The following is a 288,358-nucleotide window of genomic DNA, read 5'->3' on the forward strand; positions in this document are numbered from 1 at the left end:
CCAGATTTCAAGCTACATTACAAAGTAATGATCACTAATGCTACTTGGTACTAGTTAAAAAACAGAAAAATGTATTGGTGGCACAGATTGCCACTGTGCCAAAGCCCACCAGAGGTTTTCTGTCTTCACTGTTACACGTGCCTCCTGCCATAACAAAATAAGTATCTACACGCATTTGGAGTGAAGTTGTGTGGTGTTTAAAAAGGCCGTGTTTTCAATGCTGCCGCCATTACTGACCATCCACCAGGGGGCTGCCTACAGTGCCTACCCCTTTGTCTTGGCTCTGAAAGCGAAGAGAGCGACCAGCATAAAGCTACAGAGGAAATACTATCTGACCTGGCATTTAAGAAGTCACCGGTGACTGAGGAAGGAGAAGTTTGAATGTAGTGCCCTCCATTACAGTGTGAGCTCCTTAAGGGCTAGGACAGTATTTGTGTCTTTCTTTGTATCCCCCAGCGCTTACTGCCTGGCACAAAGAGCAAGCAATTATTAAATGCTTGTTGACTGGGACGGGGGTAGATTTGGAGTACTGAGGAGTGCGGAGGAAATGTCCTTGACCTGAGCGCCGATCGTGTTGATTTAAACAAATGCTCCCACCCCGCTTCTTACGCCATTCTCTAGAATAATCTGACGCAGGGAAAGGAAAGGACTTTGAATAACACGCACGTTCACACTCCTCTCCACTACGCAGTCCTGAGTGCAGCTTACAAGCACAGGTTTCCTGGCTGTGTGGGGGCTGCAGCGAAGGATTCTTCGCACTAAGCTCGCCCGCAGTCATTCCCTTCCGGAGGTCATTCCCTTCCGGAGCTCTACGTGAGCAGCAGCCGCAGCGCCCTCCCCGCTTTGCCCCAGGGTTAGTCCTCGTCCTAAACACGGATCATTGCCTGACGAGTTGGGGTGGCCATCTCTGCGCTGGCGGGCATCAGCTGAAGACTCCTGCGACTCCTCCCAGCACTCTTCTACCCAGTGCCGGGCTGTGTCCGAGGAGGTGCAGTTGCGGGGCTGGTGGAAGAGGGTAAGTGAAGCCGCACGCACGGCTCCTCGGTCTCCAGCTTGCTATAGCTGTCTCTTCTTCCCTGCTTCGCGGCACGATCTCGGCAGTCAGTCTGCTTGCATGCAGACGGCCGCCTCTTCCAGGGAGACTCTGGAGGAGGTAAGCACCGGGACATTCGACTGCCCAGACCTGGAGCAAAGGGGCCAGAGGGCTAGGGACGGGAAGCAATGGGTCCCTAGGCCCTTGAGCCGCTGGCATTGACCCGCCAGCCCCGAGGTCACCACCCCTTCCTCGCGTTCTCACTTTCCCATCTTCTAGAGATGTTTTCTTTGCTACTCACAGAGGCTCATTTCCACCACAGTCTTCTGTCTGTATTCTCTCCTTCCCCGTCCCCTCTCCCTCTTATTCGCCATCTTTCTCTGTCTTTCTCCTTTTTTCCCTCTCCTTACTCTCTCCTATCCCTTTCTCTCTTTTTCCCTCCCTCTCCCTCTTACTCTCTCTTTCTTACTTGCCCAGGGTCACACAACTAGTAAGTGTCTGACGTCAAATTTGAACTCAAGAGTTCTTAACTCCAGGCCCGGTGCTCTCTCTCCACTGTGCCACCTAGCTGCCCCCACTTCAGATATTATTCATCCCCATTTTACAGATATAGAGACTGTGGTTCAGAGGGATTGTGTCTTGCCCAGAGTCTTACCATTCCAATAGTATTTTCTCTGGTATGTGGGGACAGGTTAAGACGAGATCAAAGTTAAGACACTTGATTTCTGCCCTGCTTTAACTGTGGTTGGTTGATTTTTTTTTTCCTTTTGAGCCTGATTTTGTGTAAACTCAGGCTCTTCACTAAAATTCTGCTTGTTCAGTACCTGGCTCTTAGTAATTCTCAAAAGTCGTTTTTGAATTGCATCCGACTCTTTTAGACTACTAATAATGGTATTGCTGGGTCAAAGGGTATACACAGTTTTGTAACTCTTTGGACATAATTCCAAATTGCTCTCCAGACTGGTTGGATCATTTCACAACTCCACTAACAATATGTCGTTAGTGTCCCAGTTTTTCTATGTTCCCTCCAAAATTTATCATTTTCCTCTTCTATTATTTTAGCCAATGTGATAGGTATGAGATGGTACCTCAGAGTTGTTTTAATTTGCATTTCTCTAATAAATAGTGATTTAGAGAATTTTTTCCTTTTTTTAATATATAAATTTATTTCTTTTTAGTTTTCAACATTCACTTCCACAAGTTTTTGAGTTCCAAATTTTCACCCCATCTCACCCCTCCTCCCACCCCAAGATGCTTGCATTCTGAATATCCCTTCCCTTAGTCTGTCCTCTCTTCTATCTCTCCCCCCTTCTCTTATCCCCTTCCCCTTCTATTTTCCTGTAGGGCAGGATAGACTTCTGTACCCCATTTCCTGTATTTCTTATTTCCCAGTAGCATGTGAAAACATTTTTTAAACATGTTTTTAAAACTTTAGGTTTCAAATTTTCTCTCTTCCTTCCTCCCCACCCACCCTCATTGAAAAGGCAAACAACTCAATATAGGTTGTACATGTGCAGTTATGCAAAACAGGTCCATAGTAGACATGTTGTGAAAAACTAACTCTATTTGCCTTAATCCTATCCTGCCCTCCCATTTATTCTATTCTTTCTTTGACCCTGTCCCTCCTCAGAAGTATTTCTTCTGATTACCCCTTTCCCAATCTCCCTCTCTCTATCATCCCCCTGCTCTCTTGTCCCTCTCTCCCCTATTTTCCTGTAGGGTAAGACAGATTTCCATACCAATTGAATGTGTATGTTATTCCTCCTTAAGCCAAATCCTATGAGAATAAGATTCTCATTCCCTCTCACCTTCCCCATTTCCCCTCCACTGTAAGAGACTTTTCTTTTCTGTTTTTTTTTGTGAGTAATTAACCCCATTCTACCTCCCTTTTTCTTCTCCGAGTATAATCCTCTCTCATCCCTTAATTTTATTCTCCAGATATGACCCCTTAATCTTCAACTCACCCTGTGCCCTCTATCTATCTATATATACATACATATAATTTTTTTCCTCCAACTACCCTAATACTGACAAAGGTCTCATGAGTTATAAATATCATCTTTCCATGCAGGAATGTAAACAGTTCAATCTTAATAAGTCTCTTATGATTTCTCTTTCCTGTTTACCTCTTCATGTTCCACTTGAGTCCTGTATTTGAAAGTCAAATTTTCTATTCAGCTCTGGTCTTTTCATCAAGAATGCTTGAAAGTCCTCTATTTCACTGAATGACCATTTTTTCCCCTGAAGGATTATACTCAGTTTTGCTGGGTAGGTGATTCTTGGTTGTAATCCTATCTCCTTTGCCCTCCAGAATATTATATTCCATGCCCTGCGGTCCTTTAATGTAGAAGCTGCTAAATCTTGTGTTATCCTGATTGTGTTTCCACAGTACTTGAATTGTTTCCTTCTGGCAGCTTGTAATATTTTCTCCTTGACCTGGGAACTCTGGAATTTGGCTACAATATTCCTAGGAGTTTTCCTTTGGGATCTCTTTCAGGAGGAGATCTGTGGATTCTTTCAATTTCTTTTGCCTCTGGTTCTAAAATATCAGGGCAGTTTTCCTTGATAATTTCTTGAAAGATGATGTCTAGGCTCTTTTTTTGATCATGGCTTTCAGATAGTTCAATAGTTTTTAAATTCTCTCTGTTGGATCTATTTTCCAGGTCAGTTGTTTTTCCAATGAGATATTTCACATTGTTTTCTAATTTTTCATTCTTTTGGATTTGTTTTACAGTGTCTTGATTTCTCATAAAGTCACTGTCTTCCAATTGCTCTATTCTAATTTTTAAGGAAGTATTTTCTTCAGTAATCTTTTGGACTTCCTTTTCCATTTGGCCAATTTTTCTTTTTAGGGCATTTTTCTCCTCATTGGCTTTTTGGACCTCTTTTGCCATTTGGGTTAGGCTATTTTTTAAGGTGTTATTTTCTTCAGTATTTTTTTGGGTCTCCTTTAGCAAGCTGTTGACTTGTTTTTTGATTTTCTTGCATCACTCTCATTTCTCTTCCCAGTTTTTCCTCCTTCCCTTACTTGCTTTTCAAAATCCCTTTTGAGCTCTTCCAAGGCCTGGGACTGATTCATATTTTTCTTGGAGGCTTTGGATGTAGGAGCTTTGATTTTGTTGTCTTCTTCTGGTTGTATATTTTGATGTTCTTTTTCACCAAAGTAAGATAATACAGTCTGACTCATTTTGCTCTGCTTGCTCTGATCCTGGCCAGTTAACTTGAATTTTAAACTTTTTTGTTAAGGTAAGAGTCGGCTTCCAATGTGGAGAATGTACTGTCCCAAGCTTCAGAGGTTTGTACAGCTGTTTTCAGAGATACTTGTAGGGACCTGTAAATTTTCAGTTCTTCCAAGGTGGTATGATAAGGGGTGAGGTGTTTACTACTTTCCTGGCCTGTGACCCCAAGTACTCCTTTCTGTCCTGTAACTGTGAGGAGGGGTTCCCCTCCATAGCCACTACAAGCTCTACCACACCAGTGCTCCTCCTCACCCCAGCACCGCAGCCCAGAACTGTGACCCAGATCCAAACAGGGGCAAAGCAAGAGATTCCTGCCTCAGCACTAGCAAAGAAATCCCTGCAATCCCTCTCTGATCAGCCACTGGATTCCCCCTCAATCTATGGGCCGGAAGCTCGGGAAGCAGCTATCCCCCCCAGGGCCATGCTGTTGGGGAATGGAGCTGAGACCCCACCTTCCTGTCTCAGCACTGCAGAAACAGATTTTTTCCCACTGACCTTCTAAGTTGTCTTTGGCATTCATGGATTGAGGAGTCTGGAAACCTCCACAGCTGCCTGAGATTCAGTCCTCTGAGGCCTGCTCCAGGTTCGCTGTGGCCTGCGCGCCCAAGCCACGCTGCGCTCCCAGCCTGGCGCAATATGCCTTTCCGATCATCCATCCAGGTTGTCTTGAGCTGGAAATTTGTTTCACTCTGTCTTTTTGTGGGTTCTGCTGCTTTAGAATTTGTTTAGAGCCCTTTTTTATGAGTATTTGGAAGGGTTTGGGGGAGAGCTCAAGCAAGTCACTGCTCTCACTCCTCCATCTTGGCTCCACCCCTGATTTAGAGAATTTTTCATGTATGGCTTTGATTTCTTTTGAAAACTGCTTGTTCATATCTTTTAGCAATTTATCAATTAAGGAATGACTCATTCTTATGAATTTGACTTAGTTCTCTATATATTTTTCATTGAGGCCTTTATCTGAGAAACTGGCTATAAATTTCCCCCCCAATTTTCTGCTTTCCTTCTAATCTTGGATGCATAGGTTTATTTGTACAAAACCTTTTTAATTTCATGTAATCAAAATTATCTATTTTATATTCCACAGTGCTCTCTATCTTTTATTTATTCATAAATTTTTCTCTTATCCATAAATCTGATGGGTAATATGTTCCATGCTCTTCTAATTTACTTAGGGGTGTATGGAATGTTTAGGGAAGACTAGCACCTCTTGTGTGAGAGCTTGCTGAGCCCTTTTCAGGGCTACTCATCCACCTTTGGTGTCCACCTTCACCCAACTCTCATGTGTGGCTCCAAGAAGCTGTAGTGGCCACATGCAGTGAACTGTTTCAGCAGGCGGGCTAAACCAGGTTGAGGATAACCCAACACACCTCGAACTGGCAAGTTACAGGGATGTCTACCTCAAGCATGTGAAAACTTTCCCCATGGAATGGGCAGGTGAGAACAATTTGTTCCAATGGACACGAAGGTGACAGAAGCAGGCAGACAGAAGAAGGAGTGCTGAGAGCTTAGTCAGTCATTGAAGACACCAAAGTCATCCCCTGTACCCCAGACCAATGCCAGTCATTTTGACTTTTTTCTTGCCCCAAGACTTTGATGATTCTGGAAAGAGGGAGTGAGGCTGACAACTTTGTGCAACTCTGCCTCACTTAAACCTAATTCACTTGAAAGTCAAGACACCCCCCCCCCATGATGTGATTGGTCCTCTTTGAAAATGAAGGATGAACAACAACAACAATTGACTTATGATATCTCCCTTTATGACTAGGTCCTATGTCCATTTTGTTCCTTATCTTGGTAAATGATACATTGATGTATACCTAGTTTCTGCCAGGCTGCTTTCTAGTTTTCCCAGCAATTTTTACCAAATAGTGAATTCTTATCCCAAAAGCTTAGATCTTTGTGTTTATCAAACACAAGGTTACTGTAATATTTACTACTGTAATATTGTCTATCTACTCTATTCCACTGATCCACCATTCTATTTCTTAGTCAGTAGTGGATAGTTTTGATAATTACCTCCTTCATTTACATTTTTATTAATTCCTTTGATATTCTTGACCTATTGTTCTTCCAAATGATTTTTGTTATTATTTTTTCTAGCTCAAAAAATAATTTTTTGGTAGTTTAATTGGGATGGAACAGAATAAGTAGATTGGTTTAGGTTTAGAATTGTCATATTTATTATATTGTCTTGGCCCACCCATGAACAATTAACGTTTCTCCAGTTATTTAAATCTGACTTTATTTGTGTAAAAAGTATTTTGTAATTATGCTTATATAGTTCCTAGGTTTGTCATGGCTGGTATACTGTCAGGTATTTTATATTGTCTCAGTTATTTTAAATGAAATCTCTCTTGCTATCTCTTCTTGCAGGGCTTTGTTGCTGACATATAGAAATGCTGATGATATATATGGGTTTACTTTATATCCTGTTACAATACTAAAATAATTAATTGTTTCAACTAGTTTTTTAGTTAAATCTCTAGGATCTTCTAAATATTCTATCATATCATCTGCAAAAAGAGATAATTTTAGGGGCAGCTAGGTGGTGCAGTGGATAGAGCACCAGCCCTGAAGTCAAGAGGACCTGAGTTTAAATGCGGCCTCAGACCAACCACTTGGCACTTACTAGCTGTGTGACCCAGGGCAAGTCATTTAACCCCAATTCCCTTAAAAAAAAAAAGAGAGAGAATTTTATTTCCTTGTTGCCCATTCTGATTCCTTCAATTTATTTTTCTTCTTTTATTGCTATTGCTAGCATTTCTAGTACAGTATTGAACAATAATGGTGATAATGGGCATCCTTGTTTCACTCCTGATCTTAGAAATCAGTCTGTAAACTGTCACATCCTTGAATGTTTGTAGGCAGCTTCCAGCCGTCAGTTTTCCAGCATTCCCTCTGTACTCCAGTACAGCTATGAGAGCCAGTCAAGAAGACTTTGAAAGGGCAAAGGGGCAAGTGAAACTCTTGAAGGAGGATCCAGGAAATGAAGTGAAACTAAAACTCTATGCGCTGTTTAAACAGGTAAACGAAGCATGTTTGTATTGGGTGGGAGATGATTGAAGGTAGTCTTTTTTTTTCCCTAAATAAACTTTTTAAAATTTAATATTTTATTTTCCCCAATTACATATAAAAATAATTTTTAATGTCCATTTCTTAAAACTTTGAATTCCAAATTCTCTCCCTCCCTCCCTCCCATCCCCCCCTCATTGAGAAGGCAATTTGACATAGCTTATACATGTATAGTCATGTAAAACTTATTTCCATATTAGTTATGATGTGAAGGAAACACTGACCAAAAAAAAAAAATCCCAAAGAAAATAAAGTAAAAAAAAAAAGTATTATTGAAGGTCATCTTGAGGTCATCAAATGTAAGCGGTCAAGTTAACAAACATTTATGAAGTGCTTATTATGCACCATCTCTCCAGTCCAGGCAGTTTCTCTTGTTGTCTCCCATTCCTGGAATGCTCTCCTTTCTCCTCTCTACCTCCTAGCTTCCTTCAAGCTCCAGCTAAAATCCCACCTTCTACAGGAAACCTTTCCCAACCTCTCTTAATTCTAGTGCCTTCTCTCTGTTGATTATTATTTCCTATTTATCCTCTGTATATAGCTTGTTCACTGAATGGGTGTTGCCTCAGACAAACTGAGACCCGGGAAAGACTTTAACTTAAAAAGGCTAAGGTCTCCCACTGCATCTGGGGTTATCTCCAGTTTTCTTGACCTATATCTTACCACTGGACTCTGATGACCCTGGAGGAAAGAGTGAGGCTGGTGACTTTGCAGAGTCCTGCCTCACTTTGCAGATACTTAATAAATGCTTATTGACTGCCTGACTGCTAGGTGCTGTGTTATAAGTATCCAAAAAAAAAAAAAAGCAAAAACCTAGTCCCTCCCTTTAAGGATCTCAAAGTCTAATGGGGGAGAGTGTCATCTACTTTCCTAAAATTTGATGTACAGTTTAATTTACTTTCCTCCTATAATGAAGAATATAGTTTGCTTATAAAATATATCTTTTAAATGGTAAAATGGTAAAAAAAAATTACCTTGGAATATTTTCGTATGTGACCAATTATAATAAATTATTATTTATGGATTAATTATCCCTAAATTGATTGATTATGCGTTGTATTGACTCATCCAAATCCTTTGTTTTTCTCTTGTTTTCCCTCTCAGAAAAACATGATGATGAGCAGCAAGAGGGCTAGATTCTTATCCCACCTCTGATACTTGGGGCTGTGAGACCTTTAGATAAGACAATTCACTCTCTGGACCCCAGTTTCCTCACTATACCATAGAGATGGTCATATTTGCTCTACTTGCCTCACAAGGGTGGTAGCAGGGAAAATATTTTGTGAACTTTAAGATGCTCCATAAATATTAATTCATTTTAAAGGATTTATTTTAGCTCCATGGTCAGAAAGTAGTCCCTGGGGGCAGCTAGGTGGCACAGTAGATAGAGCACCAGCCCTGGAGTCAGGAGGACCTGAGTTCCAGTCTGGCCTCAGACACATGATATTCACTAGCTGTGTGATCCTGGGCAAGTCACTTAAACCCCAGTTGCCTCACCAAAAAAAAAGAAAGTTGTCCTTGACAAGGAGGAAAGGTGAATTTCAGACTGGTCTAGTTTAAGGTTAAACTGGGAAACATCTGGGAGGCACAGTGATAGACTCCCAGGACTTCTTGAGTTCATTTCCAACCTCTGAAACTTACTTGCTGTGTGACCCTGGGCAAGTCACTTAAGCCTGTTTGCCTCAGTTTCCTCATCTGTAAAATGATCTGGAGAAGGAAACCATTCCAGTATCTTTGCCAAGAAAACTCCAAATGGGGTCATGAAGACAGAACTGAAAAACAATCAAACAACAACAGAAGCTTAAGGTTAACTGCACATTGTTCTCAGCCATAAGTCACCATCACCCTCCACCTTCTTCCTTTCTTTTCTCCAAGACTCCCAAACAATGCTAGAATAAGTCATGAAACCACGTCGACTTTAAAGTGACCTAGCTTGAGTTTAGCTTCCACTGCCACCCTTTTATTCATCTAGATTTACCTCCTGTCACATTTCCCTCAGCAATTGTTCCAAACCTTCAGGCCCCCAATATTGCCTCCACCTTGCAGTATTTCTGCAGATAAGCTCACCTTTTTTAATTTAGAGATTAATTTAGAAAACTGATCCTCCTAAATGGTCTCCTGCCTCAGTCTCTCCTTTCTCCATACATCCCTCACATAGCTACCAAAATCATCTTTCCAAACATATCATTCCCCCATTCAAACCTTCAGCTGCTCCCTGTTCCCTCTTGGATAAACCCATCTCCTTAGCCTGATATTTAAGGACCCCCACTATCTGGCCCCAGCCTACCCTTCCAGCTTTATTTCATATTACTCCCCTTCACATTCTTTGTGTTAAAACCAAACTGGACTGCTAGTCATTTCCCCCAACTAGCCATTAAGCTCTGAACTTTATGCAACAGTCATGTAAGCTATTTCCTCATAATCCCACCTCTTCCTTTCAGATTCCTCTGACACTTACTAGCTATATGATTTTGGGGAAATCACTTAACCTCTCCATCAGCCTCAGTTTCCTCATTTGTGAAATGGGGGTAATAATAGCACCTTATTTCATAGTGTTGATTTGAGACTCAGAATGCAATAATAACAAGTAGAACACTTTGCGAACTTTAAAATGCTGTGTAAATGTTAGATATTAGAAAAGGGAGAAGAATACACATTTATATAGTGCCTACTGTGTGCCAGGTACTGTGCTAAGAATTTCATAAACATCTCATTTTATCCTCACAATGCTGCAAGGAGGTGCTGTTATTATCCCCATTTGAAGAAACTGAGGTAAGTGTCTAAGGACGAATTTGAACTAGAGTTCACTTCATTACACCTCTTAGCTGTCTCTAATTTTATCGTTATTTCTCCATGTCCCCCAAATTTGCCTACTTCATAGCCTTGATATGTGGGACCCCCACATGTACTTGTAATTGAGGGCTAATGTTGAATCCTTCCTGCTTTTTTTTACAGGCTACTGAGGGGCCTTGTACCTCACCAAAGCCAGGTATGCTTGACTTTGTCAGCAAGGCAAAATGGGATGCGTGGAATGCTCTTGGCAGCTTGCCAAAGGTGAGTCTCATAATCAATGCTACCGTCCATCCTTTTCCTTCCATACTAAATGAGAGTTTCTTGGTGATGTTTGCAGTTCAAACTGCCTGAGCTCAATCTGCCCAGTTCTTCAACCAAGGTCTCCTTATCTGCTGCTTTACACGATACATTCCTTCCTTAACAGAATTGTTATTTCTCCTAAACTGTCAGCCAGATTTGCAGCATATGCAGCCAGCTGATTTTATTTGTTTGTCATCTTCATTCTAGGACACTGCCAGGCAGAATTATGTGGATTTAGTATCAAGTCTGGTTTCCTCTCAGTCCTTAAGCCAAGAAAAGACTTCTTCTAATGATAAAAAATCTGAATATGAAAACTTGGTAGTCACCAGGGAAGGCAATATTACAAAGATCATGTTAAACCGCCCCACCAAGAAAAATTCTATTAATGTTAAGGTAAGGAGACTAATTATACTTAATAGTATTTTTGTTGTTCAGTCATTTCAGTCACATCTGACTCTTTGCGATCCCATTTGGGGTTTTCTTGGCAAAGGTACTGAATGATTTGCTGTTTCTTTTTCCAGCTCATTTTACAGATGAGGAATCTGAAGCGAATAGGGTTAAGTGACATGTCCAGGGTCACAAAGCTAGTAAGCACTTTGCCTTTTTTTCAGTGCTTTTCATTTAAATACTCTGGACTTTCAAAATAATTCTTGTTTTTGAGATAATCCCTTATTGTGATCTGTAAAGTACCGTTCCCGGAGGAGAGAAATCTTCACTTCCTCTACAAATAGACTTCTTACAAACAGAGAAGCAGTCACTAAAGATCTGAGTCAGTATTTAGAACTTGTGAACTCCCAAAAGATTTGGACTGTTAACTTTTCTTTATAATGAATTGAATGACATGGTACAGTGGGAAGTATGCTGTTGCCTGAATCAGAGGACCTGGGTCTCAGATCCTGCCTCTGACTCTACTAGCATTTGGGCAGGTCACTTAACTCCTCTGGACCTCAGTCCCCTTACTCATAAAATGAGAGTGTTGGACCAGAGGGCCTCTTCGTCCCTTCTAACTCTGCATCTTGTGACCTGCCAGGGAGAAGAAAGAGGCTCTGAGGCCTCTAAGATACCCTTTCAAGTAAAGTAGAGCATAAGAGTGGACTACATACTAATTAGTGTTTCCACTGAATTGCCAGCCAGAATTGAACTGCTTCCTGAAGCTATCTATCCTTCATCTTTCATTTTCCCATCATTGAATTATACAAATACTGAAAAAATCTCCATAGCATAGGGAATTCCTAGTGTGGGATCTCCTTCTACCAATAAAGATTGCAACCAGTCTTTGATTTGATAGATAAGTCCTAGGAAGGTGCCTCAGGTGCATAGTAACCACCACAGGACCCCACAGGTAGTAAGTACTCAAAGTAGTATTTGAACTCAAGGCTTCCTGACACCAAACCCACCACTCTATCCGCTCTGCCTCTCTGCCTCTGCATCGTTGAATTGTCCACCCCTAATTTAAAAAATAGATTGAAAAGTTACTTGTCATCAATACTACACACTAGTATGAAACATGGATACAAACCTTGTCCATTGAATTCATACTCTACCTTATAGTGAACACATGACACTAATAAGAGAATACTAGTGAAGAAGGTCTGGATAACATCATTTGTTTAAAGTTCTTGATTCTCAACACGTTATCTCTGTTTTCCCCCACACTGCTGCGTGTAACTCCGCTGGTCCTCATTTCCCCATCCCATGAAATAGTGGTGTCAAACTCAGATAAAAACAGGGGCCCTAAATCCTACAGAAGGATCCTTACAGGCCGCACATTGACTTAGAAAACCACATGTTAACATTTTCTACGTTGTGTTTATTCTTATTTATTTTGTTAATATTTTCCAGTTACATTTTAATCTGGTTTGGGCCACATTTGGAAGTGTGAGGGGCCACAGGTCATGTGTTTGACACCTCTGCTGTGGAACGTATTTTGATCTTTGACCACATATTACATGTCACTCATATTATTTGTGCAGACAGCATTATATAACAGAAAGAGAACTGAACTTGAAACTACAGGACTTTTGAGCTCATTTGCTATCCATGTGACCTTTGACAATATCTAGGTTTCAGTTTCCTCGTTTATGAAATGAAGGGTTTGGGCAAGATGCCCCCTGAGGTCTTCTTCTTTCAGCACTGGGCCTCTCTAGTATCTGTCCTCTGAATCATTCTTCTGTTAAGGCATATATCAACATCAGTGATGTCAATAAACTAGGATGTTGCTGTTGAGTCATTTCAATCACTCTTTGTGAGCCCATTTGGGCTTTTCTTGGCAAAAATAGTGGAGTGGTTTGCCATTTTCTTCTCTAGCTCGTGAGGAAACTGAGGCAAATAGGGTTAAGTGACTCACATAGCTAGTTAGTTTCTGAGGCTGGCTTTGATGTCCTAACTCCAGGGCCAGCATTTTTATGCATTGCACCATCTAGCTGCTGAACTAAGAGAGTTTAGCCCTCCTACAGGCTAGAGACCAACTTTCCTTTGTGGGACATGCTGCCTCACCAGCATGGCTAACAGATAGGCCTTTAATAAAGCCATTGGTTGATGAGTTTTCTTCTCAACATTAATTCTTCCCTTCTATCTCCCACTCCTATAGACATATAATGAAATTATGCAAGCCCTCGAAGCTGCGGGCAAGGATGACTCGTTCCTAACCGTTATCACAGGTATTCTTTTTTGTGGGACATCTTGCTCCTGTATTTGGATAGATCCCTAATGTGGGTGGGAGGTTGGATTAAATGTTCTCAAGGGTCTTTTCCAAGGTTCTGTGTAAGATTCTATGATTCTAGTCCACTGATGCTAGGGAAATCATTTTCTTTCCACGTATAGTGTTGCTGTTCTCTATATTATGGCTTTCAGACTTGATCAGCTGTAGTGTATATAAATGGAAAATGGAAAATGAAGACAAGAATGTTTCCTCCTCACTAAGAAATCAGCACCTGTAAACCTGGATAAATGGGCTGCTATTTGTGTACTTATGGTCCTAGAGAAGTTACTTGACCATTTCTCTGCTTCATTCCTCCAGCCTTAAAGTGAAAATACAGATGATGGGCCCTGCCTGGGTTTGAGGATATGTGGGCAACAGATAGGAAAGCCTAACCAATTTCAAAATATCTTTTAAGCTATTTACCTTCCTTTATCCCTACTTTGTCAGATAAGCATAATTCTTCATACAACCTAGTGATATAATGATGAGGCATTTAGTTATAGGTAGATTCAAGTCACTTAAAGATTAATGCTTCATCAGCATTAGTGCCTTGGATGGTATTTGTTAGTTCTGTTGGTTGGGCCTTGAGCCCAGGGCTGATTTCTTTAAGATTCTGTGCATCAGCCTATTAATTTTAACAATTTATTAGGCTACTCTTCAGGATATAGTGTATTGAAATGTCTAATTGCAGAAATAATTGAGTTTTATGCATAAATGGGTATTAGTGATGGCATGATATCTATTTTTACTCAGTAATAACTACTCATATTTATGTAGTAATTCAAGGTTATTGAGTATTTTTCTTGCCATAAGTATTGTTCCTGCTTTACAGATGAGAAAATTGAACCTCAGAAAGGTTAAGGAACTGTTCCAGGGTGGCACAGTAAGTTTTAGCAATCAGGATTTGCACTCTGGTCTCCATACTTCCTTGATGCGTCATACCATAGTAGATAACTTCATGAGTTTCTGTTGCAAAAAAAAAAAAAGAAAGTTAATTTCAGCCTGCTGATGATTAAAAGGTTTTGAAAGATCCCTTAAAATGTTTTTTCAGGAACTGAAAGAAAAGCTCAGATTTTGAAGATATAGACCATCCACTGCATCTGTTGATAAAATAAATACTATCTACTCTGTTGAATAGGCCATGCTGGATGCCCAAGGAGATAAAAAGGGAATGAGCCCCCCAAGAAGCTTTCAGTTTAGTGGAAGATGAGACATAAACACAGATAACATAACATAATATTTATATATTACATATAAATATAAATCATATAACAATATAAAATATAATAATGAATAATATATTCATATAACTAAATACACTATTTAATAAATGCCATAAGAATGGATCTCTGGGGAAAGGAGGGAGAGGGATATAGGGGGAAATGTAGTTAAGATAGATACCAATAAAGATACCAATAAAAATGTATTTCAAAACAAAACGCATAGGTGTTAGACAAGCTAGAGATCTCTGTTGGAAGGGGGAGAGGTCTTTGAGCCAGGCCTTGAGAGATGGGAAAGATTTAGACAGGAGGAGCCCTGGGAAAGCAGCCCACGGTAAGCAGAAGGAGCATAGGAGAAAAGTACAAAAAGGCCCAGGCCATGTTTAGGGCATGGCTGGTGTGTTCGATGTGCTGAGGATAGATAGTATTGGGAGATAAGGCTAGAAAGTGAAGATGGGATGAGATTATGGTACTATCAAGCTCAGGAGTCTGGGCTATATTTAACAGGCAGTGGAGAACCAGTAAAGGTGTGTAAGCGACACTATAAGATATTTAGTTAGAAAAAATCATCTGGCAGATGTGTACAGGGTGAATAGGCAGGCAATGAGGTAGAAGGCTGTTGTTGCCTTAGGTTAAATATGCTTTAATATGAACCTGAATTCAAGTGATAGCTTGAAAGGAAAGGAGGGGAGGGAGGAGAGAGACAATTACAAAGGAGGAATTGGCAGGACTTGGTAACTATTTGGCTAGGGGAAACAAGGGAAAGGGAAAAGTCAAAAAATGACTAAAGTATTGAACCTAGATAGCTAAAAGAATGGAGGTCCCATTGACAGAAGCATATGAAGTAGGTTTTCTTTGGGAATATGGAGGGAAGAGGTAGTGATAGGAGGAAAGATGATGAGGTCAGTTTTAGGTCTTTTGTTTTTGAGATGCTAAACTGAAATTCAGAAGAGAGGACTGGCTAAAGACAGATTTGAAAATCATGCATGTGGTAGTAGTACTAGAAGTTATGGGAGTGAATTGGGTCACTGAGAGAGTAGAAAGAGGAAAAAAAACTAAAGATGGATTTTCAGAAATGTCTGCATTTAAGAGCAAGGCAAAGGGAAAAGATCTATCAAAGAAAACAAAGAAAGTCAATGAGGTTAGGAGATCTAAAATCATGCAGTGTCATAGAAAAAATAGGCAAAGATTTTGGAGAAGAGGGTGATCAACAATATCTAGTACTATAAAGGTTAATTTCTCTTTTGTGTATTACCACTTTAGTTTGCGTGGTATAATAGAACATAGTATGATAGGCCCACTTTTATTTTTGTTGTGGTTTTGGTTTTTTTTTTTTTTGGCTAGGCAGTGGGGTTAAGTGACTTGCCCAGGGTCACACAGCTGTTAAGAGTTATGTATCTGAGGCCGGATTTGAACTCAGGTCCTCCTGAATCCAGGGCCGGTGCTCTATCCACTGCACCACCTAGCTGCCCCCTTCTCCCACTTTTAAAATCTATTAGAACAAGTTGTGTTATATGATTGTGATGGAATACTATTATGCTATAAGAAACGATGAGCAAAACCTAGAAAGACACGCATGAACTGATACAGAGTGAAATGAGCAGAACCAGGAGAACATTGTACATAATAACTACAGTATTGTACAATGATCCACTACGAATGACTTAGCTATTCTCAGCAATACGATGATCCAAGACAATTCTGAAGGACTTATGAAAAATGTCATCTACCTCCAGAGAAAGAACTGATGAAGTCTGAATGCAGATGAAAGCATACTTTTTTTTTTACTTTATTTTTCTTGGGTTGTTTTGTTTTATTTTTTGATCTGTGTTTTCTTTCACAACATGACTAATATGAAAATGTTTTGTATGACTGTTTATGTATAACCTATATAAAATTGCTTGCCTTCTAAATGAGGGGGTAGGGAAGGGAGAGAGAGAATTTGGAACTCAAGATTTCCAAAAACAAAGGTTAAAAATTGCTTTTATATGCAACCCAAAAAAGGTATAATCTATTAGAAGAACTCATAACTTTAAATAATGATAATCATGGTTTGAGGTTTTGTCCAGAGTGAAGAGAGATCCTTGTACAAATACTGATTTAAAATGAATTGCTAATCAAAGAAGAGGCTGTTAAACTTTGGGAGTGGTCCTTAGAGTGGGAGAACCAAGTAATATTTTCTCCAACTAACCCTCTTGGCTTCTAGATATGCTTCATGTAAATGGGTAGAAGACTCTGTTTGTGCATAAGTATATGGATCCCCAGGGCTCAGCCACCTGCTACATTCAGCCTGAGTGTAAACATTTAGCCTGCTCTAAGAATAGGCGTTTCCCTGGAAGCTTTGCTCACTTGGGGGTTCCCTGGTTCTCTTAACAGCTATAACACCTCCTCACTCCCCCCAAAGCCCCAAGACAATGTCAGGAGAGGCTTTCCACCAGAGAATACATAGTTAACTCTTTTCCAGACCAGGAATTTCTTGGTCCCAAGTCATAACCCTAGTGTGAACAGTTATCCCCTTCAGTCACAGTTTACCCCATATTAGACAACACCTGTACCAAACAAGGATTCCCTAGATGGATAGCAGGAAAATAATGACAATAATACTAAGTAATAATTTCCATTGATATAGTACTTTTAAGGTCTTGAGAACACTTTTCTTATCATTAACCTGTGAGATATGTAGATGTTCTATTACCCCTTATCTATTAGACCCCAAAGTATGTGCCCTGCTTATTATAAACACTCTTCTCTTATGCTCTGAAATGAGTATTATTAACCTGGGGTCCATGAACCCTTTGAAGGTCCATGGATAGATTTCATAGAGTTAGGTGACACAGTGGATAGGTGAGCTGGACTTAGAGTCAAGAAGATCTGAGTTCAAATCTAGCATCTATATACTAGCTATGTATGTAACCCTAGGCAAGTCACTTAACCCCTGCCTCCATTTCCCCACCTGTGAAATGTAGATAAGGATTGTTAGGATCAAATGAGATGATATTTATCAGGTACTTGGCAAACCCTAAATTACTATATAAATGTTATTTGTTGTTATTTCAGGGGGGGGTCTACAAACATGAATAGGAAAGAAATAGCTATTTCATTTTCATTAACTTCTCACTGAAATTTAGGACTTCCTTCACTTACTTAAAAATATTCTTCTGAGAAGGAGTCCTGAGGGTTCACCAGCATGTCAAGGGGCCCCTGCCTTAAAATTACATCACAAGTGTAAACAGCATACAACTTATGATCAGATGTCACTGCTGTTCACCTGGGTTACCCTGGGTTAATTTTGAATTGCAAATAAAATAAAAATCACACTCTACTGCTTATCTCCAAACTGTCTGAGTAGATTCTCAAGAATTAAGCCATTTTATTTTCCCTCTTCATCTAGACATGTAGGTTAACCTACACACATAATGTTTTGGACTTTTTTCAATTTTCTGACTTCCCCAAATCAGGCATTTGGTTATCATGGCATCCTTTCCCTCCCACTCTCCTGAGTGTTTTTTTCGTCCAGCTTTTTTTTCCTAAATCTCCACATTGAGTTTAAACATTCTTTGGTCTCCCATCATCTTCATTCTAGAGAGTCATTAAAGTAATAATATTAGGGTGTCTGACATATCTGATAACTGAAAGTCACCCTTAGGTCTTCCTTTGAGGTTCTAATACACAGGGCCTATCTGTTCAACTAAAGCCAAACTAACCCAGCTTTGGAATTTTATACATATTTTTACCAGTCCCCCATTATTAATATCTGACAGTCTACTTCAGGCTAATTGCACAGTATTAGGAAGTAAAAAAAAATGTCAAGATGTAAATGTATGACCAAAAGCAATTATAATTCTGTAATTTATTATTGTATTGAAACCCACAATATCTGTTTCATTTTTCCTTCTGAATTCTTTTATAGTGATGCTGATTTTTGTTGGTTTTAGGAAATGGTGATTATTATTCCAGTGGGAATGACTTAAGTCAATTTGCAGCAGTTCTACCAGATGAAATTGAAAAGAGAATTAAAGACAGCTCCATGTTACTGAGGTAGGAATGGCATTTACCTGGTTCTAAAAAACTTTTATTTGTTCATCAGAATTGCTCTTTTATGTGTAGAAGTAAAAAAGGTTTTCCTATATGTCTAATAAAAATATTTAGTAGGCAGCAAGCATAGTTCTTGATTTTTTAATTATATTTTTTTATTAAATATTTTTGAATTATTTTAAAAAACTTTTAACATCCACTTTTTAAAATTTTGAGTTCCAAATTCTCTTCCTTCTATTCATGGAGAAGGCAAGCAATATGATATCAGTTATAGATGTGAAGTCATACAAAACATATTTTCCTATTAGCCATGTTGCAAACACATACACATATACACACACACACACACAAAATAAAGTTTAAAAAGTAAAACATAGTTCTTTAAACTGCTCCCATTTATCATTTGATGTTCCTACTTTTTACAATTTTTTAACTATATTTGATGCTGCTGCCTGTGAAAATTTGATTAAGAATCAGTTGACATATGAAATGATTCAAAAAAAAAAAGAACAAGAAAAAGAAAATGGGGACAGCTAAGTGGCACAGTGGATAGAGCATTGGCCTTGGAGTCAGAAGGACCTAAGTTCAAATGTGGCCTCAGACACATAACACTCATTAGCTGTGTGACTCTGGGCAAGTCACTTAACCCCACTTGCCTCACCAAAAAAAAAAAAAGTTTCTACTTCTTGAGGTAACAGACAACAGATTTTAGCAAATGCTCAAGTCATCCAGAGGACTTCATGATTAGAACCACCTCTTCCAATTATAAATTCTTCTGCATAGGTCCCATCATATTTTCATAAAAGTTTTTAATAATAGTATCAATATTGATAATAGTATTGTAATAGTATTAATGCAACTAGTAATCTTGTCTTTTAATAATAGCTTTTGATAACATTTTTTGGTTTGAACATTTCAATGGGAGAAGCAGGGGGTCCATATGTTCCTTCCAGGGTCTTGAATTCCCACTGGTGGGACACCGTAGTATGATATCTAAAAGACCCATACTTGTCTAAAGGGTCACAGTCTCCTTACAGACCATTGGACCAATACTATCTTGATATTAAAATGTTGGAATCTTGAAATTTATGGGATACACACACACACACACACACACACACACACACACACATAATTTTTTTAAAGGCCCAATGTGTCAGAACCTTAAAGGAAGACCTAATCAAGCCTTGCAATATCAGATATGCCAGACACCTTAACATTACCTAGATGACTATCTAAAATGAATATAATGGGAGGCCAAAGAACATTTAAAATGAATGTAGAGATAGATGTAGGCTATTGTACTGGACACTCTTCATCCCATGGTCACAGGGATCTATGAACTCAGGCTTAGAAATATTTCTCCTACATTATATAGTTTCATTATTGATGTTCTGGGGGAAAAATGTAGAAAATTATGTCTATTGTTTTTCTTTCTTTGTCTTTTAGGAAATTTGTTGACCATTTTATAGATTTCCCCAAGCCCCTAGTTGCAGTGGTAAATGGCCCTGCTATAGGAATCCCAGTTACACTTCTTCCTCTATTTGACCTCGTATATGCAACTGACAGGGTAAGTTATCTTTTCATTTCTCTTTTTAAATTATCATTATCGTTAATATAATTTTTTGTAACAACAGTATGGTTACTGAATGAATTGCACAGAATTTTGGTTGCTACATTTAGATTTCCAGAGTCTAAGTCCAACCAAGTATATTAAAAATGACTTTTTGTTTGGAAGAGGGATGATTCCCTTCCCCCCCCTTTTTTTTTTCTGAAAAACAGCTGAATTCTTCTTAGTGAGGCATGCTGGTCAATATATCTGGCAGCCTTATTATTCATTCTTCAGTTTAAGACTGCTTTATAAAAATGTTGCTTAATGATCATACAAGATTTATCATAAAAATTATGAATGAATTAAAAAAATAATCATTTTGGAATCCACTTCTCCCAAGTACACATATCTTAGAACCTTGAGATGTTAGTGCTATAATCAACTTTAAAAGTTATATAATCAAATCAAATGAGAAAAGGGAAAATGGGCATTGGCATAAGCATTCATACAGCACCTATTATGTGCCTGCCCCCTTTTTTTTTTAACAAATATTATCTCATTTGATCCTCATAATGACCCAATGAGGCAGGCAAGACATATATTATTTATTTGTAGCAAACATTTAGATTGTACCTACTACGCACCAGACACTTGCTAAGCACTTTACAAGTATTATCTTATTTGATCCTCACATCAATGAGGTAGGTACTATCATTATTCCCATTTTAAATTTGAGGAAACTGAGACAGAGATGAAGTGACATGCCCAGGTCACACAGCTTGTGTCGGACATCAGATTTGAATTGGGATTTTCCTGACTCTAAGCCCAACACTTATCTACTGCCTCTGATAACATATGTAATGTGATTTGCAGACCCTAAAGCACTAAATGCTAGCTATATTATTATTTTTATTATATATAATAAAACCCTATCATTTTACTGAGAAGGAAACAGTTTCAGAAAGTTTAAGTGGCTTATTGAAATTCACATAGCCGGTGAGAGACTTTATGTTCCCCAAAAGTTCACCTTTCATAAAGGAGTATTTTATTCCTAGATATGTCTAACCTAGGCTAGCATAGAAGACCATAACTAATTTCACGGGCCTAAAACTATTTCCCAAGTAATTTTTTCTCACATTTTTGTAAGTTTTCTCAATTCAATAAATGATCATGATCTATTCATCATTTGGGATATGTTTTGCTTTTCCTAAGGGATGGATTTCTTTTTCTGTGCTGAGTATTCCATCTAGAAAAGATAGTCATGTTTCAGAACACTCAATTACCTCAGTTGTAAAATACCTGGTTATCTCATCACCTGACTCCATTCAACCTGACCCTGTAGAACACATTGTCAGAAATAATGCTTTTAAGCAATCAATCAACAGTTTATTAAATGCTTGCTGTGTGACCAGGTGCCATGCACGCTGGGAATACAAAGAAAAATTTTTAAAAATCTCTGAATTTTCCTGAAAATCAAAAGAGGGATTAATAAAATTGAAAGAGAACCATTGAACTAAGAAATAAAACTAGGGGCTGGTTTTATGAAAAACCAATAAAATAGGTAAACTATTGATTAATTTGATTTAAAAAAAAAGGAAAAAAAGAAAGAAGAAAACCATACTACCAGTATCAAAAATGAAAAGGGTGAATTCACCACTAGTGAAGAGGGAATTAAAGCAATTATTAGGAGTAATTTTGCGCAATTATATGTCAATAATTCTAAAACTCAAGTAAAATAGATGAATGTTTACAAAATATAAGTTGCCCAGATTAACAGAACAGGAAATAGAATACTTAAATAATCCTGTCTTAGGAAAAGAAATTGAATAAGCTATCGATGAGCTCCCTAAGAAAAAATCACCAGGACCAGATGAATTCACAAATGAATTCTACCAGACATTTAAAGAACAATTAATTCCAATACTATTTAAACTATTTGGAAAAATAGGCAAAGAAGAAGTCCTACCAAATTCCTTTTATAACACAAATAAGGTGCTAATATCTAAGCCAGGAAGAGCAAAAACAGAGAAAGAAAACTATAGACCAATTTTTCTAATGAATTTAAATAAAATACTAGCAAGGAGATTACAGCAATATGTCACAAAGATCATACATTATGAGCAAGTGAGATTTATAGCAGGAATGCAGGGCTGGTTCAATAAGAAGAAAGCTATCAGCATAATTGACCATATCAATAAAAAAAAACAATGGAAATCATATATTTGTCTCAATGGATTCAGAAAAGGCTTTTGACTAAATACAACACTCATTCCTATTAAAAACACTAAAAAGTATAGGAATAATACACAGTAGTAAACCACCACAGTAATCTAGTGCTTGATAAATACAAAGATCCAAGCTTTTGGGACAAGAACTCACTATTTGACAAAAACTGCTGGGAAAACTAGAAAGCAGTTTGGCAGAAACTAGACCAATTTCTCACACTATATACCAAGATAAGGTCAAAATGGGCACATGATATAGAAATAAAGGATGATACCATACACAAATTAAGGGAGCATAAAATAGTTTACCTATCAGATCTATGGATAAGGGAAGAATTTATGACCAAACAAGAGAGAGCATTATGGGATATAGAATGGATCATTTTGATTACAGTAAATTAAAAAAATTTTACACTGACAAAATAAATGCAAATAGAATTAGAAAGAAAGCAACAAACTGGGGGAAATTTTTTTCACAGCCAGTTTCTATGATAAAGGCCTCATTTTTCAGATATGTAGAGAACTGAGTCAAATATATAAGAAAGCAAGCCATTCCCTAGTTGATACATGGTCAAAGGATATGAACAGGAAGTTTCAGAAGAAATCAAAGCTATCTATAGTCATGAAAAAATGCTGTAAATCACTATTGATTAGAGAAAAGCAAATTAAAACAACTCTGAGATTCCAGCTCACATCCATCAGATTGACTAATATGACAGAATAGGAAAATTAACAAATACTGGAGGGGATGTGGGAAAATTGGAACACTAATGGACTGTTGGTGGAGTTGTGAACTGATCCAGTCATTCTGGAAAGCAATTTGGAGCTATGCCCAAAGGGCTATAAAACAGTGTGTACTGTCGCAATAAAAATCTGCAAATAAGGGAAACTCAGGTTCAAAGTTCTAAGCACAGGGGCAGCTAAGTGGCACAGTGGATAGAGCACTGGCCCTAGAGTCGAGGATCTGAGTTCAAATCTGCTCAGACCAAATACTTGACATTTACTAGCTGTGTGACCTTGGGCAAGTCACTTAACCCCAATTGCCTTAAAAAAAAAAGTTCTAAGCATAATGATTTATTTGCAAGGCTAGCAGTTGCCAACAAATTTGGTTCATCTGCCTCCTCAGTAGTCAGGGACAAACACAGGGGTTTTACAGAGCGTCTTTTATAGTAGTAAAACAGGATCTGGGAAATTATAGAATCTTGAAAAACTTGTTTGGTTAAAGCAGGCCAATTGACTTGCAGTTGGGCTAGATACATCCAGGAACAGTGCAGATGTAATTTCTCACTTTTGCCAGCATTCGGGATATAGGCATGTTGGGAGTGAAAGGGAGCATTTTGGAGGAGGGACAGCCACCATCTAACTTAATTGGTGAAGATATCATATCAACCTGTCCATCAAGGGAGTTAGTGCTTATTGTCTTTCCTTCTCCAAGAGGACCAAAATGACATCACTATGTTGGGTCAAGGTATGGTGTGTCCAACTGTGGCTGATCAGACCAGTACAAGCTCAGAAAGCTCTACCACAGGTTGGGCACAAATAGTCCATATGAACGTTTGGAGTGAAGATGTCTTTAAATTTGCACATCTCATGTTTCTTTTGAGCTATTGTAGTTCTGCTTTGCTTATGAAGCACAGTGCCTTCTTTGATGTGGGCATGTCGTGCTGGGCAGTCCCATCAAGGGAGTATTGCACTAAGTGAAATATCCTGTTACTATGGAAGGTGTCAAAATGTTAACCGAACACAGAACTAAACACAGAGGGTAACTTAGACTTGAGAAATGAGGAAATGTTTACGCTAGCTCAACTCGGCTGCAGGAACTCAACTCTGCAAAAATGAGGAACTTAGTCTCTGACTATGGCGACTATATACCTCTTAATCTAAAAGCTATCTGAATTAGACCTTACAAGCTAAAATAAATTTTCAGGATAATCAATACTAACTTAATTAGGAATTATTTTTATCAATACCTTTTGACCCAGCAATACCACTATTAGGTCTGTATCCTAAAGAGATTTAAAAAAAAAAAAAGGAAAAGGAAAAGGACCTATATGTATAAATATATTTATAGCAGCTCTCTTTGTGGTGGCAAAGAATTGGTGGTTGAGGAGATGCCCATCAATAGGGGAATGGCTGGTAAGCTGTGGTATGTGATTGTGATGGAATACTATTGTGGTATAAGAAATGGCTATCAGGATGGTGTCAGGAAAAATCTGGGAATACTTATATGAAATGATGCAAAGTGAAGTGAGCAGAACCAATAGAACATTTTACACAGGAACAGCAATATTGTATGATGATCAACCATGAATGAATTAGCTATTCTCAGCAAAACAGTGACTGAAGACAATTCCAAAGGACCTGTGATGAAAAATGCTACCCACTTCCAGAGAAATAATTGATGGAGTCTGAATGCAGATCAAAGCATACTTTTTTTTTCTTGTGTGTGTGTTGGGGAGGATGGGTCTGTGTTTTATTTCACAACATGACTAATATGGAAATATGTTTTGCATGATTGCACATGTATACACACACACACACACACACACACACACACACACACACACACACACACACACATATATATATACATCCTAAATCAAATTATTTGCCTTCTCAAGGAAGGAAGGAAAGGAGAGAATTTGAAACTCAAAATTAAAAAAAAATATGTAAAATTGTCTTTACAATTGGAAAAAAATCCCTGCCCTCATGGGATTTACATTCTGATAGCATAAACAAGACATACACAAATTGGCACATATAAGACAAACACAGAGTAGATGTAAGGTGGTGTTAGGTAGGTGGAACACTGTGCTAGGTGCTAGGGATACAAAGATAAAAAAATCCTGACCTCAGGGTTCTTAAAAGGGGAGAAAGAGAGGGAGAAATAAGTAAAGGGATGAGTAAATATAAGATAATCTGAGAATAATTGCTTGCATTTATAGGGTTTGCAAAGCACTTTACAAATATCATCTCATTGGATCCTTGCAACCACCCTGTGAAGTAGGTACTATTTATTATTCCCATCTTAGAGATGAAGAAACTGAGATAAACAAAGTGACATACACCCAGGGGCCATACACCGAAGTAAATGTCCAGGGTTGGATTTAAAATTATATCTTCCTGACTCCAGGTCCAGGCCTTTATCTACTGCACCACTGAGCAGCTAGATGAGAAGGGAGAAAACACTTCGATTTTGTGAGATTAGCAAAGACTCCCCATAGGAGAGAACACTTAAGCTGATTGGAAGGATCTCAGAGGTGGGGAGGGCATTGTATTCCTGGTGCAGGGGACACGTTATAAGGATACTGAGGTGTGGACTATGAAAAGGCAGAGTTCTGAAGACGTGAAGTTCAACAATTTGACGAGAGCATGAATTACAAAAAAGAGAGTAAGGTGAACGAAAGCTGGCACCAGGTTGTGGGACATTACATCTCCTTAAGGATTAAAAAGTATAGCCACATAGACACTTCTTCTGCCCTGATTTTTACTGTCTTTCCATCGCTATTTTAGGATTCAGGATGAGAAAAAAGTGATTCTGTCAAAGGATTTTGCCCAAATGTATTGTAAACAAAAGCATTCAAGGGAATACCCTCACTGACTGACATAAAAAGAAAGAAACATTATTCAGACAGGCTGCTGTTGATGAGAGGGCACCCCACCTAAGTTAACCCAGGCATCAGCTAATGACTAGGGAAGGAAAAGAAAGAGTTTTAGATTGGGAATCCAGAAGCTTGTGTTCTAAGCAGCTCCACTACTGACTTAATACTTAGTAAATATCTTCACCTTTCTAGGACTCTGTTCCCTCATCTGTATAGTGAAAGGGTTAGACTAGATAAGCTCACAGGACCCTTCCAACCCTGAAATTCTATGCAGCAGGAGTAACATATACAAACTGCAGTACATAGACAGGAAACACTACCCCTCTCCCCAAACTGAGGACCTCACTTTTTATTTTATTGAGAAAATTGACTCACTGTGCCAGGAGCTCCCTCTTCTCCCTTTCTCATCATCTCAGAACTTCTTGACATCACCCCCCACTCTCGCCTCCTTTAATCTGTAATAATGAAGCCTCCCTTCTCCTTGCCCAGGCCAAGCCCTTTTGTATGTGTCCTTGATCCCATCCCCTCCTGTCTTCTCTACCAAATTGCATGTACCCTTAATCATCCCCTCTCATTCTTTAATCTTTTTTTCATTCAAAATATATTTCTATGTTAGCCATGTTGCCCTCCCCCCCCAAAAAGTAAAGGAATTGAAAAAATATGTTTCAATCTGTGCTTAATTCATCAGTTCTCTCTCTGGAAATGGATAACATTTTTCTTTTTTTTTTTCCTTAATCTTTTAAAAATTTATTTCATTAGATATTTCCCAGTGTAAAAAATTTTAACATATTGTTTTTAATTTTGAGTTCTAAATTCTCTCCTTTCCTCCTGGTTCTCCCCCCTCCTTGAGAAGGCAAGTAATTTGATATCAATTACACGTGTGAAATCATGCAAAACATATTTCCAAATTAGCATGTTGCAAAAAAAACAAACAAACACAAGAAAAATAAAGAAAATAAGAAAAGTATGCTTCACTCTATGTTCAGAATTCATCAGTTCTGTCTCCGGAAGTGAATAGCATTTTTTTTGTCATGGGTCCTTTGGATTTATCTTAGATCATTGTCTTGATTAGAATAGCTAAATCTTTCACAGTTGATCATCTTACAACGTTGCTGTTACTGTGTAAAATGTTCTGCTGGTTGCGCTCACTTCACTTTACATCAGTTCTTAAGTCTTCCCAGGTTTTTCTGAAACCATCCTGATTATCGTTTCTTATAATAGCACAGTGGTATTCCATCACAATGACATATCACACTTTGTTCAGCCATTCTTCAAATAATTATCTCCTCAATTTCAAATTCTCTGCCATCACAGAAAGAGCTACTATAAATATAAATGTACATATAGGTCATTTTTCTTTTTTTAATCTCTTTGGGATACAGAGCTAATAGTGGTATTGTTGGGTCAAAGAATTTTATAGCCACTATTTGTAGCCCTTTGGGCATAGTTCCAAATTGCTCTTCAGAGTGATTAGATCAGTTCACAACTCTACCAACAGTGCATTAGTGTACCTATTTTTCCATGTCCCTTCCAGCATTTGTTGTTTTCCTTTTCTGTCATGTTAGCCAATCTGATAGATATAATGTGAGACCTCACAGTTATTTTAATTTGCATTTCTCTAATCAGTAGTGATTTATAATATTTTTCATATGATTATTGATAGCTTTTATTTCTTCTTCTGAAAACTGCCTCTTCATATCCTTTGACCATTTATCAGTTGGGGAACGGCTTTTATTTTTATGAATTAAAACAGTTCCCTATATATTTAAGAAATGAAGCCTTTGTCAGAAAAACTAGCTATAAAATTTTTTCTCAGTTTTCTGATTTCCCTCTAATCCTGGATGCATTAATTTTGTTTGTGTAAAACCTTTTTTGATTTCATGGAATCAAAATCATCTGTTTTACTTCTTGTAATCCTTTCTGTCTCTTGTTTGATTATAAACTCTTTCATTATCCATAGAACTGACAGTCTTATTCTCTAATCTTAACCTTTCTATATCTACTGGTTCCTTCCCTGCTGCTGTCAAACATGCCTAAGTCTTCTCATCCCTAAAAACTTCCATTACACTGTACCATCCACTTCCTATATTGCTCCTCTGTTTCTCAATTTATATCCTAGAAAAAACTGTCTATATTTACATTGTCTCTACTTCCTCTCATTCCTCAATCCTTTGCAATGTGACTTCTGTTTTTTTATCACTCAACTAAAATTGTTCTTTCCAAAGTTATCAGATATCTATTAATTGCCAAATATGAAAATCTTTTCTTAGTCCTTACCCTTTTTGACCTCTTAACACTTTGACACTATTGACCACTTTCTCTACCTAGAACCTCTTTCTTCTTTGTGTTTTCATGACACTACTATCTCTTGGTTCTCCTACCTGTCTGACAGGTCTCTTTTGCCAACTCATCATCCATATAATACCCTCTAACTACGAGTGTTCTTCAAGACTCTGCCTTGGGCCCTCTTCTTTTCTTTGTGCATGCTCTTTCTCTTTCCTTCAAAACCCGTCTTCCAGACTTCCCTATTTCTGTCAAAGGTTCCACCATTCTTTGTTCAGTTTGTTCTATCTTGGAAACTCCATGATTCTGACTCACCTTTCTCTCCATGTGAGCAAAAGGCCTATTTCCCTGCCCCGTCTTTCCTACATATACTAAAAAAGAGTTATATCATAGTAAATATACTCCTCCTCAAAAATCAACCTTTGAAGCCAAGTTCTTCTCCAATGTGTGCCCCATATGCGTCTATTACAATTTTAACAGTAGTATCTATCTAATTGGTATCTATTACTGATCTTTCCATAACTATAGCTGAGATATTCTGTTTATATCTCTCTATTTGCAATTGTGCCTGTTTTATTTAATCAAGGAGCATTTTTTTAAGGTAAGATTTCATTTGAAAAATAAAGGTTTTAAAATGCTCTTAATTTCTTGCTTGCTCCCTAATTCAGCTGTAAATTTTAAAAGCACCTTTGAAAAACATTTAGGGAAAAAATCAGCCTATGTATCTAATCATAATCTGAATGAAACCTAAGCATTCAGTTTAGACTATAATTATTGTAACTTAGTTCCCTTCTGTCTAAAATTCATGAAGACTTTTATTCTTTGTGAAGCACAGAAAAAATTCAAGACCTGAGGAAAATCTAACAATGTCCATGCTTTAGGCAATTTTCAAGTTAACTAAAAGTCCTTTAAAACTAACTGGTTTTCATTTAAAACCAAACTGGGCATGGTGATGGCACACACCTGTAATCCCTGCTATTGGAAAGGCTACAGCAGGTGGTTCTCTTGAGTTCAGGGGTTCTGAGCTATACTAGAGCTGAAGCTATACTAAGGCTGGCACCAATGCTATTAAAGCTGCCCTCTCCCTCCCCAGGAAGCAGGGGGCCACCAGGCTGCCTAAGGAGGGAAAAGCCAGCCCATGTCAGAAGCGGGTCAAAAGCTTGGTGCCAGTCAGCAGAGGGAGCAAGCCCACTACATTTCCAGCCAAGGCAAAGAAGACCTGGTCCTACAAAAATAAAATTAGATGGACAGATAAATAGATGGATGGATAAACAAAGCCAATTGAAAAGCCACAACAAGAGTGTTTTTGTTTGTTTTAACAGGCAACATTTCAGACACCATTTGCTCAGCTGGGCCAGAGTCCAGAGGCATGCTCCTCTTATACCTTTCCAAAGATAATGGGTCCAGTCAAGGTAAAATCATTGACATCTTAATGGGTGGCATGAGGAGAATAAGGCCAATGTGTTACATACCACCTTCTTTTAACATTTTGTTAATTGTTTTAAGTATAAAAGAATATGATATATTATTTTGAAGAGTTATGCAGAACTAGCTTCTTGGGAATGTGGGCATTTGCCTGTTAACCCGTGGGAAGAGTACGTTACTTAACCAGAAGAGAAATTGGTTTGTGGGCAGTAATGATAGCCCACTGAATGTGAGTTGAGCTTTTACATATCTGTTCTTCAGAGTTAATCAGGGTCTTACTCTCTGCTCCACAGGCCAGACAAACTCTGATCAAGTAGGCTGAGTCCCAGGGTGTCAGACCATCTAGAGGGACAGTTTTAGATACTGAGGAATAGAGGCAGTCTATGACAGCATGTTACTAAATAGGTTTTATTGAGGAAGCTTACTTAACAAGGCTGGGCCTGGGTGGCAACCAGTCCTAGCCAGATGTCATAGAGGAACAGAACAAGAAAGACTTGGTGTCAAAAGATGGTCCATGGTCACATAAGTGGTTATGTAAGTTTTACAAGGGCAGTTCCATAATAGAGCTGTGTTACTATTATATAACCGTGATACCAAGATGTAAAATATACTGAAGTCATGTCCTTGTTTCCCAGTCACACACATGGTGTTGTCTCTTCTGTGGGGAAGGGCTCCTGAGAGCTGTTGGTATTTTTTATGAGATTTTTTGGGGTAGAAATTAGGCAGGCAGTGAAGATCAAGCTTAGTATTTGCCCATCCCTGCTTCTCACCCATATCTCTCTTTCCCAAGAGGTGCAGATTACACCAAGCAAATGTCCCAGTGCCCACAGAGAATAAATCAGCCACTGACTATCAGATGCTTATGTTTATTTCATCAAGCTAATATCTTCACCTTGCTTTTCAATTTAGGCAGTTGAGATGCTTATTTTTGGAAAGAAGTTGACAGCCCGAGAAGCTTATGCTCAAGGACTTGTTACTGAGGTTTTTCCTGATAGCACTTTTCAGAAAGAAGTTTGGACCAGGTTGAAGGCATACTCGCGACTGCCCGCACAGGTAAGTGCTCATGTTTTCACATATATAGGTCTGTGGAAATAACTTTCTGAAAAAGGAGGAAATTCTCCTTAAAAAGAAACAAGTAGGAAGACATGCTTGGAATGGCATCTTGGTATCTAAATTTTTTAATTTTAGAAATCTTGATATGTGATATTTGCCTTTGAAAGTCCTACCTTTGGTCATTCAAATACTGTACTGAAGCCAATGACTCACAATATATTTTTCAGAAAACCTAAAACCACAGTCTTTTGACATAGAAGCTCTTAGGGTGAGAAAGACCTCAAGCAAAACATGAAACATTTCATTTTCTTTGCATAAAATATGCAGTCGACATTTGTTATTTTAGTGACATAAATGGAGAGAGATTTGAGGGGAGTAGAGAGTCACTCTGTGACATTACGCTTAGGGTTGTGCTACAACTCTAAAGGCAGTTTCCACTTTTTTTAAAATTTTGATTTAAAGGGCCTCCACATGCCATTTAATGCTGTGCATAATTATTTTTCTATAACAGTAAAATCTCGTCTTAGGAAAGAAGGTCACGTAACACATTTTAGATATTCGGAGAAGTAAAAAGTAGACTTGACTTTGTAAAGTACGTTGTAGTACTTTGTAATACATTGACTAAGATTTTTTATTCATTAATTCATTTTGCTGACCATTCAATAATTTAAAAAATTTTATCTACTTTTTTCAATTAAGAAAACAAAATCTATTTTCTCTCCCTCTCACTTCTTCCATTGAAAAAAACAAACAAACCCAAAAACAAAACCCTTAAGACAAATCTACATAGTCAAGCAAAACAAATTTCCGTTATTGTCCACATCCTAAAAATAGATGTCTCTGTACACTGAGACCATTACCTCTCTGTCAGGACATGGGTAACATGCTTCACCATCAGTTTCTGGAATCATGGTTTGTTATTAAATTGATCAGAATTCTTTCAAAGTTATTTTTCTTTCTTGTGTTGATGATAATTATATAAATTATCCTCCTGGTTTTGTTCAGTTACTCTCATCAGTTCATACAAGTCTTCTCAGGTTTTTCTAAGATCTTTTCTCTCTTTTCTTATGGCATAATAGTATTCCATTACATTCATATATTTTACTTGCTCATTCCCCAGTGGATAAGCAGCCCCTTTATTTTTACTTATTTGCTACTAGGTGAAGTCTGAGTTTTTAAAAAAAAATCCTTTTCCTTCCTTTCTCCACCTTAGCTTCTAGTAAGTTTACTCCAGTTCAGCAAAATGAAGAAAACCATGTTTACCTTGAGTCATTTGCAAAGCAATTAATAGACTCAAATTTTTCCATCAGAGTAGCCCTGGGGTCTTGGAAAATTATCGAAATGTTATGTGAGCATGTGTATAAGCAGGAGCAGGAATGTGATACAGGGGCCTTCTCAGACTGTTCAGCCTCATTGATTTATCATAAATGGAGTTGGGGGAAGGCCATAGAGATGATGCATGGGGGCCAGAAGGCATATCCTATGAGAAAGTAAACAAGAGACAAAAGGGCTGCCATTGGTGATGTCTAAGCAGATAATGCAAGTACCTAAAGTGACAGCCTTGTAGATTTGTGAACTGTACCAGTTGCTTCTTTAATATGGTAGCTAAATCGCTCATTGTGCATTTATACAACCCTGTGTCTAAAGGTTTCATAGAATGAGGTGTTGGAGCATACAAGTGGGGGAAAAAACAACTCTGAAATAGCACTTAAAACATGCTGCCTTTTATTACAGTAATTATATCTGTATATGTGTGTGTGTGTGTGTGTGTGTGTGTGTATATGTGTGTGTATGATTTCTCTAATTAGATCACCAGGCCCTTGTGGGCAGAGACCGTACCTGGTATTTCTTTATGTCCTTCATGGCATTTGGCCCAGGACCGTGCAACATAATGGCGTTCAACAAGTAATTTTTTTTCTGAATGAATGAGTGAAGGATGGAATAATCTTATATTTGTAATCCTTTTACCTTCATTTTTCTACAGACTGTGATGGCTTCAAAACAGTTGCTTCGAGGTTTTGAAAAAGAGACACTGCACAGAGTTAATTTTGAAGAATGTACTTTACTTTGTGAAAGATGGCACTCTGATGACTGTATAAATGCCATTATAAACTTCATGAATAGAAAGTCAAAACTCTGATGGTTTTGAAAATGAAGATCAAACATTTTTGAAGCCATAATTAATTTCCTCTTGTTTAATACACATGGGCTAAAACCAGGGTGCCTTTTGCCATTATTGATAACTGTATTTCACTGTGGACCCACATAATTATATTAAGTGAGTGTTAGGGCTCCAGTAAAACTGTTTTCTGTAATTGTTTATATTTCTTATTTTTTGCCATGAATTTATGGTACCAATAACACTGTAGTCTTCTGCTTGGAATATCAGCAGGAAAAGCAGACACTGCTCTACAAGCCGAAATAATGTTCTCATATATGATTAGAGCACTATGTTGTCCCACAGTAGTGACTGATTCAATAGGGCCAAATACTAACAGCTCTTCAGTAACCGAGTTTTGATTCATTGATGGTTTCATATTTCTTTCCAGCCATCTAACATAAGAATAAAAGGAGAAATTGACATTACCAAAAAAGAAAAATTAACTTAGTTACAATCATTCACTGTAATAAAGAGAATAAAAGAAAAACTGGTCTCTGTGGTTAATAACTGTTACCTTATGGGGCAGCTAGGTGGCACAGTGGATAGAGCACTGGCCCTGAAGTTAAGAGGACCTGAGTTCAAATCCAGCCTCAGGCACATAACGCTTAACTAGCTATATGACTCTAGGCAAGTCACTTAACCCCATTGCCTAGCAGGAAAAAAAAAGAAAGAAAATAAAAGAGAAATCACAGATCAAAAGGGAGCCTACAGTTCTGTTCCTCAGAAGCAGCAAAGTTTCCCAGTTGACTGATGGTGGTCAAGTCTAGCAGCAGTCCACCATTGCTCAGACTTGAAGCCAGGTCATGAATTTATAGAGCTTGGACCAGAAGGGCAGTGAACAGACTTTGTCCTGGATCTGACCGCCTTGGGAACACCGAAAGTTTTCTCTGAGATCCTAGAATAACACAATGTTCAATACTCCAAGAAGGCAGCAACAAAAACCAGCTCAGATCTTGCCTCCAGAAGTAGGCAAGAATTAAACCTAATATATACAGTGCAGAAGTAGGCTAGAAGAATGAACAAGAAAAAAAAATCCCTCCATAAACAGCTATTATGGTGACAGGTATGCTTAAGACAAAAAATCCAGAAGAGATAACTGCAAGCCAACTACAAGCAAAACCTCGAAGAAAAACACAGCTTGGCCACGACTCCAACCAGAATTCCTGGAAGAGATAGAACAAGAGTTTTTTTAAAGAGTTCCAAAAAAATTTTTTTTTATAAATGAGAGGACTGGAAGGGAGAAATAGAAAAGAAATGAGAGTTATGGAAGAACTAGAAAGGGAATTAACAGCTTGGCATAAGAGATTAAAAAAAAAACCCTTGCTCAAGCAACAAACTTCCTGAAAATGGAATGAACCAAATGGAAGCCAGTAACTGAGGCAACAAGAAATATTAAAACAAAGTCAAAAGACTGGGAAAATAGGAGATAATAAGATATCTCATAGCAAAAACAGCTAACTTGGAAAACAGATGGAAGAGAACATAATTTTAGAAACATTGGACTACGTGAACACTATGACCAAAACAATAAAAACAACAACAAAAAAAACCCCTAGACATCATGTTTCAAGAAATCTTAAAAGAAAATTGCCCATATAACTTAGTTCCCCAACATACCTCCTTCACAAAGATCTACAAAATGTACCAGACCACATTCTCATTAAGAAATTCAGAAAAACAAAAAGTGAGTCATATTTATGTCTTGCTGGGTACAGGGATGAAGCCAAGCATACAGCATTCTGGCAAATGAAAAAGGGCCAAGGCTGTGCAGCAGGGCAAGAAGAGGTCCTTGACTTTGTGCAGGTTGCAGGAACAGGTGCCAACTAGCAATTCTATCATGCACTACCCAATTCCAAGTAAAAGATCCAGATCAGGAGAGACCTGTACCTAGAAATGGTTTCCAGAGCAATTTAGTCAATAAGCATTTATCAGGCACCTACTGTGTGACAGACACTGTGTCAAGCACTGGAGGCAAAAAGAAAGGAGAAAGACCGTCCTTGGCACAAGGAGCTAACAATTTAATGCTAAGAAGTAGTCACTGGTCCAGGCTGTGTAATGAGCTATAAACAAGCATAGAAGCAAGCATAGCTGAGTGACTGTGACCCCAGGAGCTAAGCAGAGTCCCATTTCCTGCCTCCAGCCTATTTGAAGCCTGCAGGGGACTAGTCAGAGTAGGAATCCCAGAACAAAGAGGAGTCTACAGTTCTGTCATATTGAACCTGCAGAGCTTTCCAGCTGAGCCCCATAGTCACCTACTGAAACTACAGATGGCAAGATCTGTTGCTCAGACCCAAATCCAGGTCAGGAACTTGCAGAGCTCAGACCAGGAGGGCAGTGATCAGACTTTACCCTGAATCAGACCACTTTGGGAGCATTGAAAGGTGCCTGAATTGTCCTTGAGATGCTAAAAAAACACAACACTCAATATTCCAAGAAAGCAGCAGAAGGACCAAGATGGCAAAAGCCAAGTGCAGACATTCGTCTCTAAAATAAACCTTAATATAAAGTCTGACGTTAGGAAGTAGTCTGAAAGAATGAACAAACAAACAAAAAAGAGTATTATTTTGATGGAGATCTTCTAGACACAAACCCAGAAGAAAAGAATGTCTTCAAAATGTCTACAAGCAAAGCCACAGAAAAACATAGTTTGGTCACAAGTCTAACAAGAATTCCTTGAAAAGGTGAAATAGGAATTGTTTGGGTTTTTTTTACAAGCTTAAAATGATTTTTTAAATGAAATGAAGGAAGGAAATGAGGAAAATGAGGAGGAAAAAAATGAGAAAATAAATTAGAGCTGTGGAAGAAGATTTGGAAAGAGAATCAACAACTTGGAACAAGAGGTACCTTACCCAAAAAATAAACTCCCTGAAAATTAGAATTGATCACATAGAAGCCAATGACTCCATGAGACACCAGGAAATACTAAAAGAAAGTCGAAAAGACTGAAAAAACAAAGTAGAAGAAAATGGAAGGTATCTCATAGCAAAAAACAACTGACCTGGAAAAGAGACAAGAAGAAATCATTTAAAAATCACTGGATTGTGTGAAAGCTGTGACCAAAAAAAAGAGCTTACTCATCAAGGAAAAAAAAAAAGAATTTGTATTTCAAGGAATCATAAAACTTTCCAGATCTCTTAGAACCAGAAGGTAAAATAGAAATATAAAGAAATGACCTGAAAGAAACCCCAAAATGAAAACTCCCAGAAATATTAGAGGCAAAATTCAGAGTGCTTCCAGGTTAAAGGAAAAATACTGCAAGCAGTCAGAAAGAGAGAATTCACATACTGAGAAGCCACAGTCAGGATCACACAGGATTTAGCAGTCACCACTATAAAACAGCAGAGGTTTTAGACAGGGGTGGGGAAGTTTTAAAGAACAAATCCTTCTATTTAGGGGATTTGTTCTGTGAAGTTTGGATTCAGTCAAAGGGCTGCACTTGAGGACCTAAAAGGCCACATGTGGCCTCGAGGCATACAAAGAAAGGCAAAAACAATCTCTGGTCTCAGGGAGTTCATAACCTAAGAGGGAAGGCAACTTGCAAACAACTATGTACAAACCAGATGCAGCTGGGGAAGTTAGAGACAATTCCAAAGGTAAGCACTAAGACTAAAGAGGCCTGAAAAAAAGGCTTCTTGCAGAAGGTGGGATTTTATGCTAAGACATAAAAGAAGTCAGGGAAGCCAAGAGTTGGGAATAAGGAGATAAAGAAGACCGGGCATGGGGAACAGTGAAAATGTTGAGTCAAAAGATGGAGTGTGCTGTCTGAGGAATGACAAGGAGACCTGTGTTACTGAATCTAAGATTATGTGAAGGGTAATTAGGTGTCAAGAAAACTGAAAATATAAGAAAGGGCCCCATTGTGCAGGGCTTTAAAAGCCAAACATAGGATCTTATGACCTTGGAGGTAAAAGGGAGAGATTGGATGTTATTGAAGAGTGAGTGGGGTTGATACAGTCAGATCTGCACTTTGGGAAGATCACTTTGGCAGCTGATTGGATAATGGGCAGGAATAGAGAAAGACTTGAATCAGGGAGACCAGTCAGAAGGCTATTGCAATAGGTGTGAGTTGATGAGGTCCTGCACCAGGATGGTGGCAGTGTCAGAAGAGCGAAGGGGACATATGCACATGTAGTGAAGTTAGAATTGACAGTACCAGCTACCTGATTAGATATGGGAGGTGACAGAGATTGAAGAGTCAAGGGTGACACCTAGGTTGTAAACCTAAGTTACTAGGAGGATGGTGGTACACTTGATAATAATTGGGAAGTCAGGAAGAAGGGAAAGTTTTGGGGTAAAGTTAAGTTCAGTTTTGAAATGTGGAGCTTAAGATCTCTATGGGACATACAGTTTGAGATGTTTAATCGACAGCTGGAGATGGGAGAAAGGAGGTCAGGAGAGAGGTTAGGGCTGAATAAATCTGAGAATAACCTGCATAGAGATAATTGGATATATGATAGCTGATGACATCATCAAATGAAATAAGATAGAAGAGAAGGGAGCACAGATTACCATAGAAAGTGGTAATGACCTGGAGGAAGATCCAGCAAAGGAGATTAAGGAGTGGTCAGATAGCTAGAAGAACCAGAAGAAAAGAGTGTCCCAAAACCTAGAGAGAAGAGAGCATTAAGGAGAACACAATGATTGACAGTGTCAAGAGCTGTGGAGTCGCAAGTCAAGGAGAATGAGGATTGAGAAATGGCCATTAAACTAGGCAATTATATCATTGGCAGACTTGGAAAGAGCAGTTTCAGGTGAATAACAATATTGGATGCCACACTGTAGAGTTAAGAAGACAGTGAGATGAAAGGAAATGGAAGCTCTGATAGTAGACTTCACAAGGAATTTTGCCATGAAAGAGAAGAGATAGATACAGCTTGATAGCTGGTTCAGATTGGTTAGAGAACACATAAGAGTGTTTGTAGCCAATATGGAAGCAGCCAGTGGACAGGGAGAGACTGGAGATTAATGAGAAAGTAGAGATGATAGAGAGGGCAATCTGGTGGAGAAGAAAGGAAAAGATAGGATCAAAAGCACAAACAGAGGGGATTGGCCTTGGCAAGAAGAAGAGTTATCTCTTCCTATGAGACAAGAGTAAAGAAAGAAATAGTAACAGAAGACATCTGAGTGATGTAAAGTAAGAAGAAAGTGAGGATAAATAAGAAGGAGCTCTTGGAGAATGGCCATGATTTTTTTTAGTGAAATATCAGGCAAGATTCTCATCAGAAAGTGTGCGGGAGGAAGAGCCATGGAATGTTTAAGGAGAAATTAAAACTTTTGGAAAAACTGCTGTAGTGAATGGGATAGTGAATCTAGAAAGGGTAAAAGGATTGCCTTCCTGCAGTGAGGATCCAGTTGAGATTATGGAACATAAATTTGTAGTGGACTTAATAGGGATTTTTTTTTCCCATCTTCGTTTGAAGCATGTGAATAGGAGCAAAAGCAGCAGATAGTGACAATAATATGAGGCTGGGGCTTGGCAGGGCAAGATCAGCAATATGATAAGGAGTCAAGGAACTTGAGAGAATGGTAGAGTTGAACTGGTTTACCAAGAAGTCAAGATTAGTAAGGGAAGACAGTGTAGCCAATGCAAAGGTGATGACCTTGGAAAGAATTGAAGAGTAAAGGAATATGAGGATGAAGAACAGGTTAAAGCTTGCAAGGCAGAGGTAAAGGTGGAATGACATTAGATTGTGATCAGTTAAAGGAATTTCAGTTCACGAACATGGAAATAGAACATTAGTAGGTGATCAAATAGGTGACAAGATCAAGGATATGACCACCTCTATATGTAACTGCAGTGGAGAAGTAGATCTTGGGAAATGAGTGAATTGAAGAACTGAGAAGTTGGGCTATTTGGAGATGGTATGCAATATTGTCATTTTTTCTCATTTATTTTGAAATTTCTCTTTTGTTTCACTGAAAAGGAGAGATCATCAGTTTTAAGTGTTTTGTATAAATGTTACTTTTGTCTACACTTGGTTAAAATACAAGCAATATACAAGCAACTGTGTATTTCTCCCCAGAAAGCATGAGATAGCAGATCAATCAGATTACTGCACTGGTAACCATCAAATGTTAAAATGACAGAGGACAGCTTCCAGAACTTTGGATAGCTCCTCCTGGAAGATCTATGGAAGAACATAAATAAGATTTGCATAGGATAGAAAAATGTGGAAGGGTTGCAGTCTGTACCAATAGATCCATGAAATCACAGATCTTTTGGAATATTGCTTAGTGTAGGGTTGAAACTGATGCCTTTGTTGGCTTCAATCCATTATAATAATACTATACCTTATGTTTTATATAGCCCTTTATAGATATCAAGGAGACTTCACTCCCATTATTTCAGTTGATCTTTGAAAAAATTCTGTGAGGCCAAAAAGGAGAGTTAATAAACTCATTTTACACATGTGAGAATTCACGTCTGGAGAGATTCAGTGTGACATAGTAGAAAGATTATTGAACTAAATTTCCACCAGGAGCCCTGTGTTCTAGTATTAGCTCTATCACTAAATAGTTCAGAGTGCTTAACCAGCCAGGTTCCTTCACCTGTCTAGAACTCAGTTCTGCTATCTGTAAAATATGGGAACTTGTCTACATGGATCTCAAGGGTCCTATCTCTAAAATCAATCATTCATAGAAGGTCATGAATCAAGTTAGCAACCAAGGCTTGACTTTAACCTAGGTCTGCAACTTAATGTTGTGCCTGGGTCAGTATTGCCAGATGAGAGTTACACAGTCTCAAAGTTATGGTGCAAGTTAACAAGAATTAATTACCATGGGCCAGGAATAGTGTCATTGAGTAGATTGGGTCTGAGTCAGGTAAAAAAGCAAGAGAAAGGAGACATATGTTTAGTCTCAGTGTCCAAGGTTCTAAGGTAGTATAGGGTATATACAAGGCTGAGACAGGGACTGAAGCCAAGAGGCTACTCTAGTATCCCAGAGGGGCTTGTAGTGGTATTTGCTCTGAAAGCCTCCAAAGAGCTTCTACTTTCTTTTAAATGGGAGCAATTCATGCTTTCTAATTCAGTAATATCTTGCTTAGTCAGCCCCTTTGAAGTAACAAGGATTTTAGTATTCAGTCTCTAACCAGTTATCTTCACCATCTATATCCTCTGGTAAGGACACTTTTCCCAAAGATATAGCAGAAAGATTAGAGTTAATATATGCAGAGCATATATTGGCCAGGATCTTGGGTTCAAAGGTCTTTAAAAAAAAAAACCTTGTCACCACTGCTGCAGCTCTCTAAGAGCTAGGTGGTGGACTGATAGCTGACTCTTACCTAGTCTTGTCATCTTTCCACAATACCATGTTATAATCACAATTCATTTTAAATATAAGCCTCCCTCCCTCACTCTTCATGGAAAGGCAAGGAGAAAGAAGGAAGGAAGGAAGGAAGGAAGGAAGGAAGGAAGGAAGGAAGGAAGGAAGGAAGGAAGGAAAAATATAAAAGACTTGTGTCTCTTTTTCCTTTATAAATCAGTGATGGCATTCAGGAAGAAAGGAGTAATCTTTTTTACAATTAGCTGAAGGTTAACTTATAATCCTAATGTCTCTTAGAAGGGCTTTAAAAATCTTTTTTATTCAAAATCTATGAACAGAAAAGTATAACCACATATTTCTACTATTCAAAATCTATGAACAGAAAAGTATAACCACATATTTCTACTAGACAAAAATAAAAAAAAAACAGCATGGTCCCTAAACTTTATGTAGTTGCTGAAATTTTAAAATTTTAATTATAACTAAATTTCCTTCCAATTTTAAGCTTGCTTTTATGATACCTCTGAATGCTAATAAAAAGTTTTACAGTCATCCCCACTCCATGCTACCTAAGCATGGAGCAAGAATACCTAAGCAAGAATATTATTTCATCCAAGAAGCTTGCAATCCTGTTTCTAAGGACAAAACAGTGAGTGTGGCAATTGCTTTGTTCCAGTGTGACCACTCTATGGTGAAAAACAAAAATAGAAGCAAAGAAAACTGGTCAATCAGGAGAGGGTGCTACTAATTGGAAATAAGAGAGGGGAACAGCAAAGATAACTGTATGTAGCTCTTTGCTTGGTAAGATAATAGGGTTATAGATTTAGAACTGGAAGGAACCTCAGAGGTCCCCCAGTTCACCCCCTTCATTTTATAGTTAAGAAAGCTGAAGTCTAGAGAGGTTAAGTGGTTTCTTCAGGGGGACACAGCTAGTATCAGAGGAAGGAGTTGAACCCAGATCTTTTCCAAATCCAGCACTCTCTCTACTAAAGCATTATATCCTCTAATGACAAGAATTACAAAGAAAAAAATGAAAGAGTTAAGAAAGTATAAGTTTACTGCCAAATAATTCAGAAGACAAAGAGGCAGTAAAATGTCATGAATAACTCAAGAAGACCCTCCAAATTAAATCAATTTATAGTTTAATCATACTCAGTGACTTTAATGCAAAATTGGGCATAGGTAAAGATGGCCCCCCAAAAGATGTATACTGGAAAATGTGATTCAAAAACAAGAAGCTAATAAGATGTCAAAAGATTTTAAACCACATAGAAGTCTCATGCCTATGTGGACAAGATCCCTGGATGGATTTAGGGTCCAAAGGTGAAGAAAACCTGGTAGTTCTGGACTTAGAGAACAGCAACCAACCATACACCAAAAAGGGGAAAATTTGATTACATTGTATTTTAACAAATAGAAAATGACCAATTATCAATGTGGGAATCATTTCCAAATTAGCTGTCTCCATACAGTCAGCTCATCTACTTGTTAAAGAAAAAAAATCAATGCACCAAATTCAAAGAAAGGATAAAGATGAGGAGATACAGCATGCAATTAAAATAGCTGGAACTTGACCTATTCAAGAAAACTTTTTTTTAATGAGAAATACATAATACATGTCAAGAATTAGAGACTCACAGTTTCATGAACAATCTTATTTTTCTGTTTCAATATACATATATAAGGGAATTCTCATTTTATTTGGAGTTGGTTAAGTTCAGAGTAAAAAAAGAATTTAACAGCAATTAAAAAGATAAAGCATGTAAAGAGCTTTATCGAACTTAAAGCTGCATATAAATTTGTTGTTGTTCAGTCATTTCAGTTCTGTTCAACTCTCCATGACCCCATTTGGGATTTTCTTGGCAAAGACACTGGAGTGGTTTGCCATTTCCTTCTCCAGCTCATTTTACAGATGAGGAAATTGAGAAAAACAAGGTTAAGTGACTTGCCCAGAGTCACGCAACTAGTAAGTGTCTGAGGTCAGATTTGAACTCAGGAAGAGGAGTCTTCCTGAGTCTGGGCTGGTGCTCTATCCACTGCTCCATTGATGTGCTATGATATAATATGTGATCATATATAAATATCAACTACTACTATTCTAACATTCCCCTAATCTACCAGCTAGTAATGTATTCAAAAAAAGAGAAATAGATTTGTCTAGCATGACCCAAGATCATACTTCTTTCTAGTGATTATTGCTTGCCTTTCTAAATGCTCACAAAGCATACCTTTTGTAATATGTCAAAGAATTTTGCTTGGAATCATAGTCAAGCTCCTCAGGTTATCACCTGTAGACTTGACACTCTTCCCTTTTCTAAAAATTGGGAAAACATTGGCCATTTTCCAGTCCTGCAATATCTCTTGTACTCTACAGAATCTCTCAAAGATCACTGACAGGCTCTGTATTCATACCTGAAAGTTCTTTCAGTACCTGTAGGATCTAGATCATTAGTCCCACTGACTTAAACTCATTCAGGAAAATTAGATGCAGCATACTAGAGAGGACAAGGTACTAGACTTGGTCAAACGTGGCCTCAACGGGCACTTCCTTATACCTACAAGCTGTGTGACCATGGACACATCACAGAACCTTTTTAGCTATAAAAACTTCCTTTTTCACTCAGACTGTGATGTTCACTCTTAGTCCCTTCCTGCATTCACAGTCCTGTCTCCACCCTTGAACTTTGGAGCTAGCAATAAACAATAGCAAGGGGCTTTAGAGTCAGCCCAATATTCATTTCACACAACCAAAGAGTACCATGAAAAGTGGGGAGATACAAGAGAAATCCCAGGGAAGTCTTTGCACATGGGAGCCAAGTTTAGCTGATAGCACAGAAATGCTATCAAAGAAGCTGACCCATTGAGTAATAGGGTCCTTCCTCAGAGGCACAGTGGAAAGAGCCCTGGGTCTGAAGTCAGGAAAAATTTGATTTCAAATCCATCTTCAGGCATTTAACTAGCTCTGTGATCCTGGGCAAGTCACTAAATTCTGTCTGTCTTACAGCATCTACCTCAAAGGGTTGTTGCGAAGATCAAATAAGATAGTATTTGTAAAGCACTTAGCCCAGTACCTGCACAAAGTACATGTTATATAAATGTTTATTCACTTCCCTTCTTCCCCCTTTCATTGTACCATCTATGATGCCCTTCATCCACATTTATTCACTTTGTCTCACCAATATTTTTCCCAGCATTCACACAGCAAGCCAGACCTGCACCCACCATACCCACACCTACACTCATTGCTGAGGAATTTCTGATGAAAGAAAACCGTTACTCCTGTAAACAATGTGGGCATCTGCAAAACTTGTTGAGGCAAGAATGCAACAAAGAGGATGACCTAGGAACCAACCCTCCACCTTTATATCTCTGAATTCATGAAGGCTTTTCACCAATGTCAACCTAGTGCCTTGGCTTTAGGAGCCAAGGGGACCCCCTGGAATAGTGTTTCCCTACAATTTACATGCTAAGATAGAGATGGCACAAAGACCCCTCCAGCTGACGGAGGTGTGAACAAACCCACCACTCTGTAGTTTTCCTGGAGGATAAATGAGGACAGTAATACCAAAATAAGTTCTGCAGCTGATGGAAGTTAGGAGGGGAGGATGGAGTTGGGAGAATAGAGACCAGCTGCTACACAGATGGGTTTAAAACTCACATATGCTCTGAAACTTATGAAAAATTACATTCACATTCCTCATCTAGTTCTGTACAAAATCTTGACTGTTTCCTGGCATCAAATGTTGCAGCCTGAAAATCAGACCTTGCCTCTCATTAACTCCTTTCTTGAATCTTGTTGGGAATCTTTAGTTATGGCTCTGCTTCTCTGTTTTTGACACCACTTCCTACCTCTAGCTTTTTCCAGTCAATCGACCAGTCCACCAGAATCCTGGTATTGGAAGATTGTTCTCTGTTCCCAAACTTCATTTGACCTGGTCACTTCACTTGAAGTTGGTACAGGACAGGACCCAGATCATGAATCCTGCCCAGCTATGATTCTTAACTGGTCTAGGATCCACTTAGGGACCAAACTTGTATGGGACAGTCCAATCATGTTTAATATAAATATGAAAAGGTAACACAACAGCTTTTGAAGATGATTTGTCTCCTTTGTTTAAAAATGTTTTCTTAATGACTTTTGTTTTTGTATCTCAGTCATTTCTGTATGTATCGCCCGGTATATATTGCCCACACAAAATTAACCATTCTTGTAACAAAGAAAAAATTAAACAATAACAATTTGTACTTATTGCATCTGAAAGCACATGCAGCAATTTCCCCCCTATGGTTCCCCACCACTCTGCTAAAAGGAGATATGTCTACTTCATTGTCTGTTCTTTGAAATACTTGAATTTTTGCAATTAGAATTTTGCTTTTAGTATTCTTTCCATTTGTCTGTGTGTATTGTTCTCTTGGTTCTGCTTTCTTCACTCTCTATCACTTCATGCAAATCTTCCCATGTTTTTCAGAATTCCTCAAATTCATCTCTTTACTGCCCAGTAACATTGTATTACCTTCATATACCAGAGTTTGTTCATCCATTCCCCAATCAATGTTCACACACTGTTTTCATTTATTTGCTACCACAAAAAGTGCTGCTGTGAATCATTTGGCATTTATTGGACCTTTCTATTTTTTACCTCCTTTGGATATATGCTATGGAGTGGGAATGTGAGTTCAAAGAGTATAAAGAGTTTAGTAAATGTTATGGCACAATTATATATTGTTTTGGTTTTTTAAATGTTTTATTTTTAAAAAATGTTTTAAATTAAATTTTTAAATTTTTATTGTGACTGCTTCCCAATGGTTTCCTCCCCAACAACAGAACTCTTCCTCATAACAAGTGCAATTATATAGAAAAACCACATTGACTAAATTTGACAATTTATACTTCATTATGCACCTATAATCCATCGCCTCTCTAAGGAAAGGTAGAAGATCTTTTTCACTATCAGTCCTCTGACATCACAACTGGTCATCACATTGATCAGTGTTCTAAAGTCTTTCAAAGTTATTTTTCCTTTGGTTTATTGTGGTAATCACATAAATTCTTCCCTTGTTTATTTTCAGTCTGCTTCAGTTCATCCAAGTCTTCTTGCTTCTCTCAATTCTTCATATCCATCATTCTTACAGCATAATAATATTCCATTTATATTCACATACCACAACTGTTCATCTATTCCTCAGTTGGTGGGCACCCACTTTTATGCCACTTCTCTGCCACTCCAAAAAGTGCTGCTACAAATAAATGCATATATATAACCATCTTTGAACTTCTTAGAATATATGCCTAGTAGTGATATTGCTAAGTCAAAACATATGTACAGGTTAGTGATTTTTCTGGTATAAGTCCAAATTGTTTTTCAGAACAATTGAACTATTTCACCGCTACAACAAAGGTATCATTCTTATGCCTGTTTTCCCACAGTTCCAACATTTCTCATATTTGTCTTTGCTAATTGGTTGGGTATGAAGTGAAACCTCAGAGTTATTTTAATTTTTATTCCTCTCATTATTAGTGTTTGGGACATTCTTTGATATTGTTGTTAATGGCTTATATTTATTTTTTTGAAAATTGTTCATATCCTTTGACCATTTTTTCTATTGAATAGCTCTTGTTCCTATATGTTTGTGTCAAATGTCTATATGTCTTGGATGTCAGATCTTTATCAGAGATATTTGCTATGAAGATTTTTCTCCACAATCAACAACTCTTCTTATTCTGCTTGCATTGATTTTTTTCCTGCAAAAGCTTTTTTAATGTAATTGAAATTGCTAACTTTATCTTCTATGAACAATGCTAGCCATGAATTCTCCTCCTAGTCATAGTTGTACAAGGTATTTCCTTTTATTTTTCTCTAATTTTTTATGATGTGATCTTTTCTTTTTAGATTGACTATAATTAGAAGTTATGGTGTAGCATATAATATGCTGATCTAAAAATGTTAATTTCCAGTAACTGCTTCCCTGTTTTCCTAGCAGTTCTTGTCAAATAGGGAGTAACTTTCACTCAATGATTTATTTTTATGGGTTTATACAACATTGGATTATTATTGTTTTCAGTTACTTCTAGTTTTTGCTTAGTCTGTTCTGATCATCTACTTTTCTATTTTTTTAACCAGTACCAAATAGTTTTCATGCTTACTGTTTTATGATTTGAGTTCTGATAATCATATGCCCCTTCATTTCTACTTTATTATAATTTCCTTTGAGATTCTAGACCATTTTGTTCCTTTAAACAAAGTGCTAATCATTTATCCAGTTATGTGAAGTGTCCTTTTAGTAGTTTGATTGGTATAAATTGAATACAGAAGTTAATTTAGGTAGTGTCATTGTTATTACATTGGCAGGGTCCATTAGTACTCAATAACTCTTAAAATATGTCCTGTGAAGTGTTTTGCAGTCATATTTATATAAATCCTATATGTATTTTTGGTGGGGCAACTAAGTAGTGCAATGGATAGAGCACCAGGCCTGCAGTCAGGAAGACTCATCTTCACCAGTTCAAATCTGGCTTCAGACACTTACTAGTTGTGTGACCCTGGGAAAGTCATTTAACCCTGTTTACCTCAATTTCCTCATCTATAAAATGAGCTGGAGGAGGAAACAGCAAACCACTCCAATATCTCTGCCAAGAAAATCCCAAATGGGGTCACCAAGAGTCAGACACAACCAAAAAATGACTGAACAACAAAATGTATCTTGGTGGGTGAATTTTCAATTATTTTTATCCATTTACAGTCATTCTAATGGAATTTTTCTTGTATTTCCTTCTGGTTTTGTTAATACTATATAGAAATGTGATGGTTTTGTGAATTTATTTTATATTTCCACATTACTCAAGCTACTAATCACCTCTAATTTCTTCACTCTGGAATTTTTTAAGTAAACCATCATCTCTTCAGCACATAGGGGTAATCCTGTCTCCTCCATGTCAAGTTTTGTCCCTTTACTCTCACTCTCTTTTCTTATTTATCTAGCATTTCTAAAATAAATTGAATTATAGTGAGGAGAGACCGTATCTTTGCTTTGTCCCTGCTTGTACTGAGGAATCTTTTAATTTTCTCCAGTACCAATAATGTACTTGTTTCATTTTTACCTATGTTTTTACCATATTTAAAAGATAGATAAGAGCTAGAGAAACCTTTCCATGTCTATAATGTTTATGATTTTTAACATTTTTTGTCAAAGTCTTTCATCAGTGATTTTCTATATTAAACTTTAGCTTCAGTCACTCAATTAACTGAGAAGCACAAAGAATACTGGATCCTACTGTATTTGTTAATTACAAAAACAAAAACAGAACTCATTGGAGCAAAATACATCCTTTAGAGTTCTCTTCTAACAAGGGGTCTCCTGTGCATATGTTAATATCATGCAAATGTACTTGATAGGAGGAAAAAATAGAAACAACTCTATTCAATGACCCTTTGAGCATTAACATCAAGTGAAATAAAAATCAGGGAGATACATCCTTGTTGAAGTTATTTGTCCTTAAAACGAAGGATGCCTTGCTCAAATCCAAATGGAAAAGAGCTTCCATACTGATGATGAGGTTCTCTAGATTCCTTTTCTTGGATGACATTGTGTTGAATGCATTAACCTCAGAACCCTGTGGGCCCTCAATGAGATTCATGGTCATGCAATAGAAATTGACAGAGCGATTCACACACATAAAAACAAGACAATGAAGAATGCATAGTACCCAAATTATGATATGCAGTTAGCTAGACAGCCCATTAAGTTAGTCCCTTGGTACATTTATCATGAGGACAGATGCTGTGCATAGATGACAAGCTAGGACAAGAAGTGAAAATAGGAACAGGTTGGAGAGCATTTGGTAAATAATGGAGCACTTTTCAATGGTTCCAGGCTGCTCCCTGCCACAAAACAAAAGCAAAAAACCCTAACCAGTGACTTTAAAACACCAGCACCCTCCTTATGACTATGAATCACAGGATATCATGTTGTCAGAAGAATCAATTGCAGATGACTCAAAGGACAATGGAAAGACATATTATCATTGTAGATAGGCTGCAGCTCATTACCAAAAGTTCTCCAAGGAAGATTTATGGAAGGATGGACAAGAACAGCATAGGGAAAAAAACATGCATGAGTTACAATCTGAACTCATAGAAAAAGTTCCTACATTGATGAGATCAAGTGTTCCTCTCCTTCCTGCCATTCACCTTTCTTGCCTTTCAAACATTCTCATATCTCTGTCAAATACAAAGCCCTTTATTCTCGATTTTCTTGGAATGAAGCATTTGGTAAACTGCTTACCCTCCACTTGATCTCTTTTTTTCTAAATCTACAGAAGAAAGTTATTCATTTTTTCCATGACTAAAATATCATGTGGACAGGTGAGGAAGGGTTGTCACATACAATTTCTCTGCCTGAGTGAAGTGCGAGTGGCATCCTAACCACACTTCCTTTCTTTGCTCAAAGTGATCTTAAAAGGTTAGAACATTGGGTCAGCTTTAAAATAAATACTAATAGGGATAAATATAAAGTCTTAGATGGGTTCAAATAATTAATTTCACAAGTACAAGATTAGAGCAGCACGACTAAAGACATGTTCAGCTGAAAAATATCCAAGGGCTTTAGAGATTTCACCCTGTTATGTCATTGGCCCTCTTCGAAAATGAAGGAGAAATAATAGCCAAGGACTTTAGTGAACTACAATCTCTCTATGAGTTAACAGAGCAGCATGGTAACCAAAAAGCTAATGTCAACTTAAACTTTGATCAGCGAAGCATAATATCCAAGACTAGGGAGCTGACAGGTAGGCCTCATGCGAAGTACTGTGCTCAATTCTGGACACACATTTTGGAAGGATAGGGAATAGTTCTTATCTCTATTGGCAAACTGGAAAGCAACCAGGACAGTCAAGGAACATTTGGAGAGATGTCTCTAAATTTGTGCATCTCATTTCTTTTGAGCTACTACAATTCTGCTTTGCTCATAGAGCATAGGACCTTCTGTGCAGTCCTTTGCCAGCATCTCCCATGTCATGCAATTTATTCCAAAGTTCTTCAGAGAGACCTTGACAGTGTCCTTGCATCACTTCTTCTGACCATCATGTGAGCACCTGCCTTGCATTAGTTCTCCATAAAATAGTCTTTAGGCAAGTGTACATTTGGCATTCAAACATCATGGCCAGCCCATCAGAGTTGTTGTACTCTGTGCAGTAGGGCTTGAATGCTTGGCAGTTTAGCTCAAGAAAGGACCTCAGCCCCAGTTGCCTCACCCAGGAAAAAAAAAAAAAGGACCTCAGTGTCTGGTAACTTACTCTGCTATGTGATCTTCAGAATCTTCCCAAGACAATTCAAATGGAAGCAATTTGGTTTTCTAGCATGGTACTGGTAGACTGTCCAGGTTTCACAGGCTTACAACAATGAAATCAACAAAATGGCTCTGTAGACCTTCAATCTGGTCAGCAGTCTAATACCTCTTCTCTTCCACACTTTCCTTTGGAGCCTCCCAAACACCGAGCTAGATCTGGCAATGTGTCAATCTCATTGTCTATAGAAAGTATACTATGAAGGTAAGTGAATTTATCCACAGCAATCAAAACTTCGTTTGCTGTAACCAATGGTTCCACATATGGATGGCTGGTGGAGTACCTGTGTTTTCTTGGTGTTAATTGGTAGGCCAAAATTAGGATAAGTAGAAGAGAATCCATACTTTGTTGCATCTCAGCTTCAGAAGCTGCATTGAGTGCACAATCATACGCAAACAAAAAAATCATGCACCAACTCTCTTTCCACTTCAGTCTTGGCTTGTAGCCTATACCTCAAGTTAAATAATTTGCCATCATGGCCTTGATGCCCTATGTTCAACCTTACTGAAGGTATCTGACAACATTGCTGAAAACATCATGCTAAAAAGCCTGGGAGCAAGCACACAGCCTTGTTTCACTCCGTTGGTGCATGGGAAAGCACGAGAGCATCATCCATTATCCAGAACCCAGGCAGGCGTGCCATCACGAAATTGACGTATAATGCTGATGAACTTCTTTGGGCAACCAAATTTTGACATAATTTTCCATTAGCCTTCATGACTTACTGTATCAAAAGCCTTGGTCAGATCAACAAACCTTGTGTAAAAGATCTCTCTGTTCTACTCCTGGCATTTCTCCTGGACTTGTCAGGCAGCAAACACCATACCAACCGTTCCTTGGCCCTTTCTGAAGCCATACTGGCTCTCCGATAGATGACAATTTTCCAGGTGAAGGATCAGACTTTTAAGGAGGACTCTGGCAAGAATCTTGCCAGCAATGACTAAGAGAGAGACACAACCCCCACGCCTACCCTGCCCTGTGATTGTCACAGGACAATCTGTTTCCTTTATATGACAGTGAAGAGTTCCTTCAGGGATGGCTTGGACCAGCACTGATGACCCTTTCCAACTCTCAGATTCTGCATCTGTTACCTATGAACCTCCCAAGTCCCCTCAAATTTGGAGATTCTGTAATTTTGTCCTCGATGTTACATACAAATTGCCACAAATTATAGATAAGTAGGATCTGCATTAATAAGATGCTACTATGCCACTTCAAAGTCTCCTTCCTATTTCTAACTACCAAGCTACTGATGACACAAGGAGGCAGACTGTTGGCTTTGCATCTTTTGGCATATGTTTTACAAAATCAACATAGGGGAAAATACCATGTTAACTACAATAATGTTAATATGAATTCGTGTGCTTTAAATATATTATCTATTCAATGAGCAATTCCAAATATGATGAGTCAAAAGTTCTTGTGCACCTTCTATAAATAGCTATAAGATAGTACACAGAAATATAACACACTGACTATACTTATACGATAATTCACATTTACCTAGGACTTTAAGGTTTATAAAACACTTTCTTCACACAACAACCCTTTGAAGTAGGTAATACAGTAGTCACATTGTTATTATATAGTAAGTTAGTTATTATATAGTAGGTAGCATGGCAGTAGTATTGTTATTGTCCCCATTTTATAGATGAGGAGACTGAGATCAGTAAGTAGCTTACCCATATGGAGTCAAGTAAATATAAAAGCCAAGACTCAAATCAAAGTCTCCTGAAGGGAAGGAAAGGGAAGGGAAGGGGATGGGGGTGGGGGAAAGAGGAAACAAGCATTTATTAAGTGCTGTTAAGCACTTTACAAATATTATTCCATTTGACCCTCACAACAACCCTGTGAGGTAGGTGCTGTTATTATTCCCATGTTTACAGTCAGGTAAACTAAGTCACACAGAGGTTAAGTAACTTGCCCAGGGTCATACTGTTAGTGAATATTGAGGCTGGATTTGAACTTGAGGCTCTATCCACAGCTGCTTCCTAACTCCAAGTCTGGTGCTGTCTCTGGTATACTACATAGTCTTTCATGGTTCCTACTTGCTTCTAGACATGTCAGTTCAATGCAGTTCTACAAATATTTATTAAGCTCTTACCACATGCTAGGTAGGCACTGTGCTAGGTGGTACGGATGCAAAGACGAAACTAGCTCTGCCCTCAAGGAACTTACACTCTATTAGAGAAAACAACATATACAGAGATAAGTAGAGATGAAGTATGTACAAAGAAATATACAACAAGTGGAGCTATTTGGAGCACAGTGAATTTTGTGTCTCCTATTTATCTCAAAACAGCATTTTGATAATGAAAAAATTTTGAACTAATGTGTGGTGGCTAAGGAACAGGCCTCAGTTTCAGGAAAATGTGGTTTCAAATACTGGCTCTGACAAAGACTGGTTGTGTGACCCTAGGCAAGTCACTTAACTTCTCAGTGCAGTCAACTCTCTAAGTCAGTAAATTGCTGGTCAGGTGCTGACCTGCATTGGTAGTCAAGTTTCTTCACTCGGAGTTCCTTGCACCAAATGAAATTGCAGATGCAGTCCAAAAAAACCAAAAAACCAAATTGAAAAACAAGGCAAGCTGTACCTTACGATTACAGCTGACATTAAAATCCCCTTAAATTGCTTCTTCGGAAAGCTGAGTTCTCTACTTCTTTCAAACATTGTGTTGGAAATGTTTCTTCTCCAGGGGGTCACATGATTTGGTGCTGCTGCTGTGTAAATCTCACTTGGCAGCTTCTTAACTTTTAAAATCTTTTCAAGTTTGGGGAATTCATAATCTAAACTCGGGAATAGAAAAAATATTAGTTCCCCTCAAAGTCCCACTCTATCAATTCAATTTAGCAAACATTTACTAATTTCCTACTTTTAATGATAGTCTCCTTCTAGTTGCTACAGATACAAAATGAAACAGTTCCTGCCCTCAAAAAACTTACATTCTGCTATTTTAAGTCTACTAAGGATCAAATGCATCAGGCTACTTACTAGTCTGTGTAATATTGATAAATAATATTGGCACTAAATAATATTTGTGCTATTTGTCCCTTCATTTATTCAACAAGTATTATTGAGCATCACTTAGTATTTAGCATGATTCTTTTCAAGTAGCTGATGGTCAAAAAATACTTTTGAACGTGTGGAAGCATGTTCAAACCTTAATTCAACTTAAAATATTAATAAATGCTTCTCCAGTTAGAGTTCTCTCCAGACTCACCTGAAGCAAGGAAACTTGATTGGAACCTAGTCAAATTTCCCAAGAAACAATACCCACTCACCACTAAAATCCTTTCTCCTTTTATCTTAAGTCAAAATGTCTTCCATTTAGAAAACTGTGTAAAAGGTCAAGAATGGAGGTAAAAAATCTAATTTTTAAATGGTTTAATGGCTTAAATGGGGGAAATGGTTTAGGGGTTGTAACTAAACTTAGAAGGAAATAGCTTTCATCTAATTAAGATCATTGCCTGTCCCATTTCCTGAGGGCATTAGGGTATGAATGAGATGGATAATAAGATCTCTTGATTTCTTCAGGTCACTTGTTCACTTCTGATAAAGCAAAATATTGACTTTTGCCTTACTGTGAGTAGGGTAACTATGTATACTGTGAATTTTCCTCATTCAAGATTCCTATAAATGTTACTTTAAACATTTTTATATTGAAGATACCAGGTATGCCCAAAGGGATGAGAGAACTCTATCGGTCTAGACATTTCTCAAGATCAATGCTTGAATTTAGGATAACAATAAATTAATAAAAAAAAATTGTGTCTGGTAGTCTTTTCCCCCAAATACAGAATATAGCATTAATATTTTTCTTTGACGGATGGATGGATGAAATAAGTATGAATCAATAAACAGCACAGTTTTTGCTAAATAACATTCAAATGTTTCTGAAACTAGTGGCAAGTTGCCATATGATTATTCTATTAATATATGCTTTGTATTTCTTTGATAACAACAACAACAACAACAAGAATGAGGAATCATGGATCTCATTGAGGGGTTACAGTAATGTGTATGGGGGAGAGATAACTAATGTTAAAATGTTTCTCAGACTAGTGGCATGTTGCTATGTGATTACTGTAAGTGTTAATATAATCATATTTTATATTCCTGTAATAATAATAAGTAATCATGGATCTCATTGAAGAGATCTGATGATGTTCTGAGGGGCTTTAAATGATCAGCAAAAGATCATCTCCCAAAACAAGAGCATCCAAATAACCCAAATAATCATCCATAGGAATCTGTCTTCTATTTGGACTCTATATAGAGCATCTTCCATGACAGTGATGAACACCTTTGGCAAACACATACCTCCCTATTTCATGCTTTCATCAACATTAATAACCAGGCAGTTATAATACTACAGGAGCGTCCTCTGGTTTCATTTATCAAGGAATCTTGCGTGATCTTAACTCATGCATGAAACATTCCTAATTGAAGTTAAATTTTGTTCTAGCAAGTCAAATGTTTTGGGGTTTTTTTGGTAATCAATGAATAATAAATCCAATAGGACCTTTTATTTATTCTCATTACTTTTCAATCAATTATATGACAATAAAGCTGTGGTCCATCATCAAACATAATTTACACTGTTCCCTACTCTTATTTTCATCAAGGATATCCTCAAAGTGGGTGTAGATACATGATTACTTAAAACAGATTGACCAAACAATCCTCACAGGAAAAAACTAAATGGATGAAAATTGTCTACTATCTATTCTAGACTAAGCTAGTTAATTGGGAGGCCAGCCCCCTGGGTCAGTACACCAATACACATATTTAGTATAGACATTACAACAGGAGAATGAGTCAGGGCTAAAGTAAAATAGGAGGAAGAAAATGGACTAGATTGAATTTAGGAAATTACTCTGTGCTTTTAACATTCCTTCTAAAAATCCATCTTTTTTTTTTAACTCAAATATTCTCCCAGGGATACTGTCTGGTTGCAAATCTTGTAATACCTCAATCTTCATCCATTCAAAGCTGCAGAAAATGCAGAGATAACCAGAGAGATAGATGCATGGTGGGCACAACTAGGTTGCAGTATATTTCCAGAAATGTATAACATTTCCAGAAATGTATAAAATACCTGAATGATAACAACAGCCTGAGCACTATGTTGGCACTCACAAAATGTAAAAATAGACCTATAGGGAGCTCTCCAACAAAACAGTTAGATCTTCCAGAGGGTCTCCGAGAGAATATAACAAGAATCACATAAGATGAGGGGGCATGGAAAGAAGCTATACATTGGTGAGAACACAGACCCGTTAAAAATATAACAATTATAAATACACATATATTGTCCCTTCAGATTTACAAGTCATTTTCCTTACAAAAACCCTCTCACTAAGATAGTACAAGCATTCCAGTTTTAAAGAGTAGTAAGCTGAAGCTCAGTGACATAGCCATGACAATATAGCTAGACATTATCAGGCTTAGGATTTTAATTCCAGGCTCCTGACTTCAAGTCCATCATTTGTTTCACAATATCATGTGCCAACAGGCAATCACCACTTCAAGAAACTTATGTGAAAATTAGGTTTATTATAAAAGGAATGAACATGCACATGGAACCCAAAGAGTTCACAATCCACGCAGAAGTTTGCATACTTATAACAAAGCAACAAAGGAAGAAGGAAACACAAAGAAGTGAAGAGTGTCTGTATGTCTGTGTCTGTATGTCTCTCCATATATATGTACACACACACACACACACACACACACACACACCCCTCTAACTCTCTTCACTATTTCATTCCCCGCTACCCCTGGCAGATGACCTTTACTTTGTTGCTGTCCATAACAAAATTACCTAAATGAACTATATCTCATCAATTCAAGTAAAAGATAATTGGATAAATCTCCAACTTTATTTGTAGGTCCACTCTAAGTCATTTGGCCAACATTGAAGCAAGACTTGGAAATAGACCCTAGATATTCTTATACTCAGCCCATGTAGGTTTCGAAGTATTAGCTTATTTATCTAGGTCTTCTAATTAGTTTACCATATATTTCACTAAACTCAGTGATTGCCTGGAATAGGCAATGAATAAATGGATAAAATAATGAAATAGTAAATTTTCTGCACAAATACAATGATTATAAATTTATTTAAAGTACACAATCCAATTATATATACCAAGACTAAATCCATAGAGTACATATTATATATCTAATTGGACCTCAATAATTAGCCCAACATGCAATATTTGTAAAGTAGAAAAGGAATTCTAGGTCTATGTCCTTAGCTTTAAAAAAAGTACTAGATGCTGAGGAATGCCTCAAGTAGTTTTCCTAATTTAAATTGTATTTACTATAGGTACATAGAAATTTTTAAAAATGTGCGTTAAGTACCTACTACAGTCAAAAAGATATCACACACAAGCAGTCAAATCCAATGAGATGGTATATGTTCAGCATATTACAAACCTTAAAGCAGTATATAAATGCCAGCTATCATCATCATGACCGTCATCATTATTATTACTGTTATTTTTAAGAAACTTACCTTGGCAAATACAAACTCATATAGGTCTTCAAAATCTGGTTTCCACCTACCTTTTCGTGATGAATACACATTATTACTCCCAACATCTGAATTTTACTCTATGTTCTGGCTTTCCTGATAAACTGACTTACTTGTTCTTCCTTATCCACGACATTTCATTTTTCCACACTGGCTCTTCACCCAGGCTTGCCCTCCATACCTGGAATGCATTCCTTCCTCACCTCCACCTCCTATTCTTCTTAGCTCCTTTTCAAGGCTTTGTTCATGTCTCTTCTAACAAGAGGGAATTCCTGATTTCCTGATTTCCCCAGTTATTAGTGACCTCCAGCCCCAACTACTTTATTTATTTTACATCTACTTATGTTCATATCGTTTCCTTCCAGTATAATGTAAAATCTTGGAAGGCATAGGCTATACTGTTTTTGTCTTTGCTACCCTAGCACCTAATACAGTGCAGGAAAGAGGCTTGATTGATACTTGTTGAGTATATTAAATGGAGTATATTAATTATATTGAGCATGTTAATTAATATTAAATTGAGTATATTAAATTGAAGAAAAAAGTCATTTAGGAAATTATGAATGAGCAAACTCATATATGTATAAAACAGAACATAGGCCTATAATAATGGCATAGGTTGTGTTGACAGAGTTCCATGAGTGTCATGAGTAGCCTGTGCCATGCCAAGGAAGCAAGGAGTGTTCACACAAAAAAAAATCTGGGACCCAGACTAAGCCTACATACTTTCTCGAACGTCCTCTTCACAAATGAAGGAGCACAGCAATTCCCTCAGAGGGTCAGGGAGGAGCCTGTGAAGTGTAGCGAGTCTCTCAAAGGTGCTATGGATATCTTCAGTTTCGTGAAAGGTTTTCCCCTTCTGATATATGGTCAAAGGTGGCAATTTCAGGGAGCTTTGGACATCCTCTGGTATTGACATGATGGTATATTTAGACACAGAGAACAAGGAAAGGAGAATTTGGACCCTATACGTTATAATTCCTTCCCTGATCTTTCCTTCTTTCCTGTCTCTGGTAAAGCCAAAGTGCAGCACTGGAACACTCTCCTCTTATTTTCCTATGCTCCATGGATAATGAGCAGTCTAAGAGTCATAAATGGCCTGAATATGGGAACAGAATTCTGAGCTCTCAGGCTACTTCTTCCAGGGCTAGAGAGAGCCAGGAATTCTAAATAACCTTCTCAAAAACTCTCAGTGACTCTGGACAGAGAAAGGAAACCCCAACTTGTATATTTTCCTAAGGAAAAGAGTACAGGGAGCCAACCCACTGATCTTCTCCATCCCTCAGAAAATACCTTGTACACTACAGTGTAAATAATTAAAACTCCAAAGACCTACCAAAGTCCCTAGGGAGCCATTGTTACATCAGCACCATCCTCTAGCAGGACTGAGGAAAGTGGATCATTACAAGCTGAAGAAATGACCAGATTAATAGAGGTAAGAAACCAGGCAAATTGCTTTTTTATCTTTTGTCCAAATCAATACTGAAAAATAATAAAGAATTGCCTATGCTAGCTTTGTCTGTAGAACTAGCCAATTACGTGGCCTTGGACAAGTCAATTCACTTCTCTGGGTCTCAATTTCCCAGACTATAAAATTGTTTTGGTAGTTCGGCTGATTATAGTTCATGAACTGGAAGTAGGGAATGGGATGAGATGAGGGCTACATGGGAGGATGGTTAGTAAAAAGAAAACAGTGTTGTAATAAGCATATAGATTTTTTTTTACCCTAATAGTCTTATCCAGGCAAATACATATATTATAAACAAATAATTCAGTCAATATAGTGGATGCCCGTAAGAGGAAATATAAAATCTGATTTCCTGTTCTTCATAGCAAATGTTCCACCTCTCTGTCCCCTGCCTCCCCAACCAAAGAAACCAAAAAGACCCCCAGTATTTCTAAAACCACCTGAAAAAAATATGGCTGTCATATTAAACATGCATTGATTTCTTCCTCCATAGAAGTATGTTTCAGGAAGTGTGTTTCACTCAATCTGACATATAAATAGGAAAACATTTTTTACTATTCATGGTACTAGACCAAATATTGGCTATAAACCATGCTACCTATTTCCTACTCATTATAATAGTAAGTCATTTATATTCCAATGATTTATTGTATTTCAGGATGTTTCATAATTTGTGTGAAATTGACACATATATCCTTAATCACTACTTTGAACAGCAAATAATAGAATATTTAAGGTTACTATGAATTTATTGATGAATGTTGAAACCACATGCAGGCCACAAAAGAAATGTTTCATAAATGATGAAATATACATGATAGACTTTTCATTTTCAGTGATGGAAGGCTTCTGTGAAATTTATCTCATAAATTTTCCTCGAAATGTGTTATAAAGGAAAAAAGTAAGAGTCAGGAGGAATGGGTCCTAGCCTATCTCTGCCTTAAATATATTATGTTGCTTTGGGCAAGTCATTTAACCTCTGTGGGCCCAAATTTCCTAAGCTGTAAAATGAAAAAGTTCCTTTTCAGCTCTAAAATTTCATGAACTTAATTGTTACAACAAAGTTCCAAGATTATGCCACTGTTCACTTTTTCAAATTAAAAAATACAAAATAAAAATACTTTCACATAAAAACATAATAAAATGGGATTCCTGTATCTTAAAAAAATTCAACAAGAAAAAATTTGTTTATTTAACTATAAAAAAATTAGATGAAAATAGAGAAATTCAACCACTCAACCTGATAGTTCCACATAGCTGGCATATAGGCACTACAGCATAGTGGACGGTTTTGTACTTGGACCTAGGGAAGACCTTAGCAGTGCCCACAGCTTCTAACTTAGAATCTAAATAAGTAAGTCTGATTCTGTATTCTAACAGTCTTAGAGTATAGAATCTTTCTTGCTCTCTTCTCCCTCTCTCCTTCCTCTAGGAGAACAGGTATGAAGATAAGTCACTCCTAAACATCCAGTATCCATAATAGCTAGTTTTCATGGCAGTATGGGGGGGGGGGATCAACATGGCTTAAAAGACCGACGATTTCATAAAGTTCCGAAAAGCAGAGAGCAGGAAATAGGCTCACAGGTCATGCATCCAGTAGTATATATCGATGATGCCAAGACTTAAGTTTGGGGGTCTTACTGCTTATTTAACTAATCCGATCCCTCGACAGCCAGGAGGCTGACTTTTTTTTTTCTTTTCTTTTCTCCACAACCCTCATTAGCTTTACCCTGGGGTTAACTTCTCATAGGAGAACTCTTATAAATAAGTAAACCTTCCTTTTCTTCTCTGCTTCCCAGATAAGTGCAGTAACTGTTGCAAAGGAGCGCACTTACTGTTTTCCTGTGATGAGAAGCTGCTGTGTAACTCCAACCATTGCGCGGCTACTCGCCGTTTCTCATTAACTAAATTGATCCCCCAGCACAGCTGCAAGCAGAGTGTTCCGTTGTTTCTCTACTTGGGACATGACTTTTAAGTGGACGCCAATTCCTCGTTTGATTTCCAGGACTGCTGTTGACTCCAGCAGATTTAATCCTGACCACTTCTTACCGTGATCCATTCAAGCACAGCTGGGAATCAGAGGATAATTTATTTACTTTTATCCAAAGAGAGAAGATTATTTCTAAGTTAATAAAGGAAAGTGTGCTAAAGCGTACTCCCATTTTCGAGCAAAGGACATTCACCGGCTCTGCATTAAAGCGAGAGGATTGTAATTGCAATCTTACTGGATCAGAAAAGTGAGTTTCTCTGATACTAAAAATGGCTGTGCTTGGTGTTTGTTTCAGAAGAGAATGAATTTTAATAGCTTTAACATAGGAAAACATAGGCAAAGACTGGACAGAATAATCATCTATATTGTAGCAATATTGTAGTAAGGACACCTCCTTTGGGTGGCAGATTGAAACATAAACTCTCTGGCCCCTTCCAGCTCTTGTGATTCAAAAGAAGGATGTAAGGCTTGTAATAACACAAATGGATCATACTTTCAGATCTAGGGAAATTAATGCCAATAGCAATTCTCGAAGAAAAGGAAAACCATTTGAGCAAATATACAGTTAAGAATTTATTTTAAAGTACTGGCTGAACTGGCTGTAGTAAAAATTTAGTGAACTACATAGGCTTATTTTGCTTTATTATTTATTTGCCTTACAGAAATATAACCATGTGGTAGTTTAGTAGATAAATTTATTATGCCCAATTACAATCAGGTTTGACTTCTGTTGTTTTCATTTTTAATGTTCACCTCTTTTTGTAAGAAGATGACTGACTACCAGATAGGGGATTCTTGAGAGAGAAGCCCATTAAAGCAAGTTTTTCACATGCTTCTATGTAAAGAAGTACAGTATATAAACACACAATTGTTATTTTATTTAGTGTAAATATTGATAAGAATGAAATATTGAATTTAATTAGAGTAAACCTAAAAGTGTTTTACTCTGCAATTGTCCACTATTGAAAGAGCAGAGAATGGAGCTTAGTATATTTTTTAAAAAATATATTTTTAACCAAATAATCACTCTACAAATTATGTACAAAATATCCAAAATTAAATTAAGATGCTTTAAACCTACATAGTATCTTCCAAACGGAGGTCCAGAATACATTTTACAAACCAGAAAAATATTACTGATGGCTATACTTAGAATTAAAAAGAATTAAAGTGAGCATAGGAATTTCTGGGCTGATACAACAAAAGGTTTCTTAGTTCATCTCAAATCATCTAAATAGTCTGAGAGGATAGAGTTTCTCAAGCTCTCTTCCTCCCTTCTTTCTCTAGGAGAACAAGTATGAAAATACAATCCTAAAGTTTAAGTATCCATAATAGATAGTCTTCATGGCGACAAGAGCTTCCCTGGCTTCCTTCAAGTTTCAGCTAACGTCCCACCTTCTACAAGAAACCTTTCCAGTCTTCCTTAATTATATTGCCTTCCTTCTGAGAGGACTCTCAGTTTGTCATTTATATCTGGTTTGCATATTGTCTCCTCTCAGCACCACCACCATTACAACCGTATGAGTTCCTAGAGGGCAAAGACTTGCTTTTATTTGCATTTCCATTGCTTAGCACAGTGCCTGGCATATAATAGTCATTTAATAAATGTTAGTTGACCAACTGGGCAAAATACCTGATGGATTTTGCTCCTCGATTCTGATATGTTTCTGTTCTCAATAAACTGGACAGAAAGTAGTTACTGTAAGCATAAAACATAGCAATCCAAAGCAGAAAACTGGGGGTTATGTCATGATATAGTTTCATAATATTTAATCAGTCACTTTTTAGGTGGTAGCAGATCATAAGTAGTGATTGTGACCACTCATTTATATGCTATTTCTTAGAATGTTTAATTGAAGGAAAGCAAAATACTTTAAAGATATTATCTAGAGTTAAGTATTGATCACATTTAACAGTTGAAAAAAAGGAGGTACAGGGAGGATTATGGATTGGCCTTAAGTGGTTAGTCCTAGGTCATACAGCAAGAAGAACTTTGGAATTGATTGAATGACATGGGAGATGCTGGCAAAGGAGCTAGCATGGTGTGCCCTCATCAAAGAAGGTGCCATGTTCTATGAGCAAAGCAGAATTGAAGTAACTCAAAAGAAATGCACGATGTACAAATTTAGAGAATCCACCCTAAATGTTTACATGTACCATTTGTGCTCAACCTGTGGTAGAGCATTCCAAATTTGTATTATTCTGGCTAACCACAGTTGGACACACTGCAACTTGACTCTAGCATAATGATATGATTTTGGTCCTCTTTGAGAATGAAAGACAATAACTAAAGATCAGTAAGGACTTCCTTGAGTGTTCCCCATGGAACTCTAACACAATGTGGACAAAAACTGTTGTTGTTTTTTTTAATCTTCATATCCCCTCAGTGTCCTAGCACAATATCTTTTTTTGTTTGCTTTTTGTTTTTTGGCTAGGCAATGAGGTTAAGTGACTTGCCCAAGGTCACACAGCTAGTAAGTATTAAGTGTCTGAGGTGCGATTTGAACTCAGGTCCTCCTGACTCCAGAGCCGGTGCTCTATCCATTGCGTCACCTTGCTGCCTCACAATATCTTCTATGTAGGACGCACCCAACAATTTGATGAATAAATTACGCCAAACATCATCAGTTATATAACACTCAGAGAATACCTCTCTCACCCTTGGGGTTGGGTTTATTTTTGACTCAGCCATGAGGAATAGGGTAGGTGCTGAATTAGGCAAGCCTGCCTAATTGGGGCACCTAATCTGAAAACTGGCTCTGGAACTGATCTATTTCCCAAAAAGGTAATGAGGGTGTTTCTCTTTAGCAATGGATTACTCAGAGTTGGATTAGATACATGGGGTTACTTTTAGCAAGAGCAAACTGCCCACTTCATCTCTAGATGCTTACTCTTTACTTCCTTGAATTTCAATGCAGGAATACTGAGAATATGGCATTTACCCAGCCATCACCTTATATTTGAACAGGTAGCTTTTATATATTTTTACAGAATCTAGATATATATTAACTTCCTGCCCCTGCCCACCTACCTTATGAACATGAACTCTGCGCTAGACCTCCTTAGTCTACAATCTTGTGGTAGTAAATGAACCCAAGTGGAAAAATATACCAAGGAACTTTGGCCTAGCAAGAAGCCCATGCCCTCCTTATTGATTTGCAATGTACCCTAAGGTACATGGTTCTAATTTTGTGCCTAGATAGGGGCATACTATTCCACAAATTACCACAGTAGAAGTGGGGGAGGGAATATGCACAAAGCTTATGGCCACCCTCTCTACACAACATGCATGACCAGGACATCTTATACCTTTCATGATTCAGAACTGCTCTCAACTTCTGGTGATAATGATGCTGCTCTCTGTTGCTCTTTACAAGGATCTCCACTCTAAGTAGGCATGATCATGTCTGAGCAGCTGCTGGTCTCTGCTGGTCTTCTACTAAAATATGGCTCCTTTGCCAGCTAAACTCCTATTACAGCTGCTAGGATTTCAGTTCTGGGAAAAACTCATAGCTTTAGGTGATTTCAGCCACACTGGAAGTTCACAAGAAAAGCCCTTAAGGACGTGAGTCTGCCTTTTGAACTTTTTTTCCTGAGGTCGATGCAGAGAGGGAAGGGTTGTCTCAATCTAAACTCTTCTTTAACTATAAAATGAGAGAATTCCTTTCAACTTCTTTCATAACTCTACATAAACCATAGAGCCCAGTGAAACTGAAAGAGGCTGGTGACCTTTGTCTTACTTCCTTTTCCTAAACTCTCTACCAGTATTTTCAAGAATCCTTTCTAACTAGGGTGGGGACAGTGTTGAAGTACTCTTAGATTCGGTTATATGTTAAATCTCTAGAAGAAATCCCTTAGGTACTAGAAAGCAGTTCATATACTTCAACAAAAAGGAAAGACAAAGATAAACCAGGGAGAAAGCAGGCACTTATGCCAACTATAGTACAGTATCTGGCATATATATAGTAAACACTTAATAAATGCTAATTGACTGATATATGAAAACATTTTATTCTCTCCGAAGTTTCTTCTTTTCCTGTCCCCCAACCCTGGAGAGGAATAATGACCAGAGGAAACATCACTATCAAACAACTCTTATTAAATAACCACATATCTAGAGCACTGTGCTAGGTACCATACAAATAAAAATTAAACCAGTAGGATTTTCCCACTGAAAATAGCATTATTGTAAATAGATAAGGAGAATTCATAACAGTGAAAGCTGGACAAATCAAAAGCTGGAATTAAGGTTAATTAAGGTTGCTGGGAGAAACATCTACAATCTCAGCTATGCAGATGATACCACTTTAATGGCAGAAAGTGAGGAATTAAGAGACCTCTTGATGAAGGTGAAACAGGACAGTATAAAAGCTGACTTGATGGTTAACATAAAAAAACCCCCTAAGATTATGGCAACTGGTCCCATTACTTCCTGGCAAGTAGAGAGAAAAGAAATAGAAACAGTGTCCGATTTTATATTCTTGGACTCAAAGATCACTGCAGATAGAGAGTGCAGCCATAAAATTAAAAGACACTTGCTCCTTAGAAGAAAAGCTATGGCAAATCTGGGCAGCACACTAAGAAGCAGAGACATCACCTTGCTGACAAAGGTCTGTGTAGTCAAAGTTATGTTTTTCTGGCAGCAGTGTATGACTTTAGAAAACTGAACACTGCAGAATCAGCTCTTTTGATTTGTATTGCTAGAGAAGACTTTTAAGAATCCCTTGGACAGCAAGGTCAAATTAGTCAATACTTAAAAGAAATTCATTCTATTCATTGGAAAGAAAAATACTGAAGCTAATGCTTAAATACTTTGGCCACATAACGAGAAGACAAGACTCATTGGCAAAGACCCTGATGTTGGAAAAGATTGAAGGCAAAAGGAGGAGGATGAGAGTGCTATGGAAACAACAAACATGACCTTGACAGACTTTGGGAGATAGTGAAGAATAGAAGGGCCTGGAGTGCTATGGTCCATGGGATCACAGAGTCAGAGACAACTAAATGACTGAACAACAATGAAGACACAAAACCTGTGCCTTAGAGTACCTTAGTGGAAGCTTGTAATTTCAGCAGTGCAAGTACTGCCTTCATTGATACAGACCACAATCCCTCCATGTTAATGGTTTTATGAGTTGCTGTGCTGCTCCCAATCTCCTCCCCTTGACCAACCCAAATTTCCTAACTACTGTTGGTGAGCCTCTTTGAACTTAGCCAGCTAGGATGGTCCATAGAAGATAATACTTATCAGACCCATTCTTGAAACTGTTGTAGCTTGGTAGAGCCTGCTACGTCTTTAATTCAATTCCATCCAATAAGCAAGTCAATACTAAGTGCAAATCCACTGTGCTTGGCAAAGGAGATATAAAGAAGAAAGAAGAATAATCCCTGCTCTCAAGGAGTTTATATTCTACAGGGCATTTCTACAAATAAGTAAACAGAAGATAATTTGAGGAGGGAGACAGCACTAGCAACTAAGGATCCAGACCTGCTCTGTTAGGAGGAAGCCCTATCTAGGGAAGAAACCTCTGTGGATAAAGAGTCAGCTATTCCTACCAAATGTTAACCATCACTCACAGAGAAGGCAAGCCAGCTTATCTAAAATAGAAAGGCACTCTGAGAGAGACACAAGAGTTAAAATGTCCTGGGTGAGTCAAACAACTACCACTAGCTTGACCACCACCTTTCCTCAGACCTTTATGAAGATTCCCCAGCCTATGCAAAAACAACTAGATAAGGTGGGCTTTTTATGCCCTTAGAAGACCAGAAAGCAATGTTAATATGGCCAGAAGCCATCAGGAATCTGTGTGAAGGGATCCGGTGAGGCTTGAGCCTTTGTCCCCTGGCCCATTAAAGCACGTGCCTGTTACAGATTCTTCAACCTTTCAGGAAAAAAAAGAAAACAAAACCTGCCTAATCAATATGGCAGGGGGAGGGAGATCCATGGTGTTCCTATCATACCCTACTATATGCAATCTTGCTATGACTCCCCTGCCTACTATGATACTAACTAGCTATGAGACTATGAGCGATCATTTTCCTCTGTGAATTTTAATTTCCTCATCTATAAAACATCAATAATACACTTTTAGTACCTACCTGTTGTTACACAAATCATATAAAAAATTATATAAATGTTGACTATTCCAAAAAAAAGAAAATCAACAAAGGCACCTAGATAAGAAATGTAATGATGAGCTCAGGAAATAACAAGTTTGGCTGTAACACAGACTACTGGTGTATAAACACCAATCTAAAAAAATTGAATTTGATCTTGGAGACACTAGGCAGCCACTAGGTACTCTTTAACAGCAGAGTGACCTGGTCAGACCTATGTTTTAGGAAGCTTATTTTGATAGGTTGACAGAGACAGGAAAGACTGGAAGCAGGAAGATCAATTAGGAGGAAGGAATTGCCATCTTCCAGATGAGCAATGATGAGAGACCTAAGGCAGTGGTCATATGAATATGAATATGCAAGAGATGGTGTGAAGAATCAACAGGATTTGGTAATTGATTGTATATAGGATGGGGGGAAGAGTTCAAAGGAGAATGAAGGGCTGAGTACGACTTTGAGTCTGTGATTCTGGAGGCACGGAGGTAGCCTTGAAAGAAACAGGAACGCTTGGAGGAGGAGTATGTTTAGGGAGACAGCTAATAAGTTCTGTTTCAGATATATTGAGTTTGAGATGCATATGAAAAATTGTGATGGAAGCACCCTAAAGGCAATTAGTGAGAGCCTAGGAGAGAGATGAGGGCTGAATATAAAGATTTGTGAGGTATATGCATGGACATGCTAGATGAACACATAATGGCAGATGAGATCACCAAGGGAGAAGATATAGGAAGAGAAGGCAAGGCCTAAGATAGAGCCCTGGAGAGCACCTGTTCTAGAGGGAAGGAAATGGATGCCCTGCAAAGGAGATTGAGAAGGACTGATCAGATCCATAAGGAGAACTGGGAAAATGAAGTGTCAAGAAAAGCCAGAGAGGAGAAAATATCTAGGAAGAAGTGAGTAGTCCATAGTATCAAAAGTTGCAGAGAGAGGTCAAGTAAGAGGAGGAATGAAAAAAGTTATCAGATATAGAAGCTGGAATGCTTGGTAACCTTGGATAGAACAGGAATAAATGAAAAGTAAAAGGCCTGGACTCCAAATGCAAAGATCATTTCCCACAAGGAAGACCACAGGTGCATCATAGTGCCCTGAACCTTCCATCTCTTGCTGAGCTGAGCGTGACCCCTGAGGAAAGGACGCTAGGAGTAAGACTGGTCATTTTTTATTTGCCCTAAAACAAACATTTCTGTCTCTACCAGCACAAGGCATCTTCCACCTCCTGAGACCCTCGGATGTCTCACATGATGAAATGGCCTTCCTTCTGACCAGGACTTAACCCTCTACTTATTCAAGTAATCCCATTCCATCCCATCTCTTCCAACAGATTGCTCCCTCTGTCATCCTCACTTTTCCACTTATTTTCAATCTCTCCCCATCTCCCCACTCATTCCCTACTGCCTACAAAAATGCCTATGTCTCCCCCATCCTGAAAAAAACCCCTCACTTGATCCTTCCAAACCAACTATTGACCTATATCTCTTCTACCCTTTGTAGCAAAACTTCTTGAAAAGGCTTTCTAAAATAAGTGCCTCCATTTTCTCTCTTCTCACTCTTTTCTTTAACCCCTTATAATCTGGCTTCTGACATTATCATTCCACCAAAACTCAAAACTGCTCTCTTCAAAGTTACTAACAATCTCTTAGTTCCCAAATCCAATAGGCTTTTCTCAATCCTTCATTCTCCTTGACCCCTCTGCAGCCTCTGGCACTGTTGATCACTCTCACCTCCTTGATACTCTCTTCTCTCTAGGTTTTCAGGACATCACTTTCTCCCGGTTTTCCTCTTAACTATCTGAATGCTCCTTTTCTGTCTTCTTTGCTGGTTTCTCCTTCAAATCATGCCCTTTGACCATAAGTGTCCTTCGGAGTTCTGTCATGGGTCCTCTTCTATTCTTCCTTTATACTCATAGATTTAATTATCATCTCCATGGTGATTTTCAAACCACCTATCCTGCCCTAATCTCTCTGCTGACCCCCAATTTTACACCTCCAACTGCCTTTCAGTTAGATGTCCAGTAGACATCTTAAACTCAGTATGTCCAAATCAGAATTCAATATGTCCTAGCCTTCCCTCCATTCCTTCTACCTTTCCTATTACTCTAGAGGACAATGCTATCCTCTCAGTTCCTTAAGCTCATGACCTAGAAGTCATCCTGGATTCTTCACTATTTCTCACTCCAGCCATATCCAACCTGTTGCCAAGGCCTATCAATTCCACCTTTGTAAACATCTCTCTAATATACCCCCTTCTCTTCTCTGACACTGTCCTCACTCTGGTGTAGGCCCTCATCACATCACTCCTGGATTATTGTAGTACCTGCTTGGTAGGTCTAGCTGTGCCTCAAGTCTCTTCCTTCTACAGTCTATTCTCTAGTCATCCACTAAAGTGATTTTCCTAAAGCATAGGTCCAATCACGTCCATTCAATAAAATCTCTAGTGGCTTCCTATTACCTATAGAACAAATGCAAAATGCCCTGTTTGACATTCAAAGAAAGCCCTTTATAACTTAGCCTACTCCTACCTTACCAGTCTCCTTATAACTTACTCCCCAACCTGTACTCTTCCATCCAGTGATACTGGCCTCTTGGCTGTTCCACAAAAAAAGACACTCCATCATGTCTCTGGGCATTCTCTAACTGTCCCTTGTGCCTGGAATGCTCTCCCACCTCCTCTCTGACTACTGCTGTCCCTGGCTTCCTTTTAAATCTTAAATAAAATCTCACCTTCTGCAGGAAGCCTTCCCCAAGCTCTCTTAATTCCAATGCCTTCCTCTGTTAATTATTTCCTGTTTATACTTTATATAGCTTATTTTGTATCTATTTGTTTGCATGTTGTATTAGATTGCATTAGACTGTCTCTTTGTATCCCCAGCACTTAGCACAGTACCTGGCACATAGTAGGTGTTCAATAAATTCTTGTTGATTGATTGATTGAATTGCAACTCCCAGAAAACTAACCCTGGTCAGTTTGGCCTAAGGCTAAAGACTTGATAATGAAATTAAGGATCTGGCATATTTGCAGGAACTGTCAGTTTGCTAAGATGGCAACATCCACATGGAAGACACCAGGGAGTTACTTTGGGAAAAATGGAGTACCTAATCTGTTTCACTGATCAACCATGCAATTTCTTACCCAGTACCAAGCTGTTTTAGTGATTATGGTTTTGTAGTATAGTTTGATATCTGATAGTGCTAGGTCCTTTCTCACTTTTTTTTCATTGATTCACTTGATAGTTTTGACTTTTCATTCCCCCTGATGAATTATATTATTAATTTTTCTTGCTCTACAAAGTAATCCTTTGGTAGTTTGATTGGCATGATGATGAATAAGTAAATTAATTTAGGTAGTATCATAATTTTTATTATTTTGGATCAGCTAACCCATGAGCAATTAATAGTTTCAGTTATTTCGATCTGTACTATATAAAGAGTGTTTTGTAATTGTGTTCACATAGTTCTTGTGTGTATCTTGGTAGGTAGACTCCCAAGTATTTTATACTGTCTCTAGTTATTTTAAGCAGAATTTTTCTTTTTATCTCTTCCTACCGTATTTTGTTGGTAAGATACAGAAATGCTGATCATTTATGTGGACAATTTTGCTGAATTTGTTCATTGTTTCCACTAGTTTTTTAGTTGATCCTCCCAGGTTCTCTAAGTAAAACATCTTATCATCTACAAAAAGTGGTAGTTTTATTTCCTCTTTGCTTGTGCTTATTCCTTCAATTTCTTTTCCTTGTCTCATTGCTACTACTAGCATTTCAAGAACAATATTGCATAGTAATGGTGATTATTGATATCCTTACTTTACTCTTGATCTTAGTAGAAAGGCTTCTAGCTTATCCCCATTAAGCTAATACTGGTTCTTGGTTTTAGATAAATATTACTTATCATTTTAAGGAAAACTCTAGTTATTTCTATGTTATCAGATGTTCAGGCTTTTTTTTTTTAATCAGGAATGGGCGTTTTATTTTGTGGAAAGCTTTTTTCTGCATCTATTATTTTATTCTGTACCTATTGTGTTATTTAAAATAATATTATTTTTGTTGGTTTTGTTATTAATGTGGTCAATTATATTTATAGTTTTCTGAACTAGCCCCACATTCCTGGTATAAATCCAGCCTTGTCATAGTGTATGATCTTTGTGATATATTGCTATAATTTCTCTGCTAATATTTTATTTCAAAATTTTTCATCAATGTTCATTAGGTAAATTGGTCTGTAGTTTCATTTCTCTGCTTTGACTAGTTTACATGTCAAGACTATATTTGTTTCATAGAAGGAATCTGGGACCTTTTCTTAGCCTATTTTTCCAAAAGTTTATGTGGTATTGGAGCAGTTAGGAGGTATAGTGGGTAGAGCACTAAGCCTTGAGTGAGGAAGGCCCGAGTTCAAATGTGGCCTCAGACACTAGCTATGTAACCCTGGGCAAGTCATTTACCCTCTGTTTGCCTTACTTTCCTCATTGATAAAATGAAGATAATAATAGCACTTACTTTGCAGTGCTGTTGTGAGGATTAAATGGAATAATAACTGTAAAGCATTTGGCATACTGCCTGGAACATAGTAGACCCTATATAAATGGTTGCTATTCATATTGGAATTGTTTTTTAAATGTTTGACAAAATTTCCTTGTCAATTCATCTGGTCTTAAGATTTTTTCCTTTAAGAGTTCATTTATGGCTTGATCAATTTCTTTTTCTAAGATAGCATCATTTATGTAATCTATTTGCTACTCAGTTAATCTGAATAATCATTTTTATAAATATTCCTCCATTTCATTTAGATTGTCAGTTCTATTGGCATATAGTTGGCAAGAGATTTCTTAATAATTGCTTTTATTGGGGGCAGCTAGGTGGCGCAGCAGATACAGCACTGGCCCTGGATTCAGGAGGACCTGAGTTCAAATCTTGCCTCAGACACATAACATTTACTAGCTGTGTGATGCTGGGCAAGTCACTTAACCCCATTGCCTAGCCAAAAAAAAATTTTTTAAATAATTGCTTTTATTTCTTTTTCATTGGTTGTGAATTCACCTTTTTGAATTTCTGATACTATTAATTTGGTTTTCTTCTTTCTTTTTAACATAAAATTAGCCTAGTTATTATATTTTTAAATAGTTTCTAGTTTTATATATAAGTTCAATAATTTTTTTAAACTTTGAATTATGTTTATCCCTACTTCAATTTTCAAGATTAATATTTTGGTGTTTAATCAGGGGTTTTTCATTTGTTGATTTTTATGAGTTTTTAGTTGCATGCCCAATACACTGGGTGGTGCAGTAGATAGAGCACCAAGTCTGGAATCTGAAACACCTGCGTTTGAATACAGCCTATAAGATATCCTACCTGTGTTACCCTGGGCAAGTCATTTAACCTCTGTTTCCCCTGATCCCCTGGGAAGGAAATGACAAATCACTCCAGTATCTTTGGCAATAAAACTCCATTGACAACTATGTCTATGGGGTGCTACGGTCCATGAGTCATGAAGAGTCAGCTATGACTGAACAACAAACAACACACTGATCTGATATTTCTCTCTTTTATTCATGTGAGTGTTTAGAAGATATAAATTTTGCCCTAAGTACTGCTTTGGCTATATCCTACCAGTTTTGGTATATTGTCTCATTGTAGTCATTATCTTTAGTGAAATCATTGATTGTTTCTATGATTTGTTCATTGATTCACTCATTCTTCAGTATTGTCATTTAGTTTCCAATTTATTTCAAATCTTTGCTTCCTTTAGTGAATGTAATTTTCATCTTTATGATTGGTAAAAGAAGCACTCGATATTTTTTGCTTTTCTGCATTTGTGAGGTGTTTATGCCCTAAAATATGGTCAGTTTTTATGAATGCGCCATATGCAGTTTAGAAATAAGTATACTCCTTTCTATTACCATTCAATATTCTCCAGAGTTCTCACATATGTGACTTTTCTAAAACTCTATTCAGGTTCTTCATTTATTTTTTGGTTAAATTTTTCTAGGTCTAAGGGGGTCAATTGAGGCCCCCCACTATTACAGTTTTTCTATCTTATTTTTCCCTATAACTCATTTAATTTTTCCTTTGAGAATGTAGATGCTCTGCCATTTAGTAAATATATGTTTAGTATTGATATTGCTTTCTTGTTTGTCTTTTTTACTTAGGTCTACTTTTGCTTTTTCTTTATCTGAAATCATGATTGCTACCTCTGCCTTTTTGACTTCAGCTGAAACATAATAGATTCTGATCTAGTCCCTTATTTTAATTCTGTGTATTTCTGTTTCAAATGTTTCCTGTAAACATAAAGTTGGATTCTAGTTTCTAATCCATTCTGCTATCCTCTTCATTTTATTCACAATTCACATTCACAATTATGATTGCTAACTGTGTATTTCCCTCCACTTTATTGTGTTATACTTTTCTTTCTCTTTTTTTCTTGTCCTCCACCCTTTAAGGGTTTGTTTGCTTCTGACTAATATCTCCCTTAATTTATCCTCCTTCCTCTTCCATTTCCTTTAATCCTTTTCCCTCCTGTTTTTGTGTTGGATAAGAGTATTTTTGTTGCCAGCTGACTGTATGTACTGCCTTCCTTCCTTTAACCAATTTATATGAAAGCTCACTCATTACTTGCTCTCCCTTACTGCCCCCTTCTTGTTTTATAAACTACTTGTGTACTCCATTTATTTAAGATAATTTTCCCCTTTTTTCCTGTCCTTCCCCTCTCTTCTAGTATATTCCTATTCCCTACCCTTTCCATTCTTCTTTTGAGAACATCAAAATAAAAGAGTCACCCCCAATCCTTCTGTCTAATTAGACTTTTGATCATGATAAGATGACAGACTCCTGATGATAATGAAGTTCTGAAGGGCCACATGTATCGCCTCCTTGAATAAGAAGGTAAACCATTTAACCTTATTTATTTCCTTATAATTATAGATTCATAGTTACCTTTTTAATGGCTTTTCTTGACTCCTATGTTTGTATGCTGAATTTTCTACTCAGCTCTGTCCTTTTCATCAGGAATGTTTGAAAGTCTTCTATTCCATTCAAATTCCATTTCCCACCCCATAATATTATACTCAGTTTTGCTGGATACATTATTCTTGGTAGTAAGCCTAGATACTTTGGCTTCTTAAATATATTCCAAGTTCTCTGCTCCTTTATAGTGCTAAATTATATGTGATCCTGACTGTGGCTCCTGGGTATTTGAAAAATAATTGGCTATTTTCAGTATTTTTTCCCTTAGAATCTCTAGATTTTGGCTAAATATTCCTGGGAGTTTTTATTTTGGGGTTTCTTTCAGGAGGTGACAGATGTATTCTTTTAATTTCTACTTTGCCCTCTGATTCTAAGATATTTGGGCAGTTTTCTTTTATGATTTCTTGAAATGTGATATCTAGGGAGTTTTTTGTTCATGGCATCAAAATAGTTTAATGATTCTTAAATGATTCCATCTTCATTTGTTTTCCAAGTCTGTTGTTTTTTCTTCTATTTTTTTCAATCTTTTGACATTTTTTATTATTTCTTGTTGTCTCATAGAGTCATTAGCTTTCATCTGACCCACTTTAATTTTCAAGAAGTTACTTTCTGACTTCCTATATCTTTCTGCTGCTTTCACAGCTCAGGCGATGAGGGCCTAAAAGGTTTTAGTGCTCCTAAAGTGGTGTGATTCAAGAAGTCTGTTCACTGCCCCCTTGGCCTAATCTCTGAAAGTTCCTGATCCATTTTTGTCTGTTTTAAAATAATTTTTAACTGTATTTAACTCTTGCTTTAACTTTTCTAGTAATCCTTGTTGGTTTTGTGTTCAGGCTGCATTTTTTGAGGCTTTACTTGTAGATGTTTTTGAGTCATTTTCTGCTTCTGTGTTTGTGGTTTATACTTTCCTGTCACCATAACAGGCTCTACTGTCAATTACTCAATAAACATGTATTCTTTTCTTTTTCTTTCTTTCTTTCTTTCTTTCTTTCTTTCTTTCTTTCTTTCTTTCTTTCTTTTTTAGGCAGTTGGGGTTAAGTGATTTGCCCAGGGTCACACAGCTAGTAAGTATCAAGTATTTGGTCTGAGGCCAGATTTGAACTCAGGTCCTCCTGACTTCAGGCTGGTGCTCTGTCCACTGTGCCACCTAGCTGCCCCTATAAACATGTATTCAACATCTACTATGTGCCAGGTGGGCAGGTAGATGGCACAGTGGATAGATTGCCGGGCCTGGAGTCAGGAAGACTCATCTTCCTGAGTTTAAATCTGGCCTCAGACTTTCACTAGCTGTGTGACCTTGGGCAAATCACTTAACCCTGTTTGCTTTAGTTTCTTCATCTGTAAAATGAGTTGGAGAAGGAAATGGCAAATCACTCCACTATCTTTGCCAAGAAAACCCCAAATAGGGCCATGAAGGGTCCAACAGAACTGAAAAAAAAAATTAACAACAACAACAACAATGTGCCAGGCATTGTGCTAAGTGGTAGGAATACAAAAAAGACAAAAGACAGCTGCTGTTCTCAAGGAGAACCTATAAGGAGAAGTATAATAGAAGATACAACAAACAAACAAAAAGGTATGAAAAAGGTATGTATAGGAAAAACAAATAATTAAAAGAAAGAAAACATTAGAATTAAGAAGAGTTGGGGAAGGCTATCTATAGAAAATGGTATTTTAGTTGGGACTTGAAGGATAAGGAAGGAGAACATTCCAGGAATGGAGGACAGCCAGAGAAAATGACTAGAGCCAAGAAATGGCATGCCATTCTTGGAACAGCAAGGAGGCCAGGGCACTGGATTTTTTTTTGGGGGGGGCAATTGGGGTTAAGTGACTTGCCCAGGGTCACACAGCTAGTAAGTGTGAAGTGTTTGTCTGAGGCCAGATTTGAACTCAATTCCTCCTGACTTAAGGGCCTGTACTCTATCCACTGTGCCACCTAGCTGCCCCAACCAGGGCACTGGATTGAAGAGTACGGGGTAGGGAACAAGATATAAGAATACTAAGGTGGGAAGAAGGCCCCATAAACTTCAAAATATTTACAGCACCACTTTTTTGTAATATCTAAGAAAGAATTGGAAACAAAGTAGATGCTTGTCAATTAGGGAATGGCTAAACAAATTGTGGTACATCAATGTAATGGAATATTACCATACTATAAAAAATGATGTATGTGATGAATACGTAGAAGCATGAAAAGATCTATATGAACTAACGCAGAATAAAGTAAGCAGAGCCAAAAAAAACCCTCATATACATACACAAAAAAAATCAAAAGTAAATGTAACAAAATTATAAAGATCAATCAGGATTCAAATGTGGATATATGACAGGATACCTCCAGACTACCCTTTATGGAGGTGGGAGGTCCACAGATGTTACACACTGTACATTTCCTCTCTAAAAACTATTATTTGTTATATGAAAGGAAGGGGAAAGGGAAGAAATATTAGAAATAACTAAGATGATGTAAGAAACAGAAGATTTCAATAAAAATTATTTGTAAAAAATGATCAAATTTTTAAAAATTAAAAAAAGAAAGTATGTGTGTGAGAGAGTGTGTATGTGTGCATGCATGCGCACGCATACCTAGGTTGTGAAGTACTTTGAATACCAAACAGGATTTTTTTTTTTTATAGAATGGGAGAGACAGTCATGTTTATAGGCAGAAGGGAAGGAGCCAGTAAACAGGGAGATGTTGAAAATAAGTGATAGAGTGGGGATGACAAAGAGGACAGTCTACTGGAGGAGACAGTATAGAATGGGATGACTTAGAGAGGCAGGCCTTGATAAGGAATAAGGGCATATGAAACAGGGGTAAAGGAGAAAGTGACAGAAGACATCTGAATGATACGAGATGAGGTGGTAGTGGTGGTTGTGTCTGACTATTTGTGACCCCATTTAGGGTTTTCTTGGTAAAGATACTGGAGGGGTCTGCCATTTCCTTCTCCAGCTCATTTTACAGATGAGGCAACTGAAGCAAACAGGGTGAAGTGATCTGCCCAGGGTCACACAGCTAGCAAGTTTCTGAGGGCAGATTTGAGCTGCTAGATAGCACTTGTTCCTCTACCCAATACTAGTTCAAGAATCCCCTGAGATCTTTTTTTTTCTCTTAAATTTATTTTATTTTTAATTTATAGAATAAAACAAGCATTTCTATAATATAGTATAATAAAAAATATGATTGCACATAAAACTGCAATCTATTATGTAAAACTTGCTATTCCTTTTAAATATGTAATAAAGTTATCATGTAAATTTCTTTTTTTCTTTTTTTTCCTTGCCTCTCCCCCACACCCAAGAGATGGTTGTCATTGCACACAAATAGGTGTATATATATATATATATATATATATATATATACATGTAAAATTATTCTAGGGACAGCTAGGTGGTGCAGTGGATAGAGCTCTGGCCTTGGAGTCAGGAGGACTTGAGTTCAAACATGGCCTCAGACACTTGACACTTACTAGCTGTGTGACCCTGGGCAAGTCACTTAACTCTGATTGCCTCACCAAAAAAGCAAAAAAAAAAATCATACCACAAGTAAAATTATTCTACACAAACTTCTAGTTATCACTTCTTTCTCTGTGTGCAGACAGTGCCTTTTTTCATATGTCCATTATAGTTAATTTAGATATTTTTAATAGTCAAGATGACATACTTGTGCAAAGTCATTCTTAAAATAATAATGCTGTTACTATATACAATGTTCTCTTGATTCTACTCATTTTGCTCTTCATTATTTTGTGCAAGTCTTTCCATGTTTTTCTAAGATCTGTGAGTTCATCATTTCTTATAACACAGTAGTATTCCATCACAACCATGTGCTACAACTTATTCATCCATTGCCCAATCGATGGTTATCCCTGCAATTTCAGTTCTTTGCCACCACAAGGAGAGCTGCTATAAACATTTTTGAACATATAGGTTCTTTTCCTTTTCCCCTAATCATCTCTGGAAATAGACCTAGTAGTGATATTGCTAGGTCGAAGGGTATAGGTAGTTTAATAACAATTTGGGCATAATCACAGATTATTTTCCAAAATGATTGGATTAATTCCCAATTTCAACAATGAATTACTGTCCTGATTTTTCCATATCCTCTCCAATATTTGTCACTTTCCACTTCAATCATTTTAATCAATCTGACAGGTATAAAATGATATTTCAAGGTTGTTTTAATTTACATGTCTCTAATCAATAATGATTTAGAGGATTTTTTCATATGCCTATAAATTGTTTTGATTTCTTCATTGGAAAACTGCCTGTTCATATCCTTTGACCATTTATCAATTGGGGAATGACTCATATTCTTATAGATTTAACAAAGTTCTGTATATATTTGACATATGAGACCTTCATCTGAGAAACTGTCTATAAAAGTTTTCCCCTAATTTTTTGCTTGCCTTCTGATCTTTATGATGTTTATTTGTATAAAATCTTTTTAATTTAATGTAATCAAAATTATCCATTTTACGTTTAACATTGCTCTCTCTCTTGTTCATAAATTGTTCAACTGTCCATAAGTCTGATAATATGTTCCGTGTTCTAATTTAAAATCTTTTAAAATCTCTATATCTAGGTCATGTATCCATTTTGACCTTATTTCGGTAAATGGTGTGAGATATTGATCTATGCCCAGTTTCTGCCATACTGCTTTCCAATTTTCGCAACAATTTTTGCCAAATAATGAATTCTTATCCCAAAAACTTAAGTCTTCACACTTGTCACATACAAGGTTATTATGTTTATTTGTCACTGTAAATTGTATTATGTCTACTCAGTTGTATTGATCTACCTTTCTATTTCTTCGTCAATACCAGATAGTTTTGATAATTATTGCCTTATAATATAGTTTAAGATCTGGTACTACTAAACCTCCTTCCTTTATTTTTGTTTCATTAGTTCCTTTGGTATTCTTGACTTTTTGTTCTTCCAGATGAATTTTGTTATTTTTTCTACTTCAGTAAAATAATTTTTGGGTAATTGAATTGGGATGGCATTGAATATATAAATTAATTTAGGTAAAATTGTCATTTTTATTACATTGACCCTGTCTATCCATGAACAACTAATATTTCTCCAGTTAAATATAATTTTACTTGTATAAAAAGGGGTTTTTTTAATAATTTTGTTTATATAGTTTCTGGGTACATTTTGGCAGGTGTACTACCAGGTATTTTACACTGTATACAGTTATTTTATTTATTTTTTTAAAATATAAATTTATTTATTTTTAGTTTTCAATATTCACTTCCACAAGTTTTTGAGTTCCAAATTTCTCACCCCTCCCCCACCCCAAGATGGCATGCATTCTGAATACCCCTTCCCCTGGTCTGCCTTCTCTTCTGTCTCTCCCCCCTCCCTTCTCTTATCCCCTTCCCCTTCTATTTTCCTGTAGAGCAGGATAGACTTCTGTACCCCATTTCTTGTATTTCTTATTTCCCAGTTGCATGTGAAAACATTTTTTTAAAACATGTGCTTTTAAAACTTTGAGTTCCAAATTTTCTCCCTTCCTCCCTCCCCATCCACCCTCATTAAAAAGGCAAGCAACTCAATATAGGTTGTACATGTGCAGTTATGCAAAACACTTCCTTAGTAGACATGTTGTGAAAAACTAACTCTATTTCCCTTAATCCTATCCTGCCCTCCCATTTATTCTATTCTTTCTTTTGACCCTGTCCCTCCTCAGAAGTATTTGCTTCTAATTGCCCTCTTTCCCAATCTGCCCTCCTCTCTATCATCCCCCTGCTCTCTTGTCCCCTTCTCCACCTATTTTCCTGTAGGGTAAAACAGATTTCCATACCCAATTGAATGTGTATGTTATTCTCTCCTTAAGCCAAATCCTATGAGAATAAGATGCCCTCATTCCCTCTCACCTTCCCCTGTTTCCCCTCCACTGTGAGAGACTTTTCTTTTCTGTTTTTTTTTGTGAGATAATTTACCCCATTCTACCTCTCCCTTTCTTCTCCAAGTATCATCCTCTCTCATCCCTTAATTTTATTCTCCAGATATTACCCCTTAGTCTTCAACTCACCCTGTGCCCTCTATCTATCTATATATACATACATAGAATTTTTTTCCTTCAACTACCCTAATACTGACAAAGTTCTCATGAGTTACAAATATCATCTTTCCATGCAGGAATGTAAACAGTTCAATCTTAATAAGTCTCTTATGATTTCTCTTTCTTGTTTACCTCTTCATGTTCCACTGGAATGCTTGAAAGTCCTCTATTTCACTGAATGACCATTTTTTCCCCTAAAGGATTATACTCAGTTTTGCTGGGTAGGTGAGTCTTGGTTGTAATCCTATCTCCTTTGCCCTCCAGAATATTATATTCCATGCCCTGCGGTCCTTTAATGTAGAAGCTGCTAAATCTTGTGTTATCCTGATTGTGTTCCCACAGTACTTGAATTGTTTCCTTCTGGCAGCTTGTAATATTTTCTCCTTGACCTGGGAACTCTGGAATTTGGCTACAATATTCCTAGGAGTTTTCCTTTGAGGATCTCTTTCAGGAAGAGATCTGTGGATTCTTTCAATTTCTGTTTTGCCCTCTGGTTCTAAAATATCAGGGCAGTTTTCCTTGATAATTTCTTGAAAGATGATGTCTAGGCTCCTTTTTTGATCATGGCTTTCAGATAGCCCAATAATTTTTAAATTCTCTGTCCTGGATCTATTTTCCAGATCAGTTGTTTTTCCAATGAGGTATTTCACATTGTTTTCTAATTTTTCATTCTTTTGGATTTGTTTTACAGTCTTGATTTCTCATAAAGTCACTGTCTTCCAATTGCTCTATTCTAATTTTTAAGGAAGTATTTTCTTCAGTAATCTTTTGGACTTCCTTTTCCATTTGGCCAATTTTTCTTTTTAGGGCATTTTTCTCCTCATTGGCTTTTTGGACATCTTTTGCCATTTGGGTTAGACTGTTTTTTAAGGTGTTATTTTCTTCAGCATTTTTTTGGGCTTCCTTTAGCAAGCTGTTGACTTGTTTTTCATGATTTTCTTGCATCACTCTCATTTCTCTTCCCAGTTTTTCCTCTCCTTCCCTTACTTGCTTCTCAAAATCCCTTTTGAGCTCTTCCAAGGCCTGGGACTGATTCATATTTTTCTTGGAGGCTTTGGATGTAGGAGCTTTGATTTTGTTGTCTTCTTCTGGTTGTATATTTTGATCTTCTTTTTCACCAAAGTAAGATAATATAGTCTGACTCTTTTTGCGCTGTGTGCTCATGATCCCAGCCAATTCAGGGGTTTGTGTAGCTGTTTTCAGAGATACCTGTAGGGACCTGTAAATTTTCAGTTCTTCCAAGGTGGTATGATAAGGGGCGAGGTGTTTACTCCTTTCCTGGCCTGTAACCACAAGTATTCCTTTCTGTCCTGTAACTGTGAGGAGGGGTTCCTCTCTATAGCCACTACAAGCTCCACCAAGCCAGCGCTCCTCCTCACCCCAGCACCACTGCCCAGAACTCTGACCCAGATCCACACACGGGCAAAGCAAGAGATTCCTGCCTCAGCACTGGCAAAGAGATCCCTGCACTCCCTCTCTGATCAGCCACTGGATTCCCCCTCAGTCTGTGGGCCAGAAGCTCGGGAAGCAGCTGCCCCCCCCCCCAGGGCCAAGCTCTTGGGGAATGGAGCTAAGACCCTGCCTTCCTCTCTGACCACCGACAGAAACAGACTTTTCCCACTAACCTTCTAAGTTGTCTTTGGCATTTGTGGATTGAGGAGTCTGGAAACCTCCACAGCTGCCTGAGATTCAGTCCTCTGAGGCCTGCTCCAGGTTTGCTGCGGCCTGCGCGCCCACTCTGCGCTGCGCTCCCAGCCCGGTGCGATACACCTTTCTGATCAATCATCCAGGTTGTCTTGGGCTGGAAATTTGTTTCACTCTGTCTTTTTGTGGGTTCTGCTGCTTCAGCATTTGTTTAGAGCCATTTTTTATGAGTATTTGGAGGGGTTTGGGGGATAGCTCAAGGAAGTCACTGCTTTCACTCCACCATCTTGGCTCTGCCCTGCCTAGAGTTATTTTAAATGGGGTATCTTTTACTATCTCTTCTTGCAGTGTTTTATTTGTGATATATAGGAATGCCGATGATTTATGTGGATTTACCTTATCATCTGCAAAAATTGTTGTTTCCACTAACTTTTTAGTTGAATCTTTGGCATTGTCCAAGTATATTATCATATCATCTGCAAAAAGAGATAGTTTTATTACCTCAGTCCCTATTCTGATTCCTTCTATTTATTTTTCTTCTCTTATTGCTATTGCTAGGTTTCCAATTCAATTCCAATTGAATAATATTGGTGACAATGGGCATCCTTGTTTCACATCTGATCTTACCGGAAAGGCTTCTAACTTATCTCCATTACAAATAATGCTTGCTGATGGTTTTAGATAAATGCCTTTTATCAATTTAAGAAAAAAATCCATTTATTCCTATACTTTCGAGTGTTTTTAATAGAAAAGAGTGTCCTGTACTTTATCAAAAGTTCTCTTTCTGCCTCAGTGCTTCCTGCCTTGGTGCCTTCTTTCAGTCCCGAGGTGCTAAAAATGCTCCATGCTCCTGGAAAGACCCTAATCTCTCTTGTCTCTCCAAGCCTCCCTGGGCTGAAAAATAAGTCACTGTAACTTTTTTTTTTTGTGACTTCCCAATCAGTATTTGGTTTGGAATTTTCTAGATCTTTCTAAAGAAAGTGTAGTAAGAAGGTAGGCTTCACTGCTTCCTCTTACTGTGCTATCTTGACTCTGCTCTTTAACACAGATTTTAAAAAGAGAAAAAAGCAATTTGGCTTTTAACAAAAATTGAACAACCCATTTTTGACCATATCTGGCTATATACACATTGTTTCAAACCAATAGCCTTTCTTCTCTATATAAAGGAGAGTGAATTGCATTTTGTCAGCTTTTCTCTGGAACCAGGCAGGGTAATAATTATGCAGCATTCCATTTCGAGGTTTGGCTTTATTTGGTTTTTTTTTCCATTTACATTGTCGTAGTCATTATGCATGTAATTTTCTTTGCACTGTTTACTGATCTCATGTTGCATTAATACATAAAAGTCTTCCCTTTCTTCTCTGAATTTTTCATATCAATATTTTTTACAATTCAGTAATATTCTATCACATACATGTTCTATTAAAATTGGCTTAGCCATTTCCCAATAAAAGGGTAAAGACTTAAAGAACAGCACAAATGTGACACAAGTCCTACTGGAATTCCTGGAAAAAAGCAGAGCAAGAGTTACAAGACAATATTATAAATAAAACACTAACTGTAGTGGAAAATACGGAAAAGGAAAAAAAAAACCTCCTGAGGAAAGAATTGGAAGGCAAATAAACAGTTTAGCACAAGAGATGCAAAATCTTATTCAAACAACTCCTTAAAATTAGTTTGGACTAGTCAGTTCTATTTCTTTGATACTCTAAAAGGTGCTAGTGAAATTTTTGGTGTATATGAGACCGTTAGACCTTCTTAGGCCATATAACTAGCAGTGGCGTCTCTGGCTCAGACAGATGGATATTTTAATTACTTTAGAAGAAAACATTCTTGAAGTTACTATTCCTCAACAGTAGTTGAATTCTCTATTGTGAACCAAATTTAGGTAAATTTGTAGTACAAATCTGCAGTACAATCTTTTTACAATATAAATGTAATACAAAGCAAAAAAAAAATTTCATATCTTGTTTATTCCAAATCTAATCTGCAAATAATTCACTTAGTAAAAAGAATGCTACCAATAGGTGTTTTCTAATTGAGAAACACACAGGGTGATGGGAAGACTAACCACTGTGCTAAGTGCTTTATACATATCTCATTGGCTCTGGGTGCTATAATACTGGATGCTATTATTCCCCTTGTAAAAAACTGCATAATGATTTTTGGTTTCTCTTTTATTATATGTCAGTATTTTGGAGTAGATTGTGTCAATTCATATTTTTGCTGTAAAAAATTTGAGTTTTGTTTTGGAAAATGAGAAATTCCCCCCAAAACCCAACTTAGTCAACAAATACATGGCATTTCAATCAGAGAGCTAAAAGAATCATTGTTTTAGAAGGTAAACTTTGGAGCTCCTCAAGATGGTAGAATGAATGGAATTAGAGCAATATAGATCTATCACAACTACTCCAACAAGCATTAAAAAAGAAAGAGAGAATACTAGGCTATTAGTGATCTAGAAACCTAAGGAGAACCTACAGTAGGAGCATATTTTTCCAGCCCACGTCCACATAAAGAGTCATCCATAAGCTTTTGGTGATTAGGAAAGGAGTCCAGCCAGAAAAGTCAGGACCAGAAATACAGCTCACAAAAGCCTAGTTCAGGGATCAGCAACCCTAGAGAGTCTAAAGCCTGCGGCTGTGTACTAAGAGTGGGGAGACAGAAGCCTGCACCAGGGTCATTATGACCCTGAATTTGAGCTTGGGAATCCAGCCTGCTGGGCTTTGAGTAAGAAGGCAACTATCAGGGAATAGCTTAGATCAGACCACATCAGCACAGCTCCAGAGGCAAGACCTTGAAAGATACAGTGGTCATTACACAGATTCCAGATATTACAAATTGTGACCAGACAAGCTCTTCCTATTCCTTCCATAAATATGAAAAGGTTGTCTCTGACACAAAGTCTCAATTCAGGAAGTAAATTTCCAGGGTGGGGAAGAGGAGAAAGAGTAAACAGAAAAAAAATTGAGGATAAAGAAATATTATGGAGTCAGTATGACCAAGACACAAACCCAGAAGAGAAAAATTCTACATCATCTAAAAGCAGACTCAAAGAAAAGCACCAATTTGCCAGAAAAAAAATGGAGCATGAATTAAAAAACAATATTATAAATAAAACAAAAACTACTGGAAAATATGGGAAAAGAATGAGAGCTTCTGAGGAAAGAATTGGAAGGAAAATAAGCAGCCTAGCACAGGAGATACAAAACCTGATGCAAGCAACAGACTCTTGGAAATTAATTTGGAGGGTGGGTGGGGAGGGAGGAAGGGAGAAGATTTGAAACCTAAAGTTTTAAAAACATGTTTAAAAAAATGTTTTCACATGCTACTGGGAAATAAGAAATACGGGAAAGGGGGTACAGAAGTCTGTCCTGCCCTACGGGAAAATAGAAGGGGAAGGGGATAAGAGAAGGGGGGAAGAGACAGAAGAGAGGACAGACTAGGGGAAGGGATATTCAGAATGCATGCCATCTTGGGATGGGGGGAGGGATGAGATGGGGTGAAAATTTGGGACTCAAAATCTTGTGAAGTAAATATTAAAAACTGAAAATAAATAAATTTATATTAAAAAATAAAAATTTAAAAAAAATTAATTTGGACTAGACATACATCAATGATTCCACGGGACAACAAAAAATAGTAGAACAAAATAAATTAAAATCCTGAAAAAAATATTAGAAGAATGTAAGTTATCTACTATTAAAAACAAATGAGAATGTAAGAATCATTAACTACTTCAACCATTAAAACAAACAAACAAACCCCAGATACCATATTTCAAGAAATCAGGAATGAAAACTATCTAGACTATTAGAGGGTGAAAATAGAATCTAGCGATTAATCACCTCATGAAAGAAACACCAAAATGAAAAGTCCCAGAAATGTAATAGCCTAAATACAGAATTTTCAGGTCAAAGAAAAAGGATTGTAAGTATTTAGCAAGAAAGAATTCATGCACCAAGGAACCACAGAACCATACAGACTGGATATTATACAGGGGAGGAGACATTCCCGAAGACACAGACTTAAGAGTAAGAATAATTTACAGAGTAAAACCGAATCTAACCTTAGAGGAGAAAAAAAAATAGAGTTTCAGTGAAATAGAAAGCTTCTAAGCATTCATGATGAAGAATACACAGCTGAATACATGCATTGGAATGTAAACACAGGAATCAACACCATGAAAAAGTAAACACATTTGAGCAATTAACTATATGATGATGATGTTTGTATTGTAACAAGGGGAGAAGAAACAAGTGTCTTGTTAAAACTATAATATTTTCAAGGATCATAGAGGAAGTAAATAAAACAAAGATCCTGGAAAGAATTTTATTACATTTTGATGATCTTAAGAGAAGAAAGAAAAGAGAAGGAAAAAGGAATATGCTAGGGGGGAAAAATAAAGGAAGGGCAGTAGAACTAATTATCTCACATTAGCAGAGAGCTACACATCAAAAAGACTGTATATTATGATCAAATAATAATTTATGCCAATAATGCAAGATTGCTTTAATTAGGAAAATGTTAAACATTATAGGTCGTGTTAATAACAAAAATAATCAAAATTAAATTACTAATAGATGCATTTTTTTTTTTTTACAAAATTGTAACAGCAAGGTGTTACGGCCTGTGCAGCACTTATAATTTGTTTCATGGGTTCGGATCTGTACCCGCAAAGACACATTCATACTTTTCCTAGCTTATAAATGATTTAATAATGATAATAATCATGAACATACATGCACACAAATGTGATTACATATGATTATACAATCTTAGAAACAAAGACTATTAACAGAAAGAGAGATCAAGAAGAAGAAATACATCACCAATCTGAGGAAGCACCAACTCCCAAACATCTGGCTGGGGGAGTCCTGTATCACAGCCGTCAGGGTCTCAGTTGGGAAAGTCCCTATGGCAGAGTGTCCTCTCCAAGGGAGACTCCCAAAGTCACTTTCCCAAGAAAGATCCTTTTTTATTGTCCTTACACAAAGAAGGCAGGGAGCCAAGTAACAGGTGATTAATCCTAAGGACCTGAGAGGTTTGGCCAACCTCAAGAACATTCTTTATTATGTCAAAAATTTCTTGGGTCAATACTCAGGAACTGGCCAAGTCCCTGGATGTTTATCTCAAGACTTGTTTTTTTTTTTGTTTGTTTGTTTTTAAGGAATAGTTCCCCAAGGTGGGTCTGGGTTGAAATAAATCCCAGAACAATATGTTAGGAAAGTTCCTTGTCCCTTGGCTTCAGCTGTGGATAGGGAAAATCTTATACATTAACCCTTCAAAAATACAACATTCATTTATGTTTAAAAAAAACCACACATCAGAGGGGCAGCTAGGTGGCGCAGTGGATAGAGTTCTAGCCTTGGAGTCAGGAGGACCTGAGTTCAAATCCAGCCTCAGACACATGACACTTACTAGCTGTGTGACCCTGGGCAAGTCACTTAACCCCAACTGCCTCACTAAAAAAACAAAACAAAACAAAACAAAAAAACACATCAGAAAGCATAGGAATAAATGAATCTTTAATATAGTATATAGTACTGTTATCTAAAACCAAGAGCCAGACTTGCATCTAAGATAGATCTACTACCAATGCCTTTCCAAGAAGACCATTAGAACCAAGGGTATCGATTATTACCACTACATTTGACATAGTAGTAGAAATGCTAACTACAGCAAGGAGACAAGACCTCAAAATTGAGGGAATAAGTATAGAAAAAAAGAAAACTAAATTATTTCCTTTTGCTGACGATATTATTGTTAGAGAACCTAAGAGATTTAATTTAAAATTAATTGAAATAACTTCAGCAAAGTATCAGGTTATAAAATAAGCACACAAATCATCAGCCTTTCTATGTATTACCAGCAAAACTCAGTAGGAAGAGACAGAAAAATAAATGACATTCAAAATCATTAAAGAATATATAACATTTAGGAATCCATTTATTGAGATTCACATAAGAACTCTTAAGAGAACAATTATGAAATACTCTTTACAGAAATAAAGACACATTTAAGTAAATGGACCTATATTGCTGAACATTTATGAATATTAAAAATGACAATACTACCTAAATTAATTTACTTATTCAATACTATACTAATCAAACTACCAAAGGATTACTTTAGACAGCTAGAAAAAAATTACAGCATCCATTTGGAAGAACAAAAAGTCAAGATTCAAGGGAAATAATGGGGAAAAGATAGGAAGGAAGAGGGCCTGTCAGTATCAGATTTCAAACTATGCATTAAAATATTATTCATTAAAACTATTGGTACATTAAAATATTATTCATTAAAACTATTGTGAGCTTTTATATCTAGCTTATGCATTTATTTGTTACTATGTTCATTTATGTATTTATTCATATTCATATTATGTATGTTAAATACTTACTCTGTTTCATGGATCAACTTTTCTATGTTTTAAGGATTCACTTCAACAAACTTCTGGGAAAATAGGAAAACAGTCTGGGGAAAAAATGGGCCTAGACTAACACTTCCCACCATATACAGCAAAAAGCTCCAAATAAATGCATAAGCTAGATATAAAAGCTCACATAATTTAAAAAAAATTAGAAGACTAAGGAAGAAAATACTCTTTGCAACTATGCATAGGAAAAACATTCATGACCAGGCAAGTAATAGAGAAGATCTTAGAAGATAAATTGAAACAAGTTATATCACATAAAATTGAAAAGTTTTTCTACAAACAAAATCAATGCAGTTATTATTATAAGCAGAAGAGTTAACTGGGAAAACATTTGCAGTAATTTTTCTGATAAAGATCTGATATCTAAAATATATAAGGAACTAATTAAAATTATTTTTGAGAGTTTCTAAATGACTTCATATGAGGAAAGTAGAATCCAGACCTCATACTAATTTTCAGGTCTAGTACAAACTGTGACATTTCATTTTATTGTTTGTTTTTTAATTTTTTCAATCAACATTTATTTTCTGTCCTTCCACCTCTTAATTAACAAATCATTTCTTTTCTCTCCTTCTACCTCCCTCACATTCCAATGGAAAGAAAAAAAAAGAACTTATGATAAATATGTATATGATGCAAAATAAATCCCATCTTGACTATGTCCAAAACTTTGTATCTCCTTCTGCATATTTAGTCCATCATCTGACAGGCAATGTGTATTAATGAGCCTCTGAAATCATTGATTGATCATTCCATTAACCAGAGTTCTTAAGTCTTTCAAGACTGTTATTTTTTAACATAATGCTATCATATAAATTGTTCTCCTGGTTCTGCTCACTTTGATCTGCATTGATTCATACAAGTCTTCCCAGGTTTTTTTTTTATATTCATCCCCTCCATTATTTCTTACAGCACAATCATATTCCATTGTATATACTCATATGTCATCATTTGTTCAGCAATTCCTGAATTGATAGACACTCTCAGATTCTAGTTCTTTGCCACCACAAAAAGAACCACTATAAATTTTTTTGAGCATATAGGACCTTTTGCTTCCCCCCGCGCCCCAAACTCTGCGGCATAGTTTTAATAGTGGTATGATGGGTCAAAGGATATGCACATTTGGCATATTTCCAAACTATTTTCCACAATGGATATACTAATTCATAGCTTAACCAATAGTGCACTAGTGTGGCTGTCCTCACCCTCTACCTTCAATAACTGTCATTTTTTTTTTGTTCTCTTTGCCAGTCTGCTAGGTCTGATATGGAACCTCAGAGTTGCTTTATTCTCTAGAATTTAATCTATTCTCATTTCTCTAATTATTAGTAATTTGTAGTATTTTTCATATGGCTATAGATAACTTGAATTTCTTTCCCTGGGAACTGCCTGTTCATATCTTTTTACTAATTATGAAATGGGGAATGGCTCTTTTTCTTATAAATTTAAATCTATTCCTTAAATGTCTTGGAATAAGTCAGAAATTATCAGAGAAACTTACTCTGTACAGGTTTTTTTTTCTCAGTCAACTGTTTCTCTTTTAATCTAGATGCACTGGATTTGTTCATACAAAAAAAATAATTTTGTGTATATAAAATTGTCCATTTTATCATCTCTGATCCTCTCTAATCCCTTGTTTGGTCATGAAGTCTTCCCCTATATACAATGTGACAATATATATCTAGATTATGTGTCCATTTAGAGCTTATTGCAGCATCTCACAGGGTCGTTATGAGGATCAATTAAGTTAACAAATCCAAAGTGCTCTGCAAACCTTAAAGCACTATATGATTTCTACTACTATGATGACAATGATGACAACATATAGTTCTACATTAGGTTCACTTGCTTCTGTATGTTGCAAACCTAATCTGTTCCACTGATCAACCTCTTAATTTTTAAATCAGTATTAAATCAATTTTTTAAAACAACCTCTTTCCAGTTTGATATCTGGTACTACCAATGATAAAAATAATAGCCATTCCCCAGTAGATTAATGATCAAAGGATATGAACACAAAGTTCTCAGAGGGAAAAAATCCAAATTCTCAACTGTTACATGAAAAAATGAACCACATCTCAAATAATTAGTGAAATGCAAATTAAAACAACTCTGAGGTTCTACCTCATCTATCAGATTGGCAAAGATACATATATGTAATAATATATAATATGTAATAAAGGAAAAATGACAATTGTTGGAAGGGCATGGGAAAACATACATACTGGCATACAATTGGTAGAGCTATGGATTAGTCTAGCCATCCTAGAAAGTAGTTTGGAACTATCCCTTCAAAGTCACCAAAGTGTGTTTTCTCTTTAACCCTGTGATATAATTATTAGACCCATAGCCAAAGGGATCACAGAAAGAGGAAAAGGACCCCCATATGTATAAGAATATTTAGAGCAACTCTATTTTTGAGGTTGCAAAGAACTGGAAACTAAGGAAGTATGTCCATTATTTGGGAAATGGAATAATTATGATATGTTGTTGTTGTTGTTTGTCCTTCCTTTTCAAAGAGGACTGATGACATCACAGGGTGATGTCTTGACTCATGCATGAATTGGATTTAAGTGAGGCAGTATTGCACAAAGCTGTCAGCCTCACTCTTTCTTCCAGAGTCATCAAAGTCCAGTGGCAAGACAAAAGTCAAGATGACTGGTGATGGCTGGGATGAAATGGATGAATTTGGCATCTTTGATGAATGACCAAACTCTAAGTGCTTCACAGCACGTACTTCGGTCACCTTCATGGCCATTGGAACAAATTGTTCTCATCTTCTCATTCTACCAGGGAAGTCTTCACATGCTTGGGGTAGACACCCCCCTAAATCATTGATGGGTTTGAGGCCTATCCAAGAAGATTTCCTCGGGTGTGGCCACTGTGGGTGCTATAGCTTCTTGGAGCCACAGGTAAGAGCTGTACCAGGTACATACCAAAGGCAAATGAGGAGCCCTGAAAAGAGGTTGGCAAGCCATCACAGCAGAAGCGCTATTCCTCCTTGAACATCCCATGAAATATTGAGTAATTCAATAGTTTGAAATGATCAATGGACCCTTTCAGAGAAATCTGGGAAGATTTATATGAACTGATATAGAGTGAATTGAGCAGAACCAAGAGAATAATTTGTACAGTAACAACATTATGAAGAAAAAATATTTTGAAAGACTTCAGAACTATGATGACTGCAATGACCAGACATGACTCAGGAAGACCAAAGATGAAGCACTCTACACATTTCTGACATATGATGGACTCAAAGTATAGAATGAGACATCTTTGGACATAGCAATCATGTGGATTGTTTTGCTTTACTATGTTTGTTATAAAGATTGTATTTTCTTTTATTTGGGGGTGAGAGCTGGATTTGGATAGGAGAGGGCATCTAGAAATACTGTTGCTAAAATAAAAGAAGAAAGAAAAGAGGGTCATTGAAGGTATTTAAAAATGGATGGAATAGGGGGCAGCTTGGTGGTGCAGTGGATAGAGCTGTGGCCATGGAGTCAGGAGTACCTGAGTTCAAATATGCCTCAGACACTTGATGCCTACTAGTTGGGTGACCCTGGGCAAGTCACTTAACCCTAATTGCCCCGTTAAAAAAAAACAGAATAGAAAGAAGCCCAAAGAAACATAGGCAAGCAGGAGAGCTTTAAATGTAATGTGTTAAATTTATCATATACTTTGTATATAAAAATGTTCCTTTTGGGGGCACTTGTTATATTCAGAATAAAAATAAAAATAAATAACATTCATTTACAAGCCTTTAAGTAATAGAGATTGTGTCACATACAACCCTCTTTTCCTGTTCTTTTTATAAGGAAATATTTTTTGTTGATGTTTGTCAGGTTCATAATAAAAATGTTTTAAAAAGAACATAAAATTGTTTGATATTAGAAGATTATGGTCAATTTTTACCTCATAAAAACCATCAAGAAGCAGCGAAAGGAAAAGACAAGCTTAAAGAAAGATTGGCAGGAAACCCAACTGAGTAAAATCATCCTAAAACGTTTAGCATTTAATGATAAAAATGGAAGAAGTGCCTGGAAATAGAGTCACTGAGGGGAAAATAGCTGGTAGCATTAGTACCTGGGAATAAAGTCACTGGAAGGGTAGTAGTGTGGGAACACAGTGCCAGGGAGTACGATCCCAGAGAATAAAAAGCACAGTATGAAAGGAAAGTACCAGCAAGCTTAATGCCTAATAGCGTAGTTAATGGGAGAAGAGTAAGTGGAAGTAGCGTGCTTATATTATATATGGGCAGCTAGGGGGCGCAGTGCATAGGTAGGTGCTATTATGCTCTCCATTTTAGAGTTCAAGAAAGGGAGGCAGATAGAAGGTTAAAGCTAGCAAGTCTCTGGGCCGGATTTGAACTCACGTCTGCACAACCCCAGGCCCAGACACAACTGACAGCATAATAACAGTTAGTTCACTGGGAGCTGAGTGCCTGGGAGCGTCCAGTTGCTGAAGGCTGTGTTGCAGGAAGCAGGGACCTCACAGCTTGGAGCACTTCTGAAGTTGCTGATAGCAGAGTGACGGAGAGCACACAGTGACTGGGGGGAGCATGTGTTGTTAGGGAACTGGCAGTGATGGGGGGGGGGGACACTCAATGACCTAACACAGGCAGGAGGAGACTCCAGACTGGGCCCCAAGTCATTGGGAGTCCGTCCTCGAGCCTTGGGAGCACGTGGTGCCTGGGAGCCCGCAGTGACGGGGAGCACGTGGTGATTGGGTGCCCTAGGGGACTGACTGCGAGTCAGCCTCTGACTGTGACTGGGCCTCCCATAGGCTGGTCGGGCAGCCCCGGGCCAGGAGCAGCGGGTCGCTGGGTCTCAGCGGGAGGCCCTCGTTAATGCCGGGCTGGCTCGGGCAGGGCAGTCAGCTGGGGCCCCGCGGGGGCGCCCACCTCCAGAAGAGGTGTGGGGCCTCCCCCGCCCTCGAGAGCCCACGAGGCTTCTGTCTGGCCGTCGCCCTGCAGACTTATTCCAGAGGTGGGAAACTGAGGCTCCTCCGAGCCCCAGGCCCGCACTTGCCTCCCCGCGGCTCCTCCGGTCTCCGGAGGTAGTGGTGACGGCCCTTCCGGGCTTGGGCTCCTGGATCTGGCCGGGCGAATGCTCCCCGGGCTGGTGGAACGGGGGCCTTGAGGAGGAGGAGGAGGCCGGGGGCAATTGTGGTTGCCTAGCGACCCAGGCCCAGAAAACCTCTCGGGAGCCGTCGCCGCCGAGTCACCGGCCAGGGGTCACCTCCCCAGGCGCGTGGTCCAGCCCGGCGCCCTCAACCGCGCCGGGCCGCGGGGCCCACATGTCCATCTATGGCGACGAGGTCCCGTGCACCTCCCCACGCTGCTCCCTCAGGATGGCCGAGCCGGGCGTGTGTTCCCGGGCCTTTGTAGTGCACCTGGAAGCGGCTGAGGAAGTCGGGGACGGCGCTTGGGCCCAGGGCGCCGTGGGGTAAGAGGGGCTCGGCCCCCCCGGGAAACCCCTTCTCCCCCCCTCCAAGCCAGCCACTTGCTGCCTTCGTGCCCCGCGCCTGTCCGGGCAGGAAGCGCCTTGAGGGGCCTCAGCACCCCCTATCTCTCAAGCAGCCCCCTGCCCAGGCGCACCCACTTAGCCAGCCCCGGGCGTCATTGTCGACAAAGCTAGGCAGCAGAATGACTGTCTTTGGTGCTCAGACCTTGACCATGCCAAATTGGGTTCGCTGGCTCCCCCAGGACTGACTCTTGCCCAGGGCCCTTTCCTATGGGCCTTTGTCTTCCAACACCCCACCCCCCAGGCCCTTGAGTCTCTTAACCTAACCCACCCGCCTTCCTCGTCTTTCATCTCTAGTAATAGGAACCTGTCCAATGGTCCACTGCAATGCATTGGGCCTTCTGCTAGGTGACACTAGTTATATACTTAATAGTTAATACAAAACTCCATGTTCATCATGTACCAGAATCCACTTATTTCATGGTTTCTGAAGGCTTTTTAGTGTGGCACTTGTAGTGTTTTAAAAGCAATTCTAACTTTATCAGGCACTCTCAATTTATAGGCATGTTTACAAAATATCATTAAAGAAGGCTGGGAATTTTTGGCAATGTGAGAGGAGTTGGGGTGGGGAATTCTTTCATCCACATTTATCCAGTGCCTTCTGTGTTCCAGACATTGTGCTAGGCACTGTACTAGATACTTTTGGAGGAATACAATGAAATAGGGCATGATACCTTCCTCAGAGATAGAGTAAAAGTTGGGTTTTATAATGCCAAAGTTGGATTCAGGAAACTTGGGTTAATTCTTCACCCCCTTACTATTTTGAATATTTATTTTTCCTCTTCGATCCTCAGTTTCCTCATCTGTTAAGATGAGCATAACAACACTTTTATCAACTACCTCACAGTGATAAGTTTAGTAGGGAGTTTACAACCTAGGAGGTAACAAATTACCATAACAAAAAATAGATGATGATAAGTGCATAAGAGGTATGAACAAAATTGCCCTTTATTAGAATTCTTGAAAGGGGAGAGATCTTTGGGTAGGTGGACCTTTAGTACCCCTCCTATTGCATTGAGTAGGTGGTGCCTGCCCTGTTTTCTAATTTTATGACCTGTGTAGATTGTAATGGACTTTAGGCAAACAAAACCCATGACTTTTATCAATTCCAAATAACTCACCCTGTTTTGCCTTTTTTTTCCAGAATTTATCATCTCTCCCTTTCCTCTTTTGATCTTTTGTCAGTCTGACCTTTCCTATCTGCTTCTACCTATCTTCAAAGTGTCACCTTACTACTATTAATCTTCTTTCCACTGGCTGGTTCCTTACAGTATCAACTTGGTATCCCAACTGTTTTGCCTTCTTAATACTTCCTTATCCTCTCTAGAAGAGAGGATCCTTTCACAGGGAGTGAAGCCTATGCTTTACTTCTATGGATAAGACAATACTTACATAAATGTACCTGTCCTACACTTGTATAGGAGGATTTTGAAGAAACAGAGGAGCAACTTCAACATAATGGGGAAAAGAAGTTCGTTTGGTGGGATCAGTGGCAGTCATCTTCCAATCTCAAACATCCCTCATGAGGTATGACATCAGTTGTAACTTAAAATACTTTGTAAGTATAGCAACACCTATTGCCAAGTGGAATCGAGTCACACTGTTAAGATTTCTTTTTTATTTCATTCCTAGGTTTAATCAAATTTCCACTTGGTGGATTTGTAAAACAAGTTATTGGAAATAACCTCTGTTGTCCAGATAGGCATAGTAAGTTAGACAGACTCAGGATGAGTGAAGCAGTTGAAACCTTTACTACGTTGTGGAGCTTGAGATGAGCACACACACCCTACAGAAGTGAGAACAAACCTTATATCCCTCCTAGTCGACTTTCATTGGTAGAAGTCAGCACAGGTTGCAGACTTCCCAAAAATGACCATCACATCTTCCCCTTAGTATGTTCTACCCCCCTTCTTCATATATGTATGTTTAGAAAATGGCATCTTAACCTCACCCAGAGTTGGAGAAGCTAGTATTCATGAGCCAATTAAGCTTGCACCCCATGAGTAAAGCTTAACCTTTGTCCAACTTCCAGCCTTTTTAATCAAACAACCAGTTTCACCCAATTTTAGCTGGTTCTTGAAGTTCTTGACCTAGAGCTACTTTCCTTTCAGTTTCCTTGTATGGAAATGTAATTTCTTCTCACAAAGTGAAATCAGTTTTTTCTTGTGCTCTAAACATATTTCTAATTGTAATAAGGCTTCGCTAAAGTGGTCAGGCAGTATTCTTTTTCTTGTTTCACTCTTCACAACAAAGGACTTAGGCAACAAATCAATTAGCAAAATTTTTTTTGAGCACCTAGTATCTGCAAGATACTGTATAGGGATACAAAAAAAATATAAGGCAGTTCTTACCCTTAATATCAAATTACCATAATACAAAATATGGTAAGGATTTTGTGGCATCTCAGATGTGATAGTGGTCCCCAGAAGGTTTAGTGAACATGCAGTTAAGTGCCAGGGTATTGAGGGAAATGAAACTATTTGTGATACAGCTGTATTAATTATAACATAAGCCCCTTTAAAAACCTGTTTTCCTTTGGCTTAAAAGGAAGTATGGCATAGTGGAGAAAGAAAGAGCTGGCTTCTGAACTAGGAAGACCTGGGTTCAAGTTCCACCTTTGCCCTATTCTGGCTGTGTGACCCTGGGCAAGTAATTTAACCCCTCAGTGTGCTAGGCAACTATTTAAGACTATAAATTGCAGAGAAGGTGCCATTTTGCAATGGTAGAAGGAATTTCTTCGTCCGGAAGTTCTCTACATCAGTGAAATCACAGGTCCAGTCTCTATCTCTTTCCTATGGATTAAAAGCTCACTCAAGTGTTTCAGGTTTGTATTGGATTGATAGCAATATTTGTCTGCTCCCCAACCATAGTAATGACCGCAATGAGTATAATAAGCAAAGGGCAAAGGAAGTATTGAAGCATTATTGCTTACTAGCGTATACAATTTGTATATTAGCATATTTAGTGAATAATAAAAATTAAGAAAATGTAGCTGAGCTTCTTACCTAGCATTAAGTCTGTCCTGAAACAAATATTGTTATAGAATTTACCCCACTGGAATTTGGAATCTGATGTCTTCACTCCTGAAAGTAAAAACCCTCCACCTGGAAGGGAGAGTGCAGCAGGTGGTAAGCAATCCTAGAAGTGCATATTTCTCTTGGAAAATAACTCATTTTAAAGGGGGTTTATTTTTATTGTATCACCAAACTTATATAAAGACTAACTGTCATTTTCTCATATGTGTTCTTTCAGGTAAGCTGAAAAGGGTAAGGATAAATAAGTTTGATTTTAACATAATATACAAAGTATATTTTAATAAGTAATACAGTATCTTTTAAGACATCTTTTTACCTGAATATATTGTTTTAAATTTCAGTTCTTCAGAATTCTTACATGTTAGAACCATTGGTAGACCTAATGAGGCTGCAGACTAGTCGTTGTAACTAAGGCTTGATTGATATGTTAATTTTTATTAGGTACATCAATCCTATAAGCAGAAGTTAGCATTAATAATAAAATGAGCATATTTTCTAGTTATTTTCAGAAGAGCAAATAGCCTTGTAAATTCTGTGAAAGTTTGAATTATTGTCAATAATTCATTATGAAGTTGTAAAAAGTACTTATCCTTTTAATTTTGATTAGAATATTAAAGCAAAAATGTTATTAAAATGAGGGCAAACTTTAGATATCTTTATTAGAGTTCATCAGTTAATATTTCATTGGTGCTTTTATTGCAAAAGTTTAAAGACAACAAACAGGTCTAATTCTCTTTTCAGCATATATTGATTATTTCTGCTAGAATCAATAAGAATTATTTATATGTATGTAAGAAAGACCCTATCTCAGGGTTTTACTGTGTATTCCTTGAAATAGAACACGAGTAGGGATCTGAGATACATTCTGTTATTCTTTTTTTTTTAATGTTCTGCTTGATAGAGTCATTTGGAAATTCCAGTAGAACAACTGATAGAACTTAGTTTGTCAGAGAACTCACAGAAAAAATCACAGGTAAGATATATTCAACATAACTAAAGAACATGATTTAATATTGTTTTGTATTTTAGCTCTTTGTAAAATACTATTTTTTTGGTTATCAGAACAAAAGTAAACCAGGGATGTTTCAATTCTGGAGCTACCCTCATAATGAAGCAATAACTATGGAGAATAGGTAAGAGAACTTTTATTATTCAAAGATAAATTAAATGAAGCAACATTACTTTTTAGATGAGGTAGCTAATTAAATATGAAATCTTCAAGATCAGTAATGTTCTAGGGCTTTGTAATGATTACTAGCTTTTGAACTGGAGGAGGAAAGCATATTGGCATGGATAAAAATAATAGCTTATATTTATAAGACATTTTAAGGTATGCAGCATATTTTCCAAAACAGTACTGTGAAGTAGGTGCTGCCCCCATTTTACAGATGAGAAAACTGAGACTCAAAGAGGTTGTGACTTTCTGGGACTGAAACTCAGATCTCCTGACTCAAGTCTTCCCTTTCCAATAGAACATTACTGAAAAATGTTCCTTTCAATAATAAGAATGTCATGTAAATACTCCACGTGTGGATAATTAAGAATTGACTATCAAGTGTAATGTTTTCATGTGTGTTTGACAGGATTTGATTTGCCGCACAGTTGTGCTCTGGTTCTTCTCTCTTTCACATTCTGACTGATCCGTCTAGATAGGTCAGGTTATTCTTCTGACTGTGTCACTAACTACTGCTATTTCACTATCTCTGTCTTTAAATTTTTCAACTTACTTTTTGCCTCCATTTGAATCTCGGCATTATTGGATGTTTTGTTGTTCACCTGATGTTTTGTTTATCTTTCTGCTGTCAAAACTGTGTTTTAACTCTAGTGTGAAATGAAAGACCTGTGAAATTCAAACCTTTTAAGAGGCCTATCAAGACAGAAGTACTGTTTAAATGATGCTTAAATGAAAGTACTATTTAAATTTCTGTTTCTAGAAATAGAAAACAAAACAATACAACTCATCAATTGACTTCCTTGTAGTGGACAATAATCTGTGTTCTTTTATTTACACACATATAAGCATACATTCATGTATATATATACACACACACACACACACACACAAATGTGTGTGTGCAGAGAAGAAAAGATATTTTAAGAGAAATGTTTTAGGTGAAAAAGGTTTATTTCAAAATCTTCATTGGTTTTGAAAAAGTGGCATCTCCATAGTTAACAGCTGTCTAAATAATTTATCTTCCTTTGTGGCCAATGGATGGCATGGGAACTACCTGAAAAAGGGTGATCTGTAGTAAGTACTCTGTTGCTGTCACATTGGAACTTGTGGTAACAGTTAAAAAGAGTTTGGTGGTATGTGTGCCCAAGAGGTAGAGATCCTGTTAGGGGATAGGAAGGGCTACTTCCAAGGCAGTGGGGCTTATTGATGGATAAGAATTTTCATTGTGGAGAGGCTTAAAGTGCCGTATAATGAAATGTTCCAAAAGTTGAACTTTGTTCTGGGGAATAGAGAAGTGTAATTTATTGTCTTTGGTGGGGGAAAGGAGGGGAGATAATGATATTACAGAAAGACAAGTTTCATTGTGAGAGGGTCAGTACTTAAGAATTCTTTCCTATAGCAGTAGACCATTAAACTTAATAGAATGTTTAAAATAACTCTTCAGTACTTGTTTTTCTGAGATTAGACCAACATAGCAACTGACTTATATGTCTAAAAAATAATACTTTTTCCCCCCATTTTCAATAGAAAAATGATATTTTTAAAAATTTTAGACAGGTCTGCTGTAGATGTGTTATGTTAGGTTCAGGGAAGCTGGATTTATAAACAGCAAGAAAATGCTATCAGTGTATATTGGTAGATGAAGAATTCATGTAATATCAGTATTTCTAACTAGCTTGGTAAGTAGAAAAGCCAAAGTGACCATACTTATTCCCCACATTAATCTCAAGATTCTGTTGCTTTCATTTTATTATTATCCCTAGCAGTGTTACTTTAAAAATGAAATTACAGCAACTATCTAGTAGGTGGTTGATTATTCCTGAAAACATTTTTGTTGGGTAGAAGCTGATATTTTGTTTTGAATTTTTCTATAAACTTTTGGCTTTCTTTTTAAACTTCCATATGTTTGTCAGAATACTTTTTTAAAATCACATATTGGGGGGCAGCTATGTGGCACAGTGGCTAACGCACTGGCCCTGAAGTCAGGAGGACCTGAGTTCAAATGTGGCCTCAGACCAAACACTTGACTAGCTGTATGACCCAAGGCAATTGCCTAAAAAGTTTAAAAGAAAAAAAAAGAATGTGATAGTAGGGATTCTTTTGGGACAGCTAGGTGGTGCAGTGGATAGAGATCTCTGGCCTTGGAGTCAGGAGGACCCGAGTTCAAATCTGGCCTCAGACACATGACACTTATTAGCTGTGTGACCTTGGACAAGCCACTTAACCCTGATTGCCTTGCCAAAAGGCAAAAAAAAAAAAATAAAATAAATCACATGTTGGCATAACTGGAAACATGATTAAATGATATCAATTACTTCTTATAAGAGCTTCCTTATCTTTCATTCTGGACAAATAAGGTAAAATTTTCAGTGTGGCTTCAATTTGAATTAGTCCTTTTCAGATATAATAGTTGAAGTATTGTGTTTATATATGGTAATGGAGGAGGGAAGTGTGTATAATTAGCTGCTTTTGTTCTAATGGCAAATTATTTCTATAATTACCTACATTGAGGCACTTTAAGTTTGCACCAATTAACATTTTGTTTATGAATCATTTATGTACAGATCAGACAATATTGAGTATCATTGGAAGCTCTTAATATCAAACAGTTCAGAAGAGTATATTTACATTCTGGAAGGGCATACAAGGGAGCCTTTATCATTAACTTGTGATAATCAGCTTGTAATTATTCTTGTCATTATGTGTCATTAGTGATATTCAAATATTTGCTTTACAGAAAGAATTAAAATAATAAAAGTTTATACCATTAGAAAGATAAGTAAAACCTAGACTTTCAACTACTGTTGTCTTTAATCTTTTGTAAAAGATGCATTCTTAGCTGTAAAGCAACTCCCTTATAAAATAAAGGTACATTCCCACAGAATTAATCTCCCAATAAATCGAGGTGAAAAATTTTGGCAAAGAAAAAGTTAAGATGTTGTCCATCTTCACAGCATATTGATTCTACTTTCAAAATGACTTAGGAATGTTTTAGCACCACCCTTCATCTAGACTCTTGCTCTTATTTTTGGACTCTGTGATTTCCTTCCATGGCTAAGAATCTCTTTACTTTTGGAACATAACATCCTTTCTTTTTGACTAGACTGATATATCTCATCAGAAAAGATTTCTCATGTAATATGAATTTTACCAACCTGAAAATTTATTAATAATAACTCATATTTATAGAGTTCTTCAACACTTGCAAAGTGTTTTCTGCAGGAAACCTCTTATGGCAGCATGTATTATTTTTGCAGATGAGGAAAAACTTGAGATGTGAGAAACTACGTGACTTGAGTATTGTCACATAGCTTATAAGTATCTGAGGCAAGATTTAATTTGTGTCTCTTGAGTCTAGCATTCTTTCCATTATGCCGTGTTAACCTTTAATTAGATTTTGAGTTATGTAAAATAAATTTCCTACTTCACTTATTCATTAACTCAAAAATTCTATAAAGCAGATTTATTTAAAACAAGTAATACCAATACCAAACTCTTGGCTACTTGGTTATTTAAAGAACATTCATTTTGTAGGAAAGTCAGGTTGCTTGAATCAAGACTTCGCCGGTTGTTTTTTTTGTTGTTGTTTTTTGTTTTTTTGAAGACCAAGTAGAAATGAAGATTTGATCTGGTGTTTAGAAGCTATTTCTGTGGTTGTGCTGTACTTTTTAGCAGAAGAATTAGCACATTCTAGGAAGGTAACCTGTAGTCATTTAAGTTTGAGTAATTAGATTCTAGATTGTTAAAGATCATGTCACAAGAACAGAACAGTTGTAGAATCACATAATCTTAAGAGTTGGAAGGAACCTCAAAGGGTATCTAGTGAAGCCCTTACCAGGACAGGAACTCTACAATATCTCTGATAAGTAGTTATCCATCTTGAAGACCTGCAGTAAAGAGAAAGGAAGGAATGTAATCTACCTACCTCTCAAGGTAGCCTATTCTGCTTTGGCCAACATTAATTGTTGGGAAGTTATTCCTTCTGCAGTATGGACATTTGCCCGTTTGTGCTCTTTCCTGGCTTCAGTGCTTTGAGAAGTTCTGTTTACTAGGGGAAGCTTCAAGATATCAGAATTGTGGGAGATTTATAGCTGGATGAGGGATTTGTGTCAGGAAATACAAACTTTGAAAAAAGAATAAAATAGAGGGGAAACCATGGGAGATGAAGACCAGCAACTGTCACCGGAATTAGGCATCATTAGCACAGTAAGGATGATATTATATATAAGGAACAGTTCCTTTAGCCTCTTTCCATGGAACGACTGCCCTGGAGTCTACTGCTACCCTGTCTCAGCTCACTGCAACAGAGCTGTAGAAAGGGGGAGGGGAGGGAGGATGTTGTTTGCTGTATAAGCATTTATATCTCAGAACCTGGCAAACTATATATAAATTGGGTTTGATTTATTATTTTATTAATTGTTTAGATTTAAGAGTATAATGGAGAAAATGTTAATGCAAATTAAGCTTAAAAGCATGTCATTTATTTTTTGGAGAGTAGGTTGTTAAATATTTACCAGCCAGCACACCTCTGTCTATTGCCCTCCAGGCTGGCTGAATATTACCACCAAGCTGGACAGGGTAAAGATTGTTGCTGAACTAGACCTACTTAAGGAACAGGACATCACATACTAATATTCTCACTTCTGAGACCCAGCCCAGGACCTGAGTGTCAGATAATCAACAAGCACCTACCATGTGCCAGACACTCTGCAAAGACTTGGGATGACAAAGACAAATAATGAAATGATCCCTGCTCTCAAGGAGCTTTTGTTCTAGGAGTAAAACATGTGTATATGTGTATGTATGCATATATGTATATGTAAAATAAATACAAAGTAATTGGTGAGGCGGGGGGGGGGGGGGGGGGGAGCGCTTGTCAGCCAGAGGGATCAGGAAGGATCTCCTATCGGGTAGTCTTTGAGCTGAGTTTTAAAGGAAACTAAGGAGAGGCCATTCCAGGCATGGGGAATGGATTGTGCAAAGGCATAGAGACGAAGTGTTGTGTGACAGGAACTGAAAGGAGGCCTCTTTGTCTTTACTGAAGTGGTGCATGAAGTAGAGTATTATCTAATAAGGCTTGAAAGAAAGAGGTTGGCCAGGTTATGGAGGGCTTGAAGTGCCAAACCGAGAAGCTTGTATTTGATCTACTGGGTCAAGGAGCTACTGGAGTTTGCTGAACAGGGCAATGACACTGTTTTAGAAAAATTGCTTTGGTAGCTGTGTGGAGGATAGATTGGAGCAGGCAAAAACATGACAGGGAGACCAATTTGTATATTATGGTGTTAGGCCAGCTGAGGAGTGATGAGGGTGTAAACTGGGATTTTGGTTGTCCAGGTAAAGAGGGGGAAATAGATTGGAGAGATGTTGTGGAGATAGAAGTGACTGATTGGATCCCTGAGATGTGAAGGGAAATTGAGGAGTCAAGAATGACACTGAACTTGTAAACCTGGGTGACTGAAAAGATACTGATGCCCCTACAGAAATAGGAAAATAAGTAGGCGGAGTAGGTTTTAGGGGAAAGATGATGAGCTCTGGTTTGGACATGTCGAGTTGGGAATGTCTTTAGATCTTCTGGTTTAAAATGTCCAGTTAGTCAACAGTTGGTGGGCTGCAACTAGGAGAGAAATGGGGACAATTTATCTTAAAGACTAGAACCTCCAGGATCAGAGCCTTGAACTTTGGTCTTTGCTTCCAGGATCTATCCTAAAATCAAAGATTCATATACCAGATCTTTTGCTGCCAGCACCTCATCTACAAGAAGGGCCCACCATCCACTGACAGGCCCAGTCTTCCTTATTCTCTAGTGTTTGAAAGAGAAATGCCACTGTCTTGTTCCGTTCACAGGACTTGAGGGTGGGAGGCCCAGGCAAAAGGTATGATGTCTATATCCTGTGGTTAGCAAACTCCTACTTCTTCCTTTCCTAGTCTGTGTCATGCAGAATCCCGGGATGCCTAAGAAAGAACCAGCCCTCTCCTATTCCCCATTCTCTCATCCCTATCTAACTCAACCTACCGCATCTCTATTTGCTTCTGTCTTTACCTTCCATTTTGCCATCTGGAACTGCTGTCTGTTATTAATCAACTTTCCTTTATCTTAGATCTTTTTCTCTTGGGCTTCTTCCATTTTGTGGCACTCAGGGAATTCTGGCTCCCTCTAGACATGAATCCTTGGCTATGCTTTTCAGTATTGGATGCACCTTCTCTAATGTTCCTGTATGCAGTAGGCCAGGAAGAGGATAAGCTTACTTTTTGCTCCTCACTGCCATTTCCAGACTTTCTGTCTGCCACCATCACTTAGCAACCTCTCCTTTGTTCCATCCAGGTATATTAGTATATTTGAGTTTGACAGTTATCTGTTAATCTCTCACTATTCTTCCTTTCTCAAGTAGTGTTGTCTCTGGCTCTGTGTCTTCCTTTCCACCCTAATACTCTTCCTTATACTTGGGGATTTCAATATACATATTGATGTTCCCTCAAATACCCTGACCTCCATGTTCATCACCCTCTAATCTCCCATATCCTATACCTTCTCTCTACCTCACTCATGCACAGGAATAGTCTACTTCAATGATTAAGAACTCTGAATTTTCTCTATCTGACCATACCCTCCTAATCTTCTATCTGTCCCTCTGCTTACTCTTAAACTTATTCTTCATCCACACTAAAACTTATTCTTCATCCACGCTATGACTTAGTCCCCTCATCCCTCATTATTCTCCCAGGTTATCACTCTGTTCTGGTTTTACTTTTCTTTCCTTCCTAATCTCCTTTATTATTAATTAGCTTAATTAATTGTCCTCTACTCTTAAATCCTTTGTTCCCTCTATTATTTGTTGTTCATGCTTTGCCAAATCCAAACCCTTGACTCCTTTTACCACTTGTGTCTCTTCTACCGTCCCCCCCATCTCCCCTACCTTATACTCTTTCTCCTCCCTCTGCTTCTATTCATGTGATACCAAGTTGGAAAAGGTCACACAATAATACTGTCTGGGCCTGTTACAAATTTGTGTTAATCTCAAATGGGGTCTCATTCTCCTAACTTGGGGGTGGGGAACCTGTGGCCTCGAGGCTACATGTGGCTCTCTAGATCCTTTGACTGAATCCAAACTTCACAGAACAATTTCTTCAGGTTCCCTGAGGCCTAACTGAATCTATTCTACTCTCACAGTAGTTGTTCCAGACTTCCATGTATCTGCTGAAGCCTCCTATGCCACTTGCTATCTCCTTCCACTTAGCTGAAGACCTTGCTGCATACTTTACTGAGAAAACAGAGGACATTCACTATAAGCTCCCTCTTCCCTATTCTCCATCTCAATGCTCTTTAATATTATCCCATATTCTCTCTTCCTTTGCTCAAGTCTCTGAACAAGAGATGTGACTCTTCCCAACAAAGGCTTTCAGTATACTTGCTCTCTTGTCTCTATCCCCTCTACCCCCTTTGGCAGTCATTCCACTCCCTCTTTAATCTCTCCTTGGAAAAACCCCTTCCCTGTTGCCTACAAACATGCCAGTGTCTCCCCTGAAAAAAATCTTTAATTGAACCTGCTTTCCTCTCAAGCTGTTGTCCAGTGTCTACACTTTTTCTAAATTTATAATCAAAGTTGTCTTACACTTGTTACTCCCACTTCCTTTTTTTTCATTCGTTTCTCAACCATCACTTGACTGAAACTATTTTCTCCAAAATTACCCAGTGACTTTTTCCATCTGCCTTTGAAAAGTAGCAGGGGTCCCAGAAATCCCTTGGAGCATGTTTTCAAACTGGTAGAAACTTTCTGGGGGATGATCCCAGATGGGGATCATCTTTTGCTAGGGTACTATCTGCTTAAATCCAAAACTGAAAATTGGATGGCTATCAGATTGTCTAGGGCATCTTGGATTGGCTTGACATATAAATTCACTATCTCTTATTCAAAGTTCAGTAGTCCACAAAAAAATCAATCTTCTACATACTGCTACCATAGGTGATAGTGATTGTAGGACTTCATGAATGCAGTTGACTTTAATTGGTTCCTAGGGTCTTCCATCATCTCAGAAGAGCAGGTTTTCAAGTCCACTCTTGGAAAGGTTGGGAGTCATTGATGTTGATTGTGTACATTGCTCTGTGGGCATATCCCATATTCCATTAATATGGTGAAAACACAACAGCTGAGTTTCTTCCTCAGGTCATCCTTTCTTTAGCCACTGGAGAATTCCCAGAATTGAATTTTTCTGGATCCATATTGGGGCTGAAGGGTTCAATGTTTCTTTGATGGTCTTGTCTAGCACTATACTCTTATCTTCTTGCAGGCTTTAGCACAAGAGCCATGAACTATCAGGTTGTTCATATGCTGAGCCTCTTTCATTGCTTCAAGTTCTTGTCTAGTACTTAGAAATAGGCTGAGCCTGGTTCCAGTCAACACTGAAACTCCTGGGATGTTTTATGGGTCTAAGCCAGGGTCATGGTATCCATGTCCCAACTGGAACCTAGGAATTCTTTAGGGATTTTTAAGTTCACTGTATTCTAAATATAAGTAGTCCTTTTCACTCAGTCTGCAGAGGTCTAGTCACTATAGAGGCTATATAATTACAGTAGTCTTCATAATATAAAATTGATTGACACTTGAGATCTACTTGATATTCAGCATCTTCAATCTTTCACCAGCATTACTGTATAGGTCCTATACTCTAGTGGGAAGAACCTAGGAAAGGTTTATAAGACTAAGGTTATTGTCTTTGGGACCAAGTATAATCTTCTTCCCTGGCCTTGTCTATTTTCCAGTGCTAGACCAGTAGAATTCAGCTTCTGATAAACTAGTTCATTTTACTCTTTCAATTGTATCCATATTGTAATACCCACAGTTATACCAGAAGGCAGTTTAGCCTCTATGGCTGTGTTCTGTTGGTCCTATTTCCAAAGTGATTCACCTTGACCTCTGGTCCCAAGCCCCTAGGAGGGGTGCCTTTGCTCAGGGATTCATCTTACATCAGTCTTGGCCTGAGCTCTTTCAGTGGAGTCCAATAGAACAGAAGTGGCCTCTTTTTTGTTGTCAGTAACTTATGCTTGCAGCCGTTTTCCTGGACTCATATAGGAGTACAGTTTTTTTTTTTAATTTCTACCACTTTCTGTGTCCACGTCCTTGTCTCTATACTCCTGATCAAGTATATAAGCTCTAAATAATTCACTGCTTATTCATTGACAGGTACAATCAAAAGGGATTCACCATATACCAATCCCCTGGTCTTTTCAGTCAATCTAACATTGTTCATCAGTTCTGTAGGCACTGCCCCTTTATCACCAACTAGAGCAGCCTTTCCAACCATAACAGCGCTAAAGATCTTGTCTCCCTTCTCTTTCATGGTAATCAGGAACTTGATATAGTTACCTAGTACTCACTCTTGTGTCATCAAATTGGCTGTCCACCATTTGCAAACATTCCAGCACCAGTAGCTCAAAGCTGTGCATCTTGGAGGACTGCACAGTATGCAGTCAAAAGCAGGTCCCCTGAGACTCCATATTAGTCTTCTCTGTTTCTTCTTATCAGCCCCCTGCTACTTTTGCATTTTTTCTGTGCTGTGTCCTAGCCAGGACTGGAATAGCTTTTTCCTTGTGGTAAGGAATACAGTCCTGGAAAATATTATAGCTTTCTATATTGAATTCCTTGTAACAATACTGGTAGACTGGCATTCAGCACCAAGTCTAGCTAATGCCAGCTATGACACTGGGTTATTAACTACCGAAAAAGTATGGGTCACTGTGGAGTCACCACCACTTTAACCTCAGCAAGATTTTGAAGTCATCCTCACTCCAAACTTTTCTCAGATTTTAACTTGTTCATCAGCTCCTGTTCATTAGTTATTAGTAAGAGAGTTAGTAACTAGTTGCCAAGTAAACTCTTTGATAGTATTTCTTTAGTTGCCCCACGATTTCAGACACCTCATACAACTCAGTTGCCACTTTATCTTCCTTCCTTCCTGACCTTAGTCAGTACCTGGCTTTCCTCAAAGTGTGCACAGGCTGGCATAAAGTTGTTTCAGTATCATCATCTTAGTCGATAGTCAGTAGTCTTAGATAAGGGTGAAGTCCTGCACTAAAATAAGAATTTGAGTTATCTCTTGCTTTTATATAATCTTTATGTATATTCTTCTCTATGTTATGTATTTTCTCTACTTCTGTACCCAATGAACAATCTCTTATGATTAAAAAAAATTATTTTAGACAAATACTAAAACTCAAATACATAATAAGAAAAGAGAAAGAAACATTATAAACATAAGTATTAAACTTAAATATAAAATATAAAAAGAAAAAATATGTGCACAGCAGAACATGAGAGGATTCAAAATATATAGTAATAACTTTTCATTTCAAGAAAGCCCATATATTAAATACTGTGTGTTATATTGAAAACTGTCTGTCCTTTCTTTGCTTCCTTGTAAGTTTTCTTTTGTTCTCTATTGTACACTTTTTTATTTGTTCTTTTTCCCCCTTCTTCCCCACTACCTGCCACCCCAAGGCTATAATTAAGCATAGATATATTTATATATAAGTATTGATATATTCATACATGTATATATATATATACACATACATACAAATATACATGCACATATAAACATATACTTTCCCTAAGAGATTCTATTCCTAATTTTTGTTTTTTATGTTTATGCATACCTCTTTTTTCTTTTCTCCTAACTTCTCTACTTCTACCTGCTACCTTATCCTTCTATTACTTGACCTACCCCCACTCCAGCATTCCTTCGCTTTATCCTCCCATTCCCCTAAATCTAAAGCCCCTTCTATATCCCTTTTTTAACCTATTCCCTCACCCTCCCCTCTAAATATCTCTCTTTTATCCTCTCCCCATCCCCTTAGAGTTTTATTTATTTCTAAATTTAGAAGACTTTTATACTCTTGTAAATGCCTGTATTTTCCCCTCTTAAACCCATTCCCAATGAAAGTAGATTTCCAGAACTAACAGCTAATTCCTCCATATTGGGTTCTTCTTCTTGCACCTTATTTGTAAAAGATAATTACTGTTTTAGCTGTTCTTGAATGGTTTTGCTCTTTGAAGTCATATCATATTCAGGTCTACCCCAATCTTTCTTATAAGTTACCTAATTACTAGTAATAATCTTAGACATAGGTTTTACATTTTCCATACATAAAAGGTAAACATTCTGTCCTTACTTAGTCCCTTGTAATTGGCCATTGGTATGTACGTTATATTTTTCTTGACTCTTGTATGTTAAATCTTCTGTTGAATTCAGGATTTTGTTTTTTTTTTTAACAAAGCCTTGAAAGTCTGACAATTGATCAAATGTCCATTTTTTTTTCATTCAGAATTATGCTTAGCTTTGCTGGGTATGATATTTTTGGCTGGAAGCCCAGTTCTTTTGCTGCTTGACATATAGTGTCACCACTACTAGGTCTTGTGTAATGCTAATTGTGTTACTGCCATATGTAAATTGTTTTTTTCCTGTTGCTCGCAATATTTTGTCCTTGACCTGGGGGTTTTGAAATTTGACTATAATATTCTGGAATTTTCCTCATAGGATGTCTTTCAGGTGGATCGGTGGATTTTTTTCTATTTCTACATTCCCCTCTTGTTCTAATGATTCAGAACAATTTTCTTTAATTATTTCTGGTATAATTGTATCAAGATTCTTTTTTCTATCAGAACTTTCAGGTAGTCCAGTTATTCTTATGTTTTCCCTTCTTGATCTGTTCTGTAGATCCATTGTTTTTCTTATGAGATGTTTCACATTCTGTCCTATTTTTTCATTTTTTATATATTTTTAAAATTTCTTCATCTCTTATAACTTTAGTAGCATCCCCTTGCCCAATTCTTATTTTCAAGGAGTCTCCTCTTCTAATTGGTTGACTTTCTTTTCATAATTTTCTTGTGTTTCTTGTATTATCCTTTTCTTTTTAGTTTTTCCTCAATCTCTCTTATTTGTTTTTTAAAGTCTTTTTTAAGTTCTTCAATGAATTCTTTTTGGGCAGATGACCATTTGATGTTACTCTTTGGGGTAGAAAAGGATTTCTTTGCTTCAATATCCTCCTCTGAAGATGAACCCCAATTTTCTCTCTTCCCATAGTAGCTCTCTTTTTCCTTTGCCTGTGTATTTTTCTGGTAATAATTTAGTTTTTATAATCACCTCTAACCCTGGGGTATGGAGGATGGTGCCTCTGGCCTCTTATCCTCTTCAGTTTTCCCTTCTGACCTTGAACCCAAACCAAGATCTCCAGCCTCCTGTGAGTGCCCACAGCCAGTGATACCCTACCCCACTGCTTCTGCACTCACCAGGCGTGTGCTGGTTCCTTCTCGCCCAGCTGCTCTCCACAGCACAGCTGGGTCTGGTGTTCCTTGCCAGCAAAGGTTCCTGTCAGCAAAGGTTCCTTCAGTCTTCCGCAACTCAGACACCCAACTGTCCTGGGGTAAAAGTTCTTGTAACTGGGGCAGGAGCAGCTTCCCAAACCAGCTAAACCCCAGGGCTTGCTGCTTGTTGTTTAAGGGAATCCTAGCCTGGAGGTGTTTACTCTTCACAGGAAGGAAATATGGTCCTGGGATTTTTCTTCAGATCTTCTCCAATTGTACTGTGAAGACTCCTGTTCTTCCTCTACTTTTAATTTGTTTTTATGGCTCTATGTTCGCCTAGAGGCTATTTTATCTCTTTTGTGGAGGAAAATCTTGAGAGCTTGAAATTTTTTGACCTACTCTGCCATCTTCCCAGAATCCTCTCTACTATGATTTTTTTAAAAAGCAGTTCAGCAAAACCAGTCAATACCTCAGTTATTTTTCTTCCATTAAAATATGTTGGTGTTCATAAATCATGATGCAATTTAAAATTTTAGATGCAAAAATCACTATTTGACTGGGACAGCTCAGTCATTGAAGAGCAATGTGGATGGTTCTTATTCTTGGATGTCATAGAGTCAAGCTTGACAAGGAAGGATATCTCAGTACTTTGCTGTTCTATTTTAGTCAATTGTTCAATTGATAAACATTTATTAAATGCTTACTATATGTCAAGCATTCTTCTAAGAGCTGGATTTTAGCAAAATTGAATCTCAATGGGCTTTTGTAGGTTGGTTCTTTCAGCTCACACGGTTAAAAAGCAAGACTTTCATGATTTTTCAAGCTAGGAAAGAATACATAGGGACTGATTATCAGACAGATACTAAATACTATATGAAGACTGTTTCTGTTTTGCTTTAATCATTCTGAATTGTGAATTTTAAATGGTGAGAAAACATAAACTGTGATTTCTGACAGTATTTTCAATATTCCACACAAGTCATACTCCATCTCTGCAAAATAGAGTTTTCACAGTATTTCAGAGATCATTGCTGGAAAGTACAGGCTGTATGGAATGGCATAAAGAAAGCTGGATTTTGAATCAACAGATTTGGGTGTAAATCCTGCTGCTTCTACTCTGTGATCATAAGCAAATCACTTAACCTGTCTATGCCTTAATTCCTTATCTATAAAATGAGGAGATTAGACTAGATGGCCTTTGAGATTTTTTCCAGTTTTAAATCTGTGATATTCTATAAAGCCATATTGGAAATAAAGATCACTGACAGTGACTCAGCAACCATATCTGCCAGGTCTTTCAATATTATATTTTAGTTCACTGGGGCCTGGTGACTTGAACTCATTGAAGATGGCTGGATGCACTCTTATCATCTCACTTCTCTTGGGGTTTCAACTTCCTGTTAACCATTTTTATTCTTTTTCTTTGGTAGTGAAAATAAGAGTGTTCTTTCATCACTGTCTATCATTGACCTACCCACTCATTTGCAGTCCTAGCTTTTCTTTGATCTTCCTTTAGTCTCCAACATAACTTTTAAAACTTTTTTATTGGTCTTAGTCTTCCTCACCAGCCTCAATTTGTTCTGTGACTTGGTATTCCAGATACTGTTCTTATGGGGTTTTGCCATATTTTTGTATTCAAATTCCTTTACCTGCCCCTGCTACCTCTATTTGTCTTTAAAAATATAAGCTGATTGGGGCAGCTAGGTGGTGTAGTGGCGAGAGGTCCGGCCTTGATGTCAGGAGGACCTGAGTTCAGATCTGGTCTCAGACACATAACAAATAGCTATGTGACCCTGGGCAAGTCACTTAACCCCAATTGCCTAGCTAATCATCATCATCATCATCATCATCTGATTGATAAACTTTTTATCTATGCACATTTGTCTTTTTAGACAATTGTCCCTTTTTCCCTCAGAATCATTTATTTTATAAACATTTAATTCTTGAGTTTCTTATCCTTGGACTGATGTATTATTAGACTGTAGGAACTTACCTAGCTTTTCTTTGAACTGTTTCAAATCTGGTCTTCCATAAATCTATAATGCATGTCAGACTATGTCTAGCTTTCTTCTCTTTCATCAGTATTTCTAAGATAGAGTGGTCAACTTCCTTTGAAAGTTGCCATAATTTTTATATCAGTAATCAGTTCTTCCTTATTGGTTAGATTCAGATTCAGCATTGTAACTTCTCTTATTCCTTCTTTACATTTTGAAGAATTAAGTTTTTGCAGATTTTTGTGAAGTGATTGCTGTAGCACATGTACAATTAATTAAAGTTTTCCTTCACTAAAATATTCCAGGTTAGTACCAGGTTTGTGATGTTTCTTGTCTGTTTTCTTCTTTCCAAGGAGTCTGTAATATACTCCCACAACAGTATTATTTCTGTTTCTCTCTTTCTTGATCTTTTCCACCTTATCTCTTTTTTCCGTTTTTCCCTCTTTTCTCTAGTTCCTAGATTTCCTCACTTGCACTTGTTTTCTTATTATACAGTGCTACTTTATGGTTCCTTTTATTTTATTCCTTTCGAATCAGATATTCAGTTCATTAGTTGCACACAGTAGTGTGCAAAGCATTGTGGTAGGGTCTGGATATATGGCTACAGAAGAATTTATTATCTTCCATACTCATATTACAGTAATAAGTCTAATCCCACTCAGTCTTTAGGGTAGCATATGTGTGTTTGAATTTGTCTCCATCAGGGTTTCTAGTTCACCCTGTTAATTACTCATATTTTTTGCATTCACTTATAAAATAGCTGAGGCTGTGGGTTTCATTGTCAGTTCTTTTCTTGGATATAGATTCCTTTGAATATTGGGCCTCTCTAATATTCTTATTCAAGTATTGTATTTGCAGTTTTCTGGCTCCCCACTGCTTTTTCCAGTTTAAAGCCATTCAAACAAAGGGAAAATGTGTATTTCATCAGTATTTATTGACCCATTTTAAGTCATTTTAAATATTTTCAGTCATGTTCCAAAACTCTGTATCCTTTTCTCAGCCAGTTTTCTCAAGAAGCTTTTCATTTCCTGCATCTGCCTTTCTGAAGCCTCTACTTTTAGTTAGCAGTAGTGATGTAATGTCATTTTTACCAAGAAATTTTTTTTAATGCTATACTCTGTTTTTCTTAATTGTGATTATATAATACATTACTTTAGTCCCTCTCTTCTTGATGTCTTATAAAACCTACCCTTATACTTCTTCTGGGATTAGTAAAGCAGATACATCCATAAATATAGGCTAGTATATTTTAAAAATCCCTGATCTGGGTTGTAGTTTTGTCTGTGGGATTAACATGCTGTATAACTTTGGACGGGTAACCCATGACTTCCTTTCCTCATCTGTATGTGAGAGGGTTGGACTAAATAATGATAGTTCATACTTAAACACTTTACTCATAACAGCTCTGTGGAGTAGGTAATATAGGAATTATTCGCATTTCACCGATGAGGGAATTGAGGCTTGGAGAAGTTAAGTGACCTTCTCATGATCATGTAGCTAGTAAATGTCAGAGTTAGGACTTGAATGAACCTATTTTGATTCCAAGTCCAGTACTGTTGCCTTTATTCCATGCTGCTTAGGCTTACTAAAGTGCTTTCCAGCTCTAAATAATGTGATTTAGATACTAAAAGCTGAAGTGGGAATTAAGTACGTGGGAAGGGGTGTGTGTGAAGTCTTAAAATACTTTAGAAGCATCATATTCTATCTTGATATAGTGAGGTGTATGTAATCAGTTGTACGTTAGTGCTGAGCACATGCAGCATATAAGAGTGATTGAAATAAGACATTAGTTAGGGAATACTTCCTAGAAGACTAGTTGAGCTAGATTTTGAATGATGGAGACTCAACAGGCAAAAAGAGGGAATTCTGCTTTCTGCTGAGAGAAATAATAGCTTGTGCAAAGGACCAGATGCAAAGGCTCTGCCATGTTCCAGAGAGGATTATAGCCCTGGTCAGGCCATATCTATAGGAGTTTCTTTCTGGCTGTCGCATTTTGGGAGGACTCTCCCAAGGACATTAAAGAAGAGTGACCAACATAAGGATATATTCAAAACCGTGTCATGTGGCTATCATTTGAAAGTACTGGGAATGTTAAGCCTAGTGAAAAGATTCAGGTATTAGAAAGACTTATAGAAGAATTAGACTTGTATTATGCAGCCCTGGAATGCAGTACAAGAATCAGTAGGTGAAAGTTAGAGAGGCAAGTTTCTGCTCAATATATGGAAAATCTTGCTCACAACCAGAGCTATCTAAAAGTGGAATGGGCTGCTTTGGGAGGAAATCTTTAAGCCCAAGTTAGTCGATCACTTTTCAGGGTTGTTATATAGGGGATTTCTGTATTAGCTATTAGAGAGTGTACCATATGACCTCTGATATATCTTCCAAGCTCTTAACATTCTGTGATTCTAGGGCAACAAGCAAATGTCAATGGCTATAATGGACATGTGTGTCAGTAAACAACAAAAAATTTAAGTTGGTGAAATAGGGGCCTTTATGATCACACAGGAGTTTGGATTAGACATGAAATGTAATATTACCCCTTCTAATAAAAAATAGCTGACATTTATATAGCAATTTATAAAGGTGGCTTGGTGTTGTGAAAAAGATAATAGTTTTGGAATCAGAAAACCTGGGATTTTTAGTTCCAACTATGATACTTACTAGCTGTGTGAAACTGGGCAAGCCATTTCTGAGGTTTAGTGTCCTCATTTGGAAAATGGGGATAATAGTTATATTCCCTACCTCATGGGATTTGTAAATCTTAGAGCACTATATAAATGTGAGCTATTATTATTATGTGCAAACATTATCAATAGGTAGGATGCTAGGTCTGGTTATGGTGCTTTAGGCTATATAGACTTTTGGTATCTCTAATCTGTCCTAATCTAGGATGAACTTAAATTTATTAATTTAAAAATAATTTATCATGCCTTGAATATCAGGTTTAGTTATAATTGAAAATAATAATTTTACTTTGCATATTTATGCAAAATAATAGAATCCTGGCCTTTAAATAAAAATTGGCTGTAATACTACTTGGTTATTTAGTTCACAGACAATTATTAAGTATTTTGAAAGTTAACATTTCTCTCTATATAGAGTTCTGTGTCTATACAACATCCAGAATTGATACTTTCAGTCTTTAACTTTGGTTACTTATCTATATTACTGTATTTATTTCTAAAACATTCTAACTCTAGTAAATAAATCTAACATTAATTAATTTTTTTAAAGGGATTTCCAAAAATCTTCAATGGAAACTGGCTTTAATGTAAATAATAATCCTCTAAGGCTCTTCACTCTGAACCACTCACTAACAGGTGCTTCAGTTGACAAACAAACTGGTTCTTACCCTGGATTGCAACAACAGATGCCATTAAGTCTCTGCTGGCCTTATGCTGATGGAGACTTTTGTAAAGAGAAAAGTGAGCCTCGGAGTAACTCTTATTCAGCTATAGAAAACAACAATGGTGAAACTTTATCTGCTTCAAATTGGAATGCAAAATATGGGAACAGCAGCATGGAAGAAAATCTTACTGATGAAAGTGATTTATCAGAAAATGAAAAAGTAAATGATACATTACTCACTTACTTTAAAAAAATGGACCTGAACTTAAAGCCAGAAGTAATAGAAGACTTTGAAGAATCTTTCTTGGAACAGCCAAGTGAAGTATTTTCATATCCTGATTTCCTCCCTCCACCTTTTAATACTCTAGACTTGCACAAACTGGCCTTCTCAAAATCTGAGAATTGGAAAGTGGCATTAGATCCTATGGAAAGCTCCATTGAGCAGTTGATAGGTCGTTTATTGGAGATGGAAAGAATACAACATCTGACCATACAAAAAGAGAGGCCAAAGATACCAATCAGCTGCTCTACTCAAGTCATTACTGAACGCCCCAGTTCATCCAAAGGCTCATCCAAACAGAAGCCATCAAGATATCCTGAATTTCTGTGCCTTCAGACAGCATGTATAGATAAAAGTAGAGAAAAAACAAAAAACAACTCTAATTCTTGCAAACTTGAGCAGAATACTTCAAAATGCAGTTGGAACAATGCTGGTAAACATAAGAGGAATTCCAGACCACCATCTATCAGAAGCTCTTCTACCACAAAACAAATCATCGCTACTTACGATGACTTTAAAATTTCCAAAGGTTCCTCTTTAAATCCATGCCATGAAGTTTCATCCAGACCTACTTCAAGCCACTCCATTGCTCAAACTCATCCATTGGTTAAAATGGTTTCAACAAGATGTCTGCAGCCAAAGTCTTCAATACCTCTATCATCCCTATCTCTTTGTTTGCCTGAGGCACAAGAAAGTAAACCATCCAGAAGCAAAAAGAAACTTTGTCGGAAAAATATAACTGTAAATAGACCACTCCATGTTCAGAAGAGGCAATGTTTATCTCCTTCATTTACAGCTAAATGTGAAAAGTGCTCACACATTGACCAAAAATAACCTTTTTTTTTCTGTCTTAATTCTCACTGGGATTAAACCTAGCCCACCAAACGAGTTGAAATCTGATTTATCACTCCCAGTTAACAGGTATTTCAAAACAAAACAAAAAACCCTAAAGATTACTTGAAGTTATGTGAAATAAATCTTGTGAAAATTCCTACTTTGTACTTCATATAAATCTGGGAGTTTTTATGATGATGACAGATTTGATAAATCTTTTGTGTTTCGTCACCAAGAAACATTTTCACTAAGTAAACCAAATTTTAAAGACTGTCCATTTGTTGTGACTCTTTTCCAGTGTAATTACATCAAACATCAATAAATTGGATAATTGACTTTAATTCTGTAGTTTTTAATTTCATTGGAATACTCATTTGCTTTATAATTGAAAAAGACTATTATATGCAATATATACTGGTGTTATAATTGCAGTTTTTGGTGGCACTCTACCATTCCCCTTGACTGCATCTTCTTTCTTTTTATCTCCTTTCTTATTCCAATTATCTTCTTTTTTCACATACTCCTTTTTATCCTCCATTCTCCCATAAATTTCTTTTGTCCATGCATTAATGGAGTTCAGGTGGTTCGTAATAGCACTTAAAGCTAAAGAGGTTATCAACTCATGGGATAAATTAATAATGCCTCTACTTCTTAGGCCCTTTGAAAACTATTTCTCCATGCCTTGTCAGGTATTTTAAAAAAGGATGCTAGATGATAAATCAAAAAGATCTGAGATTAGGTTAATTTGTTTTATAGAGACATTAGGAATAAGAAACTATCTGTGACTTAGTCATTGTGGGAATTTATCCACTTTCATTCTTCCACCAATGTTGTTCAGTAACTGTTGAAATGTCCTCTAGAGTTGACTGAAGGACAAAGAAGTTGAGTGATTTGCCTAGCATCACACAAGCTAGTTAATTCCCAGAGGCAGGATTTCCACTGCTCCTGACTGCCTCTATAGAGAAGATAAAAGTGTAAAATAACAATTTGACACTGGCCATTTTCCTACACAAATGAAACTCGGTATGTGCATCCACTACTAGGTTCAAATGGCAATGTACTAGTTTGAAAATGTCAAGTGTAGAGCAAAATGTGCTAAGTCAAACTCCACTTTCAACAAAGAGAGCCACCAGTCTCCCTTTCTCTATAGCTTTGCACCCTCTATAATAGTGGAGTGTTCAGATGAATATTTTGTAGGTTGCTCAAAATATATTCCCATGCTATAGAAACTAAGGATGGAACATCTAAAGCTCTTCTCTGTAATAAATTAGTGAACTAATGGATAGAAAAGAAGAGAGAAACTAATGGGGAAAATTTAAGTCATCATGCATTCATTCATGCTTTTTGGACATCTTTTTGTCTCCTATATGCTTTGGTTTTGATGGACAGGTAGAGTTCAAGTGGTTGTAATATTTCAAAAAAGGAAGGGGTGAGGGGAGTTGAAAGGTGACTACTGCATGATGTCAGAAAAAAAAGAACTGCAGAAAGACCAGCTGTAGCATAGCACTCCTTTTCCTCTCTCCCTTCAGCGCAAAAAGCACTGTCAGTTCCTTTTATTAATGGACAAGGGATCTAATGTGTCAGTTATAACATAAGGAACATTGTATTCCTTCAGTTTCTATTCTTAACCTGGTCAGCCATCTCTGCTTTCCTCTCCTCCACCCTGGCAAACCTCATTTACATTCATTATCCAGTCATCTACATTTCCATACTTTTTTCATCCTTGTTCTGACCACCTCACCCTATTTTTCCTTGATAATATACTTGACTTTTTATCTCCCATAGCACTTGGCAGTGTCTTGCACATAGGTGGTGCTCAAGCAATGTTGAATTGAATTCTGTTCCTCCTACCCTCAACCTACAGCCTGGTTATTTCTGATGTTCCTCCCATGTATCTTGCTGCTCCACCAGATCATATATGAATTTACATGTTAAACCTCAGCAGTTAGACTTCAACTTTTTCAATACTTGAAACTGTCATATAGAGGAGAGCAAATTTGTCCTAGGTGGTTCTAAACTTAGTTTTTAAGACCCAAAGGGTACAAAGTATAAGTAGATATGATTTTGGAATAAGGTAAGATAGAATGATGTTCAGAATTATGCAAAAATGCCTCCAAAGGTAGTATCTTTATCAAAAGAAGTATATGAGATTGAATGGCCATCCTTGATGCAGGAGGGATGGCGTAGCAGGCCTTCTTGCCATATAAAAGAGGTCAGACAGGAAGGCCTCAAAGGGTCTTTTCCAGTCTTAAAATGCAGCAGTGACAAGAAAAGTCCTTATACTTGTAATAAGTGGTGAGTTATTAGCTTTTATATCTCCTTCATTTGAAGTATCGTGCAAACTTAAAATTACTAAAATAATTTATAAAATTTAGCAATTTGACTTTCAAAATTGCCTTAAGCAATTTTAATTTGAAAACTATACTTTGTCCTGACTATAAGGAATATAGGTACCACTAGGCAATGCAATACAAGGGATAACTCCACTGAATGAGATTTTGTAATTAAAAGAATATAGAGGCAAAGTTATGATTTTCATAACCTATTTTGCATTCTAAAACATAACTGATTTGCTGATACCTCTCCTAACAGCACATACTGTAGCCCCTCTATATACCTTATTGGACTGCTTATTAAGTTGTTCTGGCCAACACACTGGTGATAAACCTTTATTAACCCCAAGGTCTAGGCACACTGCCAGTGATCTAGGTCCATTTAGCCTTTCCAACTGGGCCTGTCAGAGCCTTCAAGAAACCAGTTACTTTCATGCCACAGTGAGATTTTGGAGTAGGATTTTAGGTAGTTTTGTCTTGACCTATAATTTCATGGCTGTGAACTTCTTAAGTGAAATCCCTCAACTAAAGCACATTAGTTCACTTAAGTCTTAGTTGCCTGGGGCTGAGGACATATGGCTGGTATCACAGCTAGTATCAGCTAGGACTAGGAACCCAAATCTTCTGGGCTGCACTACCTTATGCTACTCTCCTTTATTTACATGTGACCATCCAAGCAGGGAATGATGGCATATGCTTATAATCCCTGCTACCAAGGAGTCAGAGGCTGGCATATCTCTTGAGGTCTGAGACTCTGTAGGGCTTAATCCAATCAGTTGATTGGGTGTCCACACCAAGTGAGGTATTAGTAATAGCAAGTCCCCAGGAGTAGAGCTCACTAGGTTGCCTGGGGAGGGACAAACTGGCCCAGGTGAAAGGAGTAGGTCAGAACTCCTGTGGCAATCAGAATGGGAATGGGCCCTGTTAGCAATTTTAGCCCTTTAATGTTTGCAGAGCACTTCACAGTTATGTTTGAGGACAGAATATAATTAGTCTTCACAGAACTACTTAGTTGCTACCTAGCTGCTTAATAAATGCTTGTTGACCATGTGTTGGGCAAGTTATATTCTGACATTCTTATTCCTCTGAAAGATGTAACTTTCCTAGATAATAGGTTAGATTCATGTAAACAATATAAACATTAAGTAGGACTCATAATACCCCTGATCTGTCCACTGAACTCTCTTCAATTTCCATCAAAGCCCAACTTAAAAGTCTTCTCAGACACTCCTCCCTGCATTATTTGTAGTGTGGATGTCAATTTCTTTTCAGAGTGTAAGCTCCTTGGAGAGTGGGACTGACATTTTATCTTTGTATCTCCAGTACTTAACACAAATAAGCACTCGATGTCTAATTGATACCCTCCTCATAAATAGATGCCTGTTGTCCTATGCTGCAGGACACTTTAAGAGATTTCTATGGAAAGGAAACTTCAAATAATTGCTTAGGTGATCAATCTATTTAAAATTCTGAAATTATTTTACATTCAGCTCCCTTCCCTACACATCCAACCCCACTCTCCATAATTAGAAGTCAACAATGGAAAAGGGTAAAAAGGATTTTGAAACCAGAGCAATAATTTCAGCGCATTTGATTCAATCTCAAAAAAACAAACCCCCAGCCATCAACCCCACCCCTTAAAAACAAACAAATTGCATATTCAGAAGAAGCATATTTATTTAGAATTGAATCCATAAATTCTTACCCATGTTATACAATTCAAACTGATATAAGCAGAAATATCAAATTTGTACTGTTTGGTTCCAAAGAGCTTACATTTCATGTCCTTCAAATTTTAAAAATCCAGTTATGCTTTCTTGTTAATACTCTTCCTTAAAAATATAAAATTTTGCTAAATGACCAAAAAGTTGAAATTATTCTTGCTTGAAAGCTAATTCTTTCCAATGCAAGTACAGTGTATATATAATGCTTTTACACTGTGAGCTCCCCATAGGCCCTTTACCTGATTAGCTATAGAGTAAATAAGCACAATGACCCAAGAAAAAACAATAGGTGAATTCAAATCTAGAAAATAAAGACTGGATAATCTATTTCAAAACAAGACTAAATAGAAAGAGCCTTGGGAGGTTCCAAGGTCTTCATAAGTGTCCTTATAAAACTTGGAAATATTTTACCTGTCTCCATTCCCATCTGATATCCTACACTACTTGCCTCACATGTTACTTACTATATGTAAGTAGTTGCTTTTTTTCATTCATTTCAGTGGCATGCAAACAAGACTAGACATATGAAATATATCCTTCTGAAGCAGACGACCTTAACTTTAAAACTTATAGGGCTGTCAGATTTACAAGATTAAATGCCTCAAAATATTTATGGCAAGTGATATAGTACAGTAGTAACGTGGCAAATTTTATATAACAATTTTATAGTAGCCCACTACAATAAAATATTTGGAAAACAACAAATAAGTCTAAATTAAGAGGTAGTGAATTCTAACTGTAGTTGAAGTATATAAAATTCTCAAAAACTTTTATGAGAAATTTGTTCATTATAGTTTTGGGGTGGAAGGTAGGAAATAAACTGTAGATTAAGTTCCTTTTGAATCCCCAGACTTTCATGTAACCAGCTTTTTGAGCAAGCATGGCTGTAAACTGCCCATTTCTAATTTCTAAAGGAATAATTATTAGCATTTTCCATGGCACTCCTAGTATTTAAGACCAGTCAGGAAAAGAATAAATACATCAACCTCAAGATCAAAGCAAAAAAGTTAAAAGCAAAAGCATGCTGAAATCAATCTTCTTTCTCTTGCCTAATTAGTATCCTTTAGTGGAAGAAATATGCATTACTTTTGTATTTGAGATTTATACTGTATCTTCCTCTATGCTAAAAAAATTGTAATGATCTGATTTTGGTCTATAAAAAAATTTAGTGTATCTTTGCAAGTTGTTTTGGGACACTAAAGCTAAACAGCAATATTTGAACACCTAAATATTTTATTAATTAATAATTTTAAGATTACAGCATATGTTTTTGCTACTGTGGGAAACAATCAAGTATTTTAATAGTATCATCTAAAGGAATAAAACATACAACAAATACTTAAGACAATGTCTTGCCACTTTGGAAATTGTTTTTGAAGATCATCCTTCTAAATTGAAGGCATACAGAATACCAAACTAAAATGAAGGAGAAAAAAGACTATAGAGTAAAAGTGGCACATTTCATTAAGTGACCAATAACTAAGCCAAGAAAATGTGCTCCTTAATGCTTATTCCAGTTCAATATTTCCTGAAATAGTTAGGATGTATCTTCAACATTCCAGAGAACAGGCTCCCATATCTTGATCATTTAAATGCAAAAGGTTCTTCTGAAGAATAGTCACTTACCCTATACATGGAGGGAAAAGAGAGATTAAGAAAGGGATAGCATGCTATTTCACCTACAAAAATGACTGCAGAGTACTTATAAATCAACTTAAGAATACATTATGACACAGTAAACACAAATGAACTTGGTGACTATTCCAATAAAATGGTACATTCCATCCAGGAGAAGTAAAAGTTTAAAAATCATGCCTTTGGCAGGTGGAGAGTATGGTTAGGCACTTGGTATAAAGTAGTACTGCATACACCTCTAATTTCATATGATATGCCTCAAAAAGGAAGCAGCTATACCTCTTCACCAACAATGAAAAGGACAGTATATTTCTTGTCCTAAATTTGTATTATGCAAAAGATTGTTTTTATGACAGAAATTTCATTGTTAGCCTACACAGCCACAGTGCTTCTGATCAAGTATTCTGAAAATAAAGTACAAGTAAAGCAGAGTATGGGGAAAGCAAATGTTGGAATGAAACAGAACAAATTTGATGTCTTCTACATGACATTTCAAGAAGTTAATTTGTCAGTACTATAAAACTGCCCCAGGTTCAAAGACCATTTACTGAAATCATCAAGAACCTGAACTCTACTTAATTGTAAAGAACATGGTAGATAATATATATTACATCATTTTCTAAAATCTGTGATTTTTAAAATTAGCCTGAAAAATGGGTCATTAGGGAAGTCAGCATAGCCATAATTGAAGATGTAAATTAAGCCTAACTACAGGGATTGGCAGGAGCTTGAAATGGACAAGATCTTCATAAATGGAGGCTTCACTATTTTTATTAATTTAAACCCCTCTTCGATCACTAAGTTCGGGAAATAAAAAAAGCTTAAGATGTCCATTGTCTCCAAGCTCTTCACACCCAGTACTACTTATCCATTTAGAATTTATAGTTGTGAAGGAACAGAAACAAAAACCCTTGAAAATCCTGTCTGTGTGAAAATTTCAAGACCATTAATAGAGTACTTTCATAAAATAAGACTATTAAAGATAAAGTATTACTAGGAGGTAAAGTTCTCTCCTTGTCTGCTAATCTCCATTGCACCTAACTTAACTATTTAATGACTAGTTGAAGATAGATTCTGGTAACTGATTCTCCCTTCTCTCCCCCCAATAATTCTTAGAAAATAATTTTTAAGTTACAATTTAAAAATATGTAATTTATACAAATAATTTCATTACTGGTTGCCTTTTAAAAGCAAAAAATATAAATGACTTTAAATGAAAAAATTCAAATGACAGAATCATAGATTTAGAACTGGACCTTAGGGGTCACAATTCTGCTCCATTTTATGCTCTTCCTTCATTCCAAACAAAGAAAAAGCACAACCATCAAACATGAACACCTTACAGATGAATGTCACAATAGTAGTACTATTCTAGGAATCATCAAGAATACAAAAACATGAAACCTAAATCGGAATGCTGAAAACTAAAAAATTAGACAAAACTAAATGGAGAGAATTTTTTGTATCTTTTATAGGACAGAAACCTTAGCTCATGTCTCTTCTGGTTGTCATCATCTTCCTTGAGCTGCACCTACAACACAAAGAACAAGTAAACAAGCAACTTTATGTTTTTAAGGAATAGTTAATATGCTTTGAAGGTATAAGGTGAAGTGTTTCTAGTGGATGTTAACACATTTCATTACTAAATAAATGACGTAAAATGGTGCTATGAAATCAGCAGAAGCATCAAATTATATCTGTAGGGAATTGTTATGAGAAAATTCAAATGTGCAGCATGTTATTACCTATGTAAAATAAAGGACACTGGAAGAACTACAGCTAGTAGTCCATGATATAAAAGCTGCATTTCTGCTTCTCTTAAAATGACATAATTTAAAAATTAAAATAATTTTTAAGGGCTATACTATGAAGAGACAGGTTGTAGGTTCAAATTATGTTACATCACCCATCACCTGCCTGTTGTAGTTTCATGTCCTTAATGGGGCACAACCCACCAGCAGAATGCCTGCTGTTCTGACTTTCCATCCTTGAATGCACCAAATGTGCATGTATGTTGTAATTACGTGCCTAGGTGAACAAAAAAAAAACCCATTTACTATTTCTTAAACTATTTTTAAACTAAAAAAGGTGATTTTTCCCCCATATTTGTTAGGTAAACAAGTAATTATTTTTATTGCTCAACAAATACAAGGAGACTATACTTGATAGTTTTACTAAGTTCTTGTTTCTTGGTATTGAAAAGCCAAACTGATTTTAAATGATTTTCTTTTAACTTTTTGCTAACGTTTATCTACACATGCTGTCAGAAATAACCTTGTTAAGAAGGTGAAGTTGGAGTCTCAGCAAATCAGGCCCCCTGGAGAAGGCGTTGAATGGCCTGTGCCCCGCTTTCTTTTTTTCTCTTTCAGCACCATCAAAAGGAAAAGTGAGAAAACAGCAGAAACATTAGTTATATCCTGAATTAAACCCCAGAACCTACAGGAAAAAAATGCACTACAATGAAGCTCACAGTATTGGTAGGATTTTATGAAAATAATTAGGATTCTAATTATTTGCCTCACATGAACTTGGCAAGATTCACATCTTTACTAATCCCTTTAAATAAAGGATTTATAGAAAAATGGAAGGTTGCTTTCAACTTTTATGGATTATCTGACTTACCAGCAGTGGAGACAAAAACTTTTAAAAATGGCTACAAATGCCTTGTTCACAAAAGACTTTATTATCTAATGATGCATACTGAAAACATACAGAAATCTGCATGGTCCACTTTACATGCAGCAGAACAATCTTCACTTTACAATAAGTGAGTGTCAACTGTTTTATGTAATAGACAACACTTTAAAGTCACATTTCTTAAAGAAAAGCTTCATTTACAAAAGAAATAAAAGGTAAAGAAGCAATTACCGCTTTTAAAAAGCAGCTGCTTTGTTCAAGAGTGGAAGGTTTATGCCTGTATTGAAAGACAACATGATCACAAATAATGAAAACAATGAACAAATGAAACACTTTTACCATAAAGCAGTACACTTTCAAAATGACATACAAATAGTTAAAAATTTCATTATGTTGTCTATCTAACTTTTAAATGAGGACTTTCAGAATTAGACCCCAACATTTATAATTAGTAAATGAAAACTGTAAGTATTGGTACTATGTCATTGGGAACTGTATTTAACAAAATGTATACAAAGTCTATAGCAAGTTGATTTAAAAAATTAAAGTAATAAGAAACAGTACACTGAAGGCGCTTTACCCATCAAGCGCATACTCTCCAAATTTTAAATGTGATGAACAGAACAGAAGTTGTAACTATGCCACAGTTGCAATGCCAAAAAATAAAACAAGATCAATTATTGAACATGCAGGGAATTCTGCCACAAAGCTACTGTCCCTCATTTGCCAGTTGTTCCAGTAAAATAACATCTTAAAACACCAGTGATGTTGATGGTTTAGCTTACCTTCAGTGTACTGAAAGTTGTACACAACCTGCTTTAAAAGAGGAGACCATCCCTGCAGGCAGGCTCAAGAAGGAACAGACCCCTTTCGGCACTGACTACACCAAGGGCATGCTGCTGTGGCCTGCACACACACACCTAGGAAAACGTGAATATAAACAGCATTTATGCTGGCCTTTTTTTTTTTTTAAAGACAAAAATGAAGCCAAGTCTGCTAAAAAACCAATCATCCACCCAGTATTACTGTTCATTTTATAACAGAATTTTTTTTCTTTTGATGTGAACTGCAACCATTTACATTAGCACTGTACTTGTGTGCAGTCTCAGCAATTAAAACAGTTCTACAGTGAAAATTTTCACATAAGACACAAACAGATTTACTCTAACATTTCTAAAAGAAATATCAGCCTTGGTGTTAATTCAAATATATCATGCTTCCTCAATTTGCGGGGGAAATATTTATAAGTTTATATACATTAATAATCTGCTGTGAAATTTCTTCAGTCTTTGTATTTTAATTACTCAAACCCTTTGAGCTTCTTCATCTCATTTAAATTTTTTCCTGGATGAAGGCATGTTGTAGAGCCTGGTTGATGCTAATTCGTTTAGCTGGGTCCAACATTAAGATCTGGTCCAACAAGTCCTTTAGCTGATGTACTTTTTTGCGTTGGTCTTCAGGAAGTCGCTGGCACCCAATCAAATCAGCCAAGAGGTCCTTGGTAGGATTAATGGTGCTCATGACAGTAACTTTCTCCTAAAAACAGTTAAATTTATAATTGCATCAAAATTACTGAAAAAATTCGGTACTGAAATGCAGACTATTTCATAGTCAAAATATATTTAAAAAAAACCCCTCTACTGTGTGTCCTTCAGCTTGCCCCTTTTTATTATTTACTCTTTTAAAAAGGCAATATGAAGAATTAAAACTACTTAAATGGTAAAGCTCAATTAAGCAGAGTTATATTCTAAATGTACAACAGTAAAAATTCTTTATCTTAAAAAAGTTTATTCTATAACCACTAGATTTGTATGGTACTTAAGGCCAGTTACCATGTCATTCATCTTTACATGTAACCTAAGCACCTGGTTCTATTGTCACTCAGTATATGTTTATTCAATTATTTCAAATATTAGAACACCAAAGGAATATTCTATAATGTCTACTGAACAGAAAGATGTAAAAAAAACCCCAGTAAATATTACTGAATGTTGAATCTATGCTTTCAAAAAGTAGTGATGCTGGGATAGCCAATCTAATATAAGTCCTCACTCTTAGCCTCAAACTGACTTAGAGTACACCTATGACATTAGCTATGTGATGGTGACCAAATCACTCAAACTCTTAAGCCTCAACTTTCTCATCTGTAAAATGAAGACAATATGCATAATTATCAATTTCATATGGCTGTTTGTTGTGAAACAAATAAACAATGTATGTCAAGTACTATATATAGCCTGTGGTTAAAAAGAAAATTATTCTAGAAAGCCATAGACAGCTCCCTAGTGTTTTAGCACTGTGTGTGTGTGTGTGTGTGTGTGTGTGTGTGTGTGTGTGTGTGTGTGTGTGTGTGAGAGAGAGAGAGAGAGAGAGAGAGAGAGAGACAGACAGAGAGAGAGAGAGAGAGAGAGAGAGAGAGAGACAGATGACTCACGTGGAATCAGGCCAAATGCAAATACAACTATCATATGTGACAGAAATGGAATTTTTTAGCTATTTTTAGTCATAATTCCTGGCATTGTTTCACATACAAGTAATATTATTTAGAAATGATTACTGCTTAGCATAGTACATTTAAAATACTTACCCTTTCTGTTACTTTATCTACTTCTATGTACATGAAGTTGAGATTTTGATCAAAGTGTTGATCTTTGAACACACCTTTTCTTATCATCTGAAACAAAAATTACATTTGGATTATTATGAGATGAAGACCTACTTTAACCTTTTACAAGTCACTGATTGCCATTACTTTACTTCTGAGCTCATTCACTTATCTGTAAAAGGAGCAGGGTTGGATTATCAGCTCTTCTTAAACTGCGAGTTTAAACCCACAGTTTAAGAAACATTGAAGGGGTCACAAGTGGAAAAAGTTTAAGAAGCCCTTGAATTAGATAATCCTAAGGTTCTAAGTTCTAAAATATTTAATATGACTTCTAAAAAATTAATTTTAAATGCTATATCTAAACCAAATGGACACAAAGAAATTCTATTAACTTGATGCATATTCTTAGTTTCCCCAAGATCAAGTTGGTTGCTATTTCTCTATTATCATCACCCATTTGTTTAAAGAAAATAAATTTTGTAATTTTCTAATTATAATATTATATTATCATAACATGTAATAAGATAACATATAATATTACATGTTAATATCATAATGTGTTGCTTAAGGCCAGTTACCATTCATTCATCTTTACATGTAACCTTAAGCACCTGGTTCTACTGTCACTCAGTACGTTTATTCAATTATTTCAAATATTAGAACACCATAGGAATATTCTATAATGTCTACTGACCAGAAAGATGTAAAAACCCAGTAAATCTCTGAATCTAAATTATTCTCCAACATCTCTCATGATATATGCCAAGTTCCACTGCAACAAATATCACCAATGCCACTTGCAGGACTAAAAATACAAGGTCCATTAAGAGGCCTATTTATTTCAAACAATCCTTGTTATAACAGAAAAATATAGTCTCTTAGAACTAGTTATAGCTCAGAAGATGGAGGAATGGGAAAGAGCCCTTTTAAAATCTTTTCCAATCAAGTTATCATTTTCATAATCAACAACTTCATCCTTATTCACAGAACCTTAGAAATAGAAGAAAATGTGAGTCCATCTAAGCTAAGTTCCACCTACACATGAATAGAAGGACTCCCTGCTGTAACACCACTGGCAACTAAATAGTTTTCATCCCGATGCTGCATGAAAACCTCTAGTGATAGCAAGTTGCAAGTCAGCCAATTCCAGTTTTGAAGTTTTTCCTTCTATCAAGACAAAATCTGCCTCTCAGCAACATCTTCCCATTCCTCCTTAACCAAAACTTTTTTGGTGTTACCTTTCAAAACTAAATTCCCATCTCTTGAATAAATTCATTTATGTTCTTTCTAGGCACATCCACCAATTCCTTCTTTTAGCCACCCTTCTTACGTTCTCACTGTATTATTAATACAAATCACCAAGTGACAATTTAAAGGAAAAGAGAGAGACAAACAGGAAACAAATTCTGAAGTATTTTACCATTAGCAGTAACCATACTGAGCTCCAAATACAATTGTTGCTACCCTTTCTCCCCACTGCCCAAATCATTCCAAACCCTGGCTCAAAGTCCTTTCACTTCTTACTACATGTGATTCCAGTTTATCACATGCTTTGCCAGTTCTTTTTTTCAGCTGAAATCCAGAGGAAGGGGACATATGTACCAATTGAAAAGTAGATAGATAAAAAATAGAGGTGTGGGGATAAATACAAATAAGCTGTTAACCATATATAGCTACTCTGGCATTAATAGCCATCTCATCCTTGCTCATTCTCCTACTGGATTAAAATTAGTACATAAAGATAACAACGGTAAAAGGGAGGAGGGGAAAGGGAGCAGCAGAAAAGAAATATGATTCGGTCTCTTAACTTGTCCAACCTAAATTTTGCTACAGCTACCGTAAGTCTTTCTTCACATATAAGCTAAAGTTATTATGACTGAGGACCATTTAAGAAAGTGGGGGAGAAGAAAGAATACATCTCACTTCTTACCTTATTTGGCATTTTTCCTTTGAGGTCCATCGCAAGTTTCAACATATGATTATTGGTTTTACCAGGAAATAATATTTTTCCAGTATAAAGTTCATATAGTGTACAGCCTACAGACCACATATCTATACCATAGTCATAGCTTTTTCCTATAACTGAAACAGAAAGAAATTTTAATAAAATTAAATTTAAAAATCAATGAGGTAGTGGTTATAATAATAGTAATAATAATAATGAAATACAACTCAATCATTCATATTAATCAAGGTTAGCCTGGGAAAATAAAGACATATAACTCCCAAAACTCATTTTAATAATTTGATTGAACTTCTCTCCCACCAAATCTTTTTAACAGAGAACCTAAAAACAAAAACAAAAAACAAAACAAAAAACAAAAACAAAAGAAAACAAAACCCAGCAAAAATGTTTTCACCTCCTTTTCCATTCCCACCTCTGGCAGAGGTGCTAATGAACAATAAAGTCAGAATACAGGCCAACAGGAGGGAGGAGAAAAAGTAAAGGTCCCAGATAATCCACAAATTTGATAATCAGACCTTGAATAATCAAGAGCAGTCTTCTAAAGTCGAGGATTTTCCACAATTGTTTTGCTACTCTTGCCCGACATGATCAAGACTCCTGTCACAACTACCATCATTCCAACTGAGGAGGTTGAACTTGCTACGGTTCCCTTCCTCATGAATGAGCTCGAGCAGCTGCTGAAGTACGATGGAAAACAGTACTTAGAAATTAAATATGCTGTTTCCACAGCATGTGATGGCCCCAGAGCAAAAGGACATTTGGAGAAACTTACTAATTTCAGGAGCCCGATAAAATCTACTGACGAGATAGGGTGTAATGTCATTATCTGCAACATGTGAGGCCGATCCAAAATCACAAAGTTTTAGAATAGTTTTTGATTCATTAACCTGCAAAACATTATCAAGAAATGTTGCTAGATCCATGGATAACTAAAACAAAACACGACACATGAGCACTGGAAAGTTAGGATGACACATTCACAGAACTTCATTTTAAACTAAGTTTCTACTTGGTGCTATTGAATAATCTAAAAAGAAACATTTATCGCTTGATTATATTTTATTAAGAGAGGTTTTTTCAATGATGTTATGCCGGGCAAAGTTATTTAATTCCATTTTTCTAAATACTGTAAAATACAAGAAAGAAGAAACCCAGACACTAAGGTCTTTAAATTTTCCCTGAATTAGTAGTTGCTATATATTAAATGGATAAGAAATTAATTATTGATGTAACTTCAATGAAAGTAAAGGCAGAATCATTATACCATGGCAAAATGTATTCTTCATCCAAAGGTGCTGGAATATTCAAATTTATAGAAATTACTTGGGAAAAGATGGAATAAATTTGAAAAACATCCTCCCCCCATATATTAGTCAAGAAAATAGAAAACATTTAAGAATATAAATATGAGTTTTATATTAGTCATTTGTTTTCTTCCCTTTTCAAATATTTCAACATACACAGTAACAGTGACATCTGCTGAGAAAGGCTGGAAGCTGCTCCCATGACTGCTGCCACTCATGAGTCAGAAGCATGATCAGGATTAACAAGTGAAGATAATTCACATTCCAGAGTCCCTTCCCCCCTTTAAAAAAGACACACACAAATTCTGAGTTGGGACTTGAACTCAGGCTACTTTCCCCACCCCAAAGACATACAAATATAATGCCCAATTATTCACCAGCATATAGGCAGTTGTTCAAGAAATGATGCCAGAGTAAACTCACTTAAGAGACTATCAGTTTGATTACTGGCAAAGTACAAATAACTCTTCTGAAACTGGAAGCCACTGAAAGCGAAAGAATATTTTTAAGCATCAGTTTTATTTGACTTCTAGGAGATATTATAATATGGCAATGTCAGTGGCTTAAAATGAATTTCTAAAGAGAATTTTCAAATCAATCTGTCATCAGTGAATTGCTTGGAATCACTAAGACTTCTTGAAATAAATGCATATGATGTTTATATTATATAATACCACATGGCATTTGACACCATTAAAGTCAAGATATATGCCATAGCTTCCCTTTCTGTATATATTAGTCATTCACCAAAATGACAAGCCTTTTGCTGAACTCACTGCCTTATTACAATCCTCATTCTTTAAGGCCTGATTTCTTTCTTGGGAGTAATAAAGGGAAAATAAACAAAGGGACCACCCCAAATGAAATCCATATTTGGTATTATCTCATATGAAAGCTTGAAAGGTAGAACTCATGCTTGTCTACCAAAACAGATGATCAGAAAGAACATTCTGCAAAACAGGACTGAAGTTGACTAAGCAAATCTCTTTAATCTAAAAAATGCCTAGTACTGTAGCACTTTATTTTACTTTTCATTGTTAAGATTCATAACAGTAAAAAGATTTTGTAGGAAAAAGGAAATCTTAAGTCACTTATACCTTTTCCCAAGTATCTAATATTTAAGAAAGAAGCTTTTCCTCTATTAAAATGATAGTTAATAATATTTGTATAGAATTATAGTTAACTATAAATGAGTTTACTTCATTACTTTGACCTAAGTAAGATGTAAGCACGTCTTTTGATTTCAATTCTAAATAAATATTAAGGTACCTACCAGTTTATTTTATCACAATCAAAACTGGTCACAAAACAATATGCTTTAAAATACTTCTTTCTTTAAGGATCATGAAAATAGAATGGTATAGTAAGGTACATATTTAAAGACAAAGTTGTAGGACATGGAATTTATACTGAGGACACAATGGCAAATTTTTAAACACAGTAGGTAAGACCTCTTCAAATTGTGGGAATTTGAAATTAGCACTAGAAATTAGGAAGCTACAAGCCCAGGCCCTTGAGGAACAGCATTCTTTGAAAAATAAATCTGTAGGGCAAGTAGTAATGTAAAGCCACTAAATCAATACTGATACTGAAATTAAAGAAAAAGAAAATCAGCAAGAGAAATCTTTACAGGCTAACAGATTTAACAGAGTTACAAGAGGTCATGCAGTCCAAACCCTGATTTTACAGATGAGGTTAATTAAAGCCTAGATAATTGAAATGACTTGCTCACAGGTCCAAAGGAACTGATCCCTTTCAAATGCAATGTTTAATTAAAAAAAAAAAGTTTACCAGCAACAGTAGAGCTGCTAAGCAATATTCCTGGGAAACACTAACTTGCTAACATAACAGAAAAATGGTTTCTAGGTTCCCCCCTTGCCCATCAGGTTATTTTGAATTGAATTAAGTAACAGAGCAACTATAGTGTGGGACAAAGCTCATGGATAAGAATTTTGATGTTATTTGTTCTATCTATGAGTCATGTCAGTTGACGATTATCTATTACCTTAGAAAACAAACAAAAAAACCCCCACAAAATGTAATTTGAGAAGCCAGACGTAGACAACAGCTATAATGTAGCCTAAGCAGAGGTAGTTAGGTGGTGCAGTGGATAGAATACTGAGTCTGGAGTCAAGATCTGAATTCAAACCCATCTTCAGAAACTTACTAGCTGTGACTCTGAGCAAATCACCTATCTGCTGTTTGCCTCAGTTTTCTGAACTGTAAAATGGGGAGAATAACCCACCTCCCAGGGTTGCTGTGAGAATCATGAGAATTTTCTAAAGGACTCAGCATGGCAATAGGCACATAGCAGGCACTATTTAAATGGTAGCTATTGTTACATATGCTTGAGGTCTGTGGCTAATTCCAGATACTTCATTACATCATTATGACTACTCTCTTCCACTCATAACCCCCTTTCACACATCTGCAGAAAGCCATCATGGCTGCTTTTAGAGATAAGCCTCTTTGCATTCAGCTACGATGATAGCCTCTGGATCTGTAATAATGAAGCTTTCCCAGTAAAACCTGCCAGGTGGATGGATGTATTATGACACAAGCACAGATTTTCTGAACTCATGATCACCCCCATGCCAAGATGAGGCATAATAAGTGCTACTTTAAATTAATAAACATGGAACAATGTCATGTTCTCTTATATCATTATTCAAATAGGATAAATTATCTGTACCAATCAAGATTTTACTTCTATTCTTTCATATAATGTACTTTTTGAGAATATTTGCATTGGTCAGGAAATATGATTTGCGTACAATCCAAATGCAGCCTACGATAAGTATTACTTTTCAGTATTTATATATACTTTTTTTCTTTCAAAAAGGGATTATTTTAGAGGCATAGTCTGTACTTTGCTCAATAAAATAAAGAATTATATGTTCGAGAGTAAGTTTTATTATGAAAACAGTAAATCCACTTTTATTGAAATATAAGTTATTACACTTACCAAGATATTGTCTGGCTTGATATCAGCATGTAGGATGTTGCACCTTTTAAGAAGTTTCAATGCCAAGAACAACTGCTGACTATAGGATCTTACAGCCTTAATATGGAGACCAACATCCTTTCCATACTTTTTCAATACCTCTCGTAAATTCATACTTTTTACAACAAAAGGGGAGAAAAAGCAGATTATAAAATGTGTGATATAAATATAAAATTAAAAGTACACATTTTTTAAAATTACAATGGCAATATCTGATTAAAAAGAAAGTACTTCTACTCAATGAATTTCATTCTATATTAGAAAAGAATTGAGTGATTAGTCCAATTAAAAGCTTGACTTTTGGGGATAACTGAACCATCTGTTTACAAAAATTTAGCTTTTGTCTATTCTGAAAAGTATTCATTGGCTTCCTCTCATATATGTTTACCAAATCCTTTCATAGTCAAAAATATTACCCAACATCACAAGGTGTTTTTTTCCTCCTTTTTTTTTCTTTTTTGGTGAGGCAATCAGAGTTAAGTGACTTGTCCAGGGTCACACAAAGTTTTTTTTTTTTAATCATTTCAGGTACAGGAGATTGCCTACATAAATATACTAAGTTCTAAGAGGGCAGGTTAAGATGGAGGAACATTTTGGCCAGAACATAGAAATAAGGCTGGAAAAGTGAACTCAAATCTGACTGAGGAAAGTGTTTGCATTTTATAATTAATTGCTGCTGAAAGGGGAGTGGCATGGTCAGACCTGGGTGAAACACAGATGATACTAGCAGCTTGTGGAGAAGGATGGACTGGAGAGGGGGACAGAAATTAGGCATACCCATTGGATTGCTGCTATATGAGGACAGGCACAAGCAGGCCTAAGCAAAGAGTCACGTGAGAAAATCATGTGGGACTAACAAATACTTGGTAACTGACAACACAGGAAAGGGAAGGATGAAGGGAGAATTCCAAAGCTAAGCAACTGAGAAAATGGTAATGTTGACAAAAGTACAAGTAACTCTGGGAAGAGGAGCAGGTTTAGATGATGATCTGGATTTGGTCTGACATTTAGATGGAAGTAGGCAAAACTTAGTGAGTAATACAGACTGAAGCAGAAAGATTAGGGCTCTACTTAAACGTATCTGGTAGGCATATGTACAGAGTGAAAACTAAAATTTTAACAGAAGAGATTGTCAAGGAAAGACTTAAGAGAACAAACGCCTGGGTAAAGATCCACTTTGGGGAGGGCAAGAGGATAACAGGGCAGGATCCTTTAAGAATCCTTGCCTGCTGAAAAGCGTAATAATAAATCTTTGCCACCTGGGAAAAAAAAAAGATAACAAACCAGGACAATGACAAGGTGCGAAAAGTAGGCAAACCACTGTGGTGTAAAATGAGAATAAGCCTTAGCAGCATTCAGGAGAAAGAATGGGCAGTATGAAAGGTGAAGACTGGCCCCTTTTCTGCAGCTCTAAGGCTTATTAACAAAGGGCTTTACCCCAGAGATAGGGAGACAGTGAAGAGCAGAAAGCAGGGTTTGAGGAGTGAGCAGTACTAGGCGATGGTGATAGGGTCAAGATGTTGTTATACTGTCATATGGTCTATATAGAGCACTGAGGCCACTTAAGAGTGCAATCACAGGAATTAATACCCATTTTATTGAAATGATTTTTTTGAAAAAAGGTGACAGTAGAATGGAGATACCACTATACCAGGAAGAAAATTACCCTGGCTCTATTGTGTGACTAGGGGCAAGTGACATTTGTTTTGAATTTCACCTCTCTTGAACATGACAGGTAGGGTATTTAGGGTATCCCAAAAGTCTTAGTAAAGTTTTAAACTAAAGCTTTTGAAACATCTTATATAAAGATCATCTACTAACAAGCAGAGAAAGTGGGAGTACCTCTAACATTAAATCATAGATCCTTTGAAAAAATGTATGAATTCCAGAACAAAATCACATTTTAAAGACCTGATTCAGAAGAAAACATTTTCCCAACCTTTTCCTAGCTCTTGTTCTTTCTGGTTTAAATATTTTCTAAAAGTTAGCTAAATATTTAGGTTTCAAAGGACCACCTAACCAGACTGTGGGCTCTTAATTAAGAAAAATTAAGAGCCGACCATAAATGTAAACTGCTTAGATTAAGAAAGGAAATTTCACTACTCTATTCAGTATACTAAAAAAACAAAACAAAAAGTCCTGCCCAATAAAAGATGCTATATGAATTTCTATTTAATTTACACATTCTGACATTTTACCTTAGAGGCTCAAATACAAGGCAGAGATGTTGTTTGTGGTAAAAGTGTCGGAAGAGCCTTAGACAATGAAATTTGTCATCAGGATCAGCATCATTAAGCTTTTTCAAAAATTCCAGTTCTTTTAAACCTGTTTTTTGCCTAAAAATAAAATATAAAATAATGTTTAATAGAACATATTTAGTGAACAAAAAAACTGTCCTGTTTTGGTTGTGTTATGTCTTACAGATGTTATTTTTATGTATTTGAAGAAATTACTAAGGGTATCAGACTTGACAGGAAAAACAATACATTGTAATTTTTTTAGAAGTTGGATTAAAAGATGAAAAGGCACAAAAAAACTTATTAGAAGAGAAAAATGTATTTCTGCCATCTTTTTGAAATCAGACTTCTTCTATAATAACAATTACGACCACTCATAACTGTCCTACTCAGCTCTGATCTGTCACTGAATATAAGCTTCTTAATGTCAATGAGAACACATAATTCACCTAACAACTTTGCTATTTTCATACACATTATATTATTATACATAGTAACAACAATATTTTGTCCTTAGAAAACATTCACCTGAAATGTCCACTCAAAATATTAGGGTAAGAAATTAGTTTTGCCTACGTTCTATCTCAATCAATTACAATTTTCTATCAAATTACCTATGTTTCCTTTACCTCATGTCTTTCCTGCTACCAGTTTTCTTTCTTTTCACTGTTGCTTATTTTCTTTGAAATGTTGTTTGTCCTATCTGTTAGTAGCTCAGCTTGTTATTTGCAGGTAATGTATTAAAAGAGAACAGCTAATTTAATCATTTGCAGTGTTGGTGGAAAGGCTATCTCTCTCTCTCTCTCTCTCTATATATATATAGATATAGATATATAGATATAGATATATAGATATAAATAAATATACAATGAGTCCTCCAAACGTGACCATATTAAACTGTCATGACTAACAGATAAAATCTTAGAATCAATCGATGCCTTTTCTCAACACTACTGATTCTTAGGAAAAGCAAAACAGGCAAAATACAGACAAAACCTACAAGTAATCATTATGTAATCAAGGTGGGTGTTTCTCCATTCAGGATATGATTAAAACACCAGGTCCAACTTTAGAATTCAGCAAGATTTATAATCTCTTACATTATATTATCATTATTTGTATCTTTTTTCTGCTCTAGCTTACCAGACTAACCTTTGAAATCACAAATTATGTCTAATACATCTGACATACCCCCAAGTGTCATACATACAGAAGTTTCTTAATAAATAAAATGAACCAATTCTTTGAGCCAGAAAAGGAAAGTGGTTCCATTAACTGTGTAGCCAAATCCTATACATTTAGTGGAATCTGTATCAAAAGTCAAAACTGACTAAATGGAGGATAAACAGTTTCAATCATGAGTATTTTTTTTTTGGCTAGGCAATGGGGTTAAGTGACTTGCCCAGGGTCACACAGCTAGTAAGTGTTATAACTGTCTAAGGTCAAATTTGAACTCAGGTCCTCCTGAATCCAGGGCCAGTGCTCTATCCATTGCATCCCCTAGCTGCCCCAATCATGGGTATTTTTGTCACATCATAATGTAAACTTATAAAATAACTTACATAAGCTCATTGTTCCTGATGATTTTTACTGCCACTTCCTGGTTTGCTCTTGCCATATCTCTGGCTCTTACTACATTACTGAAGACACCTTGGCCAGTGTAGCCATACACATTGTAACGTTTATCAAGGACTTCACCTATATTAACACCTAAAAGACAAATTGTTAAGACAGAATTGATCATAACAGAGTACTCATAAACAAATAAAATATAACATAAAAAAACACAATGCTGTCACTTAAAAATTGTGTCACATTTGCTATGCACTAGGTTTTGTGAAGAACAATAAGAACCAAAACTGTGCTGCCACTGGTCACACACTCATAAATGAAGTTAGAGGCTGCAGCCCACTTCAGCCCACTCCATGAAATGTTCTAGTAATTGTTGATGACTCTGAATATTAAGTAGTGAAGAAATGTGCTCACTGAAGTGGTTACATGGGTAGTCTTGATGGCAAACACTGCATGATTGGCATCCAAGTTCCGTGCACATTGCATTTCTTAGTTTCAGATCAAGACAAGCATGTGGACATAGCCTTCGTGGTAGATCTTATGGCTGAAAATATCTTTGGATAGATTTTAAATTTCATATTAACTGTTTAAATTCACTTCAATTTGTGACACACCTCTAAGCAGCTTAACTGAATACATAGTTTGGATTCAGGGAGCTGCTGGATACACCACTTTTTAAGTAATGGCACCGTGTTATTATTTTCATAGACTTAAAAAAATGTCTTTAGCATACAACAACATACATGCTTTTAAAAGTGGCAAAAACCTTACATACAACTCTAAAGTAAGAAATATACACTTACGATAATAGCCTTCTGCATCAGTCCAATTATCCCTGAGATTGGGATTCTCTTTGAAATCTTTTCCAATGCCAGCAGCTCGAAGACGAGCACTCTGAAAGAACAGATGACAATGAGCTGTCTAACTCATTTCTGAATAAGTAAAGGAGTCACTGAAGTCTTCCCAAATAACACCATTTTAGCATTTTCATTAAGAAAGCTCAGAATAAGATGGACTTTGATTTTTTACTATGTGACAATTTTCAAAGTAATGCTAAAATTAACTTGGCATTTGTGGTAGGTATGGAACGTGGATTAATACTGCAGATATTTAGAAGAATAATCTCCCCTAGCAAAAAACTACAGTTAAACTAAGGGACAATTTAAATATCTTCAAAAGCAATTAAGAGATGATGACAGTAAAGACAGATAACTATACTGTGTCATTGATAGACTTCTTGATAGACATACATGGCAAGTATATTAAAACCAAAAGCGACCTCAGTTATCTAATTAGCTTCTCTACACTGTTTTATTAAGACTCTTCAAATAAGGGAATGGGGGGGGGAAATCAATCGATCAATATTTATTAAACACCTACTATGTGCCAGGCATCTTACTGGATAAAATAGTACTGGTTAATGTAAATAAAGATTTGATATGAAAGATATTCTCTCTTGATTTCAAATTTCATACTCCAGAGTCAAGTACTTCTTGGGAGGCAATGTGGTAGAGTGGAAAGTACACTGTATTTTGGTGTCTCAAGACAAGGGTTCAAATCCTGGCCATGCCACTTGTGATCTCCACAGGAAAGTATGTCATTTTACCTCAAAGTACCTCAATTTCCTCATCTTTAAACAGAGCTAATGCTTATACTCCCTCCCTTAAAGAGAAACTGTGAGATTTAAATGGGATTAATGTATGGAAAGTACTTTGTAAATTATAGTATTACATATTATCCTTTGTTCCAACAATTCCTTTTTACACATGTTATGAGTCACACTGATTATATATGCCTTAGGGAAAAAGAAAAATAAAGATGACCTAGTTTTTTTACTCTTCATCCAGTCACCCAGCAATAGCCATCTAAATTAATAATAGGTGGGGGGCATTTGTTACCTGTATCATTTAACTTTTATTCAAACTACTTTCATAATATGTAGGTACTACTTTCAAAAAAAATTTTAAAGTGATGAATTATTTCAGCTATTTACTGTTTGGGGTCCCTGAACAGCATTGGGACATCTTGTGCCCTTCCATTTTGATTCCAAAAACTTGGTATTTTTCACATTTATCTTTACTTGCCACCAGATACTTCTGTAAGGTACTCTTCATTATAGTTCCTGGTTTTATAAGACAGTGAAACATTTTAGTGTTTAGCCTCTAATACTTGGATGAAGGACATGACAATCTAGAGGCAAAAACTGAACACTTTTTAAAATAAAGGTCCAAGCCAAATGTTGACCATGCTGCTTTACAAACCTCTACTACATTTTCAGATCCCAGACTTGTGCTTTTTAATATTATTACTATTACACTATTAATTTTCATTGGGTGATCAACCTATCACAACTTTTTCTTGCAGTCATATCAATCAATATGCAATAGTACTATCTGTATAAGCTGGAAAACAAACTAATTCTAAAATTACCTACATCAAAATATGCAGCAAACATATCATCTGATTCGGTGAACATGTCAGGAGCCAATAGCTTCTTCTGAGTTGAACCTTAATGGAAATTCATATCAATCATTTGGACTATCATGAACAGATAACAAAAGGAAAACACAGAACAATTCAACAGTAATTATCCTAAAGGCAATACAAAATGTATTCTAATAAAGGACTTCCACTATACAGCATTTCTGAAATCTTTTTAAACACTTATGAGAGTACATAATCTTTATTTAAGTGTTTTATAGATGTATTGCACAAAACCCTAATGAATAATGGTCATAATCCAGGTTTCCCCTACCAATTTCCCTTGAAAGTTCTCTATTTTCATCATTTTCTTGTTTAAAATAGTAAATATGCTGGATGCCAAATAAGCAACATTTTTAATAGAACAAGTTTCTTTCTTAAAATTACATTGAATAAGAAGTGACTAAAATGTCCATACCCTTTGACCCAGAGATTCCACTGCTAGATATATGCCCTAAGGAGGTTAAAGACAAAAAGAAAGTCCCATATATACCAAAATATCCATAGTAGAACTTTTTGTGGGAGCAAAGATATAGAAATAAAGGACATATCCAATGAATGGAGAAAGGAATAAAAAAATGTGGCACATGATTATTACTATGCTTAATATGAATATGATACATGAAGTAGAACCAGGAAAATTATGTATAACAACAATGTAAATGGAAAGAACAAATGCAATTGAATACTTTGTGGTTATAATTATCAAGTTTGGCCTCAAAGAAGGAATGAGAAACTGCACCTCGCTCTCTCTGCAGAGGTGAGGGACCTATTTGTGTAGAAGACATACTGTTAGACTTGGTTTATGTGTTGGTGAGTTCTGATTAATTTCTTTTTCTCTTTTTAAATTTCTGTTATGAGGGCGGGCTCACACTAGATAGTAGAGGGTGAAATAAAGGTGAATATAAATAAAACAAAAAGCTATCAATAACATTATTTTTTAAAAATGTTCACAGTAATGCAGTGTAACATTGTATTGAGCAAGAAATGTCAAAAGTTTTTTTCTGCATACCCATAAGCCCTAAAATTAATCTTTTCTCATGACTAAATTATGGTATTAATAATTCAATTATATGATTAAAAAATACCACTTTATTTACTTACCATTATTTTGTTCAACTGTCATAAGATTGTGTTTGGCTTTTACAGAAGCCTCAAATGTATCAACATTTTCCCTTTCATATTCTTTAACATCAGCAGCAACTCGTTCTAAAATGTCATCAGGGGAGGGTGAACGTGTTCGAGTACTACTCTGAGGGCTGCTTGGCTCAGATGGCATAGACATATTGCTGTCCTCAGCAAGGTATTTATACTTCTGCAATAGGAATTCAATGTGTTACTTTCAGTAAAATGTATGCTTGCTTTTGAACATATTAAGCTTTATTTCTTACAACTCCAAACCTAGAAAATTAGTTAAGCCAGTAAGTCTTACATGAAGTTAGAAAAGTCTCTGCTACTATTTATAGAGCTATGACTATGGCTAATGCAGACAAAAGATACCAGTTATCACAAACACTGTACCAGGTATTATACTAGTAAACCAAGTTTCTCCCATGATTGTGGTTCCTGCCTATACAGACACATACCAGACTACTGGTTGTATGCACTGTGCTATCACTCTTTCTTCCTTTGCCAATGTGTGCCTCTAATTCTTCTACCGCAAATTCCCAGCACTACTCTCCCACCCCAACTTTAAATCAATAGCCTGATCCTAGCCTGGGTCAGGTGTGGGTGGACCCTGTGATAGTTGAATTGCTATTACTGCTCTGATCTTTCCTCTTTCAATTCCATTTTTTTACTTTCATGTATGTCTTTTCAAAAAGCTCACCCTTCATCCACATGCCCTCTGTCATGTCTGCTAGACACTACACACAAGCAGGCCTTAAGAAAAGGCATTTCCACATTTTATAAAGGACATTCCAGAAGCCAGTATCAACAGGGATTCTCTAGAAGGCATGGCATTCTTTTGAGGATTACCATTTCATACCACCTATGATTAGAAATTAATTTCAATATAGCACTTGGCAAATTGTGACTAATGAAGGCATCAAACCCTTACTGGTCACAGCATAATTGTGAAATACAGAGACATACAATTTTCTCAGTAATATAAGGAATTATAATGCTTTACTGGTATAGCTTATATTCTAAAAGACTGGCTCTCTCAAAAAGGAAGAACAATTGCATACGAACACTGGTATTTAAATGTGACTTTTAAAACTTGCTCAGTTTTCTTTTTTAATTCAAATAAGTAAGTTTTGTTAACTGTTATTATGAAAACACCTACCAATTTCATTGTTATTTTCTTCTCTACTTTCGGCTGTACTCAGGTATGTACAAAGGTACATGCTAGAGATTAAGTGTGGCCTATATTTGGACCAAAGTCTTAAGAGTTCTTGAGATATTCCACTTTAAGACAGCAAAGGTTATAAGACTACTAAAACTTTTCTAAAAAAAATTTTTTTGGGGGGTGAGGCAATTGGGGTTAAGTGACTTGCCCAGGGTCACACAGCTAGTAAGTGTCAAGTGGCTGAGGTACAGTTTGAACTCAGATCCTCCTGATTCCAAGGCCGGAGCTCTATCCACTGCACCACCTAGCTGCCCCCTAAAATATTTCTTAATGTAACTAAACTGCAAACCTTTCATAACTTTCTCATTGTAGCAGGCAGGCATTTTGTTTGTTAAATTACCAGTTTCGAGCAATTTGCATATTATTTTTTTCTGTGAGCCTTTTTTTGGGCAATTTAAAATAAAACTGTAATACCTCCAGCTTGTGATTTAGTAGGGAGAACCAGTTTAAGTAACTCACTGGGGAGCAGATGGCTTGGATTAGAATTGTATAAATCTGAAGGAAAAAAAATCATAGAAGGACCTAATGAAAACAATACAACTCTAACATAATTTAAAATGTCAGTTTCTCCACTCAAAGCCCCGACTGTACATTGCTACTACATTAGTGCTTTGTCAAAATAAAGATTTTCAGTTTCTTAGGGTAGTGATAATTTTAAATATGTAGAGGCTTATATTTAAAAGATACTAGGCACTTTAAAAATGTTTATTTACTTGAATTTTTGAAATTACCTGGGCTTCTTCATATATACCATTTCATTCATAAGCACATACCTGAACAATTGCCTGCCTTTGGATTCTTCTCTGCTCTATTAGGGCTTCTTCATCTTCTTCTTCAACATCAAAGTCTTCTAGGCTGAAAGAATAAATTTTATAATTTTGTTTCTTATTAACTATTTTTAAAGTGTGGCCTTCACAAATCTTGGAAAAATTATCAAAACATTGTATTTCTTTTGGGGGGGTGGGGGCGCAGATAGAGAAAGAAGAGATCTATAACACAGACACATAATCTGGAGAAATTTTTCCAAGGTGGCATCCTACCTGAGCTTTGAAAGAAACCAAATATTCTAAGATATGGAGGTTTAGAAGGGAGTACGTGGGAAAGAACCAAGGCAAGAGCCCTGGCTTTGCACAGGTGGGAGAGGAAATTATATGCAAGTGTGACCAGTCTAGCTTTGGTATTGAGTAAAAAATAAGTCTGGAAAGATCAGCTGGAGACAAATTGTGGAAGGCTTTAAATGCCAATGATAAGGAGTTTATATTTTGTCCCACAGGCAAGAGGAAGCCACAGAGTATTTCTTAGCAGAGAAGTGACAAGGTCAGACCTATGTCTTCAGACTTGTGAATGACAGACTGTAATGGAGAGAGACTAGAAACAAACAGGCCACTCAGGAAACTATTTCAATAGTCCAAGAGAGAGAGGCAATCAGGACCTAGACTAGGGTAGAAGATATGAGTAGAAAAGAGTGGAAAATCCTAAGAGATATTATGGCCAACTCCTCTTCAAAGGAAGCAAAGGATGAACAACTGGGAGATGACATAGGGATGAGATGTAGAGAAGAGGAAGCTCATGACTCTGAGGCCTTCTCTCTAGCCTTCTCTCATTATATCAGAATGACTCTATAGAAAAAAATGCCCCATAGACTAATAATTAGGGAAATGCAAATTAAAGCAAAGAGGTTTCACCTTACACCAACCACACTGACAAATTGGGGGGGAGGGAGGAGGGAAAATAGGCAAATTAATGCACTGCTGTTGGAGAGTGAACTGATCCAGCCATTCTAGAAAGCAATTTGGAACTACACCCCCCAAAGTTACTAAATTGTGCATACCTTAGTGATACCACTAAGAATACAAATATACATGCACATATCTGCAACAGCAGCAAAGAATAGAAACTAAGTGGGTGACCATCAATTGGGAACCAGCTGAACAAATTATGGTATATGAATGTAATAGAATACAAAAAATGTATCACAAAAAATGATCAGATTTTTTTTCATATAAACCAGAGAAAATTTGTATAAAACTGATAAAAGTTAAATGAGAAGAACCAGTAGAACTTATACAATAACAATGTTTTTAAAAGACAAACATGGAAAGACTTAAGAACTCTAATTGATGCAATGACCATCCTCCAGACCACAGAGGACTAATGATGAAGAATGCTACCCACCACCTGATAGAGGACTCAGGCTGCAGAATGAGATGTGTATTTTTGGGACATGATCAGTACAGGAATTTTGTCCACAATGTGTGTTACAAGGGTTTTGGTTTTCTTCACAATGACAGGGGTGGGGTGGGGGTGGGGAGGGTGGTAGGTGAAGAGAAACCTTTTTTTGGTTAACTAAGAAAAAAAAATTAAAGGAAAACCCCTTACCCTCACCATCACACTGACATTAACAAAGGGAAATAAAAAAGGTTATGCTTATTAAATACTTTAAAGGCTAATTTTTGTTGAGCCAAAAAAACAAAGACCAAAACCCACCAAAAAAAAAAAAACAACCCATAGAACATGGTCATGACATGTTCAGCTAGCAAAAATGATTGCTAAGAAACTGGTGTACCAAGTAATATTTCCTTTAAACTCTGATAAAAATAGATAATTCCAGAAGAGTTCCATCCTTACTTATCATCAGATGATGACTCCTGTTCAACTTTCATTCCTTCAGAAAGGCTTCCTTTAAATTTATCTTCCTTTACTTTGCTTCTGCTTCTGCGCCTACGACCACCCCTCGATCGAGACCTCCGTCGAAGTCGAGATCTACTCCGCCTACCTCTATCTCTGTTGAGGAAAAAATAATTGAAGAAAATATAGGCAACTTATTCATTTGAAAATAAGTACAATGTGGCACTTTATGATTCTGTTCTCTAATTGTTTCACGTGTGTCTCAACTTCACAGTAAACTCTTTGTGCCCAACATTGTTCTAGTACACCGAAATTGTGTAACACTATAGCTACTTAACAAATACTGGCTAATTCATCATTGACTCATTAATGACTAAAGATCTTGCAGATCCTGTAAGTAACATCATTACCACAGTATCGTAAATGCTAGTGATATTAAGAACTAAGCCTTAAATACTGCTTTAAAAGTTCATAAGTTTCTTTATATATATATATCTATATCTATATATAGATATATCTATCTATCTATCTATAGATAGATAGATAGATAGATAGATATCTCATCTCATTTGAACCTCAGCTATATAAGCAAGGCTATAGCCCCTCTGAGAGATGAGGAAACTAAGACTTAAAGCAGTAAAATGATTTGATGACAGTGAGACAGACACACTGCCACAAGGCAGAGTGACTATGAAGAATGACTAACTCAATGACATAAAAGTTTTCATTTCTGAATAAACCCCTAAAATATAGTGAAGGGGAAAAAATGCTTAAGTTTTTAATCAATCACGCTTTACTGCACAACTGAGTGATGCATTAATTTTATTTTTTTCAAAATTGAGTCTCCCGGGGGCAAGTAGGTAGCGCAGCGGATAGAGCACTGGCCCTGGATTCAGAAGGACCTGTGTTCAGATCTGGCCTCAGAAACATAACACTTACTAGCTGTGTGACCCTGGGCAAGTCACTTAACCCCACTGCCTAACAAAACAACAACAACAAAAATTGGGTCTCCCTAGCTTGCCCACAAAAGTTCAGGCATTATTTGTGAGTCTGATTCCATTAATGATGGGTACAGGGGCTTTGACCTGCTCTGCTTTGACCCTCCTTAGGCAACCTGGTGGCTCCCTGCTCCTGGGAACTCACCATATTAATAGTCAATATTTATAAAGTACTTTACAAACATCTTGTTTTATTCTCACAACAATCCTGGGAAGTAGATGCTATTATTATCTCTATTTTGCAAAAGAAAAAAACTGAGGCAGAAGGAGGTTAAGTGACTTGCCCAGGGTCACACAGGTGAGTAAGTGTATGAAGCCAAATTTGGACTGAGGTTTTCCTGACTCCAGATGTACCATTCTATCCACAGGGCAACCTAGCTGCCTATATTAATACCAAACAGTGCACACCCAATCTGCATAGCTACTGCAACTCAGTACTCCCAAGGTCAAGAGATCCATCATCCTCAGCCTACCTAGTACCTGGGATTACAGATTTGTGCTATCATACCTAGGAACTCTGACAGAATTTTTTAAATTAAATTAACACAGAACAAAGAATACTCATGAAAAGAATGATAGTAACTGTTACAATCTTTCAATAGGAAACATTCCACAAAGATTACATTAAGTAAAAATTTATCCATTCCTGTAACATATGGTTAGCATGCTACCATTTCCAGAGAAAGAAATTATTCTGAACTGAATTTTTACCTTCTTCTTGGAGACCTGCTTCTCCTCCTTGGAGTTCTGCTTCGCCTGAGTGGTGAACGAGATCTCCTACGGATAGGAGACCTACTTGATCTTCTTCTAGTTGGAGACCATCTACTAATAGGACTGACATCTTTTGATCTCTCTCGTCTGCTAAGAATATCATCTCTAGGACGTGTTCTTGGAAGGACAAAAAAAGAAAAGTTGGCAGAAAAAGAAATTAAACTCCTTCTATTATCTAAAATACTGGGAAAAGACCAAGAAAAAAAAATTTAAGCATTTTAAAAAAAGCCCACAAAATTCACATACACACATCTGCCTAATGATATAAAGGGAATATTGAAAAAGCACCTCAAATTTCCATAGGTAATATTTACACACACACACACACGTACGTTATGGTCTACTTGCAGAAGCTAAACACCCCTCTGCTCTGGCTTCACAGCTAAACAAACATTTTTAAATTTTATTTTTAAAAGGTTACTTTATAGCAGACTTGTTAAGCAGGATGGGGGGGGGGAGCAATTCCCAAGTAAGAACCAGATTCTCTCCTCCTTTTATGTTTATAACTATCTTGTATCTTTGGCATCCCTGGAGCCTAGCATAGTGCACTGGCACATAGTAGGTGCTTAATAAATAAATGCTTTTGAATAGAGTTATTATTCAAAACCAAGATCTAATCATTTCTGGTTTTGATTTTTGTGCTTATTACTAGTAATAAACACATGTGTACCACTAGTAGAACTTTAAAGGATGTATTCAAATTGACTAGGATTTTAAATAAAATTCTCACAAGATTACAACCATTATTCAGGAAATAAAAAGAAAACAGAAAATAATTCACTATAACCAAGATGGATTCATACCAGAGATTCACAGATGATTCAACATTAGGAAAATAATTAATATTCACTGATATTTAAAGACATAAATATTCTTTATTTGCAAATGACATGATGGTATACTTAGAAAATCAGCAAATAAACTAATTTTATTATAAACAATTAAAATAAAATAACTTGAGGTAGCCAAATGAAAAACATCTGCAAAAATCACCAGTACTTCTGTATAGTACTAATAAAACCTAGAAATGAGAAACTTCACTTAAAAAAGCAATTATAAAACATGGAAGATGCAAAGTTTACATAAAATACAACAACAACAACAACAAACAACCCACTTTATAGAAGTTCAGGAAGACAAGTAATTTGAGAGAGATTGACTCATTAGAATTGGGCCATGCTAGCATAGTAAAAATGAACTAGTTATCTAAATTGTCTTGTAGCTTTAGTGTATTCATATACCAAAGGGATACTTCTGAGAACTAATGAACAAATGAGCTAGAATCGCAAAGGAAATAATAGAGAAAATTATAAAGCAGTAACCTAAAATTTAATGTACCCCAAAACATGAATTATTGAGGGAACTATTCCCATTCTGACAATAACTGGCAGAAAAAAATTAGATAGCAATTTGGTAGAAATTAGGTGTAGCCCAACACTTATACTGTTAACACAGTATGATCAATACGAATATTCAATATAAACACAAAAAGTAACACCTAAAATTTCGAAGAGAACAGTTTAGGAACCTTACACAACTACAGCAAAGTAGAGAACTCCCAACAAAGGATGGAAGAGATTCCAAGAAAAAAGATAACTGTAAAATGTAAAAAGTTTTTGCATAAATAAGATCAAGGAAGGTAAAATTAGAAGTGAAACTGTAGAATAAAAAATTCTTTGCACCAAACATCAACATTCAAGTCTCCAAAACAAAAAGCACCAAGAACTATTCCCTAATACATAACTGGCCAAAGAATATGATCAGTTCTCCAAAGAATTGTAAACTGTAGCCCACCAAAGAGGTCAAAGTCAAAGACAGAAAGGTCTACCCACATTCACAACAGCATTTTGTGTGGTAGCAAAGAAATGTAAACAAAGTAAATACCTACTGACTCGGGAAAATGGCTAAACAAAATGTGGTACATTGATGGAATGGAATATTATTAACAACAAATGTTAAGAAGAAATGGTGAATATGAAAAATTCAGAGAAATGTTTGTACAAAACAATGAAGAATGAAATAAGTAGACAGGAGAATATAATATACATAATGACTACAAGTAACCAAAAAGTTCACAAAAAATCATTCCCACAGAACAGGTAATGAAACATATCTTCGCCCTTGTGGTAAAGACAGGGGAAATATTGCAAACATTAGATACATTGTCAAATGTGGTTACTGTTTAAGATGTTTTTGTTTAAAATGGTTTTTCTTTGACACAAATAGAGTATTCAGTCTAGAGAAGCAAGAATGGAAATGATTATTAAAGACAAATTGCATCAATTATATATTTTCTTTTTAAATGGGGGGTAAAAAGGAAGGGAAAGTTTCAAAAAAGTTCCCAGTCATTTTAGCAAATGAAGTCTGCTTATATAATGAAATCAATACTAGCCCCTCAATATAAAACTTTTTTTTTAATAACAAAGATTTAGAATACAGCCTACCTTATAATACTTTAAGTGGAGCTCATCCTTACTTAGGTAGCAGTCCCTATCTAAGGTCAAAGCTTAGGCAAGTAGGTCCTGCCTGACACCCTAGCTCTGCTGCAGATACTTCAAAACCTGGGCCTTTGGGTAACAGGAAGACATTACCTAAAAATCAGTCAATAATTAAGTGCCTTCTATATGCCAGGCTTTGTGCTAATAGCTGGGGATATAAAAAAGGTAAAAGATAGTCCCTGGCCTCAAGGAACTCAAGAGTCCAATGGAAAAGAGAGCATACAAAAACAAAACAAAAAATCAACCCCAGGTAAAACAAAAATTGGAGATGATAGAGGGAAGGCACTAACATTAACAGGGATCAAGAAAGGCTTCCCAGAGAAATTGGGATTTTAGCTGATACCTGAAGGCAGGGAAGCCAAGGGACATAGGTAAGGAGGAACAGTATTCCAGCCATAGGAAGTAGTCAGTGAAATCTCCACTCTGGAGATGGAACTGTCTTGTGCTAGGAGCAAGAGCCAAGGAGGCTAGTGTCACTGGATCACAGAGAAAAAAGTGCAAGAAGACCAAAGGGGTAGGAGGGTACCAGGCTGGAGAGCTCTAAATGTCAAAAAGTCTATTTTTGATCCTGGAGGTCAAAATGATGATCCATAGGAGTTTACTGAAGAAAGGTCATAAAGGAATGGAGCAGTAGAAGGTGGAAGGTTCTCAATGAAACTCTGTTGAGTATAGATTGCAAATTTTTTATTCTTGCATTTTACAAAACAACTTATGGTGAGCTAGTTAACTAGTTGAAGCTGTAAATAATTGCAAAGGAGGAGCTAAGACATTCTTTAAAACTACAAAGTTAAGAAAGAGGAATGTTCTACTCATAATATTCATACAAGAAAGGAACAGTGTTTCACATGATCAAATACACTTCTACAATTTTAAAAACTTGGGGCAGCTAGGTACCGAAGTGGATAGAGTACTGGCCCTGGAGTCAGGAGGACCTGAGTTCAAATCTGGCCTCACATACTTGACACTTACTAGCTGTGTGACCCTGAGCAAGTCACTCAATACCACTGCCTTATAAAAACAAAACAAAACAAAATTTTAAAAACTTATCTTTAAAGAGAATTGTCTTGAATTCTTGACTGTCTTGATCTCTAGAATCTCTCAATGCTTCTTGGTTCTCCCAGTGTATCATTCCTGCTCTGACCTCCCTTCCCTGACTTAACAGTCTTGGCCAACAACTGTATACTATCAATTGTCCCTGAATGCCTTGTCTTCTTGTTCTATTGCCAGCCACAGCTTTTCAAATTCCAATCCTGGATAACCCCTACCACCTAACTTCTTTGTTCCCATTCTTGTGCTGCTGAACACTGCTGAGGAAAGTAATACAGCCAGGATCAATACATTCACTGAAAATTTATGCATCTAATTTCAATGTATGCTATTTAATCTCATGGGCCTCCACACTGCACAGAAATCCTTTTATTCTTCCCTGTACCTTATTATCAAGGGCAGCTAGGCAGTTCAGTGGATAGAGTACCAGACTTGGAGTCAGGAAGACTCATCTTTATGAATTCAAATCCGGCCTCAAGACATTTACTAGCTATGTGACCCTGGGTAAGTCACTTAACACTGTTTGCCTCAGTTTCCTAATCTGTAAAATGATCTGGAGATGGAAATGGCAAATCACTCCAATATCTTTGCCAAGAAAACTCTAAATAGGATCACAGAGTTGGACTCAACCGAAAAACAACAAACACCTTATCACCTTCTTCATAACAGCTCTTTCAAGCATTCTTTCCATACATCCTATATCTGTTCTTATTCAGCAGAGGCCCTCACCTCCTACTTTTAGTTAGAGGGACCATTCTCTTTTCCCATTTGATACTTCAAAACCCTTCATTATCTCCCATTCCCTACTCCTTTGTTAAGTCTCTGATTAAGAGCTGGGCCTCCTGATGAGGATGAAAGAAGAGTGTAAATGGTGGCTTGAAGCTTAACATCAAAAAACTAAGATCTTGGCAACTGGTCCCATCACTTCCTGGCAAACAGAGGAAGAAATGGAAGCAATCAGATTTTATATTCTTGGGCTCAAAGATCAATGCAGACAGTAACTGCAGCCAGAAAATTAAAAGACACTTGCTCCTCGGAAGGAAAGCTATGGCAAATCTGGACAGCAAACTAAAAAGCAGAGACATCACCTTGCTGACAAAGATCCACATAGTCAAAACTGGTGGGTTTTTTTTTTTTTAGTGAGGCAAGTGGGGTTAAGTGACTTGCCCAAAATCACACAGCTAGGAAGGATTATGTGTCTGAGGCCAGATTTGAACTCAGGTTCTCCTGACTCCAGGGCCAGTGCTCTACCCACTGTGCCACCTAGCTGCCCCCAAACTGGTTTTTACAGTAGGAATGCATGGCTGTGAGAGGTGGACTATAAGGAAAGCTGAGCACCACCGAATCAATGCTTTCAAATTATGATGCTAGAAAAGACTTTTAGAGTCCCTTGGACAGCAAGGAGGTCAAATCAATCAATACATAAAGAAATTAATTCAGGCTACTTACTGGAAGGTCAAATACTGAAGCTGAAGCTTAAATACTTTGACCACATAATGAGAAAACAGGATTCACTGGAAAAGACCCTGATGGGGAAAATAGAAGGCAAAAGGAAAAGGGGATGGCGGAGGATGAGATGGATACGACAGTATCATGGAAACAATAAACATGAACTTGGACAGACCGTAAGAGATAGTGGAGGACAGCCAGAAGGGCCTGGCATATATGGTCCAAGAATGGCATACTATAACTGACTAAACATGAAGAATAGTATACTATATGGTATAAAGAATGGTACACTATAACTGACTGAACAATTCCTTACCATGGCTGACCCCACCCCTCATTTTCCTAAATCCATCCCCTTAGTTTCCTGTGGTAACTTGCTCCTCTAATCATTCTATTTCTCTTCTTTAATTTCTCCTCATCCACTAGTTTTTCCACTACAGGTCCAGTTTCCCCCCATTCTTTAAGAAATATAAAACCCCAAAAAACAAAACAACCTCATAGCTCTACCATTCCCTTAAAGTTATCATTTTAAAAACTATCTTCTCCCTTTTATAGCAAAATTCCTAACAATTAATAAACATGTATCAAGTACTCATTATACCAGGCACCATTCCAGGAGCTGGAGACACAAAGACAAAAGCAAAACAGTTTGTGTTCAAAAATTCTAATAAGGGAGGTGATATGGATGGACACATGGACGGACAGACAGACAGACACACACACACACACACACACACACACACACACACACACAGAGTACAAAAAACAAACACAAAAAATAAAGGTGCATATACATCAAAATAATCATAGCAAGACAGTAGTCAAGAACTAGAACAAAATGTATCCACTGATAAAGGAATGAATGAAAAAAACACTATGGTATATAAATGCAATATAAATGAATTTATTACATTTCCACATTCTACACTTATCTTACCTACTCCAAACTTTCCTTTATAATTGATGGTACCACCATCATCTAATTATCCAGATTTGTAATCTTCTAATCCTTGACTCTTTCTCAACTTCCATTATCTAATCAGTTACCAAGTAACAAGTTTGGCATCTAACACTTATTCTAGAATCACACAGCCTCTTCCCTAGTTTTAGGTCATCATCTGTCTGCTATACTATTGCAATAATCTCCTAATTCATCTCCTTGCCTCCAATCTCTATTTCCAATCCATCCCCCACACGGCTGCCAAATTGACATTTCTAAAGAACATGTCCAACCATGCTGCTCCTCTGTTCAATCTCCCTACTCTCTCGAGGATAAAATACAAACTCAAAACGGCATTTAAAGCCTTCTCTCAATTTGGCTATCTATCTTTGCAATCTTTATTTTATATTTTCCCCTTTCTGAACTCTTCAACACAGTCAAATTAACCTGTTAACCTATTCCCTATACCCAACATTCTGCCTCCTGTATCTGTGGCATTGCATAAATGGTCTCTTGTGTCTCGAAGAGGCTCATTTCTCATCTCATCTCAGCAGCATCCCAAGTACAGTTTTGATGTCACTTTCTACCTGAAGCCTTTCTTCAAATCCCTCCCTGCTTATTAGTATTCTCTTCCTCCTGAAATTACTTTGTATTGCTTACTTACCGGTTATAACCTGCTTTGTAAAAGTATGCAACTTGAAGGAAACTGTTTCATTTTTGTCTTTGTATTTCCTGTACATAGTAGACACTTGCTTAATAAACTGAACTGCTTTACATCTAATGTCATCTATTAAGGGCCAACAAATTTACAATTGTGATGTCCCTAATTTAGAATTATACCAATATAAACAGGAAACCTCATAAGAAGAATATGCAATCTGACATAAACACTATTTCCAGGAAAATGTTTACCAACCCCAAAAGCATTTTATTAAGCACTCACTAACTTGCAAGAGGCTTACTTTTACTCTCCTGGGAATATACAATATGCAAAAAACTAAGTATATACATGATTATTTAAGTACATTATCAACTAGAGCAGGGCTTCTCAAACTTTTTCCACTTGTGACCCCTCAGCATTTCATAACCCACAGTTTACGCTGTACTAGAGGAATCTAGAAACACTTTCCATAGGAAACGATAAGTGAATTTAAAGGAAGTCGGGAACTCTAAGGGGTGGAGGTGAAAATGAAGCACATTTCAGATACAGGTGCCAGTCTGTTCAAGGGCCAATAAAAAAGGAGATGGGATATAGAATTCTAGGACCAGAAAGTAAGCCAATTTGGTTGGAACATAGCATGCATGTGAAATAAGCCAAGAGAGGTATGCTAAAAAGCTGGAAGGCAGAGACTTTAAATGTCCTACTGAGAAGTTTGTGTTTTACCCTAGTAGCAACTGGGAGTCATGGAAAGTTCCTAAGAAGAATGACATAGTTAGACTTACCTTTTAGAAATATTTGGTAGTCAAAGGCAGCCTAGATTGGAAAGGAGAGAAACCAGAGGCAGGAAGACCATTAGAAGACTACTTCAATAGTCTAGATAAGAGGTATTGTTGAGAGCCTTAAACAGGTAGTGGCTGTACAGACAGAATATACATGACTGACTGAATGGGGAAAGAGGTGTTAATGAGAGCAAAGGTAGTGAATAATAGCAAAGTTAAAAGAACTCTATCGCTTTCAAGAGCTTTGGAAGCATGTTAATGCATATAATCTAATTACAATGTAAAGATTAGTAGTATTTATGGTACTGCTTTTGATACTTATAAATTATTCTTCATTCATTAAAATAGGATATTTCCCATACAGTGTTCAATTAGCAGTTCAATTAATTTGATTAAAAATAAAAATTTTTAAATGTTCTAATTTAGACATGACCCAAAGCAAAATCATTTATAATGTGTGCTATTTACACTGAAGTGACAGACAATATGTAAAAGCTTTAAAAAGCCACCCATATAAAAGTTATTTTTCATCCTGTACTATGTATGTGTTAAAAATTTTAATTAGGATAGAGAACTGAACCTCTGACACTTACTGAATAGAAGATTCTGGGCAAGTCACTTAACCTCTCAGTGCTGTCAGGCAACTCACTAACAAGACACTTAAGTCACAGAAAAAGTTTCTGACAGGAGCTCCCAAAGTTTGGATAAATCACTTTGGGTACTGGACTTGCAGTCAGTAAGACCTGGATCCAAACCTTGCCTTAGACATTACGTAAGATCTTGGGCAAGTCACTTACCTTACTCAGCTTCCTCACAGGTAAAATGATGAGGTTGGACTCTATGGCCTCTAAGGACCCTTCTAGCTCTAAAGTTATGATCCTTTTAAAGGTGGATATTTACCTACGCAGTAATGTCTAGTTGCCATGATAATTAGATATGCATATAAAACAGAAATCAAAGATAGCTTCTAATTAGCAGGCTGCCTAAACTATAGCAGGAAAAAAAAAACTTCCAAGAAAAACATTTCTCATATTACCTACCTCAAACTTTCAAACATCACTTGCAATTTTCAATCAAGTAAATGTGTTCTCCCCAAGACCAAAAAGACTGGAGACTTGTCATTCTAGTTCACAAAATGAATTTCTTCTGAGAATAAGTTATTGTTTATTACAAGGAAGAAAACTTTCAGATCCCTCTAGAGGGGAGACAAGAAGGGTTTTTATCCTTAGCTCTTCTACACTTCTGGATGCTTCCATATCCTTGTGAAAAGATGATGGGAGAAAGGTAGAGTTCTCAGTTCACCTTCACTTTCTGCACTATGGAAATATTTTCTTTTACCATTCTTCTTTATGATGGCCATAGGAAAGATTTAAGGCACACTGACATTTTAATTTTAACTGTCATGTAGGTAAAAGTAAGGGACGTAAATGTGGGAAAATTCAACTCAACTTTTAAAAGGAAGAAATAGGAAAAAAAAAACTTCCCAACTTTCTGCTTTTAGAATTAAGAACAAGGTACAAAAAATCATTTAATAAATACAGGACAATAAAAATACTCTTTTCTATCATACACTGTCAAAAGAAAGAATAAGAATACATAAAAAAGAGAAAAATACTCTTTGGAATAAAATTCCAGTTTTGCAATGGAAATAATGCCTTTAAAGACACTTAAAGCGCTGTTAAATTTTCACAACCCAAAGCACAAATATAGTTCTTTGTATTTATGCCATGACCTTGATAAAGTTAAGTCAAGGACTAGACTTTGCTACCTTTACCTAGTAGATTAGAGCAAGAGAAGCTGTCTGCATAAAAATGCTTTCTCTACAACACAGGTAAATTATACCTGACATGTGCATGTCAGAGGATTTTTGAAAATTTAATTTTAAAAACAGAAATATTTGAAAATTTAAAAGAAAAGCCTATGTAGTTTTTCAAAACAAAAGTACGTAGTTTAAATTTAAGCTACCTTAAAACTCTGATGTCCACAAAAAATTTAATTTTTAAGTATTAAGGATAATACTAAATAACTTTTGATGAACTAAAATCCTATATTACGAACTTACTTGTATAGAGATTTAGAAAGAGCAAGCACAGAAATGCAGACCACCCTAACCCCAATACTACAGTAAATGTTCAGTCAGTGAAGAAGATCCCAAATATCTATCTTCAGATGGAAATGATCAAGTGTCTGCTTTTAGTTCGAATGAATAAATAATTGTGTTTTCTAACGTAATTGCAAAATCAAATCTATCACTGAAAGTTTATGCCTTCTAATACTCATAATTTATCAATTCTCATACATAGATTAGGATCACAGATTAGGTACTGGAGGGGCCCTTAAAGAACCTAGATACATAAAGTATTTACCCAAGGTCACTCATATAGAAGGTGGCAGAATGAGCAGGAGAGGAGAACAAAGGTCCCTCCAGATTAAGTATTCTTTCCACTGCACCACTGACTCTCCTCAAGAGGGAACATGGAACAGCAAAATGCTGAACTTTGCAATCAAGAAGATCTGGGTTTGAATTTGGTTCTGCCATTTACTAGCTGTCTTGGTATGGGCAAGTTACAACCTTTCTGAGTCTCAGTCATAAGATGACAGATTTAGAGCTTCAAAGGTTCTTAGAAGCCATCTACTCCAAACCCCTCATTTGATAGATGAGGAACTGAGGTCAAAAGAGTTTAAATGCCTTGCCTGTGCTAAGACAGATGGAATGTGGACAGATTTTCCTAATTCCAGCATTCTCTCCTTTAGACAGGATGAGGAACTCTAGGTCCTCAATTGTGGCCCTTTGCATCCAAACTTCACATGAAATTTGGATATGAAGTTCAGGTTTGTTCTTTGAAGGCCCCAGGTTCCCCACCCCTGCTCTAGACCATGCTGTCTTTCTATATTAATCTCCAGAACAGTTAGGCTTCACTGACAGATTCCCTGATGTACTGACCTTCTAAAAATCTTCTTTTAAAAATACTAAGCAGAATACTTTTAGAAATAGTATAAAAATATTCTTCCACTAAAGTCCTAGTATAATAATCTTATCCTTTAGAAATACTCTAAATGTATTTTTCCATTGAAGTCCTACTCTATGCATTACCATGTCAAAGAGATTACAACTGGGAAGACTTCAATACAGAATAGGGGCTGTAAATACTAAGGTTACAACAAAAAGACTGCATTTACCCTTGAAATGATGTAGGAGATCAAGCTTAGAATCAAGGGACCATTGATTAAAAGCTAGAAGAGGTTCTCAGAAGCCTCTTTATATAGCTGTGGAAACTAAGATCTGGGTCCAGATGTAGTAATCCTCAAGATTTTCAGAGGTAGAATGACACAGTGAAAAGCTTGAAAGTTTTGGAGTCAAATTCTGGGTTCAAATTCTGGCTATGCCATTTACTACCTGTGTGACTCCTAGGCAAGTCACAACTTGCCTTGGCCTCAGCTTCCTTATCTGTACAAGAGGGTAGGATTAGATGACCTCCAAGGTCCTTTCCAGCTACAAATCTATGATCTTATGATCCCAAATAACAACCTAAGGCTAACCAATCATTTACATACTTCCCCACATTGCAAACAGGAAGGCATACTTTCAAGTTAGAATGTAACTTATCTTAAACATCTTTCTATATGGTAGAATAAAGAAAAGTTTCTCCAGATTACAAAACTTTCCCCCATAATTCATTAATCTTTTTATAACTAGGCTTATACTGGCTTCTGAAAACAAGTTAATTTTCTATATTAAAAAGAGACTTACTAAATTGAACATAGGTCTAAATCAACAATATTTCAAAGTGTAAAGCTAGCCAACAGCAATCTCATGGTCAGCAGTTTCATTACTTAACCCATTTCCATTCCTGTTAAAAAATGAATATTCATTTACTATATAAATCTGACAGTTTACACTTAATCCTTTAACATGTAGTCTAAAGTATTAACTAAAATTATTTAAAAAGGCAAATTTTAAATACTGGTAAATTTATTAAAAGGACTGAGCTTAAAAATGTTAATGAAATTACCTTGGAGAAGAAAGCCTTCTCCTTTCTGGTTCTCTCCGTTTTCTTTCCACTGATCGACTCTTTGCTCTTCTACCAGGAGACAGAGTTCTAGATGGTGATTTACTTTGCTTGGATCTCCGATCATTAAGTAGTGGGGACCTACTTCGTCTTGATTTATCACGCTGTTTTGGAGATAAACTTTTTCCTTTAGGACTACGACCTGGTCTTCTACTTGGGGACCTATTTTCTTTCCCAGAGGAAGCATCTTTAGAGGGAGATTTAATTGGCTTCTTTTCTTTATCAGTCTCAGATCGTTTGGATTTTCTATCTTTGGATCGTGACCTTCTGTCTTTGGATTTGCTTCTTAGTTCTATGGGAGATTTGGATTTTTTTCCACGATCACGACTTTTGCTTTCATTTATAATCGGGGATTTCTTTCGATCTTTTGATTTACTTTTATCTTCTAATTTAATCTTATCCTCAATAGGGGATTTGGCCTTTCCAATTTTCTCCTGAGATCGCCTTTTAAGTGCTGGCGATTTTGATTTTCTTGCTTGATCTTGAGATTTGCTTCTTTTAGATGGACTTTTGGACTTTTTTCTTTCTTTAGACTTACTTCTGGTTGTTTTTTCTTTAACTCCTTCAACACTTCCCTTGCTTTTCTTTTTATCAGATCTATGTCTAGTCCGTTCTTTTGATCTGCTTTTGCTTCGTTTCTTTGAACTATTTTTATTGTCTACAAGTTCAAGTTTCCCCTTAGTGTTTGATGACCTAGCAGTTGATCTATTCCCATTTCTTGCCTTCTCGTGTATCTCTCCCTCTTCTTCAGAGCCTGACTCATACCCCTGCAATATTAGTCCCATCCCAGACTGAACTTTTCCTTCCATTAACTCATTATCAAGTTCAGCTTTAATCAAAGCTCTTTGTTTCTCCAAGTCTTCCAGCAAAGCTAAGTCATCAATTTTAGTTCTTTTTGCTGGAGATGCACCTTCTTTGTCAGAGGCATCAATAACCTCTTTTCGTTTATGTTTCTTATGTTTATGCTTATGTTTATGTTTTTTGTCCTTGTCATCTTCTGAAGAATGTTTATGTTTCTTGTGTTTGTTTCTATGTTTGTGCTTCTTTTTTTTGTGTCGACTGTGCTTATTTTGAGACTGGTCCTCCTCTGACACTTCTCCATTTTCTTCATTTATGCTCTTTTCAGAATTATCTGCATCTTCCATCCTATAAATATAAAATAAAAAGCTTAAAAATTCTATCATGTAATTATACAAAATGACTCATTTTAAAAATAATTTCTAGATATTACATATTTGAAAAGCACTAAGAGATACCATCAAACCAAAGTATTAATGATTTAGCACTTTTCTCAGAACATTATAATGCTAGCATTTATATAGCACTTTAAAGTATGCTAAGTGCTTTACAAATATTATCTCATTTAATCCCCACAACAAACCTAGGAGGTAGGAGCTATTAGTATCTCCATTTTACACTTGAGAAAACTAGAGGCATAGGGATGTTAGATGACTTTCCCAGGGATTACATAGCTAGAAGCATCTGAGGCCGAATCTCAAATCAGGTCTTCCTGACTCCAGGCCCAGTGCTCTATCCCCTGTGCCATACAGCTGCTACATATAAAGTTCTAGGCACAAATGAATTATATTTGAGATTAAGGAGGATTGCAAATGTTACCACAAATCAGTCCCTTTCAAAAAGAAAATCACGAAAAACTATCACCTCTCCCCTTCTACCTTCCTGGAGAGGGTGAAACAGATGTGCTTGTGTGAAGGGGAAAGATACCTCCCCCTTATCCTACAACTCCCATCCCAGCCTTTAATGGCTGCCTTGTAGACTTGAAAACTGAGAATGAACTTTTTAAAGAAAACATCCAGGACAGCAGTAATTATCAAGATTTCCTGTAGAAGCATATGGTTGGTTCATAGCAAATGCTGATATATGTTTGCCTCTTTGGCCTGGGTAATGTGAGTTCTTAAAAGTTGCCTGATAGAAAGGAAACACAAGAATTGGTATCTTGCTACCATTCTCCTACCCTCTGCTATCATAACAAACTATTCAGATGATGCAGGTGAGATGGATTGTAGCTCCCAATTGTTTCTTTTCTAGCAGTAATCTGTTGCTGCTGTTTGTCCTTCATTCTTGAAAAGGACCATGACATCAGGTAGGTGATATGAAAGTGAACTGGATTTAAGTGAAAGAGCAGTATCTAACAGGAGGCGAGGATGGAGCCCTCTAGGATGACAAGTGAAATTAGGATTCACCAGAGTAAGGTATAAGGCAATGTAGTATGCCAATAGTATTAAGACCTAGATTTGAATTCAGAGGACTTTGATTCAAATCCCTGCTCTTTCACTTACTGTCTCTGTTGTGAGCTGTTTTTTGCCATAAGTGAAAATATTCCTAGTTAATGCCCTAGTTATAGGAACCTTTTCTTGTAAGCAAGTCTCCCTCCAACCTTATGTAGGTTTATGGTGCTATCAGCTCTTACTGGGAACAGGAGAACATTCTTATTTTTTCTTTAATTGTCTTGCCACAGAAAACAATACAGGCTCTCTTCAGATGAAAAGTCTTCATGCCGCAAAGGACAGAGATTTGTGGTCCTTGATAAATATAAGGAGGATAGCTGGGAAACATTATGCTGCTATTGAAATAAACTCTTAATTAATTAGCAGGGAGAGGGGGAGGAAAAGAAAAATCTTAAAGAACTAAGGAGATGCCAGGAGAATAGAAATAAACAAATGTTATCCTAATCTTCAAAATGAGTAAAACTACAAACCACTGAGACTGTTTTTAACAGTTTATTAAGGTCATGAACATTAATCTAGGGTGAGAACAGATTCACCAAGCCCATACATAACATTATAAACAAACCATCAATTTTTGGATAGGATTACTAGACTAACAATAAATCAGAAAAATGCTACTCGGAGAATGTATCCTGATTTCAATAGGGTATTCAGAAAACTCAGGACATCTTTATAAACAAAACGAAGCTATGTGGACTGGATTATAGTACATTTAATTAAACAGATGTGTAACTGGTTGAACAATCATAACCAACGTGTATTATAGCTCAATGGCCTGATGTTAATCTTAGAAGGATGTCTCCTGTGGCATGACAGGGCTCTATATGGTTCAACACTTTATCAATGTAGTTAGGATTTTCAATCTGCCATGAACACAAAGGTAGAAGGGGCAGCTAAAACATTCAGTAAATCAAGATTCAAGAAGATCTCATAGTGCTATAACTCTAAGACCAAACAAAATGAAATTTAATAAGGATAAAAATATTTAGCAAGGTATATAATTACATATCATGCAAAGACATAGATAGTTATCTGTCTGAGCCCTTTCTTATACCACAAGTTCCATAAGGGCAAGGACTATTTTATTTATTTCAGCACTATCTGTTGAGTTGAATATTTTTTTCTGATTAAAAAATCCTCTCCATGTTAAGAAAAATTTATCCAAAAAAAGACCTAGAAGCATTTTAATGTAATTTATGCCATATTAACTGAAATACAGTGTCCATATATGGATGACAATAATTCACTGTATCGTGCACTGGTCAGACAAGTGTTGTGTTCAATTCTGGATGCCCTGTTTCAATAGGGACAGTGACAAAAAATATTTCAAGAGCTGTCATGTGGAAGAGAGAACAAACTTTTGTACCGACCAAAAGGGCAGAACTAACACAAACAGGCAGAAGTGAAGCAGATTTCATCTTAATCTAAGGAAGAACTTTCTAGCCAGCTTAACTAGCTGTTTAAAAAAAAAAAGAAAGAAAGAAAATATGCTATCTCCCACACTGTCATCAAGGTAGGTATTCAGGCAGAGGCTGGATAAACATTTTTTAGGAATGTTATCAAGATTCCTCACTAAGGAACTAAGATTATCTCTTTAAGTTCCCCTCCAAGACTAACATTCTATAAGGCTAATGTGTTTAAAATAGTAATATAATTAATCTGTTTGTTCTAGATAACTCTACAGCTCATAGTTATTTCAATATTTCAAAGATATTATCCATGCAGACACTCCATCCACAGAAATAAAGATAACAACTCCACTGAAACAAATAATAGGTAACAACTCTATGGAGATGGTATTTGTAAGGTGAAAAGTCAAGAGGTGGCAGCAACCAGGGGCTTTAGAGGTGGGGAACCTGCAGCCTCGAGGCACATGTAGCCCTCTAACTGAATCCAAACTTCACAGAATTTGTTCTGAAATTTGAATTCAGTCAAAGGGCCTCACTTGAGGACCTAGAGGGGTACATGTGGCCTCCAGGCCACAGGTTCCCCACCCCTAGGCTACATTGTTCCTACGGTGACAATCTCTTGCTGGGACTATACTTGAAATATCTTCAGCTTGGTAGAACCAGCCAAAGCTTGTGCTCTGTTAACAGTAACAGACCTTGAGGAGTGGGGGAGGGGAGAGAGAAGAATCTGTTACCTGAGTATCATGACACTGCAGAGTAGGACTTCAGTGGAAGGATTCTTTTTAAATAAACATATTAAGCCATCTGTGTTCTTCTCTATTACAGTCTGAATCTAACTCTACACAGATTTTGTTTTCTCTCTCAGAAAACACTATTTGATTTTGTATTTTCATTGTAAGACCATTTGCTTAGTCTAGTCATGGAAGCCCAAATTCATAGACAAAATTTGCACAATAAGAACAAATGTGAAAAATCTTGAAAATACTGTCAAAAGTAGCCACCTTCCTAGACTATCCAGATCCAATCAAATGACCCTTTTTTTTCTGTAAAGTTGTTTTAAGAGCTAGTAAAATTGACAATTCACTTTACCTTTGCCCTCTAAGCTCCTTAGAAATCCTATTTTACTCTTAAGGACACCTGTTTTTATTCCCTTTGGATTTTTCTCTCTTCAAGCTTAGTTTTAGCAGTTGACTTAGCTTCCTCTATAACTGAAAGACTGAGATCTTTGAAAGAAAGTTTCTTCAATTTCCTTCTTTCTACTACTCAAAACCTGTAGGCATCACCATTCGTTCTTCTCTCTTTTCTTGTTTCAGAAAAGGGAGTAAACCTACTCTTAGCTCAAACTAATTCTCTACCTATAGCTTGACTTCATCCCCTATCACCAACTGTGGGTCACTGCTCCAGTTATCAGAAAGAGCAAGATTTTAAGAGAGAAGCTTACTTCTGTATATTTTGAGTTTGACATATTGGTGAGGAATCAGGAATTTTTCCAGTGAATAAGCATCATCAAGGGACAAAAATTATGCCTTTCTCCCTGACAAAAAGGACCTAAAGCAAAATTACCCCCCTGTATTTAATATAGCTTAACTGGCTGTCTGGCTTTGTTAATAGACAAATTTTTAATTTTGCACAGTATTGCTGATGCCTCTTAAACCTTGTCCTAAGGGGCAGCTAGGTGGCGCAGTATATACAGCACTGGCCTTGGATTCAGGAGGACCTGAGTTCAAATTCGGCCTCAGACACATAACACTTACTAGCTGTGTGACCCTGGGCAAGTCTACTTAACCCCACTGCCTAGCCAAAAAAATAAAAAAAAAAACCACAAACCCTTGTCCTAGTAAGAGGCAAGGAACAGAAATTAAGCTTGTTTATAAATCTTAGTCCTAGTAAAGCAGTATCTACTTCAACTTAGAATGATCCATGCTGCATCTAGATCATAACAGCCCTCAATCACATCACAGCAACAAAGGGATTTCCTTTCCTTTCCTGGCATGGGGATGCCTTGCCTGTACTTAGAACCTTCAGGTGGTCCTAGTTTTTCTGGAAGTGTCAGGAATGCAGAAGTCTGTATAAACTACAAAGGGCCTGTACTGGCTGAAAAATCAGTTCTAGGTTGCCACTGATAAGTCAAAGGAGATTTGTTTCTTCAGTGCTAGTAAGCCAGGCCATATTCCTATCTAGCCTCCTAAGTTTGTATGGTGATGGTGAAAAGTTTCAACACTGGATTGGGATGGCTGAATTCAGGCTGTCACTAATTAAGCCACTATAAAATCAAGGGGTTGGACTAAATGGTTGGTAAGGTTCAATTCAGCTACAAAAAAATCCATTATTTCTGTAGTTATCAAATTGCTTTAGTGTTTGATATTTAAAAAAAAACCCAGATATTTTATCTTGGACAGTGAGTTTTGCATTTGTTGCCTCCTGATCTGGTTTTTGTTATAGCTGAGATATCCAGGTAATATCATATAAGACAAGGGCAAATATAGGTAACTGAGTCAAGATGCAGAATGAAAGATGCATTCTTGTACATGGCCAATATGTTGGTTTGTTCTGCTAAATTATGTACATGTGTCACAAATAAGGGCTTCTAATTGAGGGGTGTGTGGGAGGTGCTAGGTCAGAGTTGTGATAAATATACTCCCCAAAAGTGTAATTAACAGAAACATTATTAAAAGCAGAGAAAACAAAAAAAGCTTCTAAGAGGAAAGAAACAAGTAGAGCAGGTTTATTACCACCCTGTTAAACTGAAATACAGAATGTTTACACATATACGTAATATATACTTCTTTAAAAAAAAAACCACACACACAATCAAGATTCAATGTTTCTTAGGTAAGCTGCTTGGTTTTTTTTTTGGTATATTGAATTATGTATTTGCTGATGATTAAATAACAGTGAAAAAAAATTTTAAATGAAACTTTAGAGAAGCTGGGAGAGGGAAATGAGTTTCATTTTGGATATGCTAAATTGGAGATGAAAATAGGACATACAGATAGAGATGTTCAGTGATTAAGGACTGATTGATGTTCAAGGGAGACACTTGGAAAGAGCATAATGTTGCTAAGTTTGCCTGATGTGGTTACTCTAACCAGTTGTTTTTCTAAACTTTTTTTTTTCATTGTTACAAAAGAGTGTTCAATTCCTAAAGGAAAGGTGGTCTTATTGTACAAGCAAAATCAGTGTGTAAAAAACCAAAGGACCAATAAAACTTTAAAAAAAATACAGGTATCAAGCTCAGAAGAAAAAGAGGTAAAGCTCATATAAAGAGATATAGCTAGCTCTTTTCTGGCTTCAATCTTCTACTTCTTCATGGGTTTTTCTCCATCTGTCCATAAATATGCTCAAGTTTCCCAAATTCTGAAGACTTCCCCTTCATGGCCAAACTTCTTGGTTATGAATAATTTTCCTCATCACCAAACCCAGTCTTTATTCTCCTCAGACTCTCTAGTATTTGACACTTCTCTTTTCCCTTGCCATCAAATACAATGCTCTCCTATTTCTCAAACAGATGCTTCAATTTCCTTCACTTTCTAGTGCCTAGTTCTCTTCCAGACACCTTTTAAATATTCCTCCAAAGTATGTTCTTCACTTTCTCTTTCTTCAGATAATTTAATTAATCACTTGGATCCTTCAGATAAGTTATTTTGGATTCCCTTCAAAACTTTACTCCCAGGGCTTCAACTATTGCTTTTAGGCAATTTTCAAATCTGTCCTCTCCACTTGAACTGTCTTCTAAGCATAAGTACACTTTCAACTATGTATCTTATACCTCTCCACTAGGACATTCAAGTTACAACATCTTAAAACTAAACTTAATTTTCCTCCCAAATCCATTCCGATCAAGGGCATAAATATTCACTCAGCCTTCCAGGGTTTAATTACCTTTGAACATGAGAAGTAAGGAAGAGTTAATTCTACACTTAAAATCTTTCTCACATTCATCCCCTTCCCTAAATTTCCACAACTACGTTCACAATGTTCTCATAGTGAATGACTATGAAAGTAGCCTCTAACAGGAGTTCCTGTATCTAATTAGCTTTCAATTCTCCATCACTCAAAACATCCTTCATACTGCTGTCAAACATTATGCAGAAGAAGGTCATGCAAGTTCTCTGTCCCAGATCTTTCCTTGACTCCCACTGATTAATCTCAAAGGTTCAACTTCCTTAGCTTGTCATTCAACACACAATCTGGGGCTAACTAGTTTTTTAGAATTACCTCATATTAATCAACCCTTCATATTGTATGATCCACATAAACTTGACTATTTAACTTTCTCGTTTCCATGCCTTACTGTGTTTTCTATGCCTAGAATACTCTCTTCATCCTCTCTACCTGAACTTCTGTCCATCCATCTAAAGCAGGGCTTTTAAATCATTTTTAATGTCATGTTCCACTTCTCAGAATGCTTTAGAATGTATAAAATATATAGGATTATTAAGGCAATCAATTAAATTGAAATACAATTATCAAAATATTTTTCAAACAAACAAAAACAAGATCATGGATCCCCAGGTTAAGAACTCCTGTTTTAAAGCGTAACCCAGATATTCTCCTTCAGGAGGTTTTTCTCGAACTCCCTTCTTTTCTACTGAGACCTTTTATACAACCTTTGCTTCCATCTCTTTGGGCACCTATGCAACATTGTTTTGATCTTTTATGACCTAATTAAATATCCTACTTATTGCTGTGTGCCCAATCACCTTATTATTCTGTAAATTCCAAGACAGCAGGGGGCCTTGGATCTTTTTATCTCCCTTTATGTTTAATAAAGCGTTCTCTGCACACAAATGTTTAATAAATGTTTTACTAAATTTAAACAAGATTATTTGTCGACATTTAAAATTGTAGTTGGGTGAACAGTTTTCAAACTACTCAATAATAAATATTCACGATGTTACTGTTCCAAACCTAAGGACCATTAAAATGCAGGAATACTTAGGACATTATTTCCAAAACAGAAGCAGAGAAGAAAATAATCAGGCAGTGGGAAAATTAGTAAGATGCTACGATATGAGATCTCAAGACACCAGAATGTATGAAAAGTCTATAGGAAAGCTGAAAGACCATCAAAATATTAAATACTGTCAATTTATCCATAGCTTCTTCTAAAATTAAGAATAACATCCTCTTTTACATTTGCATCTTGGATTCTATTTTGAGGAAAGTAATTCTCTATAAGAATTTATTGCACAGAAAGTTTGTCTGAGTCAGAAGACCTGGAGTTCAAATCCTGCTGACACATGTGCAGCCCTCAGATTTTATTACATACTATACTACTACTTAATATTAAGACTAAATGAGATACTTTAAATATCTGTTGGTTCACCAGGTAAAAATTTTCCCCTGAAATGTTTAAGGAACTCAAAGTATGGCATAGGCTTTTGCCCTACTTTTACTTTATATTAAGGTCCTAGAGGGCAAGAACAAAACTTATTTATCTTTATATTGCCCCTATTACTCTTTACAGTACCTCCCACAGTACTTGGTTTCTTTGCACTAATTAATTCCCCATGCCTGGAAAACACTCTCTCATGCCAAGTGGCTTTCCTCAGTCCAGATTACCTTCCATCTATCTAGTCTCTACATAACTTGTATGTACCTAGTTATTTAGGTACTGTAAATACATAATACACTTTAGAATGAGAGCTCCTTGAGGGCAAGAACTGTGTTGAACTTTCTTTGTACTCCTCAGAGTTAAGCACTTAATAAATGCTTAACTGGTTTTCAAATAATTGCTGAATGATTCAAACAGAAATCTGAACCCCTCAAAAACAATTCAGTTATCACACAGTAGTTGCAAAACTTTTTCAGTATCCATTTCCTTAATTAGTTGATTGCAAGCTTTTGGACTGGTTAAGAGAAAAATAAACTTCTCCTAGCCCAAAGCATTCTTCTAGTTCCAGTTGTGCCACAAGTTAAATATGTTTGGCATCAACTTGGAAATCTGATTTCCTGTGTTAGATTAGAGACAGTTTTAAAAGACTGCTAACTATAAACTGTTTAATATTATAGCTGGGAAAAGTAAAAGCTTACTTTTAGGGACTCAGAACTGGGGTACTGATGTACAAAGGCAACTTCAGTTTCATTCCTTCCAGCTGAAAAACTTTCGTCTCCAACTTACAAATGTCAATGATACCAACTACATCCCCCCACCCAAGGCAGTTATACACCTTATTTGCAGCTTTTGAGGGGTGTGAATCACAAACTATTTTTAGTCGATGGACAAAAAACATATTTGCACAGCATAGCAATACTTTTTTTTGTATCTTTATTTCTTAAGTTACTAAGTACATTAGCTTTTCAACTATTGCGGACAACCCTCATTTTTACTAGATTAACTGCTTCCTCCTCCCATTCTTACAAAGGGTACAATACAGAGTCAAACTTCGAGGCGTTGAAACGGTAAGGTACCACTATCTTGCTACCTTAAGTTTAATTGCTGGTGATCAGAATGCCAATAAATGCGGGGAAACGTACTGGGTGGCACAAGGAGTTGGGTGGTCTTCCTCCCCGCTGCCATCTGCCAAAAAAATAGTCTGTGATTTAAGTTTTAAACTGAGCGATCAAAAAGTGCCTGCGCTGCCCTCCCCTCCCTGATCCTAAATCTCATTACACGGGGATAGGGTGACAAAAGCAGGGCAGGGTGCACATGGAAACAGCCACACATCGGCTCCTGGAACCCCGTCCCAGCGCGAGGCCACAGCAGCGAGCTCCCCAGCCCGCTTCCGGAGGGGCTCCTGGGAGGGGCGACGCAGGCGCCGGCCACGCGCACCGGACCTGTAGAGGCCGCTCGCGCCTGCGCCTCCCGGGGCAACGACGCGCGTCAGGCCGCAGTCGCCTCGGGCTCTAACAGCCACGGCCGGAGCAAGAGGGCTGCAGAGCGAGGCTCGCGAGCGGCCCGCCAACTCACCGCCGTCCTCCTGTCGCTGACACTGCGTCCTCCTCTCCCCACAGCATAACAGAAAAAGAGAGGCAAAGTTTGGTTCTCGCTCTTAGGCCTCAACTTCCCTTCCCCCCCATGCAGTTCATCCATATCAGCTCTCTGCTTCTCCTCCTGGGCCCTGGCCTTCCCGCCGTTACGCCACCGAGAATTATCACTTACTCAGGCGCTTCCCGCGGCGGCTGAGACTCCACGGCGGCCATTTTGAACTTCCCGACTCCTTGGCGGCAGCGGCGGCGGCTGCTGGGACAGGGGAAGGTGGTAGTTGGAAGGGAATCGTCGCGCATGCGCTCCGCCCGGAGAAGAACGAAAGGAGGAATGAGTCCTCAATAACAATCCGGATATGAAACCTTCATCCGGAGGGTGGAGCGTAAGGACGTCCACACGCACTTCCGGCAGGCTCAGCGGCAGCGGCGAAGTGATACGCTGATATCTCCCACGGAGGTTAATGTTCCTAGTACTTCTTATTTGGGGCAGTCATTAATTAGCTTTAAAAACTAACTTTCTAAACATTCTCGAAGGCTTTTGCAAATAAGCGTACAAAGAGGGCGTACTGTTTGCATCCCTTCTCTGTCCTGTTTCTCCTGTCCCCCCTCCAATTTACTGTCTCCAAAGCAAGAATTCAGTTCCCATGTTTTGGTATAGATTTGAACCAGAAATTCGAAATGCCGCAATTCCTGGCAGGTGTCAAGGAACTGTGATTTCGTAGGTGTGCTATGTAGCAACTTCGAAGATCTTAACCTTTTTTTGTCCTCAGTACTTTTAAAACTTGAGTTTGTAAAGTCTCAGAAGTTAACCGACCACTCTGAAGCCACACAGTAGTAAGTTTCTCTGGTAAAACTTAATCCTGGGTTTCTCAACCATGTAACAGCCTTTCAACGCTAAGCTTATCAAGAAAATAAAATTGTTTGCACGTTGGCTTATTCATAATTTATTATTGGGAGGCAAGGACAAAAATCTTTTTTGTGGAATTGTGTGTAGTATTAACTATCCAAGAAGGTAATAAAATAGATACCTATAAAATCTTGGAAGGTATGGGTAGGAAAAACGACTTTTCCACCAAATCCCAGAATGAAAAGATGAGAGGAAGGGAAGTAACTCCTAAAACGCCTTATTGTAGAGTCATGCAAGCTTTAAAAAACAAAAAAAAGAAAAGCCAGAAAAAAACTTTAGATAAACTTACAAATCCAAAAAGACATAAGGCAAAGTAGAGACATTTAGAGTACATCTCTGATTTTTTTAGTTTGACATTCACCATACCCTTCTACAAAGTTCTTGGTATCTCTATCAGATAAAGGATAAACTATTGTATAGGCCACTGATAGGACCTAGTCTGGTATTTCTTAGGTCTTAATCTTTTGATCAAGCCAAAGAGAGACCTTTATCTGGAAAAAGGATGGCCTAGAGGAATTCAAGATATATTTAATGAAAACTAAAAAAAGGAAATTTATACTCCTCTTGATTTCCATGACACTGATCTTTCTTGGTTCTCCAACTTCTCTCAGACTCCTTTTTTTCAGTCTTCTTTGCAGGGTCACTATCCAAGTTCTCTACACCATCAGTATGGTTGTCCTCCAGGACTCTGTTCTGAGCTTTTTCTGTTCTCATCTGCTACTGTGTGTTCAAGTGTCATGTTTGATACTCCCAAATCTGTATATCCAGGCTTCATCAGTCCCCAGCATTCAAGTGCCCCATCACCAACTATCAAATAGTCATTCAAGAAAGGTAGTCCTTGCTTACATTTTAATGAGGGAAGACAATAAAAAAGGAGCTGAAAAGGGATAAGAGGTATGCAGTAAGGGGGCCTGGTAGAGAAAGTGGAAAGTCATGGTAGAGAAAAGTCCTGCGGAAAAGAGTCAGCAGAGCAGCCTTGAGAGGAACTACAACTTCATATGGTTAGATAGCTTTAATTAGATATCTAGATATATCTACTGTATGGGATGTTCAGGAAGTCTAGCACCTCTGGTGTAAGGACTTGCCAAGCTCTTTTTAGGGCTGCTTGTCAATCTTTGGTATCTACCTCATTCACTCAATTCTCACCTGTGATTCCAAGAAGCTATAGCATACTTGAAAGCCACACCCTAGTAAACCATCTTGGCAGATGGGCTAAACCAAGTTGAAGGTAACTGACAGGCCTCAAACCTGTGAGTTAGAAGAATGTCTGCCCAGAGCATGTGAAGACTTCCCCCGGAGGAATGGCCAGAGGAGAACAATTTGTTCCAATGGCCATCAAGGCAGCTGAAGCAGGTGCTGTGAAGTACTTAGAGTTTGGTCAGACATTGAAGATGCCAAGGTCACGTGCTGCTTCCCAGGCTATACAGCTGGTTACCAAACTTTTGTCTTGCCACTGGACTTCAACAACTCGGGAAGAGAGAGTGAGGCTAACTTTGTAGCTCTGCTTCACAAATGACAAACAGCAATTTGAAGTTACCACTTCAAATTATTTATCAAAAATTGAATTTATTATCATCCCCTCTAAATCTGCCCTTTTCACACTTAACTATTTCTGTTGAAGGCACCATCATTCTTTAAATTATCACAACTTATCACTCTTCCATCTCCCCAACATTCAATCAGTTGCCAAGTCCTATCAATTTTACTGAACAACATCTCTAGTATCTGTTCCCTTCTCTCCATTCACATGCCACCACCCTATTTATCTTCTTGCTTAAACTATGGGATAATCTACTTGGTCTCCTTGTTTCTAGTCTCTCCCTTCTCTACTCCACTCAGCTGCCAAAATAATATTCCAAAGGCACAAGTCTAGCCATGTTATACCACAAACTAAGGAGAAGCTTCCATTCTTAGCTTTCCCTACCCCCTTCTCCCTATGCCTCCCAATGGGTGACTGCCTCCCCTAATCACTATTTCAGGAAAGCCTTGAGAAATGCTTCTCTTCTCTTCCTTCTCTCCTGGCATCTTTCATTGCATTCTTGGCTACTATGTCACACTATTGTCTCATGTTTGATACTCTAGTCTATTCAAAACCCCTAGATATTTTTCAGATGAATTTCTGTCTTGTATTGGTGATAGTGTTTGAATCCATGTGTATGACTTCATTGCAATTCAGGCTTTTTTTAATGTGATCTTTTTATTCTGAAATTAACAAATGAATATTTTCATATACATAGCATAACAGAGGATTGTGCATGAAATAGTATTTCTTCCTGCTTTTCTTTTAAATATATGTAATAATTCAACATATCAAGTCAATAAGTATATATTAAGTGTTTAAATGCAAAATAGTCCTTGCTGCCCTCAAAAAGCTTACATTTTAAATCAGGAAAGCTGAAAATGTACATGGGAGTGGGGAGAGAGGTCTGTATTTCTTTCTGGCCTTCTGTGTTACAGTTTAAAAAAATAGCTGCTTCAATGAACCTTTTACTTCCTTTCCTTTTGTTTTTGTTTGTTTTACTAGGCCACTCCTAGAGCAGTTAGGGGCACAATGGATAGAGTTTTGGGCCTGGAATCAAGGGGATCTAAGTTCAAATCAGTCCTCAGACATTTATTAGCTGTGACATCCTTGGCAAATGATTTAACCCTGTTTACCTCAGTTTCCTCATCTGTAAAATAAAGTAGAGAAGGAATGAAATAGCAAACCATTGCAGTATCTTTGCCAAGAAAACCCAAATCACCTCACAAAGAGTCAGTCATGACTGAACAACAAATGCTATTCCTGTCTCCTTTTCTATCCATCATACTTTCCCATTGGGGGAAAAACACTTTGTAAGAAATAATTCATAGTTAAAACAAAGTCCAGTATTGACAGTCTGATATGTCTTATTCTATATCCTAAGTACATTACTGTCATTGTCAGTCTTCCAAATATATGGGTTCATCACTACATTATTCAAAGTCCTTTTATCTTTCAAAGTTACCTTTCTTTACGTTATCGTTATAGTATAAATTGTTCTGGTTCTGCTTACTTCACAAGTATGTCATAAGTAAGTTACATACAAGTCTTCCCAGGTTTGTCTGACTTTATCCTTTAGTCATCTTATGGTGTAATCACATTCCATTACATTCATATACTATAATTTGTTAAGCAATTCCCCCAATTAATGCATACCCCCTTAGTTTCCAATTTTTTCTACTATAAAAAGAGCAGCAATATTTTCATATATAACCAATGGTAGTCAATTAGCATTGCTACCTAGTAGGCACACTTATTAGATGCCTATTACGTGCCAGGCACAGAGCAAACTAAGCAGCGGGGATACAGAAAGAGGCAAAAACAGCCCTTGTTCTCAAGAGCATACAATCTAATGAGGGAGACAATATGCAGCCAAATGTATACAAAGCAAGCTATATATAGGAAAAATAGGAATTAATTAACAGAGGGAAAGCACTGGACTTAATAGTCTAGGGAAGGCTTCCAGTAAAAGAAGAGATTTTAGTTGGAACTTAAAGGAAACTAAAAAGCTCAATAGTTGGAGTGGAGTTGGGAGAGCATGAAGAACAGTCTGAAAAAATGCCAGAAATGGAAAGATCAAGTGAGGCCAGAGTCATTCGTTGGAAGAGTACTGGTCGTGGAGTAAGAAATAAGACTGGAAAGGTTGGAGGGAGCTAAATTATGTGGGCTTTGAACATCAAACAGGATTTTGCATATGATCCTTGGAAGTATTACAAAATAAGTGCAGTTTATAGTGAGGGCCGGTGAGGGGCAGGGCAAGGGTGTGTGATGATCAGACTAGTACTTTTGGGAAATCTCTTTGGTGGCGAAATGGAAGATGGATTGGAGTGCATAGAGACTTGAGACAAGACCCACCAGAAGGCTATTGCAGCAGTCAGATGTGAGGTGATGAGAGCCTGCACTAGAGTGTTAGCAGTGTCAGAAGAGAGAAGAGGCATATTGGGGAAATGTTGTGAAGGGAAATCTACAGGCCTTGGAAACAGATTGGCTATGGGGGGGTGCGTTATGAGATAATGCAGAGCTCAGGGTGATTTCTAGTTTGTGAGCATGAAGGACTGTGAGGATGGTGTTGCCCTCTACAGTAGTGGGGAGGTTGGCGGATTAGAGGGAAAGATAATGAATGAATACATGAGTACTTTTGATCAAGCATTTTAACAGATATGTGAAAAGTGTCCAAGCTCAAAAGGAACTCAAAGTCTAATGAGGGTGAGAACATGCAAACAACTATGCACAAACAAGATATAGACTGGATCAACTGGAGATAATTTCAGAGAGAAGCCATTAAGATTAAGGAGGCCCCGAAAAGGCTCCCTGAAGGAGGCAGGTCGTTTGCTGAAACTTGAAAGCTTAGAAGGCTGCGGTGTCTTTGGGCTATACACCTGGAGGAGACATCAATCACCGGATTAGAGCAAGTACAGTTTCTTTCCATCGTAAGTTGAAAATAAAGGTTTTGTTGTGTAACAGTTCGACTCGCTTCAGATCCTTGAGAACTGTTAACTCTCCACTTCCACGCTGGCCTCTCCTGGTTCTCCCCCCGCCCCCTGGGTGAAGGCCCGCCTTCTTCCACACTCCCCTCTGCTGAGCTTACATGGGGATTGGAGTGAGAGTTAAGCGGCTGAGCCGAGCGCGCGCGGTAACTCCCGCAAGGCCCCTCCCGCGAGGCGCCGGAAGTCCAGCAGTGGGGGACTTGGGGAAAGAGAGGAGGTGCGGCCGCGGAGATACGTTAAGGGGCGTGGCCAAGAGAAGGGGCGGGGCGTCCCGAGCTGTCCCGGCGGGGGCGGAGCTAGGAGAGCCACCAGCTCGGGAGGGAGTGGGGAGTGTGCGGCTGTCGCAGCAGCTTGGAGGCGCCGGCCTAATCGCGCACGTGGGGGCGGGCCGGAGAGGCCGGGCCGAAGGAAGGAACAGGTGGACTAGCTGACGGGGAAGCTGCAGCCGGTATATCCTCAAAAAGGGAGCCGCGCAGCCCCAGCCCTGTTCCGCCTTGGGTCCCCCGGAATCGGCCAGGCTCGGCTCCCTCCAGCTGAGGTCGGCGGAGAGACTTCCCGCCGCAGCCGCCGTCCCAGCCGGCCCTTGCGGGAGCCCTCGCTGCGCGCCCCGCGCGGACCCCGCGGCGGGTGTTACAGTTAACGGCCTGTGGATGCCGCCCGCCGCGTCGGCCCGGCCGATCTGCTAGGTGAGTTTGGCTTGGGCTCCGGCGCCTACAGGTGGGGAGCCCGGGGCCCAGAGCGGGTGACGCAGATCGACCGGCAGCTGCACTGGGTGGAGCGGCCTCCGCTGGCGGCTCCTTGGCCACTCCGGGAAGCACGCGCCGTTGTTTGGTTTGATGCGATTGTGCAAGGGGCGCAGCTTCCCCTCCTCCAGGGCTCTGCCCTGGGGAGGGATCTAGATGGCCTCTCTGGAGACGCGGGGTCCTGGCTGTGCCACTTACTACCTTGCGCTGGCCGGAGCGCAAGCCTCCTGAGGGCGAGCTAAGGCTCGGTTGGTTTTTTTTTTGTTTGTTTTTGTTTTTGTCTTCTTGCCCCCGCGGGCTTAGCACAGAGCCGAGTCTTTGGCAGTTGCGCAACCTCCCTGGGCCTCAATTTCTTACCTCGAAGGAATTCATGGCTTCCTCATCTAGGCCAAGTGGCCAAATGAGTTCATTTCAAAGGCATAAGACTTGATTTCCTGAGGGATTTTGTGTCTTTGATTTTGTTTTAGTATTTTTTCAGACTATCCATGCTTATACTTATGTTACTTTAGTGTTAGGTAAACTCCAGGTAGAAATAGGGAAGCATTTTTTTTAGTTCCTTTCGGTCAACATCATTTAGCTGTCCACTACATACAAGATGAGGATATAAAGATAAGTATGGTACACAGGAGCTCCTAGAATTTTCAGCTGAAGAACACTTTAGACAACAACAGCACTCTGCCATTCTCATTTTTCAGATGAAGAAAAAAGACCAAAGGGAGGAGATAGTCTGCCCAGGATCACATTAGAGTTCCTGTTTTTTAAGAATTCTAATCTAGCCCTCAACACCTTTTGCCCATTAGAACTTTAATGTAAAGTTCCTCCAATGGCTTTCCGTTCACATTGTGAAACATAAGTACTTTTAGCTACCCCCACCAACCAAAAAATTATCATAATCTAGAGAGAAGAGATTGAAGAAGTTGTTGGGAAGGCTCAGTTAGCTGTATGGTGATGAGATTAGCAAGGATCTGGTTTATCTTGGAAGGGGCATCTTGTTCTGGGTAGCTGAAGCCAAGTAGAGCAGTTGATGGAGAGTGGAGTTAGCAAAGTCCAATTTCTGCCCCCTATAAAGGATTGGACTCTTTTCAGCCTCCTTGATTGGAGGTCTGGAGGACTGAGCATTAAACTTCCAAAGTTTTACCTTATACAGAAGCAGGGTTTTGATTTTCAAGCTCACTCCACTTTCCATCTGCAGCTCTGCTTGGTTTCAGCTCCATGGAACAAGTAATGCCCTTCACTATCCCTTCTCCCCACCCTTTCCCTTTTTACTTTTTGTGTGTGGTTGTCCTCTATTAAATTGTAAGCTCCTTGAGGGCAGGGATTGTTTCTTTTTATTACTTGTATTCCCAGTGCTCTTAGCACAGTGCCTGTCGGATTGTAGATGCTTAAATGCTTTTTGAACTGAATTGAACTACTTCAGTTCATCTTGAATTTTAAGTGCTCCTAACATTTCTTCCAGGAACTTCCACACTTTTATATACAGTTTCTGTTACCTGTTCTTGCTTCTACTGCTTCTACTTGCTTCTACTTAGCATCTCTAAGGTCTTTTCCAGTTCTAAAACTATGACCCTACTGACCCATTTCTTACTAAGCCCAGCCCCCTCAGTTTACAGAAGAGGAAACTGAGGCTGAAAAAGGTTGAGTGATTAGCACAGGCTTTATATATTCTTGTTCAGTCATTTCAGTCATGTCCAAATCTTTATGACCCCATTTAGGGGTTTCTTGGCAGAAATCCTGGAGTGGTTTGCCATTTCTTTCTCTAGCTCATTTTACAAATGAGAAACTGAGGCAAACAGGGTTAAATGACTTGCCTAGGGTCACATAGTGTCTGAGGACAGATTTGAACTTTGGAAGATGAGTCTCCCTGACTTCAGGCCCTACACTCTATTCACTTTGGTGCCTACCTACCTCACAGAGTTACATAACTATCAGAGGTAAGATTCAAACTCAGTTCTTCCTGACTCCAAAATTTTTCACTCTTTTTTGTTTGTTTTTGGTTTGTTTTTGGTTTTTGAAGGTAATTGGGGTTGTCCTTTGCCCAAAGTCATACAGCTAAGTAAGTGTCTGAGGCCATATTTGAACTCGGGTCCTCCTGCTCTATCCACCTAGCTGCCCCCAAATTTTTCACACTATCCACTACATCACTTCACCTTCAAAACAGAAGGATGAAATCATAAAGGCAAATTATTTAGCTACTCTGCCTTTGTCGGAGTACTCTAGATGTCTGGCTAATTACTACCAAACCCTCCCCCCCCCCCACCACTACCCCCTCATTATTACTGTGTCATGCTTCCATATCAGACTCATAGCCTGGTGGTATGTAGTGTACTCTAATGACAGTCAATTCTGCTTCTGGCTTAAGGTTGAATGTCATCTAAGTCACCTTTACTACACTTTCCACATCTCCCTCCTGGGTTTCTTAACATGAGTATACCTTATTATCCCAGTGCTGTTCTTTGCCTTTCTCTACCCTTTTTCCTGTTCACTTGCTGTTGGATAAGTTATAGCCTTCCAGAATCATATTCCAGTCATAAGACCCATCCCACTGAACATCAGTGTTACCCATTTTTACTCAAATTTGCATCCTTGCTTTAGTAACTCCTTTTTGCATATGTTTTGTTGCCCTATGCTTTCTTGGAATTTCTTTCATGGGAGATTGTGGCAGTCTCTACTATCATTCTTCCTACATTGTAGCTGCTCTCCATGGTATCTTGCTTGATTGATATATATGGGTAATTTTCTTCCTTTATCTTACTTTTCAGTTTATTAAAGACCTTTTGATTTGGTTTCTAAGACTCCAGGCAAGTAGAGTCTTACCAGCTCTTTTATTTTTTGAACCTGGCTTTTTAAAAAATTTTATTAATTTATTTGAATTTATCAACAATCACTTCCATAGGCTTTTGAGTTTTAAATTTTCCTCCCCAAGAAGGTGCGCAATCTGACACAGGCTATACATATAGATTCCTATTAAACATATTTTCACATTAGTGATGTTGTAAGGAAGAATTAGAACCAATAGGAGGAACCACAAGAAAGAGAAAACAAAACAAAGCGAAGGGAAAAAAAAAGAACAAATAGCATGCTTCAATCTGCATTCAAACTCATTTTCTATCATGAGACCTTTGGAGATGTCTTAGATCCTTGCATAGCTGAGAAGGGCTAAGTCTATCAACATTAGTCATTGCACAGTGTGGCTGTTACTGTGTACAACGTTCTCCTGGTTCTGCTCACTTCACTCAGCATCATCAGACCATACAAGTCTTTCTAGGTTTTTCTCTGAAGTCTGCCTGCTTATCATTTCTTATAGAACAATAGTATTCCATTACATTCGTATACCACAACTTGTTTAGCCATTCCCCAATTGATGGCCATTCCCTCAATTTCCAATTCTTTGCCACCACAGAAAGAGCTGCTGTAAATATTTTTGTACATATGGATCCTTTTCCCATCTTGATGATCTTTTTGGGATATAGCCCTAGAAGTGCTATTGCTAGGTCAAAGGGTATGCACACTTTTGTAGCCCTTTGGGCATGGTTCCAAATTGCTCTCCAAAATGGTTGGATTATTTCACAACTCCTCCAACAATGCATTAGTGTTCCGATTTTCCCACATCTTCTCCAACATTTATTATTTTCCTTTTCTGTCATGTTGGCCAATCTGATAGGTGTGATGTGTTACCTCAGAGTTGTTTTGATTTGGATTTCTCTAATCAATACTGATTTAGAGCATTTTTTCATATGACTATAGATGGCTTTAATTTCTTCATTTGAGAACTGCCTGTTCATATCTTTTGACCATTTATCAATTGGGGAATGATTTGTATTCTTATAAATTTGTTAATTCTCTGTATATTTTAGAATCACCAGCTCTTTTTAGACATAGTCTATCTTTGGCCAAAAGCCTGTCCTTCCCATGTCATAAGCTTTTGGCTACAAATCTACATTCCATTTTTAGATACTATGTTCTTAACCACTAGCTGTTTTCTTCCCAAATGTGCTTTTTCTCTCCTTTCTGAAGCATTTGCCTTCAATCATCAGTAGCTAGGAAGATACCACCTCTTCTTGCTCCTAAGATTTTAACTTTCTTTCCCAAGACTTTTCATTAAAGGAAAAACAAATTCATCTGTAAAAAGTGTCCAGCAAACCTAGTTTAAGATCATAGAACGCCTTGAGGTCTAAAACCCTTTAGTTGGATTTTTTCTTATTTTGAGACTGGGTTTTCCTATCTCCCTGAGGCAGGAAATACAATGGCCACTCATGGGCCTGCTTCCATTGCTGATTAGTCTGGAATCTCTGACCTCTGTTTCTTACCAGGTCTGGTTTGCCCTTCCTTAGACTGCCTTGTGACTACACCCACCCAGCCCTTCCCCAGCTGCTCATATTGATTCAGGAATTAGTGTGGATGCCCAATTGGCTTTAGCACCACTACTGCTCAAATCTCTTGGATTTAAATCATCCACCTGCCCCAGGCTCTTCCTGGGTCTTTTCCATCACTCTGCAACTTTGCTAGATTCTAATCATTTAGTATTTGGCTGGATTGTGTTTTATTCTAAAGAAAAAGACTAGTGCCAGTAAGATTTTGGTGGCCATGTTTTAATGTTTGAAATTTTTTAAATTAAAAACTTTGAAAGTAATTTTTCTTGACATCCCTGGGTTTTTCCCTATACTGTATCTCACCCAATACCATTCCCAAAGAACCATCCCTTTTTTTTGGGGGGGGGTAGGCAACGGGGTTAAGTGACTTGCCCAGAGTCACACAGCTAGTAAGTATCAAGTATTTGTGACCAGATTTGAACTCAGGTCCTCCTGACTCCAAGGCCAGAGCTCTATCCACTGCACCACCTAGCTGCACCCAGAACTATCCCTTTTAACAAAGAATTTAAAGGCGGGAAAGATGAAGAGAAAAAAAATTTGCAAAACTAATCAGTACACTTCATCCCACAAATCTGACTTCCATACCTGTGGACCCCCCCTCTACCTCTTCAAAGAAGCAGACAAGTGTCTTCTCATTTTTTTATGTGTGTGGTCAAGGTTGTTCTTTACAAATTTGCAACATTCATTTTTAATTGTTTTTGTGGTTCATGTTCTTTTTGTATTATCATCAGGTATATTTTTAACTAGGCTCTGCTTTCTTCATTTTATATTAGTTAACATAAATCTTTCCTTGATTTTCAGTATTTGTATTTTTCATTTCTTACAGCAGAGTAACACTCCATTACATTTACAAACCACAATTTTTTGAGCCATTCCTTATTCAGTGGGAATCTATTTTGTTTCCAGTTGTATGCTACCATAAGGAGTACTGCTTTATTTTGCTGTACATAGAGCCTTTCTTTTTGTTACTATCAGTTTGGGGGAGCATATGCCTAGCATTGAATGTCTAGGTTGTAGGAAGCATTTTTTTAAAAAGAGTTTTACTAATTCACAGCCCCACCAGCAATACATTAGTGTGCCTGTCTTTCCACAACCCTGCCCTAGTCTCATTTTGTTCATCTTTACCAGTTCGTTGGGTAAGAGGTAAAACCCAAGGTTGTTTTGATCATTAGTGATTTTTGAACATTCTCTCATGTTGTTGAAATCTGCAAATCTTCATGTGAAGACTGCATATCTTTTGACCACTTACCTATTAGAGAATGATGGATTTTTATGTATTTGTTAGTTGTCTATATATCTTGCATATCAAGCCCTTATGAGATATTTAACAAAAAATATTCTATCCCAGCTGACTTCTTCCCTTCTTGATCTTTTTTGTTTTTCTTTTAAAATGAGCTTTTTTAAAAAAGAAAGTAACAGCTAGTTATGATGTAAAATGAGTTTTTATTGATATAGTTTGTTTTTCTGTCACCAAAATTTCTCTTAGTTTTGCCTCCCCCATCCCAGAAAACCATTCCATATAACAAAAAAAAATTTTTTTAAGAAAAAAATAGGAAAAAACCCAGTAAAACTGATGAATACATCAGCACAATCTGGAGATATATGTATTACTCTACACCTGTGGACCTCCCACCTCTGGAAAGGAAGTGGGGTGGGTATGTCTGCTTTCTCTTTTTGGTGGCAATGTTAGTTTTTGTAATTTTGCAGCATTGGCTTTCCATACTTTTCTATATTAATCACATTTATAACTCTAGCATAGCAATATTCCTTTTAATTCGTGTACTACAATTTAGTCATTTCCCAGTTGATGAGTATCTGCTTTGTTAATGGTTATTTGCTACTACAAAAAGTGCTATTGTAAATATTTTGGTGTATATGGGGGCTTTCTTTTTATTGATGACTTTGAGGTGTGTGGGAAAGGGCATGAACATTTTTAGTCATTTTATTTGCAAGTTACTTTCCAAAATTGATTGTGTTCATTTACAGACTAACTGATAAGGCACTAATATGCCTATTTGCTCCTAGCCCCTCATGTTAATTTTTTCAGTGCAAAAGCTTGTTAGTTTCCGTAATCAAAATTATTTATCTTTTCTGATTGTCTATATCCCTTGTTAGGTTAAGATTATATCTTCTAATCCAGCTAGAATTTATAAAACACTTTAAGATTTTCAAAGCACTTTACAAATATCCCATTTCCTTTAACAACCTAGGGAGACAGTGCTATATAGATAAGGTAGTGCTTTATAGGTGAGGAAACTGAGGCAGAGAGAGGTTAAGGAACTTGACCAGGGTCATTACACAGCTAGTAAGTGTTTGACCATGGATTTGGACTCAGGTCTTCTTTACTCCAGGTCCTGTACTCTCCATTATACCACCTAACCTCTTCTAGCTATAGCTGCAAATTATTTCTCTCCTAAATTTTTAATAGTATGATCTTTAATATTCAGGTTACATAGCCTTTTTGAATTATTGTAGAATATGTTGTAAGATATTGGTCTAAGCCTAATTTCTGCCAGACTGCTTTAAATTTTTTCTTGAAAGTTCTTATCAGATAGGGAGTACTTCCTAGGTAATTTATATTTTTGAGTTTATTGAACACTGAGTTATTAAGTTCCATTATTATTGATTCTCCCTTGTATAGTATGTTTCATTGATCTTTTATGTTTTTAAAAACATTGTAAAGTGGTTTTGATGATTGCTGCTTTATCTAGTGAGAGATATAGAAGTGCTATTTACTCCTGCATATTTTTTCATTATTTCTCTTAATATTTTATGCCTTTCTCCCAATGAATTTTATTTGTTTTTTTTCTAGCTCTGTAAAAAGTATCCTTTTGGTAGTTTGGCATGGAATTAAATCTATCAATTATCTTTAGTAGTATTAATAATTTTTTATAATATTATGATAGCTCACAAATGAGCACTGGATAATCCTCTAGCTGCACTGAATATTCCTCTATTTAAATCCTTTATTTCTTTAAGGAGTACTTTGTAATTGAATCAGTTACCAAGTATTATCAGTGAAGTAAAATCAAGTATTGAGTATGCTTTGTAGATTTATACCCAAATATTTTATGTATTTTGTAGTTTTTTAAAATGAGATTTCCCTTTCTGTTATTGCCTTCTGGAATTTGTTATATAGAAATATTACTTAATGTTTTTTGAGTTTATTTTGTAGCCTTCAACTTTGCTAAAGCTATTAATTGTTCCAACTAGTTTTCCTTGCTTATTTTCCCTAGGGTTTTCTAAGTTAGAGGTTCTTAGTCTGTTTTTTTTTTGTAAAGTTTTTGATAACTATATTTCAACATAACTGTTTTATTTTGATATCTTTATTATTTTTTTCAGATTTTATGCATTTAAAAACATTATTCTCGAAAGGAATCTATAGGCTTCATCAGACTTGACAGAGACAATTTATGACATCAAAAAGGTTAAGAACCACAGCTTTTAATTAAACTATCATGCAATCAACAAATAGGAATAATTTTGTCTCCTCTTTGCCTGTCTTTATGCCTTTAATTGCTTCTCTTATTGCTTGCAATTTTAGAACTATATCAAATAATAGTAGGGTGAGAAGGCGCATCCTGCTTTGCTCTTATAGTTATTGGGTAAGCTAGTATGTCCTCATTGTACATGATGATTGGTTTGGGTTTTGGGTAGATATTCTTTTTCATATTAAAAAATATCCCTTTCTGCCTATGCTTTGTAAAGGGTTTTTTTTAAAACATAAGTGAGTCTGCTTTATTAAAAGGCACTTTCAGCATATGTTGAGCTAATTTTGTGGTTTTGAATAGTTTTAATTTTAATATGATGAATTATATTGTTTTACTAATGGTGAACCATTCATACCTTGCTTGTGTAAATCCAACTTGGTCATGATGAATGATTTCTTATATTGCTATGTTGCTGTAGTCTGACAGGATTATATTTAAAATTTTTGAATTGGTATTCATTAATAATATTGTTTTATAGTTTCTGCTTTGGTTTACCTTTTTTGCTTGCTTTATACATGAGATTGGATTTGTCTCTTGAAAGGCATTTGGTCCAGTGTTTTCTTAATTTTGGAAAATAATTTGTATAGTATACGTATTACTTGTTCTTTAAAATTTTATAGAATTGTCCTGTAAATCCCTCAAAACCAGAATTTTTCCCTTGCTAATTCCTTTGTAGCTAATTCTATTTCCTTTTCTGGGAAAAAAAAGGATAATTTAAGATTTTTATCAAGTGTTTTGTATGGCTATTTTATATTTTTGCAGTTAATCCTCTTTTTCTTATGTTTTCAGTTTTGTTGGCATAAATGTACTTTCCCTTTCCTTTTCCTTGAACTAGGTCTTCCTATCTCACCCCACATTGAAAGGGCAAGGGGTATTTGTTCATAGGCCCACTACTGATAAACTTAGTAGCTTTGACCTGCCTATTTTTGCCAGGGGCCATTCCACCCCTTCTTAGGCACCCTGGGGGCTCCTACTCTAAAGGAGCTCACCATATTGGTGCTGAACTTGATGACATTGGATCAGCCTCATCCTACTGCAACTTTGAGCTATGAAGCTCAAGAAATATGCCCTTCTCAGCATCCCCCAGAAGCAGGGATACAGGTGTGTGCCACCATAGCTGGATAGTAGTTTCTTATCATTCTTTTTATTTATTCTGGTTTTGTTATAGTTTAACTTTTTAAATTTTATTTTGTTGATTTGATTTTCTGCCTTCTCTCCATTTTAATCAGGTCCACTCAAGGATTACTAATTTTGTTAGTCTTTTCAAAAAACCAGTTTTTAGTTTTCATCAGTTATATAGTCTTTTGGTTTTCCAATTATCTGTTTCTCTTCTAATCTTTAAAATTCACTCCCAACACACACACACACACACACACACACACACACCTCCCCCATTTTTTCCTTTTTAAAAAAATTTTTTTTAATTTGCAGGGCCTCTAGTTTTTAAAAGTCTATCTTCAGTTTATCAGTACTCTTTCTATTTTGTTAACATGTTTTTAGGGAAATAATTTTCTTAGGATGTTTTAAAGATATCTCAGAAACTTGGTATGTTGTCTCATCATTATAATTTTGTTTTACATAATTATTTAATGATTTGCTCTTTGATTCACATATTAGGATTTCATTATTATTATTATTATTTTATTATTTTGGCGAGGCAGTTGGGGTTAAGTGACTTTCCTAGAGTCACACAGCTAGAGAACTATCAAGTGATCCAGTCTGAGATCACATTTGAACTCAGGTCTTCCTGACTCCAGAGTCTGTGCTTTATCCACTGCGCCACCTAGCTGCCCCTTAGGATTTCATTATTAATAATTTGGAATATTCTTTCATATGATTAAAAATTATTTACAGGTTTTTTTTATGAACTGTTCATATCCTTTGAGCACTTATCTATTGGAAAAGGGCTTTTGGTTATATATGTCAGTTTATATATTTTGGCTACCACAGTTTTTTAATGATTGCTGCTTTATAATATAGTTTGAGGCCTATAAATGCTATTCTCCCTTCATTCCTGTCTTTTAAAATTATTTCCCTTGATATTCTTAGAGATTATTTTTCTTGCAGAAGGATTTATTGATGATGGATCCCAGAAAGATTTTTGTGGCCATGTTTCAATTTTTTTTAAAAGAATATAAATAAATGGTAGGTAATTCTCATTACAAACTACATGTAGGTACTGTTGTGGTCTACGGGTGCTGGGAACACCAAAATTCAAGGGCAAAAGGTGTGGGTCTGCCTTGAAAGAATTCAACCACTCATGCCTTCTTTCAGTCCAAGACAAGGTTTATTGTATCACCAATAGAAGCAGGTAGGATTTTAAGAATCTGTACATTTGGTAGACAAGAATGACCTTTTTTATAGTAAAAAAGATTGTGGGAAGATTTGGATGGGATCAAGGAGTGGCCTGGGGTCACCTGGAGGAACCCAAGAGGCCTAGATAGGATTAAGGGTGGGAAATAGGCTGGGGTAGTCTGGAGGTTACTGACAATAAAGGACTGGGCTGGGTCAGAGATAACAGAGAATTTGAGGACTGGGCTGGGTCACTGAGGCCACAATGAAAGGATGTTGAAAAGATTATCCTGGGATGAGCTGATAGCTCTGGTGAATGTGGGTTGAAGGAATGGGTTCCTGAAATTCCTGGGAAAGTTCAAAGAGGTAGGGGGTCCAGAGCCCATATCCTGTCACACATCCATATCTCTTTATTGAAGTAACTGTCCTTGAAACTTAAAAAAAAAAATCTTTTGCTAGTTATTGAGGGAATAGTATGTAAAAAAAATCTGGTTTTGTTGGTTTGAGTTTTCCCTCCACTGACACATATCATAACTCCTCTACATCGTAAGGTCATGTTTAGTAGTTGCTAATTTGAGTTTTTCATATTTAACAAGACTGGTCCACAGATAAACTTTGCTGGACCTATACTTAAACGTTTTCCAACCTATTAGACAGAATCTATAGGACTAATTTTTTTTGGTGAACTGTTTTATTATGAACTTGACAGCGGTCAACAAACATGAATTTTTTTTAGGCACAGGATAGAAAATATTTTTGATATGAAAGTGAATCTACCATGTACAGCTTGTTTTTTAAAAGATATATTACATTTTTAAGTAGGAATCCATTGGTAGTACTAGCACTGCCGTTCTTATCTGTGCCCCGTTCTGAACTTTCTTCTGCTTTCTTCTGAATATTTGAAAAACCTTTTGACTCTTTTTTTCCATATCACTATCACTACCCTCTACTCTTCACCACCTCTTAGTCCCCATATATAAGTCCTTCTTTGTAACAGATATAGTCAAACAAAACAAATTTGCATTGTGTTGATTGTGCTCAAAAATGTATGTCTCATGTTATATCTGATTTACAGTTTATCACTTCATTGTCAAGAATTGGAAAGCATGTTTCACCATCAGCCTCAAGTTGTGACTGGCTGTTTCATTGATCAGACTTCTTTGTCTTTCAGTTTTGTTGTCTTTTAGTGCTGTAATCAATGTTTTCATTATTTTCCTTCCTTTCTTCATTTCACTCTACATTAGTTCATGCAAGTCCTCCCAGTTTTCTCTGAATTTATCATTTCTTAAAGCATAGTAATGTTCTATTAAGTTCATATACAATAATTTGTTCAACCATTCACCAGTTAAGGGGCACCCCTTTAGTTTCCTATTCATTGCTACAATTAAAGGTACTACTGTAAATATTTTTGTACATATGAGTCCTTTCCCTATGTCTTCAATCTCTTTGGAGTATAAGTGGTATCCTTGGGTTAAAGGGTATGAAACAGTTTCATGACTTTTAGGTTATAATTCAAATAGCTTTCCAGAATTATTGGACCACTTCACATGTCTACCAGCATCAGTGTATCTGCCCTCCCATAGCTCCTCCAGTAATCATCATTTCCCCTTTTTTGTCAACTTTGGTAGTCTGGTGATGGTTGTGAGAACCTCAAAGTTGTTTTAATTTGCATTTTTTTCTTTTCAGTTGGTTGTTGATAGCTTGGGTTTCTTCCTTTGAGAATTACTTGCTATATCCTTTAGGAATGGCTTTTTGAGGGAATGGCTGCAGCTCTTATATATTTGTAAGTCTGTCCCAAAAATCTTAAGTCAATTTTAAGCTAATAAAGCTTTATTGTGAAGCTTTATATATTCATAAAGGACACCTTTTATAGTAGCTTAAAACTAACTTGGTATACCCTACATAGCTTTGATGCCATACTTTTTTATTAGAGAAACTTGGCTGCAAAGACAATTTTTCCCAGTTAACTGTTTCTCTTTTAGTTTTGACTCATTGTTCTTCTTTGTGCAGAAGACTTCAATTTTATCTAATCAAAATTGTCCATTTGATTTCCTGGGGACTTTTCTGTACCTTATTTTGTCAATAACTCTGCCCCTTACCCATAGCTGCAAAAGGTATCTTCACTTGTAATTTGTTTATGATAAGACTTTTACATCTAGGTTGTTATTTATTTGAAGATTATTAAGGCATATGATATGATATATGGTCATAAGCTGAATTTCTCCTGGAATATTTTCTGATTTCTCAGCAGTTTGGGTCATATAGTAAGTCCTTTATCCCTGTAATTAGTGTGCTTGTGTTTATTGAATTCTATGCTATTATGTTCATTTTGCCTCTTTATCTTCTATACCTTGTCTGTACCACTGATTAGCTTTTCTGTTTTTAAGTATGGCTAAATAATTTTTCATTATTATTGTTTTGCTGTATAGTTGGAACTCTGGTACTATTAGACCCTCTTTCTTCCCACCATTTTTCATTATTCCGTTCAGTCTAATTCTGTAAAGTAATCCTTTGTTTTTTTGGCATGGTACTGAACAAATTAGTTTAGGTAGTATTGTCATTTTTATTATATTGACATGTATAAACATTATTTTTCATTATTTTATGTTATTAATATGGTGTTATGTTTATAGTTCCCCTAATATTGATCTGCATCTCTGGTATGAATACAACTTGTTCTTGGTGTATAATATTTTTAGCATGTTGGTGTAGTTGCTTTGCTAAATGCTTTATTCATTATTTTTATATTAATATTTGTTAGTGATATTGGTATATAGTTGTTCTGAACTTAACAAATATCAACTGTGAGTACTTTCATGTATTTAAGAGAATGGGGAGGGATGTGTATGGAGCTATGAATCTCTATTATGTATAGCTGGCTTTTCTTTCAAAGTATAATGAATTCAGTATGCTACTTTCAAAGCTGTCCTGTTTGTTCAGATTCTTTTTGGCTTCGTTATATTTCATAAACATGTTTTAATGTTCTATTTTTTTTTCTTTTGGGCACCCTTATCCCTAGCTACTCTCTCCCCCTCTACTTCCTGCCACTCCCTAATTAAAAAAAAGAGAAAAACAAAGGCTTTGTAGTCCAGCAAAACAAATTTCTATATTGGCTATATCTGAAAATGTATAATTCTAAATCTTGAATCTGTCACACTCTATAAGTGAATAGCATGCTCTATCAAGTCCTTTGGAATCATAGTTGGTCATTGCATTGAACAAAGTTTTTAAGTCTTTCACAGTTTTGTCTCTCTGATGTTGTTATTACTGTTTCTGCTCACTTCACTCTGAGTCAATTCATATAAGTCTTACCAGTTTGCCAAGACACGTAGATTCCTATCTGTTCCCAATCACTGATCACCAGAGGGTTAAGACATCTAACTTTTTAAATAAAATGCTGTTTAGGTCCTTAGTTTATTTCTTATTTATCTTTTTGTTAGATTTGTTTAGGCTTGAAAAGGGACATATAGAATGTGGTACCTAACTATTCTCTTTTGCTGTCCATTTCACCACAGATCATTGAACTTTTTTTTTTTAAGGCATGGTTGCATAGATGCATCCATTTAGTCCTTATTTATCAAACATTGAAGTTTCCTTATCTAAGGTGCCTTTAAGCATAGCAAAGTTTGCCTGCTTATCTCTTTTTTACTGTTGCCTTATCTGGTTCCCACTCTTACTTTAAAAACAAAAAAATCTCTTAAAGTTTAATGGCATTCTATGTCAGCCTCTTTTAGCTTTTTGTGAAATTTTTTTTGTTTCACATGTTAGTGTGAACAACATTTTTGAATTCTGCTTTCTAATCCATTCCTTTGTTGTTGTTGTTGTTGTTGTTGTTGTTGTTGTGGTGGTGGTGTCTAACTCTTCATGACCATAGCATGCCAGGCCCTTCTGCCCTCCAGTGTCTTTCAAAGTCTGTCCAAGTTAGTGTTCATTGTTTCCATAACACTATCTTCTGTCTCATCCTCTGCTGTCCCCTTTTCCTTTTGCTTTCAATCTTTCCCAACATCAGGGTCTTTTCCAATGAGTCTGTGGTTGATAATTGTGCATAACTCTATCATATATTCTTATGTTTTACCTCCTCCTTACTTCTTACTCCTCTCTTTACAACAAAGAAGGTAGTGAAAGAAAGGAATATGAGCCATACTGGTAACCTATATTTTAAATTTCTCATCCCAATTTTTTTCTCTTTACCTATTCTAGTTCCTTATTATTATTATTATTATTATTATTATCATTATTTTGGTGAGGCAGTTGGAGTTGTGACTTGTGTAATTGGAGTTACACAGCTAGTGAGTGTTATATGTCTGAATCCAGATTTGAACTCAGATCCTCCTGACTCCAGGGCTGGTGCTCTATTCACTGCACCACCTAGCTGCCCCTAGTTCCTGATTTTTTATACTCGTACTTTCTCTCCTTTTTGTTCCCCCTTTATACTCAATTCTCTGCAGTTTGTTTTGCTTGTGACTGTTTCCTCCCTGACTAGATCTCCCCTAAATATTTGTCTCTGTCGCTAGCTATTACTTTGATGAGTTCAGTATCTTTCTATATTAAACTTTTTTGTGTGTGTTTCAACCCACTTTCTCTCAGTTCAGATAATAGTTCATGAGGAACCCTCTCCTTCTATTCCTTTTTTCATTTTTGTATATAGTCTTGGCACATCTCAGTTATGAAAAACAACAAATCCATCCCTCTTCCACTCTTTGTCTCTAGTAAACCTTTCTCTTCCCCTTCCTCTTTCTTCTCATAAAACAAATAATATGGAGCCAAGCTATATTTCAGGCCCTGTGTATTTCTTTACTTCCTCTATTACGCTGAAGGTAGTGTGGTTTTAAAAAGGGACCGTTATCTCTTCTCCACCTTGTAATAAGAATAATAATAGGTAGCATTTATATAGTTCTTATGATCCTTACTACAACCCTGTGTGGTAGATGCTATTTTTTAAATCTTCATTTTACTGATGCGGAAATTAGAATATAAGCATTTAATCATCATTTAGTCTCTTCCCAATGCTAAAATGTATTTGCCTTTCTAGGTTTCTTTTGTCTCCTATGCTTACATTTTAAAGATTACACTTAGCTATGTTCTTTTCTTGTTTTTATTTTTGCCCATCTCCTAACTGATAAATCCAATGATCTTTTTTTGGTCCTTATTCTGCTTGTCTTTTGTAGCTTTTGGCATTGTTAACCAATCCCTGCTGGACATTTTCTTCATTCTTGGCTTTTGTGGGTACTGCTCTGTCTTGGTTCTGATCATTTCTTTTCAGTCCTCTTTGCCTGGATTGTCATCTTCATCTCACACGCTAAATGTGGCAAGTCCCTCTGGTTTCTGCCTTGGCTTTTCTTCTCTCTTTCTTATTGGTCCCATCAGTTCCCATACTTAGGTAGAGAGTTAAAAAACATTTAAGTGCTTGCTATGTTCCAGGCATCTTGTTAAGTATACAAAACAGGAAAACAAGACAGTCTCTATTCTTTTTTATTTTTTAGGCAATTCGGATTAAGTGACTTACCCAAGGTCACATGATAGTCTCTATTAAGGAGTTTAGATTCTAATAGGGGAGGACAAAACATAAGGGGGTGGGGCTAGAAAGCCTGGGGATGGGTGAGGAGGCCTCTGATATGGAAGTGGAACAGACTAGAGAAGCAAGTAGCATAGCCAGGGCTCCTCAGGACATGGAGGTTCTTGTCAGGGACCAAGGGCTAAATCTTACTCCTTAGGCAGATAAGGAGCTGATGGAATAATTGATGGAATCAATTATTATGTTCAGTCATTTTTCTCTGTCCAGATCACTTCAAATTATGTCACTCTCAATTGTATTCTTATTATCAGCTGTCTCTTGGCATTTCCACCTGCATGTCATTCTTGTCGGTATCTCAAAAGCAATATAGAATCATAGTTTTAGAGCTAGACTTGTCCTTAAAGGTCATCTACTACAACCCCCTTATTTTCCAAATAAGGAAACAGGCCCTAAGATGGGTTGTTTGGCTCTCATCAAAGGGCCAAACTTGAGGGACCTAGAGGGCCACATGTGGCCTCAAGGCCAGAGGTTCCCCACCTCTGCCCTAAGAGATGAAGTGATTTGACTAAGGTAAGCAGAGCTTCCTTGATTTGAACCCAGGTAGCCTAAAGTAAAAGCCAGCCTAATACAGAATTTATATTTCTTGAAACCTCGAAACACATCTCTCCTTTAAACTTTCCAATTTCTATCGAAGATCACCCTCCCTCTGAATAAATGAGTGAAAAAGATTTTATTAAAATACTTACTTGCTGGGTACTGGTGATACAGAATCAAAAAGTGAGAAACTCTCTTTCCTCTAGGAGCTTACATTCAAATGGGGAGGGGGCGTCACAACAATGGATATTGAAGCCATAGGTCAGTCCATTATCGTGCACTTTCGAGAAGCAGTTTATAGTATTGATTTGATTATTGTTCCCAGAGCAAGAGGTGGAAAGCAGGAGATGGGGACAGCATTCATGGCAGCAGAGCAGATAGCGACATGTCTAGGATATATGGATATGGAACATGGTCTAGGGCTAGCTAGAGGTACTTTATGCCAGTTTGCACATCCTGGCCAAACAAGCTTCAGAGGGAGTTCCAGCTTGAATTGGTTAATTCACGCTGGAAGGGGATGTATGATCTCTGATTCCAAATGCCCTATGGTATTCAGAATGGATGACTATATTATCCAGGTTTACAATATTGGCGTCGTTCTTGACTCTTCCTCTTTCTCGGCCCTAACATCCAATCAGTTTCCAAGTTTTATCAGTCCTGTCTCCACAACATTTCTGTTATCTTACGCTGCCTATCTACTCATAAAACCTCTACCTTAATTCAGACCCCTCTTTCTTTTTCTTCTTCTTTTTTTTTGTGAGGCTTTTGGGGTTAAGTGACTTGCCCAGAGTCACACAGCCACTAAGTATTATGTGTCAGAGGTGGATTTGAATTCAGGACCTCCTGACCCTAGGGCTGGTGCTTTATCCACTGTGCCACCTAGCTGCTTCCAGACCCCTCTTTCTTGGCTCATTGAAATATTTCTTAATTAAATTGTTTCCACTATTCCATTCCATCTTCCACACAGCTACCAAATTGGTATTTTTAAATATTTTTATTCATTAAATTTTTCCCAATTACATGTAAAATTTTTTAACATTCACTTTTTAAAATTTTGAGTTCCAAATTATCTCCTTCCTCACCTCTTGTGAAGGCAAGCAGTATAATATTTGTGGTACATGTGAAGTCATGCAAAACGTTTCCATATTAGTCATGTTGCAAAAGAAAACACACATGAAAAATAAAGTTTAAAAATATGCTTCAATCTGTACTCAAACTGATGTTTCTAAAATATACACTTAAGCATGTCAAGAATGTTTCATGGCTCCCTGTTGCTTCCAGAGGTAAAAAATAAACTGTTTAAGGTGGGCATTTAAAGCCCAATACAGTCTGGCTGCCCCTTACCTTTCCAGTATTATTTCATATTATTTGATCTTCGTGCACTCTCAGTTCTAGTCAAACTGATCTAGCTATTATTCCCTATACACAACTTTGTGCCATCTCTTGTCTATGCCTTTGCTGAAGTGGTCTTCCACATCTATAAAACATTCCCTTTCCACTTCTGCTTCTTAAAGTCTCCATATCTTTCAAAGCACAGTTTTGGTGCCACCTTTTAGGAAGCCTTTCCGGATTTGCACACCTTTCCCTCCCCCCCTGAGTATTTTTACTTGCCTCTTTTTGAAATGACTTTATATTTATTTGTAAACACATTGTTTCTGCCCAGTCGACTATAAGTTCCTAGAGGAATAGATTGTTTGAGTTTTGTCTTTGTACCTGGCAATCTACATATGGTAAGAACTTAATAAGTGTTCTCTTGAGACAACAATGTAAATAGAAAGAACAAGAAGAAAGAAAATGGATACTATGTAATTGAAATGCTCAAGTTTGAAACTCTGTACAAGGGAGAAGAAAATACACTTTCTTTGCAGATATGAGGGGTGCTGAGTGTACTGGCAGGCTTGGGTGATGGCTTGGTTAATTTGGCTGAATTACTTTTTTTTTTCCTGTGTCACTAAGGATGGTTGTCTGGGGAAGGAAGAGTGACAAGATATATTTAGAAATGAAAATGATGTAAAAATGAATAAGATTTATTAAAATATTCACTAGAATTGAATTTCATGTTTTATGCAACCTCTTTCAAAGAAGTTTTTTTTTATTAAAAAATAGAGATTAAAAGATAATGTCTCCATATTGATAAATAAGGCTTTTCTACTCTGGTAATTGATCTATTTGGAAAATGTGATTGAGTAGAATATTCCATTTTTTCCAGCTTTCCAGATAGTAGGTGGCACTATGCCTTACTGTCTCTCATAGCCCACAGTTAATAACAGCAATAGAAGGCCCCGTTTGTTATTCTCCACATTTTAAGAGACCTAGGCTATGTCATCAGCTACCTAAATCCTCAATAGGCTAACTTTGCAAAATTGTGTAACACCTTTTAACTTCTCTTTTTATCTGTAGGTCCTCCTAAGCTTTATCTTTGGAAAATGAATGAATTTAAATTTGAATATCAATACATACCACCTGTGACCGTGCATTTACCTGAAGAAATCACCACATCCAAGCTATCTTCCTCCTCTGTGGAGGGCTTTGAAGCCAAAATTGCAAGTCTGGTAGAAATGTTTCTTGTAGAGGTATACAGGTGTAAGCTTTGCCAGTTCACCAGCAGCATAAAAAATAAAATCAAGACGCATGTATTTAACATTCACAAACAGGATGGGTGCCATCGCAGTTCTGAATGCCAAGAAATGAGTACAGATCCAGATGAAAATGATTCCTACACTATTGGAGATGAAATAAGTCAAGAAAACAAAGAGAATGAAGAGAATCTGGAGAAAATGTCTTTCCTGTTGCCCATGTACAGAATGCTTCATAACATGAGTCCTGAATGCTGTGACATAAATCTAGATAATCATAGTGACAGTACCCATACACCCAACGCATGTGATGTAAACACACTATTTGAAGAAGAATCTGGACAATTCCATCTGGGGGAACCGTGTTCTATGGTATCTAATCCACTGTCCTATTCACCAGACCTCTCTGACTCTAAAAAAAGCAAGGAAGATGAGGAAGCCCAATCTGAGCATCTAATGTCTCTTGGCCTGTGCCGCATCTCTAGTGTGAAATCTCTAGGCATGCAACAGAAAGTACCCAAATTAGGCACAAAACAAGAAATGGGTGGAAGTCACAAAAGAGACACAACTGACTTAAGTAACTCATCTCAACCATTGAAAGATATTTACTCCCTAAAAAGTGGTGATGAAAGACATCTATGTGCCTCTTGTGACCAGCAGTTCACATCCAAAGATGCCCTTGAAATACATGATAAATGCCATAATGGAAATCAAGGATTCCAGTGTCTTTACTGTAATTTCAATGTGACTGAGTGGAACTTAATGGAGAAACACTTAAAATCTCATAAGCCGGTGAAGAGGAGCTACCAGTGCCTAACATGTGAGAAGGTTTTTATGACCCAAAGTGCCTGGAAAGTGCACAAGAAGAGTCACCGTGGGAGGAAAGGTGCTCTTCAGCACCCGGAGGGCAAGGCCCTTTTTGAGACAGAGCCAGCAGAAAACCTCCCTTTGGCCTGCCGTCATGAGGGTTTGTTTAAGTGCCCTCACTGTGATTTTATTGGTGAGTTCTGAAGAGTTGCTTTCAGCACTTATGCTTATCATTAACCCCTGGAGGTCTCTGTGTTAGACATTAACAGTGATACACCCATGGTTTTCTAAGGCACCGGATTTTACTGTCAGCTTCTTGCAGCTTGTGGTAATTACAGGGCAATTTCATATACATAAGCTCTAATGGAAATGTGTATGTAGAAAATGACTTTTTGGTGCAGTTTGCATTTTCTTCTCCCGTTAATCTGTAACTTCTGCAACTTAAATGCCTTTAATTTTATTCTCTCCACATCCATGTTTTTGGTTCAACATGTAGTCACTTGAAAAAAATAACATTAAAATATAAAGGGTTTGTTTAACTAAGTTTTGATGTTTAAAATCTAGTTTTACCATTTTAATGACCTTTTTTATTTAGTTTACAATAAATGTATCTCTTTGAGATTAAGGATTTGGTTAAAGAGATTTCACCTCTACCTGTAAACTGGTATTTGTACTTTTAATTCAGTGATGCCACTGTCACTGTTCAGCTTTGTGCACTTTTTTCTATATATTTTTAGATCTTGTCATAGACAAGTATTATTGAGTTGTTAGGTCTGTCTTTTTCTTTAAGAAATATAGTAAATTCTTATTTAAATTGTAAAAAATGTTTTCAAGTTTCTTTTTGTTTTTTTAAGGTGATCAAACTCAAAAATATAAATTCCATAGCAGTAAGTTTATATGGTAAATAGATATACTTGGTCGATTTACGTGCAGTGATTGCTATGCCAACTTTACTCAAGGACTATCAGAGCTCAAGGACAAGGTTAAATCAAAAATCCCCAAACAAATTCTTTTATGTTTTGAGAAAGTTTATTTACAGTTTCTAGTAATGTTTCTTCCTTCTTGATGTTTCTGTCAAGTTAGTGTTTTTCTTTTACTGTAGTAGTTCATGTTGGGCAAAAAAACAAACAAACAAAAAACCAAACAAACCCTGCTGACTGCTCGTAACTATCAGTTTCCCAAAAGAATTTGTTAGCTTTTGAGATCTTTTCCAGCTCTAGAGATATGATTCTATGATTTCACTGGAGTGAATGAGAATGTAACTTTTGGATGAATATTTTGGAGTTTGTAATTTGTTAAAAAGTTCCTATCAGCAAATTTGCCAGGAACAAAAATACAGACATTGTCACGCTATTACCTTAAGAGATTAGCCACAGACCACCCAGAAGACACTGAGAACAAACCACAGTTCTTTTGTATGTATTAGTGATCATTTCTGGATGAAGTGAACTACTCTCCTAAAAGAGAAGCACGGATTGAAGGTAAGCAGAACAGCGAAATAGAGGAGCAAGGCTGATGTGCAAGAAAGATTGCTGATGACATCATGGAGACTTAAGGGGAGAGGCTTTGCTAGCATTAGAAGCTGCATTTATGATGCTTTGTTGCTTGAACTACACTTTATTGTTGATAGCACTAGACTATTTGGTACCTAGTGATGTATCTGTGTAAATACATCAGGAAAGATTGGTGATTTGATTTCCTCTCTCATTGTAAATTACAGCCCCTTCATGTCTCGGGCACTTTTCATGAATTGTTACTAAAAACTTCATCTGGTGACCAGTTTCTTGGTGATCTCGTTGAACTCAGCCAGGGTAGTGTTTAAACAAGACATACAAAATAATTACCAATACCGTATTTGAAGATTTTCTTCCTTCTTAGAAGCTCCTAGAATTTGCCCCTCGCACTGGCATAGGCTTTGAGAATTCAGAATCCACTCTATGCCATAATGTATCATGCAAGGAGAACTTTAGTGGAGATAATTCTATAATATATTTTGAAATTATACTTGCAGTACATGTACTGTATATAGTCACAATAAAAGAATTTTCTGGTAGCTACTAATGTTAAAATATGCCAAAAATATAATTTAATAGTTCCTCTAAATACATATATTTCTTTTTGTTTTTGTTTTTTAAATCTTTAAAACAGATAGCGATTGGCCTAAGGTCCACAAACATCTGAGTAGTACCCATGACTATAATGCCAACTCACATCCATGTACTGAGTGTGAAAAAAAGTTCTTCAGAATGTAGGTAACCTTTATCACAACTCTCTTACAAAACTAATTTGTTTGAAATTTCAAGGGTTAAGAGCAGGTGGGGAAATTGAAAGTAGAGTAGTAGAAGGAAATGGTAGTATACTAGGAATCCTGGTAAAAGAGGTTTTTGTTGTTTTAAACAAAATACAGACTAAATTTAGGATAAAATAAAAACTAGAGCTTTTAAAAAAAATCAAATTAGTAACCTGCCTTTTGGTTAGTATGTTTTTATAGGTAGATTGACAATATTCTGAATCCTCTAATAATGCAAAGAATTTAGTGTAAGTCACCTTATTTTTGGTAAAATCTAAGAAATGTTTGGTATAGTTACTATAGTTGTATTTCAGATCATGTAGATTACATCTGATAGCATGTGTGGTATCACAGAGTCTTTTATATTCTTTTCTATGATGACAATATAATTTCTCCAGAAAAATTTCTCTGATCTTTGGGAAACCCTGAAAACCATTTAAATGATTCATATACTCATTTAATCATTTAATTTTCAGAAGCTACCTTCTCATCCATTTCTAAGGGCATTACTCTGGACTTTCATTTCAGGGTTTTTCCAGAGATTAAAGGCATTTTATTACCCTCATTTTTCTTTTTCTTTCTAATCATTTGGCACACTCCACAGTGTGGGAGTGCCAATATTGTATGTTATTTAAAAGACCAATTAATATAAAGATTTTGAATTTTCAGTTTTTCAGGATTAGCTATTTAAAGCAATTTTTGAACTTTAGAAAGTAATCCTTCACATAAACAAATTATCTTGCCTACTCTTCATTTTAGGAAGTTGTAGTAGTATTGCATGATTTAGTACAACATGATATTGTATAATTGTCCAACAGACCAGGAATGTTGTCCCTCTCTACCTAGGAGTCTAACAACATCATATAGCCCATTTTTATTCTTTGTCTAGGTGTGTTCCCAGTGAAAGGAAAATATCACAGGAGTGATGCTACTCCCTATATCTTTGGTTAACCTGAAACTGCTGCTCATTGTATAATTTTAGTAGAAATGCAAATGAGCATGATGGTTCATTGCCAGTCTGCTTTTTAAGATCATCTTCACTAGTTAATGAAATACCTAGCTGATAGTTACTTAAACATGATTACCTCTTCAGACTGAGTTGCTACTCTTAATTCTGTGGTCAAGACAAAAATCAATGATAAGGAACAGGATTGTATGTCTTTAGAACAAAGCATGCAGGACCAGATATCTTCCAGTCTTTAATAAATTATTTTGTTAATCATTATTAAGCCACTTTAGACTTTTGTTTTAATATCCATAGAAAACGAATCTAATTGTAAATTGCTCTAAGACTCTTGAATGAAAAGCATTGCGTAGTATAGTGTTGTGTCTTTATTTTAGCATTCAATTTTGATTGCTTGAAGCTATCTTGGAGAACTTTTTATTGCATTTTGTTCAGCATAAATATGTTAGATATTAAATTAGTCTTCTCATAGCTTGGATGAAGTACTAGTTAGTGGGCCTGTTATCTCGCATCTAAAGCATAAGGTTTTTGTTTTAGCAGTTTTTACTGTAAATGGAATTGCACTTCTTGTTGAAATTTATTTTAGCCATGAATTCTTCTATTTTGATTATTGGTTTTTTTCTTCCTATTTGTATAGAGCAGATTTGAAGATGCATATGTCCAAACACAAGAAAGCCAGGGCCTTTCTTTGTTCATTATGTGACCAGACATTCAAATACAGACGTCAATTGAGCAGGCATCATAAGCATGTGCATCAGAAACTGAATATAAAAGAGAGAAAAAAAAGAAAGAAAGCAGAGGTTAGCCTCATTTATTCAGGCACAGAAGCCACAGCCAGAACCAGGAAAAATGCTGATGAATTTACCTGCAAAATTTGCAACAGGTATGACTTGTTAAAGTTAGATAATTATGGTTAGATATGGTAACTGTCACCAGCATTAAGGCATTTATTTCTTGATATTTTTGGTCTGTTTTGGAATTTAATCATTGTTCATATAATGCTACATTGGTTACTTTGTGTCTGTGTTAAGCTTTATCTTCAGGTCTGTAGTGAGATGTTCCACAGCATTCTGGGATTTTGTGTACTTTGAATAGAAGTTTTGTGGGCAAAAAGAAGACTCTTTACCACTTGACAGACTTAGAAGTACTATACAGATCAGGTATTACTTCATCAGGATCCCTTCACCCTTCCACATTTTCTGAGTTGTAAAAGCTTCTTTGTTGTTCACACATTTCATGAAATAATTTATGAGAATGCATCTGGATTCAGTTCTTACTCAAGACTGTATTGCTGTGGTTGAACTAGCTTCTCACCTAGGATTATGATTTTTGAATTTCTGTATCGTCAAATTATAAGCCCTTTAAAAGACAAATCTTGGGGCAGCTAGGTGGCGCAGTGGATAGAGCACTGGCCCTGAATTCAGGAGTACCTGAGTTCAAATCTGGCCTCAGACATATAACACTTACTAGCTGTGTGACCCTGGGCAAGTCACTTAACCCCATTGCCAGCCCCCCCCCCAAAAAAAGATAAATCTTTCTTGTGTTATATTTGTCATCTGTCGAATATAACATGCTGCTTATTCTTTCATATATTGGCTTGATATTTGGCAATTGTGATACAACTTTCCTGTCCATAGTAGAGTGATTATTACTACACATATTTTTGTCACTAACATGAAAAGGATTTTTCTTAGCATTAACTTCTGGGATTTAGTAGCATTTTACATTAATAAATACCCTTCCAATATACAGATTAGCTCAAGCACTGACCCTATAATTCATTAACTATACCTGTTGTCTGAAATATGTGTGGATAGACAGAGTATGTTGTCATTTGACTTAGTTTAGAAAAGCAGAAGAAAGGGGTATGATAATCAACTATCCACTAATGTGTTAGAAAAAATGTAGTTATGCTTCTTGCCTTTCCCAAATAGATAACACTCCCCAGCTTCTCCATTGCCATCAATGATTACTTCATCTTCTTTTCTAGGCTTCTGTGGTTGACATCTTTTACATTCCTTTCTTATCTTTATCTCTCACATTTCCTCAGTGATGTCTCTCAGAACTGACCTTCATTTCTACAGTAGCCAACCTAGTCTAAGCCCTTACTATGCCAAGCTTGGAGTATTATAAAAGCCTTGTAGGCCAGTCATATAGTCAATCTTTTTCTACCCCATTGCATTTGACCAGCAACTACAAGTGTGAATGAAAACCTAAAAAGTTATCCCTCTATTCACATATCTACTGTAGTATACCTACTTTTCCTCTTATGTGAAATTTTAAATTTCAAAAACTTAAATATAAAATGTCATTGTGCCCCTATGTTTCTCTTTGGTGTTGTAGTTTCAGATAACAAAACTGACTCCCTAATCTGTCTTTTGGATCTAATTTTCTTCTGTTATGAAGTATAATTCTACAGTAGCTGGCAATCTGTTTTCCATTCTGTGTCTTAATTTGCCAATTCAATCTTTTGGGCCTTCATGCATGTTAATTTTACTTAAACTGTAATCATCTCCTTTCTACCAGTCTATTTTTTTCATCAAGATGTAGTTTTTGCTATGTTATTTTACACTTGTTCATAAGTTACTATGTATTTGTTTTAAGTGGGTGTTACTTTCTCAACAAATTTTAAGCTTTTGGGCTGCAGGAGAATACATTTCATTTCAATTTTAAAAACCTCTGTTAAATGCTACCATATGCCAGTCTTTCTCATTCCTATTTACTTTGCTAAATTGAAAAGCATTTATTAAGCTCTTCTATGCCAACCACTTTGCTAAGTGTTGAGGACACAAAGTAAGGCAAAAACACTGTCCCTGACCTCAAGGAGCTCACAATCTAATGAGGAAGACTGCATGCAAACAGCTATGAATAATAAAGGATATACACAGAGTAGAGAGGACATGATCACAGAGGGAAAACACTAGTGTGGAGTAGGAGTGGACACAGGGTATTAGGAAAGGCCTCCAGCAGACGGTGATATTTGGGCTGAATTTTGAAGGAAGCAAGGGAAACTAAGAGACTGAGGTGAGGAAGCAGAACATTATTGGTATGGGAGACAATCAGTGCAAAAGCATGGAGAAGGAAGATGTAGTGTCTTATGTGAGGATGATGGAGCCCTTAATATTACGTAAGAGGGAAGTTTAATTAAATTGGAGAATAATTAGCATAGAGAAGATAGATAGTTTACATCCTTGAGAACTGAGATCACCAAGTGAAGTAATGTAGAAGGAGAAAAGAAGGCCCAGGACTGAGCCCTGTGGACATGACTTAATGAAGACCCAGTAAAGGAGACAGAAATTCTAAGAATATTAGAGAGAGGAGTATGATCAACTGTGTCAAAGGCTACAGAGAGGTCAAAGGATGAGATTTGAGAAGAAATCTTTGGATTTCAAAGTCAGGGAATTTTTGAGAGAGCAGTTTTGGTTGAATGATGTGGTCAAATGCCAGGTTATAGAGAATTAAGAGAGTAAGAGGAGAGGAAGTAGAAGCATCTATTGTAGATAGCTTTTTCAAGTTTAGCCACAGATGGCAGAAGAGACATGGGATGATAGTTAATGGGGATGAGAGAATCAAGTGAAGGTTTTTTTGAGAATGAGGGAGACATGGGTATGTTCATAGGCTGTAGGGAAGCAGCCAGTAGATAGGGGGAGATTAAAGAGAAGTGAAAGAGTGGGGATGATAGAGGGAGCAATCTGCCAGAGGAGATGGGATAGAATGGGGTCACTTCCTTAGCAAGGAGCAGGCCCATGACAGAAGGCACATGAGAAATATGAGAAGGGGAGAGGGCTTCTCAGTGAATGGCCTCAATTTTTTTCAGTAAAATATGAGACAAAGTTCTCAGCTAAGAGGGCAGAGAGAAGGAAAATGCAAATTAAAACTGGGGCATTCTTATAAAATTGGCAAAAATAATTTGAATTTTTTTTTTAGGCAGTTGGGGTTAAGTGACTTGCCCAGGGTCACACAGCTAGTAAGTGTTAAGTGTTTTGCTCAGAGGCCGGATTTGAACTCAGGTCCTCCTGATTTCAGGGCCAGTGCTCTATCCACTGCGACACCTAGCTGCCCCCCAAAATAATTTGAAATTATAAAATTCAGTGTTTGTGTGTCTCACGGTAAATAAGCATTCTATTACATTGTTAGTGGAAATATAAATTGGCAAAGTCGTTTTGGAGAACATGTTGTCTGATAATGTATGATGGTAATAATAAAATTGATCACATCATAAATTGAAGATATGGTACAGTGAAAAGGGCACTAGAATTGGAGTCCATTGGACCTAAGTTCAAATTCCTTCTCTGTTACTAGCTGCCTGTGTGATCTTGGGTAAGTCATTTAATCTCTCTATACCTCAGTTTCATCATTTATAGAAGGAGGGGAATAGACTGGATTAGACTACAGCAGAGATTCTTGACCTGGGTTCTGTGAACTTATTTTTTACTTTTGTTTTTTCTTTTCTTTTCCTTTTTTCATTTTAATAGTTCAACCTTATCTACCCCTGACTTTTTAGGGAGTTACTTTTAATAAACATAAAAGTCTTAAAAGAAAGTCATGAAGGGCTAATGGTGAAATTGAATACCTCAGCAAATAGCAAGTAGTGCTGAAGGACAGCAGGCCTTCCCTAAGCCCCAGCATGACACCAAGCGAGGGTTTCTTCTCCATATCCGTGAGGGTGAGGGTGCTGCTCCACTGCAATCTTACTCTTAAGACTTCTTGTTGCTAACTTGTTAGCCCATATTAGTCATCTAATAAACTGCAAATGAGCAGCTCCATGACTAAGGCCTCCAAAGCCACTAGATTAAAGAAGAACCAGATTCAGACTACAATCATTTTGATCTCTTGGGCAGTATAGCAGAGCCACTGGCAAAATCCTTTGCCTGTCTACCTTTCTCAGTTCAATTCAGTATGCATTTATTGTGTGTCAGGCAATGTGCTAAGCAGTAGTAACACAAAGACAAAAAACAAACAAGACCTGCCCTCAAAGATCTCACATTCTTTGTGAATGGAGACAATCTATAAGAGTAGAAAGAGTACTGACTCTGGAATCAGAGGACCTAGGTTCAAATTTGAATGTTACTACCTGTATAAACTTGGGCAAAGTTACATTTGTAACCTTCCTCCCCCTCAGTTTCCTCAACTGAAAAATAATTCCAAATTGCTTTCTATTTTACCATTTTATAGCTCCACCAACAGTATATTAGTGTGCCTATCATTCCACAACCCTTCCAACATTGACTATTGCCATGTTTTGTCATTTTTGCCGTTTTGCAAATCTCAGGGTTATTTTGATATGTATTTTCACCATTATTAGTAATTTCAAGCATTTTTTCATGTGGTTCTTAACACTTTGCAGAGAGCTGTTTGTTCATATCCTTTGATTACTTATCTATTGGGGAATGACTGTCTCTCTCTCTCTGTCTCTCTCTCTCACTCACACACACACACACACACACACACACACACACACACGTGTACCTTCTATTCAATGATCCTATTAAAGAGCTATATCCTAAGGTTATTAAAAGGGGAAAATTAAGACTTATTTGTACCCACCCCTTCATCGAGGTGGGAGATCAACAGATATTACATATTGCATATGTTTTCAGAATTTTTCTATGATCAGTTGAGCTGATTTTCTTTCTCTTTAAAAGATACTATTTGTCATATGGGACAACTCTTTGGGGAGGACAAGGGGGACAAGGATACCTGGGATAATTATGACAGTATAAGAAGCAGAAAATATAAATAAAAACTTTTTAAAGATGCAGGGGTTATACGGGTTACGCTGTAAAAAAAAGAAAGATCTGTCACGTATTAATACATGCTTTCTATATAGTTGTTAAAAACTGGAAAGAACTAATATGCCTAACAGTTGGGATATGAAAATTAATTGTGGTATAACAATGTAATGGACTGTAAGAATGTAATAAGAATATAAAGAAATGTGGAAAATGCGGCAGAGGAATAGATGCAACATTTAAAAATCATGTATGTTATTTATAGTATTTTATATGTATCTATATACTTTTAAATACAGCTCAAAAAGATCACAAGAAGACTTCAAATAAGTGGTTATTCTGAGTTTTAAATTCTTTTAACAATATATACATAGTTGGGCTTTTATGGCTTTGTCTTACTCGTTTGTATATGTTCAGATTATTACTAAGTTTTATAATGAAAAATAAAGCTGTTCCTACCTGTCCCAATTTTTTATATAACACTTTCAGTCATAGCTATTATCTTAGAAAAAGTACCATCTTTGGAGTCAGAGGACTTGGATTCAAATCCAAGTCAAATCCTGACTCCAACAACTACTACTTATATAACTTGCTACAAGTTATGTAATAAATCAGATAATCATTAAGCACCCACTATGTGCCAGACAGTGGGGGTACAAAAACAAAAAGTGAAATACGTCTTGCGCTCCAGGATCGTATATTATGTCTTAATCACCCTTGGCTGAACTTAGGCATGTATGCTGAACTTATTTCTTCTCTCTGTTTCTGTCCCTGTCTCTTGTCTGGATGTCTGTCTGTCTGTCTCTGTCTCTGTCTCTGTCTCAGCAAAAAAAAAATCACCCTTTCCTTCTTATTCTGTGGTTTTACTGTGCAAAATGTACTCATTTTTCTTGTCAGCTTATTTACATGCTGATGAGAAAAGAAGGAGAGTATTTGCTGTTACAACAATCCTAAATCGTAAAAATATCCTTGTAGGAAAGATTATAGTATCCTCAAACAAGACATAATGAATTGAATTACAATAGTCGTAGTTTAGCGGTTGTGATAGAAGCATAAGATGCTGGCATAAAGTTATCTTCTGCTGAACCACTTCCTGGTTTTGCTAGTCATTCTTGTGAAACAGAGTACTTTCCTAGTTTGTTCTTGAAATTATGAAATATTGAGCAATATTGTTAATTTTCTTTTACATCTTGCTTGTCTAACTCCTGGATCTACTTCTCCCAGTACTTCTCCCATTTGTAAAAATGATTAATACTTTGTAATATAGTTTGAAATCCTATAATGTCAGACTCCATGTATTTTTATATTTTCCATTAATTCCTGATTCCAAATCCATTTTCCTATCTGCTAATCCATACTTCTTCTCATGAATCTTGGTCTTAATTTTAAGCCAGGTAGGTAAAATATTTATAGTTCTTATTCTCCAAAACTTTTTAAAACCAACCTAAATTAACTTGCTTTTAATAATTGATTTATTTTTCTATCGCTAAAAGCCCTCACTTAAAAAATAATTCCCCACACCTGACCTCAGGAAATCTCAAGGAATAAACTATAAATTCAGAATAAACCTTTGATTTATTATTATTTGTTTATTATTATTATTATTTTACATAATAATATGTAAAATCTCAGCCTAAAACAAACTATAAAATCTCAGCCAGTAAGATGATGTAAAGAACTATGTGGGTGGGACATCTGTGGCCTCTTTATACTTTGATGGCTATCATTATGAACAAGGTGGTTCACGTAGATCTGTGACTTCAAGATTTTAACTTTCCCTTGGCATCCAGAAAGTGTACATACAATTCACTAGAATTTTACCTACAGTACTGGCTTTTTTAACTTTAAAATATGAATAAACCATCTATAAGCAACACAAAGATTTGTAGAGACCCTACAGTCTCTTGTCTTTGCTAAAAATAACTCCCTGCCTAACAGGAAGGCAAAGTCAAACTATCTGTTTATGTGGCTCCAAATGTCTGTCCTGTACCACCTTCTCTTCTTCTAGATACAGTTTTTTCTTGGTGATCTTATCAGTTTCTGTCTTGTCCATCTTATTATGGATTCAGTTATCTATCTGCTGATAATTCTCAAATCTACTTATCCAACATTAACCTCTCTTCTGACCTCCTCTCACTTTTCAACTACCTATTGTCCATTTTGCATTTAATAGACATCTTAAGATGTCTGTTAACCTGTACGGTGTTATGTAGGTATCTTAAACATGTCCAAAACCGAACTCATTATTTTTCCCCCCAAGCCCTCCCTTCTTCCTAACTTGTATTACCTAAATTACTGACTCTTCTAATCACTAGGCTTCCCCTTCATTCTTCATTCCCACCCCCCACCCCCACCATATCCAATCAGTTTCCAAGTCCTATCAATTCTACTCTTGTAACATCTCTTCATATGCTGCTCCTCTCCTTAATACTGCCACTATCCTTATCACCTCATGCCTGTACTATTGCAATAGCCTTCAAGTTGGTCTCCCTGCCTCTAGGCTCTTCCCCACTCTAGTCCATCTTCCACTTAGCAGTCAAATTGATCTTCCTCAAGGGCGAATCTGACCATGTCACACATATTCCCCCCATACAGACATACATTGTTTATAAACTCTAGTACCTCCTTGTTACCTCCAAGATCAGCTCTTCATAACTTTGCCCTTTCCTGCCTTTCCGGGCTTTTTACACCATATTCCCTTCCAAGTGCTCTGAAATCCAGCCACAATAGCCTCTTTGCTGTACCTTGCACACAACATTCCTTCTCCTGACTTGGTGCATTTTCACTCATTATTCCCCTTTGTCTGATATTCTCTTCCTTCTCATCTCCATCTCTTAATTTCTTTGACTTCCTTCAAGTTCCTGCCTTCACAGAGGAACTGGGAAACATTTCCTATTTCCCCTTAATGGCATTGCCTTCCCTCTATTGTTTCTCTTCAGTTTATCTTGTTTGTGCCATAGTTGCTTGTATACTGTTCCACCCATTAGACTGAATTCCCTGGGAGCAGGGACTATTTTTACTTTCTTTGTTTCCCCAGTGCTTAGTACAGTGCCTGGTGCACAGTAGATGCTTAATGCTTGTTGACTGGATAATGGAAAGAACACTGGATTTGGAGTCAAAGGACCTGGGTTTGACTCCTAGCTCTGCCATTTAGACACTTAATAAATGCTCGTTGATTGAGATTTAAGTTTTTGGATGAGGTAGGAAAATCATATTCCCTATAAAATTGCCTTCAAACAGAAAGAAACAAATTTTTATTTGATCCAAGAGGTACTTCCGTGTAAAGGATAAATAAGTGGCTTAGGAGTCAGGATAGCCTAGGTTCAAGTCCCATCTCTGACATATACTGATTGATCCAGTGGAAGTAACTTAATAGCCAGAGGAGTCTAAGCCCATTCTTCTAGATCTGCTATTTTTATAAGGTTACTGGTATGCTTAAGGCTTCACCACACTCAGTTGTAGTTAGAACTGTCTGCTAGACTCTTCCACAGATTGTTGATGTGGCACAGTTATGATCTCACCTTCCACATCCTGGTCTTCCTGTTTAATCTTCAGAGACCTGGTCTTTTGCTGTGGTCTATCTTTCATGACCCCATTGCCCCACTGGCAGTGTGACAGCTGCCATAGTAAGCCTTTTGTTTGAAAACCCCACATAAACCTGGGCCCTCAGCATCACTCTGTCTGCTACTCCATGGGAGGGTGGAAGGAAGGTAGATGACTCTGTCCTTGGCTGAATTGTTATCCATCTGTCTGTATCCTCCTATGCCATGCTTGGCTTTGAGTATCAGTAAACCATTTTGATCTGTCCTAGAGTTGCGCCATGTTTCTTTTACTGGAACTCTCCTCTAAATTTTCATGATAGTCACTTAACCTCTCAGTTCAATGTTCCAGGCAGTTCTTTAAGACTACATGCTGCACATGACTAATATGGAAATATGTTTTGCATGATTTTACATGTATAATTGATATCATATTGCTTGCTTTCTTGATAGGTGGGGGAGGGCTAGAGGAATGGGAAGAATTTGGAACTCAATTTAAGAAAAAGAATGCTATAAATAATAAATTTTAAAAAAGGAAAAAGACCTCTCAAAAAGACTACATGTTGCAGGGGAGATGCCAACCTGAAATGATAGAGAGAATTTCCTTGTTGAGAATTCCTTACACTAATGTATTCATAATTTTAGTTTACGAAAAAGGAAAGTCAGTTAAAAAATAATTAAAACATAATATGAAAATACTTCTTTCTCTTCTTTCTCATTCCCAAATCCCCAAAGGACAAAAGGCCCTAGAAACACACATAACAACTTATTGCGATGACGTTCTAGTTATCAAACATTTATTAAGGATCTCTTATGGGCAAGGCACATATTAATATTCTTGAAAACCTTCCTAATCTCGTCTTAAAACTTCATTAATAGTGATATCAATGTATTTGTAGATCAATGTCTTACAGATTTGGGATTATTATCATAAAGAAATGGGAAGGGCACATGGCTCCATATAGATACATATAGATATAGATGTTGTTGTTGTTGTTGTTGTTGCCTTGGAGGTGGGGAGGGGGCTGCATAAAAATAAGGTCTAGAATTCTTAAAATAATTTTTACTCTTCCTGAACTCCAACGCTAAATCGAGCAGGCATTTGTCTCTATATAGTTGTTGTCTTTCATTCTCAAAGAGGACCAAAATGACATCACTATGTTGGAGTCAAGGTACAGTGTGTCCAGCTTTGACTGATCAGACCAATACGAGCTCGGAAGGCTCTACCACAGGTTTGGCACAAATAGTCCATATGAGCATTTGGAGTGGAGATGGCTCTAAATTTGCACATCTCACATAATGGATACATGGTGGAAGAGAAAAAGAGGATTATACATGAAACTGAAAATCTTTGTTATGTACAGTTTACTTTTCTTTTTAAGTATGTAAGATAAACCTGTAGCTTTCCAAGCTGTCCTGATTGTCTGAAGGCACATGATTTTTCCCCAAGCTCTAGGTATCTTTCTGTCTTTCAGCTATCTTTTAGAACCAATTGTTCAGTGTCCTTAAAACTGAATGTTAATCTTGTTAGAATAACAAGTTAGTGGTCTGACAGCATACAGCTGATTTGGAAAAGATTGCTGTATTTTAACCAGTAATTTACCATATATTAAAATATAATCAGTTCAGTTTTTTGTTCTGTTGTGTGGCTCTTGCCGTATTCAGTGCCTTCTGACTTCATCCTCAATATTCATGGGTGTGTGATTTCAGTGTAATCGGCAAACCTTTGGCCTCTCTCATTTCTTCTGAACCACCTGTGCCCACCATTGCACTAAAGTAACTAAATATCACAATGTATGTTGATTTAATTTGGGAAAGGGTCAGAAGGTACTAATTGCGTTCTTTGTAAGATTTCTCTTTCTGTAACTTCAACAAATACTGGAACATAGGATGTGATTATTTTCATGGTGGAATTTTGCAAATGCACTACAGGAAGAGCACTACAATACAAAATGACCAAGTGTTTGGTGAAATATTCTTGTGTTTTGATGTACAATAAAGCCAGTTCTGCCAACACCTCTATTTGTTTCTCTAAGGGGAACTTGTAAGCTATCCTTCCATTTGGCTTCAACTTTTAATCTTTTGTTTAGAGGACCAGCAACTAACTTAATGTTTATAGACAATCTAAAAACTGTAATTTTGAGCTTCTTTTTCTGTAACTGCCACCTGCCATCGTTGAAGAAGTGGAAGGACTGTCACAGGAATCTATAATCCTATTGTATAAATTACATACAATTTTAAAAAATTATTTGTGTAACAGTGAATAGTTAATGATGACTTCTTACATACACTCTCATTTGTATCTCACCACAGCCCTTTGAATGAAGTCACTATTATAAGTATTACTCCCCTTTTCTACGTGAAGACACTGGTTTAGAGAGGTGCCTTGTGTCTTGTGCAGAGACTTGCAGCTCAGAAGCAGCAGACCTGGATGGGGGTGGGAGGGTGGAGAATGTTGAATTTGGAGTCAGGGCATGAGTTCAAGACATGGCCCAGCTAGTGTGCCTTAGGCAAGTTACTTAACCTTTCCTACCTCAATTTCCTCATCTATAAAATGAAGAGGTTGGACTAGATAATCTGTAAGGACCCATCTAACCCTAGCTCTGTGATCCTAAGAATTCTGGTCTTTTGATGGCAAGTCCAGGACTCATTTATATATGATGTCAGCTTTCAGTCCAATAAAATATTTTGTATCACCTAACATTTTCATGCTGGATATGTTATATTTTTGTTTCTAAGGTGTTCATTACTATGATATCTCCATATTTTTAAAAATATCAATCTTATATTGTATAAAGGAAAATACATAGTCAATATTAACAGTTTTCACCATTTAAATTTTTCTGTGCCCAGGTTTTCATGGAAGTTGTGCTGTGGCTGTACATAATTTTCTAAAATAATGGGTTGATAAGTTATTATCCATAAATGATTCTTTATGGTAAGATGTTAAATTGGTTTTCTTAATGGGACCTCTCCTTTTTTTCTAGAATTGTGGGTGTTCTAGGATCCTATTCTTTTCACTTTTTTTTAACACATGGTTTGATTAAGATGCCCTTTATTTTGATTTTTATTATGTCTTATTATTCAGGAACTAAGGAACAAACACTTCTCATAGAAGTAACTTATAAAGAAAATATCTAGTTTTTCACCTGGTTTCCCCCAGTAGCACTTTTATTTCCTACTTGTGGAACTCTGTTTCCTCACCCTTTTTGGTTTTGGATAGCCAACCATTCTTCTTGAATAGAAAAATGGACGCTTATCTTTAAGTTCCAAAGTAACATGAGTTAACTATCTAAACCAAGAACCCACACTTTGAAAATATCATTCATTCAGCAAATACTCCAGTGCTTCCTGATAGCAAGGCTCTCCACAGATTAAAAACAAATTCATGTTTGCAGCAGTCTTATGATTATTTTCTAGCTCTAAAAGGAGCCATGAAGTTTTTCTGCTGTATCGCCAGTATTTTGTGGTCGTGCAGTAACTAATGTAGATAGCTCAAATAATGATACATTCAGTATCAGAACCACTTGAGCTATTCAAAATCATATTTTGATTGCAGAGTAAAAAGTACCAACAAGGAAATCTTTTTTCCTCAATTAAATGAGACTCATCTGCTGTAACTTTGTGTTCTCGTGCTTAGATGAGATACTCAAAGCTATTATGCAGTATTTTGGTAGTTCATAGATTTTCTTTTGTTTCTTTGTTTTCCTGATTTTCCTTTTATCTCTTTGTAATTCTTCCAGGAAGATTTTGTTACTACATATGTAGTTGGGCTCTCTTGTTTTCCAGTGGTGGTATTGAATTTTAAATATTGTAGTCATTCACAATGCCTCTCTAGTCCCATTTATTATTTTGGTATTGGAACCTAGAGTTATTGGTAAGAGTTTCTTCTCATTAAGTTTAGATCCTCTTAGATCTTTTTCTTTATGCTAGCTGCAAGTCTTGTAAACACTTTCCTTTCCTTTATGTAGTAAGTCTTTAAGCTGTTCTTGTAGGAAACTTCATTGTAAGAATTTTTCAGAAGGACCTTTTAAAAAATGTCAAAGTTGAAATCATTTCTGATATTCAGTTCAGCTCAGTTCAACAAGCATTTATTAGATCTACTTATGTGCCTGGCACTGTGCCAAGTGCTAGAAATACAAAGAAAAAACCTGCACTTTCTCATAAGGAGCTTACATTTGAGTGGGGAGAAACAACACGTACATAATTTATGTGTATAATACATGTAACATGTTTATATTTATATAACATGTAATTTCTAAGGGGGGAGGGCATTACTCCTAGGGGTTGGGGATAGGGCAGGATCAAGATAGGCTCCTTATATAGACAGAACTTGAACTGAGGTCAAAGTAAGATGCTAGGGATTTTATGAGGTGGAGGTGAGTGCATTCTGGACAGGGGGAAAATCTATGCAACACAACAACAAGCTGGCCCGTCTGTGCCATACAGTATACGTGAAAGGGAATGATGTACATCAAGTCTGGAAAGGTAGGCTAGAGCAAGATTGTACAGAACTTGAAAAAACCAAACAGAGGAGTGGACATTTTTTCCTAGAGAAAAAGGGGAATCCCTGGAGTGTCTTGAGTATGGGAGGCACATAGTTTGACCTGTGCTTTAGGAAGACCAATAAGAATTTGGAGAGAGAGGGCAGCTAGGTGGTGCAGTGGATAGAGTGCCAGCCCTGAAGTCAGGAGGACCCGAGTTCAAATCCAGTCTCGGACCAAACACTTGACACTTACTAGCTGTGTGACTCTGGGCAAGTCACTTAACCCCAATTGCCTAAAATAACCCCAAAAACAAAACAAAAAAAAGAATTTGGAGAGAGGGAAGATAATTAGGAGGCTAGTGCAGTAGTCTTGGTGAGAGGTAAGTGAGATTATAAATTAGGGTGGTAACTGTGAGTGGAGAGAAGTAGACTGATGGGAGAGATGTTGTAAAGGGTAATTTGACAAGATTTTCCTGTAAAGCTGTGGATGTTATCTCCATTTTACAGATGAAGAAACAAGCACAGGGATTTAGTGGTATTGTCAGGAAAAGCATTCATCTTATGCAGGGACCTAATACTTTATTCAGCAAATATAACAGCTGTCATATAACCCAGTACTCTCTAGCCCTTCCCTGCTCAGTGCTAGTTATGAAATGATTAGTAGCATATTGTGTACAACAGATGTTCTTCATTTGTTTGAGTCATGTCTAACTCTTCATGACCCTGTTTGGGGTTTTCTTGGCAAAGATACTAGAATGGTTTACCATTTCCTTCTCCAGCTCATTTTACTGATGAGGAAACTGAGGCAAACAGGGTTAAGTCACCTGCCCAAGGTCACATAGCTAGTAAATGTCTGAGGTCAGATTTGAACTCAAATTTTCCTGACTGTAGTCATGGCAGTCTATCCACTGCACCAACTGGCTGCCTCGTGTACAATAGAAGTTGACTGAAAAAAGAAAGGGGGACAACATAGTAGGATAGGAAGCTGGGGTTAGTCATAGATGCTAGTTGTATTCATCAATTCATGTACAGATAGATAGATAGATAGATAGATAGATAGATAGATAGATAGATAGATAGATAGGATAGATATAGGATTATAGCTGTAGAGCTGGAAGGGACCTCAAAGGACATCTGGTTTAGCTCTTGAGATTGTCGCATAAAAGCCACTGTTTAAGTACATTACATTGCCATAGTAATTACTTTGGAATTTCAGTCAGTATATAAGGCTGAATACTTTTAGTTAGTGTTTGCTCTTAAATTTTGTCAATTTGCTAAGTTAGTAGAATTTTTTGGATGCCTATCTTTTTCTAGTTTGTAAGCACTAGAATTATATCATATGGAATTTCATAAAAATTCTGGAAGGTTTTGAGCTTCTCTAATTTAAAGTTTAGTAGGTGGCTTGGAGGCAACTAAGTGGCTCAGTGGAGAGACCACCAGGCCTGGAGTCAGGAAGACATAAGTTCCAGTCTGGCCTCAGACAGCTGTGTGACCGTGGGCCAGTTGTTTAACCTCTATTTGCCTTACTACACTGGAAAAGGAAATGGCAAACCACTTCAGTTTATTTGACAAGAAAACCCTATGGACAGCATTGGTGTGCTTTGGTCCACAGATTCATGAAGAGTTAGACACAACTTAACAACAAAAGCTTTTTAGCATAATTTTTATTGTTTCTGATGCTCTTCTGCTATCATTTCTGTACTCTGCTCTTATTAACATAAATAAATTTGAAACTTAAAACTAATCAATAATACTGTATTTTCCATACAGTCTTTTTACTGTCACTACTTTATGCAAATGTAAACTGCCTGAGGGCAAAAAAATTGGGAGGAATAATTAAAATTTTGTTGTTCTAATGAATACTTGATATAGGAACTTCCTTCTTTGTTACAGATCAGATACTGATCTACAATTTCTAGTCTTTGAGAGATTCATAGGATACTGAGAGGTTAAGTGACTTGCCCCTGGTCACATAACTGTATGAGTCAAAGGTAAAATTTGAACCCAAGTCTTTCTGACTCTAAATCTGGAACTCTATCCACCATGCTATGCTATGTAGCATATAGTAGGTATTTAATAAATGCTTGTTCAATTGCATGTGCTTTTCTTGTCAATAAGTTGTTTTCTGTAACAGGATCTGTTCTGAGTTAATACTTTAAATAAGATTCCATGACAAATTGGCAATCTGACCAAATGCTGATAAGCATTTCTGATAGTGCTCACTCATATGTGAAAGCTAAAAATCATTGGAGGTTGTGAGATGATAGGATCAAGGACTCAGAGCAAAAAGGGAACTTACTGGTTGTCAGGTCCAACCCTCTAATTTTGTAGACTGAGGAAACTGGGGCACAGAGAGCTTACATGTCTTGTCCAGGGTCACACAGCTAGGAAATCTCTGAGGTAGTATTTGAAGTTTGGTCTTCCTGACTTTAAGTCCAGTGCTCTATTCACTCTGCCACCTACTAGTTACTTTCTGTGGTGTACTAATTAAAGAATCTTCTTGGTAGACATTTAGATTAGAAAAGTAACATTTGCAGTGATATTTTGATATTTTCCCAGGTGACTTTTTTTAAATAGCAGCCATATCTTTAGATTCATATTCTTTACTAAAGTGAGAAACAGCCTTAATATGTTAGCATCATGGATTTAGAGCTAGAAGATACTTTTGAGCTCACCTAGATTAACCCCTCCATTTTAAAGAGGAGGAACTAAGGCCTTATTTTACTAAGTTTTGACAAACCTTGCTTCCTTTCAAATAGGAAATGTTCCTCCAAATTGGCCTTGCAGAGACATATGGGTATACACGCTGGAGTTAAGCCTTTCCATTGCCAGCACTGTGACTATAAAACAAGACTGAAGGCTTCATTGATACAACACATGCGGATCCATACTGGTAAGCCAGTAGTTTTTCATCTGCCTGCTTGAGCTGCCTTTCAACGACAATAGTCCTTTAAATCCTTTCCTTAAGTCATGGTTTTCTATAGAGAGCCAGTCCTTTTACAGTAGGTGGTGCTCTTGTGCTATATTATAGTACTTAGAACAGGCTTCTTTTTTTTCTTAATTTTTTTTCTTTTTGGTCTTTCTCTTTAATGCAGTGACATGATAGAGTTTATGGCTTTGCCTAAGGGAGCAACAGCTGGGTACTTTGAAAGGTTGTTTTCTACTTTTCTCTTTTGCTTTATCTTCCTACCTCTGACAGCTATCTAAATCTTGCCTTTGCTATAGGTGGGAGCCCACGTGAAATTACTTAAGTGCTTTAGCTTTTAAATTCTGATTCTGAGTTCTGCCTGAGACCCTAGGATCAAGGGTCTTTCTTTCCCTTTTCATACAGACCTATAAATCCTAAAGGCTTATTTGTGGTGGCTAGTATCTCCTTTTACTTTTTACCTCTTCTAACTCTCCTGTCCTTTATTCTCACATGGGAAATTAGCATTGTGTTAGTGCTGGGAGGGATATTAGGAGCTCTAATCCAAACCACTCATTTTACAGATGAAGATGCTGAGGCCCAGAAAGGTTGTGTTGCTTTTTTGCTTTGTTTTGGTTTGGTTTTTTTGGCAAAGCAGTTGCGGTTAAGTGACTTAGCCAAGGTCACACAGCTAGTAAGGGTCAAGTATCTGGTCTGAGACCAGATTTGAACTCAGGTCCTCCTGACTCTGGGCTGGTACTCTATCCACTGTGCCACCTAGCTGCCTCATGTTGTTTTTTAAGATAAAACTTATTAATATGTTTTGTTTTTATATCATCTACCATTTCCAGTGTATCCCTCTTCTCTTTCCCTTTTAGAGAGCCATCCTTTAAAGAATAAAAAAGAGGAAGAAAAATCCATCAAAACTAACCAACATGGTGAAAAAGTTATATGCAGTGTTCCACACCTACAGTCCTCACCTCTGCAAAGATGTAGGGGGTGGTACTTTCTCTTATCTCTTTTTTGAGGCCAAGCTCAGTCAATCCTTATGATTTTGAAGCATTAAGTTATGTTATTTTGTTGTTGTCTAGAGTGGTTAAGAGAGTTGCAGAAAAGTAGAATTAGGTCTCCTACTAATATTGTGGTCCTCTTTCTCTTCTACCATGCTCCTCCAAAAGCTTAGCTTTGAAGAGTTGGGATTTTTGTTTTAAAATTTTCCTGCCCAAAGTGGAAATATCAGTAGTTTTAGCATAAATCCTATGGGCCAACTTTACCCAAAGTAACCATTTCTACCTTCCTAGCAAATTATTTCCTTCTACTCTGAAAAAGGCTGGTCCTCTGCTCTCTATAATTAAAATGAGGTGGGGTAACCATAACCATAACCATAACCAGATGGTCAGAAATAATGGATGTGAAAGTTTAAAAACTTGTAAGCTTTATACACATATAAAGTGATGACATCTTGCTCATTTCTTAGTATCCTCTGCATTTTTCACAAAAACAAGCACTTAATAAATTTTTTTTCCCATTCATTTATCTTTTGTGTCTTTGGAGAATCTTCAGTTACTTAGCCAGTAAACTTGTTTCTCTGAAGATAAAGAGTCATAGAATTTTAGTGCTGGTAGCTTTTGACAGCCATTATAGATAATCTCTTCTTCCTTTCCACTAGCAATGATATATCACATTTATACAGCTCTATCTATCTCCTGACTCCACATTCAGTGCTCTTTCTTGCATATCAGAGTGCCTTTCAAAATATGAATTATTATTATTGTCACTAGGCACTTTTTAATGTTCATTTAACCATCTATATGATGATGTATACTAGGCTTTAAAAGAATAGCAGCTTTTTGGAAAGTCCATAGTGGCTCAAAAAGTGAATGGGTTAAGTTACTTATTCACTTCTGCTGTGAATTCTCCTTGCCCACTTTTTGGCCCACGAGGAATGCTCTTTAAGCCCCATTCTCATGGTCCTGAGAAAGGGCATCTTGTTTTCTTCCTTATCTTAGTGGTTTGGTTGAAAGGAAAAGGCAAGTTCTGACATGACGGCCAGCCACCTTGGCACAAGAAAGTGCCAGCTTACATGAATTTGCCTGAGTTCCAGGTGTTTCAAAGTAGGTTTAGATCAAGGTATGTTATTAACTCTTCCACACACCTTTCCCATGTCAGCAAACAGAATAGAAATAGTTAAATCTACCCAACAGCTGAAGTATCATAGTATAACTAAGGCACAACTTTTTGAGGAAGGTAACAGAATTTAGGTATGTGTTATAGTCTGCCTTTTTCTTTTTTTAAAAGTACCTTTTTCTATAGTTACCGACATTTGGGGAAATGGTTCATTTCCCCAAATGAAAGGCATCTGCCTTAGTTTAAAAGGTATGAGGTTGGATCTTTTGAAGAACTTTTCATTTCAGGAACAGGTTTCATTTGCTTTGTTTCACATAATGCTGAGTTTTCTGTTAGAGAGCCAGGACTCTGTTTCATTGGTGTTGCTGGGTTTGGGGGATTGTTTGAGATTTATGTTTATGGAAACATTTCCATGGTTACACCCACTTCCTTCTTCCTGATGAAAAAAAGTGGCAGTCATAGAGTTCTTGGATTACCACACAGTGCAGTGTCTTTTTAATCTAGCTTCATATAGGATTTTTAGACATTCCAGGCACTGGCCATTTTAATTTTTCTCTTTTAAAGAGTATTGCTTTCCACACTCAGAGAAAGAAATATGGAGTCTGAATGCAGATGGAAGCATACTATTTGACCTCTTTTTCCTTTGTTGTTTTGTTTTATTGCTTCATTCTCCTGGTTCCTCCCATTAGTTCTAATTGCTCTTTGGGAAAATATGCTTAACATGAATGTATATGTAGAGCCTATATTGGATTGTATGCTGTCAGGGGTGGGGGTGGGAAGAAATGGGAGGGGGAGAAAATTTAAAACTCAAAATCTTATGGAAGTGAATGTTGAAAACTAAAAATAAATACATTTTTTAAAAAAGAATATTGTGGTGTTAAAAACCACAGAGTTGGATGATATAAAGTGAACAAGAGGTTGTCTTCCATGAATGACTGACCTAAGCCTAATTTGAACAAATATTTCTATAATATGCTCTGAATTTAATTCCTCTTATGGTATAATTTTTTCTGATGCATATAACACTAATTAGCCACTTCAGACAACATTTGTATACTTAAACAGATAGTAAGGTATCAAAAAAAGGCCTGGCTAAAATACTCTCCAGTTAATAAAAATATTTTCTATTAGTAGAGAATAATAAACAAAGGTACTTTTTATTCTTAAATACATTTTATTTCTTTTATTTTTTACCCCACCAGAATTTTGCCCTGTAGCTTTCCTCATATCTTCTCCCAGAGAATTGTTTTATATAATAGGATTTTTTTAAAGAAAAAAAGGAATAAAGGAAAAAAGATGAGCAAAACTGATAACTAAATTGGAAAAAGTCTGAAAATGTGTGCAGTATTCTACATCCATGGACCTCCCACCCCTGTAAAGGACTGAAGTGAAATTGTTTTCTCATATCTCTTTTTTGGAACAATGTTGCTTCTTTATATTTTGCAACATTCACTTTGATTGTTTTGTGTTGGTTGTTCTTTTCACTTACATTGTTATAGTCCCTGTGTATGGTATTTTCTTAGCTCTGATTATCATGTCAGATTCCTGTACCAGTAATTGTATACATTAGAAACATAATAAAAATGTTAACGATATAAAAATGAAATAATATTTTATTCTAGGGTCAATAGGAAGGCACTGGAGTTTTAGTAGGGAAGTGACAGTCAAAATGTACTTGAGGAAAATCACTTTGGCAAGCTGGGTGGAGGATGGATTGGAGTGGAAAGAGGCTTGAGGCAAAGAGACCAATTATGTTTAGTTAGTATGTATCCATTTGGAGTTTATTGTTGTGTAAGATTCGAGTCTAAACTTAATTTCTGCCAAACTACTTTACAATTTTACCATAAATTCTTGTCAAAGAGAGTGTTCTTTCCCCTAATAGTTCATGTTCCTGGTGATTGTTGGCTATTCCAATAGTCCAGGTGAGAGGTAATGAAGACTCAAATGAGTATGGGGCTGTTAGTAGACAGAAGGGGTCAGATGAGAAAGGTGTTTTGAAGGTAGAAATGGCAAGATTTGATAATTGATTGGATATTAGAGAAAGTGAGTCATTAAAGATGACTGCAAGGTTAAGAACCTAGGGGATTGGAGGTTGTAGTGTCCTTGGCAATAATAGGAAAATTTTAAAGAGGGATGGGTTTGGAGAGAAATTAGGGTTGGATATATAGATCATAGAGATAAACAGAGCTCCCATGGCTGTCATGATCAAAGAGACATTATGCAGAGACATGTGGTGGCAGGAATTTGCCTATGCTTTGTAACACTTAGGTCAGGTTAGGTTATATCACTCCTGCCCTGAATACCTCATGACTGGTGCAGCCATGGAAGGCCAATTGTGAGAGGAAGAAGAATGGGATAGTGTAGATGTGTTGGATACAGAAAATTGGGAGGATAAGATGTAATCCATTTCTCCACCCTGTGTAGTTGATCACCCACCCCTTGGGGTCAAGCCAAGTCCCTCATTTTAGACTCCTATTTTAATAAACATATAAAAAACCTTTATGATATGCATATTATTAGTATGTAAATAGCTTTAACCAGAGCAATTGTATTTTTTTGCACAAATTCTCAAATGTATCTGGTCTCTTTTTTTGTGTGTTTTCTTCAATGATGCAGCTCATCCATGCTGTCCATTCCGTCCACTCCTATTTTCTACGTCCTTCCATAAATTTGCTGCAGTGGTTCCGCCCAGCACACTGGAACTGTCTTTGATTTCTCTTGAAATGTCAAAGATAGCCAGTGAAAGACACAGGATATCCATTAGTTATTTCTTTGCTCTTACATTTTCTATGTAGTTCCTTGTTTGTTATGGGTTACAACCTGTTGTTCTTTCCATTGGCTTCTGAGAGATCCTCAATTTTAATTCTTTGGAGAATGTAGTGTTACACTATTAATAGCAGTTATACAGTACTGATAGAATATTGGCACTTAAAAGATAGGTCTTCATTCTACCAAGAAATTTGGGCTCATGAAAGAGGCACTATAATTCTCCATAGTCAGTCAAGCTTGCTTTTCTCTTCCTATTTAATTATGTACTCAGCTTTTCCATTTGCAGTGTTTATCTAGTATATATTACATGTTTGTGTGTATTCTGATGAATGAATTCTAGAAACTCTCCAACTAAAAGACTAGAGTATCTTTAAAAAGGTGACAGTTATGATCCCAAAGCAATAACAGCAAATAGGTAAGCTAAAACAGGGAAACTGTATATCATGTTCATAGATACCACAGACAATAAAACAACATAAGTACTCAATGCACATGCACCAACTGGTCCATCAAATGGAAATCCAATCCATCCAATGGAAATGCCCATCAGATTGCATGGAGGAAGACAGCAAAACTATGATAGTTATGGATCTTGGTGTTCCTGTTTAAGACCTGGTTTATGATGTCGCATTTATCAGTGTCTTTCTGTAAGTGAATCTACATTTCTGGCTGTCTTTGGTCTTTTAATAAAAATTTATGACAGTTTTCCCAAGGTATTACTAGTTTGGGAGATCAGTTCTTATATAAATACTTCCTTTTCTTTAAAACAATGACTAAATAACGATGTCCAAAAACTTCTTTGTGTCAGCCTAGAAATCACATTTGAAGACAGAACTCTGAACAGTCTCTGGGCTGCTGCTGATAGTATGCAGTGGCTCCCCTTTTTTATATTCTGCTACAAACAGGTTCATCTATCCCAAAGTTCATCCTTGGGCTCACACACTAGACTACATTTTTCCACTGGAATCTCACACTCCAGTTCCATAAGCCCATGCAGAGGCCGTAGGTGTTGTTCCCATGCTTCCTAGGGGTAAGAGAACAGGATGGGGGAATAGGCTGAGGGAAGAACTTAGGGACTGACATCACCCACCTTCTGATACATATTCTATGATTTGTAAATCAATTGCTGGATGCCATCACAATTCTGTCACATCTCATCTATTTATGATTTAATCCAGTGACTTTTCCCATCTTTGTTTTTTTCTAGCTCAGCATTTACTTTCTATATGAACGTATTCAGGACAATGATGTTAGAGTCCAAAGATCTAGTTATAGATCTTTTCCATCTTTTGTCTGTTTATTGTCTTCTTTCCATCTTTATCCTTTTTAAAAAAAGAGTATTATTTATAACATTCTTTTAAAACATTTTTTTGAGTTCCAGATTCTCTCTCTAGACCTCCTCCATCCACTGCAAAGCATGCAATTATCCCCCCCAGTTCTGCTCACTTCACTTTGTATCATATAATTATTGCCAGGTTTTTCTGAAACCATCTGCTCATCATTTCTTTATAGTACAATAGTATGCCATCACAATCATATACCACAGTTTGTTGAGCCATTCCCCAACTGATGGCATCCCCTCAGTTTCCAATTTTTTGCCATCATAAAAAGAGCTGCTATAAATATTTTTGTACAAATAGGACCTTTTCCTTTTTCCTTGATCTCTTTGGGATACAGACTTAGTACTGGTATTTGTGCCAGAAATTTTCTCTGCCATTATCTCTTTCTTCAACTCTTCTAGGGATTCTTATTGGGTTGGGTCCAGTCAGCATTTTTCTATGAGGCTTCTTCATTGCAGCAGTTTTCAGAGTTAGTTCTGAAGGTCTTCAGGTTTCCAGTGCTTTCAAGGTGGTGTGATCTCACCCTGATCTTTTGTTTGCTCTGCCACTTCAGAATTCAATTTGAGGTATGATTTTAAAGTTATTTGGAGGTGAATGTTGGGAGAGTTCAACTGACTTGTTGCCTCTACTCTGCTATCTTGACTCTGCCCCATCTTTATCCCTAAATGCCCTTAGAATGACTGGTTAGTTGAATCACTTGCCAGGTTTCTTAAAAAAAATTTTTTTTTAATCTGTCATTGCTCCTCTCTGCTTTATGAGATGATACTACTGAAACTCTTTTGCTATTCATCTCCATAAGATTTTATAGATAAGTAGAATTCTCTTCTAAATTGTTGTTGCCATTGGCTGCTACATCTCTCTTTCAGGCAAGTAAGTCAAGTGTTGCTGTTTGAAATGGTGTTTAGGCTTTTTGATACCCTTGCCATGGCAATTTATTTCAATTTAGATTTCCATGTGACATTGTTGTAATTGAGGTTGTACTAGGTGAAAGATGAAATGACTGAGGAAACAAAGGTTTGAGCTTCCAAGTGTATTGATTTCTCAAGCAGTGCATGCCAATTGCATGACAAATTGGTACTAGTAGCCTTTCTCAGCTTTCGCATTGGACCCCAAATACAGAGGGAGACAGATTATTATACATTAAAAACAATTAATCAGAGACCGATTAATTAAAAGAAAACACCAAGATACAACATTAAGTTAATCTGATTTCTAATTGGAGGAAAGATTTGAGACTTTCCAAGTTGGGAGGGGGAGAACAAACAGGTACAATTCCCTGAAATCAGAAAAAGAGTTGTCCCACTTTCCCCAAGTGTCTGTGAACAGTCAAAACTAATTGATCGATATGGGTGTAGTTTTCAGATATGAAATATGGTTTGCTTGAGATGTATAGTTGTGAGAAAATTCCTTGTGTCAGTCTTTGGATCTGACCGGGTTTCTGATCAGCTTAACCTGAATCCTTAGTTAAGGATCTCTAAGCAGCAGGTAGAGGTGGTCCAATTTCCCAGTCACATAGGGCTGGGTTCAAACAGTGCAATAAAGTCCTGTCACAATTCCCACAGTTGAATAAAATCTTCTCATAAGACAGAAATTGGAGTAGATCCGTAATTGAATAGAAAGGGAACTGAGCTAGCTCTAGAGTTGTGTCAGTGTGGTTCACTCAATTCCCATCACACCTTGCTGCTCCAGTCACCTCAGTTCCCTCAGTATCTTAAGTCCCTTCTTATTTTCATATTCCATTTTTTGTACAGTGATCAAATTGGTGGACTAAACTGTATACAGACTGCTTATTAAAAAATGATACCCACATTTGCAATGAGTAGTTTCCTGTAAGTATAATCATGTTCACTTTTTTTTGTAATGTTATTAGGTGCTTACCTTATCTAGCACCTTCCTTTTCTTTTCTCAAAGAAAGTATTTATAACATATGGGTGAAATTTCTGTGTAACTTGTGACTCTTTCATTACTTATTTCAGATTCCTATTTTTAAAGTTACTTTTCACCATTTTTACCTATTCTTGCCTTTGTATTGAAGTTACGATTATTATAATATCAATATGCTGATTTAATTTGAGGAATTTTGAGTGCTTTATAGAATTTGTATACCTCTTCATCCTCAGTATCAGATAATGATGCATAAACTTCTGTGATTTTCATGGTGGTATTTTTGTAAATACTTATTAAGTAATGCAATATACAATGACAAAATATCCCATGGAATGATGTTTGTTGTTGCCTTTGTTTGCATAATAAATGCCGAACCCTTTTTTTAAATTAAGAAGAACCTGTGTGGGTTGATCACATGGTAATTACTTCTTTGGCCATGAGGACTCATTAAGTACATTTCATTTAAAATTTTTTAAAATTAATAATAATTTTTCCAATTAGACATCAAGGCAGTTTTCAACATTCATTTTTTGAAAGATTTTGAATTCCAAATTTTTCTTCATTCCTCTTTTTCTCCTCCCTCCCCAAGGTAGCAAGCAATCTGATATAGGTTATACATGTGCAATAATGTAAAACATTTCTACGTTAGTCACATTGTGAAAGAAGAAACAGAACAAAAGGGGAAAAAAACATGAAAAAAATGAGGATAGTATGCCTTGATCTGCGTTCAGACTTTATCAGTTCTTTCTCTGGATGTAGATGGCATTTTCCATCATGAGTCTTCTGAAATTGTCTTGGATCATTGTATGGCTGAGAAGAGCTAAGTCAATCATAGTTGATCATCACACAATGTTGATGTTATTGTGTATAATGTTCTCCTGGTTCTGCTCACTTCACTCGGCATCAGACCATATAAGTCTTTCCAGGTTTTTCTGAAGTCAGTCTGTTCATCATTTCTTATAGCATAATTTTTCACTACATTCGTATACCACAACTTGTTCAGCCATTCCCAGTTGATGGGCATCCCCTCAACTTCCAATTCTTTGCCATCACAAAGAGAGCTGCTATGAATATTTTTGTACATGTAAGTCCTTAATAAATTTCATTTTATGGTTTTAAAGGTTTAAAGTTTTAAAGTGATTCAAAGCATTCCTCCTTGACTTCATCTTTGCTCTAGATTTTATTCTTTCCTATTTCTAGATAACTTCTTCTCATCTTTCATCTCCTTATCTTGAATCTTTCTCTTTCTCCTAGAGCCTTTCTCCTGTGTCTTTAAACACATGTAGATCTACCTTTCCTTAAAAAATAAAATAAAATCCTCTTGGTCCTACTGCTCTCTAATTTCTATTTCTCTATCTTTTATTATCAAATATCTTGAGTGAGGTGAGTGGGCTATAGCTGCTGCCTCCATGTCTATCTAATCCTCTAAAATGAGGTTTGCATTCCTAGTGCTATTGAAATTGCTCTTTGAACAATAAATTGGCTTTTTTAAGTCTCATTTTCCTGGATCTTTTGGTGTCATTCAGAATTTTAAAACTACCTTTTTCTTGAAACTGTTTTCTACTTTGGCTTTAGTGCCATACTAATTTTTCTTCAACCTCTTTTCCTATCCCTATCTCTAATTGTAAGTGTCTTAGACCCAGGGATCAGTCCATACCTTATCTTTTGCTTCAGCTCTCACCTCTTTATCAGTGATATTCACATTTTCATCTTTAGCAGTCTTTTACTCCAGCTTCCAGTTTGAGGGTTTTCAGCTTTCTTATAAAATATTTCTATTTTGTTAGCTTACCATAACGTTAAACTCATTTTGTCCAAATCTAACCTGCTTTTCAGAAGCTAAGTGTAGCCCGTATTTGGATATGTGTAAAAATAAAATTCAAGGCAAAATCCTGAATATCACAGAATGATTTTAACTAATAGTCATTTTGAGCATATTCGTGATGTTTTTATCTTTAGATGTATGGTGATCAGAAGTATAATCAGCTTAATTCCCAAGTGATTAAACTATTAATTTCCAAATGATTCAACTATACTAAATTGTTTTATTTCCTTGAAAAGCAAATAGGAAAAGTCCACGGAACTGATTTATTATTCAAGACATCTGAGTTTCTAATAGTATTGATGGCATTTGCCCCAAAAGATATTGTGGCTATTTAGGAATCCCTCCCTCCATCCCTTCCTTCTTCCATCTTCCTTCCTTCCTTCCTTCCTTCCTTCCTTCCTTCCTTCCTTCCTCCCTTCCTTCCTTCCTCCTTCCTCCTCCTCCTCTCCCTCCCTCCCTCCTCCTCCTCCTCCTCCTTCCTTCTTCCTTCCTTCCTTCCTTCCTTCCTTCCTTCCTTCCTTCCTTCCTTCCTTCCTTCCTTCCTTCCTTCCTTCCTTCCTTCCTTTTTCTTCCTTTTGGAATTATTTTGCAGCAATGTTCAGTAAGAGCTAAACCACTTTCCTTCTATTAGTTCTAATTCTTACTTACAACATCACTAATGTGAAAATATGTTTAATAGGAATGTATATGTGTAGCCTATATCGGATTGTGCACTATCTTGGGGAGGAAGGGGGAGAAAAATTTAAAGCTCAAAAGCACATGGAAGTGATTGTTGATAAATCAAAATAAATTAATTTTAAAAAAAGAGCTAAACCACTTAAACTTTCTTCCAGTTCTGATCCTCTAAAATATTAGAATGCAATATATTATTTCCATGTTGAAGAGCTGATATTTTGTATGTAATTGACCTCTCCATTTGTGGCTTTACATATCTCAATAGGTGAAAAACCTTTTAAGTGTGAAATTTGCTCCTATGCCTCAATTGATGCCAGTTCCCTGCGCAGACATTTTAGAACCCACACACGGGAAAGGCCCTACAAATGCCAGCTTTGTTCATATAGTAGGTAAGTTTACAAATTTCTCATTTTTCAAGGAAAAAAAATTAAGTAAAGTAAGAGTCAAGACTCTCTGTGTTCCTGGCAAGAAGAGATAAGAGGGCCAGTCATATATGTATGTTTATACCAGTAGCAAAATTATTAGTTTCTAGTGCGCTATGCACGACAGTTTATGTTATTAGAAAATTCTCTCTATTTTAAGAGAATACCCTTTCTGTTGTTTTCACAGCTGTTCTCATTGCTTCCCCTACGGCTGTGTCCTCTAGAAATACTGAAATGAGTAACTAAAGGGTTATGATTCTCCTATGATAAAATGAAGTGTTTGAAGTTGGCTATACTATGCTACTTGCTGTAAGATGGGGGGATTATGGAAAAGATATTTTTAAAGAACTTTTGTTCCATGTGTAGGGGAAAGATAATTTTTATGTTTTCTGTATTTGACTTTCTTGTAATGATGTTTCTACCAATTCTGCTTTTAAATTTTAATTTTTCCAAAAACTTAAGAACAATTTCATAGTTTGAACAGTTTCATAGTTCAGATAGTTTGATACAAATAGATATAGATATAGATCTATACACACACACTGTGTGTGTGTGGGGGGGTGTTTATGTGTGAGAGTGAACTTCTGAATTAGGCAGAAAATTCATATATATGTAATAAAGTTTTATTTAATGTAATATCTGAGAGAAGCTAATGTCTAGCAGAGAAAGGTCATTAGATAAATTACGAATCAGAATTTCTGTCCTTTTGTGCAAGATTTAAGATCTGTCACGATTACAAGAATCTGAATGTATTTGGAATTTTATCCCTAAGAGGACATAATGGAGTAAAACACATAATTAATAGTTATAACCATGATTGTACTCACCCGTAAAACAGATGAAGTTAGCAACAAACTAGAAGGCAACATCCAACAATGAATTTACAAGAAAATTTAAAAACATATGAAGTCAGTCACACAGAGTAAAAATGAATGACCATGGGGGCAGCTAGGTGGTGCAATGGATAGAGCACTGGCCTTGGAGTCAGGAGGACCTGAGTTCAAATCTGTCCTCAGATACTTGACACTTACCAGCTTTGTGACCCTGGGCAAGTCACTTAACCCCATTGCCTAAAGAAAAAAAAATGATTGACCAGAGAAGAATTATCATACTTGAAAGAAATTGAGAAAAGCTGGTGTACCCTCCATGATCTTAGACAAGGCAACAGGAAAGATAGAAATGGTTAAAAGAGATAAACAGGGAAAACTATATTAGACTTAAAGCACCATAGATAATATATATGCAACAGATGTCATAATATCTAAATACTTTATTTTTTTAAAATTTTTTTGGCAATTGGGGTTAAGTGACTTGCCCAAGGTCACACAGTTAGTGTCAAGTATTTGGTCTGAGGCCAGATTTGAACTCAGGTCCTCCTGACTTCAAGGCCAGTGCTCTATCCACTGCACTACCTTGCTGTTCCATATCTAAATAAAGAAAAACTAAATTATAAGGAGAAAAAGGCATCCAAAAAACAGATAAGGTCCTGAATAGAATCTTAGAAAAGCTAGATGTGGCAGGTCATGGTTGATTGCAAAATGAGAATAGAAAGGAACATTAGTATGTCTGAGTTGTATGTGATGCCTTTATAAAAACAGAATTGTTTAAACAAAAAAGAATTGATGACTCAAAGAAGAAATTATAAAAAACAATAGCTAATTTCCTCAAGGAGAATAACAGTGCAACAACAGAACAAAATATTTGGATGCAACCTAATATTGTTAAGGGAAAAATTCATATCTCTTAAGCACTTTCATCAGCAAATGAGTAAACAGTTGATCAATGAATTTAGTGTGCAACTAAAAAAAAAGTAGAAAAGCAACATATCCTAAAACCCTAATTTGAACACACAGAAAAAATTCTAAAATTCAAAGAGATAAAATTGAAAATAAAAACCCTTTGAATTGATAAGCAAAACAGTGTATTGGTTTTCCCCCAAACCCTAATAAACTCTTGGGTATTCCAAAATTGTTTTGCCCAGTTATATGACAAAAAAAAACCTGATAAATAAAATAGATGACTATTTACAAAAATATAAAATGTCTAAATTAGCAGGACAAACAATCCCAGAAAAAGAAATCAAATAATCCGTAAAGGAACTCCCAAAGATAAAATAACTTGACCAGATTATTTATAAATCATTCAAAGGATAATTTCAGTATTATATAATTATTTGCAAAAATAGTGAAAGAAGATATCCTACTATAATCCTTCAAATGAAACAAATGTGGTCCTCATACCCAGTCCAGGGACAAGTAAAGCAGAGAAACAAAACTATAGACTAATATCCCAAAAGAATATAGGGCACAAAATAATAGCAAAGAGGTTTCAACAATATGTTTAAAAGATTATGCAGGCTCTCCAGGTTGGAGTTCCTCCAGGAATGCAGAGTTGTTTCAGTATTAGGAAAACTATAAATATAATTTTTTATAATTCCATAAATTTTAATCATTTATATTAGAAGTAATTACAGTTAACCCACTAGATACATTACAAAACAAATGCTGAATTTGCCACATATAAATAGTTCAAAGTTGTGAGAACTAAATAAACATGAAAAGAAGAGGGTGATATTTTGATTGAATTCTAACATGTTAATAATCACCTTGCACAACCTACTTTATTTCGTGATGAATAAATGTCTAAAAGTTAAGGTAGAGGCAAGACAGTCTCTCGTCTCAAAAAGCAGGTGACCATTGTTCAGGGGGCAAAGAACATTAAATATTGTTAGTTTTGTGAGTGGTAGTTTAATGAATTGTCATTCATTGAATTTTAGAGGACTGTGGCCCTTGATATCATCAGGTGGAGTTCCTGATTTTTACATATGTTGAAACACCCAGAATGGTTGTGGTTTGCTAATAGTTGTCACATAGGTATTATTTTTGCTCTGCCTATGTGGCCCATGGCATTTTGTTTGATAATGTATAATGTTCCTCAGGGTACCTCTAAAGCAATCAGAAGTGGTCTGAAATTTTTAAAAATTTAATTGTTAATGGAAGTCAACATTTAAATTTGTTAAATTATTAGCAGTATACCTTTTTTTTCCCCTAGCAACCAGAAATCTTGTCTAATATGTGGTAAATGCAACACTTTGTGCTTGTACAAAAAATACAGACTCCTTGATCATGATTATACCAATGTTGAAGTCTCATTTTCAAAAAAATTCAGTGACCATTTAATGCCAGGCTTTTAAAAGTTAGAATCAGAGAACACTGATTTCATGAGTCTTTCAACTGTGTTGAGTGAAGATTAGATGTGGGCCAACCTGGCAAGCAGAGAAGACCAACAAAATCACAAATTAACCTTCTAAGTATACCTGAGTTTAGAACTAAATATTATATATCCTTTCCAGGATAAAGTATTTAGCATATGGATGTGCTAAATGACCTTGGTTCCTTGATGGGAAGTGCAAGACTTATGAAGTTTGGATGTATTTACAAAATCCAAAATTTAATATGGTATTTGATCTTCACGTAATTAGCCTGTTTTAGCCAAACTATTAATATATTTGTTTGAAAGGTATAAAAAAATGAAAATTTACTAATTTGCCATTGGGGCAGAGTTTGTTTATTAGCAGGGATATGTGCATTAGTTGGAGGGTAGTGGTCTTATTTCTTTGAACCCAGAAATTACACAGTAATTGAATATTTACCAAATTGCTGAATTTCTGTGTCCTCCATGGGACATAGAGTTAGATAAAGTTCTGCCCTGCATAATCAAGCTAAATTATAATATGCTATTTTAGTTTGTGTGACTGAGACAGTAATTGGCGTTTCTCAGACTTCTCAGTCAAAGTATACCTATAACATTCTGGTTCAGATTATAAAGTTTATTTTTTCTAAAGATTTTAAACAGCCACTAGTTCCAGAAAACAGAAATAGTTGTGCTTCCATTTTAAGAAAATTTCACAGTAAAGACTTACCCATTTTCTTTTTATTGCAGCATTCAGAAGAAGAGCCTGGACCTTCATGTACGACGACATCACACAGGCGAGACATTTGGCTGTAGTTTTTGCTGCTACTCCTCGCCTGATAAGCAGCTACTTCGGAAACATGTTAAAAAATACCACTTCAGTTTGGAAACTCCTTTGGCTGACACTTAACCAGATGTGACTCTCAAACTATTTCCACTGGATCATTGGATCCGTGAAATCTATATCCCTTGTGGAAGTCTTTCCAAAAGGGATGTCATTATAATAATACTCTCAAATTTTTACTAATTTCATCACCATGACCAGAGAGAATGCCTGTGACCAGACACTGAAGAGATAAGGATTTGTGACTATTTATACAATTTGGTACTGGTGAACTTTACAGAATGTTTAATAGGGTACAATGTAGTAGAAAAACACTGCTATTGGACTCCAAAGAGACCCAACTTTGAGTTTAGGCTGTGACATCTAATAGCTCGGGGACCTTGAACAAGTTACAATCTCTCTGAGCCTCAGTTTCCTTTTCTGTAAAATGGAGCTAATATTTGCACTATATATCTCACAGAGTTATTGTGAGGAAATTGCTTTTTAAACCTGAGATTGATAACAAATGTGAATTATCTTTACATCATCTATAATTCTCTGCTATTAGCTTCTTAGCATGCTCTGAGTTCTAAAGTATGTGGTAGAACAGGATTAAGTAGTCCCCCTCCCACCCCCACCCTTTACTACCTCCTGCTGTTTTCTGCGGTAGTTTAAAAAGAACATGGGAACTAAGCAAAATACCATTTTGGTAGTGTCAAACCCCAGGGCGGTGATTTAAAATGCCAGATGGCCAGAGTGCATTCACTGTTAGCATGATATTCGGCCCCATCCTATCAGAGTGAAAAAAGATACTTAAGAACCACTGACTAGTTATGTTCTAACTATTTATTACATGCAGATTATTCACTGTTACTCAGTGAAATAGTACATGCACAAAACATGCTAAAGGAAACATCCAATAAATCTGCTTCTACAAACTAAGTGGTCTCATTCCGTTATATATTTTGGGTATATTTGAAACTCAGATACCTATATGTTATTTAAGTCTTGGGAAAACCATCTATCAAGACTAAAATCAACAATGTGGCAAAAAGATTGTGTTTCTATGGTGGTCATAATTCTCAGAACGATCGAATTTTAGAGTTGTATGAGACCTCAGCAGTCATCTAGTCCAAACCATGCATGAAACCAATCCCCATTGTAACATACCCATCAAGTAGTTATCCAGCCTCTCCTTGAAGACTTCCAAAGAGAGGCACCCCATCTCCTTGAAGCTGTCCATCCCGCTTTTGGACAGTCCCAGTTGTTGATTTTTTCCTGATGTCGAATCTCGGTTTGCCTCTTTGCAGCTTCTACCTACAGCTGCAACTTTTGGCTTCTGGACTGAAGAGAACCTGTTTGATCTCCTATACAATATCCTCTTTTAACTACATGACTATAATTTTAATGCTCCCCCTTCCTCCCCTTATAATTCTTCTCTTCTCTTGACTAAACATTCCCCTAGCAAATCTTTGTAAGATATGGATTCAAGGCCTGTTGTCATCCTGATTGCCTTCCTCTGAACACTCCAATTAATCAGAGTTCTTTTTAAACTGTGGTGCTTAGAGCAGAGCATAATATTCCTGATGAAGGCAGAATACACTGTAATTACCATCTCCTTATCACTGGAATCCATGACCACCTTAGTGCAGCCCAAGTTCCCATTCATTTTTTTGCCTGCTATGTCACACTGCGGACTCATTGAGCTTACAGTCCACTAAAATGTCTTTTTCATCAAATGTTCTGACTATGCCTTTCTCTTATCCTTGTGAAATGGATTTCTTGAATCAAGTTTTACCCTTCACAACCCAGCCTCCTTCTTTCTATCTTTCTGTTCTTCTTGGACCTTATTCCCTGCCACGTAAGTATTCTTCAATCCAGTGACATTGGCCTCCTTTCTATTCTAGGAACAAGACACTCCATCGCTCAGCTCTGGGCATTTTCTCTGTTTCCCATGCCTTGAATGCTCTCCCTCCCTATCTTAACGTGCCAGCTTCTCTGCCTTTCTTTAAGCCTCAACTAAAAAGCCTTTCCCCAACTCCACTTAATTCTAATGCCTTTCCTCTTTTAGTTATTTTTCTATTTATCCAGCATATAGCTTGTCTGTATATATTTGTTTGCTTGTTATCTCCCCCATTTAACTGTGAGCTTCCTGAGAGCAGGAAGCCTCTTTTTGTATCTCTAGCACTTAGCATACATAGTACCTGGCACGTAATAACCACCTAATATTTATTTACTCACTGGTTCAGCAGTTACATCTCTCAGTTCTTTTTTTCCCAGAGGATTAATTCACTAATTAATGACTGAAATAGCTGCTTTGCTAGGTGATTGGGATTCAAGTGGAAAGAATGGAATAATTTATTCCAACAAAGGAGACAAATGAAGCTAAGTATTTACATATATATGCATGTATACATACATACAGAGAGAGAGAGAGAGAGAGAGAGAGCACAAGTGAGCTATGGTCCAGTCATCCCACCAGTTTCAGTGAGCTCTAAGAAGTAAACTTTGCTTCCTTGTGTTAGCACCTCTAGGTCTTCTTTATCAGTTGTGACTAGTGGTTTTACTATTGAAATTTGGGTTTCTCTCTTTGTAGCTACTCTATAGTACCTTACTTGGAAGGATATACATAGGAAGTCTTCCTTTCCCAGTCCCATCCCTTTTAGTTTGAAGCCCTTTTGATTAAATCTACAAGATACCTGGAAAGAGTTTTCTCTATATATTTTTTCAATTGATTATAAAATCTGTTTTTCTTCCACTCTGCTTCCCCCTGACACCTGATAGAGAAAAAAAAGCAAATCAAAACCTTCATAACACATTTACTTTGTCTAAGAAATGTCTCATTTTATACCAAACCTTCACCTCTGTTAGGGTGTGGGCAGCATATTTCATCATCAGTCCTCTGGAAACATGTTTGGTTCTTGGGTTGCTCAGAGTTATTAAGTCTTTGAAGGCAATCAGCCTTGGTACACTTTTCATCATTACCTTCTGATTAGAGGGTGGAGCCATGTGCTCCAAAACCTCCATTTAAGGAGGAATCCTAGGACAGTCAGCTCATGTCCCACCAGGACTTCTCCAGGCCCCTGTGCACTGCACCCCCTCCCCCCATTCCCTAATTTTCTGTTTTTGTATGTTGTCTTATCCCATTAGATTGGAAGCTCCTTGAGGGTAGGGATTAACTTTCTTTTCATTTGTATTTGTGTCTCCAGCTTTTAGCACAGTGCCTGGCACATAGCAAGGGGTTAATAAATGTTTATTAACTGATTTCAAAGTTATTTACTTTTGCAGTATTGTTATAGTACAAATTGTTTCCCTGGTTCTGTTCATTTCATTCTGTATCAGTACCTACAAGTCTACCCAGGTTTCTTTAAAGCTGTCCTTATGGCAAAACAGTATCCCATTACATTCATATACCAGAAATTGTTTAGTCATTTCCCAATTGATAGGCAACCCTTTTGTTTCCAGTTCTTTGCCACTACAAAAAGCTGCTATAAATACATACATAACGGACCTTTTCCTGTTTCTTTGATCTCTTTGAGCTATAGACCTAGTAATAGTATTGCTAGATCAAAGGATATGCGTAATTTAGTGACTTGGGGGCATGGTTTGAAATGGGCAAATACATTAACCAGTGTCTTACGATTCTTACAGAAGTGTTTTAAATTGATTTAGTGTGGCTAGTTAGAACCAAGAGAACGGCCTATGTCAATTCTTCCTGTTTCTAATTTAAGTTGAATAGAATTTAAATAATTCATCCATAGCCAACTAATACCAGCTGAGCAGCAAATAAGTAGACAGTGTCTGTGCTTGAGTCCTTTGTTGACAACTTAATGACTTGTTTAATATAACTGACAGATTCTGGCTTGCTTAGAAACGAGTACAAAGGTACCTTTCTCTGTGTTAATAAGGCTACAAATTATTTGTGCATATACATATATATATATGTGTATATATATACATATATATACATGGGTGCATATGTGTGTATTTACATACAATAACTCAAAATTTAGCAATTTGATAAATGTTCAATTACTGTGTAATCCTTAGATTTAAAAAAATGAGGTTATTGAGGCTGTTACCCTCCAAGTATCATAGGCTCTAATTAATGTTCATGTCCTTGCTATTTAAAAAAAAAGGCAGATTAAGAAATTGTTTTCTTATACCTCATCAGCTAAAGAAGCTGATAGTCTGTTTAGCTAACAGGCTATAAACTACTTAAAGATCAGATTCCTATGTATTAATATGATATTTCATGTAGTACTACCTGTGACCATAAAGTCCTTCCTATTCCCCTCAATTTCTGAGTCTCCCTCCCCATCTTCCAGTAATGGCTTCCAATGTTATAGAGATGTTATTTTCTTCCACCCCTCACTCCAGCAGTTCCCTATTTGCTAAAGACAAATTTGCTCATTTGAAAAAAGCCTACTGAATCAAAGAAATGTGTACTCCTTGCATCCCCTGCAACCATGCCACACAGTAAAAGCTTAAGAAAGCTCTGTAGACTAATGCTAGCGTTTGAGTTAGTTTGATTTTACTTGGTTTGCTGATATTGCTTGGTAATTTAACCTACCACAATAATGTTGAGTATAGTTTGACACAATAGTTAAAATATGAACCAGTCCGATCAATCAAAGAATGTTTATCGAACACCAGATACTGTGCTAAGCGCTGGAGACACAAAAAAAGGCAAAAGAAAGTCCTTAATCACAAGGAGCTTACAATCTAATGGGTGAGACAACATGCCAACAAATATATACCAAAAAAAAAAATGGAAATAATAGAGGGAAGGCAGTGGAATTAAGAGTGGTTGGGGAAGGCTTCCAATAAAAGACAGGATTTTAGTTGGGACTTTAAAGGAAGCCAAAGGGATCAGTAGCTGGAGTGGAGGAAGAACACTCCATGCATGGGGGAGAGCCAGAGAAAATGCCCAGAACCAAGAGATATCTTATTGGTTGGAGTAAAGGAGGGAGGACATGGGCATGTAGTCCATCGAGAGAAAGTGCCCAGAGCCAGGAGCTGATTGTCTTCTTCGTGGAATAGCCAGGAGGCCAATGTCACTGGATTGAAGAGTATATACTGGGGAATAAGGTATAAGAAGCCTAGAAAGGTAGGAAGTGGCTGGATTATAAAAGTCTTTGAGGGGCTGCTGGATGGCTCAGTACATAGAGCACTGGCCCTGGATTCAGAAAGACTTGAGTTCAAATGTGACCTCAGACACTTGATACTTACTAGCTGTGTGACCTTGGGCAAGTCACTTCACCCCAATGCCTCACCAAAAAATAAACAAACAAATAAATAAGCAAATCAATAAATGAATGAATGAACAAGCAAATAAATAAATAAATAAAAGGCTTTGGATGCCAAATAGAGCATTTCTATTTGCATCTGGAGGCGACAGGGAGCCACTGGAGTTTGATTGGGAGAGGTGACATGATCTGACCTTTGTTTTAGGAAAATCACTTTAGTGGCTAAATAGAGGATGGATTGAAGTAGGGAAGGACTTGAGGCAGGCAGTCCCACCAGAAGGCTATTGCAATAGTCCAGGGGAGAGGTGATGAGGGCCTGTACTATAGTAGTGGCAGTGTCTGAGGAGAGGAGGGGCCATATTGGAGAGATGTTGCAAGGGTGAAATCAAAAGGCCATTGCAACAGCTTGGATATGGGAGGGTGAGAGCTACTGAGGAGGCAAGAATGACTCCTGGGTTATGAGCCTGAAAGATTGGAAGGATGATGTTACCCTTGACAGTAATAGGGAAGATAGGAGTTGGGGAGGATTTAAGGGGAATGATGAGTTCAGTTTTGGACATGTTGAATTTCAGATATCTACTAGACAACCAATTTGAGTTGGAGGTCAGCAGAAAAATTGGGAGCAGAATAGGTAGTTGTGAGAATGATCACCATAGAAATGGTAATTAAATCTATGAGAACTGATGAGATCAGCAAATGAAAGCAATATAGAGGGAGAAGAAAAAAGGGCCCAGGACTGAACCCTGAGGGATGCCTATAGTATGTAAGATATAATGGTAAGATGAGACTGCATTTTAACAGACATATCAGAACTTGCTGGCATGGATACAAATGAACATCATCATCTCCAAAGGCTATATACAGTTATTCCAACGATGGAAGATTATGAAGCAAAGGAGACAGGAATGGTCCAATAGGTAGGAAGAAAACCAGGAGGGAATGGTGTCCTGAAAACCCAGAGAATGTTATCAAGGAAGAGAGAGTGAGTAACATTGTCAAAGGCTGCACAGAGGTCAAGAAGAATGAGAATTGAAAAAAAGGCGCTTGGATTTGGCAACTGAGAGATCATTGGTAACTTTGGAAAGAGCAGTTTCAGTGGAATGATAAGGTCAGAAACCAGACTGTAAAAGGTACAATGTTAAGTTTACTTAGAGATTAATAGAAATGTTTAAGTTAGAAAGGAATCATATTTATGGGAAAAGATATCTTAAAACAAGAGTAATATGCTTGAGCAAAGCTTAAAATGATACAGTGATTTATGAGTATTATTGAAAGGGAACATTATGAGATGAATGAGGCAGCGGAATAGAAGTCGGTTTCCCTGTGTGGTGTTTAAAAATTTAGAGATACGTAGTTTCTAATGTCAGCATTTTTAATAAAAGGATGGTCATTGACCATCTCTCTTAGACTAAAGACTCCGCATGGCAGTGGGCTCACAGTTTATATGCCCTTGGAAGAGTAGGTGTTCCTGAGGGTGGTGATCAAGTCTTATTGGTTAACGGTGAGAAAATGAATATTATAATGAGGGGCTGGGCTATATTTCAATGAAGGTCTTAGGGGTATGTAACTTGGATCACCCAAGTCTTGGTCAAGGAGACTTATCAATATACCCCAGACCTGTCTGACCAAACACAATGAACAGGAATTCACCAATTCTCTCAATCTGGTTGGGTAAGTTTTTGCCCAAAATTTCCCACACTAGTTGATTTCTGGATAAGGAAGTAGAAAGGGGAGAAAATCTTGGTTCTGATTCAATAATTAGTTATTAATATAAGAGAGATATAATCATTTCTCTCACCTTCCACTGATTGGCTGTTTGATCTTGGGCAAGTCTGAGGCTCATTTTCCTCATCTTCAATACTGGGACAATCTGACCTTCCCACCTCTCAGGGTTGTTAATGAATATCAAATAAGATAATATATGCCAAAACTCTTTAAAAACTTGGAAGCACTGTACAGATGTAAAAGTTAGATAGCTGTCAAGGCTCAAAGAAATAGGAACCTAAACATAGAATGGTAAAAAACAAAGAAAGAGGGAGAAACAGATATTAGCAGTATTTTTCAGTCCTGATCCCTGATGACGTAGGCATAGAGGAATCCCAGGAGAGTGGTCGTTTCTAGTATGAGAATTTATCATATTTGAATATACAACATTCTTAGAAATTTGGAGACAACTAATGGTCACAGTAGCAGCAAGACAAACTGACAAAAAGACAGAAAGCAGCATGTGCCAGGTGGTCATTTAAACTACCCCCTCCCCTTGCACTCTGGTAAAGTTGGCCCAGGACCCAGATTCCAGCTACTATAAGAATGGCAGTGTCCTCCAAGTCTACTGACTCTGCATCTATCATCTAAGGGAACAATCTTTGTGGATAATGTGCCCACTATTCCTACCAATAGTACCAATCACAGATTAGCTGCTAACAACCAGTAGATAAACCAAAAAACTCTGGGACCGACAGCAGCATCCTTCTCCCCTCTCCCCCATCAGCCCTGGTTCCAGCCTGGCTGTCACCTCAGTAGAAACAGTTACTGAAGGCTACGGAAAGAAAGTTCTTTGATCCCAAAGTCCTTATTGCTGTCAAATGATTAAACATCAAAAACTGATGTAATTTTATTAATGGGAATAATATTAAAGATTATTCATCACCATCTCCTGGACTATGGAACTCTGTCATCTAACTCGAAGCACTAACCTCCTATATGTGTTGCTTCCCCCAATAGAAAATGAACTCCCTGAGAGAAGATTCTATCTTGCTTTTCCATCTGTATACCCAGCACTTAGCATAGGGTTTTGCAAATAGTAAGCACTCAATAATGCTTTTTCATTTATTCATTCGTTCATTCTTTGAAGCTGTCAATCACTATAACAGCAACATAACTGGAGAAAAGAACTGACTTTGGTTATCTTCATATTCATTGTATGACCCTTGAGAATAATGGTTCTCACAAGGAAAAATAAAACATCATTCTCTCTTCATTATGCACTAAAAGTGTCCTTTATTACCTACATGACTCCTAGAGATATACTACTGAGGCAGAGGAGTTGTGAGGCTCAAAGGGATGACAAATGTAAGGCAGTTGCAAATCTTAAAGCACTATATAAATGCCAGTTTTTATTATTATTAGTCTACAGTCACTAGGATTTTGGTCTGGTGATGACTTCATTTCTTGAGTCTTCTGCTATACTACTGCTGAGTTTAAGAAATGTTTATTAAAAGCAAATTTAGTAGGAATTTGATGGTAAATATTTAACAACAAGGCTCCCTGGGTGACAAAATTGTATGCACACACTTTTAAATTTGATCTGCAACATTAATCCTTTCTTAAGTCTAGACAACTGGTGAAATAATAAATCAAGTCCTGATTTGTAGCCGTTGCTGATTTCTTGAGGGGTAAGTGCTCACACTGAAAATTTAACAATATCCTCTCAAGCTGGTTAGAGCTGGCTCAAGCATAACCCTATACTAAGGTTAAAGAGATATTTATGAGACTCATTGTGCTCAGTAACTGCACAGAACAACAGGCAATTTTTAAATCTAATAAGCCATGGGGAAGCATATCTGAAGAAGGAGCTAGAATATTGGGTAGAGAACTCCTTTTTAGTGTCTTAGTGAGACAGAGAAGTATACAGTCCATAAAAAAGAGGAGGGAAAAGTTCTGAAATATTACTGTTATTAAGCATTTTGATTTCTTTAGAGTTTATTTTTGTTATTCTTTCAGCAAAATTCAAGCATTGTACTCTTTAGACATTTAATAGCGATTTTGTCTGCCAGTAGAAGCTGATAATTTTACAAATTAAAGCCTAAGGCCAAAATAAAAATATTTTCCTCTGAATATTGCATTTTATATTAGAGATTATAATTCTAAACAAAGACAAAGGGTATTCCATAAGCATGGTAGCATATTAAAAACACCAAGATAGAAGATACTTTTAAGTGTATTCTCTGCTATTCTTAGCTATGAATGCTAACATTCTGCTCTGAGGCTGGTAAATTAGAACAGATATCTGGCAACCAAACTTTTACTATGGTTTTGGACCTTTGAGAATATTTAAGTTTGAGACCTAGAATGGTGTTGGTAACTCTCATCTGTTCCTTTCATCACCAAAGAGATAAGAGTAGATGTCAATATTGTATAACATGATCTTGTTATGTCTCCACTTTAAAAACATAAAACTTTTGACTAAGTCCCTGTGGCAGGCATGACAGAATTTTGTACTCAGCTTGAACTAATCATTAAAGTAAAATGCAGCTTCTTTGTTAAGGACACCAGTGAATATAAAAAATAATTATTGTCACATAATAATATGATTATGTAACAATTATAATTGATATCATTATATTATGATATTGTCATATATTATTATTTTGTCAACTGAATACTTCGCTCAGTGACATGCAGCAAGACAGTCTTTCAAGGTCAGATTCTTGTTAAATTTAGAAAGTAACTGGTATTTAGCACGTCATAATTTACATAATGTAAACTTTAGCTTTAGCTTTAGCTCAATTTCATTAGCTCCAGTGACATAATTTAGTTCTCTGAGCTACATGCAATTAAAACAATTTCACTCTGTAAATAACATCATCTGTTGATGTTATCTAGTAACAGGTCAGCTGTGAACAAAAGGCTCCTTCTGTACTCCCATTTCCCCTTTCCTAACTCTCCCTCCTGTTATTTTGTTCTCTCATAGACTTTTCCTTTCACGCTGAGGAAAAGACTTTTATGAAGAACTAGCCCAATAAAGCACAGTACCAGCACGGTTGGCTTAAAATCAAGAAGGGGTTTGAAAGAAGGTAATTGTCCAGATGCAATGCTTATCATTTACTCATTGGACGCATTTCGATTTTGAACAGAAGAGAGCTGTCTCATAGACCTAACTGCATCTCTTCTGGTGTCAAGGAATTTCTTGCATGATAATAAAGTTCAATTATAAAAGATGAATTTATATGTCTCATATTTACACTCAGAGCTCACTCAGGACCCCCAAAATAGAGGATTATGCCCTTTAAATTGAGTTCATTCTGTAAGATATAATGGTAAGATAAGACTGGTTTTTAACAGACATGTCAGAACTTACTTGCATGGATAGAAATGAGAATCACTGCCTTGAAAAGCTATACAATTATTCCAAAGATACAAGTCACACCATTTTGGAACAACTTCTTTGGAAGTCCCTTCAAAGACTAGTACATTCTTTGGAATATTCCTAGTGATCTGAATAAAGTTTGTCCCTTGAGGACAAATACGCTATTTGGCAATAACCCATTATTCAAAGGCAAATCTTATAAATAGGATTGGTGGTCAGTTGTTGTTGTTCATACATTTCAGCTGTGTCTGACTCTTCATGACCCCATTTGGGGTTTTCTTGGCAAAGACATTGGAGTGGTTTGCCATTTCCTTCTCCAGGGTGGTCAATCAGGTAATGCTATTTTTTATTCAAAAGATGTGAATATAAAGTAATGGAGCTGATTTGTATGTTGCTCAAAGTTACTGAAGGCAATTCCAAGAGATACAGTGCATGTTTTACTGGAATAAAGAGAAGACTAGGGTGGGGGTGGAGAGGAGAGGATGATCACCATCTTCATGAATGTGAAGGATTTTCATGTGAAAAGGTGATAAGAGTTATTTGGCTTGGCTCCAGAAGGCTGAATGAGAAACAATGTATAGGAGTTGCAGAAGCAGATTTCAGTTTGGTATAAGGAAAGGTTTTCTGATAGTTAGAAAACGTATCCAAAAGTGGGGTTAGTGAGTTCCTGGTCACTAGAAAGAAATCTTGAAGTGTAAGTTAGGTGACCATCTGTCAGGAATGATGTAGAGGGTATTCCCTTTTGTTCAATAATTAGTTGACTAAAAGGACTCTTGTGAATCCTTTCAACACAGATCTCTATGCTAATGATTTTCATATCTACCCATTCTTCCCCAATCTCTCCTGACCTCCAATCTTGCATCTCCAACTGTATTTCAGACATCTCCAACTTGGTGGCCTATATGACATCCTTAAACTCAATCTGTCCAAAAGAGAATGCATCCTTTCCCCTTAAACTGTCCTCACCTTTCCTATCTTCCTTTTTATTGTAGAGGGCAACATCATCCTCCCAGTCCTTCAGGCTCACAACCTAGGGGTCATCCTGGATTCCTTACTATTTTTTACCCTCCCATATCCAATCATTAGCCAAGGCCTGTCGATTTCACCTTTGCAACATCTCTTCAATACACTCTTCTGACACTGCCACCTCTCTATTGCGGGTCCTTAGCATCTCACACCTGGATTACTACAATAGCCAGCTGGTGAGTCTGCCTGCCTCAAGTCTCTCCCTACTCCAGTCCATCCCCAGTTTAGCCACTAAAATTATTTTCCTAAGACGTAGGTGTGATCATGTCACCTTTTTTAACTAATAAATTCCAGTGACTCTGTTGCATCCAGGTACAAATAGAAATGCTCTGTTTGGCACTCAAAGCCATAACCTATTTCCCTCCCCGCCCCCAAACCCGCCACCTTTCCAGTCTTCTTACACTCTACTCCCCATTACGTACTATTCAATCCAGTGACAGTGGCCTCCTGGCTGTCACACAAATAAGACACTCAATCAGCTCCTGGCTCTGGGCATTTTCTCTCAATGGACTCCATGCCTAGAATGCTCTCCCTCCTTCACTGCAACTATTGATCTTCCTAAGTCTCAACTAAAATCTTTTCTTTTACTGGAAGTCTTCCCCAATCCCTCTTAGTTCCGCCATCTTCCCTTTGTTAATTGTTTCCTGTTTTTCCTGTATATACCTTGCTTTGTAGATTTGTTTGCAGGTTGTCTCACTCATTAAACTGTAAGCTCCTTGAGGAGAGGGACTGTCTTTTGCCTCTTTCTTTTAAAATAATTCCAGTGCTTAGCACGGTGCCTGGCACATAGTAGGTGCTTAATAAAAGTTTATTGATTGGTTGATTGATCCTATGATTCTATGCTTTTATTCTAGAAATTCTAGAATTGTTAAGATAAAGACAGTACAATTAGAAAAAATTGTTTAGACTCCTAAAGTAACAACTTATAAAGTCATAGATTCTAAGAACTGGAGGAGAGCTAAGAGATTACCTAGCTCATCCTTACCCTTTTACAGATGTAAGGGAAAGGGAGGGGGGATTTGACTCAATCTCTCTCTCTCTCTCTCTCTCTCTCTCTCTCTCTCTCTCTCTCTCTCTGTTTTTTTTTTTTTAGGAATAGCTAGGAATTTTTATTCCCCAGGCAATGACACAAATAGCACTAATACCCTGAGTTTGAGGGCCAGGTTGGTAGGAGGGGGAAAAAAAGATAGGGCAGGGAAAAATCTCATCTAACCTTTCATCTGATAGCTTCTTATCAGCCAGCTAAGGACTCTTGAAAACTAGATACTAAGCTATGTTGTTTCTAGGTTGCTAAGACAAAGTATGAACCTCTCTCTCTCTCTTTCTCTAATTCCAGTGCTCTTCAAATTTTTCACCCTGGTACAAAAACCCAGATTTCACTCGATCTCACATACACAACACCCCACCACCACCTTTGCCCTGATACTTTTATCAAGTGAGAGCCCATTTCAGGACAGCAAGGTGGCACAATGTGGAGTCAAGAAGGCTCATCTTCCTAAGTTCAAATCCAACCTCAGACCCTTACCAGTTGTATGACCCTGGGTAAGTCACTTAACTCTGTTTGCCTCAGTTCCTCACTTATGAAATGAGCCAGAGAAAGAAATGGCAAACCACTCCAGTATCTTTGCCAAGAAAACCCCAAAATAAGGTCACTGAGAGTTGGATGCTAACTAAACAACAACAACAACAACAAACAACAACAACCCGTTTCAATTGTATCAGAGGTGTGAACGAGGTCTAGACACCTCCAGCAATCAATGAAAGGCATTTCAACTGGATGTCAGGAGATTTCTTCAGATTGGTCAAGAGACCTGGTCACACCCTACAGGGCTTGCATCAAAACGGGGAACTAGTTTGGAACTGAGAAGTTGAGTTTCTAGCAGCTTAGAAGCTAAACTCCTGAAAAGGTATTACTTAGGGGGAAAAGAAGAGCCCCAGCCTGGGCCTCGGTGTTCTCCCTGCCCCCATGACTGCAGGAAGACCTTGTGAACTTACAGAGGGCTGGAGGATTTGGACTTTTTCATCATCAGGATCCTTGGAACAATTGAGGCCGTGTCTGTACTAGGAGCTGAAGACAGGCGTTAGTACTAAGGAAAGGCGCTATGGCGATCCCAACAGAGAAGCTGTATGTGTCTAAGGAGAACATCAAGAATAACCTAGGAAGGAAAGAAAAGCTAATACCTCTGGCCCTCAAAAGTGAATTCCTCACGCCCAGGAGCTGAGCTATCCCTTTGCAACATGTGCTTCCTAAGCTTCCTATTTTCTCCTGGATTCTGTAAGTATAGAGAGTGTGTCACAGACTTTTGGAGGGATGTTTTGCATCAGCTGTTCCTACTATTCCACCTTTACACATATCCCAGCCTAAAAAGCTAATTTGGTCTGTCTGACTAATTTATGTCAACCAATAACTAGGAGGGGAGGCACACAAGTGGAAGCTTTTTTGAGCTATAGTATTAGATACTCAACTCCTCGGGGCTGCCCTAGAAGCTGGAGAGATGGACAGCCAGTGGAAAAAGGAGTTAGGAGAGCAGCTCAGAGCATACTCTATGTAGATGAAGAAATGGGACAGAGAAGTAAGGGGACTTATACAAGATTATGAACTAGGTGGTAGAACCAGATTTAGAATCCGTCTCTCAGGCACAAGTCCCATGGCATTTCTACTACATTAGTCCTTCAAAGGGCTAATGTAGTTGAATGTATAATTTCTGCATATTTGTTATTACCTCATAATTATACATCAATAGTATTCTTCAATGCAATGTTGCATGACTAATGGTATGAATTCTTTATCCCATTTTAGTGGTATTTTCACAATAATATTCAAGTTTCCATTATTTATATCCATGAATAATGGTGTAGTTGGATAGACCACTGAGTCAGGAAGATCTGGGTTCAGATTACAGCTCAGACACTGACCAGCTATGGGAGCTTAAGTAAGTCATTTTACTCAGTTTCCTTATCTGAAATATGGGTGATTGGGTTCAATGATTTCAAAAGTCTCTTATAGCTTTAAATCTATGACCCTATACAATACACTATAAGATGTGACAATCATGGTTGGTGTTTTTTTTTTATTTCAATGTAGTACAATTTTTGGAAAGAAAAAATTATAGAAATCTTTGTGTCACTCACAAATAGCTTTATCCTTTGCAAGTACTAAAATTTCAGGTGGTCAAATACATTTGGAGGAGTAAAAGTCTTCAAAACAGCCTTTAAAAAGTTTTGAAATATCTTTGTACCCCACTAAGCCCAAATCTTCAAATTTATTTTCAGTGAGAATAAACATAATTTTTAGTTGTTTGGAATTTAGGTAATAGTAAATAATATTTCAGAACAAAATAATCACTATAAAGTCACTGTGAGAATGAATGAAATTACCAAGGAAAAGAGAAGAGGGAGAAGGTCAAAAATAAGCTTTGAACAAAACCCATCTTAAAGGGTCAAGAAGAAGGAGTCATTGGTGGAGACAGGAGTTATCTGAAAGGTAAGAGAAAAACCACATCCAGAGGGTTTTTTCTTCTTGTTTTTGGTGAGGCAATAGGGGTTAAGTGACTTGCCCAGTGTCACACAGCTAGTAAGTGTCTGAGGCCGGATTTGAGCTCAGGTCCTCCTGACTCCAACGCCAGAGCTCTGTCCATCGCACCACCTAGCTGCCCCTAGTTTTTCAAAAGCCCAGGGAGGAGATAGAACCCAGAAGAAGGGAGTGGTCAACAATGTTTAATACTCCACAGTGGTCAAGGATTATGACAATATGAAGATGTTATTGGATCTGGAAATTAGGCCATTACTGACCTTAGGAAAGAGTAGTTTGATTTGAGTTGCTGAAGAATGAGGATTTAATGTGTGGTAAGTAAAGCGAGGAGATACCTTTTTTACTGTGCACTCATTTCAGTCATGCCCAACTCTTCATGACTCTATCTGGGGTTTTCTTGGCAAAGATACTAGAGTTGTTTGTCATTTCCTTCTCCAGCTCTTTTTACAGATGAAGAACTGAGGTCAGCAGGGTTAAGTGACTTATCCAGGGTCACACAGCTAGTAAGTGACTGAAGCTGGATTTGAACTCAGGAAGATGAGTCTTCCTTATTCCAAGCCTAGTGCTCTATCTGCTAGGCCACCTACCTGTCCTTAACCCATGTGAAGAGTAGATGGATGACCGCTAATTGGAGATGTTGTCAAAAGGATTCTTGTTCCAGTATTGGTTGAATGTTACATGCCCTTTTAAGTCCTTTGTGATTGTGATTTTGGCAGGGTAAGGGGAAGAAAAGAGAATAACTATATCAAGTAGAAGAATCAAAGGAAGATTTGGGTTTGTTTGCAGATCTAAGGGAAGGAGTCTTCAGAGGGAGACTTAAGATTCATAAGAAAGAATGATTGATGTAACAGAATGGAAAAGGAAGCAAGACAGAATGGGATCATGGGTATAGGGGAAGGGTAAGAAAAGAGCTTAGCTGTTTTATCTTTTGAAACTAGCAAGAAGGAAGGAATGAATGGATGGATACATAGCTTCTCAAGTATGGAGGAAAAGAAATTGAGGGTGGTCACATGGGATGCCCTTAATCTTAGAGGAGTGAAGATCATCTGTTGAGAGAGGACTAAAAGGATTTTAATTGTTTTGTTCTGTTTTTGCTTGGAAGAAAGAGAACTGCTGTGGAAATATGATAGGAAGTATGATGAATGAAAGAGTGCAACAGTGAGGGCCCACTTAAAATTAATATAAATTTATAGTAGACTCAGGGCAGCTAGGTGGCACAGTGGATAGAATGCTGGGCCTGGAGTCAGCAAGACTCACCTTCCTGAGTTCAAATCTGGCCTCAGACACTTACTAGCTGTGTGACCTTGGGCAAGTCACTTAATCCTGTTTGCCTCAGTTTCCTTATCAGTAAAATGAGCTGGAGAAGGAAATGGTAAACCATTCCAGTATCTTTGCCAAGAAAACCCCGAATGGGGTCACAGTGAGTTGGACGTGACTGGAAGACATCCAATGACTCAACAAACAACAATAGTACAAAGCATAATTATGCAGTTTCCATTAACATAACTCCAGGACTTGGGAGTAGGACTCGATAATAAAGATGGCGGGGTCATACATGGAAATTAGCAAGATAAGGATAGAAGGAACAAGGGGCAAGATCCAAGGGTGGAGGAGAGTGCGTTGACAAAACGGCTACTTAATAGACTAAAGACTATAAAGGGAGGAAAAAAAGGGAAGCCAACACAGGAGTGAAGAAAAGAGAAAAAGGAGGACTCAAGAGATCGGAGGTCATGATGAAGGCAAAGAAGGAGGATATCAGAAGTAGAAAGACAAGATACTCTGGTTGGAGAAATTCTAGAAGTCAGAATTTTGAACCCTGAGTAGTTTTCTCCTCTCTAGCAAGGGGCTGAATGAAATAGAATGGAGATTGCCAGGATAGGATTTGAAGAAGGTTAGGAACTTCATACTTGTGAATGTTAATATGGGGATACATTTTATGTATGAGCTGGACTAAAGGGACGCTGAGGTCCCTTCCCACTCTTAAATTCTGTGAATTTATGACTTGAGAAGCTGATTTATCATAAGGTTTGTCATTCATATGGATATTCATTGCTCTGAGCATGATGGGAGGGAATTGGTTAGGAAGTCAGGTGCTGAAGTCATTGATAAAAGTAGGAAAATATCCTAGGATATTGGTAGATTGATAGTGACAAGTATCAGGAGGTAATGATATGAATTCTAAAGAAGAGGCAGTGATGATGTCAGAGCAAAGAAAGTAGCAACAGAGATCAAGACATATACTCACTACTGGATCTGAGAGTCAGAGGATGTAAGAGGAGAAAGCCAACAATTAAGTGAAGGAAGAGTTGTGGTGTCCTTGGGGACAAGCCAAGTTTCGGTTAATGCTAGTACATGGCAAGAGTTTTAGAGAGGGCTAGGGATGAAAAGTATTAGTTGACAAAAAAAAAAAGGTGATGTTCCAGAATATATAACGGAAGGAATAAGAGGGAAAAAGAGAGGGATAGGGATGAAATGAGAACTGAATTGGGATGGTGGGGAGAGTATGGATAGAAGTAGAAGGTGAAAGAGATTTATAACAAAGCATGGTTTTGGGTGACAGGGATTATGGGAGCAGGAGATTTTAGAGGAGAGGTTGAACTGGAGGGATTTTCTAGTATGGTGGAGGGAAAATAATGAATTGGAAGAAGTTTACATAATAAATCATATAGGTTCATAATAAATATTAGGTTCTCATTAGAATGTTAATATGATGTAATGTACAGGATTGGCATCCCTCAGGTAACTTCCAGAAAAAATTGTGGAAGTCATCAAGGATTTCCAAAGTGCCTTTGGAAGACAGCTGTTGTACTTAGATCATGTTTTCTTTAACTCAGAAATGTAGCTCATGAAGAAGGAAAGCAAGTCTTTGGGCCAGCTGTTTCAGAAGTATAGAACATCTGCAAGAATGGAGAAAACAAAGGTTGCAAAGTACTGTAATGGATATAACAATTGTGCATTGATAATGGAAAGGCAGCAGTAATGTTTCAAGGGGAAAAAAATTGCCCACTATAAGGCAAGAGTTTTGAGGGAAGTAGTGAGAACACTCAGGTCACATTTAAAGCAAGTCTAGGGAATGGATTAGATGACCAAATACAACAAAATACCCTAGTAACATTTGTCAAAATGGTCAAGCCAAAAAAAGATTAATTACAGGAAAACAAATGGTGACTACTGGATGTCATCATACTAAATTTAAATCTACCTTCCAAGTGTTCATTCAAAGTCAATTAAGATGTTCAAATAACCTTTTTTATTTTTAGTGAGGGGCAAGGGAGTAGAACTGTGTAATTCTACCAGGTTTGAAGAAACTTGTAATATTAAACAATATCAGAATAGGACAATTGAGAATAAAAGGAAAATAGACCTTCTAAAAGAAGTTTGGAAAGAAACTACACATATTGCCAGTTACCTGGGGGGAATTAACTGCTGTAGCTGGGTACTGAATTTGACTCTAATACTTTGGCTATGGCCAAAAAGGGACATTTGTTGAGTTACAGAGCTTTCATTGGCCGACAAAATAAATCATTTGTCTATGAAAAAAACTTTTTTCGGGGAACTAAACACAAGGGAATTTATCATGTGGGTCCTTGTTAAAGAGTCTTTGGGCACCAGTGGACAATGTCTTCAACTATAGTGTTGTAAAAGTTGAGGTTCAAGCAAATATTACATGTGTCAACCTGCTGCAAAGATTAAAGGCATGCTATGAAACCACAACTCAGTGAAGATACTTCTTAGGGGATAGGGGAGGAACTTGGGATATTTGGAACTTGAGATACTCAACACATCTATAATGCTTCATAGTTCACAAACCACTTTTTTCACAACTTTTTGAAATAAGTAATACAAATAGGAATATCCTCATCTTAAAGATATGGCAACTGAAGCTCAGCAGATAGGTGGTGCAGTGGATAGAGCACCAGGCCTGGAGTCAGGAAGACCTGAGTTCAAATATGGCCTCAGACACTTACTGGTTGTGTGACCCTGGGCAAGTCACTTAACCTTGTTTACCTCAGTTTCCTTATCTGTAAAATAAGTTAGAGAAGTGAATGACAAGCCACTTTAGTATCTTTGCCAAGAAAACCTCAAAATGGAGGTTGGACATGACTAAAATGACTGAATGACAATAACTGAGGATTAAGAATGCAGTGTGGTTTGTGAAAAAAAAAACAACACTGTATTTGCACTTCGTGGGTTCATATCCTGGCTCTGCTACTTGTCCACAGTCATGCAAAGTCACTTGACCTCTATCAAACTGAGTTTTATTACACATCTCGGGGAGAATTTGGCTTCAACCTATAAGAAAAAAAACCACATATATACATATGTGTATGTGTAATATATGTGTGTATATCTGTGCATGTGTATATATATATGTGTGTATATGTGTGTATACATATGTGTGTGTGCATATGTGTGTATGTGTGTGTGTGTGTGTGTGTGTATAAATATTACCACTTTGTCCATTGGCATATAATGCCTTTGTCAAGCTATTTACAAAGGGCTGTTAGCTATCATCCCTGCTATCAGTGGTTCTCCCCATTTTAAGGCCTGGTCTGTGTATTAATGCTCTCATTTCTAGTATTCCCTGTACCTTCCTACAGACCTTTCTTCATACCCTTCTACTGAAAGACTCATTTACACCAGTGGTTACCCCACATCTTCCCTTTTCCTCCTTTGTAGTTTCAGGGTCTTGCCAAGAGGGATGGATTGCCAGTTCTTACATCTATTTTTGAAGTCCTCTCAACTCAGGGCAGGGCCTCAAATTAAAAAAACTCCTCCACCAAGAATTTCCCTCTCACCCTCATAAGCATGGTCCAGTGAACTACCATTCTTAGAGCCAGGGTTAAGCTTAGTTTAACCCAAGCTAACTTGACTGTCTCTAGCTGCCAAGAGGAGTTAATTTCCCCTGTTCAGAGACATTACAGCAACCTGAACTCCAACAAAGGCAGAGATGAGCAGTCCAAGCCATTGTAGCTCAAACATTCCCTGCTGTGGTAAGCCATATTGGCCATACCTCAAACTGCTTGAATGACTCTGTACCTGCTAGAATGTGTTACCTACCTCATACAGATATGAGGATGATGATGATAACAGTCATCATCATCATCATCTTTATCATCTAGCACATCTTTGCATTTATTATCACAGTTGATGTCCACAATAGTCCCAAGATGATAAGGAAATAGACTAAAAGAGGTTTTTACTTATCCAGGGTCACACAGTGAGTATATGAGACAGGATTTGAACTTTGGTTTTTCCTAGCCTCAACCCTACACACTATCCATGTAGCTGCCTTAGGAAAAAATGAGAATGTATAGAAAACACTTTGTAAACCTTAAAGCACTATCTAACTGTGAGTTATCACTAAAATGGTTAATGGAATAGCCTTGGGGTTTTCTTCTAAAGTGGCATAACCCATCTCACTGTGAAGTTGTGGATAATATAATTACTAGAGGCCATGGAACTAGTTAGGGCTTGCACCTATCCAATATTTCTGGGCACCTTGCTCCAAGTAAACAATTCAGGTATGCCTTGTGAACATATATTCTCTGTTTTCCCCAAGACTTCTTTCTCTGCCTCTGGCAGTATACCTCTGCTCCCTTCAGTTGGTTGCTGCCTACAGCACTAGATCAAATGACTGAGACCTCTACACTGGAAATAAGGACACTGAGGTCTCTAGCTAGCTTTTGCTGCCCGTTCCCAAGCCCTCTCTGTGGAAAGAATACTTTCTATGCTCTCTATCCCAGACACTTTCAAGTTCTCTCAGAAGAGCTTTGGAATTGATTTCATGACACGAGAAACACTGTAAACAGGACCATATAGCATGACATATTTGCACCAAAGAAGGCTTTGTGCTCTGAGTGAAGCAGAATCAAAGTAGCTAGGAAGAAACAAGAGATGCACACATTTAATTATCTCCACCCCAACGTGCATACTGACTATTTGTACCCGACCTGTGGGTAGAACATTCCGAACTCCTACTGGTCTGATCAGCCACAGTCAGACACACTGTACCTTGACTCCAACAAGTGAAGTCATTTTGGTCCTCTTTGAGAACAAAGGACAACAACCAATTAACCAACCAAGCCCAGACCCACAGCTACCATACAGCTCAGTGGTCAGGGTGTGCCATACAAGAAACACAGGCAGGCTCTGACAGGCCCAGTAACACTCACCCCTGGAGGGCTGAGACCTCCAGCTAACTACAGCCTGCAAAGGCTCAGGGCTCTTCAGCCACCCAAGTGCTTTTGTCTAGTCTTTCTGATCCAGAGCCTGCTTTTTCCTTGTCCTCTGTTTTTGTTTTTGTTTTCAGTTGTTGTCGTTGTTGACTTTGAATGGTCATTCATCTATCTGTATAGTTGTATCATTTCAGTTTGCCAAGTCCTGAGATGCAGGTTATCCTTTAAGTTCCTATTTCAGCCCTTTCAAAATGCTTCCATTGGCCTAAGTAGGCAGAATTCATTAAAAACAGAATTTAACTATTTGTGGGTATTCCCATTGCAAGCAAGCTTTGGCTGCCACCAACCTGGAACCAAAGGAGAATGAACTTATATAAACTTATATAAGCTTATATAAACTGTAAGGAGTTCCAAGAAGGAACATTTACCTCTTCTCTAAAAGGAAACACCTCATCTAAAGTGCTTCTCTCCCTTTCTACCTCCCACCTCACCCTATAGGTTGACAATAAAGATTATTTTGGGGCAGGTTTGTTGGAAAGTACCAAGGGTCTTGAAGTCACCACCCTCTATAAGTTCTACCATTGCATACCCAGCTGATCGCCATCAGCATATCCCCTTGCACAGTGATGTCAACCTCAAATAGAAATGGGGGCCACTAAACCATAGGGTACTGACTTAGTTTAGTTTTGTTTTTTTTTGGCAAGGCAATTGGGGTTAAGTGACTTACCCACAGTCACATGGTTAGTAAGTGTTATGTGGCTGGATTTGAACTCAGGTCCTCCTGACTCCAAGGCCGGTGCTCTATCCACTGTGCCACCTAGCTGCTCCAGGGTATTGACTTAGAAAGCCACATATTAACATTGTCTATGTTCTATTACAATTTTGTTTATTTTAAAAATGTTTCTAAATTATACTTTAATCTAGTTCTGCCTGCATTTTTGAGTATTGGCTACCTTTTGTTTGACACCTTTGCACTAAGGTTTCTAACTTGGGTTCCATGAACCCTCAAAAATCCATTTAATAGATTTCATGAGGTCTGTGAAATTGAATTGAAAAAAAAATTACATCTTTTTTTCACTAACCTCTAACTAAAACTGAGTGTTTCCTTCCATTAGAATTTTTTAAAAATACAAATATGACTTGGAAAGGGCTCATAAGCTTTATCAGATGACCAGAGGGGTCCATGACACAGAAAAGGTTAAAAACACCTAAGCTACAATTAAGGGAGATGTAGTGCTCCTAGGGCTGATACTGTCACAACATAAGGATCAATTTAGAAGAGAGCAGTCTTGAGATGTCAGCTCTCCCTGCTTTTGTAAACTCTCTATAGGAGTTGATACCTTAATTAGAATTATTGGTTTATTTCTTATTAATTTTTATTTATTTATTAAGCTGTTGCCTTCCTACTTTGACAGCTTATCTTCCTTACCTCCTTAATTATGGTAACAAAATTTTGAGTAGGATACCAGAGTTTTCCCAAAATATGGCAAGAAACTACTTAAACTTGAACAATTTTAAGGGCAGATATAACCAGCTGACATAATCTATAAGAGTCTAATCAGAATTTAAGCAAAACTTCATCCTGATGAGTTAATTGTAAAACCTACCATCAAGTATAGTTGACATTTGTAAGAGGCAACCCTAAGGAGTGCAAAATCTTGAAAGGTAGGGTGCCTGGAAAGGTTTGAAGTAAGCCATATAAAATATGTGTCTGTGTATTTATGTATAAAAATATACAATATGTTTTACTATGTGCTTATTATAAAGGTAGAATTTGAAACAAAGGGGAGTGGAGGATGATGCCCACATCATTTTTTTTTCTTCCCTTCATTTTCCTTCCCTTCCCTTCCCTCTTCTCTCCTTCTTTAGAGGCTGCTGGCAGTACTGTGGATAGAGTCTGTGCCTGAAGTCAGAAGACCTGAGTTAAAATCCAGCCTCACACACTTACTAGCTAAGTGATCCTGGGCAAGTTACAAAAACTCTCTCAATAAAAATAGCACTTACTTCCTAGGGTTGTTGTGAAGATCAAATGGGATATTTGTAAATAAGTGCTTGCCACAGTGCCTGGCATGTAGAGTAGATGCTATATAAATGTTTATTCCCTTCCTTCCCCTTCATTTGCAAAGGGAAACCAAAGGATAGGGAATCAGAAGGAAAACGTAGGAGAACCTCTCAAATCCAAAGAGCCTGTGGCAGCTTGTTGAGAAGGGTAGTCACTAACATGAAGCTAATTGGATACAATTTAGGAGTTGGATATTAAGTAGGGAATTGATTACAAAGCATTCAGCCATTCATTCATTTACTTGTTTGTTTTTTGCAATGCATTTCTGTCTCTAAACCATGGGGCTTCTGAGAGAGAGCCTGCCCTTGGTGAACTAGAAATGGGGGTTAAAAAGAAAAAGACTGTAAACCTAAGGGGATTACGTAGTTTAATAGCCTTTCTGGTCCTGTGAGCTTTGCTCCTTGGGCAAGAGAGTATGCCTGTGGTAAGGCTGAAAACCAAGTGTCTTTTTAAAGGATAGGGGGAAAAAAGCCATTTAGGGTTTCCAGTGACTATGTGTGATTCCTTTCTGGAAAAAAAAAAGTTATTGCTCAAACATTTACTCCTTAAGCTAAAAGAAAGATAGAAGAACACAGCTTTCCTCTTAGGTCAAAAAAAGTTGAACCTCAGCTAAAGATTCAAACTGAGGCAGAAAGCAGAGTTCTAGTTCTTGCCAGTTTGTCCCTTCTTTGTTTGTTTGTTCAGTCATGTCATGACCCCATTTGGGGTTTTCTTGGCAAAGGTACTAGAATGTTTTGCAATTTCCTTCTCCAGCTCATTTTACAAATAAGGAAACTGAGGCAAACAGGGTTAAGTGACTTGCCCAGGGTCACATTTGAACTGAAGAAGATGAGTCTCACTGACTCCAGGTCTGGCACTCTGTGCACTGCACCGCCTAGCAGCCCAAACTTAGCAGTAACTAGCAATGATCAAGGGACCAACTCTTGGAGTTTCTCCTCACCCTTATAAGCACTCTCTGCCTGCCACATGAGACCACAAGGGAGTAGGCCCAGCAAGACGAAATACAATGACAGCACCAGGAAAAATCTGGGGCCCTACAGTATCAGAGGTGTGAGCTGCCACTCTGCACGTATATTCTGGCCACACTGATTTCCTGTGTGTGTGCCCCCTTCATTCCTGCACCTGTCCATCATGTTCTCAATGAGTTCCTTTCTACTTGTGTCCCCTTTGTGCTCCTTGATCTGTCTTCCCTATGTGTCCACCTTTTCCACTGATGATATAGGTATCTGTGGGAACACATACCCCAGGTTTACAAGTGAAAGGTTTTATTGAGACTTTTCTTCCTATGCTATTTCCTATACTATGCTTCGAACTAATTATATAACTAAGCTAATCAGTTGAAACTTTTGTGGACTGTGGTTTTGAGTATGTATCCACAGTACCTGGTATCTAAGGAGTCATCTCTGGAAGATCTGCATATTACAAGTATATTTTATTGCATTCTAATACTTTGAACATTAATAGCTCATGTATATTCAGTCCCTCCTCATTCATTCTCTCTTCTGTCCTTCTTTCTCAAAGATTTTCTAGTCCTTGATAAAATTAATCCACCACTTTGTGCCCTTGATTCCAATCTCTTACTGACTCATCCAGGGCCTCATTCTACCAATCAGCCCTTTTTCCTTGTGCATCTTTAATCTTGACCTTTCTATTCCTTCTCATTGGTCTGCAAACATGCTTACATCTTTCTAAACCTAAAGGTAAAAAGTTCTCCCTTGATTCTTCTGTACCATTCAGAAACTATCTGTTTTCTCCCCTTCACTGCCAATATTTTTAAAAAGTTGTCTATTTCCAATATCTCCACTTACTTACTCATCACCACTCTCCTAACCTTTTTGCAACCTGCCTTCTATCCTCAGTGTTCTACTGAAATTGTTGTCTCAAAGTTCATGAATGACCACCTAGTTGCCAAATCTAATATTGTTTTCTCAGTTCATATCATCTGAGCCATTTTAATACATTGACTACCCACTTACCCTAAATGCTCTTTCTTAACATAACTTCAGAGATACCACACTCTACTGTTTTCTGTTTTATACTAGAAGGTAAGTTTCATGAAGACAGGAATTGATTTGTCTAAACTTTGTGGCTCCTCCAAGGCCTATCACAATGTTCTGAATACATTAGATGCTTAATAAATGTTTGTTGAATGAATGAGTGGTTCTCACCCTATCTCTCTACTTCTGTTTCTTTCCCTAACTCCTTATTCTCTTTCAGATGTTTTAAAAGGGAGATTCTCCAAGTCCTTCACACTCTTCTGTCATTATGTTTTCTTCCTTAGAAATCTCATTCAGTTCCATATTTTCAGATGTTACCTCTACCAGAGGTGGGGAACCTGAGGTCTTAAGGCCACATGTGGCCTTCTAGTCCTTGGGTGTGGCCTTTTGGCTGAGTCCAAGTTTTACAGAACAAATACTTTTATTAAGAGGATTTGTTTGTGAAGTTTGGACTCAGTCAAAGGGCCGCACTTACGGACCTAAAGGGCCACATGTGGCCTCGAGGCCACAGGTTCCCCACCCCTGCAACACCAATGGCTCCCAGATAACTCCCAGACTCCAGATTTGCATCTCCAGTCATTTACAGGACATCACCTGAATGTCTTGCCAGCAACTCAGACTCAACACCTTCACAATCAAACTCCTTATCTTTCCCCAACAAACATCTTCATTCTTCTCCCTTCAGTATCTTGGTCAGCAACATTTTCATTTTGAAGCCCCAGGGTTGTTTTTGATCCTTCTGTTTTCCTCTTTTCATAAATATAATCATGAGGTTGGACTCAATAAGGGCTAAGGTCCTTTCTAGTCTAAATCTTTGATCCTGTGAAGTACAGATAGCTTCTAAAGATGCTTAAGTAGAAACCAGAGAATAATTGCAGGGGTGGGCCTAGGGGAGGGAGAGAGATATATTTAGGAGTTTCACATATCATATCATTGGTCTCCAGTAATGTTAGATATATTTGATTTCGAGTCTCTTCTATGTTCAGTCTTGGCAAATGTAAACTAGTAATATGCCAATAAATTTTGGGGGGGCATAGCACATAGTAGGTGCCTAATAGATGTGTTTCCAATTCAACAAACATTTTGTCAAATAAAACCTGTTGAGGAGACCTATCTATTCTACCTCTACAGTATCAATTGCATTAGTCCCTACTTTCAATTCTCACTGCAACCGACCTAATATAGTTCCTTATTGTCATTCAATTAGACTATTACAACAAACTCCTAACAGGTCTTCACATGTCCAACCCATTCTTCATATGACCATGCTTTCTCATATGACCAGATCTTTCTTATGCATAAATCTAATTATAGCACTTACATACTTAAATCTTTCCAATGACTCTCTATTTCCTAACGAGAATTCAAAGCTCTCCATAATCTAGGGCTACCATATTTTTGAGTCTTTTTTCATTTAAAAAATATTTTATTTTTTCCCTAGTTACATGTAAAGACAGTTTTTAACATTCATTTAAAAAATTTTTGAGTTCCAATATTTCTGAGTCTTTCCTTTCCTTCTATTACTTTCTTCCATACACCATTCTTGTCTCTCACTTTGCTGTGTCTAAACATTTTCTTATCCTGTCCCCTGTGCTGGAATGCCTTCCTCCCCTATATGCTAAATATACCTACTGAATACCCATATTTAAGACCAAAGGCAAGAGCTGCTTTCTACAACATGCATTCCCTGACTAGTATTTGGATGTGAGATTGCCTAGGAATTCTGAAGGCTGTAGGTTTTTGCTTTTGAGAGGCAACATGGTCAGAGCATTGGCCTTGGAATCAGAAATACCAAGCTTCAAATATTGCCTCAGATACTTCCTAGTGGTGTCACCATTAACGAGTTACTTCCTCTTTTCATAAATATAATCATGAGGTTGGACTCAATAAGGGCTAAGGTCCTTTCTAGTCTAAATCTTTGATCCTGTGAAGTACAGATAGCTTCTAAAGATGCTTAAGTAGAAACCAGAGAATAATTGCAGGGGTGGGCCTAGGGGAGGGAGAGAGATATATTTAGGAGTTTCACATATCATATCATTGGTCTCCAGTAATGTTAGATATATTTGATTTCGAGTCTCTTCTATGTTCAGTCTTGGCAAATGTAAACTAGTAATATGCCAATAAATTTTGGGGGGGCATAGCACATAGTAGGTGCCTAATAGATGTGTTTCCAATTCAACAAACATTTATTAAGTTCCTGATATTTTCAGGATATGGTGCTAGGTCTCATGCCTATCTTTACAATATCTTTTCTCCCCTCCTTTTTTTTCTTTTCTTTTTTTTAATTATAAATTTATTTTTAGTTTTCAACATTTACTTCCATAAGATTTTGAGTTCCAAATTTTCCCCCTTCTCGCCCCTCCCCCCACCCAAGATGGCATGCATTCTGAATACCCCTTCCCCTAGTCTGCCTTCTCTTCTATCTCTCCCCCCTCCCTTCTCTTATCCCCTTCCCCTTCTATTTTCCTGTAGGGCAGGATAGACTTCTGTACCCCATTTCCTGTATTTCTTATTTCCCAGTTGCATGTGAAAACATTTTTTTTAAACATGTGTTTTTAAAACTTTGGGTTCCAAATTTTCTCCCTTCCTCCCTCCCCACCCACTCTCATTGAAAAGGCAAGCAACTCAATATAGGTTACGCATATGCAGTTATGCAAAACACTTCCAGAGTAGACATGTTGTGAAAAACTGACTCTATTTCCCTTAATCCTATCCTGCCCCCCATTTATTCTATTCTTTATTTTGACCCTATCCCTCCTCAGAAGTATTTGCTTCTGATTACCCCCTTTCCCAATCTGCCCTCCTCTCTATCATACCCCTGCTCTCTTGTCCCCTTCCCCTCTATTTTCCTGTAGGGTAAGACAGATTTCCGTACCCAATTGAATGTGCATGTTATTCCCTCCTTAAGCCAAATCCTATGAGAATAAGATTCACTCATTCCCTCTTGCCTTCCCCAGTTTCCCCTCCACTATAAGACCTGGCTTTTCTTTTTCTGAATAAACCCCATTCTACCCCTCCCTTTCTTCTCTTGGAGTGTAACTCTCGTCCCTTAATTTTATTCTTCAGATATGACCCCTTAATCTTCAACTCACCCTGTGCCCTCTATCTATTGATCTATCTATCTATCTATCTATCTATCTATCTATCTATCTATCTATGTATACATACATATAATTTTTCCCCCTCCAACTACCCTAATACTGACAAAGGTCTCATGAGTTATAAATATCATCTTTCCATGCAGGAATGTAAACAGTTCAACCTTAATAAGTCTCTTATGATTTCTCTTTCCTGTTTATCTCTTCATGTTCCAGTTGAGTTTTGTATTTGAAAGTCAAATTTTTTATTAAGCTTTGGTCTTTTCATCAAGAATGCTTGGAAGTCCTCTATTTCTGTGAATGACCATTTTTTCCCCTAAAGGATTATACTCAGTTTTGCTGGGTAGGTGATTCTTGGTTGTAATCCTATCTCCTTTGCCCTTCAGAATATCATATTCTGTGCCCTGCGGTCCTTTAATGTAGAAGCTGCTAAATCTTGTGTTATCCTGATTGTGTTTCCACAATACTTGAATTGTTTCTTTCTGGCAGCTTGTAATATTTCCTCCTTGACCTGGGAACTCTGGAGTTTGGCTACAATATTCCTAGGAGTTTTCCTTTGGGGATCTCTTTCAGGAGGAGATTGATTGACTCTTTCAATTTCTATTCTGCCCTCTGGTTCTAAAATATCAGGGCAGTTTTCCTTGATAATTTCCTGAAAGATGATGTCTAGGCTCCCTTTTTGATCATGGCTTTCAGACAGTCCAATACTTTTTAAAATTCTCTCTCCTGGATCTATTTTCCAGGTCAGTTGCCTTTCCAATGAGATATTTCACATTGTCTTCTATTTTTTCACTCTTTTGGATTTGTTTTACAGTGTCTTGATTTCTCATAAAGTCACCAGCTTCCAATTGATCTATTCTAATTTTTAAGGAAGTGTTTTCTTCAGTAAGCTTTTGGACTTCCCTTTCCTTTTGGCCAATTTTGCTTTTTAGGGCATTCTTCTCCTCATTGGCTTTTTGGACCTCTTTCGCCATGTGGGTTAGGGTATTTTTTGAGGTGTTATTTTCTTCAGTATATTTTTTGGGTCTCCTTTAGCAAGCTGTTGACTTGTTTTTTGTGGTTTTGTTGCATCACTCTCATTTCTCTTCCCAGTTTTTCCTCTACTTCTCTTACTTGCTTCTCAAAATCCCTTTTGAGCTCTTCCAAGGCCTGGGACTGATTCATATTTTTCTTGGAGGCTTTGGATGTAGGAGCTTTGACTTTGTTGTCTTCTTCTGGTTGTATGTTTTGATCTTCCTTGTCACCAAAGTAAGATAATATAGTCTGACTCTTTTTGTGCTGCTTGCTCATGACTCCAGCCAATTACTTGAGTTTTAAACTCCTTGTTAAGGTAAGAGTCTGCTTCCAATGTGGAGAATGTATTGTCCCAAACTTCAGGGGTTTGTGTAGCTGTTTTCAGAGATACTTGTAAGGACCTGTAAATTTTCTGTTCTTGCAAGGTATGATAAGGGGCGAGGTGTTTACTGCTTTCCTGAGCTATGCTCTGGTCTATTAGTGACCACAAGCACTCCTTTCTGTCCTGGAAATGTGAGGAAGGTTTCTGTCCACAGGCACTACAAGCTCCACCACACCAGTGCTCCTCCTTGCCCCAGGACCGCTGCCCAGAACTGTGACCCAGATCCAAACATGGGCAAAGCAAGAGATTCCTGCCTCAGCACTGGCAAAGAGATCCCTGCAATCCCCCTCTGATTAGCCACTCGATTCTCCCTCAGTCTGTGGGCCAGAAGCTCAGGCCACAGCCAGTGCCCCAGCACCCAGGCTCTTAGCTCTGCACTCTGCAACTGGCTCTGAGACCTAGCTTCTCTCTCACTGCAGAAACAGACTTTTCCCACTGACCTTTCTTTTTTTTTTTTAAAGTGAGGCAATTGGAATTAAGTGACTTGCCCAGAGTCACACAGCTAGGATGTGTCTGAGGCCTGATTTGAACTCAGGTCCTCCTGACTCCAGGGCCGGTGCTCTATCCACTGCGCCACTTAGCTGCCCCTCTCACTGCCCTTCTAAGTTGTCTTTGGTGGTCGTGGGTTGAGAAGTCTGCCACAACTGCCCTTCATTCAGTCCTCTGAGAGCTGCTCCAAGTTCGCTGTGGCCTGTGCCCCCACGCCGCCCTGGCGCGATATACCTTTCTGATCAATCATCTGGATTGTCTTGGGCTGGAAATTTGCTTCACTCTGTCTTTTTGTGGGTTCTGCTGCTTTAGAATTTTTTGGGCCATTTTTTGTAGGTATTTGGAGGGGTATGGGGAAGAGCTCAAGCAAGTCACTGCTTTCATTCCGCCATCTCGGCTCCGCCCCCCTCCCCCCCCCTTCTTTAAGAAGGGAGATGGTGAGTTTAATTTTGGATGTGCTGAGTTTAAGAGACCAACAATAATATGCAGAGGGAGATGTGCAGCAGGCTGCTGCTGATTCATGAATGGAGTTCAGAAGAGAGCTTAGGACTTGACCAAAAAAAAGGGGGGGGGATGAAAATCATGAAAGAGCAGTGCCATGGAAACCAAGGGAGGAAATGGTACCAAGAAGGAAAGAGAGGGTGGCCAACAATGTCCAAAGCCACAGACTAAGGAGGATGAGCACTGAGAAAGCGGCCATTTGAGAGGTACTCTTGGCAGGAACTGGATTATAGGGAATGAAGAAGCAATGGAGGCAGTGAGTACAAGAGGTGTTCGCTAGCAGTTTGGCAGTAAAAGGAAAAGCAGCTAAAGAACGATGGCTTAAAGAGATGGATATCAAGTGAGCTACAGTGAAATAGCCAGCTGAGGAGTAGCAATTGAAGATGGAAAAACAGAAAGTATTTTTGTGGTAAGTTCTTAGAGGAGTCAGTATTGAGGTTCCGGGACACAGGTAGAAAGTTTGGTCTTGGCAAGGAAAAAAAACCACCTGTTCTTCAAGGACAGTAATAAAAAAAAAAGGGGTCAAGGGAGACGCTGAGAGTTTTGATATACGAGGATGAAGGAGCACACTAGGTGGCTTTTATTTTTTCAATAAAATAGGAGGTAAAAACACCTACTAAGAGGGGTGGAGTGAAAGCAGAGAAATATTGGGAACTTGACAGAACAGTAGGAAGGGTCCTTTAGGGGAGTGGTACAGGAAGTTAGAAAAGAAAAGAAAAGTTTTGCTGTGTAGCTGCTAAGACCCAGTTGAGATTAAGTAACATGAATTTGTTGTGGGCCCAGCCAGGCTGATGGTTTTGCTTGGTTTCCTGTGGAGATATTTGACAGGTCATGAAGAAGACAGAAGTGGATGGCGGAGGCAATTCACGGAAAACATTAGTAGGGAAAGAGGGGCAAGGAAATCAAAGATGCAGGAGAAATAGTATGTGCAAAACCCAGCCCATCTCCTACGCATCTTTCCTTCCATGTTCTGTTCATGAATATTTGAGTTAGCTAAAAATTACTCATAGGAGCAGTTTTAAAAGGGTTCCAGTCAGTAAATTACTATATGGTACTCCAGTTTTCTGAAAGAATTCTAATATGGTAGCCAAAGCTTCCAGTCAAGAACCAAGTTCCTTATACACTGAGATTTGCCTGCATTTAGAGCACTTTGGTACTACCCTGAACACTTCAAATAGCCAAGAGGGGAAAAAATCACAACTGTAATCACATGCCAGTATAAAAGCAAACTGAAAATATTCTATACTTCATAGGAGACACTATGAAGAACAGAGAAAAAAGAAAAAGAAAATTAAGGCTAACTGGACCTAAGGAAAGAAATGTGCTTAAGAACTACTATTAAAAAAGATACCACAAAGCATTTTGTTTCAGGGCAACATCCTGGTACTAGCCCTGGGAGTAGTTTCCACTATTTAAACATAAAAAAGGGGTCATTAATTTTGAAAATTGCAAATGAAGCGCCAGGAGTCAGAGACAAAGTCAGCAAGGAACTGTAATACTGGAAAACGAAATAAAACTAAGTAGGCAGCACATTTACAAACAAGAACCTATATTTTCTGGGAAGAATTCCCTTGAACTTCTGAAAATACTGATTTCATAGCATATTTTTCTTAAAGTTTTCAAAAAAAATTTTTATGAACTTGGCAAACTTCAACAACAATGATTTTTTTCCATTTACAAAGACAAATGGATAAAGAGGATTATATATAAAACAACTTATACTATGTATATTTCCTTTGCTTAAAGATAGGGACTGAGATGGGACCTTTGATTTCTCTGGTTTAGGGAGCTCCCAATGAGGCATTTTCTCTGCAATTTAGAATTTTAGAAAGTTGCCTAGAACACTGACAGATGAAATGACTTACCCAAGGTCATACAGCTAGTATGTATCAAATCCAGAACCTGAACCTACTAAGTCTTCCTGGCTCCAAGGCCAACTCTCGATTCACTATGTGACCCTGCTTCTCCTCTAAAAAAATGTTACACACACACACACACACACACACACACACACACACACAATTTAATAAGAAAGTATCAACATTGCCTTCCTTGTCTATTTCCCCTTATAATTTTCTTCTGCTCTCTTCTGGGTATTTTTTTCTCTTTTAAAAAAAATTATTGTGGGACAGCTAGGGGATGCAGTGAATAGAGCACCAGCCCTAGAGTCAGGAGGACTTCAGCTCAAATCTGACCCCAGACACTAACTAGCTCTGTAACCCTGAGCAAGTCACTTAACCCCAATCCTCAATTGCCTCCTCCCCCCAAAAATTCTGAACTCAAGTAATAAAAAAGAGTATTTCCATACACACAGCAGAGCACATAAAAGAGGTTTCTATATGAAGTGGTGACTCTTTAAATTACTTGCTTTTTTAAAAAAGTACGTAATAAATTCTATACCGTGCTCTCTAAATTGTCCTACTTTTCCTTCTGAACTTCCTTCTGTTCCTTTCTGTGCACTTTTTAAAATGTTTCAATGACCCTTTTATTTTTTGGCATAATTATTGCTAATGCCTCTCTCCCAAATCTTCTAATTAAAAACTGAAGTAAAAAAGAAAATCTTACACTAAATCAGCACAGTCAAACAAAACAAATCCACACAGTGGCCACATTCAAAAGTCTGTGTCTTATTCTGCACCTTATACCCATCATTTCTCTGTCAGGAGATGATTACATGTTTCATGACAGGTTCTTTATATATCTATATCTATATATGTATATGTATATGATCTATATCTATATCTATATGATTGGTCATTGCATTGATCAGAGTTCTTAGGTCTTTCAAAACTGTTTTTCTTTACAATGCTACTTGTATAAATTGTCCTTCTGGTTCTGCTCACTTCACTCTGAGCAGTTTATACTGACAAAATTCTCTTAGATTCTTTCACAATTTCTTATGGCACAGTAATATTCCATTATTTTCACGTGCCATAATTTGTTCAGCCATTTCCCAGTGGTTGCAGAGGCAATGTAACGCTTCTTTTCAGATTCTAGTTCTTTCTCCCTGGCCAACTCCCACTGCCCATTTAATCTATCCTTCATATTCAGGAAATTTGTTTTGCTTGTTACTTCCTTCCTCCTTATTTTCCTCCTTAATACTCCCCCTCCCTATCCTGCTTCTTTTCCTGTTAGATTTAATATATTTTTTACACCAAACTGTATCAGTATGAGTATATTCAACTTTTCTTTGTCCATTTCAGATAAGAGTGAGACTCATCTCAAAGTTCAAATTAAAAAAAAAAGATATGCTGGAAAAATAAGCAAACAACAACAACAACAACAGCAAAAAAAACCCAAACCTGACCATAAAAAGTTACTATGGTCACAAAGAAGACTCAGAAGATAACAATGTCAAGACAGATACAAGCAAAGCCTGAAAGGAAAAAAAGTGAATGGGACACAAGCCCAAGAAGAATTCCTGGAAGAGCTAAGGAAAGAAATGAGTGGAAAAAGAATGATTGGGAAAAGAAATGAGTGATGCAAGAAAATTATGAACAGATAATTAACAGCTTGGTAAAAGAGGTACAAAAAATATTGAAGAAAATAACACCTTAAAAATTAGAATTGGCCAAATGGTAAAAGAGGCACAAAAAATTCACTAAAGAAAAGAACTCCTTAAAAAGCAGAAATAGCCAAATGGAGAAAACAAAGGCAGGAGATTAAGTCACTTACTCAGGATTACACAGTTGTAAGTGTTTAAGGCTGGATTTGAACTCAGGTCTTCTTGACTCCAGATCAGATGTTCCACTTAGTAGTCAATGTGTGCTATATAACACTTTTAAAGTGGATATTAGGGGGTTGGGAGGAAAGGTGTCACACACTCAAATGTGTAGCAAAAGAGTGTCACAGCTCCAGATGAGTTGAGAACCACTGAGAACCTCTCTCTCCTCCTTTCAGCTTTCTTTTATGTGTTGTTTTTTTCCCATTAGAATAGAAGCTCCTTGATGGCAGCTAGGCACATTATAGAGTGCCAGGCCTGGAGTCAGGAAAACCTGAGTTCAAACCTGACCTTAAACAAGCTGTGTCATCCTGGGCAAGTCACTTAACCTCTGTTTGCCTCAGTTTCCTCATGTGTAAAATGGGGATAAACCATATCCCAGGGTTACTATGAGAATCAAATGAGACAATATTTATAAAGTGTTTAGAAAACTGTTTGGCACATGGTAGGTGCTATATAAATGCTAACTATTATTATTATTATTAATGAAAGCAGGGGCTGTATTTCTTTTTGCCCATATTTATATTCCCAGTGCTTAGCACAGTGCCCAGAACATAGTAGGTACTTAATAAATTCTTGCTCACTGACAGACAACTAAGTGTTTTCTACTGTGAAACAGTTGATCCCACACATTAGAAGTGGCGTCCCAAAAGTCTTAGAGCAGTTTCTTTGTTTTTTTGGTGAGGCAATCAAGATTAAGTGACTTGTCCAGGGCCACACAGCTAGTAAGTATCAAGTGTCTGAGGCTGGATTTGAACTCAGGTCCTCCTGACTCCAAAGCCAGAGATCTATCCACTGTGCCACCCAGCTGACCCCTTAGAGTAGTTTAAGCTGTGATATGTGTATGGTATGTCAGTCAGGCAAGAAATATTTATTTATTAAGTACTTACTATGTGCCAGGCACTCTGCTAAGCACTGGGAATAAAAATATAGGCAAAAAGAAGTACAGTCCCTGGCCTCAAGGAGCTTATATTCTAATGGAGGAGCTTATATTTTATTTAAGTTGGGTCAATGGAGTAGACGAAGCAGGACAAGCCCTCTTTCTTACCCCATTTATGGGGTTGGTTGGGGAATGTGGGAAGAAGTGGCCTCCCTTGGAAGTGATTTAGAAGGTTACTTCATTGGAAGATCACTTCTGGTAAAAGCCAGTTTTCAGGTATAGGAAATGGAATGAGCCTATGTTAATGGTCTAAAATCTAAGGAAGGTTGCAGTCTGGGTAATACATAAGGTACAATGGAAGGACCACACAGGGTAGGCCTGAAGAGAGGAAGGATTGAAATGTGTGGGGATTAGAGCCCAAGAGGAAGTAATGGGGGAAGGGTAAAATGACATGGATGGGAAAAGCAGGAGGTTGTGAAAGAAGATGGGAAGACATATTAGTTATTGGAGCAGTTTCCAGTTTGAATAGGGGGTGTTATAATTTGAGCATTAGCAAACTTATGGTCTAGAGCCTGACTGATTAAAGAATTGTTACCACAATCAGGGAGAAAGAGAGCACAACTGAGCTGTGAGAGTAGGAAGGTGGGAATTTCTGCCAATAGTTCTAAGAATGGCATAAGTTTCTTTCCCACTCTGAGGCTGCCTACAGGTAAGGATAAAACAAACAATGGACAGAGCCTCTAGGAAGGAGGTCCTAAGTTAGGACTGTAGCAGTGATAATTCTTTAATTCTTTTTTTTTTAAGGCAGTTGGGGTTAAGTGACTTGCCCAGGGTCATGCAGCTAGTAAGTGTCAAGTGTTTGGTCTGAGGCTGGATTTGAACTCAGGTCCTCCTGAATTCAGGGTGGTACTCTTCTCCACTGCACCACCTAGCTGCCACCCTGCAGTGGTAATTCTTGAGGGAGCAAGAGGGAGAGAGAAAATGTGCACCTGGTAATAGCTCTATGTGGCAGAGAGTTTGGGTGGCTGTAGTTTGTGAATAGCTTTCCCTGTATGTATATCCCATTTGGGGTCATGATACAAGCTGTTGAAGGTCTTGAGCAAAGCATTTATGAAGGTTTGTAAAATTTGTAAAGGTTTGAGCGATGTTGACAAGGTCAATAACAGTTGAATCATTGACCAACCCTGCTTCTCTTCTGAGCCCTTCCCTATTCCCTCAGGCATGCCTATATCAGAGGTCATGGAACCCAGGAATAAGAGGTTAATGGAACCTGCTATTGATGGTGGGGACTTAGAATTTAAAGGAGAAGCAACATAATCTAATTAGGAAAAGCATTAGCATAGATACCAGGTGACCTGAGCTTTAGTGTTGTACCTCTGCTAATGACTTACTTCAGTTTCCTTTTCTGTAACATTAGGACAAAACTAAAACTTACAATAATGAGTAGTGCCTTGCACAGAGGTTCTTGGTAGATATAATTTGATGGTGATGGAAGCTAATGAAAAGTGCCATAGTACTCTCTGAACTTTTCAGAATCAAGGCTATAAAAATACAAGGTATTAATGCCTTCTCTAACTATAACTCACATTTACATCCTTCTAGTCACTCAGGTTAAAAGAACAAGAATTTGTTAAATGCCTTCTATTTCCCAGGCCTTTGTGCTAAGTGTTTCACAAATATTATCTTATTTGACTCCTCACAACTCTGGGAGGTAGGAGCTATTACGATCTTCATTTTACAGTTGAGGAAATTGAAGCAAAGGTTTAGTGACTTGCCTAAGGTCATATAGTTAGTAAGTATATGAGGCCAGATGTGAACTCAGGTCTTCCTGACTCCAGGCACAATCTTCTGTCCACCATACCACAGGCGTATCTGTGTAGTGTTGTACAGAGAAATCAGCGAGTGAGACCCAGATGTAATTTGAAATGTGGATTTATTAGTGAGTGGCTTCAAGAAGTATGAACACCCAAATCAAGCAGCCCTGATCAGGAGCAGAGCTTGAGTTTATAAAGGCAGAAGCCACAGAGGAACCAGTCAGGGGTTGCATAAGTGGGAAGTTACAGAAGCCAAACAAGCGATTGGTTAATCCTGCCTTTGGGACCATATAGAGATCATGGAATAAGATTGGGATGGGTATCTTTCTTGGCGGGTTTTCTAAGGCAGGAATGCCTAAGGCAGGAACTCCTACTTCCGGGAGAAGGGCATACAAGGTGAAGGTCAGAAAACAAAATGGAGTTCAGCACATGGAGTTCAGTACTTCAGTAGAATCAATGAGATGTATTGAATAGAGTACTGGACTTGGAGTCTGGCAGCTAGGTGGCTCGGTGGATAGAGTGTTGGGCCTGGAGTCAGGAAGTCTCTTCTTCCTAAGTTCAAATCCAGCCTTACTAGCTGCATGATCCTGGACAAGTCACTTTTAACCCTGTTTACCTCAGTTTTCATATCTGTAAAATTATCTGGAGAAGGAAATGGCAAACCACTCTAGTATCTTTGCAAAAAAAACCCAGAGAGTCAGACGTTACTGAAACCACTGAATAACAACTTAGAGTTAGAAAGACAATTTTGACTTCTGCCTCAAACAAAAGCAGTTACCCTATTTACCCTTGTCCTCTTTGGACCTTATTTACCTCATCCTTAAAATGAAGGCATGGACTCAATGACCTCTAAGGTCCCTTCTAGCTCTAAAACTGATATTATGACCTTAGTATTATCCAACTTGTCTTAGAAGAATCAGAAGGTTTCCGGGAGCCAAGATGGCAGAGTGAAAAGGTAGTCGCTCTCACTCTCCCCTATCAACCTCTGCAAATCCAGAAAATATCAGCCCAGGAAAAAAAACAACAACCCTGGAACACCTGAACTAGAAGAGAAGAGACAACAGCAGTGCAGTAGCCCAGCAAACAGATCTCTCAGTGCCTCAGCAAAAACAAGGGGCCCCAGGTGGATAAGTACCCTGTGGCATTCATCTGAAAGGAGGTGAAGAAAACAACCTAAAGGCTTCCTAAAGCCCCGGTCTTGCTGATTCCAAATAAGTGGATCAATCTAATCTTAGAAAAGGTACTGAAAAAGGAGGAGGCAGACAAGGGTAAATTACATTATAGGAAAAGACACAAAATCCTATCACAGCAGAGGAAGAGGGAGGGGGGAGCTGTTTGAACCTTACTCTCATCAGATTTGGCTCAAGAAGGGCATAATATAATCAGTTAGGTATAGAAATCTAACTTGCCCTATAGGCAGTAGGAGGGAAAAGGGGAAAGAAAAGGGAGGGGGAAAGAAAAGGGAGGGGGGAAAGAAGGGAGGGAAGCAGCAGTAAGACTAAAGGGAAGAAAAGGGAAAGGGATAATAAAAGGGGGAAGGGACTGAAGGAGGCGGTGGTCAAAAGCAAAACACTAGTGAAGGGGGAAAGGAAAAAGGAGAAAGAAAAGCATAAATAGGGGGAAAAAGGATGGAGAAAAAGACACAGATAGTAATCATAACTGTGAATGTGAATGGGATGAACTCTCCCATAAAACGGAAACGGATTGCAGAATGGATTAAAAACCATAATCCTACAATATGTTGTTTACAGGAAACACATTTGAAAAAGAGTGACACATACAGGGTAAAGGTAAAAGGCTGGAGCAGAATATATTATGCGTCAGCTGAAGTAAAAAAAGCAGGGGTAGCAATCCTGATCTCAGACAAAACAAAAGCAAAAATAGATCTAATCAAAAGAGATAAGGAAGGAAACTACATCCTGCTAAAAGGCACCATAGACAATGAAGTAATATCATTACTAAATATATGCACCAAATGGTATAGCATCCAAATTCTTACAGGAGAAGTTCAGGGAGTTACAGGAAGAAATAGACAGCAAAACTATACTAGTGGGGGACCTGAACCTCCCCTTCTCTGCACTAGATAAGTATAATCACAAAATAAACAAGAAGTTAAGGAGGTGAAGAGAACATTAGAAAAGTTAGGTATGATAGACCTCTGGAGAAAACTGAATGGGGATAGAAAGGAATATACTTTTTTCTCAGCAGTACATGGCACATACACAAAAATTGACCATGTACTAGGGCATAAAAACCTCACAATCCAATGCAGAAAGGCAGAAATATTAAATGCATCCTTTTCAGATCATGATGCAATAAAAATTATATGTAATAAAGGGCCATGGAAAGATAGACTAAAAAATAATTGGAAACTAAATAATCTAATCCTAAAAAATGATTGGGTCAAACAACAAATCATAGAAACAATCAATAATTTCATTCAAGAGAATGACAATAATGAGACAACATACCAAAACCTATGGGATGCAGGAAAGCAGTTCTTAGGGGAAGTTTTATATCTCTAAATGCTTACATAAATAAAATAGAAAAAGAGGAGATTAATGAATTGGGCATACAACTAAAAAAACTAGAAAAAGAACAAATTAAAAATCCTCAACTAAACACCAAATTAGAAATATTGAAAACCAAAGGAAAAATTAATAAAATTGAAATTAAGAAAACTATTGAACTAATAAATAAAACTAAGAGCTGGTTTTATGAAAAAAAAATAAAATAGATAAGCCTTTGGTTAATTTAATTAAAAAAAAAAGAAGAAAACCAAATTACTAGTATCAAGAATGAAAAGGGTGAAGCTACCACCAAGGAAGAGGAAATTAAAACAATAATTAGGAATTATTTTGCCCAACTATATGCCAACAAATTTGACAATCTTAGTGAAATGGATACATATTTACAAAAATATAAATTGCCCAGATTAACCGAAGAGGAAGTAAAATACTTAAATAACCCCATCTCAGAAAAAGAAATTGAACAAGCCATTGATGAACTCCCTAGGAAAAAATCTCCAGGGCCAGATGGATTTACATGCAATTCTATCAAACATTTAAAGAACAATTAATTCCAATACTATATAGACTATTTGGGAAAATAGGTGAAGAAGGAGTCTTACCAAATTCTTTTTATGATACAAATATGGTGTTGATACCTAAACCAGGAAGAGTCAAAATAGAGAAAGAAAATTATAGACCAATTTCTCTAATGAATATAGATGCAAAAATTTTAAACAAAATACTAGCAAGTAGATTGCAGCAACTTATCACAAGAATAATACACTATGACCAGGTAGGATTTATACCAGGAATGCAGGGTTGGTTCAATATTAGGAAAACTATCAGCATCATTGAGCATATCAACAACAAAACCAACAGAAACCACATGATCATCTCAATAGATGCAGAAAAAGCTTTTGATAAAATACAACACCCATTCCTATTAAAAACACTAGAAAGCATAGGTATAAATGGAGTCTTCCTTAAAATAATAAATAGCATATCTAAAACCTTCAGCAAGCATTATATGTAATGGGGACAGGCTAGAAGCATTTCCAATAAGATGGGGTGAAACAAGGATGTCCATTATCACCACTGTTATTCAATATTGTACTGGAAACTTAGCTTTAGCAATAAGAGAAGAAAAAGAAATTGAAGGCATTAGAATAGGCAAAGAAGAAACAAAGCTATCACTCTTTGCAGATGACATGATGATATACTTAGAGAATCCTAGAGAATCAAGTAAAAAACTACTTGAAATAATAAACAACTTTAGCAAAGTTGCAGGCTATAAAATAAACCCACATAAATCATCAGCATTTCTATATATTACCAACAAAGCCCAACAGCAAGAGATAGAAAGAGAAATCCCATTTAAACTTACTGTAGACATTATAAAATATTTAGGAGTCTACCTCCGAAACAAACCCAGGAACTCTATGAACACAATTACAAAACACTTTTCACACAAATAAAATCAGATCTAAATAATTGGAAAAACATCAGTTGCTCATGGGTAGGCCGAGCTAATATAATAAAAATGACAATCCTACCTAAGCTAATTTACTTATTCAGTGCCATACCAATCAAACTACCAAAAATTATTTTATAGAGTTAGAAAAAATAATAACAAGATTCATTTGGAAAAACAAAAGGTCCAGAATATCAAAGGAACTAATGAAAAGAAATGCAGGGGAAGGTGGCCTAGCAATTCCAGATCTTAAATTGTATTATAAGCAGCAATCATCAAAACTGCTTGGTACTGGCTAAGAAATAGGGAGGTGGATCAGTGGAATAGGTTAAATATGCAAGACACAGTAGTCAATGACTATAGTAATCTATTATTTGATAAACCCAAAGACCCCAGCTTCTGGGATAAGAACCCACTCTTTGAAAAAAACTGCTGGGAAAACTGGACAAGAGTATGGCAGAAACTAGGCATAGACCCAAATCTCACACCATATACCAAAATAAAGTCAAAATGGGTTCAACTTAGATATAAAGGCTGATACCATAAGTAAACTGGGAGAACAAGGAATAGTTTACCTATCAGATCTATGGAGAACAGAAGAATTCATGAACAAACAGGAGATAGAGAACATTATGAAAAGCAAAATGGATAATTTTGATTACATTAAATTGAAAAGTTTTTGCACAAACAAAGCCAATGCAACTAAGATTAGAAGGAAGGTAGAAAATTGGGAAAGAATTTTTACAACCAGTCTTCTGATAAAGGCCTCATTTCTAAAATATATAGAGAATTAAGACAAATTTATAAGAACACAAGCCATTCCCCAATTGGTAAATGGTCAAAGGATATGAACAGACAGTTCTCAGATGAAGAAATTAAAGCCATCTATAGTCATATGAAAAAATGCTCTAAATCATTATTGATTAGAGAAATGCAAACTCTGAGGTACCACATCACACCTATCAGATTGGCCAACATGACAAAACAGGAAAATGATAAATGTTGGAGAGATGTGGGAAAATTGGAACACTAATACATTGTTGGTGGAGTTGTGAAATGATCCAACCATTTTGGAGAACAATTTGGAACTATGCCCAAAGGGCTACAAAAATGTGCATACCCTTTGATCCAGCAATAGCACTTCTAGGGCTATATCCCAAAGAGATCAAACAAATGGGAAAAGGACCCACATGTACAAAAATATTCATAGCAGCTCTTTTTGTGGTGGCAAAGAATTGGAAATTGAGAGGATGCCCATCAATTGGGGAATGGCTGAGCAAGTTGTGGTATATGAATGTAATGGAATACTATTGTGCTATAAGAAATGATGAACAGGCTGACTTCAGAAAAACCTGGAAAGACTTATATGGTCTGATGCTGAGTGAAGTGAGCAGAACCAAGAGGACTTTGTACACAATACAGCCATTATGCAATGACTAAGAATTGTTAAACTGAACCCTTCTCAGCATTACGAGGATCTAAGACATCTCCAGAGGCCTCGGGATGGAAAATGCTGTCCACATCCAAAGAAAGAACTATGGAAGTCGAATCGCTCTCACTTATTTTTACCTTGTTGAGTTTTGTTTCATCTTTCTGATGGTTCCTCCTATTGGTTTTAATTTTTACTTACAACTTCACTAATGTGAAAATATGTTTAATGGGTATGTAAATGTAAAGCCTATGTCAGATTGTGTGCCGTCTTGGGGACGGGGGGGGAGAAAAAGGGAGAAAAAATTTTCAACTCAAAAGCATATGGAAAAAAAAATTTTTAAATAAAATAAAATAAAATAAAAAGAAACAGGAAGAAGAAAAAAAAGAAAAAAAAGAAGAATCAGAAGGCTTCTATTTGAAACAGCCCATGGTAGGATATTGACCTCTATCTTCTGCCTTTCATGTACGACCCACTCACCTTCTCTGGGCCTCAGTTTCCTCATTTGTAAAATGAAGGGTTGGACTACATGATCAATTTCCTGGCTCTTAGGTTATAGCTCTAGTCCAGGAAAACTTTATTGTTCCCCATAGAACTGCAATCATGCAGTTCATGTGAATACAAAGGAAAAGATTTTTTAAAAAGGAGAATGCCAATAGAAATCCTAAAAAATGGACACCATTAGTCCTGAAGATACAGGTAAGTTCCTAGAATCACATTTGTGCATATGGGTCTCTTTTTCCTACCAGTTCAGTGTTGGCCCGTTGTTTCCTGCCACACAAGGAAGAGTGTCGCCTTGCTGATTCAACTCTCCTTCCTCTGGCCACTTGTCATGGCTTCCTGGCAAAGCCACCCAGATTTTTCAGGTTATGCTTTGCTGTGCTCTCTCGTATTCTCTACTTATCCAGTGCCACCTACTTTTGAAAGATGAGGGCAAGAAGACCCCTTTTTGCTTCTCCTCTTCCCACGGGCCCACCTTCTCTTTTTGCCTTCTTTAGTCTCCCCTAGTTGCCAGTTCCATCCAGTACCATAAACAACATTTGAAGTGAACATGGATTTTTCCCTACTAACTTGAAAGGAAAAGGAAAGAGTAGGTGATGACTATTCCCAACCACTGGGTACAATTAATGACATTAAGTTTTAAAGAAAGGTTTACAGCAACCCTGTGAGATAGCTAATGCAAATGTCATCATTCTCATTTTATATATGAGGAAACTGAGTCTCAGAAGAGTTGTCCATGGTCACACAGCTACTAAGGGTCAAAACTGAGGTTTGAATATGGGTGACCTGCTTTCAGTTCTGACTTCATAGCCCATTATAGCCCCAGGTGCACTACTAAGAAATGAGTTCCCGGAGGGAGAATAGATAGCTGCATCTTGACGAAGGGGATGAAGGAGGGACTCAGTAATGCAGTGTTGCCAAAGATCCAGGACAGACACAAAAATAACCAATAACCTTCCAAGCCCTACTCATTGTACCTCCCAGCTGTCATCAGTGGCAGGACTGGGATTTGTCCTCACACTTCTTGCTACTAACTCACTATGAGGTTAGTGTCTCTTTGCTGCTAGATCATGGGCTGGAGTGCAATTGAAAATGTTATATGCCCCTAAAGGATAATGCAACAATGAATACTGAGGGCATAACCTAATACAATTTCCATGGCTACAAGATGTAGAGAATTACCTTCTTCATTTGCAGCATTCAAGATGGACTATTTTTGTTTGTAGGAACAAAAACATTCTAATCTTAGCAGCTAAACTTTGTTCATATCTCAGGAGGTTGCAATGTTGTCTGAATTTCAGAAATTATGTCATGGTGTTTGGAATTTTTTTTTCACATGCCAGCCCCTAACTGGAGGCCTAGGAGTTGTTTTGCTGTTGTCTCTGATATCTGCTCCGCTGGATCAAAAAGCAGAAAAACACCATGCCCTCAAGAACAATATGATTTTTTGCAACTGAGACTGGTAGTCCTCCCATCCCTTTACTGGCTAGATACTTTCAGAAATGGAAGTTGCTAACTTAATGGCATTTAGCTTTAGATAATTTACTTCCTGTGTTTTTCTTCTGTTCTCTCAAGAGTTTGTACTATACATGGGAATGGGCATTGGACTGGGAATACAGAAAGCCTGGGTTCTTTTCCCAACTCTGACATCTATCAGTTGAGTAATTTTGGCAAGACATAACCCCTCTGACTTTCAGTTTCCTGTAGCCCGTGTTCAGACTGGAGTCCTCATTAAACTCCCCCTTGCAATGATGAATCAGGGCCCTCAGAACAAAGCTGGTTAAGCTGCATTTCCCCTTTTCATTCTAAGGGTACCCCTAAGCGTATTGGGAGTGCCTTTCTAAAGTAGTCATCTCAAGCCTCCATTCCAGTATGTTTTCACTAATATCAGCCTTCAATGATCAGATCATCAGTACCCTCCAGGGATTAGCACTCCACTATCATTTCACTAATGATTATAAATTAACTTTTACAAAAGGATATTTACTGAGAACTTGTGTGTGTATGCATATGTATATATATGTGTGTGTATATAAATATAAATATATATGCATGTATGCTTATACACATACATATTTATATATATATATATATATATATATATATATATATATATATATATATATATATATATATATACAGGTGTCTATATGTATGTGTGTATATATACATATGAACAGAAGTTATCAAGTCTCCTCAACACCTGGGACACACTCTCCCCTATACCACCACAGGCTCAGCACTCAATCAAAAGATTCTTTTTCAAGTGGTAAGCAAAAAAAAAAAGATCCCTATCTGTATTCTGAAGTACACATGGAGAATGCATCAACAATACATGCTGCACATACTAATAAGGACTGGGCTCATTGGCCAGCCCTGTTACATTCTCTGTTATTAATTTAATTGAATTTTTTTTATCATACTTTGCAAATTGGCTGAGGTGCATGTTGAACACATTTAATACAGAATAGTCCTCTGGGGTCCCAGGGAGGCAGAAGCGGTGCATTTTCACTTGCTTCCCCAGTGGCATACAGAAAATGATCTCAAAATAATTAAAGTGACAAGAGATCTTAGACGGTCCCACAAGTACTTATTAAATGGTCACAATGCTAGAGACGCTCTTTACTTCCTTTCAACTTTCAGAGGACACCAGTGGATGAGCATATGGGTCATCCAATAGTTGACTCTCACTCTCAACTCATAATAAGTCCATCTTTTTCACTCAGTAAATATCTTTGATATTCTGCTTCATAGTTTCTTGTTAGTAATGTTGGCTCCCATCCACCCCATGGCTCTCTATTGCCCTCTGAATGATCCTCAATTTCAGCTCTACCCTATGATTGGCAGCCTTAACTCCAATGATACAGGAAAGAGTGCTTTGCAAATTGCAACTTTCTATAAAAAGAAAAAAGTACCACTGATCTCCAGCAGAGGAATATGTTTTTCACACGATGTTTGAAATTCTGGTGGGGTCCATTCTTATGGTGTCTCTTTGAAAGCTCAAGCTCAACCAAAGTATATGTTCATGTAGCCGACGGTCTATCATATGGTATTTTTTTCATCTAAGGTGAGTCAATTGATAGTCATTATTGCTGACTGTTGTTTGCTTGCTTAATTTTTTTTTATATACGACCATTATCTTTGGTTAATTATATAGAATAGTGATTAATTTAGCCCATCATTTTATAACAGCAACTGGTGAGGAAAGGCCTTTCAGGTCTCTTAAAATCTCAATTTCTGAATTTATTACAATCTAGGACTAGACTGGCTCCCAGAGGTCATCCAGTTCATCCTTCTTCCTCTCTAGTCTATATTTAAAACTCCAAGGAAGGAAATTAGATGACCTTACTTAGCAACCCCATAGACAGAGCCTGGCCTTAGATGTGAGTGGAGCAAACATCTTCCATGTGGCTTCTTGGCCAGAGGCTGGAGTGCAGTTGGGAATTTATGTGCCCCTAAAGCATAACGTACTGTGAATGCCTGGAGCATTACCTAATTCCATTTCCATGGCTGCAAAGAAGTAAAAAATTGCCTTTGCAGCTGTTGAAACCTAGCTGTTTTTATTTATGGAAACAAGAATTCAATAATTTCAACAATTAACCTCAAATCTAGGGGTTAGAGAAGACCCCCTCATCCCAAAAGATACCTTCCTCATTGTCTGCTGATCTTAGAAATTCCTTTGACAGAGGACATTTTTGACACTACAGTTGGAGAAGTTTTCAATGTAAATACCACTGGGAGAGTGCTCGCTCAGATTCCTGTTGGCGTACAAATGATACATCAGAACCTTTCCTGATAACAGGTTTTGATGGGGAAGAAGAGAAGGGAGAAGAGATCACAATGATACCAACTGGGGGAAGTAATATGAAATGAGAGAAAAACTTAAAAAATAAAAGACTAGGGAGGTACCAAAGACAACTTCACAATTTTGTCAAGGGCTGTCCTTGCCCATTAGTTCCTGCCTGTAGTGTGGGCTTAGATAATAATAATTCAGCCCCTCTCCCTTTTTATACCTGGCATTGATTATGTCATCCAGCTTGCTAATTCTGTCATGGGCACATCAAATTGTGCAGCTGTGTGGTTTCTATCTTCTTTGGCTTGGGGAGCAACCTTATTGATTGCTTCAGACATCTATGATTTCCATCCCTGCCCTTATCCATGGCTAGAACCAGCATAAACTACCATTTATCAACTACCATAATAGGAAAAGACCTAATCTGAACATCAGGATTTGAATTCTGGCTCTCCCACTTGCTAATTGTGTGATCATGACAACTTCTCTGGGTCGGTTTCTTTTTTAAAAGATTTATATTGATCCACTTTGTTATTTTTCAACATTATGGTCATTTTCTACTGACTAACTCTCCTCCCCCTTCCTTACACCCAATTGAAACTCCTTCAGAACAAACAAGATTTCAATAATTTCAACAATTAGCCTCAAATCTAGGGGTTAGAGAAGACCCCATCACCCCAAAAGATATCTTCCTCATTGTCTGCTGATCTTAGAAATTACTTTGATAAACAGGATGAATCAACATAGCAGGTCTAAAAATGTATGCCTTATTTTTGCACCCTTGGTCCACCAGCTCTCTGCCAAGTTTTTATGAGTGTAGCACTCCTTGGAGCTACACTTGCAACTCTCACAGGCTGGGTCTTCTGGAAGATGACCTAGGCTCAAGGTACTCTGTGGATCTGTACACCTAAAACTAACTCATGAATCCCCAGTGATATGTTTACCTTTTAATAGTTAAGCAGAATGACACTAACTAAAAAGCAAAAGCATTCATTAAAATGGACAGTAAAAAAAAAAAAAGTAACATCTTCCCCATAACCTGGGATATATTATTCCTCAAATATAGGCTCAGGGAATTCAGTTAGAGAGGGATGCAACAGAGAACACGTGGTTGAGGCATATGAAGCTAGGAGAGGCACCTGATACCTCTGATGCTGCAGGGTCCCTGTTGTCCTTCTATTATGTATGTATGCAAGAAAGATGTCCTGGCTCTATTCAGCTCCCTGAGTTTGCTCTTTGCAAGGCTCGATGCTTCTTTAATTGGCCACAGTATCTGCCTTCTCCCATTTCTGTTTTATCTGACTGAAATCTTTGGCTAGGTAATAGCCAGGTTGTTTTAGAAAGAAGCAGGACTGTTACCCAAGGGCAAGCAGCAAGTCTCCTCAGTTCTTTTTCTTTGGAGCCTTGCTACAAGAGCTCCGTTTTTTTGGAGGTTAAATGACTTGTCCAGAGTCACACGGCTAGTAAGTGTCTAAGGCTGCATTTGAACTCAGGTCCTTCAGACTCCAGGGCCAATGCTCTATCCATTGCACCAGCTAACTGCCCCTAAGATCTCCATTTCCTAAGAAGCAGGATTCCAACCACAGACCACAAAGCCCTCTTTCCTCTTAGCTCAGAAGTCTGGGATTCTGGAAACAATATCCTTCAATTCCCTTCTCAGGCTGTATGCAAACAACAAGACAATGTGCTGACAGGAGGGGAAGTAGAGAAAAATATCATGCCTCTCCCACTTTTGCCTCCCATGCTTGTCATACTCTGCAGAAAGCACAGTAAAGTCTCAAAAGATGAGCTTTTCCTCCATAGCTGGTTTTCATTCCACTTACTCCTGGGTTTGGTTTTCCTGTTTCTAAATTGTTCCTTCTCTATTTACCCACAAAGATGAGTTGGTGGAGAAAAGACTTCTAGGCATTCTCATCCAGGCTTTTATCCAGGGGTTAGTCTCTTCATATACAAACACACCACTCAAAATTTATCATTCTTAATTTTGTTAATTCCACAGGGTAATGGGTCTCCTCATTCAAATTGGAATGGCACTGCTTCCAGCTCAGGGTCTGCAGCTGGGAAGCAAACCCTGTGTAGATGGATACAGGCTCATAACTGCTCTTGACACATCTATTGAAGACCCAGAAAAGGAAGCTCCTATCCCCAAAGTCCTTTCCACTGTGAAATGGTTCAACATCAGAAGGTGATGTAATTCTATCAGTGGAAATGACATTAAGGAAGAAATATTACCATCTTCTTTGTGAAGGCACCCTAAGGATCATGGGACCTTTCCATTTAACTTGCAGCTGAAACCTTCTATATGTGTTGTAGTTCTTTGAGAGCGGAGAGGGACCAAGTTTTCTGTTTGTGTCCCCATTGCTTAGTACAGTGCTTTGCACATAATAAGTGCTTAATGAATGCTTCCTTCTTTCATTTAATCTTCCTCATCCCCATCCCCCCATATATGAAGAAAGTGCTTTGTAAACCTTAAAGTACTATCATAAATTATTATTACTCACTGAAAGTAAGCTTTGTGTCATTTGTTTATTCCTACAAACCATATTAACAGGCTGTTCTGATTCTTGGTAACAGACACTTTAAATGGCAGACAAGAAGTGTTTTTTCTTTTTTTGGTGTTGTTGTTTGTCTGTTTTTAATCACACTTCAATTTATGGGGAAAAGAACTGAGCTGGCCAGGAAACACATTCAATTCACATGGGTTAAAATCATTTATTCAGAATATCTGTAGCTCTTGAAAAAAACTGGTCAATGTGTTGACTTCCAGAAATGTTGGCAACATGTGGTCATGGGGAATGAAATTTTAATGTGTTAGGTTTTTTTTCCCTTTCACAAAACAGTGACTGTAACAGGACAGCTGCAGAGCTTTACATCGGGTCAGGTTTCCAGGGTTGTTGGCAAGAGTCACGCCTCATATTACCCACAGAAAACACAGTCCTGTGCGAAAGGATGAAATAGTTGGTTTCTTGCCATCTGCTTAGCTGCTAAAAAGAGAGAAGCCACTATCTCTAAGGCAGCAGCAGTCAGAAAGAATAAGCAGGACTGAGCTTTAAATAAATGAGAAAATTTCAATGAAAAGCCCTTCTGAATCTTTTTATCTTAATGTTCCACTGAAGATCTCCCCCTTGGTCATTTTTGGATATAATTGACTAGAGAAGACACAGGAACTCATCAAAGCTTGTGTTGCTGGTTGAGTGGGGACATACACTGCACTCAAGATTTGTGCTAAGGAGCATGTAATGGACGAGCAGTATAAAGAGAAGAGTAGATTCTATACAATTTAAAGCAAAATATCCCTTTCCTACTGCTATTAAATGTAATGGATGCCAGAATAAGCAATTTCATACCTTGCTCTTGGTTTGTCAAGATATTAAAAAGAAAAATGCTAATGCAACTATGAAGTAATTTTCAGAAGGCTGTGGATCTGGGTGGATGTCAGTAACTGGCTATCAGGTTGTTATTTACTGCACTGCCTGTGCCCACTGGGGTAGTGCCTCTTAATAGGTAGCTCAAAGTGGCTCGGGGACCGGGACCAATGTGGCCAATAAAGTGCTACACTCTGGACAATGCAATTTATCCAGCCTGGGTGTTTACAGCTAACTTTAAGTGATTTCTTTGATGAGGTTTTTTTTTTCCTTCTTCTGGCATCTGGAAAAAATTCTCTAGTCTTTCTTTTCCTAGGCAGTGGTGAGACTTCTGCAAACCACTTTCCTATCTTTGTCTAAAATAGAAACACACAGACTACTCCCAGGTCACCACCAATACTATACTGTGTGAATTGGACCTACAGCCCTCTATTGATTCAGCTTCAGCTGCATTCACCACCTCACATCCCCCAGAGTTGTCCCTGTATAACTCCTCAGTCCTCCGGATTTCCTCTTTTCACAGAGGCAGCTTTGTTAGAGGGGAGCAGCAGCACAACTGTGTATGAAATCCAAAAATAGGACACAACCAGGAGCAAGGCATGGGTTCATGCATGTATGTCCTTATGCACAAGTCTCTTTCTTCTTCTTCCTCCTCCTCCCCCTCCTCCTTCTTCTTTTTCTTCTTCTCTTCCTCTCTGTCTCTGTCTCTCTCTCTCTCTGTATGTCTCTCTCTTCCTCCCTCTGTGTCTCTCACTCTGTCTCTGTCTCTCCTCTCTCTGTGTCTGTGCCTCTGTCTCTATCCCTCCCTCCTCTCTCTTTCTCCTTCCCTATATATACATACATATATATATGTGTATACATATACACATATATATATATACATATATATATATGTGTGTGTATACATACACATATATACATACACAGTTTAATACATTTTATTGCCCACAGTATAATCTCACAAGCCTCTGCAGAAGGACCTGGAATACTTGTCTAATCCAATTACACATCTATTCAAGCAGATGACTCTCCAGCCTATTCTTAATGACTCTTCCAGTTAACACCACTGGCTTAAGTAAACCACATCTATTATAATTATTTTATTTTGTTCTTCTTAAAAGAATTTTATTGATGTTTTTTGTTTCCCATTCCTGATTTCAAATAACCCTGATGACTAAGAAATTTTTCTTAGGTCTAGCCTAAATCTCACTTTACTTAAGTTCCTCCTAGCTTTTCTGTATTTGGCAACTATTGCTAAGGTACCTGTTAGTATTCCTCCCCTCTGGCATGACAGTGTCTATTAGCAAAAAACAAAGAGACCGAAGCATAGCCAGTCAGTTCATTTATTCACAATCCCTACAGATCACTGCGTGAGTGAATGAGTGCTAGCAGATGAAATTGATCATGAAATAGAGAGATTGTATAGGAGTACCCTTCACCTGCTGTGAATAGCCTTCCTGCAGTATTTCAAGGATGTGTGGTACCAGTGTGAGTGTTTCCTTTATCAAGGCTGATGATACTTCCTTTCCTGCCTTGTTAGATTAATTTATGACTTGTTGTTATTAAAAACAACTCACCTGATAGCCAACTTTCTTATGATTATGGAGACTTTCCGAACCTAACTGAGCTGGTTCAGGGGTGAAAGATATACAGGGTTAACTGGATTCTCAATGGCTAAAGTCATGGCCTTATAGTCTCACTTAATTTAGAAGACTCATTTTTAAACCTGTAAATCAATTTTACTGTTATTTCCCCCTCCTTCCCCCTGCCCAGCCCCACAACTCTATCCTATTTAGTCCTTTTAAAAATGAATTCAGTGTTTTCTGCATGTGTGTATGTGTCTATAACGGCAGGTATGTAAAGAAAGGATAGGGAAGATTTGGTTTCCAGTCCTGTAGGTGGGTACTCTTGTTGGGAAAGGCCTAAAATTTGGGGGAAAGTGTTATGTGTCCTATGTCCTAAAGGTTTGTGCTTCCTTAGGATACCAATTAATGATTAAGTTTAAGGCAAAAAGAGTGTGGGAGTCTCACAGTGAGACATGAGGAGGAGAGTTGTCAGAAGCTGCCCTAAGCTTCCTGAAACGTGAAAGGTTTTGGATGGGGCAACAGGTACACTTAGAGATGGCCAGTCTAGTTGTTAGGAGTCACTCAAAAATCAGTACTTTCCAAAAGACCAGTCCTCAGATTTTATTTTGAATCCCTTCACTTGGGGCAGCTAGGTGGTACAGTAGAGCACTGGCTCAGGAGTCAGGAGGACCTGCATTCAAATCCAGCCTCAGGCTCTTGCTAGCTGTGTGACCTTGGGCAAGTCACTTAACCCCATTGCCTCTCTCCTCCCCCATTCCACCAAAAAAAAATCCCTTCACAGTTGACATACAGGAATACAAATTATGTTTAAATAAGAAAGTCCCCAAAGCGGATTGTACATGGTTTCCAGTCCACAATTGTGTCACGCTGTTGTTATGGGAATTTTTTATTTCCTTTTTATTATTTAGGACTCAGGGCCATTACTGAAAATTTAGGTTAATACTCACCTCACCTGACCAAATCTTACCTGCTGGGGTGTAAAAATTTACTTAAGAGCTTTAAGCATTCCTTAGACAAGAAACCAGAGGAGGAATCACAACTGTCCTAGACTACTTGGCTACATGTTAATCTTCCTCTTCAATCAGCCTATTTGTGGATCCTCTAAGTACTGTTTAATCTGTAACTTGACTTAGTTTACCTATAGAGTATGTTTGACTAAGTTTGTTTCCTTAGAGTATGTAGAAGATTATGACTTTGTTTCACTAAATTTGTTCAATTTTTATGACATTGAAGGAAGTATGGAATTATAGCTCTACCTTCTCTTTAATTTTTATGGCCTAAGAGGAATATACAACATTGCAATATGTAAATGAATTATTTCTCTGTCACTCTAACATAAATTTGCCTTTAAGAAGTCTTGTCAGAGTCCTCATAATTGTTCAGTTTTTCTCTGATGCTTGCACCTATGCTTGAGCATAATAATGAAACCTAGGTTTTTACCTCCATAATTTCTACATTGTGGTAAATATATATTAGCAGCAGTTAACTACTATGTGAACTCAGAGAGGATGTATTTTCCCCACAACATTGTGCAAGCTAATTTTTTATTATAGTTTTTTGTTCTTAACTCCTAAAAAGGACATTCATATAGACAAAGAATACAAAAAGAGGATTGCGTATAAAATTGTGAATTTCTGTTTTCATAACCCTTGCTTTAAAACAAAAAAGTATACACTCTTTCCAGAACAGTCCTGCTTATTGACTAATTGACTGACTTATCTGTATTTCCTTCTGAACTTCCTTCTGTTTCTTTCTATTCATTTTTAAACATAATTCAATGTGCTCTCTCTCTGTCTGTCTGTCTCTCTCTCAGTATCACTATTCAAGCTAATTTCTAATGACACAGTTGTTTTTGGTTTATTCAAATCACATCACCTCTTTTGAAGCAACTCTAATTCACATGTCCAAAAATGAGCTCAGTATTTTGCCTCTTGGTCCCCCTCCTCCCCAAAATTAAGAACCTAAACAATTCAGCTTTTCATCCTGATTTTCTTACTTCTGTTGATGCCACTCTATCAACTAGGCTCAGAACCTAAAAGTCAACTTTTACTTCTGCCTCTCTCTCTCATTAACTACATTTGCCAAATCCTATAGATTCAACCTCCACATTATCTTTTTGTGTATGTGTATGTGTATGTGTATCTGTTCCTTTCTTTCCATTCTCACTGGCACCACTTAGAACCCTCATTGCCTCTTTCCTGAACAATTATGAAAGACAGCTAATTAGTTTACCACCTCCAGATTTCCATTGCTCCATTCTTTCTTGAATACTGATGTCAGATTAAATTCAATTATATTCAACTCAGCAAACATCCATTATATATGAGACATTGTACACAGGTCTGATCACGTCACTGCCCTGCTCAAAATTTTTTGATGACTTCCTTTTGCTTACCAACTGGAGCACAGTTACTAGTGAGAAGTAGGACAAAAATCACCATCCTTTTCTTTGTATCCTAGATACTTTGCACAGTGCCTTGCAAATATAAAGGTCTTTATAAATGCTTGTTGATTGACAGATAAGACTTGTATTCACAGTGCAATCAAGTAACGTGGTAGGAATAGAGAAATACCTATAGTTATAATAGACGATAGAAATATTAAAATAGAAGATTATAGTATACTACTTATGTAGAAAAGGCAAAAAACAGTGCCTGCCATCAAGGAGCTTATATTCTAATGAGGAAGACAGTATGTACATGTATAGACTATATACAAGATACATATGGGTGCAGAGCCTCTTACAGTGATCCTCCTCTCCCTTAGAGTATGCTCAGCTAGTATTAGAGACAAGTGCAGGGAAGCTTGGGGTTGAGAGGTAGGAACATACAGAGGTTAAGTAACTTGCCTAGGATCACCCAACTACTAAGTATCTGAGGCTAGATTTGAACTCAGGTCTTTTTAATTCCAGGCCCTGCATTCCACTCACTAGCTTCCTCTAGTAAGAGTATGAAGATAGAGGGGGAAAAAGTAGAAACAGGTATTGTCAATGTTATAGACACTTCCAAAGCTATAGGGCTGCCAATGTTTACTGTTAATGTCATCATACCACTCTCTCCTCTGTTAGGCACCCTGTCTCTGCTCTCCCTTAGGCACATCATCTCTGTATGTATTATCTCTTCCGGGAAAGGTGTTGTTTCTGTTGGATATCTCTTAGTCTCATGTCCATCTAATTTTTCTCTGCTACCAGTTTCTGGGCTCCACTTGCTGGGTATCTTGGCTCCTATCTGCTAAGATACAGTGACTAAACAGCTTCTTCCTGATAAGGGCAGTCTGAAGGCTTTATAGTTTTGCTATGAACTCCCACACCTAATTAAATGTAATAAAAACCCAGACAGTATCCCTAGACTAAAATTAAGTCCATTCTTTGACTTGCTTGGTGCTTAATCCATTGTTTCAGACAACTATCTGATTTAGGGTTAGAAATTCCTTTTAATTCCCATTTACCCTCTTATGGACACCCTGTAATTACCAAAACCAGATCAGAGGGCTCTGCTGAAGAAACCCCTCAAAAGCTTTGTGGAAGTTAGGGATACGGATTCCATTATCCTTTCCAGATTGGCATGCAAATGAATCTGAACTAGATTCACCCTCCAGGAACACACATTCCTACTTCTATTATGTATATTTTAGGGAGAGGCATCTTTTGTATTTTGTGCTGCATTCTGGATAAACTTCCCAGTTTCATTCATTGGAAGCTCTATTATGTCAGAAACCTTGTTCTATTTACCTTTGCAATTTCCTCAGAGCTCAGGACCAAACTAAGATCAATTAATATTTGTTAAATTTAAATTGAAGTTTCTTTTTCACAGTTCTTTTTACAATCTTCCCCTAGCCTTATCTCTACTATAATTTTTGTCATTGTGTACAGGTATAAATACACTGACTGTTTTTCTTCTCTGTAGGTCATAGCAAATTTAGAACACAATCAGTGTCCTATGAAATGAGAAACCTTGGATGAAGATCCCCGTACTAGAAATATACATGTCAATGTATTAGCCAATATACTGGGTGTGCCAAACATTCATTTGTTACAGTTTGTGGCATCATCTTAGTGCAATTTGGACTTGCCTTGTTCATAAATTTTCCACTGTTAGCAGCCTAAAGAAATCATAGTAATATAATTTACCTTTTTCTCCCTTTTTCTTACCAATTTTCCTTTCCTCACTAACTATACTGCTTTTGGCCTTCTTTCCATCATTCCTTCTTTCTCCAGGAAACTGATCATTGGGAAAACTCATACAATAAGACTGAATCTACCTGCCACTCACATCTCATCAGCACCCTCTGCCCCTCTGATTGGATCCTCTGACTGGAGGGCAGGACCACAGGTTCCAGGGCCTCTTTTGAAGGAGGGGCTCAGAATAATCTTCTTCCCATTTCCCACCAGCCACATTGGTTTGGGATTTCTTTAACTCCCCTCCCCCAACTTGCCTGCCCCTTCTATTTGGGTGTTGTCTTCTTTCTTTAAATTTTAAGCTCCTTAAGAATAAGAACTATCTTTAATTTTGTTTGTATTTGTGTCCCCAGTGCTTAGTACAGTGCCTGGCATATAGTAGTTGCTTAATAAAGCAACTACTGACTTACTAATTTCTAATTAATAGAGGTCTTTTCTTTTTTTAAAATACATTTTTATTTATTTCATTAAATATTTCCCAATTTTATGTAAAAAGTATTTACCATTTATTTTTTAAAATTTTGAATTTCAAATTTTCTTCCTCCCTCCCACCCCTCCTCCCCCCTTGAGAAGGCAAACAATTTGATATTAATTATACATATGAAGTCATGCAAAACGTATTTCTATATTAGCCATGTTGCGAAAGAAAACACAGACAAAAAAGAAGAAAAAGTAAAAAAGCATGCCTTCATTTGCATTCAGGGTTCATCATTTCTTTCTCAGGAAGTAGACAGCATTTTTCATCATGGGTTCTTTGGAAACATCTTGATCAAAGTAGCTAAGTGTTTCACAGTTGATCATCCTTACAATACTGCCCTCTCTATGTACCATGTTCTCCTGTTTTTGCTTACTTGACTTTGCGTTCATATAAGTCTTTCTAGGTTTTTCTGAAACCATCCTGCTCATCTTTTCTTACAGTACAATAGTACTCCATCACATTCATAGACCACAGCTTGTTCAGTCATTTCCCCAACTGATAGGCATTCCCTCAATTTTCTCTTTGCCACCACAAAAATAGATGCTATAAATATTTTTGTACCAATAGGTCCTTTTCCCTCTTCTTTTGATTTCTTTGGGATACAGACTCCTTAGTAGCATTGCTGGGTCAAAGGGTATACAAAGTTTTATAGCCCTCTGGGTATAATTCCAAATTGTTCCCCAGAATGGTTGGACTAGTTCACAAGACTACCACCAATGCTTTAGTGTCCCAATTTTTTCACATCTCTTCCAGCATTTGTCACTTTACTTTTATATTATGTTAGCCAATCTGATAGGTATGAGGTGGTACCTCAGAGTTGTTTTAATTTGTGTTTCTCTAATCAGTAGTGATTTAGAGCAATTTTTTGTGTGTGTGACTATTGCTAGCTTTGATTTCTTCTTCTGAAAACCAAGTCTTCATATTCTTTGACCATTTATCAACTGGGGAATGGCAGTAGAGGCCTTTTTAAATGCAACACTTCTATCCCAAGGGAAAATGTTTTTTCCTTACCCTATGCTTTTCTTTTTTTTTCTTTCACAAGAGGATTATAAATGTTATAAAAGTCAAGCAAATCTAGTCATGAAAACTCCCTCCACCCTACACACAAAATAAACCATGGAGAAATATTATTTTGACTTTCTCAGTTTAGCTTGCAATAAACTTCCTTTTTATCTTTTCTCATGATTGTTAGCTTTCCTTGAAGCAGCAATACAGCTATCTGCCTCAGAGCAATAAGTGTGATCTCACTTTTATAATTCTACTCCTAATGACAGACAGCTTGCTTTGAGCTTCAAATTTTGTCTCATATGTTAAGTAACCTTTTTGTGGGTCATCAGGAAATGAATGACAAAAACATGAGGAGGGAAGAGAAAGGTTTTCACAAATGATTTTCTGTAGTAGACCACATTCTTACAGTTATAAAGCTGACCAAGAGGAAGGGAGAATATAAAATTCCTTCATGTCTATTGTTTGTCTATTTCAAAGCAGCATTTGAATCAATAAAACAGTCCTAAAGGGTCCCTTCAAACAAGGTGTCTCTTAAAATGTGGGTAAATTTTACAATATTTTAAAATAGATACAACTGCCTTACCTAAGGTATTTGCTAGTGTCATGAGTAGGTCTTCCTTAATTTCCAAATTAAAGGATTTCCTATGCATGGTAATTGTAATAATTGTGATTTTTGAAACATATTGTTTGATGCTGTAGTTATAAATGATAGGACTCCAATAAGGAGTCAATTAAGCTAAGTGATCTTAATGACCATAAACATATAAGTGATGACAGACATCTTGTACTTTCTAGTCCTGACTCATTCTGATCCTGTGTCAAACATACAAATTATGGCAGCTCCTGACTAGATGAGGCTCCTGGCCAACTACAATGGATGCATGCCAACACCCATTTCTGGGGTCCCTGATTTACCAACTCAAACCCTCACCCAATTTCTAGTCCTGGTTAGGAAAGTCCTCTACCTAAGTCTGGCATCAATAAGTGACCTGGATAATTTCCTGGTCACATCTGGATCTGATTAGGAATACTCCCTTCCTTATGTGACGTTGGTTATCTGTTCTCAACAAAACTCATCTTTAAGGGAGAAAACTTCCCTGTTCAGACCCCACTCTGAACACGTATTCTCCACTGAGAACTTTTCTATAGTACACACCTCCCTCACGTGAGTTACGCTGGCCTGTGTATGGCTGAATCTCTGTCTGTATTGCCATGTAAGTAGTGTGCATATTTGCTTTGCTTTTGCCTGCTTACCAAGTTGTATAGTAATAAAGTCCATGCTTGTAGTAGCTTCCCAAGTATCAATTTCCCACAAATCCTTGAAACTGCCCGATCTTTGCTCAATCCCAAGTTATGAGGCCAAATAAAGCAGTAATGTTCTCCAAATGTTCCTATTCTCAGATGATATTGTGTTAAATGTACTAAGGTGATATAAGTATAATGCATATGATATAAGCATATAAATGTACTAAAATGATGTAAGACCTCTTCATAGTAATTCAAAAAAGATTGAATTTAAAGAAAGTCAAGGAAAAACAAGTGTGTCCTAAAAAATAACATGCAGCTGGATGGACAACCCATTAAAATTGCTTCTCTACATATGTGAAGAGGGCATTGATTTGTGTTTAGCTACAAGAATGCACAGCAAAGGTTTCTAGCTCCATCCTACCCTTCTCCATATTTCTTCACAGCAATCTTCGTGGCTTTGCCACAGGCTATCGTGGGCTGTCATGAGTTGAGGGAAAGTTATTCATTCTAACCCAAATATCAAGTGGCACTGAGGGAATTCTCATTGGAAGAAGAAGAGAAATGGTCAAAAAAGACAAATATAACTTGAAGGACTCTTGCTGTGCTGGCTAGATATAGTTGAGGGTATTACTCACCAATAGGTTAAAATGAATCTGAGACTACAGGCTGGTTTACAAAAACAAACAAACAAAAACTGTAAAAACTTCAGGGAAGATTCCAGCCAAGAACATTGTAGCAAAGAAGCAAAGGGTGGCAGCAGCTAACAGCAGTTCAGTAGAGAACCTTTAGATAGCAATAGCAGCTCAGCTGAGGAAGGAGCTTATTGGTTAATACTAGTAATCCTGTAGGGAAGCCAAAAGCAGCACTTCTGGGGTTATTCTATCTATTCTATTCTAAGTTGCATCTTAGAAGCACAAGTTAGTTGGGTCCCAAGTTTCCTCCCTCCTATTGGTAGTCTGAGTGTTAGAAAATGTTTTCCAGTATGTACCAGGTTAGGGTGTGGCAGATTTTTTCTTCATCTGCATTGCTATTATCTGTTATTAGATGCCTCTTGTAATGATAATTTCATGTGTTAAATCTGGTTTAATTTGCTAGAAAATAACAAAAATGAGGACTTGAGTCAGAGGTTTGAATTAGTCATTGTTTTTACTTTGGTAACTATAGTTTTGAGCTAATAATGAATTAATAAGGACTCAAAGAGTACTCTGAACCTGAGTGCAGAATTCAGGAGTCCACACTGAGTGGGCCTGGCTTACATCTTTATATATCTACTTTATATATCATTATATATCTGTCCATCAAATGTTTCAAGAGAAAGCAATCCAGAATTGAATGGGAGGAAGTAATTGGGCTAAATCATATTTAGAAAATTGTGCAGTGATTGTTCTACGATGCCAAGGTGTCTGCTACCCACAAAAGTGCATCTGTTTAACACCAGTATTGATCATGGTTCATGTTTAAGTAGCATTCTAAAACATATGGGGCTTTTACCTGACAACAACCCAAAAAGATAGGGAGGGAACTGGGCCTGTGATTTCACTGATGGAGAGAACTTCCTCTACCCATGTGGTTTCTCCCCTCTCTGAAACTTAGAGTCTTAGAGAGTTGCCTCAAGGTTAAGTGACTTGCCCAAGGTTACATAGACAATGTGTATTAAGAATCAGGATTTAAACCCACTTTTCCTAGATATGTGAGGCTAGTTCTATCCG

The 288,358-nt window shown here is 37.3% G+C and overlaps 5 protein-coding genes across 12 annotated transcripts; 3 read left to right on the forward strand and 2 right to left on the reverse strand.

Annotated features, from left to right (window-relative positions):
* The first annotated feature begins 668 nt into the window (after positions 1-668).
* Positions 669-33,178, forward strand: ECI2 (enoyl-CoA delta isomerase 2). Of its 2 annotated transcripts, none has more exons than XM_020973814.2 (10): positions 669-1,015; positions 7,137-7,296; positions 10,297-10,395; positions 10,642-10,827; positions 13,025-13,094; positions 18,291-18,393; positions 19,840-19,960; positions 29,375-29,464; positions 30,387-30,530; positions 32,515-33,178. In XM_020973814.2, the coding sequence occupies exons 2-10, from the start codon at positions 7,189-7,191 to the stop codon at positions 32,668-32,670; spliced, it is 1,077 nt and encodes a 358-aa protein (XP_020829473.1). In that variant the 5' UTR covers positions 669-1,015; positions 7,137-7,188; the 3' UTR covers positions 32,671-33,178. The 2 variants fall into 2 exon arrangements, with proteins under 2 accessions (XP_020829473.1, XP_020829474.1); XM_020973815.2 differs by lacking the exon at positions 669-1,015 and adding an exon at positions 1,048-1,153.
* On the reverse strand, positions 32,816-56,846 carry LOC110199115 (testis expressed protein 56). Its single transcript, XM_078153632.1, has 3 exons — positions 56,563-56,846; positions 51,892-52,084; positions 32,816-33,083 (listed from the first exon to the last, which is right to left on the reverse strand). The coding sequence occupies exons 1-3, from the start codon at positions 56,753-56,755 to the stop codon at positions 32,816-32,818; spliced, it is 654 nt and encodes a 217-aa protein (XP_078009758.1). The 5' UTR covers positions 56,756-56,846.
* A 107-nt stretch (positions 56,847-56,953) lies between these two features.
* On the forward strand, positions 56,954-115,330 carry FAM217A (family with sequence similarity 217 member A). 2 transcript variants are annotated; one of them, XM_078153631.1, is made up of 7 exons: positions 56,954-57,271; positions 59,104-59,541; positions 93,457-93,562; positions 95,079-95,163; positions 95,972-96,043; positions 96,133-96,203; positions 113,772-115,330. In XM_078153631.1, exons 3-7 carry the CDS (start codon positions 93,558-93,560, stop codon positions 114,997-114,999), a joined length of 1,461 nt encoding a protein of 486 aa, XP_078009757.1. In that variant the 5' UTR covers positions 56,954-57,271; positions 59,104-59,541; positions 93,457-93,557; the 3' UTR covers positions 115,000-115,330. The 2 variants fall into 2 exon arrangements, with proteins under 2 accessions (XP_078009757.1, XP_078009756.1); XM_078153630.1 differs by lacking the exons at positions 56,954-57,271; positions 59,104-59,541 and adding an exon at positions 91,703-91,957.
* Positions 115,331-118,991: 3,661 nt separating this feature from the next.
* Positions 118,992-167,617, reverse strand: PRP4K (pre-mRNA processing factor kinase PRP4K). 5 transcript variants are annotated; one of them, XR_013486275.1, is made up of 18 exons: positions 167,452-167,617; positions 156,632-157,834; positions 145,185-145,361; positions 143,476-143,631; positions 141,621-141,702; positions 139,602-139,812; positions 138,451-138,524; positions 136,820-136,910; positions 136,007-136,154; positions 134,406-134,543; positions 132,169-132,322; positions 128,672-128,786; positions 127,864-128,015; positions 125,916-126,002; positions 124,114-124,864; positions 122,966-123,053; positions 122,176-122,222; positions 118,992-120,683 (listed from the first exon to the last, which is right to left on the reverse strand). XR_013486275.1 is itself a non-coding variant. In XM_020973806.2 (15 exons), exons 1-15 carry the CDS (start codon positions 167,574-167,576, stop codon positions 124,661-124,663), a joined length of 3,117 nt encoding a protein of 1,038 aa, XP_020829465.1. In that variant the 5' UTR covers positions 167,577-167,617; the 3' UTR covers positions 123,354-124,660. The 5 variants fall into 5 exon arrangements, 2 of the variants coding, with proteins under 2 accessions (XP_020829465.1, XP_078009760.1); XR_002321921.2 differs by lacking the exons at positions 118,992-120,683; positions 122,176-122,222; positions 122,966-123,053 and adding an exon at positions 123,354-123,605; XM_020973806.2 differs by lacking the exons at positions 118,992-120,683; positions 122,176-122,222; positions 122,966-123,053 and having other exon boundaries at positions 123,354-124,864.
* A 5,372-nt stretch (positions 167,618-172,989) lies between these two features.
* On the forward strand, positions 172,990-228,992 carry LOC110199116 (uncharacterized). Of its 2 annotated transcripts, none has more exons than XR_013486276.1 (7): positions 172,990-173,375; positions 192,095-193,270; positions 195,226-195,325; positions 196,969-197,214; positions 212,848-212,981; positions 220,981-221,058; positions 223,879-223,958. XR_013486276.1 is itself a non-coding variant. In XM_020973818.2 (7 exons), exons 2-7 carry the CDS (start codon positions 192,121-192,123, stop codon positions 228,135-228,137), a joined length of 1,914 nt encoding a protein of 637 aa, XP_020829477.1. In that variant the 5' UTR covers positions 172,990-173,375; positions 192,095-192,120; the 3' UTR covers positions 228,138-228,992. The 2 variants fall into 2 exon arrangements, 1 of the variants encoding a protein (XP_020829477.1); XM_020973818.2 differs by lacking the exon at positions 220,981-221,058 and adding an exon at positions 227,978-228,992 and having other exon boundaries at positions 223,879-224,002.
* The last annotated feature ends 59,366 nt before the right edge of the window (positions 228,993-288,358 follow it).

Source organism: Phascolarctos cinereus, unplaced genomic scaffold, assembly GCF_003287225.1.
Source record: "Phascolarctos cinereus isolate Bilbo 61053 unplaced genomic scaffold, phaCin_HiC Scaffold_4;HRSCAF=312, whole genome shotgun sequence".
NCBI lineage: Eukaryota > Metazoa > Chordata > Mammalia > Diprotodontia > Phascolarctidae > Phascolarctos > Phascolarctos cinereus.

Bases quoted from the DNA above. Each gene is read 5' to 3' on its own strand.
- ECI2 (XM_020973814.2), top strand. From the start codon at position 7,189: ATGAGAGCCAGTCAAGAAGACTTTGAAAGGGCAAAGGGGCAAGTGAAA. The intron at 7,297-10,296 runs GTAAACGAAGCA...TTTTTTTTACAG, and splicing joins TCTATGCGCTGTTTAAACAG to GCTACTGAGGGGCCTTGTAC. The intron at 29,465-30,386 runs GTAAAATCATTG...TTTTCAATTTAG, and splicing joins AGATAATGGGTCCAGTCAAG to GCAGTTGAGATGCTTATTTT.
- LOC110199115 (XM_078153632.1), bottom strand. From the start codon at position 56,755: ATGTCAATACCAGAGGATGTCCAAAGCTCCCTGAAATTGCCACCTTTG. The intron at 52,085-56,562 runs GTATGTAGGCTT...TCCCGAGTTTAG, and splicing joins TGAAGAGGACGTTCGAGAAA to ATTATGAATTCCCCAAACTT. The intron at 33,084-51,891 runs GTACAGCTTGCC...TTCTTATGTTAG, and splicing joins ATGTCAGCTGTAATCGTAAG to ATGGCTGGAAAGAAATATGA.
- FAM217A (XM_078153631.1), top strand. The intron at 95,164-95,971 runs GTAAGCAATCCT...TCTGCTTGATAG, and splicing joins AAGGGAGAGTGCAGCAGGTG to AGTCATTTGGAAATTCCAGT. The intron at 96,204-113,771 runs GTAAGAGAACTT...ATTTTTTTAAAG, and splicing joins GCAATAACTATGGAGAATAG to GGATTTCCAAAAATCTTCAA.
- PRP4K (XM_020973806.2), bottom strand. From the start codon at position 167,576: ATGCGCGACGATTCCCTTCCAACTACCACCTTCCCCTGTCCCAGCAGC. The intron at 138,525-139,601 runs GTAAGTAAATAA...ATTTCCATTAAG, and splicing joins GACAGTTGAACAAAATAATG to GTTCAACTCAGAAGAAGCTA. The intron at 136,155-136,819 runs GTAAGTGTATAT...TTTGTCTTTTAG, and splicing joins TGATGCAGAAGGCTATTATC to GTGTTAATATAGGTGAAGTC.
- LOC110199116 (XM_020973818.2), top strand. From the start codon at position 192,121: ATGAATGAATTTAAATTTGAATATCAATACATACCACCTGTGACCGTG. The intron at 212,982-223,878 runs GTAAGCCAGTAG...ATATCTCAATAG, and splicing joins ACACATGCGGATCCATACTG to GTGAAAAACCTTTTAAGTGT. The intron at 224,003-227,977 runs GTAAGTTTACAA...TTTTTATTGCAG, and splicing joins CAGCTTTGTTCATATAGTAG to CATTCAGAAGAAGAGCCTGG.